Genomic DNA, 243,793 nt, shown 5'->3' on the forward strand with positions numbered 1-243,793 from the left:
ACCTCAGGTGCTTCAGGCCTTGGCCTGGCTCCAGCCCTGGCGCTCCTGAGAGCTGCACACACTTGCCCCACAGCCAGGCGTCCTCACTCCCTCACCACTGGTCCTGGGATGGCCTCTCCACCGGCAGCAGGGTGGTGGGAGCCCCGGCAGACCTGCCGCAGCTCCATGCCCACGTTGGCCCCAGCCTTTCAGCCCCGGCCACATATCAGCTCTGCCAGCCTCTTCCTGGCCCCCAGCGCTATGACTGCGTGCCTACTGGGGGGGCACTCTGGGCCTGGGGAAAGGCACTGCTCTCCGAGGGCTCCCCTCGCCTGTCTGGGACCTGCTGCTGGGCCCTGAGGCTCTGCTGGAGGCCAGCATGTCCCCTCCAGGTGACGTCACCACTTGGGCCCAGGAGGGAGGTGGGCAGGTCCCGACGGCAGGGCTCACATCTTCAAGGGGTGCCCGGTGGAGGCGTGGCCAGGGGTGGGGGCCTTGCGGGTCACCGAGGGCCCACTCCCTCGAGCGGTGCCTGGCTGGGGGCTCTGCCCTCCTGGGAGTTGGCCCCTCCTCCGCCACCGTCTTTTTCCAGAGCGCCAGCCCACGACACCCCCGCCCTGCACTCTAGATGGTCGGACCCCGCGCAGCTACGCAGCCCCTCCAGGGCACCAGCGACCGCGGAGACCAGACGGCGCCCCGCGGCGGCGGGGGGCGGGCCTTCTAGCACCGCCCCTCCGGCCCGGCCCCGCCCCTCCGAGTTGGTTCCCAGAGGAGCCGCGGGTCCTCAGCTGACCCCCAGGGAGGGTGAGTCAGACGGCTCTTGAGAGGTGTCCAAGCTGCGGCGAGGGCGCTGGGCCCCGAACCTCTCTGGACTCTGCCTGGGGAAGGAGCATGGCGGTGGCCAGGTGACCTCTGGCCGAGGTCAGGGCTCTAGGGGCGCAGGGCCAAGTCCAAGCAGCCTGGTGCAGGCCGTTCGTTCCTTCCCACCCCGGAGTGCCAGGCCCTGAACCCTGGCACCAGCTCGGATCTTGCACGCCCGTTCTCCCCTGTGGGGGCTCACGGTGGAAGGGGGCGCCCCTCCCCGACCCTGCGGGCCCTGAGAGGTGCTCTGGCCCAGGGCTGCCCTCTGTGGGTGACCCTCCCTCACTGTCCCCCGCTGGGGGCGCTGCCTCGGGGCTGCCTCGGGGCCTCCTCGGCCACCAATGGGCTCACAAATCTGCCTCCCCAGACCGGGCCCCGGGGTCCTGCCGCGCTCTCCTGGCCTCTGCTTTTCAGCCCCGCCCGTGGGTGCCTGGCTGTGCAGACAGGCAGGCCTGGGAGGGGCTGGGGCTCTGGGCCGCCACGTGGGACAGGATGGCTGTGAAGTGGGATGACCCGGGTCAGGACGCGGTAGTGTCGTCACCCTCAGCATGTCCACCGCCGGCCTGACGGGCCTGGGGAGGGGGCACCGGGGCAGCGCGGGGGCGGGCAGAGATGGCATAGAAGGCCTCGGCCTGGGGGCCGCCCTGGGGGCAGTTGCTGGGTTCTGGGGTTGGGCGGGACCAGCCTTGGGCCTCTGTGGGTCAGCCTGGCTTTCGGGCCACAAGCCCCCTCCTAGCCCAGGGTCCTCAAAGCCTTCCCTGTGGCTGGGATCATCCCGGACGTCAGGCCGGCTGGCGCCGCACCGCCAGAGGGTCAGCCCCGCCTGACTGGACGCCCCCCTCTTCAGAGACCCCTCCTCCCAGCTGTGCGCAGAAAAGCCCTTCCAGAGAGACGTTTCCAAGTGACATCATCGGGGCTGGCCCGGGCCACTCGCACCGGCCACGCTCCGTCCAGCCTGGCCATCCTGGCAGCTGAGCCACCGAACGGCGTCAGCAGCAGGGTCTTTCTGCTCCCACATCCCTGCAGCCAAGGGGCGTCGGGGGTCTGCTCCAAGGCAGGGCTCCGCGGAGGGAGGCCCTGCGTCCAGGCCTGTCCCCGAAAATGAACGGGGGACGGCGGGAAAAGTTATCTGACCCCTTGCCCCATTCTCCCCTGAAGGCCCAGAGGGCTCCCAGCCGGGTCCACAGCAGCGCCCCCCAGGCCGCAGGCTCCCTGGACGCAGTCCGCCGGCCCCGCCCTCCGAGGGCCGGCCAGTGGGCCGCAGTGTCTGGGCCCGCGACGGGGACGCGTGGGAGCCCCTAGAAGGTGCCAGCTCCCCGCCGCGCCCCCCACCCTCGCCCAGCCCCGCCGCCGGGACGGTTGACCGCGGCCCCCAGAGTTCCCCCTCGCGGAGCAAGAGGGCGGGCGGGGCGGGGAAGGGCTCGGTCCGCCGGGAAGGGGGCGGCGGTGCCGGGAAGGGGGCGGCGCCGGAAGCGTCCGCCAGGCTCCCCAGCCGGAGGGGCCGCGGGGCGGGGCCGCGGGGCCGCCAGTCCGGGGCGGGGCGGCCGGGAAGGCGCGCGTCCGGCCCGCCCCCTCCCCCCTTCCCTCCCCTCCTCCTCCTCCCCCTCCTCCCCTCTCCTACCCCCTGCTCTTCCCCCTCCTCCCCTCCTCTCTCCTCCCCGCGGCCCCCGCCTTCCCGGGGCGCCGGGCTGCGCCGATGACGCCGGGTTTCGGGGCGGCGCGTGCGCGCTGGGCCGCGACCTTCTCGGAACGCGCTCGGCGCCAGGTGGCCGCGGGCGGGGCGCTCGCGCTGCTCTTGACGTCACGGGGGTTCCCGCAGGAAACGGTCCGCGCGGGGAGGGCGGGGGCGGGAGACGCCAGGTCGGGGGGCGGCAGAGCCCCGGTCCGCCGGGCGCTGAGCTCTGCGCCCCGGGTCTTGCGTGTCCTCAGCGCCGGGGCCCGCACAGCTCTTCTTTCGCGCGGGGAGCAGAGGCTCCGCGGCTCCGACGGGCCCTCGTGGGACTTGTGACCGGGCTCAAGGAGCCCCCATGCCGGGGGGCTGGAGAGCGGAGGCCCCCCTTCACCCTGCGCCCTCCGTGGGCTCAGGTCCGACTCGTTCCCGGAGCTGAGGCTCCCTGTGTGGTTTCAGACAGCAGCCCCGGAGCGTGACCCTCGGTCCCAGGGAGCCGGGGGTGACCGCCCCCCGTCCATGTACTCTGCCTCCTGCAGGCAGAGTCACCCTTCAGGGTCGGCTGGGGCCCTGTCACACCCTCTCCCGGCCTCGGACTAGAAGTGAGGTGATGCCCGAGCGCACAGCACGCCCCCCGCCCCCCAGCCCACCTCCACCCTCTCCTTGCTGCCCCCTGACCCCAGGTGCGAAGGCCGATCTGAGCACCCCCCCTCCATCTGGGGTCCCTCCCATCTCACAGCCCCCCGCCATCTGCACGGGTCTCCTTAGGGTGAAGGGTGGGAGAGGGGCGGGAACACCAGCCTGGGACCCCCACCGCTGCCGCAGGTGAGCTGCCGGGGCTCAGCTGTGGCCGGGAGAACAGTGGCCCTTGTCCGGCAGGCGGGGTGGGGGCTGGGGTACCAGCCCCGGGTGTCTCGGGCAGAGAGTGGCACCCGCCCCCACCCCACCGAGGCATATTGTCCATTCACCCTCCACCCTCACTATTAATAGCTCCTCTGGCAGTGGAGCTGCTATAAATAACCCCCAGCCCCTCACACAAGGCCCTTCAGGCGCCTGCCTCCTGGCGCACAATTGCCCACACACGCCTGCACACTGGCCCCTCAGCCGCCAGCCGGGCGCTGAGCCCACTCCTGGCCGGCTCCAGGGCCGCTCGGGCCGCCCTGCTGAGGCCAGGGCGCTGTTTGCATGCCCACCTCTCCTCAGGCCACCAAGCCAAGGAGCCTGGAGCTGTGTCCTGGTCCTCTCCTGGGGGGTCTGGCCTGGCCTCCCTTCTGGGGGAGGTGGGCACACCCAGTCGGCCCCTTTGGCCGCACTCAGGTGCTGGGGCATCTCAGAGGCCCTCTGACCTGCGTCTGGGGGTGCAGGCACCATGGTGTCGACCCGGTTAAATGCCTCAGGAGGCACCCCAAGTCAGCTCGAGGCCGAGGCTGCTCCCTCTGAGGAGACCAGCCTGTGAGGGCTTCGTCCTGCCCTCCTGCACCCAGGGCCCTGCCCACTCCAGCCCCTGCCCCTGACTCTGGCTCTCGTGGACTCCAGGGTGGCCTGCCCTCCCACCCGTCCCAGGAGACGGGCACCACTGAATGCCTGGCCCCTGCTTGTCCACGGGGACACATCAGAGGCAGTCAAGCCACGACCCCTGCTCACAGAGTGGTGGGATGGCCCTGGCCGGGACAGTCTCCCCAACAGGACCCTGTGGCTGGTCGTGCCCGGGGCCGGGGTTGAGGGGCTTGGAACCCGCTGTTACTGTGCCAAGAGGAGAAAGAAAACAACCCTGTTTACGGAAAAGGCACGTCCGCTGATGCTGGCCAGCGGCCTCCCCGGAGACAGAGGCCCTTTGTTGGGAAAACAGGAAGCGAGGATTTCCAGGACCTGTCGGGCCACCCGCCGGCCACCCGCCCAGCTTCCGCCAATTCTCAGCAGCTTCTGCCTGTCGCCAGCTGCCCGTCTGTCCGTCTCCTTGTCTGTGTGTCCCTCTGAGCCGGAGGCCCAGGCTTCCAGTTTTAAGGCAAAGCCACTGTTACCTCAGCCCCGCAGTCAGGTCGGTCTCCTGGGGGCTGCCCCTCCAGCAAGGTGCGTCCAGGTCACGTGGAGACGGACACCCGGCTACTGCTTTCCTGCAGAGCCCAGCCAGGCCCCACCGCAGACCCCTGACATCAGGAGACACATGTGGGGTGGGGGCTCTGTTAGGTCACGACCAGCAGGGGTGTCCGTGAGGGCAGCCTCAGACCTAAGACCCAGGGGCACAGAGAAGGACATTGCCAGCCATGTGTGGGGAAGAAGGGCGGGGGCAGAGGGGGCAGCAAGGCGGCCTAAGGTCCCCTCCTGCCCGAGAGCCCTCTAGGGTCTTGGGGTCAACAGTCACCAAGCTGCTGCTCCCTAGGCCGTGGTTCCCACACAGTTCAGCCAGTGGATCTGCCACGGCGTGGGCAGGTGTGCGCACGTGTGACTCGCCCTCGTGCCAGCACACCCCCACATGTTCTCGCACATACACGTGTACCGGCACAGGAAGGGCCCCGTCACCAGCACCCCGCACCCGCCCCTCCCCACTTCCAACTCACAGCTGCTGGGGGCGGGGGCGCAGCTGGCTCCCCCGGGGCGCTGGCCGGAGCCGGCCTGTGCGAGCTGCCCTGCCCAGCGCGGCTGGGACGTGCCACCGGGTGCCTGGTGCTGGGCAGCAGTGGTGACTGCTCCCCGCCCCCAGCCCACACAGAAGCGGCCCGCCCCGGCCCAGGGCCAGTCCGCCTGCTCCGGCTGTGACCTCCGTCCTGTTGGGCGGGTGGGTGTCCAGGGACATCAGGGAGGAGGGACGTCGCGTGCACGGCGGCTCTGGGAGCCCTGGGGTCTGGCCTTCGGGCAGGTGCCTGATAGCTCTCGTGCCATCTGCTGCCCACCTCTGCCTACCCATCTGCGTCCCTGGGGTGGGCAAGAGGCGATGCCATCCAAACGGGGAGTGCCCCAGACTAGAGGACGTCCCGAAGCTGGTCTCTGTCCAGGCCCGGTGGTCAACCCTCGCCCACCCACGTCCTAACACAGCCCCATCCTCGGGCGGCTGGTAGGACAGTGTTTGGACCCCCACCGAAGCCATCTAGAGTTTCTCTTATTCTTTCTTTGTTCAGCCATTGAAAGAAGGAGGTGATGAGCTGGGTCATGCCAGGCCTGGACTGGAGGGGAGGGGCTGAGGCCTGGGGAGTGACCTGGGCTTGCAGGCGGCCAATTCCCGGGATGTCCCTGGCCCTGTGCCCGAGTCTGTCGCCCCTGCAGGGGCTCGGAGGGGCTGCCCTGAAGCTTGTGGGGGTTGCAGCCAGGCAAATGTCGCCTGACAGCCCCATCCCCCCACTGGCCCTCAGCCCAGCGCTCCCCACAAGTCGGGGCTGAAGACAGCAGGGTGTCCAGGGACCAAGGGTCCCTCCTGGAGGACTCCTGCCCCTCACTGGTCGCAGGCTGGGATGGCAAGAGCAGGGCACCGGGAGGGGCACGTCTGGGAGGACTTGGCTTCTCCCCTGTGGGGTGGGGGCCAGGGGGACTCTGTGCAGAGGGTGGGGAGCTGGCTGAGGCTCACGGGGTCCTTCTGCCACGTGGTATGGGTCCTGGCCCCATGGTTTGGGTCAGAGGACCAGGTTCCAGGTGGAGGCTTCCGTTCGGACTGATCCCAGTGCTGTGGGTCCCGGCCTCTGCGTGCTTCCGTGGCCGTGTCCTCCATGGGCAGGCTGAGACACCCCGCCGGGAGTGATGCCTTGCCAGCCTATGCCATGTGGGGAAGAGTGGGCACCAGGCGCCTGGCTTGAGGTGATGGCTCCAGAGATGGCTCGGCTGTCAGCCCGAGTCAGGGAATCTGTGTGTCCGTCTGTCCACACGTCCGTTATACCCACGTTTCCCTCTCTCCATCCGTCCAGCCACTGTGCTTCTGTTCAACGGCGAGCAAATGAGTAAACCCCCCTGGCAGCCATGTCCCACGCGCCCTGACCGTGGTCCTGAAGCAGGCACTCGGGAAGAACAGCTCGCTGATCCAGCGAGTAGGGGAGGCGAAGTTCTGCCGTCCGGCCCCCACCAGCTCCCGCTGCCCCGTGTCTGAGCCTAGGTCTCCCTCCTGAAAGAAGAAACGTGTGCGGGGGAGAAATCACCCTGGGACCCCACCCGGGGCCTCCAGTGACCATAGACCAAGGGCATGCGGACCTCCAAGGACTGATGCGGGTGGCCACTGGGCTCGAGTCTGTGCAGGGGGCCCTTGAGCGGTCTCCACGGTCATCAGCATCCTCTCTTAGAGTCACTCTCAGATACTTGCCCCGAAGCCCCCAGGGTCTAGTGAGTGGATGGGGGCCCTGAGGCTGGAGAAGCCATGGACCGCCCCCCCCAGGGCCCCCCTGCCTACAGCCCTGCCCTGCCCCGTGGGGAGGACCCCAGGGCAGGTCGGAAGGAAGAGGATCCTGCTCTGGGATGCGTGGGCTGGTGACTCCTCCCTGACTGAGGCTTCGTCCCTGCGGTGGCCACACTGCGGCGGCGGGGCGGGGGGAAAGCAGCCCCACCTCCTGCCGGCTGAGGCCCGCCGCTCCTCCAGGTTGGCTGCTGGCTCACCCACCAGCTCTTAACAGCTCAGCTGTGGTCCTCCGTGTGTGCCCTGGAGAGACGGGGCTTCCCTGGGCACCGGGATCTTCACCCCGTGGAGCCCAGGTCTGCAGTGATGAGCACAGATGCCCAGACCAGGGGGGCACTGGGAGTAACCACTTCTGCTCCTCCCCAGGCCCCCGGCCCCCAGCCCTGAGCCTGGCACAGCACCGCCCAGGCCCCACTGTGGGTGGGGGCCGTGCTGTGACCCTCCCACCGCTGGGACAGTGCGATGTTCTCAGGGTTCTCAAGCCCCGGACCTTGCTGCATAAAGGCAGGAGATGGCGCGGCCCCGGAGCTGGATGAGGACATGCTCTCGGCCCGCCCTGTGGGACGGCTGTGTGCAGCCCCTTTTCTCCATGGAGACAGACACCAGCACTTTCAAACCGTGGCCACACACGCTTCCCCGAGCCCACCAGCCTTCCCGCCTCTGGGCACCTGCCCAGCGGCTCCGCTCAGGACGCCAGCCCAGCCCGTGCCATCCAGTCCCAGAAGGAAGTCGGGGGCAGCAGACGCTGCAGGGCCGGCCTGGCAACTGACCAGGGCCCCGCAGGGCTGAGAGGCCTGGCCTCAGCCAGCTCTCCTCCCCAGAGCACAGTGGGCACTGCTTGCCCTTGGCGGGCACGAAGCTCCCACCTGGGGTCCCCACCACAAGAGCGCACTCTTCACTGGCCCCAGCAGGACAGGTGTCCATGCCAGTCACACACACGGGGACTGGAGGAACGGCCAACGTGGTTCTCAGGTCTCCTGCCCTAACGAGGACCCCAGGGCCCCCGCTCTAATGGCCGCGAGGCACCTCAGGTCCCCACACCCCAGCACCCACGCAGACCCTGTGTCCTCCCCCGGGGCCCCTCGCTGGAAGTCTGCAGGGCCGGGCTGTCCCCCCTCCCCCCAACACTGAGATTCTCGGCCATGGGCTGGGAGCTGCAGGTGGCAAAAGGTCCCCTAGCAGGCTGCGGGCAGAGCGGCGGGGGCGGGACCTGGGTCAGCGCGGGCCCCTCAGCTGCCCTGCTGGCTGGCGCGGGGTGGGGGCCAGGGAGGGTCATCCAAGTGAGATGGGACAGTGGCAAGGACTCGGGGGTGATGAGCTCTGGGCAGGCTCTGGACCCCGGCCCACCTTGTGCAGCCCACCTCCCGTCCAGCGGGCAGCAGGAGCCGGCGGCCACCCGTGGAGGGACCCACATGTGTGAAGCTGAGGGAGGCCCCCCAGCCAGGACCCGGACCAGCCACACCCACGCCACCCCGGCCGAGATGTCCCGCGAGACCGCGGCCCTGCTCCGCGCCTTGACTTGGGGGGCGTGGCCGCACCTGGATTCCAGGCCCTCAGGAGCCGGGAGACAGCCATAGGGTTTGGGGTCACTTGCAATGACCGCAGGACGCTGAAGGAGCCAGCTGTAGGTGTGACGGAGCAGAGGCCAGGGCGTCCGGGCGAGAGGGCAGTGCCCATCTGGCACTCGGGGGGCAGGTCCCGAGAAGCTGCTCCGATGAGGGGAGCCATACGTGTCTCTGTGGCCCCTGTAGGGCAGCGGTGGCGGAAGGAGGCCTGGGAGGGGCCAGAGGATGAGGAGGGGTCAGGGTTTGGGGGGCGGGACATGGGCCGGCAGCGGCAGGCAGCAGGGAGGGTTTCTCCAGACACGTCCTGCTCCCTGAGTCTGGGGGGGAGATGGGGTGGTTGGTGGGGGTTGGGGATCCTACCTGGGTGAGCAGGACAGTGAGAACGGCCAGACGGCGTCGGTGCTGAAGAGCCTGGGGCTCCCGGGTCCAGCCGCTGGGCTCTGCGCTTCCATCGCCCGGGGCAACCGTTCAGTCCCTGGTCCGGGAACTGAGAGACCCTGCAGGCTGTACAGTGCAGCCAAAACACCTACACACTCACACACATGTGCGCTCACATGCGCTCACACACACACACTCACACGCGCTCACACACACACGCACTCACACTCACTCTCATACACATTCACACACGCACTCACACACACTCACGTGCTCACACACTCACACTCACACGCGCTCACACATTCACACACACACACATTCACACACGCACTCACACACGTGCTCACACACTCACACTCACACGTGCTCACACATTCACACACACATGCACTCACACTCACACACTCTCATACACATTCACACACACACTCACACGTGCTCACACACACTCACACGTGCTCACACATTCACACACACACACATGCACTCACACTCACACGCACTCACACTCACACTCACATTCACACACACACGTTGTGCTCACATGTGCTCACACACACACGCACTCACACACACACTCTCATACACATTCACACACGCATTCATACACTCACACACACATGCGCTCACACTCACACACACGCACTCACAAACTCACGTGCTCACACACACACACACACACACGCACTCACACTCACACACACACACATTCACACACACACACGTGCGCTCACATGCGCTCACACACACACGCACACTCACACGCGCTCACACACACATGCACTCACACACACACTCTCATACACATTCACACATGCATCACACACACACGTGCTCACACACACAAACTCACGCTCACACACACTCATACACACACACGCACTCACACACACACTCTCATACATTCACACACATGCACTCACACGTGCTCACACATTCACACACACTCACATGTGCTCACACACACATTCACACACATGCACTCACACTCGCACTCACATACATTCATACACACACACTCATGCACTCACAGGCACTCACACACACACACTCACATGCACTCACGCACTCACACATTCACACACACACTCACACACTCACACTTTCACACAGTCACACACTCATACTCACACGCACTCACACACTCACACACACACACTCATACTCACACACCCGCACTCACACACTCACACACACAGTCACACACTCACACTCACACACACACACACACTCACACACGCACACACACCCCACCCTGAGATCCCACCTTGCACCCACCAGGATGGCCATCACCAAAACAGAGCCAGGCAGATGCCAAGCATTGGCAGGAGGTGGCAGTCGTGTCCGACTCTTTGCGACCCCATGGACCGCAGCCCCCCAGGCTCCTCTGTCCATGGGATCCTCCAAGCAAGAATACTGCATTGGGTTGCCATTTCCTCCTCCAAGGGATCTTCCCAACCCAGGGACGGAACCCGGGCCTCTTGCGTCTCCTGCACTGGCAGGCAGGTTCCTTACCACAGCGCCACCTGGGAAGCCCATGGAACGATGCGGTTCCCCAGGATGGGCCCGATGACCCACAGGACCCGGGGTTCCACTCTTGGGTCTGCTCATGGAATGATGCAGTTCCCGGGATGGGCCCGATGACCCACAGGACCCGGGGTTCCACTCTTGGGTCTGTAACGCCTATAAGAGCCGAGAGCAGAGTCTCCCACAGGTGCCTGCACACACCCGCACTCACAGCAGACAGGGGTGGGACCCACGTGTCAATCAGCAGGTGCGTGGGGAAAGGAAATGTGGTCTCTTCACATGGCAGGATATTAGCCCGCCTTCAAGAGGAAAGGGGCCCTGACACAGGGTCAGACGCTGCAGTGTGAATGGACCTTAAGGACGTTATGCTGAGTGAAGTCAGCGTGTCAGCAGGGCAGGTCCTGTGCGGCCCCACTTCCACGAGGTCCCTGGAGGAGCCTGCTTCACAGACAGAAGGGACAGCGGTGAGCGCCAGGGCTGGGGGCGGGGGTGGGGAGTCAGCAAGTAAGGGGGACAGCTTTCCTTCAGGAAGGTGAGAAGGTTCTGGAGGTGGTGGGGGGAGATGGTCTCCCAACAAGGGGACTGCTTGATGCCCCCAAGTGGCACACTCAGCGGTACACAGCAAGAGTTCTATTGTGGACACTTGACCGCAAGAAAAATAAAAACAAGTTCAGTTGGTGCGAACTTAGGTAGGAGCAAAACACACACGCCCCCACGAGTTATGGACTACACTGAGGTTGCCGCTGCTGCTGCTAAGTCACTTCAGTCGTGTCCGACTCTGTGCGACCCCATAGACGGCAGCCCACCAGGCTCCCCCGCCCCTGGGATTCTCCAGGCAAGAACACTGGAGTGGGTTGCCATTTCCTTCTCCAATGCATGAAAGTGAAAAGTGAAAAGTGAAAGTGAAGTCACTCAGTCGTGTCCGACTCTTAGCAACCCCATGGACTGCAGCCCGCCAGGCTCCTCTGGCCATGGGATTTTCCAGGCAAGAGTACTGGAGGGGGGTGCCATTGTTACTGCCCTTCTGTTTGCCTTAAACTCACTCTGCACAATATAAAGGGTAACTTTCATGACACTGATTCTTAAACTTAGTGTTTCTTTGTCTTTTTAAATGTTGGCTGCACTGGGTCTTCACAGCAGCTCCGGCTTCTCTAGCTGTGGCCTGTGGACTTAGCTCCCCCACAGCATGTAGGAACTTAGTTCCCTGACCAGAGATCCATCCTTTGTCCCTACATTGGAAGGCAAACTCTAAACCACTGGATCACCATGCAAGCCCCCAAATTTAATGCTTTTTTATTTAGAACATTGAATCAACAACAACAACAAAAAAGACCATGTCAAGTCCGTGCTCTCTCTGCATGGATGTTGCATTTAACAGTTAAAGTATTGTTTTAAAAGACATTTCCTGGGCTTGTCGCCCCTCCACCTCCCGAGGCCCCCAGCCCCAGGCTCGGGAGTGCAGAGGTGCCCTGGGATCAGCAGGGTGGCCCGTGGGTCTCTGGCTGGTGCTCTGTGTTCCTAACAGGCCCAGGAACCCCCGGGAGTGTGCAGAGCCACACCCGGGAAGGGCGCTTCCCAGCCCAGGCGAACTGAGACCCGCTCCATGTGGGAGGCAGGGCGGGGAGGTGTTCAGGCTTCAATAAGAGATGTAAACTGTCTCCTTAAGGCTGGGCTGGAGGGCTCCTCTCCTCTAATTCAAGATCAGACCTTGTCTTCTTGATTTTTTTTTATTGTCACTGAGATGCCTGCAGCACAGGAGACTGGACCCTGGGGCAAGCCCCCCACCCCTCCCGACCTCCCCTCCCTGTGGGTCCTCCAGCCCCATCTGACCATGTCTGTAGTGGCCAGGCACCCCCATGTCCAGTCTAACCCAGGAGGACCTTTGCCTGCCCCTCGGCACCCCCACCAGCTCCTCCCCACCTTGGTCTCCCAGGTCCTGCCGGCCGCCCGCCCATCCTCTCCCCTCGGCCCACCTCTCACCCAACCTGGCCAGGCCTGGCCGCCTTCAGCCATCACAGATGCTGGAGACATCTGCTCAGAGTCCCCTGCCCCCAGGGACAGGCCGCCACAGGGAACACAGCCACCCCCAGGGACGGGGCCACCCCTGGGGACACAGCTACCACTGGGGACGGCGCATGGGGGACGTCGTCCTAACCGGTGAGGCCGGACGGGCTGGGCCTGCCGTGTGGCTCCTGTGAGCAGCAGGCCTGCAAGGATCCCCTTGCAGACTAATGCAGGCAGGTCACACACATACATGCGCGTGCCCACACACGCACACGCACACGCGTGCACACACACACGCACACGCGCGTGCACACACACGCACACATGCTCGTGCGCACACAGACACACACACGCGCGCACAGGAGCACCAGCTTCCTGGGCGCCTACAGCCCTCCAAGGAGCCCATTCGTCGTGCAAATGCCCTCTCCAGGGGCCTTCCCAAGGGTGCTAGAGAGCCGTGGCGTGTCCAGGGTGGGGCCTTAGATCGAGACTTCTTGGGTCCTGCAGCCCCTGCCCCTGTATGGGGGTGGGGGTGGAACTAGGGCCTGGCAGAGGGGCCTCAGCTGCAGACCCAGACAGGCCTGAGGTTTGACCTCTCTGCAGCCTCCGTGCCCAGTGCAGCCGCTGCGGCAGCTCCCTTGGAAGCCCCAGGCTGCCAGGCTCCTCCTAGCCTCCTGGAACTCCCCTGGGTAGGAAGGCCTGGCTTCACTGTTCTCAGCTGCCCTGGAAGGGGCACTCAGCTCTGTGCCCCACCTCCTCCCCTCAACAGGACAGAGATACAGCCCACTGCCCACCCCCCACCCCCCCCACCCCGCAGCTGAGCCTACTGGGCCGTCGCCCCGCAGGGCATGCCCACCACGCCTGCCCCTCTAGGGCTCAGATTTGGGGTCCAGGATGGCTGTCAGGCCCGGGTGGGGCCCCGTGCTGGGGTCGGTCGGCCTCTGGGTCCAATTGCCACCTGCAGCCAGGATGGTCAGGACCGGGGACACAGGCTGAGTGACAGAAGCCACGGCCACCCCACCCCTCCCAGAGGGGCCAGTGGGCCTGGGGGAGCGGCCGCGATGGAGCCACGGGAGCCCGGCGGGGCCGCTCTTCTGCCCGCGGGCCCGGGATGCAGCGCAGCCGAAACAGGGCTGCGTCTGCTTAGGGTGCCGGCTGCCGCAGAGGCCGCCACACAAGCGCTCACTGTGTCCCAGAGCAGCCCCGCCCGGCCCCCGCGACCCTGCCCCGCTCCCCGAGAGCCCACCCTGTGCTGCGACCCTGGTCCCCCGCGGCTCTGCGCATCCGCCCCGGCGCCTTCTGGTCCGGTGCCCCAACTGTCCCCAACCCTCGCTCACTGCCCACTACCCTGCAGCTCCTGCCTGGCCAAACCCTGCACCGCCCCCGCCGACCCCGACCTGCGCCCCTCCCTGTGCTCTCCTGCGGTCCCCGGAAGGCCTCCGGGCCCTGGACTTCTCAGCCTCACAGATCAGAGGCTGCGCACTGCGCCCTTCCTGCCCTCAGCCCCCAGACCAGGTTTCAAGGGGTGGGAGACCCTCCCCACCAGCCACCCCAGGCCTGGGAGAGGGTCCTGAGAGCAGAGTCCCTTGGCAGCAGGGGCTGGCTTCCTGCTGGGGTGCCCGGAGGCGGGAGGTGTGGCACGAAGGCTGGATTGGGTCCACGTCGCAGAGGTAGGTGCAGGCCCTGGGCACTGCCGCCAGGCTGAGGCCCTCTGCCGCCCAGCATCCCCGTGGCCCAGAGAACAAAGCCTCTGGTGCGGTCACGACTGCCGGGCTGTCAGGCTGGGGAGGGCTCTTGGGCTGCAGATCATGAAGGACACGGACCCCCAGTCAGGGCACAAGGTCCACCCAGGCCCCTCCAGGTGCCAGGTCAGCACCCATGGGGGCCCATCGGGGCTGGACACAGGGGACCCACACGTCCCCCCGGGGCATGCAGAGCACTCTCCTGGCCCCTGGAAGGAGCTGGAACCTCGGGGCAGGAGGTCAGAAGAAGGAGGGGGCGCTGGGGGCAGGATGACCCGTGGCTCCAGCGACTGGGAGGAGGGGGTGTCCCCACCAGTACCAGGCGTCAGGCACAGAGCAGGGCGGGGCGAGTGACTGGCAACGGAGAGTTACAGGGCAGAGAGGCTGAGTCCACAGGCTGGAAGGGCCCTGGGGGCGGGAGAAGTTAGGGGGCCCGCCTGGAGGCCCCCCGTGCACCCAGCCGAGCGAGGGCCTCGGGCCGGCAGGACCACCCAGCTCACAGGCGGGGAAACCGAGTCTGGGGCAGGAGCGCAGCGTCTGGACAGGCCTGGCCGACGCAGACTGAGAGCCGGCCCAGTGGAACTGGTCTGACCAGGTGTGTGTGCCTGGACACGTGTGTGTGTGCGTGTGTGGACTGGAAGCCGGCCAGGAAGCAGGTGGAACAAAGGCCGCAGCCTGCGTCATGGGCAGCAGCTCGGGGCCCCGGCCAGCAGCCCCGCCTCGAGGCCCGGCTCCAGGGGGGCCGGCACACTGCCGTCCAGCCTTCCCAAGTCGGAGCCGAAGAGATGGCGGGCGGGAGGCCAGGGGTGGCCTCCCCGCCTCTGCCCAAGGACAGCCTGGCCAGCACCCTCAGGGCCCCCGACCACTCAAGGGCAGAGCCAGGCTCCACATACCCAACCTCACCAAGAGGCCCGGGGCCCGGGCAGGCAGCCGGTCCCCTCAGGGGTCCCCGGTGTCCTGGCAGGTGGGCCTTCGGGAGGCAGACCCTCCACCGAAGCCCCACGGCTGCTGCTCAGCCCAGCCTACCGTCCCGCCTGCGCCGTGGGCACCTTTCTGAGGACACTTCTCCGGCCTCCCCGACTCCAAGACGCAGCGACTCCCGGCACTCTCGCCCCGGCTGGAGCCATCTCTCCACCCCACCCCACACCTCCTCGACCCCAAAAGTTCTTCCGCGGGGATGGCTGAGGGCCGGCCGCTCCTGCCAACTCACCGAGCTTCCTTGCCACCCCCCATCCTGTCCTGGTGACACTCAGCCTGGGTTTTCCTGCCTGCGAGCTGGACAACACCACACAGCCTCAGCGGGCACCTGTACCCGAGGATCGGGAGGAGGGCCCGTGTGGGCAGGTCCTGAGCAGGAGCAGCCCCCCGTCCTGCCCTGTTGCCCCACAGGATGGGCCTCGGCCTTGGGAGGGTAGCGGGGAAACAGGACCCGGGAGCTGGACCAACAGCACCCGCCTGCGCACCCAGAGCCGGTTCCTGCGGCTGCCCCCAAGGTTGGGTCAGCGCAGCCCAGCCTGACTAGGCGCGGGGCTCAGGGCCGCGTGGGGACCGCTGTGAGTTAACATCAGAGGTGCAGGGCAGCTGGCAGGGGGTGCCTGACGCCAGGTGTGGGCTCCAGGCACCACCACCTGCCACACATAGGGGCACCTCCCTGCACCCTCCCAGGGGCACCACTGCTGAGACAGCCAAGGGAGCCACGGGAGGTTCCGAGCGAGTAGCGCTCAGGAGCAGACTCCAAACACTCCCTCAGAGGGCCCGGGGCTGGGCTGGGCGCCAGGATGGATCCCAGGGTCAGGGCAGCGGTGGGGCCCGGGTCGGCTTGTCCTCCTGCTCCATGCGGCAGCCTCAGTCCTGGGTCCCCAGGCAGCTGACCTGCCTGCCTGGGAGGGGCCCTGGGCCTGGTCGAAACCCTGTACTGGTGTGTCTCAGAAACCACGAGTCAGCGGCTCCCTGCTGCCAGGCCCACCACTGGGAGCTGCCCAGATGAGGGTGGCGGGCAGAGGGCTGGGATGGGCATCATTTGGGTCCCCGTGGGGCCCCAGCTGGGAGGCAGCAGGGAGCCAGGCTGGCACAGGTTCAGGAAGGGCAAAGGCGGAGGCCTTGGCCCGGCTAGGGTCGGGGTCCCTGCCTGCGTGCCTGCCAGCAGGCTGTCACGCCTGACTCTCTGCGATCCCAAGGGCTGTAGCCCCCCAGGGTCCTCTGTCCATGGGGTTCTCCAGGCAAGAGTACTGGAGGGGGGTGCCATTTCCTTCTCCAGGGGATCTTCTGGGCCCAGGAAGTGACTGTCTCCTGAACTGGCAGGAAGACTTTACCACTGAGCCATGTGGGAAGCCAGGGATGCCCGCAGTCCCCCTCAAATCTCAACCAACAGCACTGGGGAGTGACTGAAGGGCTGGCTTCACCGACAGGAGGACGGACTCTGCAGGGAACCTCCAGGGTCATGGCGCCCACCCCCGGGGGCCACCTGCCCTGACCCCTATCCGGAGCCAGTCAGCCCGTGAGAGGCCAGGCCCCCGAGAGGAGTGGGGGGTGCTGGCGCAGGGGCCTCGTGGGCCTGCTGGACATCCCGGCCACCACACCCCCAACCCAGCCCAGGCGGGCCCAGCAGGCAGGACGCCAAGGCTGCTGCCTGGGGTCAGGCCTGGGGCGGGAGCCAGGTGGCCCTGAGCAGCGGGAAGTGAGGGGCTGCTGGCCTGGGACGGGGGTTTCCTGGGGGTGGGGAGCCTGGCCAGAGAGCAAGTGCAGAATTCTTCCCATTCCTTTCATTTCCCTGTGATGACTCAGCAGCTGTCCACGGGCACTGTCTGTCCCACAGGCCCAGGGATGTGCCCGCCGCGGTGGGGCGGGCTGTCAGTGCCCTGCCCTGGCTCCCCCCGCCACTGACCCCCAGGCACGCCCACCCTCCAGCTGCCCAGGCACCCATGCTCCGGGCTTGGCCTCCTGCCTGCCCGACCCCCTGCAGACCGTCGCAGGGAGCGGGCCCTGGACCCTGGGGCGGGACACTCGTGCCTGCCGTGGGCCCTGCCCCCGGTACCCTCATGGGGTGAGGGTGGGGCAGGGGGTTGGGACGGCCGCCGTGGACTTTCAGGGCTCCCCTCTGGTCAGGGGATCCCTTGTCCACCCCTGGGCACGTGCTGTGTAACGCCCTGGTCTCCTCCCTCCAGAGTGGGTGGGACAGCTTCCCCCCTGGGGAGTTGGGGCTGGCGCTGCAAGCCTGGAGGCCGCCTGGCTGTGGTACCTGGCCAGGCTGGCACAGGGCTGAGGAGGAGTGGGAAGGAGGTCCTAGAAGGGCACGCGGACAGGGGGAGCTGTCGGGTGTCTGCACACCACCCCCTGGGGCTGCACGGGCCAGCCACTCCGTGTGCACACGCGGGCGTGTTGCTGCCTGGGCCTTGAGCCTGGCTGACCAGCCACTGGGGCGCCCCTGAACACCCCAGCAGTGGAAGCCGGTGGGACTGTGGGGCATTTAGGGATGAGCCAGGCACGAGTTGGAGATGCCCCCTTCAGAGAGGCCCACCCAGCTCCTGCGCCCTGCCATCCCCCCCCACTGTCACTTCCTGGGAATCGAGGAGGGGCCCTGAGGCTGGAAACCAGCCCGGTCACTTCTGCTGAACCGGATGCTCTGCCCAGGCCGCCTTGGGCCCCGGGAGCAGGGTGCCAGGGAACCCTGGGTGGAGACAGAGACAGCTCCGACTCGGGCTCGCCCAGTCGGTGCTGAGTCTAGACTCAGGGGACCGGCCCAGAGCTCCAGCAGCTCTTGCCCCTTCCCTCCCATCCCCCAGGACTACGCAGTCAGCCAGGAAAGCCGCCGGCCTGGCTCAGGGTCGCCAGACTCTCCCCATCATCCCCCACGGGCCTGGCCAACAACCCCTGAACACCGATGTTCCTGGTGGGCAGCGCTGTGATCTGAGTGCCCTGCGCCCTTCGGTGCCCTGTGCAGGCTGGCACTGGGCTGCCTCTGGGAGCCTGACTGGGTCCCTCCAGCCAAAGCTGCAGTGGGGTGAGTCTGGAAGGCCCCATGGGCCCCCCAGGGCCTATCTGGCAGGCCTGTCCCCTGCTCTGGCTTGGCTCCACGCTCGGCCTGTGGCCACAAGGGTTCAGCGGCTGCCCACAGGCCTGGGTCCGCTCCAGCGGGCGAGGTAGGTCAGCTGCCACTCAGGTCAGGGCGCCTGGTCCCCAGAGCAGGGAGCCGAGCCCCACGAAGGCAGCCCTCCTCAGTACAGCCTTCTATCTCCACCAGCAGAAGTTGAACCACACTCTGTCTTCCTTGGAACCGACGATCCCCCACCGCCACGCCCAGGTGTGGGGGGCTCTTCCCTAGCTCTCTTATTTCCGAACCCTTAAAGGAGGGGACCACAAGGACTGGGGCGCCAGGCTTCTGGGCTCTGAGCTGTGTGGGTGCGGCCTGGGGCTGGCAGGGAGGGGCCGGATTGAGCCCGACCTGAAACTGTCATCCCTCCTGCTCTGCTTCCCAAGCCTGATCCATTCTTGGGTGAGGCTCCCGCCTTGGCGGTGACAGCCTGCTATCATCCTGGCAGGGCCAGCTGCCGCCCAGGGGCTCATCCTTCTCTCCGACGGCCCCCAGACGCCACTCTCTCTGAGGCGCAGCATCAGCGTGGAGGGGGGTGCGTGCATGTGCCGAGCCCGAGCACTTGCACAGCACGTGCTCTCAGCACCGTCCCAAGGCCGGGCTGCACCTTGACCCCGCGTTTACTGTAACCAGGCCTCCCGGGTCCTTGCTCGGGACAATCTGAAGGTCCACTTGAGCGGGCAGTTTTCTGTGGCCTGAGTGTGGTCTGACCACTCATCCCGGGACTGAATAAAACTCCCCCAAGACGAGGTCATTCCTGCCACAGGCCCTGGGCCCCAAGGTCTCCACAGGCCCCTGGCCAGCTCCCAGCGGCACAGCTCTGACCCCTCCTGGCTGCGTGCCCCTCCCCCATCCTGGTTCAGCCCTCCAGACTCAGCCGCGCTCTGCCTGCTCCTCCGGAAAGCCCCCAACATGGGCCCCGCGTGGCCCCTGGAGCCGCATGCAAGCCAGAGGCACACATGGGCCGGCTGGCCCAGCCTCCTGCTCCACAGGAGTCCCCCTGCAAAGCCTCTTCTGTGTCCCTTCGTTGTCCATGCTAGGGGCCGAGCAGGACCCAACCCACCTGGCACCACCCACAAAGGCCGCCCTGGACTCCCTGGCTGGGTCTCAGAGGCTGCGTCTGCTGCTGGGTTGGGGCACGGGGCTCCTGCAGAGGGCAGCCCCACTGCTCCCAGCCCGCTGTCCCGTGGCCTGGGCCTTTGGGGTAAGCAGGCCCCTCTGCCCCAGTCCCACCCAAGCTGGGCTCCTTGACCTTGAGGGTCTCGGCACAGAGGTGGTGGAGCTGACACTCTGCTGGGCCCTGCCCCAGGACTCCCCATCCAGGAGCCCCCAGACTCTGTGAAATCTGGGCCTGGGCCCAGGACAAGTCTTAGGCATCCACTGCGCAGCCGGGAAGCATGTCTGAGTAGCTCCTCCTCCCAGCCTGCTCAGGGGTGGCCAGAGCCCCTTTAGAAGGGGACCCCCAGGCAGGGTGAGCGGGGTGAGGCCCCAGCAAAGTAGCCACAGAGCTGGTCCAGGGCCGAGGCTGTGCCCACTGCCCGGGGTGGCCTGGCCCCGGAGCCTGACGGAGGGCCGAGGTGAGGACACCACCCCTTCGGCCCGGACAGCCCCCGAGGTCTGGTCACTGCTCCCGTCACCGCCACCCCCAGGCTGGGGAAGGGCGCTCTAGCCCAGCTGGGTTCGGGGTCAGATCCACCGGGACTCCAGCCTCTCCCCAGGTTGGGCATCCCCGGCATCGCTGATTTTTCGAGGTTCCCTTGGCCAGGACCCAGGTGATCACTGCCAGGCGGCCTGAGGTGCCAGGCACAAGGGTGGCGGGAGGTGGGGTACTGAGAGGAAGTGGCAGGTCTTGAACTTGGCCTGGGGTCAGGTCAGGCAGGGGGCGCCCGGCCAGGGTGACCCGGGTTCCCACAGGCCACCAGCCACAGCCCCCGCTGACTCGGGAGCCAGCGCAGGCCGGCCCCGTCGCCTCTGGGGCACATTGCGAAGCACTGGCTCTGCTGGGTCCTCTCTCAGGTGGGTGAGAGGCCAGGACAGAGGCAGAGGAGGCCAGAGGGAAGGCCCCTCCCGCTTCAGCCCGGCTGCAGCCACAGGGACGCCTGTGCCACGAGGGTTGCCGCCCGAGCCAGTTGCGGAGCTCCCGGAGCCCCACCTAGGGTCTGCCAGACGGCGCTGGGGTGAAGCTGGGCGCTGTCAAGCCAGGCCCCGCGGGCTGCAGAGGGCTCCAGCACGGGGGTGGAGGCGGGACAGGGTTCAGGGGGGTGAGTCACCGGGCTGACCCTGCTGGCCAGGCGGCCCTGGAGGATGGGAGGTGGGACAGTGACATGCGGGTGCCAGGAAGACCTGGGGGCTGAGGGGGCACTGACAAGGGTCAGGGGCAGGGAGGCGGTCCTCCAGGCACCGGTGGGGTGGAGGGGCACGGAGAGTCCAGGGCAGGGCCGAGCAACCCCACAGGATGGCCGGGGTCAGCTGGAGGGGCCGGGTGAGGAGGCCCTGGTTGCTGGCACAGGGACTGAGTCGGGGCAAGGGGGACGAGGGCCGAGACCCAGAGGCTGTGCTGTCCCCCTGCTCCCTGCTGTGACGCCCGGCTGTGAGCATGTGTGCGTGCCCATGTGTGTGAGTACCCATGTGTATGAATGTCCGCAAGTGTGCATAAGCATCCACGTGTACGCATGTCCTTGAGTGTCCATGTGCATGAGTGTATATGAGTGTCCTTGAGTGTGCATGAGTGTCTGTGTGTGTGAATGTGTGCACGCATGGCCGTGTGAGTACCCACTGTATGAATGTCCGTGAGTATGCATGGTGTCCCTGAGTGTGTATGAGTGTCCGTGAGTGTGCATGAGTGCTCGTGGTATGTCTGTATGAATGTCTGTGAGTATGCATAGGTGTCCATGTGTATGAGTGTCATTGAGTGTGTATGACTGTCCACGAACGCGCATATGTTCATGGTGTGTGTGAATGTCCTCGAGTGCGCATGAGTGTCCGTGTGCACGAGTATCTGTGAGTGTGTATGAATGTGTGCATGACTGTCAGTGAGTGTCCCTGAGTGTCCATGAGTGTCGAGTGTCTGTGAGTGTGTATGAACGTGGGCAGGAGTGTCCGTGAGTGTGTATGTGCGTGGATGGGACACAAGGTGGACACGGAGGCTACCTACCCTGCAGGTAGGTAGGGTACCCTACCCTCCTCTTCCTCCCTGATCCAGGGAGGACAGCCTGGCTCTGATCATCATGGCAATAGCCGCCCTTCCTGCCCCCAGGGCAGGGTGACCTTGTGGGGCTGTGCAGGGCCAGGAAGGGCTGTTTCCAGGGTGGGGCGGGGCTGCAGCCCCCGGGCAGATCCAAGTTGCTCCCCACACTTAGGAAACACCTGCCTAGAGAAGACACGGGAAGCCTGAAGAGGCACCCGGCCTCCCTGCAAGGCAGCCCCTCTCTGCAGGATGGCCTGCTGGACACGGGGGCTCGCAGCACGCTGGCCTGAGCTGCGGGCATGCCCAGGATGGTGGGGGGCCAAGGGACCAGGCCCGGCCTCTGCCGTCAGCGAGGTGGCCTGGTGCCTCAGCTGAGCCCTCCTCCGGGAGCTCCTCCCACAGCTGCAGGAGTGGCCCCAGCTCTGCCGCCCGTGAAGTTGCTGACCTGGGCCAGGCCCGCCTGTGGGGCCCAGAGCTATTTTTAAGGCCCACCGGATGGGCCTTCCAGGAACCAGGAAAAAACAGGCAGGGCTTGACATCCTGCCCTGTGGGGATGTGGCTGGAAGAGGGCTATGGATCAGACCCGCAGTGAAAAGGTGGCCTGGGGTAACTGACCAAGGGTGGTGCCTGGGGCAGAAGGGCGAGGGGCCCTTGGGGCTCAGACCTGGCTTTACCTTCCTGTGTAAGGAGGGCAGCGGCCCCACCTCTGGGAAAATCCCTCAGAGCCTCCATGTGCCAAGCTGACAAATGGGGTGGGCCATGCCTGCTGGTAGGGTAGAGACACGGGAGGTGGGCAGCACCTTGCCTGAGTCCTGCCCACTGGGCGGGGTCATCTCAGGCCTATTCCTGGGGACAGACAGGACCTGAAAGAGGGCCCCTGCAGGACAGCCGCTGGAGGGAGCGGGGTCTGGGTCCGTTCTGACCCTCAGGGACTCACAGTACACGCAGGACACACACACCACAGCACGTCTACAACACACACGAGTCTGGAAGAGACGAAGGCTCTGAGTAAACCTCCATCTCAGGAAACAGGCCGCCTCCTGCTCTCTCCTCCACTCCCAGACCAGGTGGGGGACCCCTCCTCACTCTAGAGACCCCAGGGGCTTCCAGAGGTGGCTCAGCCCACCTTAGGGCCGGGGGAAGAGAGACATACATCGCCCCTTTCTGAAGGAGAGTGAACCCTGCTCTGAGTTTGAGGAGACTCAGGGTCTTCAGATCAAGACTCTGGAGGTTCTGGGGGCAGGGGTGGCCCTCATCCCAGGTTGCCGACCTCCCAAGCCTGACTGCCAAGGTTAGGACACCCAAGGCGTTCACATGGGGGGCTGGAGGCCCACAGGGGAGGCCACGGGGGGCTTCGGCCCCTGTTGACAGAGTTGGAATTACCCTCAGAGTCACATCTTGATACCGAGACCCAGGACACTCTACAGTACCCCTTCCCTCCCCAGCCCAGGACAAGCTACGGGTCCAGGAACCTGCAGCAGCCTGACCCCAGAAGGAAGACCCTGTGGACTACCCACTGGTCCCCAAGAAAAACCCACAAGAAGATGGGAGTCTCTGGACTCCACTGCAGAGGTGGGCATCCTGCCTTGGATTTGACCCTGTGAGTAGCTCTTACCGGCCTGAGGTCTGTGGTGCACTGGCCAGCCCTGGCCCTGGCCTCATGTCCACACAGCAGGAGGGCGGTGGACAGGGCTCCAGGAAGGTAAAAACCCATGAGCTGCACCAGCGCAAGTTCCACTCTCTGCCCTGGGGCAGTGACGGTGGCAACGAAGCGGTGTGACTTGGGGCTGGCTGGGCAAGCTGAGGGAGCCAGCAGGCTGGCAAGGGCCTCTGAGGCACATGCTTGGAGGGCACGCCTGAAGGCAACCTCTGGGGGGCCCAGGGATGGGGCTGCAATGATGTGACCCCAGCCTGGCCCCCAGGGGCCACACCAAGTACCTGCAATGCCAGAAGGACCAGCACCTTGACCTCTTGGCTCCCCCAATCCTCAATCCTCTCTGGATGGCTGTGGGAAGCAGTGGGCGTCCTGGGCTCAGCCAGGGGGCTGGCAGACGGCTGCTCACGCCAGAGCTGCTCAGGCCGGTGGTGACCTTGGGCTGAGGTCGGCAACCCGTGGGGCCGGATGGGTCTGTGCTGTACAGAAGGCGGAGAACGGGCTCAGGTCCAGACCACGGCCGTGAAGACCTGGGCTAATGCCAGCCCTGACACAGGCGGTCAAGGTGGCCTCCCTGGTAAGGTGGACAGCAGCTGGGTCTGGTGGGTAGCCAGGTGGGTGGAGCGCAGGGGAGGGCCCTACAGGCACGGGGACAGCAGGGCAAAGGTCCCCGGGGGCAGGCACGGTCAGGAAGGCCCTTGGGCTGCAGGTGTGCGGTCAGGCCGAGTGGGGACTGTGGCCCGGGGTGGGCAGGACAGTGCCTCACCCCAGGCGGGGGTTTCGAGTCCGGGGGCGCTGCCTGCCCAGGGGGCACGAGCACAGCCCGGGGTACCGGAAGCTGACTCCCGACTCCCGCGGCTCCTCGCAGCCCAGCCGCTACATTCCCCGCGAGGCCACCGGCGCCTGGCCGGCCTCGCCGGTGACCTTCCCAGCACGGCCTGGGGCGGGGCTCTGGCCGCGCCCCGCCCGGGTGTCGCCATTGGCTAGGCCCCGTGCCCTTCGCAAACGCGGGCTCCCGTTGGCTCCCGCGGCCCCGCCCCGCCCGGGTGTCGCCATTGGCTAGGCCCCGTGCCCTTCGCAAATGCGGGCTCCCATTGGCTCCCGCGGCCCCGCCCCGAGCGCGGGAGCTGCGCGGGCGCGGGTACCCGTGTGCGCGCGGAGGAGTGAGTCGCCCCACCGCGCAGTGCGCCTCCGCGGCCTCGCTCCCGCCAGCTAGTCCCAGCCGGCTAGCCGCGCCCTCGGTCCGCCCCGCCCAACCCGGAAGGCGCGCCGCCGCTCGGGCGGAGGGGGCGGGGCCCAGTTTGGCCCGCCCCCGCGGAGGGATACGCGCGGCCGCGGCCCAAAACCCCAGGGCGCGGCGGCCGGCGCGTGTGAACGGCTCGGCCTGCGGCGCGTCCGCGCAGTCCACGCGGGGCTTTGCCGGGCACTGCGCCGCGCGGGCGGCCTCGCCCGAGCTCGGGGGCCGGCGCGCCCTACCGCTCTCCTGGTCGGGGCTCCGCGCGGTCCCGGGAGGCCGCCCTCCCGCGTCCGCCGCCGCGCGGGGAGCCGGGCCGGGCGAAAGGCGGCGCGGAAACCTGGAGCCGAGGCCCGCGCTCGGCCGCCGCCCGCGATGCTGCTCTCCAAGTTCGGCTCCCTGGCACACCTGTGCGGGCCGGGCGGCGTGGACCACCTCCCGGTGAAGATCCTGCAGCCAGGTAGGCGGCGGCGGGGTCTGGAGCGCACTAGGGTCGGCTGGCCGGGGACCTGGGGCGCACTAGGGTCGGGGGGCCGGGGTCTGGGGCACATTCGGGTCCGGGGGAGACCGGGGGCCGGGTTCCTCAGCCGCCCCAACCCTGCTTGTGGGTTCCCCATAGCCAAGGCGGAAAAGGAGAGCTTCGAGAAGGTGTATCAGGTGGGCGCCGTGCTGGGCAGCGGCGGCTTCGGCACGGTCTACGCTGGCAGCCGTATCGCTGACGGGCTCCCGGTGAGTCTGGCCGCCGGGCACCCGGGATTGTCGCCCCGCGCGCGTCGTTGCGTCCTCGCGGGCCTGACCACTGGTTCCCTCTCCCCAGGTGGCCGTGAAGCACGTGGTGAAGGAGCGGGTGACCGAGTGGGGCAGCATCGTAAGCACAGGCGGGGGCGCCGGGCGGAGCGGGGGGCGCCGGACGAAATGAGGGGCACGGGAACCAGGTGGAGCGCGCTGACCGCCGTGTCCCCTAGGCCGGCGCGGTTGTGCCGCTGGAGGTGGTGCTGCTCCGCAAGGTGGGCGCGGCTGGCGGCGCGCGCGGGGTCATCCGCCTGCTGGACTGGTTCGAGCGGCCCGACGGCTTCCTACTGGTGCTGGAGCGGCCCGAGCCGGCGCAGGACCTGTTTGACTTCATCACGGAGCGCGGCGCCCTCGACGAGGCCCTGGCGCGCCGCTTCTTCGCGCAGGTGCTGGCTGCCGTGCGCCACTGCCACAGCTGCGGGGTCGTGCACCGCGACATCAAGGACGAGAACCTGCTGGTGGACCTGCGCTCGGGCGAGCTCAAGCTCATCGACTTCGGCTCGGGCGCTCTGCTCCGCGACACGGTCTACACCGACTTCGACGGTGAGCGCCCTCTTCTCGGGGAGGGCCGAGGGGCTGGCGACTGTTGGGGCCGCGCGCTGCGCCGGCTCGCTCGCGAGCATGGCCAGAGTGGGCTCTCGGGCCGTTGTGTCCGGTGGGTGGGGGCGCGGTCTGGGCTCTGGACTCCCTTGGCCCAGCCTGGAGCCCGGCGCCGCCGTGAGCCTTGTCTCCGCGCGCGCGCGCGCGCGAAGCGTGGGGGCGCAGCACAGAAATGCCCGCATTGCGGAGCCGGGGAAGCCGGGGCTCCCCGCCCCTCCCGTATCCTCACCTCACATCTGTTTGTTGTGAAACCCGAGCCCGGGCTCACGTGACCCGCCGCCCGCGCCGGGCCAGCTGGGGGGGCGGGGCGCCCAGGAGGCCCCGCCCGCCGGGGTTTTTCCAGGGCGAGGAGGGGCCGGATGTCGTGGCTGCTCAGTCCTCTGGCTCCGCCTGGGAGAGGATCCGCCGGGAGTGCGGGCGCTGCGTTTGTCTGCCTTGCCGGCCGCTGCCCGGGGGCGGGCGTGCTAAGTCCCGCGTGTACTGCAGGCACCCGCGTGTACAGCCCCCCGGAGTGGATCCGCTACCACCGCTACCACGGGCGCTCGGCCACCGTGTGGTCCCTGGGTGTGCTGCTCTACGACATGGTGTGCGGGGACATTCCTTTCGAGCAGGACGAGGAGATTCTCCGGGGCCGCCTCTTCTTCCGAAGGAGGGTCTCCCCAGGTGTGTGGGGGCGCTGGGCCGGCCGCGGGGGTGGGGGGCGCGGCAGGCCTCATGCTGATGCTCTTCTCCTCCTCAGAGTGCCAGCAGCTCATTCAGTGGTGTCTGTCTCTGCGGCCCTCGGAGCGGCCCTCGCTGGACCAGATCTCTGCCCACCCCTGGATGCTGGGGGCCGAGGGGGGCACCCCAGAGAGCTGCGACCTGCGGCTCTGTGCCCTGGATACCGACGACGGGGCCAGCACCACCTCCAGCAGTGAGAGCTTGTGAGCAGGGCCTGCCCTGACCAGGCTATCTGCTCCTTTTCGAAAGCAGTGATCTCTGACCCCTGGTGACCTTTGCCTTTGGCACCAACCCGTTTCCTTTGCTTTGAGTGCCTTTTCGAACGCTGCTCTCACGGGACTTGGTTTTCTCAAGCTCTGTCTGTCCAAAGACACTCCGGACCAAGCCAGGTCCTACCTGCCCACCACCGGCGCTTGACCCGAGCCCGCCCCTCTCCTGGGGCACTCCAGAGCGCGCTTGACCCGAGCCCGCCCCTCTCCTGGGCCACTCCAGAGCGGGTCCTGAGCGCCCGGGCGCTTCCGCGTCTGCGTGTTGGACCGGGAGCGCTCCTGAGTCCTGTGGCCTCATCTCACCTGGGCCCAGGGCCCCTCGTGACCCTCCCCCCCCCCCCCCAACGTCTCGGTGTTCGTCTGGGCGCGACTGTGCACAAGCAATGCAGCGTTCAGGCCTTGCCGCCCGCCCACCCGATGCGCGTGCGCGTGCAGGTGTCTTATTTATGGTGTGACCCCGAGGAGGGCTATTTATTGTTTAATTTATTTGTTAAGGTTCCTCCCTCCCAGCAGCCCTACCTCCTTAAGGCCTGTGGGCGGAGGAGAGGGGTGGCTGTGCGGGTGGACCCCAGGCCCCAGTCCTTCTTGTGTCTGTCAGAAGGTGGGCTGGTACAGCGGCTAATTTAAGGGGCATGGGTGACCCTGCCACCTCGAAGCCCTGCGCCTAGGTGGTGGGTTTTAAATTATTGACATTGTACAGTCTGCTTGTTGGCTCTGGAGGTTGGGGGTGGGGGGCAGAGTCTCAAGCCTTTAATTTATTTCAGCAGCTGTGTGTGTGTGATCCCGGTGTGCGTAGGCACTGTGGATGGGGGCTTCTTTCAGTTCAAAAGTGGGATGTCTGGAAATCATATTTTTTTATACAGGTATTTCAATTAAATTGTTTTGTATTAAACAGATGTTTTGTGTTTTCTGGGCTAGTCTAGGGTAAGAGGGGAAGAGGTTTGGGGAGAAGGGGCCTCTAGTCCCTGCGTAACACCCTTCACTTTTTTCCTGGAGAAGGCGGCAGGGTGAGGGGCTCAGGCGCTTACCTCCCAGCGTTGGCCTCCCTGCCACCCCCTTTCTCTGACCTGCTGCGTCCTGGGGAGTGGGTAACATGCTGTGCCCTCAGGGCCCCTGAGAGAGGAGCTGGGTCTGGGTGGCGGGAGGGTCATTGCCAGCCCTAATCTGGAGCCTTGTCTGGCAGTGGGCCCAAGAGGTTGGAAGGGGTTCTGAAGGATGGGTAAAAGTGGGCCAAGAGACGGAGACTTCCAAATGCAGAGAATGCAGGTGGCCGTAGTTGGGTCTTGGCCTGACAGGTGCAGGGTGAGGTGGTGGGCGGGAGCCGTGGCCCAGTCCAGGTGGGAATGTGTGCACGAGAGTGTGGGGCCAGGGGGGCTGTGGACGGTCTGGCATTCCCTGCCCCGTGCCCCCTCCATGAGAATCCTCTGACGGGGTAGTGAGTGGGGCACCAGGGAGACAGTAAGGAAGCCGTCCAGACAGGCCAGTGGGGCCAGGCACACGGCCCGGAGCCCAGAGCGCAGGCCTGGGTGTCCAGCTCACAGGCCTGCTGGAAGGTCCTGGGAACAGACCTGGGCCGGAAGCGTTCAAGGGTCAAAGGTTAGAGCAGAAGTGAGAGGTTGTAGAAAGTGAAGCTGGAAAACCTTTCTGGTGGGCAGGGGTGGGGGCTCCTGGCTGGGCCATTCAGGGACTCAGCGGCTTTTCGTGGCATGTGTGGGGCCGGGGGTCTACCCAGGGGCTGCTCCTGAGGCCAGGCATCCTGGGGGGCCAGCCACCCAATGTGGGTGGGTGCCCTGGAGACTGCCCACATCCTCCCAAGCCCCTCCCAGGAACAGGACACTCAGGGTGGAGGACAGGCACCCCCACTCTGGTGACAGTGACCCCGTGTCACCATGTTCCTGGTCTCCACTTGCAGCGGAGGGTGCTGGGCTGGTCTTGGGCACCCCATCCATTTACACCCCATGCTCCATTAGTCCATCTGCCGGGCATGGGGCCCAGTCCAGCCATGGGGAGTGGGAGGCACCCCCCCATCTAGTCTTCAGGTGCTGTAGCCAGCTGAGAAGGCAAAGAGGCTCCCAGAATCAGGGGCCCACTTGCCAGGCCGGCCTGTGCCCCTGGCGTGTGCAGGTCCCCTGTAGGGGTGGGGTTTGTCCTACTGGTCAGAACTAGGCCTGTCCGTCGGGCCTGGGACGGGGGGCAGGGAGAAGGGGCTCCTCTGACCCAGGGCCTCTGGGGACCAGGACGAGGCTGTTCCTGTGGGCAGGGCCCCCAGCCCCCCTTGAGGCTGCTGGCACCGTGGGTGGTGTGCACAGCCTGGGGCTGGAGCAGTGGGGATAGGATGCCTGAAGAGCGCAGAGGGCAGGACCCCACCCCTGCCCGGCCCCCCAGGCTGCCAGCTCGTGGGCTTCTCCCTGCGGCCCTGCTCCAGAGGCTGCCCTGTCCAGAGGCTCTGCTCCACCAGGCTGGTCCCCCATCTCCACTCGGCTTTAACATCTCAGCCAGTTTAGTACTCGGCCTCCGTTAGAACCACCTGCTCACAGCTCGCCCTCGGGGGCTTCCCTTGGGAAGCATGGAAGCCCAGCATGCCACGCCCCCACCCGCCCTCGGTGGGCGCTGGCTCAGCTTCCAGGGGCGAGTCCGGACGGCAGGTCGAAACCCACCCACCGCAGCTGGCCGGGCCTCACTAAGTTTCTTTCCTCCGCCTCAGCCCCTGAAACGAAACCTTGGCGTGGCTTTGGTGCCCCAGCTTCTTAGAAAAGGGAAGTGGTCCCAGGCAGGCCCTCTGGGCGTCCAGACCCTGGCCAGTGGAACCCCCATGCTGCAGAAAGCGCAGAAGGAAACTCGAAGGGAGAGGCTGGGCAGCCCCTGAAGCGGCACAGAGGCTGGACAGGCAGCAGCGAGAGGGCCGCCCGCCCGCCCGACCCTCACGAGCACCGCGGCCGGGAGGGGACAGCCCCACACAGGCGCGCTCACCAGCCCCGAGGTGGGGGGTGGAGTGAGGGAGCAGTGTTGGGGTGCGGGCTGCCTGGGGTCCCGGGTGGGCACCAGGGGTGGGGTTGGCCAGGCCAGGAGCTGGCCCCAGTGCACAGGGAGGGACAGGAGCTCGCTGGGCCCAGTTCATTCCTGACTCACGGCTGTGGCTGGGGGTGCAGAGACCTAGCCGATGACATGCCAGCCTGGGGTGTTTCATGGGTCTGTCCCCCTACAGAGGTCTCTGTGAGGCGGTGGGGTGGGGGGGGGCTCTGCCCGGGCCTCTGGCTCGTGACTTCCAGGCTGGCCGGCTTTCCAGGCAGCCTTGGCAAAACCGAGCTTGGATTACACAACAGACACCCCACCCCCGCCCCAGCCCCCAAGGGTTCCCGGCAGTCAGGCCTGTCAGGTGGGGGCAGGCAGAGTGTACCCCTCCAGCACTGGTCGCGGCCCTCCCCCTGGCTTGGTCCCTGCAAGGACGCCCTTTCCAGGGAGACAGACCCCCGCTGCTTGCCAGGTACAGTGAGATGGGGGTCGGTGCTCTGATGAATGAGTAAAGGCTTTAGGGGGTCAGGTCACCTACATTCAGCCCTGAATGCACCAGGGAGGTGCCCGAGAGCGGGACCCCACCCCCCCACACTGAGCTTAGGGACCCCCCCACTCGGGGACCCCCCTGCCCCCCAACACTGAGCTCGGGAAGGTGGGCCGGCTCCAACCTGGCCTCTGGGCCCTCCTGCCGGAGGCTGCTTGCCCTGATCCGAGGCCCAGGCCTCTGGTGGGCAGGGAGCTCTGATGGCACTGGGCCTGCACACCTGCCGGGAAGACGGACACCTGGTCCGGGGCCTTCACATGTCCCCGCACACCCGGCCCTCAGGAGCCTGAGCCGGCTCATTGGCAGGAGGGCGAGGAGGGCCGTCTGTCCCGCCCCCTGTGGCCCCCGGGCCCCACCCGAGCCTGGGCTGTGGGGAAGGGGTAGGACCCTGAAGACGAGAAGCCAGACGCTGGTGTCAGGCGGCGGCTCCTCTCTGGGCCGCAGATGCCCTGGGTCCTGGGGCCTGTGACCTGGAGGGCCGGGAGGCTCCAGCCCTGGGCCAGGCGGGGCAGGGGCTCCTGACACCCGGGTAAGCCCACCCCTTCCTCACCGCGTGGGCGGGGCCTGGAGAAGCCTGGACTGGGGCTCCTGTCTTGGCATGGCCTATCTGAGGGGAGGGTGTGGGGTAGAGTCCACAGCTCACCCCGGAGCCTCCCTTGGAGTTGCCCCAAGCCTCCCAAGCCTCCCTGTCGCTGGCTCCTGCTCACCCCAGGCCCCCCACTCCCCAGCCCGGAGCCAGCCCAAAGGGTCCTTTCCCTCTGGAGGGAACCAGACGCCCCTGAGCCCGGGGCCCATGACCCAGACCGGTGGGTATGATGGATTCAGGCTGTGACCGAGACGAGGCAGTGGGGTTCTCGGGGTCAGTGTCAGCCCTTCTGTTGGGTGGGCTTCAGACTGAGCCTGAGAGATGTCAGCCTTGGCAGTTCTGCAGAAAGCGGAGAGGTGGGGGGGCCGCGACAGGCGGGGGAGCCCGTGGGCTGGGGGACGGCAGACCTGGGGGGGGCAGCCGAGCCTCCACCAGCAACACACCCCTGGGGCCTCCGCTCGCCCGCGGCCTGGATTCCCCAACAACCTGCTCCTCCTGGGTGGGCTGCATGGTGGGAAGGCTGAGGGGGGAGGTGGGGCCTCAGGGAGGAGCTGAGGGGCGAGAGGGGAAGGGGGTGTCTCAGGGAGGGGCTGAGGGGGGAGGTGGAGAGGGGCTGAGGGGGGAGGGGGCCTCAGGGAGGGCCTGAGGGGAGAGGTGGGGAGGGGCTGAGGGAGGAGGGGGTGTCTCGGGGAGGGGCTGAGGGGGGAGGGGGGTCTCAGGAGAGGGGCTGAGGAGGGAAGGGGCCTCAGGGGGAGGGGCTGAGGGGATGGGGGTCTCAGGAGAGGGGCTGAGGTGGAGGTGGGGCTGAGGGGGGAGGGGCTGAGGGGCGAGGTGGGGTCTCAGGGAGGGGCTGAGGAGGGAAGGGGTCTCAGGGGGAGGGGCTGGGGGGTGTCTCAGGGAGGGGCTGAGAGGAGAGGTGGGGCCTCAGGGGGAGGGGCTGAGGGGGGAGGTGGGGCCTCAGGGAGGGGCTGAGGGGGGAGGGGGCCTCAGGGGGAGGGGCTGAGGGGCGAGGTGGAGTCTCAGGGAGGGGCTGAGGAGGGAAGGGGTCTCAGGGGTGGGGCTGGGGGGTGTCTCAGGGAGGGGCTGAGAGGAGAGGTGGGGCCTCAGGGGGAGGGGCTGAGGGGGGAGGTGGGGCCTCAGGGAGGGGCTGAGGGGGGAGAGGGCCTCAGGGGGAGGGGCTGAGGGGCGAGGTGGGGTCTCAGGGAGGGGCTGAGGGGGGAGGGGCGTCTCAGGGAGGGGCTGAGAGGGGGAGGGGTCCTCAGGGAGGGGTTCAGCAGGGAGGTGGGAAGGGGCAGAGGGGGGAGGTGGGGCCTCGGGGCCCCGAGGCCTGAGCAGAGCCCCAGGCACGCGGGCCTTCCTCCGAGAGAGCTCCGCCGGCCTCAGCTGTCCCCGCTGAGAGGTCAGGACGCTGGCCCGCAGACCCCAGGCGTGTTGGCTGCTGAGACTCCCCGGCCAAGGCCGGCCCAGCACCTTTCCCAGCAGGCGCCCCCTCGCCAAGGACCAGAGGAGGCGCCCCGGACCCCGGGCTGCCCTGGAGCAGGGAAGAGGCTGCTGTGGGGTCCCTGTGCAAGTCGGCCAGCAGCCCCCTCAGTTTCCCGTCCAGGAAGCTCCCGGGGGACCCCCTGGGCACAGACAGGCTGTGTGTGCCTGGGGGTGTCAGTGGGTGTGTAAATCTGTGTGGCCTGTGTGTGTCTGGGTGCTGGTGTGCATGCGCTGTGACCCAGCAGGGCCGCTGTGTGTGCTTGCGTCCCTGTGCACCCAGGACTCCGGCTGTCCTCCCGCCACGCGCCCGGCTGCCTCTGTGACTCACCCTCTGTTCCGACACCCTCGCAGCCCGAGGGGGAGCCCCTGTGACTCAGCACCTGTGGGGGCGGGTGGGCCGGGGGGTCGGAAGCTGGTGACGGGGGAGGCAGAGGGTAGCGGCATGAGGCTCCTGCCCCCGGGCCCTCCCACCCCCCAGCTGCCAGCTGCGTGGTGGCCGAGTGGCCACAGCGTGTACCCGTGTTAGAGCACACAGGCGTGCTGGCTCTTGCGCAGGAACCGCCTTCAGCCCCAGAGGGGGTCCAGGAGTCACGAGGGCAGCAGGGTCTTGGGAAGGGGGGGCTTCCCCGAGATCTGAGGAGGGAGAGGCGTCGAGAGCCACGGGGAGGTGGGCGAGCCGCTCCGAGGCGGGGTCCCTCAGCAGGGTGGGCGAGCCCGGTGGACTCTGGGGCTAGAGTTGGGTGGGGGGGCTCCGGATCCTCCTGGAGGACCGAGAGGGGAGGTGGCCAGGTCCCGATGGAGCAGGAAGCAGAAGGCCGGTCAGACCCAAGGAGGACCCTCCCAGGTGCCCGGGTGCCCCCCTGCCCCACACAACAAGGCCCCTCGGTCCAGAGCAGCCCTGAGCCGAGTGCCTGGGGGGCCCATCCCGTCCTGATGTGACTGTCCTGAGACTGGGGCGGGGGCGCTGGAGTGCCTGGGAACTCGGAGCAGGCTCCGCAGGACTCCCCGCACAGGCCGCTTGGTCCCATCCTTGTCATGCGTGGTCGGCTGCATCATCTGCCAGGCACCTGACCCCCATGCCTGGCTGTGGCCTGCGGCCACTGGCGCTAACGGGCAAATGAGCTGGGGGCCAGGAGACGGTGTGTGCAGGCTCTGGGGGGAGGCGGCCAGCCTGGGGCTGCGGCCACAGCCCTGCTGTGGCAGCGCCTCCAAGACCCTGGCCCAGAGGTCCGCCGACACTGCAGCCAGAAGTCCGGGTTCCCTGCCAGAGGTGGCCCTGCTGGGCTTCCCGGCTCTGCTGGGCAGGAAGGAGCTGCGGTGGGAGGGCCTGAGGGCTGAAGGTCTGCCGGGTGCGGGAAGCAGGGCCTGGTTACTCGGTGTGCATGGCCGGGTGGGTGGGTGGGGGCTGCTCTGTAGTGCTCCCTTCCCTAGGAACACTGGGGCTCCAAGAGGAGGAGTCCCGGCCTGGCGGTGGGGGTCTCAGGGAGGGCCAGGGTTGAGGGACTTGTGGGGCTGGCCGAGCCCCTTGGCGCCACGTCAATCTCTGCCCGGACAGCCCATGCTGCCCGCCCTCGGGTGTCCCTACTGGGGTCCTCCGGGTGGTGCCTGACTCCCAGCGCCCCCTCTCTCAGGTGTGCCCATCCAGGCCCACTCTGGCCCCGTGCCAACTCCAGGCCTTTCTCTGCACAGCCACCAGGCTGTCCTGGCTAACCAAGCGACCAGCCGTCTCACTGGAGCCACTTCCACCTAGGCGCCCACTCCCTTAGACAGCATCCCAGCCTCCCCTCGGTCCCCAAAGGTGCAGGGGGTCCCCCACCTCCCGAGGGCCTGCTCCCTCCAGGACTCATGGGGGCGAAGGGGATGGGGAGTCCTCCACCAGGGGCCCCAGTGGCAGGTCCACGTCAGCCACTTCCTTTCAGCTCTCTGCATTTTTAATAATAAGTCAAATAAATCCCTCATGTTAAAAATATTCTGAGCCACTTTAAACATTTGTCATAGAGTTAAACGGAAATCTAATAAAATCTGTGAAAAGTATTTTTAAAACAGCTTTATCGAGGTATAATTTACATACCATGACGTCCACCCACTTTCAACAACTTCAATGAGCCGCCCACAATTCAATGGTTTTAGTGAAATTTCCGTGCAGCCTCCACCACACGGTCCAGTTTTAGCAGGTCTGACGACCTCCTGTCCTCGTGAGCAGTCACGCGTCCCCCACCCCAGCCCCCGGCGGCCACGCTCCTGCATCCTGTCCTCAGAGACTTGCCTTTTTTGGACATTTCACATAAACAGAGTCTACACCTTGTAGTGTCTGCTGTCTGGCTGCTTTTCCCAAGCACACGCGTTTTGAAGCTCATTCCTGATGTAATGGGTCCGCAGTTCATCCCCGTAACAACATTCCATGGTGATGGTACTGTTGTTCAGTTGCATCCAACTCTGAGACCCCATGGACTGCAGCACGCCAGGCCTCCCTGTCCATCGCCAACTCCCAGAGCTTGCTCAGACTCATGTCCACCGAGTCGGTGATGCCATCCAGCCATCTCATCCTCTGCCGTCCCCTTCTCCTCCCGCCTCCAACCTTTCCCAGCATCAGGGTCTTTTCCAAGAGTCGGCTCTTCGCATCAGGTGGCCAAAGGATTGGAGCTTCAGCATCAGTCCTTCCAATGAATATTCAGGACTGATGTCCTTTAGGATGGACTGGTTGGATCTCCTTGATGTCCAAGGAACTTTGTAGAGTCTTCTCCAACACCACAGTTCGACAGCATCAGTTCTTTGGCTCTCGGTCTTCTTCATGGTCCACTCTCACATCTATACGTGACTACTGGAAAATGCCATCGTAGGGAGCCATTTTGCTTACCCATTCACTAGCTGACAGATGTTTGGTTGTTTTCCCCCACATGTTAGCTCTTATGAATAAGCTTCTTATGAACACGCATGTACACGTCTCCATGTGCACATCCGTTGTCATCTCTCTTAGGTAGATAATTCGGAGTGGGACTGCTGGGTCATCTGTGTGTAACTTTTGAAGAAATTGGCTCTACACTTTGTGTCCACACCAACAATATACGAGGTTTCCAGTGTTCCCTTGTCATGACCTTGACCTTGTCATGACCTTCCCTTGTCATGACCATGACCTTGTCAACGCTTGTTATCATCTTTCATTTTGGTTACCCTCCTAGCGGGTGTGACACTGTTTTGCATTTGGTTTCAATCTGAATTTTCCCAATAACTAATGATGTTGAGCATCTTCTCACATTTGATTAGACATTTCACCAAAGAAGATACCCACTCTGCCTGTTTTTCACTTGGGCTGCTTTTCTTACTGTTCTTTAAAATTTTTATGTATGTTTGGGAAATGAATGAAAGTCACTGAGTCGTGTCCAATTCTTTTCGACCCCATGGACTATACAGTCCATGGAATTTTTCAGGCCGGAATATTGGAGTGGGTAGCCTTTCCCTTCGGGGGATCTTCCCAACCCAGGGAGGAGCCCAGGTCGCCAGCATTGTAGGCGGATTCTTTACCAGCTGAGCCACAGGGAAGCCCATATATGTTTGTGAATTGTGGTAAAATATGCAGAACAATGTTAAGTGAATGATTGTCTTATTTTGAGTTGAGTGTTCTTTATATAAACATACAGGACAATTTTAGGTGGGTGTTTGTCTTGTTCGGAGTGTTCTTTTACATATATATATGACTTGTGGACACTTACCCCAGTTTGGTCTCACTGCTGGTGTTTGAAACACAAAACATCTCCTTCTGACCAAGCCCAATCTGTTTCCCACTGGATTCTGTCTTAAGTGCTATACGGGAACACTACGCATAGCTCAGGGGCGCAGAGATTTTCTCTGACTTTTTAAAGGCTTTATAGCTTTAGCTCTTTCATTTAGGTTTATGGCTCATTTCAAGTTAATTTTTGTGTATGGTGTGAGGTGAGGGTCCAAACTCCTCTGTCAGCGTGTGGATATCCACTTGTCATGGCACCATTTATTGAACAACTACCCTTTCCCCACTGAAAACTGTGGAACCTTTGCCATGAGTCATTTGATCGTGAATCCATGGGCTTACCTCTGGACTTTCAACCCTGTTCCACTGACCTGTGTGTCAACTCTTACCCAAAACACGCTGCTTTACTGCTGTAGCTTTATTGTAAGTTTTACAATTGGAAACGGTAAATTCTCCAACCTTGTTCCTTGAAAAAACTGTTTTGGCTATTTTGTGTCCTTTACGTTTCCACACACTTCTATGGTCAGATTATTAATTTCTGGCCCCCTTAAACCTGCTTACATTTTGATAGGGGTTGGAGGTGTGTGTGCTCAGTCACGTCTGGCTCCTCTGTGACCCCAGGGACTGTAGCCACCAGTCCACGTCTCCGTCCATGGGATTTCCCAGGCAGGAATCCTGGAGAGGGTTGTCATGCCCTCCTCCAGGGGATCTTCCCAACTCAGGGATTGAACCCACATCTGCGTTGGCAGACAGATTCTTTACCACTAGCACTAACCCTAACCCTAACCCACCTGAGAAGCCCAGGGATTGCATTCAATCTGTTAATCCATTTGGGGAGTATTGGTATTTTATCAATGTTGAGTCTTCCCCCACAAACTCTGGGAGACAGTGAAGGACAGGGAAGGCTGGCGTGCTGCAGTTCGTGAGGTCGCAGTCAGACATGACTTTGCGACTGAACAACCACTCCCATGAACACTGACCGTCTCCCTGCTTATCTAGACCTCTTTAATCTCTCTTAGAAATGCTATGAGATTTACGTGTACAAGTCTTGCCTCCTTTTGTTAAACTTACTGCTATCCATTTCATTTTTTTCTGATGCTATTGTAAATGAAATTGTTTTCTCAATTTCCTCTTTGGCCTGTTCATTGCTAATCCATGGAAAAGCGGTTGGATTTTGTATGTTGATTTTGGAGGCTGGAACCTTGCTGAACTCACTCATTAGCAGCTTTCTTCCTCTATGACCTCTTGCTATTTGGCCCCAAATGCGTCACAAATGCAGAAATGGATGGTTTCTGGTGAAGGAAAAGGGAACCTTCAGGTAAGTGGAAAGTACCAGGAAAACAACGGAGAGGAAGACATTTAGGGAAATGACACCAGAAGCTTTAAAGTCTTGAACTCCTGCTCTTGCCACTAGCCCAAGTGTGCGTGGATCTGACCCTAATTAACGTACAAAATGACTGGAAAACTGATCCGACCAGCAGACCTCCACCCAGGTCTCAGGCTAAGCACGAGGCATGCACACGCGGACAGGCCTGATTAGAACAGCAAACGCTGAATATCAGCAAACACTGGAACCAGAGCCCATAGGAAACCAGCACTCTCCACGGGCCGGGGGAGACCCACAACACTCACACGTCGGGGGCAGAAGCTGAAGTCACCTGTGTCCAAAGAATGCAAAATCCCAACTCACACAAGCAAAGACAATAGATACAGATGATGGGCTGCCACAGATAATTTGGATTATCTGATTGGGACCCTAAACCAGCTTTTAACCAGAAACTGCAAACAGCCTTGACAAAATATTAACAGAATGACTCAGCAAAGAAATAGAAAGATACAAAGAGGCAAATGGAAATTTTGGAACTGAAAAATTCAATAAGTGAGACAAAACAAAACTTACTGGGTGGTTTCGCTAGCAGAGTGGAGATGACAGAGGAAGGAATCATTGAACTTGATATATCAGTAGAAATTAGTCTAAGAAATAGTCAGAGATGTTAAGAAATGAACAGTCTCAGGGACCGCCAGGGCTGTGACAGACGGGCTGGATTTGTGCTGCTGGAGTCCCTGAAGAAAGGAGAGAGGCTGTGGGGCTGGGAAAACCTGTCGAGGAAATGACAGCAGAAAACTAAAGCAGAAATGGGTTTCCCTGATGGCTCAGTGGTAAAGAATCCACCTACCAATGCAGAAGACTCGGGTTGGATACCTGGGTTGGGAAGAGCCCCCAAAGAAGGAAACGGCAGAATTCCATCGACAGAGAGCTGCAGTCCATGAGGTTGCAAAGAGTTGGGCATGACTGAGCAACTAAACAAGAGCAAGGAAGAAATACTGACAATACCAAGTGCTGTCGAGGATGTGAGGCAACTGAACACTCGAGTGCTGATGCTGTGAGGCAGAGCCACGTGGCCACTCCGGGAGGTGCTTTCTCAGTTTCTTACGCAGGTGACTGTGTACTTACTGCCAGACACAGCAACCCTGCCCAGGCATTTAACCTAGAGAAATGGAAATGTGTATTCACACGGAAACCTGTACCCGACTATGGCTAGAGGCTGTATTTGTAACAGCTGAAAACAACCCAGACATCTTTCAGTGGGTGAACTGTGGTGATCTACGCCATGGAATACAACTGCATCACAAAAGAAACAAGCTGTTGACTCACACAACGTCCCAGATGAATCTCAAAGGTGTTACAGAGTAAGAGAGACCAGTCCCAGTTGTCTTCTGCCTGAGTCCATCCATGGAGAACATCATACCATCATGGAGAACATCAGTGGTTGCCAGGGGTTACGGGTGGAGAGAAGTGTGCCCCAGTTATGGCAGGGGCAATTTGGGGGTGATATAACTGTGTGTGTCCTGTGACAGTGACAGCTATCCAAATGTGTTAAAATTCAGAAAACTGTACACCAAAATCAAAAAGTCAATTTTAATTGGGGGGGGGAGGATAAATAACATTTTGCGGTACACCTGAAGCTAACACAACATTGTAAATGAACTATACTCCAATATAAAATAAAAATTAAATCAAAATGTCAATTTTACCATTTAAGAATCAAAGTGAGACATACAAGATATTTTTAAAACATATGTTTCAGGCAGTGTTTACGCGCGCCGGGGTTTTCTTGGCACGCGTGCTCCCGCGGGCGAGGGCACTGCGGCACGCTCGGGCCTCAGGACGCACAGCCTGGCGCGCGGGCCCGGGAGCTGATCGCGTGTCCTGCGGTCCCTCCCGGGAGGGTCAGAGGCGTGACAGACACTTGCAGCCCAAGGCGAGGGAGGCGTCCTCGTACACTCTCCGCTCAGGAAAAGCCAACGCGCTCCGGGGGCGGCGGGAGACGCGGGCTCGGCGCAGAGGCGCCGCGAGACTCCGCAGACCCTCCTGAGCCCCCGCCTGGCTCCCGGAGGCCTCGCGGCCCGCTTCCCGCAGCAGCCGCGGCCCTTTCCGCTCGCCTTCCAGGGCCGGCCAAACCCCAGCCTCGTCCCGAAGGCCGCCCCGCAGCTGCTCCCCTCCCCACCTGCTCCCCTGCAAGCCGCCAGCGCCCCCCCACCCCCCGGCGGAAACCAGAACTTGAGGTTGGGGGTATCAGTGGCGGCCGACTCTGCCCCCCACCCCTGGTCCGCCCGGCGGCTGAGCCCCAGACGCTTCTGGGGCTCGAGGGCTGGGAGCGCCGTGGGCATCCGCGCAGGTCGGAGCTGCAGGGGCCGCTCGCCCAAGGCGCCAGGTGCCACTTCCCGTTGGAGAGGCAGGTGCACCCACCCGGTGAGCTGCGTCACCCCAGCGCCTCTTTCCCAACGGCTGGGCACACGCCCTCCCCAGGGGTCACGGCTGCGCACACGCCCTAGGGCCAGACGGGCCCTCAGTATCCCTACCCCACAGCAGTCATGAGTCCCTGGCGTCTCCCAGGTCCCACCTCCCCTCGGTCCGCGCTCACTGGACGGTCCTCGCACCTCGCAGCCTGCCGCTATCCCGAGGCTGTGTCAATGGCGCCCAGGGAAGCGTGGAAAAATATGTTTAAACGTGCAAATGAAGAGTTTTAGAAAAAAAAGGGTCAGTCGTTTCAACGTAATAAGCAACCATTTTAAAAGAATTAAAATCATCAAAATCTTACTGGAAGCTGTACTCATGAAGGTTCTTCAGGAACAACCGCCCTTCCGGTTCGGACCAGAAGAGGGGGAAGGGGGCACCTGTTGCTGGGGGCTGGCGGCATGGGTGCACACCTGCCTCCAGAGATGCCCTCGAACCGTGGGCACTGCTGTCCCGAGGCCCCGCTGCCAGGACTCAGCGCCCAGCCCTGCTTGCCCAGCTGCCCCCCTTCCTCTGGCGACTCCAGCTGTACACCCAAACCCTGGCCTCGGCTTGACCTCCGGGCGCAGAGAGCGGGCAAAGACAAGCCGCTCCACACTCCTCACTGCAGAACCCAGCTCACAACAGCAGCCCACTCCCTCTACACAAGTTACCATTAGGACGCCCCTCGAACCACCAAGAACATTGAATCCTAACAACTTCGAGGTATCACCCATTTCTTTGGTCATACTGGGGACCACCCTGCTCTAAGTGGCACCCCCCCCACACACACACACACTTCCTGTTTGCTTTCTCGGCCTCCGCCTTCTCACACCGGGCATTCACGTAAGTGACAGTTTCAGCTGTTTGTGAGCTGTCTTCCCCAGGCAGAGGTCAGCTCCAGGTAGGTGACTGATGGCTCTATTTGCCCAGGCTTTAGGGCTGAGAATCCTGACCTGGGGCCACGCAGTTCAGGGCAGAGCAGATGTGGTCCGCGGCCCCAGGGCCGGTGTGTGCTCCTAGTGCTGGGAGAGGGCGGCGCCCAGCGGGTGCTCAGGGACTGCTAGGGGGATGAGGGGATGAACGGGTGAGGCACACGGACCCGGTTTACCTGTGAGCTCTGGGGGGTAGGGGGGGCGCGGGTGGGGAGGGAACCCATCATCCCTTGCTCTGGGGCCTGAGCACATTGGTACTCTCCTGCAGAGGTGTGGCCAGGCTGGGGAGGGGAGGCCCTGCTGAAGGAGCGGCCTCTCACTGGCCACGGCAGTGGGCCATGTGGGCACCCGGGCCATGGGGCTCCAGGTGCGTATGGAAGGCCCAGCTCAGAGCCCTGCGCTGAGTGCCCACCACCACGCGGGGGCAGCATATACTGGACAGCGGGGCAGCTGGGACCCTGGAGCACCCCTCCCCACCCCAGCCCTGTGGCCAGGCAGGTCCTTAGTCCTGGAGAGGACAGCAGTTGTTCCCCTTGTCTGGGCTTCCGGTTCCCCACTGTGGGATCCCAGGGCTGCTGTGAAGTCCTGGGGGAGCCTGCATCTGGTCAGTTCGCAGCACCCACCTCCCCCACCCCCTCCAGGAGGTCAAGGATTCCTTCTGAGGGAGGCCCTGGATCAGGGCTGCAGTCTCTGTGCACAGGCAGGGACCCCGAGATGGGCCAGGCGTGAGAAGCCGGAACTTGTGGCGTGGGGACCTTGGTCCCCACCTCCCTCTGTGCCTTGATGGGGAGGGGGCACTTGGGGCGGACAGGGGTCTCCAGAGTACCGCAGGAGTACTCGCGTGAGCCCAGAGCACAGCCCGCCGGGGGCCAGGCCTGGCCGAAGTGGGGGGACAGGACCCGGGGGCTGGGGGCGAGACAGCCCCTCTCAAATCGCAGGCAGGGGTCTAGCTGCAGTCACTGGACCCCCCCCCCCACCCTGCCTCACGGGGGACACGCGGCCCCGTGGTCCCCCAGTCCCCACGAGTGCTCCCTGGCCCTGCCAACCCCTTCCCTGTCCTCAAGGGAAGCGGCGAGCCAGGCAGACAAGAGTTTCTCAGCAAGGGGGCATGTGGGCTCCACCGACCCCTCTCGTCGGCTCGGGGCAGCAGCTTCCACTAAGGGAGTGATGGCGAGACGTCCAGGGGCCTGTGTCCGGCTAACGAGGCACAGCCCAGGCCGGGCCTGGAGGTAGGTGTGCATGCGCAGACGCAGCCCAAGTAGGCCCAGGGGCGGGGAGGTAGGTGCACATGCGCAGACACAGCCCAACGTAGGCCCAGGGGCGGGGCCGGCCCCGGCGTGCCCGCGTGTGCCCCGCGTTAGATGAAAGTGACGCCAGACAGCAGCCCAGCCTTGTGAGCTGGCAGGAGGGTCCCGTGAGGGCAGGCCCAGCCGGCCGACTGCTGGGCGACCACTGGCCTGGGACACAGAAATGACGCTGGCAGGCCAAGGGCGGCTTGTGGCTCTTGAGCACAGGTGGCGCGTGCTGACCTCAGGGGGTGCGAAATGTCTGAGAATGGCTCATCCTGGCAGCTGGCCCCTGAGGCCAACGGAGTGGCCGTCCCTCACCGCGCTGTCCTGGCTAGGGGCCTGGGGAGTGGAAGGTGGTCCAGCTCTGGGGGCGAGGGTGCAGGGTGGGTGCTCGGGTGGTGGGCGCTCAGGTTCTTAGCAGAGTCTTTGAAGGGTGGGGGCCGGTGAAGGCCTATTCTGGGCCCCAGGGGGCACCCAGGGTGTGGACCCCAGCCCATGTGTGGGTGACCTGGCCCCCCAGACCTGGTCAGTTCCAGGAAGGGTGGGGTCACACCCTGTACTCCAGAGAACCTCGTGCTCAGGGCCAGGGATGCTGGCCCTGACCCCAGGTGGTCCAGAGGGAGCCTGGACCAGACTGAGACAGGCGCGTCAGGGGCTGGACCATCTGGGGAAGGGGCTGCCCATGGAGCCATTCTGTTGGCCCCACTCAGGGTTCAGGAGGGGCTGGAGGTCCTTCGTCTGACCCAAAGTCCCGACATCGTCCAAAGGCCCGAGTAGCTGCAGGCCTTTGGAGACCCGAGAGGTACACAGGCCCCTAGTCTGGGGCCAGATGAGGACCCCCAGTGCATGCCCTGAGGCCTAGCGTTCGTGACAGAGGCCTGGGGTGTCCAGACATGGGCTGGCCCCTTGCTGCATCCCCACAGTCGGACCTGGCACCCGTGTCTTCTTGGTGAGACACTTGGCCTCAGGCTGCTGTCTCCTGGGTGGCAGCTGGGGAGAGAGGAATGGGGGGCTGGCTCAGGCAGCCTTGTGTGGGGGCATAGACACCCCCTCCCCCAACCATCTGGTGGCTCAGAGGGTAAAGAGTCCACCTGCAATGCAGGAGACCTGGGTTCGATCCCTGGGTCAGGAAGATCCCCTGGAGAAGGGAATGACAGCCCACTCCAGTATCCTGGCCTGGAGAATCCCATGGACAGAGGAGCCTGGCATGCGGCAGTCCGTGGGGTCGCAAAGAGTCAGACACGACCGAGCGACTAACGCTTTAACGTTCACTTTTCACATACCCCCAGCCCACCTCTGACTATGAGGTGGAAAGAAGGAGAGGGAGATGAGACCCCACCCTCTCAGGGTCCCTTGCCCAGTCCTGCCAAGCCAGTGCCCGGTCAGCAGGCAAACGTCCATCTTCAGGGGAGTTTACCCTGACCCCAGGAGCAGTATCCTCCCAGGTTCCCCGACTCCAGCTGGGCCCAGGTGCTCTCACCGTTTACAGGACCCTGGGACTCACCCAGCGTGGCACTGGGGCTCCAGTCATGGCCCCAGGCCACCCACCATGCCATCCGACTGGCAAATATTGGAGCCCCGGTCCAGACACAAGGCTCTTAGGGGTGACCATGGCCCCTTCGACCTGCTGGGGTGGGGAGGTGGGGGGGTGTGGTGGTGGGGTAAGGGGAGAAGCGGATGCAGGCCCTGAAGCATTTGCCAGGGGAGGTGGGCGGGACCGGGGCACCCTGGCATTGCTGAGACTCCGCTGCACTCAGAGGCCATTCGAGACCTGCCCAGTTGCCCATCAGTGGACGGGATGGTGACAGCCCTGGATGCCCAGACACCCGTCTTTCTGCATTTCAGCACGGGGAAAGGTTTGCACTTGAAGGGGAGTGTGCTCGCTCCTCACTCCACTGCCCTTGTGTCCTCACTGCCCCGCTACCCCCGGGCCTCAGGCAGCAGTCAGCCCCTGGGCCACACCGAGGCCCCATAGGTTTAGGGCTCCCTCTACATCCTGCCAAGTCTGAGGTCCAGGAGTCTGGGACTCCTGGGTGGGCGACAGGTGGGCCGGGGACTTCGAGTTCCTGGGCAGTTGGAACCAGAGCCCAGGCCAGGGTGGTGAACACTCAGGGAGGAGGACGCAACACCCCTGACCCGGTGCGAGGCCCTGGAGGGGCCTTGCTTACCCAAGTCAAGGCTCAGAAGCCTGGCCTGGCGCTGAGGCGGTGGCCCCTCTGTCCTCCACCTCCTGTGCAGTGTGTCCCCGCCATCCTGACAGTGGGAGATGGGGCTGCTAGGGGCCAGTCTGGGGTCCAGCCCTTGGCCCCTAGCAGCCCCTGAGTGCCTGTCCTCCCAGCCCCCGTACCCGCTGAGGCCTGGCCTGTTCACTCACCACACTGGAGGTTGCAGAGCTGCTGGGGAACGGAGAACTGGACATCGGTCCTCCTGCCCTGTGGGTGGGGGCAGGGCAGAGAGAGCAGGTCAGCACAGCCTACAGCCCACCTTGCATGCCCCCTCATTCCCCAGAAGCACCATCTGGAGAGGCTGTGGGGCTGAAGGGACCCCCAGAGCAGCCCAGGGCCCTGGGCAGCTCCTGGGAGGTGGGCGGAGGCTGGGCAGGCCGGTACACCTACCTGGATGCAGGTGCTGGGTGCACAGGCCTCGTCCCCAGGAATGTCCACAAAGGCCACTGCAGGGTCCTCTGCGGAGTCACCCTGGTGCGGGAGGGGTCGGTCACAGGCCGTGGGGGCGCAGACCAGGCTCCTCCAGGTCACTGTGGTGCTCGCCACCCTCCGCCCTTGTGGGGACTAGCTCTGACTGCAGGAAAGTCGGGGGTCAGCCCCATCCCCAGGTCTCCAGGACGGTGCCCGCCCCACCTGGCTCACAGAGGCCGCAGGGACGGGGGTGGCCTGGAGCAGTCGACGGCAGGCGGGGGGCCACGTCTTCCCCTGGTGACACAGGCGCACCTGGAACCGGGCGGGGCCGGACGAGAAGAAGGCCACCCGGAGGCGGCCGGGAGCGGGTGCGGGCTGGACGGCCATCTTCCAGGCTGTAGGGGGCAGGGGTGAGGCCCAGCACCCACCCACTGCTGACCGTTTTTGCTATGGTCACACTGCAAGGGCCCCTGACCAGCCTCCCGCCTGCCCTCTGGAGGGCCCGCTCCTGAGGGACCGCCCCTGGAGGGCCCCGCCCCTTGTTGGGGTCCCGCCCCTCAGAGGGCCCCGCCCCTTGGAGGCCCCCTTCCCCTCGAGGCCCTGTCCCCTGGAGGGCTCACCTGGGAACCGCGGCTGCTTGAAAGGGCACCTCACTTGGAAACCCAGGCTCGTGGAGAACTGCCGGGAGGCCGAGGGACAGGGTATGTCCCTCAGGCGGGCCTCCACGGCCCTCTGAGATTGGTTACAAACCCCCGCCCCCCACTGTTGGCCCAGGAGGGGTTAGAGGGGCTGCTAGGTGGCTGGACCCTGGGGCTGGGCAAGGCAGAGGGAGACATTTGGCCGTGGGTCCACTGCCCCAATGCCGTGGGTCCCTTGTCTGGCTCCTCAGATCCCTCCGCAAGCCCCGGGAGGGCACGAGGCAGGTTGTGGTCTGGCCCACTCACCTTCAGGCAGAGCTGGGGCTGTGTGTCCACCAGCGGGTACTGCACCTGGGGGGAGCTCACGTCAGGGCCCTGGCCGTCCATCCCCGCCCCCATCCCTGCCTGGGGGACACTCACCCTGCCGCGCGCCGGCCGGCCTGAGTGCTTCAGCTCGAGGCAGTGGGCCCCTGGCCCTGGCTGCCAGCACAGACTCACACGGCCTCTCATGGGGCAGGCGGGTTCCCAGCTCAGCGCCTGGCTCCCCGGGTGGTAGCGGATGGCGTCCCAGAGGCTCTCCGTGTCTGCAGGGACCCTCCCCCAGGGCTGGAGTCAGAGGGACACTGTCCCAGCTGCTGACAGACCACCGGACCCAGCACCTGCTCAGTGACAGGCAGGCTGGGTCCCGGGCAGGTGTCTTCTCCCGTGGCTCTCGGCCTAGGCCCCAGCCAGTTCGCTTGTGTGCCCTGATGAGCACCCCTAATCCTCGGGGAGGATCCCCCGAGGTCTCCCAGGTGGCCAGGCCATGGCGCCCGTGTGTGCTTGTGTCTGGCTGACATGGACGCTTGCATCCACGCAGGGCTTCCACCACCTGGAGGGCTTGCCCAGAACACAGCGCTGACTACCTACTGCCTGAAGCCGTCTCAGGCGCTGAGGCTGGGCCTCCCCGCTACTCTCAGCCCCTCTTGTGTCAGCCCCGCGCGCTGGACCAGGAGCCCCCACCCTTGGGGACCCCTGACTCACCATCTCCCACCCCTCCCTCCTCGCTCTCCCGGGCACCGCAGGGCACTCACCATTTTTGAAAGGGCAGGTCTGGATTCGCACCGCATCAGGGGTTGCCGACCAGACCTGCGGAACGGGCTGGGATCAGCACAGAGTCGGCCCATCCTCTTGTCCACTCTCGGGTGTCAAGCCCGCACCCTTACTGACCTCAAGGCACAGGCACGACAACTCTTGGCTGTAGGGTAGAGAGACCCTCCGGGAGACCCTGTTCCCTATTACCTGCATCGGAGGGAAGGCGCGTGGGCGGGGCGGCAGGGGGAGGACAGAGGGAGGGCGGGGTCTGCTGGGCGGGGCGGGGCTGTGGGCGGGGCGGCAGGGGAGGACAGGGGGCGGGGCTGGAGCTGTGGGCGGGGCGGCAGGGGAGGACAGAGGGAGGGCGGGGGTCTGCTGGGCGGGGCGGGGCTGTGGGCGGGGTGGCAGGGGAGGACAGGGGCGGGGCTGGAGCTGTGGGCGGGGCGGCAGGGGAGGACAGGGGTGGGCGGGGCTGAGGCTCACCCGCACTGGGGCGCCCGCGTCCTCGCAGATGAACCGCTTCAGACAGAGCCGCACATAGTAGTCAGGGCCCCCCGACTCTGGCACCCGCACTAGAATGACCTTGCGGCTGCGGTCCACCCAGTAGGAGAGCTTCTCAGCTGTAGGAGGGCAGGAGGGGTCATGCTGTGGCCAGAGGTCACCAGGCACAGGGCTCCAGCTGTCCTGACAGCCTGCATGTGGTGACTCCTGCCAGACCCAGGCATCTTGGAAGTTGCCTGCCTGAGGACCCATCGTGAGTTCCCACGTGAGGAGGGCAGAAGAGCCCGGTAGGAGGCTTGTGGGTGCCCACCACCACCCAAGGGTCTTCCCAGGGGCAACGGGGCCGGGGTCCCACCTGGGGAGGGACCTCACCGAAGCAGTCAGGCACATTCTTCCCCACGTCCTCCTCTCTGCAGTCTGCGAATGACAAGGGAAGTGTTGGGCCCAGCCCACTCTGCCCCAGGGGCACCCGGGCCTCTGCGGGTGTGGTTTCCAGAAGCCCACCCCTCCAGGGAGACAGCAACCCAGAATTAAGCAAATGCACTTGCTGGGACCTGTCCCTCATGGCCTACCCGCTGCCTGGGTGACTCCTGCCTCAGGGCAGTCACCGCTCCCTCCAGGAGGCTGGAGGGCAGTGCCCACGCCAGCTCCCTGGTCCCTACCTTCCGTGTGGTATTGCTGGCCCAGCTGGACCCCGCAGAAGTGGGGGACAGTCCTCAGGGTGACGTAGAGGGTCTGGGCCACGCCCACCTTGAAGCAGTCAAAGTGCACCTGGAGCTGGGCAGAGACGGGGTGAGCTGTGGACCTGGGTGTCGACCCCCCACCCCCGGCCAGGCCAGCTCCACCTCGCACAGCTGGAACCCAGAGTCTGGGGTAGGGGAGGAGGGGCGCCTCGGCCGTGGGCCAGGATGGGCTGTGGAGCGGGCAGGGCGGCGAGAACTGGCCAGGGGACAGCTGTGCTGCCGGGCACAGGCTTGGGGCTGGACCGGCAGGTCCAGGTCAGACACTGGCCTCACCTGCTGCCCGGCCTGCCGGTGGGAGGCCCTGGGGACCTGCACAGTCTGGCACTGCGTCTCCTGGGTGTCCAGGCTCGTGGAGCAGACCTCCAGGCCCTGCAGGCTGTCTGTGGAGAGAGGGGCCGCGGGCTGTCAGACCATGCTGTCCCCTGTGAAGGCAGTGAGCAGGGTCTCTCTGCCCCACCCCAGCCTGCCGTCAGGTTGTCATGGGAAGAAAAGGAGCCCTGAGCACCCCCGCCATGACCCAGGAGTGACCCCGTCACAGTCACCATGGAGCGTGAGGGAGGCATTGACTCGCAGGAGCAGGGAGCAGCCGTCGGGTGGGGAGCACTTTATGGCGGTGGAGAGCACCAGGGCCCCCAGGACGGACCTGGGCATGGACGCAGGGGGCTGCTGGCAGAAGCTGTTGAAAATATTTCCTGTTGGGGGAGAGGGAGGCTAAGTGCCAGTGTTGCTGGTGCCTGGGCTATTCCCTGCGGGTGGCTGGGTGGGAAGGGGCTCTGGGGCTGCACAGAATTGGAGGTGGGGGATCCTCCCTACTTGCCCCAGTGCCATCAGAGAGCCAAGCCCTGGACGAGTGGTGGGCCCACCTGAGCCATGTGCAGAGCTGTCTGCTGGGCCCAGGAGTGGGGCCCCCGCCTGGCCAGCAAAGGGGCAGAGGAGGGCCCTCCTCCAGGCGTGCCGGCTGGCCCCATGGGTTCCAAAGATGAGCAGCAGCACAGGTCTGCAGGGGGCACCCGGGCCTGAGCCCGAAGTCACTGCCACCTAAAGCCCTGTCCGTGGGCAGGCAGCAGCACTGGCACATATGGCTTGGCCCCAACGGCCTTGGTCAGGGCCCTGGAAGCCGGGGCCAGACCGAGCGCCGTGCAGGGAGCTGGGATCTCGCTTTCAGGCTCCAGGGCTGAGCGGTATTTTCGGTCTTGGCTCTGCCCGATCTTCAGGCAGACGCTTCAAGGTCAATGGGGTTAGTTCCACGGGCTCCACCATGCCCCGGAGAGCCCTGCACCCCGTGGAGCTGGCAGCCCAGGTTCCCTCTGGCACTTAGGGCCTGGCGTTCCAGCCAGGTGACGTGTCAGACGGTGTGTGCTCAGCGGTGCCCAGGCCGCAGGCACACCCCAGGCAGCATGGCAGGAAGACCCGCCCTCAGGCTGACGGTCAAGGGGAAGCAAAGGACAAAGGTGCCAAGGCCCTTCCTGACCCGTTGAATGCACGAGGGTGGGGGAAGGGCAGAGGGCACACCCAAGGCCGTCTCCCCTCGCGGCACGAGGAGCCAGAGTGAGGGGTCCCCATGGCCATGGTGGCTGGGCTCCCAGACCTTGGAGAAGGGGGCCAAGGCGCCACTGCTGAGACCCAGACAGAAGAGCTGGCCCGTCGCTCAGCGGAGCCCCAACCTGACCTGATCAGACGTGACTCAAAGAGGCAGCAGAAACTGTGAGGTCTGAAATGTTCCTGGGAAAGAAACCAGAGCTGTGGACCCTGCTGAGGTCAAGATGGAGGTCAAGGTGGAGTCACGGAGCTCAGCCTGGACAGCAGACGGAGTGTGGTCTCAAGACACTGGGTGTAAGGAAGCGTAGGATGGTGAAGCCCACAGCCGTGCCCGCTGTCCTGAGAGTGTTGCGAGGTGGCAGGGATGGGGTAACGGCATTCAGGGCGCCTGGTGCCTCCCCAAAAGAAGAAGTGGGGCAGATCTGGTCAGAGGCAAGCAGCCGGAAGTGGCCAGAGTTTGCAGGACGAGCACGGGAGGACCGCGATGCAGAGAGCGGGGTGAGTGTTCGGCACAGCGGGATGCCCACATGGACTGAGGAGCTGCAGGAAGAGAAGAAGCCAGAGGGGCTCTGGGGACAGAGTCTTGTCGGCCCGTGGGTCTAGGCTGTCCCTGCTCCCAGCGAGACCACAGAGCCAGGGCCTCGCGGGAACCTGGTGCAGCGGACGCAAGAGTCTTGTTTCCGTAAGAGAAATAATTATCCATGGGTGGAGCACTACTCTGATCTCATCTAACAGATCTTGAAATAAAGACCCCAGGAGGATTAACGTGTTTCCAAGTAAGTTGACTGTATTCCAGAAAAGACTCAAGAATATTTGTGACGATAAAGGTATATATCCAGTGCGCGCGTGTGCTCACACAGGATCCGCCTCTTTGCAATCCTATGGACTCCAGGCAAGAACACTGGAGTGGGGTGCCATTTCCTCCTCCAGGGGATCTTCCTGCCCAAGGGAGTAAACCCATGTCTCTTGTATCTCCTGCATTGGCAGGTGGATCCTTTACCACTGAGCCATCTGTGAATCACAGTCTACCATATAATAAAAAATTACAAGTTATGCAAAACATAACCTGAATGAGGAAAAAAATCAACGAACTAAAACTGACACAGGTGTTAGAATTACTAGACAAGAATATTAAAGCAGTTATTATAACTGTGTTTTACACGCTCAAAAAGTTAATTGTAGACGTGAAAGTTTTTTTTTTTCAAAAAAACTCCAACTTACAGGGATGAAAACTACAATGTCTGAGATGAAAAATACATTAGCTACATTAATAACAGATATAGCCATTGGAAAAAAAAGAGATTGGAGAACTTGACATAGCAATAGAAAACAAGCAAAAGTAGGTGGAGAGGGGTGGTGATGGGGTGATGACGTAATGATGCTGGTGGTGATGGTGATGACGTAATGATGCTGGTGGTGATGGTGATGACGTAATGATGCTGGTGGTGATGGTGATGACGTAATGATGCTGGTGGTGATGGTGATGACGTAAATGATGCTGGTGGTGATGGTGATGACGTAATGATGCTGGTGGTGATGGTGATGACGTAATGATGCTGGTGGTGATGGTGATGACGTAATGATGCTGGTGGTGATGGTGATGATGTAATGATGCTGGTGGTGATGGTGATGATGTAATGATGCTGGTGGTGATGGTGGAGGAGGTGGTGGTGATGATGTAATGATGGTGGTGGAGGTGGTGGTGATGGGTGATGGCATAATGATGGTGGAGGTGGTGGTGAAGGTGAGGAAATAGAACGACAGCGCTTCAGGGAGCTGAAGGACACCTTCAGGTAATCTGATGTGTGTGTAGTTAGAGTCCTGGAAGGAATGAGGGAATGAAGAAACATCTTAAAAAAGAATAGAAAATTTTCAAGCTGGGTGAGAACTATGCACTCACAAATCCAAGATGCCCGATGAAAGATAGGAAACATGAAGAATTACAAGCACACCACAGTCAGTTTGTTCAAAGCCAGAGTAAAGAGAAAACTGTAAAGCCACCAGAGGAAAAGACACGTGAGGCCCCGTGGAACCAAGGCAGGGGAGAGGCAGACTTCTTCTGGGGAGCCATGCGAGTGAGATGATGACAGGAAAGACTCCCCAGGACTGAGAGACGAAACCCACCAGCCTAGCATCCCACCCCGCCCAGGCCCGCATGCCTGACTCTCGGCAAGCATGCTGCGAGTCCAGCGGGGAATGCACGGTGCTTCCAGCAAATGGTGCTCAGCTCTGTGTCCACTGGAAAGCAATGGGCTCTAGACCACAGCTCTCACAGAATGTAAACTTTATCCCAGATGGACCGTCAGACTCAATGCAAAACCTAAACTACCAAACTTTCAAAAAGAAACCTATTTTTAAAAATTTCTATGACCTTCAGTTCAGTCACTCAGTCGTGTCCGACTCTTTGCAACCCCATGAACCACAGCACACCAGGCCTCCCTGTCCATCACCAACTCCCGGTGTTCACTCAGACTCACATCCATCGAGTCAGTGATGCCATCCAGCCATCTCATCCTCTGTCGTCCCCTTCTCCTCCTGCCTTCAATCTTTCCCAGCATCAGGGTCTTTTCAAATGAGTCAGTTCTTTACATCAGGTGGCCAAAGTATTGGAGTTTCAGCTTCAGCATCAGTCCTTTCACTGAACAGCTGGGACTCATCTCCTTTAGGATGGACTGGTTGGATCTCCTTGCAGTCCAAGGGACTCTCAAGAGTCTTCTCCAACACCACAGTTCAAAAGCATCAATTCTTCAGCGCTCAGCCTTCTTCACAGTCCAACTCTCATATCCATACATGACCACTGGAAAAACCATAGCCTTGACTAGACGGACCTTTGTTGGCAAAGTAATGTCTCTGCTTTTGAATATGCCGGCTAGGTTGGTCATAACTTTCCCTCCAAGGAGCAAGTGTCTTTTAATTTCATGGCTGCAATTACCATCCGCAGTGATTTTGGAGCCCAGAAAAATAAAGTCAGCCACTATTTCCACTGTCTCCCCATCTATTTGCCATGAATGGCATCTATGACCTTAGGTAAGGCAAAATTTTCTTAGACACAATACTGAAATTGTGACCCATAAGAGAAAAAATGGGTAAGTTGGATTTCATCAAGCTTTCAAACTTCTGCTCTTTGAAAGACCCCAGTAAAGAGTGAAAAGACAAGTTAGAGATTGGGGGGAAATATTTGCGAATCGTGCACCTGTTAAGGAACGTGTGTTCAGAACCTGTAAGAACTTTCCAAATTCAGCAACAAGGAAACCAGCAACACTTCTGCCTGTCCTCCACGTGGAGGGGACGGGGCTGTAGGATTCCACCACCCTAGACGGTGGAGGTTTAAAAAATAATAAAGCCAGCGAGTAGCTGTTGTTGTTCAGTCACTAATTTGTGTCCAACTCTTTGCAACCCCATGGACTGTGGCACGCCAGGCTTCCCTGTCCTTCACTGTCTTCCTGAGTTTGCTCAAACTCATGTCCATTGAGTCGATGATGCTAGCTAATCATCTCATCCTGTCATCCCCTTCTCCTCCTGCCCTCGGTCTTTCCCAGCATCAGAGTCTTTCCCAGTGAGTCGGCTCTTCATGTCAGGTGGCCAAAGTAAGCGAGTAGTTGGTCTGCCTTTTCCTATCCGTGTGTGCTGGCAGTTCTAAACGGGGGTAAAATCCTCCCCGCTGGTCAGAGCTGGGAATGGTCCCCTGCCCTGCCCTGGCCCCCACCACACACCTGGCCCGCTATTGTCCTGGGGCTGATAAACCCGAGGTGTGGGGTCAGATGGGCGATTCAGAGCTTCCTGGGGGGACAGTTCCCAAGGGCTGCGGCTGGAATTGGAGCAGAGGCTGCCTGCAGGAGGCGGCCAAGCCCCGGTCTGGCTCCAGGGGCTCCTGGTCAAGCCCGGGAGTGGGGGGGGGTTAGTCCGGCAAGGTGGGGGTGGGGGTGAGGAGAGCGGTGTCCCCAGGCCTGGCGTTTCCTTGCTAGAGGCGTGTCCTCCGAGCCTGGAGCTTCAGCCCTCTCTCATCTAGGCTGTCCCTCATGCGTGTGGAAACGTCCTCCTCTGTGCAGAAAACGAGAAGGCAGCATCTTTTGACCTTTTCTGGAGAAATACAAGGACCTATCGCAGCCAACCAAGAAAAGGATCAGAGTCAGAAGGAACAAAGGGTGGAGCCATAGGCGAGCACGGCGACCATGGGTGCCAGGAAGTTGCTTGTATAAAAGTAAGAACAGGCTCTTGTTCCCGCTAAGCTCACAACACAGAAGGTGTAGAGAAGAAAGTGACGTGGCGGGCTCCCCACTGGTGAGCGGTCGGGACGCAGCGCTTGCACTGCCTGGGCATGGGTTCAGTGCTCAGTTTAGGAGCTAAGACCCCACAGGCTGTGCAGAGCAGCCCCACTGTGACTGTGTGGAAGGCACTGTGAACCCCACATTCTTTGTAAAGATTAAGGAGAAGTAAATACATATGACCTCATTTGAAGGTTTAAAGCCACCACAGTAAACCAGAGGCAGAGGCATACTAAGAGAAGGCCTAACAGCTTGGCTGTGTCTTAAAAAGGAGAAATATGAGCTCAGAAGGAAGAAGTGGGTTACAAAGGGAACCGTGAACACAGGAACTGGTAAAACACGGAGGTGAATGTAACTGCCTTGGCAGGGCAGGAGGAGAGAGAAGGGCTCCTGTGCATCTGAAAACCCGTCGGGGGTTTCCTTCTGCATCCTACAGGAGCCCGTGCTGTCTGGACCGGTTCTACTGAGAACAGCTAACAGTGCTGGAGGGAAAAAATACGTGTTAAAAACTCACGTGTAAAATCATACACGTGAAAACATACATGTAAAACACGTGAAACATACCTGTAAACACATACATGCGGGAAACATAGGCGTAGACAACTTACATATATATGTGAAAAAACTTCCCAAAACCCGTGAGAGCTGATAGGAGCACCAGGGTCCTCAGCACAAAGCCCGAGGAAGCAGCGGGGATGCTGAGGCTCGGCCGGACCAGGAGGCCCAGGGCTGATCGGGAGAAGCCTGCCGCCTCCTCCGACCCTGGGCCTGGCGGGAGGGCAGGGATGCGGAGCTTCCTGGAAAGCCTGCAGCCCCGCGGGCCCGGGGCTGCTCCCAGCAGATCCAAGTCCATTTCAGTCCACGACTTAGAAACGGTCCTGAAGTCACAGGTCACTCCTGGCCCCACTCAGAAACAAGGGAACCCGGTCTGCGGGAGATGCCTGAATCCTCGGCCCGGGGACGGCCAAGAGCCATTTCTCAGGGGCACGGAGCAGACTTTTTTTTTTGGCCACACTGCATGGCTTGTGGCATCTTAGGTTCTCTCCCAGGAAGACAGTGTCTCTATTCCCGGCCCCCATCAGGGAAAGACAGAGCCCTGACTGCTGGACGGCCAGGGAACTCCCTGGAGCAGACACGTGAGAGATAAACAGCCTCGCTGGGGAGACAGAGCGCCCAGAGGGAGGGCCGGAAGAGAGACACGCCACAGACGGGTCCAGGAGCCTCCACAGGGCCACCACGGGTTCAGAGCGGTGCCTCGGGCAGTCCTGCTGCTTTCCAACTCAGAGCTGAGCTTTCACCGCACCTTCTGCACAGGACCTCAGCATCTCCTTTCTTCCGCTCGACTCTCAAGAACACCGGGGAGGACACCGTGAAGCTGCGTCCTGCCACTTGCTGTGTTCCCGACACTGTCTGGGTTGCAGCACTCACCGCTGGGCGGGCTGGAAAGAGCGGAAACCTGTCTCTGCATAGACTTGTCTCGGTCTCTCCTGGTGTTCACGGCCCGTCCCTGTCTCCATGGTCAGGGTGCTCGGCTGTGAATACTGTACCATCTCCCCTTCCACTCGTGTTCTCAGCGCTGCAAACAGCCCTGCGTTAAATCTTCAGCCCGTTTCCCATCCGACCCCTCCCGGGGTCTCGTGGTCGGATGCTCCTCCCCTAGGAGGGGCCCTTGGGACAAGAGTCCGTGAGTCCCAGCCTGTTCGTGCCTCATGCCTGAAGGCCAGTGTCCTTTCATGGAAATACATTTGATGTATGGCGCTGTGTGAACTTAAGGAGTACAGGGTGCTGGTTTGGTGCATTTATCTGTTGTCATCATTGCTGTTGTAGCAAAAGCAGCCATATCAAGTCACATAATTATTGTTTCTCTTTTTGTGGTTGGATTAATTAAGATCTGGCCTCTTAGCAAGTTTCGCGATTGTAACACAGAACTGTGTCTACAGTTATCAAATGACGTGCTATGGACTTGCTGTCCATTCTCTTCTGGGGTAAAATGTAGCTCTTTGAAAAATCTGATGTACTTTCCTTTCCATTTTGAATTGCTAAGTTCTTTTTGCTTAGATGCCCAAAGATTTTTCACTTTAACATCCAGCCGTTTTGCTTGAGTGAGTTTTCACGCTGTCCCTCTCTAGTTCATGCCTCGTGTTAGGGCTGTTTGTTGTCCTTGAGCTGCACTTCTGCGCATCTGATCTGCAGCTCAGTTCTCTCCAGGGTCTCACAGGACCCACATTCTGGACTTTTCTTGCCTATCTGCAGCATCTTCTATTATTGACACGTCATTTCATCTCTTTTGATTTTTTTTTCTTTTCAAGCCTTACTTGTATTCTTTTCTAAACATTTTTATTTCTTTACTTATTGTTGGTTGCATGGAGTCCTCGTGACTGTGTGCGGACTTTCCTCTCGGTGTGCTGAGCGGGGCTTCCTGTTTGCTGCGGCGTGTGGGCTGCTCGCTGCTCTGGCTTCTCTGGTGTGGAGCACGGGCTCCAGGGCACGAGGGCTTAGCAGCTGCAGCACGCCGGCTCAGGAGCTGCGCTTCCCGGGATCTAGAGTGCCGGCTCAGGAGCTGCGCTTCCCGCGATCTAGAGTGCCGGCTCAGGAGCTGTGGTGTGTGGGCTGAGTTGCCCTGAGGCACGTGGGATCTTCCCAGACAAGGGGTTGAACCCTGCATTAGATTCTTGCCCACTGCGCCATCACAGAAGTCCCTGGTATTCTCGTTTTAATTGAAATACAGTTGACTTACAATGTTGTGTTAATTTTTGCCGTACAGCAAAGTGATTCAGTTATATATATAGGTACATTATTTTTTAAAAAAGCATTCTTTTTCATTATGGTTTATCACAGAATATTAAGTATAGTTCCCTGTACTAACAGTTCAGTTCAGTCGCTCAGTCATGTCTGATTCTTTGTGACCCCATGGACCGCAGCATGCCAGGCCTCTTTGTCCATCACCAACTCCTGGAGCTTACTCAAACACAATATGACACTTCTTTTTGATTTTTTAAAAAATCCCCTTTTCACTTTCTATTTTTCTCAAGGCATTTAATATTGGGTCTATTCACTACTTCTAACATCGTCTTCATTTCTGCAGCGATTTTTTCTTTATTTTTAAGCCCAAGTGTTGTCACCTCATTTCTGAAATTTCCTAATTTTTGTTCCTTTTGTTCTTTAACATCTTTATCAACTTTCTTGAGTCTTCTAACATTTCATGCAAAGATGGGCTCAATAAAGGACAGAAATGGTATGGACCTAACAGAAGCAGAAGGTATTAAGAAGAAGTGTCAAGAATACACAGAAGAACTGTACAAAAAAGATCTTCATGACCCAGATAACCATGATGGTGTGATCACTCACCTAGAGCCAGACATCCTGGAATGCGAAGTCAAGTGGGCCTTAGGAAGCATCACTATGAACAAAGCTAGTGGAGGTGATGGAGTTCCAGCTGAGCTATTTCAAACCCTAGAAGATGATGCTGTTAAAGTGCCAGCAAAATTGGAAAACTCAGCAGTGATCACAGGACTGGAAAAGGTCAGTTCTCATTCCAATCCCAAAGAAAGGCAATGCCAAAGAATGTTCAGACTACTGCACAATTGCAGTCATCTCACACGCTAGCAAAGTAATGCTTAAAATTTTCCAAGCCAGGTTTCAACAATATGTGAACTGAGAACTTCCCAGTGTTCAAGCTGGATTTAGAAAAGGCAAAGGAATCAGAGATTAAATTGCCAATACCTGTTGGATCATACAAAAAGCAAGAGAATTCCAGAAAAACATCTACTTCTGCTTTACTGACTATGCTAAAGCCTTTGACTGTGTGGATGACAACAATCTGTGGAAAATTCTTCAAGAGATGGGAATACCAGACCACCTCACCTGCCTCCTTTGAAACCTGTGTGCAGGTCAAGAAGCAACGGTTAGAACCGGACATGGAGCAACGGACTGGTTCCAAACTGGAAAAGGAGCACGTCAAGGCTGTATATTATTGCCCTGCTTATTTAACTTCTATGCAGAGTACATCATGGGAAATGCAGGGCTGGAGGAAGCACAAGCTGGAATCAAGATTGCTGGGAAAAATAACAACCTCAGATATGCAGATGACACCATCCTTATGACAGAAATCGAAGAACTAAAGAGCCTCTTGATGAAAGTGAACGTGAGAAAGCTGGCTTAAAAGTCGACATTCAAAACCCGAAGGGGTCACGGCATCTGGTCCCATCACTTCATGGCAAACAGATGGGGAAACAATGGAAACAGTGACAGACTTTATTCTCCTGGGGTCCCATATCACTGCAGATGGAGACTGCAGCCATGAAATTAAAAGACGCTTGCTCCTTGGAAGGAAAGCTCTGATTAACCTAGACAGCATATTAAAAAGCAGAGACTAATTTGTCAACAAAGGTCTGTCTAGTCAAAGCTAGGGTTTTTCCGGTAGTCACGTATGGATGTGAGAGTTGGACCAAAAAGAAGACTGAGCCCTGAAGAACTGATGCTTTTGAACTGTGGTGTTGGAGAAGACTCTTGAGAGTCCCTTGGACAGCAAGGAGATCCAACCAGTCCATCCTAGAGGAAATCAGTCCTGAATATTCACTGGAAGGACTGATGCTGAGGCTGAAGCTCCAATACTTTGGCCACTTGATGTGAAGAGCTGACTCATCTGAAAAGACCCTGATGCTGGGAAAGATTGAAGGCAGGAGGAGAAGGGGACGACAGAGGATGAGATGGTTGGATGGCGTCATGGACTCGATGGACATGAGTTTGAGTGAGGTCCGGGAGTCGGTGATGGACAGGGAGGCCTGGCGTGCTGCAGTCCATGGGGTGGCAGAGTCTGAATGGGACTGAGCTACTGAACTGAACTGGCTATTTTAAACCACTTTGAAATGAAAAGCTACAGTTGTGCGTTTTCGGGGTGTTCTGGCACACTGCCTTTGCCTGTCGGGACCTTATTCTGCCCCTCATTCTCTTTTTATTATCATAGCTCGCCGGGGGCTTGTGCCCACGGCCCGCCTTGGCCACTGTTACGAGAATGGAGATTTCTGAGCTTTCCGCCACAGGCTGGGCTCTGCTGTCCCCGCTGCACACAGCGCCCTCTGCTGTTGCTTTGGGTGGACGTGCTTTGTGGTCCGGTTTCCTGCCTCTAGGTAGTGATCACACCATCGTGATTATCTGGGACGTGAAGATCTTTTTTGTACAGTTCTTCTGTGTATTCTTGCCACCTCTTATTAATATCTTCTGCTTCTGTTAGGTCCATACCATTTCTGCCCTTTATCGAGCCCATCTTTGCATGAAATGTTCCCTTGCTATCTCTAATTTTTTGAAGAGATCTCTAGTCTTTCCCATTCTGTTGTTTTCCTCTATTTCTTTGCATTGATCGCTGAGGAAGGCTTTCTTATCTCTTCTTGCTATTCTTTGGAACTCTGCATTCAAATGGGTATATCTTTCCTTTTCTCCTTTGCTTTTCGCTTCTCTTCTTTTCACAGCTATTTGTAAGGCCTCCCCAGACAGCCATTTTGCTTTTTTGCATTTCTTTTCCATGGGGATGGTCTTGATCCCTGTCTCCTGTACAATGTCAGGAACCTCAGTCCATAGTTCATCAGGCACTCTATCTATAAGATCTAATCCCTTAAATCTATTTCTCAATTCCACTGTATAATCATAAGGGATTTGATTTAGGTCATACCTGAATGGTCTAGTGGTTTTCCCTACTTTCTTCAATTTCAGTCTGAATTTGGCAATAAGGAGTTCATGATCTGAGCCACAGTCAGCTCCTGGTCTTGTTTTTGTTGACTGTATAGAGCTTCTCCATCTTTGGCTGCAAAGAATGTAATCAATCTGATTTCGGTGTTGACCATCTGGTGATGTCCATGTGTAGAGTCTTCTCTTGTGTTGTTGGAAGAGGGTGTTTGCTATGACCAGTGCATTTTCCTGGCAAAACTCTATCAGTCTAGTCAAGGCTATGGTTTTTCCTGTGGTCGTGTATGGATGTGAGAGTTGGACTGTGAAGAAGGCTGAGCGCCGAAGAATTGATGCTTTTGAACTGTGGTGTTGGAGAAGACTCTTGAGAGTCCCTTGGACTGCAAGGAGATCCAACCAGTCCATTCTGAAGGAGATCAGCCCTGGGATTTCTTTGGAAGGAATGATGCTAAAGCTGAAACTCCAGTACTTTGGCCACCTCATGCGAAGAGTTGACTCATTGGAAAAGACTCTGATGCTGGGAGGGATTGGGGGCAGGAGGAGAAGGGGACGACAGAGGATGAGATGCTGGATGGCATCGCTGACTCAGTGGATGTCCGTCTGAGTGAACTCTGAGAGTTGGTGATGGACAGGGAGGCCTGGCGTGCTGCGATTCATGGGGTCGCAGTCGGACTCGACTGAGCGACTGGACTGAACTGAACTTCCTAGCTCTTTCTTCGCCTCGGCCTCGTCCATCTGCAGTTGCTCTTGCCGCTGCTGTCCTCGAGCCTCTTGGAGCTTCTCTGTGCAGGGCCGCCTCCCAGGGGGTCCCTGAGCAGGAGCTGGGTGCTCACCAGTGGCGCTCACTGCCTGCTGGGTTCAGGCTTCCCTCTGCCTTCTGTTGCTCTTCCCACCTGGGGCCCTGGGGCCCGTCTCTGGGGTCTGGAGCGTGGATCCCGCTTCTGTTTCATGTCCTCCTTGCTCCTGCATCTGGATTCAGGGCCACCTCAACGACACTGCCATCTCCCAGGACAATTTAGGAAAGAAATGAAGCAGAAGGGCCACCCCACCAGAAGTCAGCATCTAGCTTAAATCTATTCATCCATGGGCTCACTGAGCAGGTCCATAGGATGGGGTGTGTAGGGAGGGGCCCCCAGGACTCAGGGCGGCCTCACTCAAGAGTTGAGGCCATTGGGGAACCGCCCGAACAGCGTGGAAATCTGAAGACGGGCGGGGTGGGGATAGAGACGTCGGCACTCGGTGTGGCCACTGCGGGATTTCCAGGCAGAGAAGAGCACAGCTGGGCTCTTGCCTCACAGCACACGGAAACAAGAGCTAGATGAATCAAAGACCTGAGTCTGAGAAACAAACTTTAATATAGAAACACAGGAAGTACAGGGAGGAAGTCTCTATGACCAGAACGGGGAAGACTTCTTAAAAGATCCCCTCCGATTCACGAAATCCTGAAAGGGGAGGCGTGTGAATACTATTGCGTCGAAACCGAAGCGTGTGACTCTCAGCCCGAGGCTGAGGAGGAGGAACAGTGGGAAGAGCTGTCTGTGACGCAGGGTGACTGTCGTCACCCCGGAGGAGCCCACGCAGGTCTCAGTGTTGTTAGAGACTCACAAATGGAGATGGGAGTGTGTGGGGGTCCCTCTACAGCCTCACAAAGTACCCCCAATACCTGCCAGAACCCACAGAGGTTGTCGAGCCAGAGAACTGCCCCGCAGAGGACCGAGCACGTGGGCCAGGCCGGAGCGTCACCCAGACACAAGCTGTGCCCCTGCCTGGTGACCCCACCCCCAGAAGCCCTTCTGGGGGGTGACAAAGCCGGGAATCCATGGCGAGCCCCCTCTGCCCCCCCATCTGAAGAGGAGGCCGGGTGGAGTCCTGCATTTTCACGGCTCCCACTGGGGTACGACGGAAGGGAGGGGGAAGGAGAGAGACCGTGAAGGCCCCCAGGTCCCCTAGAAGCCGAAGGCCCATCCCCGCACCCCCACCACCCCCAGGACCTGCCCGGCCAAGTTCCCCATCACCCCAGCATGCCTGGGCCCTCCAGAAATCTGGCCCTTGCACACAGCTGGTCCGCGGGGGCAACACCATGGATGTGGGGTCAGTGAGTGAGAAGGAGGCCTGAGTAATTTGGGGGTCCAGAGGCAGCTGCCCACGACGGAATGTAGAAAACATTAACACAGCACAGAGGGGAGGAGGGAGAGGGAGGGAAGGCGGACCCGGAAGGCAGCGCGTGGGGGGAGAAAGCGCCGTGGCGGATGGAGGGAAGGCCCACCGAGGGACACGGCGGCAGGGACACGCGGCCCAGCCCGGCGGCCACAGCGCAGCGGGCTCAGAGGAGACGGGGTGCGGGGAGTCAGGGAGCCAGACCTCATCGCGGGGCAAGTAAGTACAGTGAAGACGCGCAAGTCAGGAGACGCAGCTGGCTTGGAATGCTCACAGGAAAGCCACGGAGAAAGACAGAAACGGAGGAAGCAGCCGATGCACGCAGAGGTGGCGTCATCAGGGAAGAGGCCCGCGCTCAGGCGGGAGTGGAAACGCTCCCCGAGGTTATGGAACAACCGCTCCGAGGTTACGGAAGCCCACAGGGGCTCACAGGGATCCAGGAAAGGGCCCGGCCCAGGCGGGAGAGAAGCCTGCAGGCCCCTCGGCTGTAACCCTGGCGGAGGCGCCTCGGGCTCCTTACTCGCGGGGAGGGTCCAAGCACAGGCTGTGACCCGATGCCGTTCCAAGCTCAGCTCCACGGCCACTGACTGCGGTCAGACACGCCAGAGACGGGGACTACCCGGTGGGGGCGGGGGGGGGGGGCACGCGGCGCCCTGTCTCATCATCTCACACCTTCACCTTGGGGGTCCTTGAGAAGTAACCCCTCTCGAGGTGAAGAAACATTGCATTAAAGTTTAGCCATTCCTTTGGTTTTTCCTATTAAAGTCAAATTAAATAAAATACTGATTTTAAATGGAATAAAGTAATTTCACTTTTATAAAATCTTTGTCATCTGTTTATCCAGGAACAGTTTATTTGCCTACAAAGATGTCTGGAACTACGTGTTCCTAACATGCTGCTGCTGCTGCTGCTAAGTCGCTCCAGTCGTGCCCGACTCTGCGACCCCCGACGGCAGCCCACCAGGCTCCCCCGTCCCTGGGATTCTCCAGGCAAGAACGCTGGAGTGGGCTGCCATTTCCTTCTCCATAAACAGTATTTATTTCTCTAGGAGGGCTTTGGAGCTAGACTTATTATTCTCTGTTCCTGCATGCATGTGTGCTCAGTCGCTTCAGTCACATCAGACTCTGCGACCCTATTGACTGAAGCCCACCAGGCTCCTCTGTCCATAGGATTCTCCAGGCAAGAATATTGGAGTGGGTTGCCATGCCCTCCTCCACTGCATCCCTTATGCCCCTTTTAAAATAAAATATAAAGTGTCTGCAAAGACAATGAAGCTGTTTTTAAAATAGGATATTGTATTAGGGTAGGCAAAAATGGGGCATGTGATGAGAAAGTGGAAGTTTCCGTGGACTGCTGGTGAGGTGGAGACACGTGGCCACTTCGCAAAGCAACAAATTCCAATCGCACAGGAACCCGCGACTCCCGCATCCAGCAAGCCTGCAGCTGGGCGTGGAGGGGGGCTGTGCCCTCCCGCCCCAGGCGGCGGCAGGGATGGGAGGGCACTCTGCCCAGTGAGGCGGGAGAGGGTGTCAGCGGAGACCGGAAGGGCCGCGCATCCTCCTCCTGAGATGTACTCACCACGGCTCACGAGGCTCTTGCAGGCGAAGCCCTGCGGACAGAACATCGAGAGGGAGTGAGGTCGGCGGGCCGCCTCGTGCCACCCCCGGAGCCGCACCCTGGCGACCTGCGCCCCTGGGCCTTCAGGCCCACCCCGACACACGTGGCACTCCAGGCACCGCAGGACCGCCCGGAGCTGGCGGCGTGGGGCCGGGCACGGGGAGACAGCAGGCAGCAAGGACCCGGCTCACGCCAGGCAGGGACGCCTCGGGCCAGGGTGGGAGATGAAGGGGCTCGGGAGGGCGGGGGCCCCCTCACGGGCAGGGTGCTCCACCAGGTGGGGGCTCTTTGCTGGCATGGGTGGGGGTGGGGGTCTGCTCCTCTTCCCTGGGCCTGGGGGGCAGGCACTCTTGGGGGTCCATCTCCAGCGCTTCACCCCTTCCTAAATAGTCTTCATTTTGGAGTAATCTTAGGTTTATAGAAAAGCTGCGAGCATGGCCTCGAGCTTCTCCCAGTGACCCCGGGATGTTAATATCTGGGTAACCGGGTCACTCTTGGCTGAGCCCCAGACTCGGGGTCCCCTCTCCCCCCCCAGGCACCTTGTCTGCCCCAGCCTTTTAACCATCACCCCTCGTCCACTCGGTCTTCTGATCACGATACCCCCCTGAGACGATAAGGCCTTCGGCCTTCAGCCCCCAGCCCCACGAACCCCCCTGAGGTGACCCCGGGGGCCTGCCAATGGTCCTCGGGCTGAGGAAGGTGACCAGGGGCGGCAGGGGGGCTTGGCTGGGCAAAGGTCTGCACCCGCCTGGGTGCCCCGCCCAGAACCTGACCAAGCAGATGGGCAGAGGGTGAGACGGCCAGTCCAGCGGGCCCAGGGGCCAGCGGGCGGCACAGGGCAGGGCCAGCAAGGCAGAGGGGCAGCGGGCCTGGGCCACAGCCTCTCCTGGCTACCTCATTCCTTGCACAGCCCCGAGGCCTGGAACCAGCCGGCATTCTGCATCCTGTGGCCTGAGTCCACCCCCTCCCAAGCTGGTGGGGGCTCCAGGGAGTGGAGAGGTTGACTCCCACCTGTGTGCTCGCCCTGGGGCACGGCCGCCTGAGGACCACAGAGCCGCTGCCCCCGGTTACTGGTGGGGGTGGGTGCGGTCTGGTGCTTGGACCTTGGGTGCCCAGAACCCCTCTCCCTGCCCAGGGACCAGCAGGGGCAAAGGTCAAGGTCAGAGAGCGCGGTGGAAGGTGGCGTCCGGAGGAGCTGGGGTGGTGGACGCGGGAAGGGCCAGTCTGCGCCCTTTGTTGGGGGGCGGGGACAGAGAAGCGGCTGCCCCGCCTTGCCCCCCACCCTTGGGGGTTTCCGCTGTTGGGCTTCTTGGGGCTTCCCAGGTGGGTCGGCAAGGGCGGGGTCTGTAGGGAGGGGGCCCAGCGGGCCTGGTCCTCACCCTGCTGCCCCATCAGGTGGGGAGGACAAGGTCCTAGGTGCTTCGGGAGGGGCCCTGACCGCCCCCACCCCCAGGCACCCTGTGCTCAGCTGTTCCTGTCCCCGCCCTGTCTGAAGGCTGTCAAGGCCCAGAGTGCTGCGGGGGTCTCTGTGCAGGTGGGGAGGTCTCCAGAGGCGCCCGAAGCAGCCCCCCACCCTGGGCTTCCTGACTCCTCCCCTGGGCCCCCCCAGGCCCTCCCCCAGCCCCTCTTCCAGCGGCCCCTCCCCTGGGCCCCTGCCCCAGACCCCCTCTCCCGGCCCCTCCCCAGGCCTTTCAGGCTCTGTCCCTGCTCTCCCCACCCCGCACCCCCCTCCCTTGATCCCGCTGCTGCTCCATCTGGGTGCCAAGGCGGTGGCCGGGCCGCGCCCTCTCCGTGGGGGGAGGGCCGTGGCGGGTGGGGGCCTACCCCCGCCTCTCCCCACCACACAGCCCCTCCCCCACCATCCGGGCCCATCCCACTGAGGGGGGGCCCCTCACACCCCTGCGGCCTCACCCTGACTCCACCCCCACACCCCGCTGTCCCAACACCAGTTCTCCATAGTCCGGTGAGCTTCTAAAACCCCATATTTCAAAATTCCTGTATTTCACAGAGTTTCCTCCCTGAAAACTTGCCCCCTGAGCCCAGAGAACGCCTGGGGCCTGGGCCCAGGTGCTACAGCCGCGTCTTAAGATTCATCCTGGCTTCTTCCTTCTCTGAGGTCTGGGACCCAGTCCCGCAGCTCCACCTCACAGTGCCCCCGAAGCAGCCCACCCTTTCACCACCCACACGGGGCAGGTCCAGGCCGCACCCCTACTTCAGCCCAGCTGTCCCCTCTGCACCCACCAGTCCCACCAGGAGCCAGGAGGACCCACCATGGGTCCCTGCACCAGGACCTGAGCCCTGCTTCTGAGGCTCTGCCTGACCCCTGGCCCCCTGAGCCTGCCCTGTCCCTCCCCGGCCCTCTGCTGGACACGCTCCATGCCCTGGGGAGCATGCCTTGCGCACTGACTGTGTGCCCCAGTGTCCCCCGAGCTCTCTCGCCAGCTGCCACTGCTCCCCGAGCCTGCTTGCCCTGCGTCTCCCCTGGTCCCCGCTGACCCCCACCGGGCAGAGGGCCCATGCCTGGGGCTCCCCAGCCCGTCGCAGCGGCTAGCCTCCCCAGTCTTGAGCTGGGGGACCTCCAAGGACACGTGCTGCTGGCTAGGGCGCCGCAGGGACAGTGAACGTCCCGGACACCACGTTCCGAGCCACATCCTCGCCCCGCGGCGCCTGCCCGCCCAGAACGAGCTCGGTGCCACAGCATTTCCTTAGCTGGGCGTCCACACAAGCCCGGACACCGCCCCAGCCCGCACCCCGGATGATGAACCGGCCCTGTGAACACAGGAGGGGCCTCGGGCTGCCCCCACACGACTCCCCGGGAAAGGACACTCATGGGGCCTGGTGCCCCACGTGCTCCCGGCAAGCACTTCCCCGACTGGCGCCACGGGCTGAGCCACCACCTTGGGGAGCCGCGGGCCTCTGACCACCCACTGCCCTGGGCCCCGAGCCCCTTGCTGGTCACTCTAAGTCACGTGTGTAGGTGGGCCAGGCCAGCGGCCAGCCGGGCGGAGGCAGGGTGGCTCACAGGAGAGTCCAGGAAGGGCAGGCTCACCTGGGGACAGGAAAGGCCGCATTCCGTGACCCTGGGGATGGCCAGGCTCTGGTAGGCGCCCCAGGTCAGGCAGAGCAAGGCGACGGCGTGCCCGGCCAGCATCTGGCCGCAGGAAAGTACCCGCCGAGTGAGGGCGCGAGGGGCGGCCCGTGGCGACTGTGCCTCGCCTTCCCGGCTTGTGGCTCAGCTGGAGTGAGCTCGCTCCTGGGGCAGACACTCCCCCTCCCAGTGGGCTGGCCACAGCCACAGCCCACAGCTTCCGCCTGCGGGCTTTGGCCCCTGGCCAGACGCCCTGGAGTTTCCAGGCTGTCAAAGGAGACATCCTGAAACTGTGGAGCTCTGGGGTCTCCGGTGGCTGGGTGCCCTGAGGCTGGCAGCTGGGCCAAGGCTGACTGTGGGCCTGTGGGCTCGGGGAGCCGCCCTGAACCCCCCACGGTTCCTCAGTGTCTCCCCCCTTCTCTCAGGCCTCTGTCCCAAAGTCAAGGGATGGAAGGTGGCTCGTGTCCCAGTTGTCGAGCCCAGCGGGGCTGGCAGAGAGGTGGGAGCCATCCCTGGCACCAGCCCCAGCTCCCACAAGCCTGGGACACCCCTCCAGTCCTGAGGGCCCCCGTCCGTCCTCTGGGTGTGAGAGGCTGCTCCACTTTGCTGAGCCCTTGCTTTACTGGCCACACCCTAGAGAGCACTACCCCGAGGCTGACTCTGGGGCCTGGCTTGTGCAGGGAGCACACTCTGCCCTTTCTGCATTTGGGTCCTCTGCAGAGGCCTCCACGCAGGCGCTCACAGAGCCCTGCCTGCCCCCAGGCCTACCTAGGCTGAGGTGTGGCTCAGGGGTCCTTGGTCTCCTCCCCGGGTCCAGCCTGCCTCCCGCACTGGCCGGCAGGTCTGAGCACCTCTGGCCCTGAGGGCATGTCCCCTGAGTCAGAGGCATGGAAAAGAGGGAGTCGCTGGAGAGCCCAGAGACCCCCTCCAGGGCCCAGGGAGCTGGGGATCTGCTTGGAACCCCAACAGGGCACCGCAAGCGTGGAGGGGAGCAGACCCAGCTGGCAGCACCCCTGGGCTGGCTCCCTGGGCGGCCCTAGGGCTGCCCTGGCTGCTCGCCTTTCTGTTGCCCCCTCGTCTGACCTGAGACGGGAAGTGGACTCGAGCCTCAGGAGGCAGGAACCAACATGGGAAACCCAGGCGTGGGACCCGCCGGCAAACATCACCCAGGACCATGGTCCCCGCCGCCTGCGCCCCACCCCACCCAGAAGCCAGAGTCCACTGCGCAGCCTCCCTCCCCCAGCCCGGAGCAGGCGTGGGCTCCCTTCCCCCGCCGCTGGGAGGCAGGGCCGATGGGGGTGCAGCCCTCCGGGCAGGTTCACCTGTGGTCCCCTGTGGGGTGCGGTCAGCTGTCAGCTGGGGCGTCTGGGGTGGCCGGGAAGTCCAGGCGCTAGTCCCCCCGCTGTCCCTGGCCTGGTCCCCTCTGAGTCAGGCTGCCAGAGCTCCCTGGGTCAGCCGGATGGCTCGGGTCAGGAGGGCCGTGGGCTGTGTGCCCAGACACTGTCCACCGGGCTGAGTGGGGAGGACCAGCCTGAGGCCGGTGAGTGCCCGAGGCTGCCACCTGCTTTCTCACCGGGGGGCAGGTGGGGACTGTGCACCCAGTGACTCCATGAGCACTGGCCCTTTCTGGAGTGAGGAGGCCCCACACGGCCCGGTCCTGGCCCGCCTGCCTACCGACACCCCTGGGGCCCGGAGCACACCATGCCAGTGCCGAGGGGCTGCAGGGGGTTGGAAACGAAGCCACCATGTGGCTTCACGGGGAGAAGCGTGGTGGGGATGGGTCCTTGTCCTCTGGGGCTCCGCGGCCCTGCAGGTGTGGGTGGCTGGGACGCCCCAGCCCGAGCCGAGATGCTTCAGAGGCTCACCCGCCTCCAGTCTCCGCAGCCTGCACGGCCCACGGACGGCCCGGGGGCCCGAAAGGCCACCTGAGGTGGCCCCTGAGGGGTCTGACCTAGTGCGGGCGCCCCTTCCCCCCCTCGCTTAGCACCAGGTTGGGAGGAGACGCTCGGGTGCAAAGAACCTGGAGCAGGACAGCCAGACCTTTGTTGAGTCAATGAGTGAACACAGGGCCTCTCGGGACGGGCGCCCGCCAGCGAGGAGGGCGCCTCGGAGGGGCGCCCAGGACAGAGCCCGCCTCCCGCAGGGCAGGGGTGCGGGCTGAGAGGGAGGCGTGGGGACATGGCACAGGGCTGGGGGTGCAGGGCGAGGGGCCCGGGGTGCAGGCGGGCCGGGGGCCCAGGCTCCATAAGAAACACCAAGCTGAGGATGCACAGGTTCGCTAAAATAGCTCTGTATACAAGGTCCCGCGTCTACGTGGAGGTTTTCAAAGGAACGAGCCACATTCTGGGGGCCGCGGGGCCCAGGCGCGTCGCTCCGGCCCTGGTGCTCGGCGTCACGGGGTCCACAGGCCGCTGCCCGGCTCGTCGCCGAGGGGCACGAAGGAGGCGCCCTGCAGGACGGCGGCACAGAAGGAGCGGCAGCGCTTGCAAGGACCAGCTGGCGGCAGCGAGCCACGGCACACCAGGCAGGGTGCTGGGAGGGCCCTTGGCAACCCTGCAGCAGAGAGAGAGGGAGAGGAGGGTCCTGAGACTGCGCCCGCCACCCTCAGGGATGGCGCCCGCCTCCGCCCGGATCGCGCCCACCCAGCCCCGGCCATGCCCACATGCCAGGCCCTGCCTGCCCGCCCCTTATCGCGCCCCCCGAGGCCACCCACCAACTTCCAGATTGCTCTGGTCAGTCCGTGAGGTCACGTCCACCACCCTAGACCAGGCCCACTGGTCCTGCCCCAGAACCTCGTCTCTGGCCACAGTCACGGGTCCCTGAGACTCTGCGCCCCAGGGCGTGCCCCCCTCGGACTCGCCCCCCTAAGGGCAGCCCTCACCCACTGCGAGGCGCTGGTCTCCCCAGAGGTCAGTCCCAGCTGGCTTCCAAGCCCACTCGCTCCCACACTCGCTCCCCGCTACCAGAAAAGCCGGGACCTCCACTCGAGACCAGGGGGCAAGGCCCTGGGGCCTGTGCTCATCTTCTCCGCCCCAGGAGAGGAGTCCCAGTTAGGGGCAGTGAGCAAACCCAGGGACTCTCCTAGGAGGTTATGAGCACACTCAAGATGGCTAGAGCCCACAGCCCATTGGCACCCACGAGCCTCCCCCCAAAGCCCGCCTGGCGTCCAGCCTCAGGAGCAGGGCCCCTGGACTGCCCCTCAGGGCCCGCGTAGGAGACCCGGCCAAGGACGCCTGCTGACCACGAGGGTGCTGGCTCCAGGGCCCTGTGGGCACAGGATGGGACTGCGGGACCCTTGTTCCCCACCCCCATCCCGCCTCCTCCCCTGCTGCTCAGACAGCAGCCACGTCCTCCAGAAGGACACAGTCCTCCGGCCCCGCACTGCGGAGCCTGGACGCCTGGAGCCCCATTGAGCGCTGGTGTTTCTCTAGAATTTCCCCAGTTCCTCCGACAGCCCAGGGGTGTGAGCCAGCCAGCAGGTGGGGTCAGTGCCCTCCAAGAGGCTGGACCGCCCCCCAGAACCAAGGGGCGAGGCTCCCGCAGCCTGTCCTTGCTCTCGGCGGCCGCATCTGCAGTCTTTCTCAGGGAGCCGGGTGGACCTGCACCGCGCACCCACCTCTCCCCTGCGTGCCTGCTGTGACTCAGCCTGGGGCTGCCAGGCCTCAGAAGGCTGACTCCGGGCGAGCTGCAGCCTGTGCCCGGGCCAGCGAGGGCGTGGGGGCTTCCCCAGGCTCTCCCGGCCTCGGGCCCAGCCCAGGGGTGCCACGGGCTGAGCTGCCACACCAGCTGGAGCCACCCGCAGCCCTGCCGGTAGCCTGGCTGAGTCACTTCTCCCCAGGGGCAGGCGGGGTGGGAGGGGCCGCCCGGTTCCTATGCAAAGCAGCACGCCGCTTCCCGGAGCCTGGAGCAATGCTGAGCCCAGCCCAAGGACAGGGCCTCCCCAGGGACAGGAGCTAGCCTGTCCTGCGGGGTGCGCTGGGGCTTGCATGGCACGTGGGGGTGCGGGAAGCCGGGGCAGGGGGCTGCATCTTCAGGGGAGCAGGCACAGAGGCCAAGGGGCAGGTCTGTGCAGTCCAGGCCTAACGGGCGTGGGGCTGGCCTGGCCGGGCCAGACCTGGGAAGGGTCAGGCCCTCAGGGCAGAGGGGCGCTGCGCGGTCCATTAGGGGCTGGGGGGTCACTGAGACACAGGGGAGCCCTGCGCTGCACATCCTGGGGTGAAGAAGGGGGCGTGACGGGAGCGCATGGAGGCCCCAAAGTGGGGGGTGTCCACTCAGGAGCTGGTGCTCTGGATCCAAATCAGTCCTTCTGGGAAAAAACAGCAACCTGAACTGACTCTTTGGAAAAGACTCTGATGCTGGGAAAGATTGAAGGCGGGAGGAGAAGGGGACGACAGAGGATGAGACAGTTGGACGGCATCACAGACGCGATGGACATGAGTTTGAGTGAACTCCAGACGTTGATGATGGACAGGGAGGCCTGGCGTGCTGCAGTCCATGGGGTCGCAGAGCTGGACACGACTGAGCGACTGAACTGAACTGACCATGAAACCTGAAAAACGCCTTCTTAAAAGCAACAGAAGGCAAAAAGCAAGAAACAACAAGGTGAAGTCCGCAGGGATCAGCCTTGGTGGACTGGGGCCACCCGGGCCGAGGTTCCAAGGCTTTAGGGGTTGGGGAGGCAGAAGACTACCCCCACGAGGGGTGAGAGGCACCCTGCCCCTCAAAAAGTGGCAACCCCAAAAGATTACACCATGGCAAGCCCAAAACACACCTTCCTGGCCCCAGGGAGCGTGAGGCGAGTTCTTCGTGCTGAGCAGGGTGGGTGGAAATCCCAGGGAGATTGCCCTGAGCCAGTCCCAAACAGGAAACAGGTCTGGCGACAAGTTCTCATCCCTGGGCTTGGGGCGGGGTGCGGAGGGCACCAAGCCTCAGACTATGAGCTTAAAGTGATGCGGGTGGCCTCGCTCAGGAGATGGAAGATGAGGGGCCGGGGAGGGGGTTCTGCTGGGGCACACACGGCTCTCTGAGGGGACGCGCCCGCATCCTGGAAGGAATGCAGACTCCCCGCAATCAGTTTCTTAAAGAAAATGATCCGTCTCTAGCAATCAGTTTCTTAAAGAAAATGATCCGTCTCTAGTAAACTGTGAGAGTGCCAGCAGAAACAGAACATGGCCTGAGACCTCACAAGCTGATGGAATTATCAGACTCAGAACACTACATGATTTCAATACGAGTTAGAGATTTTAGGCAAAGGAAAGGAGTTATAGAGAATAGGAAACAGAACGTGACCTGAGACCTCACAAGCTGATAGAATTATCAGACTCAGAACACTACATGATTTCAGTACGAGTTAGAGATTTTAGGCAAAGGAAAGGAATTATAGAGAATAGCCAAATTTATTAAAAAGTAGCGTTTCTAAAAAATGACTCTATAATAACTAAAACCTTTCATTGGATGGGATTCACGGTTCTCTAGACTCTGAGGACAGATGATCTGGAAGGCAGAGGAGGAGCCTAAGCTGGTGGCCCTGCAGGAAACCAAAAGGCGACTGGGAGGTGAAGTGACACGGGAGGTGGGTAGGGACGGGGAGGGCGGGGGGTGGGCAATCACCCCCGAGCTCCCAAGGCAAGGAGAGGCGGCGGGGCGGAGGCGGTACTCAAAGGGTTAAAGGCTGAGCGCTTCTCACAAACCATTAAAGACACGAGTGTGCCGATTAATAAAGCTTGGAGATTTCCAGTTTGAGTAAATACAAATAAAACCCCACACCCAGACCAGTCCTTAAAACAGTCGGAAATTTTGCAGGCAAGTAAGGCAGTTCAGTTTTGGAAAGCCGTGGACTTGTCCGAGTGTCTGAGAGCCGCGGCGACAGCCAAGGAGAAAGATGCTGAGAGGCCCCACTGGGCGCCCACTGCAGAGAGCCTGTCTCTTTCAAGGTGAGATTCCGAAAGAGGATAGATGAGAGCTTCCGTAGGGGAGTCTGAGACCTGGGGAGGGTGCAGGGTGCAGAGCTGCCGTGTGGTCTGAACACACAGTACTAATGTCCCTTGTCTCCAAGCCCCAAGGTCACTGTATTGTCCTGCTGCTGCTAAGTCGCTCCATCGTGCCCAACTCTTTGCGACCCCATGGACTGCAGCCCTCCAGGCTCCTCTGTCCATGGGAGTCTCCAGGCAAAAAACATTGGAGTGGGTTGCCATGCCCTCCTCCAAGGGATCTTCCCAACCCAGGGAGTGAACCTGTGTCTCTTAGTCTCCTGCGTTGGCAGGCAGGTTCTTTACTTTGTCTGGGCAGGAGTAAAAGTAGGATTTTCGGAACTTTAGACATTAACCTCAGCATGCAGCTAGTCATTTCTATGCAACAGCTAAAAGACCAGAGACAGAGTGTGTGACTTCCAAACCAGAAGGAGGAGAAACTGAAATGACAAAAACATTAATGAAAATAAAGCAAAGAGAAAGATGAACACGAGCTGGAGAAGGATAAACAGACATCAGATGCAATCAAATGAGAGGTCCTGAGGGCGTGAGGCTCCACTTCCCTCCAACACTTCGGTCTCACCCGTTTCTCCCAGTAGGCTTCAAATGTGACTCCCCTCACCTATGGAAGGGGACTCAAGCTGGCTGGACATTTTACTATGTGCCAGGTACTGCTGGACACGATAAAGCAGCCAATGCCAGAGCTAGAAAGTGATGGAGCTGGGATTTAGAACACTGGCTCAGCAGGTGTGCCCCGGCCCCAGGCAGACCCCTCACGTCACATCAGGACGGGCTTGTGGCCAGCAGGACAGGGCAGAAGTGACCCAGTGTGACTTCTCAGGCTGAGCCACAGAAGACATGACTCCAGGGCCTGTGTGGAATTTCTTGTTCTGCGGATGCTCCACCTGCCGTGAGGTCACTCAGGCGGCCCTTTGGAGAGTCCGTGAGGTGAGGACGTGAGGCCTCCAGCCCTCGTCCGGGTGAGAGAACTCTTGGAAAGCAGACCCCCACCCCCGGCCCAGTCAAGCCTTCACGTGACCCAGCCTCAGCCACGGCCTTGACCGAACCTCATGCAAGACCTGGGCTTGGACCACAAGGTTAAGGCCGTCTCGGATCCCTGGCCCTCAGAAACGTGTTGGGCAAGCGGTGTTTGTTGTTCTGGAGTAATCTGTGTGCACAATCCACGCCATCTGTGTACACAGACGATCACACAGGATGGAAATGCGAAACGCGCTGGTTAAGAGCGGGGTCAGTTTGGGTTCAGAGTTTCGGTGCTCTTGCCCTCTGAGACAGACTGCATTCTGTCTGTGGAGTGTGTCTCTCCCAGAATAAACCCACTTTCACTCTAAAAAAAAAGAAATCAGATTTTATGCAGAGAAATATGTAAGACCCAAGATTAGGGAGTGACTGAAAAGAAAACATACACCCAGGAAAATTCGAACCAAAATAAAGTTAATAACAGAGTCTGAAGAAACGCAGAGCAAAAGTTGTCAGGATCGTAAGAAGCCGATGTGTCCCCAAAGGTTGTCATCATACTTGGGACGTGCAGACAAGAAAAAGCAGAAAGAACACGGAAGATGTGAACGCCACACTAAAGACCCGGCCGCGCTTGTGACACTCGGCAAGCACGGAGCACGCTCTGGCCTCCAACACCCCACACGAAGCTCTGCTGCCGCAGTGACCCAGCTCCGGTCGAAACGTGATTATGCCGACAAGAAAAATCCATGCCACGTCCAAAATCTGATGCGAATGTACTGAAAGGAAACCGATTTCTAAATGACCTAGAGATCAAAGAAATAATTGTACTGAAAACTAGAAAATGTTGATCTGAATAATACCCCAAACACTGCATTTCAAAAATTTTCAGATAATTAAAGCAGAAAATAAAGGGTAATTGCCAACCTTAACTTGCCTGTCATGTATCAAAAAGAAGAAATGCCAAATATTAAGATCCAACCAGCTTGTAGCTCAAGAAGTTAGAAGAAAAACAAACCCAAATAACAAATGCCTACTTAGGTCTTCTGTCCATTTTTTGATTGGGTTGCTTGTTTGTTTATTTTTTAATATTGAGCTGCATCAGCTGTTTGTATATTTTGGAGGTTAATCCATTGTCACTTGCTTGATTTGGAAATATTAAATAGCTACTGGGAGGCTGCTGTGCCGACAGGGAGCTCAGCTCAGTGCTCTGCGGGGACCGAGCCGGATGGGGTTGGGCGGGGGGAGGGAGGTCCATGAGGGCGGGACATATGTATACACATGGCTGAGCCACCTCAGTGTACAGCAGAGACCAACACAACATCTTAAAGCAATTACACCCCAATTAAATATATATATGCACACACCAAGTGAGTGAAAGTCGCTCAGTTGGGTCTGACTCTTTGCAACCTGTCCATGGAGTTCTCCAGGCCAGACTACTGGAGCGGGTAGCTGTTCCCTTCTCCAGGGGATCTTCCCAAACTAGGGATCAAACCCAGGTCTCCCACATTGCAGGCGGATTCTTTACCAACCGAGCTCTGAGCAAAGCCCATGCATACACATATACAGGAAGACAAATAAAACCCCAAATGCAAGAGCCAGGGAAGCAAATTGAAAGTTCAACAAAGCCTCAGGCTGGTTCTCTGAGAAGCTGAATAAAGCGACAGGCCTTGGCGACGCTCGCTGACGGCAGCGGGGGTAGCAATGTTAGATATAAAAGTGAAACGTCTCTCATCCTGCAGACTTTAAAGAGATGACGAAGGAAGACAAGGTCCACTTCTCAGTCCTACAGGGATGGATGCCCCTCATACGAACAGAGTGACACCACCATCTCCGGAGATTCAGGGGAAACGGTGCAGATCCTGTGTCATTCATGATAAACAGAGAAAAGAAAACCACTCCCAGCTGACAAGGAGTGTCCCTTGTTCAAGAGCGTGTGTTTGTGGGGACCTTACTCCGGCCTCGTTACTGGACTCCTGCCTGCTCCCCTCAGTGCAGGGGGGCAGGAACCAGGACAAGGCGGACAGACTGGAAAGGGACGCGGATGGACACTGCTGGGAGTGCAGCGCGGGACATCCGAGAAGACACAAGCTGGCGGGACCAGGAGGGGAGCCCTGCAGGAGGCGGGCTGCAGGGGCAGCGTGCAAGAGCCGCGGGCACGTCAACACATTAGCACAAATAATTGCGAAATAAATTTTAAAACACCATTTATATCGTTCATATGTAGAATCTTAAATAACTCAAACTCACAGGAACAGAGATAGAAAGGTGACTGCCAGGAGGGAGCCCTGGGCGGTGGGGAGAGGGGGGCAAGCGCTCAGCTGGCAGGTGGGCGAGGCCTGAGGACCAGATGTGAGACCTGGCGGCCACAGCTGACCACCAAGCTGGCGTCACCAACAGTAAACGTTCTCACCAAGAGAAGAGCAAAAGATTAATACCCACCATTTATTAAAGTCGCAAAGTCAATTGATAAAAATACACATGTAAAAGTATAGAAAATACATCTGATACATAGGAATTCATTTGATGAGAAAAAATCCACCCTAAAAATATTGCTTAGGAAAACCAAAGAATATAGTATGTAAATAAATGTCAAGATACATCAAGTGGGTAGATTGGGAGTCTCAGCATCATGAGGCCGTCAATTCTCCTTAAAATGATTGGTAGATTTGACACAGTCAGTTCAGTTCAGTTGCTCAGTCATCTCCGACTCTTTGCGACCCCATGGACTGCAGCATGCCAGGCTTCCCTGTCCATCACCAGCTCCTGGAGTTTGCTCAAACTCATGCCCATTGAGTCCATGATGCCATCCAACCATCTCATCCTCTGTGATCCCATTCTCCTCCCACCTTCAATCCTTCCCAGCATCAGGGTCTTTCTCAGTGAGTCAGTTTTTCGCATCAGGTGGCCAAAGCGTTGGAGTTTCAGCTTCAGCATCAGTCCTTCCAATGAATATTCAGGACTGATTTCCCTTAGGATGGACTGGTTGGATCTCCTTGCAGTCCAAGGGACTCTCAAGAGTCTTCTCCAACACCACACTTCAAAAGCATCAATTCTTCGGCGCTCAGCTTTCTTTATGGTCCGACTCTCACATCCACACATGACTACTGGAAAAACCATAGATTTGACTAGATGGACCTTTGTTGGTAAAGTAATGTCTCTGCTTTTTAATATGCTATCTATATTGGTCATAACTTTTCTTCCAGGAAGCAAGTGTCTTTTAATTTCATGGCTGCAGTCACCACCTGCAGTGATTTTGGAGCCCAGAAACATAAAGTCTCTCATTGTTTCCACTGTTTCCCCATCTATTTGCCACGAAGTGATGAGACGGATGCCATGATCTTAGTTTTCTGAATGTCGAGTTTTAAGCCAACTTTTTCACTCTCCTCTTTCACTTTCATCAAGAGACTTTTTAGTTCCTCTTCACTTTCTGCCATAAGGGTGGTGTCATCTGCATGTCATCTGAGGTTATTGATATTTCTCCCGGCAATCTTGATTCCAGCTTGTGCTTCTTCCAGCCCAGCATTTCTCATGATGTACTCTGCATAGAAGTTAAATAAACAGGGTGACAATATACAGCCTTGACGTACTCCTTTTCCTATTTGGAACCAGTCTGTTGTTCTACCTGCCTCTTGAGAAATCTGTATGCAGGTCAGGAAGCAACAGTTAGAACTGGACATGGACATGATATATATATCATATATATATATATATGATATAAGGATATGCAAATTTAAATAGAGGTGGATGAAGACTTATATATATAAAAGATTAACTGCAAGGGGAAAAGAACAGTAGGAAAGGCAAACAAAGGAATAAATGTAGAAAAAATAATAATAGGTTTAAAAAATTAAAATTAAAAAAAGAGAAAAGAAAAAAAACAACTCTCCAGAACTGCAAAAGCCCAATATAGAGGCAGAGGTTTATAGCAACAATTAAAAATGTGACTGAGGAAAAAAAGCTCAAAAGCGTAGTTAGATTTCATAGTGCCAATAGAACTGACAACTACAACAGTGATGGGGGAAAAAAGAAAAAAAATCCAAAAGAACCTACAGAACAAGTCAAACGTAAGAATAATACGCGTTTTTCTTGAGTCACTGCTGTCAGAGTCCGTTCCCTCGTTGGGAGTCCCAGTCCGCCTCGCCTCCTAGGATGCCCTCTGCCACCATGCTGACCCCGGACCTGCTGCAGGGGCAGCTCAGATGCTAATCTGTTCCTGTTCCTCTGTGTTCTTGCTTCCAATGTTCAGAGGTATCAGAGCTAGTGCTGCTTCTTTTGTGGGAGCTCTCAATGACCTTTCATATATTCCACGACACAGAGTCTGCCTAGCTGATCGTGTGGATTTAATCTGCAGCTTGTACAGCTGGTGGGAAGGTTTTGGGTCTTATTCCTTAGCCACACTGCCGCTGGGTTTCAACTGTGGTTTTATTTCCACCTCTGCATGTGGGCTGTCCACTGGGGTTTGCCCCTGAGGCTGCCCTGGAGGACTTGGGTTTGCTCCTGTGAGGGCCAGGTGTGGAGGCGGTGCAGTTGCCTGGGTCGCAGGGGTTCCGGCAGCACCAGGTACTCAGGGGGGTTGGCGGCTAGGGCAGCAGGAAATACAGTGCTCTAGAAGGGTATGGCAACCAGTATTGGCCAGTACGCTCCAGTATTCTTGCCTGGAAAACCCCTTCCCTGACAGAAAAGCCTGGCAGGCCACAGTCTATAGGATTGCAAAGTGTGCTCCATCCAGGGTACGTACGGCTGCGGCAAGGACTGTCTGATTCACGTTCCATTTAGGCTGCCACAGACCAGCTGTTTCCCTCTCAGCCTTAAATGCTTCTCTGACTCAGACAACTGCCCCAGTGTGGGGACTGGACCCCTGCTTCAGTTCCGCCACCCACCGAGGGCAGGTCGGGTCCTACCAACTCCTGTTTTTCATGCTAGTTCCTTCGTCCTACCGAGTTTTGCACGTTCTGTAAATTCTTTCCTGCTGGTCAGGTCCTCCTGTCTGCTCTCAGCTGGTGTTCTGTGTGCACTTCTGTGTCTGAAGGTGTATTCCTGATGTATCCGTGGAGAGAGAGGTACGCCATGTCCACCTACTCCTCCACCATCTTGTTCCTCTCCCCTCTGCCTTTTTAAAATCCAGCTTGAACATCTGGAAGTTCACAGTTCCTGTACTGTTGAAGCCTGGCTTGGAGAATTTTGAGCATTACTTTGCTAGAGATGAGTGCGTTTGTGCAGTAGTTTGAGCATTCTTTGGCATTGCCTTTCTTTGGGATTGGAATGAAAACTGACCTTTTCTAGTTCTGTGGCCACTGCTGAGTTTTCCAAATTTGCTGGCATATTGAATGCAGCACTTTCACAGCATCATCTTTTAGGATTTGAAATAGGTCAACTGGAATTCCATCACCTCCACAAGCTTTGTTCATAGTGATGCTTCCTAAGGCCCAGTTGACTTCAGACTCCAGGACGTCTGGCTCTAGGTGAGTGATCACACCATCGTGATTGTCTGGGTCGTGAAGCTCTTTTTTGTACAGTTCTTCTGTGTATTTTTGCCACCTCTTCTTAATATCTTCTGCTTCTGTCAGGTCCACACCATTTCTGTCCTTTACTGAGCCCATCTTTGCATGAAATGTTCCCTTTATCTCTAATTTTCTTGAAGAAATCTCTAGTCTTTTCCATTCTATTGTTTTCCCCTATTTGTTTGCATTGATCACTGAGGAAGGCTTTCTTATCTCTCCTTGCTATTCTTTGGAACTCTGCATTCAGATGGGTATATCTTTCCTTTTCTCCTTTGCTTTTAGCTCCTCTTCTTTTGTAAGCTACTTGTAAGGCCTCCTCAGACAGCCATTTTGGCTTTTTGCATTTCTTTTCCATGGGGATGGTCTTGATCCCTGTCTCCTGTACTGTGTCACGAACCTCCGTCCATAGTTCATCAGGCACTCTGTCTATCAGATCTAGTCCCTTGAATCTATTTGTCACTTACACTGTATAATCACAAGGGATTTGGTTTAGGTCATACCTGAACGGTCTAGTGGTTTTCCCTACTTTCTTCAATTTAAGTCTGAATCTGACAGTGTTCAGAGTTAAATTGAAGAAAGTAGGGAAAAACTAGAGATCTCTTCAAGAAAATTAGATACCAAGGGAACATTTCATCCAAAGATGGGCTCAATAAAGGACAGAAACGGTATGGACCGAACAGAAGCAGAAGATAATAAGAAGAGGTGGCAAGAATACACAGAAGAACTGTACAAAAAAGATATTCATGACCCAGATAACCACAATGGTGTGATCACTCACCTAGAGTCAGACATCCTGCTGTCCGAAGTCAAGTGGGCCTTAGGAAGCATCACTACGAACAAAGCCAGTGGCAGTGATGGAATTCCTGCTGAGCTATTTCAAATCTTAAAAGACGACGCCGTTAAAGTGATGCACTCAACATGCCAGCAAATTTGGAAAACTCAGCAGTGGGCACGGGACTGGAAAAGGTCAGTTTTGACTCCAATCCCAAAGAAAGGCAATGCAAAGAACACTCAAACTACTGTACAACCACACTTATCTCACACTGCAGCAAAGTAATGCTCAAAATTCTCCAAGCCAGGCTTCAACAGTACATGAACCAAGAATTTCCATATGTTCAAGCTGGATTTAGCAAAGGCAGAGGAACCAGAGATTAAATTGCCAACATCTGTTGGATCACAGAAAAAGCAAGAGAGTGCCAGAAAAACATCTACTTCTGCTTCATTGACTATGCCAAAACCTTTGACTGTGTGGATCACAACAAACTATGGAAGATTCTCGAAGAGATGGGAATACCAGACCGTGTCACCTGCCTCCTTAGAAATCTGTATTCGGGTCAAGAAGCAACAGTTAGAATGGCACGTGGAATAACAGACTGGTTCCAAATTGGGAAAGGAGTCCGTCAAGGCTGTATATCGTCACCCTGCTTATTTAACTTCTATGCAGAGTACATCATGCAAAATGCCGGGCTGGGTGAAACACAGCTGGAATCAAGATTGCCAGGAGAAATATCAATAACCTCAGATACCCAGATGACACCACCCTTATGGCAGAAAGTGAAGAAGAGCTAAAGTTCCTCTTGGTGAAAGTGAAAGAAGAGAGTGAACAAGTTGGCTTAAAACTCAACATTCAAAAAATGAAGATCATGGCATCCGGTCCTGTCACTTCATGGCAAATGGGGCAACAATGGAAACAGTGAGAGACTTTATTTTCTTGGGCTCCAAAATCACTGCAGGTGGTGACTGCAGCCATGAAATTAAAAGACACTTGCTTCTTGGAAGAAAAGTTATGACCAACCTTAACAGCATATTAAAAAGCAGAGACCTTACTTTACAGGCAAAGGTCTGTATAGTCAAGGCTATGGCTTTTCCAGTGGTCAGTTACAGATGTGAGAGTTGGACTATAAAGAAAGCTGAGCTCTGAAGAATTGATGCTTCTGAACTGTGGTGTTGGAGAAGACTCTTGAGAGTCCCTTGGTCTGCAAGGAGATCCAACCAGTCCATCCTAAAGGAAATCAGTCCTCAATATTCATTGGAAGGACTGATGCTGAAGCTGAAACTCCAATAGTTTGGCCACCTGATATGAAGAACTGACTCACTGGAAAAAACTCTGATTCTGGGAAAGATTGAAGGCAGGAGGAGAAGGGGACAACAGAGGATGAGATGATTGGATAGCATCACCGACTCGATGGGCATAAGTTTGAGCAAGCTCTGGGAATTGGTGATGGAGAGAGAAGCCTAGTGTGCTGCAGTCCATGGGGTCGCAAAGAGTTGGACACGACTGGGTGACTGAACTGAAGTGAACTGAGCACGGCCCCCCCATCAGAACAGGACCCAGTTTCCCCCTCAGTCAGTCTCTCCCACCAGGAAGCTTCCATAAGCCTCTTATCCTTATCCATCAGAGGGCAGACAGAATGAAAACTACAATCACAGAAAACTAGCCAAACTGATCACATGGACCACAGCCTTGTCTAACTCAATGAAATTGAGCCATGCCGTGTGGGGCCACTCAAGACGGGCGGGTCATGGTGGAGAGTTCTGATAGAATGTGGTTCACTGGAGAAGGGAATGGCGAACCACTTCAGTATTCTTCCCTTGAGAACCCCATGAACAGTATGAAAAGGCAAAAAAAAAAAAAAAAGGTTTGTCAGGACTGCAGTCAAATTCCCTCCAGGCTGTCTCTGTAGTAATCTGCAAGCTGATTCTAAAATGTAAAAGGAGATGAGAAGACAGAACAGTCCAGGAGATCCTGGGCAGGAAACAGCATCAGAGAATTTAGCTGCTGCTTTTCAAAACCTACTTCAAAGCTGCACTGATTAAGACAAGGGTGGGACTTCTCTGGTGGTACAGTAGATAAGAATCCACCTGCCAATGCAGGGGATATGGGTTTGATCCCCAGTCTGGGAAGATCCCACATGCCGCGGAGCAACCAAGCCTGTGCACCACAACTCCTGAAGTCTGCGTTTCTAGAGCCCGCGTTCTGCAACGAGAGAAGCTGCTGCAATGAGAAGGCCAGGTACCACCCAAGGCCAGAGAGGCTGGCACAGGCGAGCATGTTCTGGGGGGGTCCACGCGTGGCTAGACAGCCTGGGCTGATGGAAGTCAGAGAGCGGTCATCCCACGACGGGAGGACAGAGTGGGAAGGGGCACAGGAAACCTTCCAGAGAGAACTGTCCCTGTTCTCCATGTCCCTGCTCTGTGGCATTAAAACCAACAAGCAGCCAGAAAAAAAATCTAACGAAAGATGTGCCAGACTGCTGCCCTGAAAAACCACCAAACACGGTCCAGAGAAAATCAAAGACAGTCTCATTAAATGGAGTAGACCTGATTTTGATTAGAAAGACTCAGTATAAGAAAGACATCAGTTCTCCCCTCTGCAGATTCAAGGCGACTCCAGTCAAAGTCCTGGCAGCTCCCCCCTCCCCGAGCCTTCCTTGGGCTTCTCAGGTGGCTCAACGGTAAAGAATCCGCCCTCAGGGCAGGAGACAGGAGAAACGGGTTTGATTCCGGGAAGATCCCCTGGAGGAGGAAAAGGCTACCCACTCCAGTGTTCTTGCCTGGAAAATTCCATGGACAGAAAAGCCTGGCGGGCTACAGACCACGCGGTCACAAACAGTCGTCCGTGACTGAGTGACTGAGCACTCCTCCCTTCTGTCTCTCTTTTTTGTTACTCCTGCGATTGACCTTAACACACATGTCAGGCTGACCCTAACACACATATGGAAACGCAAGGGCCCAGACAGCCACTGTGCAGAGCGTGTGTCCCCTGCTGCTGGCCAGGCCTAGCCCGTGACCTGCTGCCACCCACGGACCGGGGGTGGAGGCTGACCCCGCTGGCCTGGCCGCCTGGCTGTCGTGAGACAAACACGCCCCAGGCAGCCAGCCACACGGGATGAGCATCTTGAAGTTCTGGCGGGAGCCCAGCCGGTAGCCTGGAAGCAGGTGCAGCCTGGCCCCCTGTCGGTCTCCGCCGCAGCGTGTGACCCCGATGACTCACATCACTGGAGCTCCACCACGCGCCGTCCCAGCAGCACAGACCCGCCCGGACACACGTGGGGGTCCTCTCAACAGCATCTAAAAGGTGCCGTGGCCTTGGGAACCAGCTGGTGGAGGCCAGGGGGCTGCAGGAAGTTGGCCCCCTCCCCTCCCAGAGGCACTGAGACCGAGGCAAACCTCAGCCACGGTGACACTACTCCTGGTGGCACCGGGGCCAGAGGGCCACGTGTGCCCCACGGACACAGCCAGGTGCCTCTCTGGAGCGACTCTCGAGAATGGGTGCACCCCGAGCAGTCCCGGAGGATGCTCGTCCAGAGCGGCTGCAGGAGAAATCTTGACTCCTACGACGGGCAGGAGGCGCCTGAGCCCAGCAGAGTCGCCCCCTTGGACCCAAGTGGGCCCCGGGAGAGGACGGGCCGGGGCGCAGGGCAGCAGTGGTGTCCTGCCCTTCCCTGTGATGGCCGAGCCTGGGGACCTGAGTATGGGGAGGCGGCCCGCCAGGAGGCGGCAGCAGGACCCAGGGGGCGGAGCACCGCGGAGCCAGCAGAGCCCGGCTGGGGAGCCAGGCTCTCATCTGCTCTCCAGCCACAGACAAAACGGAGACACTTGCAGGGAGACCGACCGGCAGGGGCGCAGCCTCCAGCCAGGCCGACTGCGGCTGCCTCGTGCTCTGCCAGGCACTCAGAAGGGGCAGGCGGGGCAGGAGGCTCCTGGGGGGTGGGCATGGATTGGCCCCGGAGTCCCAGGTGGGCAGAGAGAAGGGCACATCTTGAAAACAAACATGGGCGTGGACGACGATGGGGAGACAGGGCGGAGCCAAGCCTCGTGGAAAATGGAAAAGGGGCTTCATCGCGGCACAGAGTCCCCCCCCACAGAAGGAGCCCGTGGCGTCTTGTGGGGCGATTCGGGTGCACCCGACGCCCTGTGCGGGGCCCACTCTGGGGTGTGCGTGTGCGTGCGAGCACGCGTGCACGCAGGTGGCGCTGGTTGGGAGAGGGCCCTCGGTCTTTTGTGCCCTCCCACGTCTCCTTCGAGGTGTGTCTGGCTGTGCAAGGCCCTGACCAGCCTTCACCAGGGCGGCATCTCAGGTGAGGTGGCATCTCCTTCCAGGCTTCTTACTGCTTCCTGAAAAAGCAGCGAGTGCGCCAAGTTCAGCGTTTCCGGCTGTGATGCAGGCCCTGTGTGTGCGCCAGCCACCTGGCCATGCTTGTCACTCTGCAGCACTGTCCCAGACAGAGTCGCGGTCACCAGGAGTGATGAGCCTTCGTCTCTGACCTAGGAGTCATGTGTCTTCTGCCAGCATCCAAGCAACAGCCATGCTTATGGGGAAGGGATCGTGAATCCCGGACTGGAAGGCTTGTCTCTGGCTCACAAGTGTCCAGGTGAAGAAGGATGACATGGAATCCTGAGATCCCAGACTCGGAGCCTGGCTCTATGACTGGGGAGACTTTTGGAGTGGGCGGTGGCGAGTGTGTGCTGTTTGCAGAAGGAGGGTGAATGCTGATGGACAGAAGGTGGCCTGTGGTTTATTTGACCACGTCCACTCCGCTCCTCCTCTCCCTCTGAGGAGTACCCTTCGTCACTCACTGGGAAGATGTGGCCTGACTCGCCCTCTCAAGCGTATACCATCTGCCTTGTGAAGACGACACCCAGGGGAGCCACTCGCCCAGGAGGGGAGACATGTGGGGTGGATCAGAACTCATTGCACAGCCTGGAGCCTGGCTCAGCCTCCCTGGTGGAGCCCAGCACCTCTACAGCTGACCTGAAGATGTGTGAGAAACAGGTGCTTGCTGAAGAAACACCACTGAGGTTGGGGAGGAGGTGTCCCTGTTTTGCAAAATCATTGCTGCAGAGACCTGACCTAATAAAGATAGGAAAACAGACAGCTGGGACAGAGTAGACTCCAAAGCCAGAACAACACATCCCGTCACCTGTCTTTCAGAGGCGGCGCAGCACAGCGTGACAGACAGCACTCACGCAGCATCAGCCGAAAGTCCATACGAAACCCGTGAGTCTCCATTCCTACACCACGTCACACAGAAACAGTTCCAGGTGCAAATCACCTCTAAACGTGAAAGGTGAAACCATTCAACTTGACGACGAAAACAGAAGTGACTATTTTTGATGATTTTGAGGCAGGCAGAGATTTCACAAACAGAAAACATAATTGCTAGTCATAAAGACAATATATTGGAATATACTGCAATTAATAGTTTATGTACATGAAAAGATACTATTAAGAGAGTGAAAGGCAAATCACAGAACAAGAAAAGACATCTTTAATATACATACCAACATATATACCCACCAAAGGACTTGTATCCAGAATATATAAAGAATGCCTACAAGTCAGTAGGAATAGGTTACAGAAAAATCTGACAAATCAAATACAAAAAGATCCTTTGCAAGCGTATGTTGAGCTGGACTGTCAGTATTAAAAGCTGCTGAAACTTGTTTCTTGACCATGCGGGCAGTTTGCAAGAGTGTATTTCCCTGAGCGGGGATCAAACCTGGGCCCACAGCGGTGAAAGTGCCGACTCTTAGGATGGCTAGAGTGAAAGGACGGAGAGCATCTACTGCTGGAGGAGTGTGCAGCGACTGGAAGACTCATACGTTCCTGGGAAATGCCTTGGGAGTGCCAACCAAAGTTGAGTGCCTGACCCAGCAATTCCATTCCTACAGAAAGATGAGTACATGTTCGCCAAATTCAGGATTGTTCACAACAGCACTATCTGGAATAGTCTGAACTAGAAAAAATGTAAATAAACTGTAGTTGAGAACCAACTTTAACTACATGCAAGAAAGCAAAGCCAGCCCTATATGCCAAACTCAACATCAGACCAAGTTAGGATCATTCCTGGAATGCAAGGTTGGTTTCACATTTACAACTCGATTGATGTTCGGTGCTACAGGCAACTTCTTAGAAAAAGGGAAACCTGTTGGTGTTATTTACCATTTTAATCCTAATAAGAAGAAAAAACTTATAACCTCACAGATGCAAAAAATCGAGAATTTTCATTACACAGTCACAATAAAAATTCTTCATAAAGATTAGAAATAAACTACTTTAACATGCTAGAGTATGTATACATTTATATCTATATATCATATCTATAGCTTTGTTAAGACTTACAGAAATGTCATTATAAATGAGAAAATGTTAGAAACATTCCCTTTAAAATCAGGAATTCAACAATGCTGCTTAATATTATGTAGGAAGTCCTAGCCGTACAATAAGACAAGATATTAGGGGCAAAAAGATTGAGGTGGGAGACATTAATACAAAGCTATACCAATCTCAAAGAAAGGCTCAAACCACCACATAATTGCACTCATCTCACACGCTAGTAAAGTGATGCTGAAAATTCTCCAAGTCAGGCTTCAGCAATACGTGAACCGTGAACTTCCAGAGGTTCAAGCTGGTTTTAGAAAAGGCAGAGGAACCAGAGATCAAATTGCCAACATCTGCTGGATCATTGTAAAAGCATGAGAGTTCCAGAAAAACAGCTGTTTCTGCTTTATTGACTATGCCACAGTCTTTGACTGTGTAGATCACAATAAACTGTGGGAAATTCTGAAAGAGATGAGAATACCAGACCACCTGACCTGCCTCTTGAGAAACCTGTATGCAGGTCAGGAAGCAACAGTTAGAACTGGACATGGAACAACGGACTGGTTCCAAATAGGAAAAGGAGTATGTCAAGGCTGTATACCGTCACCCTGCTTATTTAATTTATATGCAGAATACATCATGAGAAACGCTGGGCTGGAAGAAGCACAAGCTGGAATCAAGATTGCTGGGGAAAATATCAATAACCTCAGATATGCAAATGACACCACCCCTATGGCAGAAAGTGAAGAAGAACTAAAGAGCCTTTTGATGAAAGTGAAAGAGGAGAGTGAAAGAGTTGGCTTAAAACTCAACATTCAGAAAACTTAAGATCATGGTATCTGGTCCCATCACTTCATAGCAAATAGATGGGGAAACAGTGGAAACAGTGTCAGACTTTATGTTTCTGGGCTCCAAAATCGCTGTAGATGGTGACTGCAGCCATGAAATTAAAAGACGCTTACTCCTTGGAAGGAAAGTTATGACCAACCTAGATAGCATATTAAAAAGCAGAGACATTACTTTGCCAACAAAGGTCCATCTAGTCAAGGCTATGGTTTTTCCAGTGGTCATGTATGGATGTGAGAGTTGGACTGTGAAGAAAGGTGAGTGCCAAAGAATTGATGCTTTTGAAGTGTGGTGTTGGAGAAGACTCTTGAGAGTCCCTTGGACTGCAAGGAGATCCAACCAGTCCATCCTAAAGGAGATCAGTCCTGGGTGTTCATCAGAAGGACTGATGTTGAAGCTGAAACTCCAATACTTTGGCCACCTCATGCGAAGAGCTGACTCATTTGAAAAGACCCTGATGCTGGGAAAGATTGAGGGCAGGAGGAGAAGGGGACAACAGAGGATGAGATGGTTGGATGGCATCACCGACTTGATGGACATGGGTTTGGGTGGACTTTGGGAGTTAGTAATGGACAGGGAGGCCTGGCGTGCTGCAGTTCATGGAGTTGCAAAGAGTCGGACACGACTGAGCGACTGAACTGAACTGAACTTGCATAAGATATAATTATTTATGTAGAACAATTATACATAGAATCTCAAATGAAGAAACATGCAAATTTTCAGAAATAACAACAGAGTTTAGAAATGTGCAGATAGAAAATTAATATATAGAAATCAATCTCGTTCTATATGCCAGCAACAAACAATGAGAAAATTTATATAGACAGATGACATTATGTGCAGTAGTATCTGAATATCAAGCAACAAAAAATCGAATGAAAAATGTAGATAATCTCTGATGCAGAAATTCTAAAATTTAAGGAAGATCTAGGGACTTACTAGTGGTCCGATGGTTAAGACTCCAAGCTCCCGATGCAGGGGCTCAGGTTCAGCCCCTGGTCAGGGAGCTAGATACCACACGCCACAGCTAAAAGACCCTGCGTGCTGCGACGAAGACCCAGCACAGCCAGATAAATAAGTGACTAAAAATAAACATTAAACGAAGACCCAGCACAGCCAAGTAAATAAGTGACTAAAAATAGACATTAAAAAATAAAAAATAAAGATCTAAGTCAAAGGAGAGACACGTTCTGTTCATGAACAGAAGACGTGATTTCATTCATTTATCCATTTTCCCCAAATTGATCTATGAATTCAGTGCAAGTCCAACAATCCTACTGAGACTTTTGTTGGACGTGATAAAACAATTATGACATTTATATAGAAGAGAATGAGGTCAGGAGACCAAGACTCTTATGAGGACGAGCAGAAAGGAAACTTGTCCCACAGAAAACATGGAAAGTGTGGCCCTGGTGCAGGGGGCAAATTCATCAGTGAACAGAGCAGAGATTCCAGAAACACACTCACATACGCAGAGACTCCAGACACACACACTCGCATACGCGGAGACTCCAGACACACACACTCGCGTACGCGGAGACTCCAGACACACACACTCGCGTACGCGGAGACTCCAGACACACACACTCGCGTACGCGGAGACTCCAGACACACACACTCGCGTACGCGGAGACTCCAGACACACACACTCGCGTACGCGGAGACTCCAGACACACACACTCGCGTACGCGGAGACTCCAGAAACACACGTACGCAGAGACTCCAGAAACACACACTCACGTACGCGGAGACTCCAGACACACACACTCGCATACACATGTGCAGCACTATTTTCACAAGAAGATAGAAATGATTTTTTTCAATAAATAATTTAAAAATTATCTACAGAGACAAAAATAAAATTTGATTCTTTCCTCACAACATATACAAAAGTCAACTCCAGATGGATTAGGACTTTTTTGTCGAAAACAAAATTTGAAACTCTTAGTAGTAAATGTAGGTAAATAAAGTTTTAAACCTTAAGGTAAGGAAAAATTCCTTGAGACAAAATAACATTGACTAAAAGAAAGATTGATAACTTTGGCCACATTGAAACCCAAATTAAAACCTGTGTGCAAGTTCTAATTACACTATCAAAATGACCTAAATAAAAGTAGGCCATGCAAGGACGAAGAACGAAACCATGTCATGAACTAAGAATCACTATTAATCAGAATGCTTGCACCTGAGATCCAATGGGATGAGAAAAAGGAATGAATGAACAAGGTCCTAGACACTCAATAAAATGAGAAAAAGATATGAAAGCTACAATGGTTGCAGGGAAAAGGAAAACTCACTAGTTGATATAATTGTCCATGTTAAAAATACAATTTTCAAATACATTAATGAACTAATAGAAATGATAACCAGATAGCTGGATTTTCAAAAAAAATCCACTCACAAAAATCAATTTCTTCTTTGTCAACCAGCCACAATTTGTAGGAAAATATTTTTAAGTTTGATACTATTTAAAATAGAATACAAAATAAAATATATGTAAGTCTAAATTCAACACAAAAAAGTGCAATACCATGGCAAAGAAATCTAAGAGCTTATTGAAAGGCATTAAAGGATTTATTTATGAATAGATATATCACATTCATAGATTTGAAGACTCAATAATGTAAAGAAGTCAGTTCTCACCAAACTGATGGCTTTAATATCAATAAACATTTAAAAAATTTTAACTACAAAAATTATGTTGGTAGATCTTGACAACCTAATCCTGTAACTTGAATGGAAGCCTAGGGCGTCAGAACAGCCCAGGCATTTTCAAGGAAGGAAAGCAAGGTTATAGGACTTGTCTGACCAGCATGAAGACCTTCGGCAAAGGAACAGTTATGACGACCTTGTGGCATTAGCCCAGGGCAGACAGACCAACCAGTGGAGCCGACCAAAAGCCCAGAAGAGCCTGCAGTGAGCGGGGGGAGCGGGGCGGGGGGGAGTGGAGGGGTGGGGGGTGGGGGGTGGGGGGGCAGGGGGGGCGCTGGGCTCTCCCTCTCTCACCACCTGCCAAGTCAGCCGAGCTTTCAAGAGTGGAATGTATGCGCCCGCCACGGCAGCGCTTCCAGAAGAGGAGGTCTTCACGGCCTCAGGGTAAGGAGACAAGCCGCAAAAATCACCAACTGGAGGAAAAGCTTGACCAACTGGAGTTTATTAAAAATTAAGGTGACTTTTGCTTCCGTGGTGGCTCAGTGGTAAAGAAACAGCTTGCCAATGCAGGAGATTCAAGTTTGATCCCTGGGTCGGGAAGACCTCCTGGAGGAGGAATGGCTACCCACTGCAGTATTCTTGCCTGGGACAATTCCACGGACAGAGGAGCCCGGCAGACTGCAGTCCACGGGATCACAAAGAACTGGACACGACTAAGCAACTGAAGTACAGCAACACCGTGGCTTTGTATCCAAAGTTACCATCAAGGAGTGAAAAGTCACAAAGTGGGAGACAGCGTTTGCCACACAAATCAACTCAAAAAGGAGGAGGATCCAAGAGTAGATGCTTGTCACCCCTGCACACCAGCAAGAAAGATCTGCGATCCTCACGACGATCAGACCAAGACCCGCTTTTCAGGACAGGAGACCTAGATGGCCGGTGTGTGTCTGAAAACAAGCCATTTCATTAGTAAACAGGAGAAAGCAAACGCACACCATCACCTCCTCCAGAGGCAAACAAGACCCCCGTCAGCACCAAGCGTTGGCTGCAAAGGCAGCCGAGGCCCAGCACGGCGTGGTCAGCGCGCAGTCCCTCCCGCCACGCTTTCAGTGCCCAGTGTACGCGCCCCCCAAGTTCATGTCCACCTGGACTCTTGGAATTGACTTAGTGGAAGATGTAATCAAGGTAAAATGAGGTCACATCAGAGGAGGGTGACACCCAATCCAACAAGTGCTGTCCTTTTAAAAGAGCGGGAACTCTGGCCAGAACGACACACAGAAAGAGCACGGTGTGAAGCAGGGCAGAGGGCGGCGTGATGCGTCCGCAAGCCAAGGAGCAAGGGCTGCCAGTGGCCGCCAGAAGCTGCAGGACGCAGGAGGCCCTCCAGGCTCCGGGAGCCTGGCCCTGCCAAGCCCTCGGAGTTGGACCTCTGGTCTTCCGAAAAAACGTGGTCTGAGCCACCAAGTTGGAGGGACTTTGCTACAGCAGCTAATACTGCTTTTTAGGCTGAAGGTGTGTGTGTCTACTTGCCACTCACTCCTAGGAAGATGCCTGGAGGAAGCACAGTGTATTACAGGAAACAAGTGGGAACTGCCCTCATGGAGAGGTGAGTTGCCAAGTGGCAGGGCTGACAGGCCTCGGCGACAGACTGGACACGGAGTGAGGAAAGCGGGTGAAACTGGACGTGGCCTCCGAGGGCCCTGCCAGCTCTGAAAGCACTGGCTCCTCGTGCCTGGAGCTGGCAATTCTAGGGCACGATTCACGCATGTACTGAGCATCTGCGAGGTGTCCGGCACAGCCCGGGTGCAGGGGTGCAGCAAAAATGCAGCCCCTGGGAGCTTATGATCTGCAGGGAGATAGACAGACGGCCGAGAGGCTGTTAGTGCCAGGGAGAGGGAGACAGACGCACTGAGAGCCCAGCTGGGTGGCGGGAACACAGCAGGTGCAAGTGTCCTGGTGAGTCCGTGGAGGGGTTACACCTGGGGCAGAGCAGCTGGGGCCATGGCCCTGGATGGAGTTACGCTCTCGACCACACGTGGGTGCCAGGACCGCTGGAACAGCCCTGGGCTGCACAGACAGGCCACCCCTAGAGACCAGGGGCTGCCCACACCTGTCTGCCTGTGCTCGAAGCCCACCCCCAGGCCAGGCTCCTGGGTCACACGTGGTCTGTTCCATCAGAAGCCTCAGAAAACAGCACAGGGCCCTGTGCTGGCCACCACCCGCCCCCAGCACGCGGTGTTATTCAAATGTCCAACGCAGCCCCTCACTGGCACCACATCCCCCAGGGAGAGGGGCGAAGGCTGTCGCCCAGCTGGTCCTGTGCATGGGCACCTGGTGCTCAGGGGGCCCCAGAACCGCTGCAGTAGGACCCCATTCTCCCGACAACCTGACCAGGCCCAGGTGCTCCGAGCTGAGGCCAGTGCCCAGACCAGAGGCCCTGCCCTGTCCTGGAAGATACGCACCCCAGGCTCGCACAGGCGCAAGCTCCACGCCGTTACCTGGTGGCCTGGGTGGCTGAAACGGAGCACCCTCCACTGTCTTCACACTTGGAAGCACGGATGGCAGTGGGCGCACATGTAATGAGTTTGGATCCGAGCGTCTGTCGGATTCGGCCTTGGCGAGAGTGGGGCGGGGAGCCTTATAGTCTGGGTGCTGAGAGGTGCAGGAGGGGAGTTCGATCTTCCCGCCGGACTCCCTGTGGCCACTCTTGGCTTTAGCGCTCCTCTCCACCAGCCTGTGTAAGTGCACAGGCAAGGAGCAAGGAAGCACCTGTCCATCTTTCAGTGTCAAGTCCTGGTGCAGAGCCATGAGTGGGGGTCCCCCGCCCAGGTCTAGCATGGCCGAGGGGCACCTCTGCTTCAGCGGATGGATGTCCGAGAGCGGAGGCACAACGTCAACGCTGGGGATCGCTGGCATCTGTTTCCTGGCTTTCCTCATGCCCACGCCTTCCACGAGCAAGTCGGAGCCCTGGGACGTGGGCAGCTCCACTGCAGGCTGGGGACAGGAGGGCGAGGTCAGGGGGACTGGCAGGCCCTTTCCCAGTCTTCGGTCAGGTCTGAGGCCTCAGGGAGAAGCCCCAGCCACACTTCCCTAACTCTAACCCTAACCCTGGGTCCCCCCACCCCAGGGAGGCCAGGTCGCAGGGTCTTGCTGCCCTGCCTGCAGGAGGGCTCCCCAGGGGAGTAGCCCCCTGTAAAGACCCATGAAGGAAGGCTGGATCTTCACCCCAGGAGGAGGGAGGACACTGCAGGAGAGAAGAGGAATGGCCTAGAGGGACCCTGGTCCTGCCTGGTATCACAGAGGAGGAGGTGCCTGCAGAGGAGAGGTTGCAAGAACGGCAAAGGCCAGCTGGGCCGCGTGAGACCCCCGGGATGAGCGGAGAGACTACCCCGAGGTGGCCAGCGGGAGAGAGACGCCCCACCCCCAACACCTGTTTCCATAGCAGCTCGAAGTTGCCGATGTCGCAGTTTCGGTCGGCCTTGCGGTCCACCACCACCTTGATGGTGTCCTCTTGCACCTGCGCGCACAGCTGTGCTGTGACGGGCGTGGACGCGTGCATGGTGGGGCTGGAGTTGATCTCGATCAGCCAGGGCCTGAAGTCGCGCCCGAGGATGAAGTCGGCGCCGTACAGCTCAAAGCTGTTCTTGCGTGGCTCCACGTGGTCCTGGGCCACCTTCATGGTGTTGGTGATGGCCCTCTTCATGGACGGGTAGATGACGCTGCTCCACACGGCCCCGCGGCCCCTCTTCTGCAGGTACTCCTGGAATCGGGTGCTGGTCCACATGTTGTGACAGGGCAGCAGGGGGCTGCGGTCCTTGTCGTTCTTCAGGTGCTTCTGGATGGAGTTGTTGCACAGGTGGATGGCGCTGCGGGGCAAGGCTGGGGTCAGGTGTCAGCTGCTCAGTCCCCTCTCCTTCCCGAGGGCAGAGACGCGGAGGCCCCGCCCCAGACCCGAGGCCCCACCCCTGACTCCACCCAAGACCCGAGGCCCCGCCCTGACCCCGACCCCGCCCGAAACGCAGAGGCCCCGCTCAGGGCCCCGCCCCGAGGCCCCGCCCCGACCCCGCCCGAGGCCCCACCCGAGACGCCACCCCAGCCCTTCCCACAGACACTGCCCACTAGCCTAGGGCGGCTTCAGGTGGGTCCCTAAGGGGTCCCCTCTCCTCCTGTTCAACCTGGGGGGCCCCGTTGGGGGAGGGGAGGTCTGCGTAGAAGCCAACCAGCCCCGGGCCACCAACAGGGGCCGCCGGCAAGTCCCACCCTAGGAGCTGTTTCCCCTCCTGCCGCTGGGGGAGGGCTGGTGCCCCCAAGAGAGAGATTCACTAATCGAAAATTTTAGCGAATTCATGTATACCCTGGCCTTGTTCTAAATAAGACAAGTTGAACAGCATCTATAGGAGACCGTAAAATACGTGCCCTGTCAGTCATTTTCATTTAGCGTGTCCTTTGCCACTTGGTTCTGGTGTGGGGCCCCGCCTGTGACCCCAAGACAAGAAACAGGGTGGGCCCCCGAACCCTGAAGACGTGCTGCTGGAGCGGACACAGTTCAAAACAATGTCAGGGGCTCTGTCAGCCTGGGTGAGGGTTTTGTTCCCAGATGCAGAAACAGTTCAGAGACAGTGGAGGCCTGCCGGGTACACAGCCCACAGCTGGCAGGGCCTGGCAGGCTGGAAGGGGCCCTGGGGACCTCTCACTGCCCAGTCCCCCAGAATCCTGAATCCTCCTCCGGGTCCTCCTGGCCTGGTGGGCCATGTGCTCCTTGAGCTGCCGGCCGGGAATTGTCCCAGCAGCCTGCTCCTGCCAGGCGACTCCAGGTGTACTCACAGCTCCAGCCTGAGCACAGGGAACCCTGTCCCGCAAGGTCTCCGTTAAGCAACCTTCGGCCTTCACGATTCCGATGGACTCCCCCGTATCCCCCACCAAGACGCCTGTGCAGCCTGGGCGCCCCGAGTGCGACCACAAAGCAGAACCCCATTGGCCCTCCATTCAGACAGCGAGGTGGCCCCACCGACCTGTCCAGGAGAATGGCACGTTCCCGGGACTTCGCTGGTGGCCTCCCTTATCCTCACTGCACTCATAGCCTGCCTACTCTGGGGCCCTGGTGGGCGGCAGGTTCACCCACCGGGGAGCACCCATTTCTGGAGGTCTGAGCCCCTGCCTGGCACCCCACCACCTCGACACACCGTGCCCCTTGCACCACCCTGGCCTCTCCTGGGGACGCTCTAGCAACTCCCCGACCTGCAGGACCCCCAACCCAGGGCTTTGGGGACTCACAAAGAGAAGGCCCTGCAGGGGCTACTGCAGAATTTGGTGGGCTGGCCCCCAGGGGACTCCCAGAGGAGCCCTTCCTGTCCTTCCCCACATGCTGAGTGGACTGAGCGCACGGGCAGTGCAGAAGGCAGGGCTGCACCCCGAGCGCGGCCCCCGTGGGTCAGTGCAAGACCACGGTTGGCCCCTCAGCTTCCCCCACGGGCAGTGGCAGCCACCACAGAGGGCGGCTCTATGCCAGCCAGTGCCCCTGAGCACGTGGCAGACGGTGCTTTTAGGATTTCCTGGAGAACATACATGCCCCTTGGGGATGCAGGGCCCTGGCCTTGATGGGCAGGGGGCCAGAGCTCGCCCCTTGCAGAGGGAGGTTGCAGAACCTCCCTGGCCCCAGCCAGGACCCAGTGCCCCACTGGACACATGAGACCAGCCAGGCAATCCAGTGTTGGTGGGAACTCGCCCTGAAGAGTGCCAAGCTGACCCCACCGACCTGTCCAGTTTGTCCAGGGAGAAGCGCTGTGTTGAGAAGCGCAGATAGCTCTCCTTGTAGAACCAGATGGTCAGCGGGTTCCAGTCAGTGACCAGGAACCACTGCCGGATGTCGAATTTGGTGTCATAGATGAGCAGCGGCGTCTCGATGTACTTCTGCACCACCCACTTGTCCTTGGCGGGCGGCTGGTCTGCAGCCACCAGTTCCAGGATCTCCTCCACGTGGTTCATGCACACTATGTCTGCAAGAGGCCGCCGCTCAGCCCCGAGCCCCAGCGTGCTGCCCGTGGACCCCCAGGGGCACAGCGCAGGGGCTCTGCCCTCGCGGTCAAGGCCGCAGCCAGGGCAACCCCCTTATTCCCCACAGCGAGGCCAGCCCGGGGCTTCAGAGAGGACGTGAGGACAGGGAGGGCAGGGGTGTGGACAGAGGCCCCGTGAGGAGGCAGCAGCCAGCTGAGCCCTGGACCGAGTTGGCGGAGCTGGGGTGGGGGGGTGGGGGGGAGCACGGCGACGGGGTGGGGGGTGGGGCGGGGGCCGGGGCGGGGGGAGTGGGGACCGGGGGCGGACGGCCTGTGGCCTCAGGGAAACCAGCAGGCAGCTCTGGGCTGTTCCAGGGGCTCCGAGGGCCCAGGAGGCTCACACCCAGGGTGACCGGACAGACGGGGCAGCGGGGGAGGCGGGTGTTGGTGTCCCTGGGCTGCAGCGTTTAATGTCGCCGACAGGGCCGGAGCCCTCGCCTTCCTTGCTGGGACACCCCTGAAGCCTGAACCGCGTCACGAGGCAAAGTCCCCACCATCCTCCCTGCCACCTGTGATGGACAAGCGTGAGGAGACGTGACTGGCCGTGAGGCAGCTGCCACGATGTGGACACAGTCTGGCTCTTGGGGTGGGTGGGGGATGCCCCCTGCAAGGCCAGGGGCAAAGGACACGAGGGAGCTTTCCTCACAGAACAGAGACCTGGCTCTTCTGTGACGGCAGGTTGAAACCTTGCCATCCTGAAACCAGAGTCTAGCACGAAGCTGCAGATCCCTGACATTGTCTTGAACCAAGAAGAGAAGGGGCACAGGGTGAGGGTCAGGGGTGGGGGTCAGGGGTCAGGGAGCGGGGGCATCGGGGTGGGGGTCAGGGGTCAGGGGTAGGGTCAGGGAGAGGGGGCATCGGGGTGGGGGTCAGGGGTGAGGTTGGGGGTCAGGGGTAGGGTCAGGGAGAAGAGGCATCGGGGTGGGGGTCAGGGGTGGGGTCAGGGTCAGGGGTCAGGGAGTGGCATCGGGGTGGGGGTCAGGGGTAGGGTCAGGGAGCGGGGGCATCGGGGTGGGGGTCAGGGGTCAGGGGTAGGGTCAGGGAGCGGGGGCATTGGAGTGGGGATCAGGTGGGGGTCAGGGGTGGAGTTGGGGGTCAGGGGTAGGGTCAGAGAGCAGAGGCATCGGGGTGGGGGTCAGGGGTCAGGGGTAGGGTCAGGGAGCGGGAGCATCGGGGTGGGGGTCAGGGGTGGGGTCAGGGTCATGGGTCAGGTATAGGGGTCAGGGATCAGGGGCATCAGAGTGGGGGTCAAGGGTGGGGTCAGGAGTGGGGGCACTGGAACAGGGGTCGGGGGTGGCGGTACTTGGGTGGAGGCACCAGGATGGGGGCACCAGGCTGGGAGATAGGGTGTGGGGCGCAGGGCTGTGGGGCAGGGCAGGGGTCGAGGGGGCACTAGGGTAGGGGAAGGGGCTGGGGCACAGCCAGTGACCAGGCAGAACAGGGTGCATTCGGTTCCGACCAGCAGGGTCTGAGCAGTCTGTGGCGCATTCCCAAGGGGGCAGCGTGGCCAGTGCGAGGAAAGTCTGGGCTCAGGAAAGCCGGGGGGGCGGGGGGGCGGGGGGGTGGGGGTGGGGAGGGGGCGGCTCTGCCCCAGCCCGTGGGTGCAGGCTGAGAGCAGGCGGAAGCCCAAGAAAGAGAAGGCTTCAGGATGGGAGATGTTCAGGACTGAATGTAGGAATGTCGCACATTATTATCAATAAAGATTTTAAAAAATCACATAAGAAGTAACTGCTAATGAATTTACAACAATGATAAAACTCCTCAAATAACCCGAGGGGCAAATAGAAGGTGCAAACAAAACGTGATACCCACGGAGCTAGACATCAGGTGACGCCTTTTTTTAAGGGAGATGTGGGGAGCGAGCTCCGCCCCGGCAAAGGTCACGAGGAAGGAGGCTCGGCATACGCAAAGGCGGGATCGAGCCTCAGGAGTCTCCCTGGAAATTCTCGAGCATCTACCCCCAAAACCAGAGTCTGCCTACTTTCTGCTTTGTGCTCTCACCTACACCTCTGACTTTACGGGGGGCTGTCCCCCACTACCTCTCTCTGAAAAAAGAATTAACTTACAGCTCCAGTTAATAATTCCTGGGTGTGACAGTGTTTCAACCTACAAACTCCCTTGGAAGTCCTCTAGCCTGCCTGAATAGGTTTTTCCGGCCACATGTGATTGCTCAGAGCCTCCAAACTGTGAGAGGCATGAGATGTTCTAAACTGTCTAAATACAGATTCCTTTGAGCAGTTAAAAGATTGATTAGAAATTGTATTGGTGAAGGGATTTTCACTTGTTGGGCCAATGTTTGCTGCTAAGTCTCCATATCCCTTACCTGCTGTGTCCCTGGCAGGTATTATATTGATTATATATTATATAATTGATTAATTATATAATTAATTAATAAACAATAATATATAATATAATATATAATATATTATTATATAATAATAATAATATAAAAATAAATAATAAAAATATAATTATATATTGATTAATATAATTGGTGTAAATAGTAGCTTTAATGTTTGTAACCTGGGACCCTTGAATTAATTCTTTTTCTTGTTATAGCCCACCACACCTTTGCTCTGTAGGAATGCAACTTTATCTAACGCTTTTTGGAGGCTGGAGCCTGACTTTAGAATAATCACCTTTAGAGGAAAAGGCCTCCGGGCCAGAAGATGATGCAAATCACCTAAACTTTTGCATATGATAAGTTTGCAGGAAGAAAGCCTGGCTTGCTGCCTGACTCTACCCCTTCCCCCATTATCCTCTATGCATAACTTAAGGTATAAAAACTACTTTGGAAAATAAAGTGCGGGCCTTGTTCACCGACACTTGGTCTCCCCATGTCGTTCTTTCTCTCACCTTCTGGCTGAATCATTCAGCCTCTTTTCTCCACTGAATTTCCTCACTGAGCTATCCTTATTTCAGCCTCTTTTCTCCACTGAATTTCCTCACTGAGCTATCCTTATTCTATTACTCTTTATATCCTTAATTAACGTTTAATTAAGCAGTTGTTTCCTGATCCTCGCCGACGCCGTCCCCGCTTCGAATTCCCTGGATCAGCCGGGGCTGGACCCCGGCAGGAGAGAGGACACCCCATGACATGAAGAGGATGCAGGCAGGGCGGTGCTGTGAAGGCTTCTCCACAGCCTGAGAATCTCCAAGCTGCAGAAGGACGCTTGGGAATAAGTAAGCTCAGCATTTAAGTCAGCACCCAGGGGAATGATCCCTCACAGAAGACAAAAAAAATGCAACCGAAAGAAGGTTCTTTGGGAGCGCTGGTAAGATTAGAAAGTCACCCTCAAACTCTATTTTTAAATGAAGAACCCACATTACCATTAGGGATAAAGAAGAGGACGCGGTCACAGCCGTGACACAGGAAGAAGTAAAAAGCTGGAGCCAGGGGTCACCAGGGACAGGGCTCACGAGGGGCGCAGGACGGGCACCTCCAGGGGTTTCACGACCACCCAAGGACCAGGCCCCCCAGATGCTGGACACTAGTCTAGCAGCAATGGAACATTCTAATTAATCTTAATTACTTGGCAAAACAGAACAGAAGCTGTGATGAGCAGGTTCTTGGGACGCCTGCTCCCCAGGACCCGTGAGTCCGGTGCCCCCAGGAAGCTCAGCACCCAGCCCCCACCCCCAGGCTGGCTGTCCACGCAGGCGCCCGGCTGAGACTCACCTCGGCCGCGGGACTTGGCCGCAGGCTTGATGATCCAGATGTTCCGAAGCCCGTCGATCTCGGTCTGAGGGTTTACAGAGGTGATTTTGTTCAGCAGAGCCTGGCACTGCGAAAAGTGATTTCTGGAACTGGGGATGAAGGCCTTGCCGCTACAAAGCAAGACCCAGAAAGCCCGTGAGGTCTTGAGGCGGCTGCCCCGAGGAAAGGGTGGGGCAGGGAATGTGCCCCTGCCCACCCGAGGGCCTCCTGGGAACGTGGCCTGAGGGGAGGTGGGGACCCCCTACTTGAGGATCAGACTGCAGGGACACCCCCGGGCGCTGTCCCTGGGCCCAGACAAGGTGCTGGGAGATGAAAGCCACGGTCCCTGTGCTGGGGACCCCACATCAGGTGGGCCTTGCAGGCCCGCATGGGGAAGCCGAGCTGCCCATGGCAGCGGGTCCAGGGTCCAGCTTAGTGTCCCGTGGGCTTTACTGTCAGTCAGACTGGCTCGTGGCCACGAGCTCACGGCAGCCATGGGGCCGGCTCAGGAAGACACCACAACAGGGGATGAGGCTGGCGGACGGCACAGTGTCTGTGTCAGGTTAGCTCTTGCATCATGGACCCACCCCCCGGGCCGCAACACAGCCCAGCGAGGATGGAGTGCAGCCAAGGCTGCTGGGCTCCCTGGCCTCCTGCAGCGCCCCCGTGACGGCCCTGGTGTGGGGAGAGACTTTCTGGGACACACAGGTGTGTGCACAGTGTCGTAGCCACCCTGCGGGGGAGAGGAGGGCAACTATTAGTTCCCCAATAGTGCGGGAGAGGCCCCTACAGCGAGGAGCCAGGGGAGGAGGAAGCAGGAGCCTCGCTGGTGCTAGGGGTGCGGTGACAGGTCAGACGGCGCCTCGCCTCCCTGGCTCTAACAGGACGCACTGAAAGGCAGCCCTGGCCTGTGGCTTGGGACTGTGGACTCTTCCCCACCCCAGGGTGAAGACCGGACCCAGTGGAAGCAGGTGAGAGTCCCACGTGGTCCTGAGCCCTCCCGTCCGGCAGCAGAGGCCAGACCCGATGCTGGGTCAAACGAGGCAGGTCCCCCAGAGCCCACCCTGCTGGCCAGGGGCAGAGCCGCCCAGGGGCCCGGCAGACGCTGGTGACACGCGTGCAGACTCGACATGGGCTCAGAAGGAAGGCAGGGCTGGTCATTCCTCGGGAGGGTCCCCACGGTCCCTCCCTGGAGCACCCCGAGCCTCAGCCTCACACCGTGGCCCCTGGGCAGGAGGGAGTTTGTGCATCACAGTAGGAAGACTGTCACCTCCCCCCGAGGGCAGAGAGTGCGAGGAATGGGGCGTCCAGCCCATGGTGGGAACCTGTCCAGGCCGACACCCCATAGTCAGCAGAGAACAAGCACTGTCCCCTCAGATGCCGATGATAAGGGCCCAGCACCTGCCCTTCTGGTCCTGATGACACACACACCACGTGGGTGGACCCCACGTGGTCACCTCAACATGGAAGGAAAGGAGGACTGAGCAGGCTGACCGCACCTGGTTCCCTAACATGCTCCACAGTCCGGCAGGTGCCGCGCGCGGGCAGTGGGTGTGGGGGCCGCCGCTGCCCCCTTCTGGCTACTCCTGGGACTGCGGGCCAAGGGCGCAGGCCCGCAGGGAGAGCGGACCTTTCTCACACAGGTGGTCAGAGGGGCAATGCAGGTCCAGATGCAATCACTTCCAGTCCCTCAAGAGGTTGCCCTGGAGACCACGGGTACTAGACCCCTCTGCCTCCTCCCGTGTGGACGCCTCCCAGCCTTGAACTTCATACCAGGGGCTGCCTTGCTCAATAGCATGATGTGAGAGCTACATGTGGTGTTGCAGGCAGCAGCAGCAAGTTCCTTACACTGTTGGTTCCTAGACGGCATACTAAAAAGCAGAGACAGTACTTTGCCAACAAAGGTCCATCTAGTCAAAGCTATGGTTTTTCCAGTAGTCAGGATGGATGTGAGAGTTGGACTGTAAGGAAAGCTGAGTGCCGAAGGATTAATGCTTTTAAACTGTGGTGTTGGAGAAGACTCTTGAGAGTCCCTTGGACTGCAAGGAGATGCAACCAGTCCATCCTAAAGGAAATCAGTCCTGAATATTCGTTGGAAGGACTGATGCTGAAGCTGAAACTTCAATACTTTGGCTACCTGAAGAGAAAAAGTGACTCATTGGAAAAGACCCTGATGCTGGGAAAGATTGAAGGCAGGTGGAGAAGGGGACGACAGAGGATGAGATGGTTGGATGGCATCACCGACTTGATGGACATGAGTTTGAGCAAGCTCCAGGAGTTGATGAGGGGCAGGGAAGTCTGGCGTGCTGAGGTCCATGGGGTCGCAGAGAGTTGGACACGACTGAGCAACTGAACTGAACTGGTGGTTTCTAGATTAGGAACAAAGTCTCTCCAAAGATGTGTTTTCATTTCCCTTTAGACAAAAGCCCAAGCACGGCAGAGCTGTGTCACAGGGCGTGTAGGCGCCTAAATGCATAAGAAATGCCCACGGCTTTTCTAGACAGGCTACACTGACTTCTGCTCCCCATCCCACAGTGGATTAAGGCTCTAGCCACCGCGTATCTTGGCTGAGCTTTCAGCCATTCTGGTTGGTGCGTAGTGGCATCTCTTGACCGTGAATTCAGCCACGCTGTCTCTTTGTGTGCTGATTGGCAGTTTGGTGTCTTTTTCTGTGGCGTGTCCAGAGGGCCTGTTTTTCTGATTGATTCACGCGTATTCTTTGCTGTTGTTGCTGTTCAGTCGCTCAGTCGTGTCCAGCTATTTGTGACCCGTGGACTGCAGCGTGCCAGACCTGCCTGTCCTTCACTATCTGCTCAGCCAACCGTCTCATCCTCTGTCACCCCTTCCCCTCCTGCCCTCAGTTCTTCCCAGCATCAGGGGCTTTTCCAGTGAGTCGGCTCTTCGCATCAGGTGGCCAAAGTATTGGAGCTTCAGCTTCAGCATCCGTCTTTCCAATGAATATTCAGGGCTGATCTCCTTCAGAATGGACTGGTTGGATCTCCTTGCAGTCCAAGGGACTCTCAAGAGTCTTCTCCACCTTTTAGCTCATTGCAGCCGAGAAAGCAACATGGGTCACCAGCAGCTCTACTGGAGCCATCGAGAAAATTCGGCCAGGGTTCTCGCTCTTGCCGGGTCTGCTCAAACCAGCACGGTCTGATCCGGAAATACGGCCTCAATAGTGCCACCAGTATTTCCGCCAGTATGCGAAGGACATCAGCTTCATTAAGTTGGACTAACCGAACTTCCTTAGATGGCTCATCCAGCACATCAACCTTAGGCGGAAATAATACTAGCTCTTTGTATATAAAATAAAAGTTCTCAAAACCTCAACAACAACAACAAAAAAACCAGTCTTCTCCAGCACCACAGTTCAAAAGCATCAATTCTTCGGGGCTCAAGCTTCTTGATGGTCCAACTCTCACATCCATACATGACGACTGGAAAAACCATAGCCTTGACTAGACAGACCTTTATTGGCAAAGCGATGTCTCTGCATGAGCATTTCTTCTATATCCTAGATCTGAGACCTCTGTTGGACATATGTGTTGTAAATATGTTCCTCAAGTTTATGGCTTGTCTTCATTCTCTTTGTGGTGCTTTTTTGATAAACAGAGTTCTTAATGTCAATAAAGTACAATTTATCAACTTTTAAATTATGGCTAGTGCTTTTAGTGAACTACTTGAGAAATCTTTCAGTATCCTATCATTTTGCCTTTTCATACTGTTGATGGGGTTCTCAAGGCAAGAATACTGAAGTGGTTTGCCATTCCCTTCTCGAATGGCAGGAGAATAGCAAGAAGAGATAAGAAAGCCTTCTTCAGCGATCAATGCAAAGAAATAGAGGAAAACAACAGAATGGGAAAGACTAGGGATCTCTTCAAGAAAATCAGAGATACCAAAGGAACATTTCATGCAAAGATGGGCTCAATAAAGGACAGAAATGGTATGGACCTAACAGAAGCAGAAGATATTAAGAAGAGATGGCAGGAATACACAGAAGAACTGTACAAAAAAGATCTTCACGACCCAGATAATCACGATGGCGTGATCACTCACCTAGAGCCAGACATCCTGGAATGTGAAGTCAAGTGGGCCTTAGAAAGCATCACTACGAACAAAGCTAGTGGAGGTGATGGAATTCCAGTTGAGCTATTTCAAATCCTGAAAGATGATGCTGTGAAAGTGCTGCTCTCAATATGCCAGCAAATTTGGAAAACTCAGCAGTGGCCACAGGACTGGAAAAGGTCAGTTTTCATTCCAATCCCAAAGAAAGGCAATGCCAAAGAATGCTCAAACTACTGCACAATTGCACTCATCTCACACACTAGTAAAGTAATGCTCAAAATTCTCCAAGCCAGGCTTCAGCAATATGTGAACCATGAACTTCCTGATGTTCAAGCTGGTTTTAGAAAAGGCAGAGGAACCAGAGATCAAATTGCCAACATCCGCTGGATCATGGAAAAAGCAAGAGAGTTCCAGAAAAGCATCTATTTCTGCTTTATTGACTATGCCAAAGCCTTTGACTGTGTGGATCACAATCAACTGTGGAAAATTCTGAAAGAGATGGGAATACCAGACCCCTGATCTGCCTCTTGAGAAATTTGTATGCAGGTCAGGAAGCAACAGTTAGAACTGGACATGGAACAATAGACTGGTTCCAAATAGGAAAAGGAGTTCGTCAAGGCTGTATATTGTCACCCTGCTCATTTAACTGATATGCAGAGTACCTCATGAGAAACGCTGGGCTAGAAGAAGCACAAGCTGGAATCAAGATTGCCGGGAGAAATATCAATAACCTCAGATATGCAGATGACACCACCCTTATGGCAGAAAGTGAAGAGGAACTAAAAAGCCTCTTGATGAAAGTGAAAGTGGAGAGTGAAAAAGTTGGCTTAAAGCTCAACATTCAGAAAACGAAGATCATGGCATCCGGTCCCACCACTTCATGGGAAATAGATGGGGAAACAGTGGAAACAGTGTCAGACTTTATTTTTCTGGGCTCCAAAATCACTGCAGATGGTGACTGCAGCCATGAAATTAAAAGACGCTTACTCCTTGGAAGCAAAGATATGACCAACCTAGATAGCATATTCAAAAGCAGAAACATTACTTTGCCAACAAAGGTTCGTCTAGTCAAGGCTATGGTTTTTCCTGTGGTCATGTATGGATGTGAGAGTTGGATTGTGAAGAAGGCTGAGTGCCGAAGAATTGATGCTTTTGAACTGTGGTGTTGGAGAAGACTCTTGAGAGTCCCTTGGACTGCAAGGAGATCCAACCAGTCCATTCTGAAGGAGATCAGCCCTGGGATTTCTTTGGAAGGAATGATGCTAAAGCTGAAACTCCAGTACTCTGGCCACCTCATGCGAAGAGTTGACTCACTGGAAAAGACTCTGATGCTGGGAGGGATTGGGGGCAAGAGGAGAAGGGGACAACAGAGGATGAGATGGCTGGATGGCATCACTGACTCGATGGATGTGAGTCTCAGTGAACTCCGGGAGTTGGTGATGGACAGGGAGGCCTGGCGTGCTGTGATTCATGGGGTCACAAAGAGTCGGACACGACTGAGCGACTGAACTGATCTGATCTGATCTGAGAAATCTTTGCCTTCCTTTGCAGTCATGAAGATATACTCCAATGTTTTGTTAATCTTTTAAACTTTTACATGCCACACCTCACATTAATTGTGTATATTTTGAGGCAGGATTCAAGGCACTCTGTCTTTTCATAAGGATATTAATTGCTCAGATACCATTTAAAGGAGAGACTGACCCTTGCTCACTGAACCCCAGCGGCACCTGGAACATAAGCGCTCAGATGTGTGAGGGGCTGTGTTGGGACTATCCAGTTACATCGGCCTATTCACCTGTCTCATCCCAACACCACACTGTCTTACTTGTTGTAGATTTACAGCTGGTCTTCAAATACAGGGCATAATCCTTTAAATTTGTTTTTCTTGATGAAAGTAATTTTGTTTTTTTGGGAATCGTTTATTGCTGTTGCTGTTCAGTTGCTCAGTCGTGTCTGACTCTCTGTGATCCCCTGGACTGTAGCCCGCCAGGCTCCTCTGTCCATGGGGTTTTCCAGGCAAGAATGCTGGAGTGCATTGCCACTTCTTACTCCACGGGAATCTTCCCAACCCAGGGATCGAACCTCCGTCTCCTGCATTGGCAGGGAGATCCCTTACCACTGAGCAACCAGGGTATTTCCAAATAAATTTCAGATTCAGTTTGTCAGCTCCTCCTATCCTTTCCCCCTGGGGCAGGCGAAGCCCTGCATGGATTTTGATTGGGGTTACAACGAGTCTGTAGATTAGTTTTGGGCTTCCCTGGTGCCCAAAACTTAAGAGGTGCAGCAAAAATAGTACCAACGGGAAAACATATAGCTATAAGGCTTACATTAAAATGGAGAAGGGAATGGCAACCCACTCCGGTACTCTTGCCTGGAGATTCCTATGGACAGAGGAGCCTGGAGGGGTAGAGTCCATGGGGTCACAAAGAGTCGGACACAACTGAGCGACTAACACTTACATTAAAAAATGAGAAAAATCTCAAATCGATAATCTAATTTTACAATTTAAGAAACTAGAAAGAAAGAAAAAAACTAAACGCAAAGCTAGCAGAAGGAAGAAAATAATAAAGACTAGAGAAGAATTAACCAAAATAGAAAAACCATAGAGAAAATGAATAAACCCAAAAGTTGGCTAGATCAACAAAGTGGATGAACTTCTAGCTAGAAGGACTAAGAGAAAAACAGAGAAAACTCAAATTACTAAAGTCAAAAATGATACTGGGGACATTCCTATTGATTTTACAAAAATAAAAAAAGATTATAAGCGAGTATCACGGACAGTTGTCCATGAACAAACTGGATAACCTAGATGAATTACACAAATTCTGAGCAACACCGAACCTGCCAAAACGAAATCACGTGGAAATGAAGACATATCCCACTAAGGGCCTCCCAGGCGGTGCTGGTGGGAAATTAGGTGGAAGTTGCTCATTCGTGTCCGACCCCTTTCGACCCTATACGGTCCATGGAATTCTCCAGGCCAGAATACTGGAGTGGGGAGCCTTTCCCTCCTCCAGGGGATCTTCCCAACCCAGGGATCAAACCCAGGTCTCCCGCATTGCAGGCGGATTCTTTACCAGCTGAGCCACCAGGGAAGCCCAGTGGTAAGTAACCCACCTGCAAATGCGGGAGACGTAAGAGATGTGGGTTCGATCCCTGGGTCAGGAGGATCCCCTGGAGAAGACCATGGCCACCCACGCCAGTATTCTTGCCTGGAGAATCCCATGGACAGAGGAGTCTGGTGGGCAGTCTGTGGGGTCACAAAGAATCGGACACGACTGAAGTGGCTAAGCACACATACTCACTAAAGGGGTTGAATCAGTAATAAAAGCCCTCCCAACAGAAAAACGCTCTAGAGACAGCGGCTTCACTGGTGAAACCAACCGAACGTCTAAAGAAGAGTTTCTACCAGTCCTTCTCAAACTTTCTCCAAAACTGAACAGCTAATAAATAAATTCAGCAAAGTAGCAGAATACAAAGTCAACATACAAAAATTAGTTTCATTTCCATTTTCTTTTTAATTCTGTGGTTATTTGTTTTATGTATTCTGTCGCGGTATTCACTGCATTCCAGCCTAGACTGTGTTGATTCCTTTGATGGAATCACCTTACTATGAAATATCCTCTTTATGTCTATTAATATCTCAAATACAATCAGATAGTTTAACTCAGCTTTCACAGCAACTTAGAGAACAAGCAGGTAAAATAATCGGCAAGAGTTTAGGTTTAAATAACTAAGCTGACTTCACTGATATTTTTTAAGAACACGCCACCTAGCAATGCAGATACATGTTGTATTCAAGTGTGCATGAGACAGTCACCAGAACAGACCGGGGCTAGGCAGGGTCAAAAGCAAGTTCCAGCAAAAGTCATGCCTATTCCATACAAAAAAGAACCTCACATAGAAACTAAGATTAATCACAAAAGCTAAAAGTGAAAAGAAAAACAATAAAGCATGTATTGTTGACTATGCCAAAGCCTTTGACTGTGTGGATCACAACAGACTGTGGAAAATTCTTCAAGAGATAGGAATACCAGACCACCTCACCTGCCTCCTGAGAAATCTGTATGCAGGTCAAGAAGCAACAGTTAGAACTGGACATGGAACAACAGACTGGTTCCAAATTGGGAAAGGAGTACGTCAAGGCTGTATATTACCTGCTTATTTAACTTATACGCAGAGTACATCATGAGAAACACCGGGCTGGAAGAAGCACAAACTGGAATCAAGATTGCCGGGAGAAATATCAATAACCTCAGATATGCAGATGACACCACCCTTATGGCAGAAAGCAAAGAATTAAGAGCCTTTTGATGAAAGTGAAAGAGGAAAGTGAAAAAGTTCGCTTGAAACTCAACATTCAGAAAACAAAGATCATGGCATCTGGTCCCATCACTTCATGGCAAATAGATGGGGAAACAGTGGAAACAGTGACAGAGTTTATTTTTCTGGGCTCTAAAATCACTGCAGATGGTGACTGCAGCCATGAAATTAAAAGACGCTTGCTCCTTGGAAGGAAAGCTATGACCAACCTAGACAGCATATTAAAAAGCACAGACATTACTTTGCCAACAAAGGTCCATCTAGTCAAAGCCATGGTTTTTCCAGTAGTCATGATGGGTGTGAGAGTTGGACTATAAAGAAGGCTGAGCACCAAAGAATTGATGCTTTTGAACTGTGGTGTTGGAGAAGACTCTTGGGAGTCCCTTGGACTGCAAGGAGATCCAAGCAGTCCATCCTAAAGGAAATCAGTCCTGAATATTCACTGGAAGGACTGATGCTGAAGCCGAAGCTCCAAAACTTTGGCCACATGATGCGAAGAACAGACTCATTGGAAAAGACCCTGATGCTGGGAAAGATTGAAGGCAGGTGGAGAAGGGGACGACAGAGGATGAGATGATTGGATGGCATCACCGACTCAATGGACATGAGTTTGAGTGAACTCCGGGAGTTGGTGATGGACAGGGAGGCCTGGCGTGCTGCAGCCCATGGGGTCACAAAGAGTCGGACACGACTGAGGACTGAACTGAACTGACTGTTAGTCCCTCAGTTGTGTCCAAGTCTTTGCGACCCCGTGAACTGTAGCCGCCAGGCTCCTCCGTGCATGGAATTCTCCAGGCAAGAATAATGGAGTGGATAGCCATTCCCTTCTCCAGGGGATCCACTCTACTCAGGGATCAAACCTGGGTCTTCTGCACTGCAGACAGATTCTTTACGATCTAAGCCACCAGGGAAGACCAAAGCATGTAGAAGAAATCATAAAGGAGCATCTTCATGATGTGGAGTAGACACCGTTTGCTTAACCAGGACTGTAAAGGCCTTATTACCATTATAGGGAAAAATTAACACTGGATCTCATCAGAAAATCCCATTGAGAGGTAAAAAGACAAGTCACGCACTAGGGGAAGGCACGCTCAGTACACGTCTCCAACAAAGGCAACAGATTAGCCTCATAAACAGAGCACTCACTTCTTTGTCTTTAACGATCAAAAGGTTAGGATAAGCACGTCACGAGAAAAGATATCCAAATGGCCAACAAGCACGTGAACCTGGGTTCACCAGTCATCAGAGAAGCGCAAACTGAGGGCGCAAGGAGACGACCGAGGAGGGAGACCACAGAGTGTGCCGCTGCGCGTCCGTGTCGTGGGGGTGGGTGCGCACACACGCACTGCCGCTGCGCGTCCGTGTCGTGGGGGTGGGCGCGCGCACACGCACTGCCGCTGCGCGTCCGTGTCGTGGGGGTGGGCGCGCGCACACGCACTGCCGCTGCGCATCCGTGTCGTGGGGGTGGGTGCGCACACACGCACTGCCGCTGCACGTCTGTGTCGTGGGGGTGGGTGCGCACACACGCACTGCCGCTGGCTCGTGGAGCTGCAGAACCAGTCTGGAAACCGTCTAAGCCTGGCGGTAACTGGTATCCGACTGCCACTCCGCGGCGGGAGGGAGCACCCTGCGGTCAGTGGACAGGACAGGACTCGGCACCAACTACCCGGCAGGTAAATCTCACAGGTCTCGTGTTGAGCAGAAGTCACGTGTGCATGATCCCATGGACGTGCACTTCCACAGCAACACTGGTGGGGGTGCTGGGCATCGAAGGAGCCGTGGCCTCGCACACTTTCACCCAGCGGGACAAACACCATTAGCACACGGCATGCCCTGTGCTGTATTTATAGCCCATAGAAAAAAAAGAAAACACTTGACCCAAAAGAAGGGAAGGAGGACTAAAACAGCAGAAATAGCCCTGGAATGGCACGTGTGGGCTGCAGGCAGGCCCTCCAGAACAAGGGTGCGGCCTTCCTGCCTTGTTCTCTTGGCCGACAGCCGCTCCCCAAGGGTGCTGGCCTGCCTCTGCCCCAGCTCCCCTCTGTCGGCCGTTAAAACAGCTCGGGCCCCTGAGCAGCGGGTCCCTGGGTATATGCAGCAATTGGAAGTCGTGGAGTCAGGAGGCCTGGGCCTAACAACGGCTGGCTAGTCCTGACCACCCAAGCCCAGCGGGCAGCCTGGCCGTGAAGAGGCCCCCCATGCTGCTGCAGGCGTGAGCAACGCCAAGAACATGAAGGGTGTGGAAGGTGCTGGAGGCGGCGCTGCCCACAGGCTCCCCGGGTGTCACTTTATCCGTCCACTGGGGCCTGTGCACCCCAACACCCAGAAAAGCATCCCTGATGTCCCAGGGGCCAGACCTCGCCAGACACCCTGAAGTCCGCCCGGAGCCCTCTGGGTGACCCTCACATCACCCCGGAGCCCGCCAACGGGCGTCTTACTGGACAAGCGAGTAGTACTGCTGGGTCAGGTCATTCCACTCGTCCTCTGTGAGGTCCGTGGCGCTGTCCTCGGTGAGGTCGATGTCCTCGTGCTCCAGCCGTCCCAGGTAGGCTTTGCACACCTTGCACGCGACATCCACGAACTGCCCCGACAGGCCCATGAGCCTCGGTCCTGCACCCTCAGGAACTGAAACCCAAGCAAGGCACAGAGAGCCTCGACCTCCTCCTGCCCCCGTGGAGCCCGGGCTGCTGCCCATCCCTGTGGGACCTAGACCACCGCCTGCCCCCATGGAACCAGGACCGCCGCCCACCCCTGCCACCCGCCCCCGTTGGGAGCCCGGGCCGCTGCCCACCCCCGTGGAACCTGGACCACCGCCCGCCCCCATGGAGCCCGGGCAGCCACTCACTCCCGTGGAACCTGGACTGCCACCCGCCCCAGTGGGACCTGGACCACCGCCCGCCCCCATGGAGCCCGGGCCGCTGCCCGCCCATACCGCCCACCCACCCACCGTGGGAGCCCGGGCCACCACCCCGTGGAGTGGCACCCTGGGGGTGCCACTGGCAAAGGCCACCCCACCGGGTTGCACCTCAAGGACTCATGGTGAGGGGTCCCATGTCGCTGGGTGGTCACCCTGGATGCCACACCTGGGTCTGGGCAGGTAACCTTTCCCCTCTGGAAGCTGCCCTCCCACTACGCTGTGCCCACCCCTCTCTGCCCCTCCCCCTCCCCCTGGCCTCCCAGCCCCTTGATGGAAGAGAAACCACACTTCTGATGAGCTTGCCACAAAACCTCTGCTTCTGAGCACACACTTGGTCCTCAGTGAAAAACAAATACCCCAATTTAAAAATGGAGGGAAGCTGAAAAAATTTCTCACCAAAGAATACGTACAGGTGATAAATAAGTATATTGAAAGACGTTCATCACCATGTGTTGTCAGAGGAATGCAAACTAAAGCACTTAGGCGCCGCTACACACCCATCGGAACGGCCACGACGCCGAGCAGCGCCAGCGCCAGACGCTGGTGAGCACGTGGGGCAACAGGCTCTCGCGTCGCTCAGGGGGGAGCGCAGAGCGGGGCCGCGGCCACTTGGGAGCCCGGTTTGGCGGTTAGTTTCTCACCAAACGAAAAAAACACACTCTTGCCGTGTTATCCAGCAGTCGTGTTCCTTGTGAACACGACTTTACCAAGTGAGTTGAAAACGTAGGGCTGCACAAAACTCTGTATGCAGCTTTAATCCCAATTGCCAAGACTCAGAAGCAACCAAGATGCCCTTGGATGCCCACGTCATCAGTAGATGACTCAAGGAACAAACGGTCCGTCCAGACTGGGGAACGTTATTCAGTGCTAAAGAGAAATGCGCTCCTGGGTCATGAAAAGACACGGAGGAACCTTAAACGCACGTCAGTAAGGAGAGAGGACTGAATCGCATGTAGTTTATGATTCCAGCTCTGTGGCATTGTGGAAAATGCAGAGCTGTGGCGACAATAAGTCAGGTGTCAGGGGTGAGAAGGAATGAGCAGGCTGACCGCGGGAATCAGGTGTCAGGGGTGAGAAGGAATGAGCAGGCTGACCATGGGAATCAGGTGTCAGGGGTGAGAAGGAATGAGCAGGCTGACCGCGGGAATCAGGTGTCAGGGGTGAGAAGGAATGAGCAGGCTGACCATGGGAATCAGGTGTCAGGGATGAGGCAGGAATGAGCAGGCTGACCGTGGGAATCAGGTGTCAGGGGCGAGAAGGAATGACCAGGCTGACCGCGGAGGACTTTATTGCTGCTTAGTTGCCCAGTCGCGTCTGAGTCCTTGCAACCCCGTGCACTGTCGCGCACCAGGCCTCTGTCCAAGGGCTTTCCCAGGCAAGAATACTGGAGTGGGTTACCATTTCCTTCTCCAGGGGATCTTCCTCACCCAGGCATGGAACCCATGTCTCCTGTGTTGGCAGGCAGATTCTTTACCACTGAGCAGATTTTTAGGGCAGTGAATTGCTCAGTACAATACTATGTTGGTGGATACGTGTGACAGTACATTTGTCCAAACCAGGAGGAAGCCCTGGCGTAGACTGTGGACTCTGATGATGACGTGTCAGTGTGGGTTCATCAGTTACAACGAATGTACCGTCTGGGGGGATGTTGATAGTGGGGGAGGCAGGGGCAGAGAGTACATGGGATATCCCTGGACCTTCTGCTCCCGTTTTGCTGTGAACCTCAAACTGTTCTATTCAAGTGAATAACAACCAAAAAAGACTTAAATTTGAGTTTTGTAGGCCTAATCCCACAGTGGGTCACACCTCTGACAAGACCCAGGAGTGCCATTCCCGTCGGGTTCTGCGGGAGGAGACTGGGGGCGGGGCAGCGCCGCCGCCGCGTCCCGGGAGCCCCGCCCACGGCCCCGCCGGCCCGCCCGCCCGCACACCTTTCCTGCTCGCGCCGCCGTCGCGGGCCTCTTCGCGCCTGCTCCGCGGCTTGCTTCTGCTACTCTGCTGGCTGACCACCCACTTCAGGATGCTGGAGGCCACCGTCTGCCGGAAGTCGTCTGCAAGGACACAAGGCCTCGCCCCCTCTGCCTGCGCGGGGACGGGCCCTCGGCGCGCCAGCCACGCTCAGCCCCGACGTCCTGCCCGGGGTGCGGAGTCTTGCTCCTGCCTCGTGGCCCTCTGGGAGGCCAAGCGCTCCCCACTGCCCCCTCGCCCACACGGTCCGTCCCCACCTCATCCTCCAGCCTCTGCAGAGTGGACTCTCACAGCTGGGACCTCCCCCGCGGCCACGCATCCGCCTGCCCACGGGCCCAGAGGCAGAACCGGTACCGCTGCCGCTGTCCTGTACCACCCGGGCCGTGGTCCGGGGGCACCCTCACCACCTCTGCCTGCCCAGCGTCCTCAACCCTGCACAGACAGATCCTTCCAGGAGCGCCCTCTGCGGACAGCAGCTGCACTCTCCCCCTCACAAGAGGGGCCTCCCTGGAAGCTGGGTCCACAGCTCTAAGTGCGGCTGGCCGGGGGTCCTGCAGCACTCAATCAGGGTCCCCCAAACTCAGGCTTGGGCCTGGGGCTGGCTCTGGACGCCTGTCACCATTCAGAGGCCGCAGCGGCTATTCCCCACCCCGACTCCAGACTCTAACGCCTCCAACAGCGCTCCTTATGAGGTTGCCACAAAACCTCTGCTTCTGAGCACAGACCACACGGAGGTCTGTAAGATATCCCCACAGTTTCTCAAGCAAACCCGCTCCTTCCACACCTCAGGGGAGGCCCCCCTCAGCAGCTCTGGCCACCCTGGAGACACCCAGAAGCAGAGCGCCCCTCGCCCCCTTCCCGTCCTGATGCATGGACAGCCCTGAGCCCAAGGCCCGCGGGCGCGCTGCCTGCTCCCGGCTAGGAGCTCCCCGCCTGCCGCCCTTGCGCCCCTCCTGGGTCTCCGCCCACACCCGCTCTCACAAGGCCCCACCCACGGTCCCCCACTGACCCTGCCTGGCCTGCATCCGGCCACTCACTCCTGGGGGCTGGCCTGGGGGCTAGGCGCAGGGCAGTGTGTGCTGGACAGCGGCCGCATCTCCACGGCCTCCAGATGGGTGCTCAGGAGACATGGGCACCCCCACGCGACCCCCTGCCTGCCCCGTCCTGTCCTTCTCTCTCCCGTGCCCCTGGGCAGGTCCAAAGGAAGCAGCCTTTGTCCCCAGCCCAGAGACAGACCTGAGGGTTGAGATGGAACCGGGCCCGCCCCACCTCCAGCCCTGAGGCCTGTCCTGTGGGCTGGGGGCCAGGCCACAGAGAGGCCTCAGGTCTCCCGGCCCCACTCACCCAGGAACTCTTGCTTCTCGCTCTCCGTGCAGAGGCTGTAGCAGCGCGGGAAGAAGGTGTCGGGGTTGGCCTGGACGTACCACGGCAGGCTCCGCATGCTCACACACAGCCCGATCTCCGGAGACAGCGGCACGTCAGGCCCACAGGCTGCGCCAGGCCCTCTCGGCCAGTCTGAGAGCCCGTGGGCCTGGCCGGGTGGCACCGGCTTCAGTGGGCACCTTGGGGAGCAGACCCTCCCTGACCCCCGGCCCCTCCGCCCCCCAGCCAACTGGCCCAACACCCAGGTTACCCGGCGAGCCGGCCAGGGCCTCGGCTCACCCTGTCGTCAGCGGCGGCTGCGCAGGCCCGAGGGTGGACAGGGCCGTCTGGGAGTGCCCAGTGCAGAGGGTGCTGCATCCACCCCCGCCCCTGCATGCTCGGCCTCCAGCCGGGAGGGCAGACAAGGGAGCGCCCTGGTCTACAGCATGCCCCCCAACACTGTGCCCGCCTGATGCCACACTCGTGGTCAGGCAGGCCCAGCCCAGCAGCCCGTCTAGGGAAACTGGCCCCCACCCCAGAGCCATGAGGCCATCACTGCCTGGGATCTCTGCAGGGAGCCCGGGCCCACTGTGCCCCTGCAGGCGGCCCCCAGCCCAGAAGCACACCAGTGGCTTGAGGCCTGGTGAGGACGCCTTGGGGGAGCTCCGCGGGCAGCCAGGAGCCTCGTCCCATCCCCCGTGTCATCTCTGACTGTTGAGGCCCTCCTGCTGCTGAGGGGCACGTGCAGGCCTGTCTGTCCCGGCTGGCCCCACCCCAGCCTCAGCCTTCAGGGTACATGGGGAATGGCTGCGTGGGGTGGCTGATGGCTGAAAGTGGGTGAGGGTGAGAAGTGGGTGGCAGTGCCCCCAACAGCTGGAAGTCACAGCGCAGGTGAGGGTGGCGCCCCACCGACCCAGAGCCGCTCCAGGGCCCTGGGCCCAGGCCAGGCTGCTGGGGCAGCAGTCACTGGCCCTGTCTGGGGTTTGCCCTGCAGCCTAGAGGAGAGTGATTCTGTGACCTTGGGCCTACCCAGGGACACGGTGGGGGACGCAGAGGCTCTGGGGAGGTTTGCGGGGAATAGTGCCAAGCATCTCTGGACACTGATGCCAGGCGGCCTCTGGCTAGGCCAGGAGCTTCCAGTCCTGGGGAGGAGCCCCGCGGTGACCGGTGCCCCATGGGGCTGTCCAGCTCTGGAGGCGCTGGCATTTCAGGAGGCAGGGCGCGACCGCCCTGCCCTGAGCCTGCCCAAGTCCCGCACTCACCTTAGTGGTGAAGGACGCCGTCTTCCCGTAGTGGTTCAGCATCTGGTCGCAGCTCAGGCTGTGATAGTCGATGACATCCCGTTTGATTGTCCAGAGGAAGTAGGGCGTTTCATTTTTTACCAACCTGGACTGGCAAGAAGAAACCTTTATCAGTACCCAGCATCCGAGGCTCATGTCTCTGAGGGTGGGGCAGGCCCAGGGCGAAGGGCTCGGGGTTTAGGTTGAGAAGCGCGTGTGGTTTCCATGCAGCTCCAGTCCTGACAGCAGCCTCGCACGTTCCTTGAGGGCCTCCTGCCGGCCCATGTGGAGCCGCTGTGACCACACAGGGCTTCCCATGTGAGGGGACGGGGGGCTCGGACTCTGGGCGGCAGGGGCAGCAAGCGGGGTCTACACTGCCCGCCCCACAGGTGCTCTCTCCAGGACACCCTGGCTGCAGCCCCGGGAGCCCCCTCCCCGGCCGCCAGGACGCGGGCTCCTCTGCTGCCCCGAGCCATCAGAGTGCAAGGGCCCAGGACCGCGGCTGAAGCAAGACTGGGAGTCCTTGGTGTCTGCGCTCTTCTGCTTGGTCAAAAATTCTAACCAAAGAGATATGAGGAAGGGAAAAGATTCTCCATGATCCTGCCCCCGGACATGACCCGAACACCTTGGAGAAGACCCTTTGGGTCACGTCTGCAGACAGCATGTCAGAACCACCTGATGCCTGTGGCTCGGGTCAGCCCATCTTGAGCCCCGTGTTCCGGCAGGACGGCTCCTCCCGCATACCATCACACAGTGCTGCTGCCGGGGGTGGGCTGGGGGCCCCTACTGGTGCCAGGCTGCCAGCGCGACTTCCAAAGCTCACCTGACCCGGGTCCCTGGACTCGGGCTCAAGCTCTTGGTCCTTCCTCCTGCTCTCAGAGTGATGTGGCAGCTCCTGCAGCCACTTCCCCAGTAAGTCTCATCTGTTACAGGGCGTGATGAAGCCGCAGACGGATGTATAGAGAGCATGGGGGCCACTCAGGCGCCCAAGGGGAGGCCCAGCCTCCGGTCCAGAGCTAAAGCTCCTGCCCCCCAGGCTCCCCACACCCCTGACCCACAGCACCTCCCCAGCCTCGCGGTCGACTTTCGCAGAAAGGGATCCGCGCCAGGAATAGGCATGATGCGCCCACCGGCCTGTCAGGCCCTTGCCCGTTTTCCATTCGATCAACATCTCTTCTGGTGGGCGGGCGCTTCACGTACTCTGAGCAGATCTGGGCAGTCACACGCCCTGCAAACTTCTCCCCGAGTGACTGGTCTTTGTTCTGTTCACAGGGTTTTCTGGGGGCCAGCAGCCCTGCATGTCAGTATGGTGGATGCATCCCATTCTCCTCACAGTGCACGCTTTCTGGCCTGGTTTTAACTTTCTTTTCTCCCCTTGAGTCTCAGCGACCCTCCGTTACCAGCCAGCAGCCTCCCACAACCCCACGCAACTGCCTCCCTGGCCACCGCCAGCTCTGCCCAGCCCATGACGGCTGACCTGCCGCCCAGCCAGCATCGCGGCCTGGGAGCACAGTCCTAGATGCGGCAGACTGCACGTCCGCCATCGCTGCCGGGGGCTGTGCAGCCCCGACCCTGAGCCCCGACCCTCAGGGTCACCACAGATGGCAGGCTCAGCCTGTCTGCTCACACGGGAGCACAGACATGGGCACACGGGGAGGCCCACGTGGACACACAGACACGGGCACACGGGGAGGCCCACGTGGACGCACAGACACGGGCACACGGGGAGGCCCACGTGGACACACAGACGTGGGCACACGGGGAGGCCCACGTGGACAGACATGGGCACACGGGGAGGCCCACGTGGACACACAGACGTGGGCACACAGGGAGGCCCACGTGGACGCACAGACACGGGCACACGGGGAGGCCCACATGGACAGACATGGGCAGACGGGGAGGCCCACGTGGACACACAGATGTGGGCACACGGGGAGGCCCACGTGGACGCACAGACACGGGCACACGGGGAGGCCCACATGGACACACAGACGTGGGCACACGGGGAGGCCCACGTGGCGCACAGGGCACACGCACACAGGCACGTCCTCAAAGCTGGATGAGGGTGAACGTCTGGCCGAGGCTCCCCACGAGCCCACGGGGACCTACCATCACGTCGTGGATGTCGTCTGCTTTCTCCAAAGCCACATCTTGATTCTCTTTGCCTTCAGCATGTTTGTTTTCTGCAAACACAACATACAGGAAATTAGCGAGGCACCGCCCACAGCCAGGCCCACCGCTGGGCCCGGGGCAGAGCAGTGCCCCCACGGGTCCCATGAGGAGCAGGGTTAAGTCAGGCTTGGGCCGTGGTGTCCCCCCGAGCGTCCACTGAACGGACCTGTGCCATGAACTGCGTGTAGGCCGAGTGGAGACCCTGGAGCCAAGAGGGTGCAGGCTCTGTGGGGAGGGGGCGCAGGCCTGGCTCCGGTCAGGGAGGACCAGGTGGAGCAAGCGTGGCAGGGGGCCAAGCAGGGGCCAGGAGGGAGCTGGGCCCAGAAGAGGGACTTCCAGGGCCAGGCTGCTGACGGACGGTGGACAACGTCCAGGCACGAGGCCTGGATGTGGATACACCTGGAAGTAACCAGAACCAGGGTTTGAAAGAGCTCGTCGACGCCTGGACGCCTGGGCTGGGGGCCGAGAGGCCAGCCCCTCCGCTGGGGAGGGCCACAGCGCAGGGCCCGCATGGAACCCACTCTGGGTCTCCGTGACAGACACACACATTTCATGCAGAACACACATGCCGATACTCTACCCAGCACCCCTTCCCCGTCGCCGTCGACGCTCGGCACGAGACTGGTCAGGAAGTGGAACTTCTTTTCCACCCAGCCCTTCCTCCGCAGGGTGGACCGGATCACTGGGTAGTGTCCGCAGATGGAGAAGATCTTCTTTTCCTCAAATTGCAAGTGTGTTTGAAATTAAGGAATGGAAAACGAGTTAACCCTGTCTCTCTAAGAGGAGTCTGCAGTCAGGATGAGGGCCGGTCCCGGCGGGAAGATGCTCCATCTGCTCTGAGAATCAGGCAGCCCCCAGGCAGGCCCACCTCTGCTCTGTGTCCAAGGCCCTGGGTGTGGGGGCCTTGCACGCACAGGTCTCGCTCACACTCACCCAGAGGAGGCACAGCCAGGACCCTGGGGCTTCTGGAAGCTCAGACCTCAGCTCAGGGCAGGTTGAGGTCTGAAAGGCGGGCCTCGGGGAGGGCCCAGGACCTGTGCGCTATGGCTTTCTTTCCTGTACAAAGGTGACCGGCCTGCACATTTGGGGATGGGGAGGTGCTTGAGGTTTGAGGAGGGGTAGGGGAGCACTCAGATGCCCGGGAGGGGCCAGAGGGGCGGCGCCCCCACCCAGGGCCAGAGCCAGGGACGGGGGACCCTGCCCACTACTGTGGGGATGAGCCAGCTGCCTGCGCCAGGCAGAGGGCAGTGGCAGACAACCCTTCGCTTCCCGGCGGACAGTTGAGCGAGGAGAGGGATGGTCACGCTGGGGCCCAAGGCCCAGCTGCTGAGGACCCACCTGGACACATCCCGTGGGCAGCGGCGGGGACCAGGGCATGGGCAGCACTGAGCCTCGGGCCTCACGAGCTTGTGAGAGCAGGACAGGGCAGGAGGGGGCAGCGGCTCAGACTCACAGGGTCCCTAATTAGACTCTGAATTTGAAAGGCAGGTGACCCTGGGTGGGCCTGGCCTAATCAGGGGTGCCCCTGAAAAGAGGGTCAGAAATGGAGACCAGCAGGGACGGCCTCTCCCCACTGCTGGCTCTGAAGGTGCCACACATTCTACAGTCTCAGGGAAATCAATCCTGCCGACCAGCTGAGAGAGTTCCGAGGGGGTTCCTCCCGCTGTGGGCCTCCAGATGCGGCCCGCCAGCTCGGTGCCTCGACAGACGCTGAGCAGAGGGCCCGGCCTGGACCCTGGCCCACAGGAGCCGGGAGAGAGCACGCGGGTGTGTCTAAGCAGCTAAGGCCGCGGTGGTCCGTCACACAGCACGGGCAGGAGGACCAGGACCACCTGCCGAGGACGTGCGGGCTTGTGGCCAGACGCTGGCAGCCCAGTTCCAGCACCCCCTCGGGGGACCACGGGGCTCCTTCTGCTCAGAACACGGGTCCGGAGCCTGGCCTGCCCGGCCGCAGGGCGAGGGCTGCGCACCACGACAGGGGCCGTGGTGAGGAGGGGTGGGGTGACGACGGCAGCAGTGTCGGCGCCCACAGCGCCAGCAAAACCCCTGCCCACACCCCAGGCTCTCTGCTGAGCTAGGGTCAGACTGAATGACTTCAGAAAACTGGACTAACTGTAACAAGCCAACAGTACAAAACAGAAGGGAACCGCAAAAGGAGAACAGGGAGTGCAAGGCTTCTAACACAAGAGGGGAATCAGTCCACAAGGACGCATGAACGGAGAGGAAAAATGAGCAGGCACCAAATGAATGAAACCCCACGGGAATATGCCAGCACTTTAATTATGGACAAATACACAAAATGCTCCAGAAAGACCACATCTTTTTCTCATCTCAGTCTATGCTATTCACAAGAGAAAATCAAAAGCACAAGCCTACAGATAGGTAGAGAATAAAATGATCCAAGTGTGAAACAGAGTAACCTTTGCGACAAATATGCATCACTAAAGTAAAGGAAAGCATCGTAGGATGCGAAGCAAACATTCAGCTTGTCATAACACATTTGTCTGCACCCACTAACAGAGCTATAAATTATACACAGCAAAATTTGGGAGAAACACAAGTAGACAAATCCACAATTACACTCGGAAATTTAACATGCTTCTCTCAGGAAATTAAAGAACACAGAGACAGAAAGCAAAAACAAAACCCTCAAGTCCAGAGGACTTGAAGAACTCAACTGAAAACCTCTTCCCTGATGACTGTGAATAGAGCACTCTACATCAACATCTATATAAATTAACAAAATGCTAGGCAGAAAACAGGTCTGAATACATTTCAACAGAAATATACCAATTACATTCTCAACCACAGTTAATCAAACCAGAAATCAGTAACAAAATAACCAGAAACAACCTTCTTTACTGTTGTCCAGTCGATGCTTAGCCATGTCCAACTCTTTGCGACCCCAAGGACTGCAGCACACCAGGCTCCTCTGTCCTCCACTATCTCCCAGAGCGTGCTCAAATTCATGTCCATTGAGTCGGTCATGTTATCTAATCATCTCATCTTCTGTTGTCCCCTTCTCCTTTTGCCTTCAATCGTTCAGCATCAGGGTCTTTTCCAATGAGTCAGTTCTTCACATCAGGTGGCCAAAGTATTGGAGTTTCATCTTCAGCATCAGTCCTTCCAACAACTATTCAGGGTTGATTTCCTTTAGGATTGACTGGTTTGATCTCCGTGCTGTCCAAGTCTTCAAAAGCATCAGTTCTTTGGCACTCAGCCTTCTTTATGGTCCGACTCTCACACTTGTACACGACTACTGGAAAAACTGTAGCTTTGACTATATGGGCCTTTGTCGGCAAAGTAATGCCTCTGCTTTTTAATATGCTGTCTAGGTTAGTCAGAGCTTTCCTTCCAAGGAGCAAGTGTCTTTTCATTTCGTGGCTGCAGTCACCATCTGCAGTGACTTTGGAGCCCCCCAAAATAAAGTTTATCACTATTTCCATTGTTTCCCCATCTATTTGCCATGAAGTGATGGAACTGGATGCCATGATCTTCGCTTTCTGAATGTTGACGTTTAAGCAACTTTTTCACTCTCCTCTTTCACTTTCATAAAGAGGCTCTTCACTTTCTGCCATAAGGGTGGTGTCATCTGCGTATCTGAGGCTATTGATATTTCTCCCAGCAGTCTTGATTCCAGCTTTGATTCATCCAGTCAGGCATTCTTCATGATGCTCTCTGCATGTAAGTTAAGTAAGCAGGGTGACAACACACAGCCTTGATGTCCTCCTTCCCAATTTTGAACCAGTCCATTGTTTCATGTCCAGTTCTAACTTCTGCATCTTGACCTGCATACAGGTTTCTCAGGAAGCAGGTAAGGTGGTCTGGTATTCCCTTCTCTTTAAGAATTTTTCATAGTTTGCTGTGATTCACACAGTCAGAGGCTTAGCATAATCAATGAAGCATAAGTGAATGTTTTTCTGGAATTTCCTTGCTTTCTGTATGATCCAGCAAATGTTGGAAATTTGATCTCTGGTTCCTCTACCTTTTCTAAACCCAGCTTGTACATCTGGAAGTTCTCAGTTCACATATTGCTGAAGCCTAGTTGGAAGGATTTTGAGCATAACCTTGCTGGCATGTGAAATGACTGCAACTGTGCAGTAGTTTGAGCATTCTTCGGCATTGCCCTTCTTTGGGACTGGAATGAAAACTGACCTTTTCCAGTCCTGTGGCCACTGCTGAGTTTTCCAAATTTGCGGATGCAATGAATACAGCACTTTAACAGCATCATCTTTTAGGATTTTAATAATCTACCAGTCTAGAAATTAAGAACTATACTTTAAAGTAACCCACTATCAATGAAAATAGTACAAATTGTTAAATACTTTAAACCGTATCTCATCAAAAATACAGAATGAAATCTACTGAAACGCAAGTAAAGCAGCACTCTGAGGGACATTTGTAGCCCTAAATGTTTATGTGTTTTAAGGCATCAAAAGAAAATCTGCAGCTAAACCTAAAGGTTAATTCTATATATAGGAAACCCCAGAAAGGATAGTGACAGGAAGCACAAAGGTTCATCCGTGGTCGCCAGGATTTGGGAATAACTAGGGCAAGAGGCGGCTTCCAAGAGGGCGGCCGCGCTCTGCTGCAGCTGCGTGGGTCGCCGCGGACTACGTGTGTCTCCTGGCTGTGCTTCTGTCCAGGTGCATCCAGCCCAGCGCAGCCCAAGCTGCGCGTGTCGGACCCACGCACTCGCAGGTGTGCCCCAGGAGGACGTCACGGCTGAGTGCATTTCCACACGTCACTGTGCATTGGATTTCTCGTGCTTCCCCACCGTCCTGGCCTGAGCAAGGTGACCGCACGAGAAGGACGAGAATCACGTTCTCAGAGTGGAAGCTGTGGAACCATCTGAAGAATGCTTGCCCTTCCTTCAGTTCAGTTTAGTCGCTCAGTCGTGTCCGACTCTTTGCGACCCCATGAATCGCAGCACACCAGGCCTCCCTGTCCATCACCATCTCCCGGAGTTCACTATTCCCCCCCGCCAATGCTCCCATTCTGGCGAAAGGTGGGCCTCTCCCTTGGGGACGTGGGTGGGTGTTCCAGGGGCCCCATATGAGCCCCAGAACTCCTCACACACAAGTGTCCTCACCACGTCACTCGGGGGCCTGGGCCGAGGGTGGGAGGGTTTTGTGCGTCACTAGGAGTCTGTCCCTTGTCTGAGACGTGTGTCCATAGCTGCAGCACATGAGCTATGTGGCCACGTGGTTGCAGGAGAGATTTTCACCGTGCACGTGTCTGCACTTTCGCACTTCAAAAGCATCACTTAGTTCAAAAGGAAGGGTGTAATGTAAAGTAACTCTGGCACAAGCCTCAGGCTGGGGCCAGGACTGGGGGCACGCCTCAGCTTCAGGGCACGCCACAGGCCACGGACTCGCTCTACAAACTCCAAAATGATTTCCGTTCTTAAAAAGAACCCGTCCCCACTGAGCCCCAGAGAGCATTTACCTTGATTGCCTTGTCCGTGAGTTGTTTTGCTATTTTGAATCTGTCTAATTTGGGGGAAGAAACCAAGTCTTGGGAAACTCCCCGTTTTAATCCTGCAAAAGAAAAACAGATGAAGGCAGAGGCAAGACCAAACTAGTTACATTCAGACTCAGGAGATACCAGTCTAACCCCTGTGTCCAGCCCCCCATGGCACTCAGTCAGCCCTCAGAGACATTTCATAAAATTCCAAATGTGTGTATACTTAATAGTATAGCTTCAAATATATAAAAACACAAGTGGACAGATATTTTTAAAAAAAGACATAGAAAATTCAAATTCATATTGAGATACTTCAGTGAACCATTTGTCTCAGTAAAGGAAGGGCTGCCCAGGTGGCGCTAGTGGTAAAAAACCCGCTTGCCAATGCAGGAGACGTGAGACATGAGTTCAAGCCCTGGGTCGGGAAGGTCTCCTGGAGGAAGGCGTGGCAACCCACTCCAGCATTCTTGCCTGGAGGATCCCATGGACAGAGGAGCCTGGTGAGCTACAGTCCATAGAGATGCAAAGAGTCAGACAGGACTGAAGTGACTCAGCGCACGCTCAGAAAAGGAAAGCATAAACAAAGAATCATTAAAATATACCAGATTTGAATCGATCAGCCCTAAGTGACACCCAGAAATCAAATCCACGGCTAAGAACACATTGTCTCTTCACACATCTCTTCCAACACTGATCACATACTGGGCCATAGGGCCTCTGCAACTTCAGTGGATCAAAATGATACAGATTAAACTCTTTACCACTGAAGGAAACTAGAAATTAATAACAAAATGGTAACTAGAAATTTTTCTAAACGTTCAAAAACTCAGTTCAGTTCAGTTCAGTCGCTCAGTCATGTCTGACTCTGCGACCCCATCACGGACCGCATCACGCCAGGCCTCCCTGTCCATCACCACCTCCTGGAGTTTACTCAAACTCACATCCATTGAGTTGGTGATGCCATCCAACCATCTCATCCTCTGTCGTCCCCTTCTCCTCCTGCCTTCAATCTTTCCCAGCATCAGGGTCTCTTCTAATGAGTCGGCTCTTCGCATCAGGTGACCAAAGTATTGGAGTTTCAGCTTCAGCATCAGTCCTTCCAATGAATATTTAGGACTGATTTCCTTTAGGATGAACTGGTTGTATCTCCTTGCAGTCCAAGGGACTCTCAAGGGCCTTCTCCAACACCACAGTTCAAAACCATCAATTCTTCAGATCTCGAGCTTTCCTTATAGTCCAACTCTGACATCCATACATGACTACTGGAAAAACTATAGCTTTGACTAGATGGACCTTTGTCGGCAAAGTAATGTCTCTGCTTTTTAATATGCTGTCTATGTTAGTTATAGCTTTTCTTGCAAGGAGCAAGCGTCTTCTAGTTTCATGGCTGCAGTCACCATCTGCAGTGATTATGAAGCCCAAAAAATTAAGTAGCACACTTTAAAAATAAAGCATGGCTCAAAGGAGAAATCAAGTGGAAATGATGAGAATTGTACGGTAATGAAAATATGGCCCATCAAAGCATTAGAGTACAAACAAAATTATGATTAGAGTTCTAAGAATACAAAGGTTGCTAATATTTAAAAATCCATAACATAATCCATTGATACAGTAAATAAAAATATGCAGAAGAAAACATGATTAAATGTAATAACTGTTCATTTTAAAACTCTCAGTAAACCAGGAATAAAAGGGAACTTCCTTTCAAACTTATAGCAGCAAGAATTTATGGGTGTTTAATTCATAATTTTTGTGAATGACAACTTAAAACATACTACTTGTACACTTTAAAGGGAAAATATTAACCAATGGGGCTTAGAGGAAGGTATCCTAGTGAACCTGGATCCATTTAGGACTTCTGTTATATAAATATAAATTCAGTTCTAAAATGAAAACTAGTATTTTGAATAAATTTGCCAAAGGAAATTTGACAGCTAAAGAAATGTGGAAAAGTAAATCATGCCTTTTTGTTTTGTTTTGTTTTTAAAAAAACTTATAGCAACATCATACTTCATGGTGAAACACTGAACAATTTCCTCTGGAGTTCAGAAACAAAAAAGATGTCCACTATATCACATCTACTCAACATTATACTCAAAGTGCTAGCCCATGCAATAGTGCAAGAAAAGGAACTAAGAGGCATAAAGACTGAGAAGGTCTGCAGGTGATGGCTGTGTGTGTAACACAGTTGACTGTCAGAGTTAGTGAGTATATTTACCAAGGTCACCAACCACCAAGGCAGGAAAATGAACTCAACTGTATTTGTATACCCACCACTTCATGGGAAAGAGATGGGGAAACAGTGGAAACAGTGTCTGACTTTATTTTATGGGCTCCAAAATCACTGCAGATGGTGATTGCAGCCATGAAATTAAAAGACGCTTACTTCTTGGAAGGAAAGTTATGACCAACCTAGACAGCATATTCATAAGCAGAGACATTACTTCGCCAACAAAGGTCTGTCTAGTCAAGGCTATGGTTTTTCCAGTGATCATGTATGGATGTGAGAGTTGGACTGTGAAGAAAGGTGAGCGCCGAAGAATTGATGCTTTTGAACTGTGGTGGTGGAGAAGACTCTTGAGAGTCCCTTGGAGATCCAACCGGTTCATTCTAAAGGAGATCAGCCCTGGGTGTTCTTTGGAAGGAATGATGCTAAAGCTGAAACTCCAGTACTTTGGCTACGTCACGCGAAGAGTTGACTCATTGGAAAAGACTGTGATGCTGGGAGGGATTGGGGGCAGGAGGAGAAGGGGACGGCAGAGGATGAGATAGCTGGATGGCATCACCGACTCGATGGACATGAGTTTGAGTTGGTGATGGACAGGGAGGCCTGGCGTGCTGCGGTTCATGGGGTCGCAAAGAGTCGGACACGACTGAGCAACTGAACTGAACTGAACTGAACTGAGAGACAAATAGAAAATGGAACTCAAAACTGCCATCCACAGTAGTGTTAAGCATGGACTATCTGGGAGTGACTCTAACAAAGGTGGTACATGCTGCTGCTGCTGCTAAGTCGCTTCAGTTGTGTCCGACCCTTCGAGACCCCACAGACTGCAGCCAACCAGGCTCCCCCCGTCCCTGGGATTCTCCAGGCAAGAGTACTGGAATGGGGTGCCATTGCCTTCTCCAAGGTGGTACATACTTGTAACTAAAAGTGGGAACCTTGCCAACAAGATTGAAAGAGATGATGTTCATGATCAGGACACTGAATACTAAGATATTAATTCTCTTCCCAGCTGATCTATATATTCGTGGAATCATAAGCAGGACTCCTGTGTGTGTGTGTGTGTGTGTGTGTGTGTGTGTGTGTGTGTGTTGGGGGAGGGGTAAATTAACAATTGATTCTAAAAATGCAAAAGTCCAAGAAACCCTGAACACATCTTGAAGAAAAAAAACAGAGAAATAGTGACTTATTACGAGGTTACTGGAATTAAAGCAGGTGGTTTGACGTTAGGATAGGCAGATAGATCAATAGAACAGATAGCAGCATCCAGAGACTGAACTTGACAGTCACTTTCAGGAAACCCAGGGCGAGGGGCGCAGGACAATACTGACTAGATTCTGCTCTGCGCTCCCCTTCCAACGACGGCAGCCTGTTCGTTTCACCTGGCTCCATCCCTGCTTCAACCTTGGCCTCGGGCACCTCGTCCTTGCTCCCTTCCAGCACCTGGGCCCCTGCAAAGGAGTAAAAGCCCAGGGGTGGAGGGGGGACTCTGGGGGAGGGCAGGCAGGGCTGCGGTGGAAAGAGAAGTCTGGGACTGGGGGGGCCTGGGGTTGGGGGTGTCTAGGGTTGGGGGAGTATGTGTTTCAGGGGCAGGGCTGGGATGGATGGGGAGTCTGGGGTTAGGGGGAGTCTGGGGGTGGGGGGCAGGGTTGGGTTGGGGAGACGCAGGTCCGGGCCCCCAAGGGCGGGGTTCAGAGGTGGAGGGCTGGGCGGGCCTGGAGTTCCGAAGGAAGGGTACGTCTGGGGCTCCACGGGAGTGGTCTGGAATCCCGGGGGCGGGGGCGGGGGGGCGGTGCAGACGGCGGGCCCAGGCCTAGGGTTCGGAGGGAGGCGGGCTCAGCGCTCACCCGGGCCGGTCTGCGTGCCCCCGCCCCCCGTCGCGCTGTCTCGCGTCCTGCGGTTGCCCTGGGCGACGGACCCCAGCGGCGCGGCGCATTGTGCAGCCCGGGGGCGCCGGCGGCGGAGCCTCGCCGCGCGGCCGGCGCAGGGCGTGGGGCTTCGCGGACGCCGGGGCAGCGGGGTGCGGCGGGGGCGGCTCCGGGCGCGGCCCCGAGCGCATCTCCGGGCGCGGCGGCGCGCGGTGGGCGTCGGGGGCGTGGGGTCCCACAGGCCACGGTTGAGGGCACCTAAGCGGCGCCCCGGGCGGGGGCTGCAGTCTGAGACGCGGCCGCGGCCGGCGTGGGGACCGGGGCGCGGGGCACGGAGCATGGTGTCCGCGGGGAGGAGGGCCCCCGAGTGGCACGCGCCCAGCCCGAGGTCACCCAATCCCACCCCGCGCGGCTGTCGGGGTCACACAGACCCGCCCTGGCAGTCAGAGCCCCCCAAGTCATAAAGACATGAAGGTCACACACCTGGGACCCGCCCTTGCAGGATAAGCGGACCATCCAGGTCAGGCTCCGCCCGCTTAACATCCAGTGTTCCTCGGGAAGACGACCCCAGCCCTCCAGGAGCTGTGCCGTGTTCCCTGGGTCACTCGTGGGGCCTGAGGTGACTCCCCGGGGGTTCCGAGCACCAGCCAGCATCCCGGCCATCCTGATGTCCAGCCTCTCTGGTCCAGTATCTTTGTAGAGGGAGGGGTGAATAGGAAAGATCCACCTACCCCATCTGTGCCTTCCTTCTGGTAACGTTCCAAAATCTAGATGTCATCTGTATTTGGTTTAAACATCTTTATTTTGCATTTAACTTCCCGAGATAACCCAAAAGCGAGGCTCTGTGCCCATTCTGTGGGGGAGGGGGGTCTCGGGGGAGGCGCCAGTGCCTTTCCAGTCTCCAGCCATCCCACTTGCAGACTGGCTCAGGGCTATGGTAAATAATGAATTAAAAGCACCGCACCCCCGCCCCATGCTTTACCTCAGCTGTTTCAGAACCTGGGCACAGAGATGTGGGGTGACCCAAAGTGAAACAGGCCACTGGCCACAACGACGTGTTAGCGTTTATTGCTCAGGCAGTGCTACATTATATCACACACAAACATACACCGACAGACAGGACCGCTGCTGCTGCTGCTGCTGCTGCTGCTAAGTCGCTTCAGTCGTGTCCGTGTCCGACTCTGCAGCTTTAAACCCCACTTGTGTGAATGTTCCGAGCTCTCTCTGAAGGGAGAAGTGCCTGTGTCCAGCCCCCAGGCGCTCACTCCAGCTATCAGGCTCCCAACTTTCTGGCCCCCTAGAGACATCCGTGTCACCCACACTATCCCTGTGGCTCTCACCCAGCCTGAGGAACTGGGAAGGGGAGGTGGCCCCCACGGGCTGCATGTGGGTGGGGTCTGCTTGTGTGCAGACAGCCCCTCAGTGCTCCTGTGCTTGTCTGGGGACTTGACCAAGGCCTGTGTCTGCCCGGCCTGCCTGGGACACAAGGCACGGGGATGCGGCCTGTCCATCTTCAGGGCTGTGGACAGTGGCCCATGCGGGGAACACTGAGCTGCCGCAGTGGTCAGGGTGGACTTCCGTGTGGTTGACAAGAGGCTTCAGGACAAGAGCACCCTGACCACCACTGAGCTGGGTCTCTACTGGCTGCACAGGACAGCCCAACATGGACCAGGGCCCTTCCGGAAGAACTGGGTTTAAGTGTAAAAAGAGGTCAGAGACACAGGCCCGTGGGTTTCTCATGGGGACACCGCGGGTTGAGTGGGGGCTGCCCACGTCTGCAGCTCTGAAGGTGCAGCCCCGTGGGCTCTGCGGGCAGGCAGGAAGCAGCTCTGCCCCCTCGGGGGGAAATCGAGGCTTGGCAGGCTGCCCTCCTCGCCTAGAGGATAGGAAGCGCGGAGACGGGTAAGGCCCACGCAGGGCGGGGCACACAGCAGGTGCAAAGCAAAGCAGGGCAGGGAGGGCAAGCACAGTGCAGCGAGCACACCAGCAGCCTGGAGCCCAGGGCTGCCCAGGGGTCAGCACTGGCAGGGTTCGGCTCTGGCCCAGCCCTTCCTCACCAGGGGCCCCGTGCCGCGGCTCCTGTGGTCAGGCCACCTCGGCAGCAGTGAACTGAACCCCCCTCAGTAAGCACAAAGCAGTCAACGTTTGCCTATTTCAAACTTAAACCACAGAAACGAGAAGACTCCACCTTGAACCCGGCCCCGCAGGAAGGCGAGGGGTGGGTGGGGCTGCAGCTCGGAGGCAGTAGCGTCAGGCCACCCTGCCTCGCGGCCCGGGCAGTCACTGGGCCATCTGCACCACAACGGCTCTCCACGCTTTTTCCTTGTCGAACTCCTTCAGGGAGCTTCTGGGCACCTGCAACTGAGACAGGACAGCGTATTTGTCTGGGGCCGCCCAGCTCCGTGCAGGAAGCAGGGGCGGCCCCTCGCCCCTCGCCGGCCCCTCCACTCTCCCAGACGTCCCCCACCTGCGTTCTCTGCAGGGGCTGGGCTGGCACCCACACCTGCCTGAGGCCTCTTCCTGCGCACCCACATCCTGCACCCGGCAGAGCAGCCTCGGCACACAGTAGGTGCTCAGTAAGTGCTGTGGACGGGCAATGATACTTTCCAGGGCGCAGCGGTAAGTCCCGCCAGCTCTTCCTGGGGGAGGAGACAGATGCCCCCACCACCTCGAGGCTGGACTTGGCCCTGGAGGCTGTGAAGGCAGCTCCAGGGCCGTGACCCCTGGGAGGGAGGGCATCTGAAGCAGCCAGTGGTCACCAGACAGGGCGGACGGCTGCCCAGATCAGCCCTCCTGAGCCCCAGAACCGGCAGTTCTGGAACCACCTGGGAGGACCCACTGGCTTGACACTGCACCTTGACGTCCTGATATGGAACCAGGTGGACCTCACGTGGGACCCGGGACACAGTCGTCCCTGTGAGAGACTGACCACAGCCACGTGAAAAGGTCAACCAAACGATACCACCCGAGGAGCACCCAGGGGATGAAGATGGGGGGCTGGCGGCGCTGGGCATGTCCAGGAGATGCTGTGCAGAGCGCAGGGCAGCCCCCACTCGACTTGTGTGTCCCCATGAGAAACCCACAGGCCTGTGTTTCTGACCTCTTTTTACACTTAAACCCAGTTTTTCTGGAAGGGCCCTGGTCCCTGCTGGGCTGTGCTGCACAGCCAGTAAGCAGGGTGGGCCCAGGTGGCAGCCGGGCAGGAGGCGTGTCTGGTCCACCCAGAGTGGCCTCCCCAGGTGCCCAGAGCATGATGCCACCTGGGGGACAGTGGCCGGGTGTGCCCAGCAAAAGCCGCAGCAGACAGCACCCAGGGAGGAGTGTTCATGTGTGGGGAAGAGGGGCGGGGCCCAGGTGGAGCGCAGCGGCTGTGAGCCTGGCGGAAGGGCCACTGGGAGTCTCCAGAGCCCCCGCCTTGGGCCCTGGATGCACATCTGCCGGGGACGGGGCAGGCTCCCCTTCCTGTCCGGCTGCTGGAGGGAGAGCCCTGTGATCCCTGAAGATGTTTGCCAAGTTCTCAGCTCATTTACAAGAGTAAAACTGGAAGCATTCACTCCATAGTATCTTTTCAGAAACGGATTTGTGTTTGCCTGGCTGGCTTAAAAAGTGTATAAACGTATTATTGCACCTTTTCAAGATTTTTCTTTGTTTTAAAGAGAAAGTGACCCAACAGGTCCTGAAAGAAGTCAGCCTGGGTGGCATCGCTTTGCCCAGGGTCCCAGGAGGGCAGGCCACCCCCTCCCCTCCCCTCCAGACGGGCTCAGAGGCCCCTCACCTCCCCGGCCGCCGGGCGCTCCTGCGGGCTGGGCGGTGCGCCCGCGGTGTCCCAGGACGCGCCCGCCTTGAAGCGCACGCACTGGATGATGGTGGCCGTGTTGAGGCCCGCCTGCAGCAGCAGCTCCAGCATCAGCAGCAGCAGCAGCGCGTCATAGGATTGCTGGGGGCAAGAGGTGAGCAGGAGACCGGGGCAGAGGGCGGGCGGGATGGCAGGCCGCACGCCCTGCTCCTCAGCTGCCCCCCACCCACTGCGTGGCCCCTCAGCTGGGAGGCTCCCGGAGCAGAGACCCCGAGGCCTGCGGTGGAGGGTTTCAGCTTCCCGTTCCTCGGGGGCCCTACTGTGTCCCCAGTGGGGGCAGTGATCACTGTCTCAGTGAGCCAGAGCTGAGGAGCTCAGTTGTGGTCTGAGCTCTGTCATCCTGGACTTAATGGAAGACCTGCACAAACATGACCCACAGGCAGCTGGGCCCCCGATGGTGCTGCCCGGCTCGTCTTCCAGGCCCCCCAGCAGGTCCAGAAAGGAGCCGCTGAAACCATCTGTGGCCTCCCGGAGAGTGCCCAGTGAGGCAAAGGCAAGTTCTGTGTGAGACGCCAGTGGAAGCCCAGAGCTGGAGGAAAAACAGGGACACGGGCTTCAAAGAAAGACCGGCAGACCAGCTCCAGCAGAAGCTGGGGGGCCTGTACTGACTACTGGGAGATGGCGTCTGCCCGGGACCACAGGAGTGGGGGGTGGCACGCCTTGGAGAAGGGGCTGCCACCAATACGGAGGGAGCCCCAGGGTCTGTAAAGACACCCACAGACCACTGGCTCCCTCCTCACACTGCAGGGTGACCTTCTAGCCTCAGAAACGCAAAGCAACCAAACATTAAGACAAAGAAAAAATACTCAACATCTCTTGTTAACCTGCACACTTACGAGTGAGTCCAGCTTTTTTAAGAATGCAACACTGTGTTTTCTTGAGTCAGGCAGGGCGATTCTAAAATTCACACAGGAACCTGCTGGTAGTCCAGTGGTTAACAGTCTGCCTCCCAATGCAGAGGACGTGGGATTGATCCCTGCATGGGGAGCTAAGATCCCACCTGCCGCAGGGCAACTCAGCCCAAGTGCCACAACCACTGAGTCTGCACTTGAGAGCCCGCATGCCCCAACGAGACAGAGACGCACGGGCTGCAAGGAAGGATCCCACACGCTGTACCGAGACCTGACGCCGTTCAAAATGAATAAATGCTTCTTAAAAATCTAAAAGATAAAGTTCATATAAAAGAACAAACCATGACAGAAGCGAGGAAGCCCTGAAATGCAGGGCAGTCAGCATCAAGCCAGCAAGGTCCTGACGCCCTGGTGCCAACCTCTGGGGTGGGCAGAGTGGCACAGATTGGCTGCGAGAGGACAGTCAGGGCAGAAAGAGACCCAGACAGAAGCTCAGAGTCTCAGACGACTGAGAAAAAAAGGGGCTTTTAAAAGGGGCTGAACCTTTTATTCACGGACAAGCCAGTCGAGTAAAGTCCGACTGGGCCCACTCCTCGCGCCAAGCTCCAGGTTAGACTCCAGCAGAAACACGAGTGTGAGCGTTCCTAATTGTGACTCAAAATCCAGAAGCAACGGAGGAAAACATGGACAGATTTAACTGTGTAAAACACCAACAAAACTTCCACACGAGACAGATCACAGCAAGCAGAATGAACAGCTGCCTAGCTGAGGCCGCTGTTTGCATCTTCCGTGTCTGACAGAGGGCTGGGCTTCCTGTGTTGACAGCGTCAGCAAAGCCCGCAGGAAATGGGCAGGAGACACAGGCGGAGCTGTAGGAGGAAGACAGTGCCTAGGACAGAGGAAAGGGTCTCAGCGACCCGCATTCACATGCATGCTTTGGCCCCCCAAGGCTCCAGCTCTCAGCCGTGTCACAGGCGCCGGGGGACACGCCTCCCGGGCTGCGGGGGACAGGTGCTCTCATACCGCTGGTGGAGGGAAAACAGGAGCCTCCCAGTGGGTTTGCCAACATCCAACTCAATGCACCTGTCCTCTGGGTGATGAGGAAGCACCGGGATGAATCAAGTTTAAAAAAAGAAAGGCAAGGTGCAGAGGTACGATCAGCGTGGCCTGTTCCTCAGGAAGGAAGGAAACGAAAGACACACACGCTGCCTGTGGGAGCAGTGGGAGGCCGCGGGCGGGAGCGCAGCCCTCTGAGTTTGCCTTCGGGTTGATTTGACTTTTGAACCATGTAAAAGTTTTATACATTCAAAAGTCCTAACAAGAGGGAAAAAAGCATCAAAGCCCCACACTGAATACAAACAGAAACCATCAACCGTGGCTGTGCAGCAGGGCCACCCAGAGAGGGTTCCTTCCCAGAGCGAGCGGGTGCGGAGCCGTCAGCTGGCCCAGCAGGCGCGGCTGGCGGGAACGGCCGTCACCGGAGCACGTGTGTGCGTGGTCAGACAAAGGGGGCAGTAAGATGGGCTCGATAAAGGACAGAAATGGTAGGGACCTAACAGAAGCAGAAGATAGTAAGAAGAGGTGGCAAGAATACACAGAAGAACTGTACAAAAAAGAGCTCCACGACCCAGATAATCACGATGGCGTGATCACTCACCTAGAGCCAGACATCCTGGAATGTGAAGCCAAGTGGGCCTTAGAAAGCATCACTACGAACAAAGTTAGTGGAGGTAATGGAATTCCAGTTGAGCTGTTTCAAATCCTGAAAGATGATGCTGTGAAAGTGCTGCACTCAATATGCCAGCAAATTTGGAAAACTCAGCAGTGGCCACAGGACTGGAAAAGGTCAGTTCTCATTCCAATCCCAAAGAAAGGCAATGCCAAAGAATGCTCAAACTACCGCACAATTGCACTCATCTCACACGCTAGCAAAGTAATGCTCAAAATTCTCCAAGCCAGGCTTCAGCAATATGTGAACCGTGAACTTCCAGATGTTCAAGCTGGTTTTAGAAAAGGCAGAGGAACCAGAGATCAAATTGCCAACATCAGCTGGATTATGGAAAAAGCAACAGAGTTCCAGAAAAACATCTACTTCTGCTTTATTGACTATGCCAAAGCCTTTGACTGTGTGGATCAAAATAAACTGTGGAAAATTCTGAGAGATGGGAATACCAGACCACCTGACCTGCCTCTTGACAAACCTGTATGCAGGTCAGGAAACAACAGTTAGAACTGGACATGGAACAACAGACTGGTTCCAAATAGGAAAAGGAGTTCGTCAAGGCTGTATATTGTCACCCTGCTTATTTAACTTATATGCAGAGTACATCATGAGAAACGCTGGGCTGGAAAAAGCACAAGCTGGAATCAAGATTGCCAGGAGAAATATCAATAACCTCAGATATGCAGATGACACCACCCTTATGGCAGAAAGTGAAGAGGAACTCAAAAGCCTCTTGATGAAGGTGAAAGAGGAGAGTGAAAAAGTTGGCTTAAAGCTCAACATTCAGAAAACGAAGATCATGGCGTTCGGTCCCATCACTTCATGGGAAATAGGTGGGGAAACAGTGGAAACAGTGTCAGACTTTATTTTTGGGGGCTCCAAAATCACTACAGATGGTGACTGCAGCCATGAAATTAAAAGACACTTACTCCTTGGAAGGAAAGTTATGACCAACCTAGATAGCATATTCAAAAGCAGAGACATTACTTTGCCAACAAACGTCTGTCTAGTCAAGGCTATTTTTCCAGTGGTCATGTATGGATGTGAGAGTTGGACTGTGAAGAAAGCTGAGCGCCAAAGAATTGATGCTTTTGAACTGTGGTGTTGGAGAAGACTCTTGAAAGTCCCTTGGACTGCAAGGAGATCCAACCAGTCCATTCTGAAGGAGATCAGTCCTGTGTGTTCATTGGAAGGAATGATGCTAAAGCTGAAACTCCAGTACTTTGGCCACCTCATGCGAAGAGTTGACTCATTGGAAAAGACTGTGATGCTGGGAGGGCTTGGGGGCAGGAGGAGAAGGGGACGGCAGAGGATGAGATGGCTGGATGGCATCACCGACTCGATGGACGTGAGTCTGAGTGAACTCTGGGAGTTGGTGCTGGACAGGGAGGCCTGGCGTGCTGTGATTCATGGGGTCAAAAAGAGTCGGACACGACTGAGCGACTGAACTGAACTGAACTGAACTGAACCACAGTCAATGAATTGAACTGAACCACAGTCAGTGCTATCAGGAAACAAGGTCTCTGTACTAAGAGAAAAATAAGGCAAATATAAAATAGCAAAGGCTGGGGGAACACTAGCATGTAAAATTTTGAATTGGAGGTAGCAATATACATTCAGGATCTGTAAGTACACACATTTCTCAGCTCTGTCCACTGACCGGGCTTAGGAGTGATGATACCCCCGCAGGAATGGGTACACGGCTCCCCTCCCAGGGCGAGGGCGAGTTGGGGTGGGGGCCAGATCAGGTGAGCCGGGCCATCTCGAGCGTCTGCCAGGAGAGGCTGATGGGCTGGCATCTGGGAGCCCAGAGAACAGGGACGCAGTGCTCTGTGGACAGTGGCCAGCGCACGTCCCCCGGGGGCGGGGGCGGGTTCTTGGGCAGACACAGATGCACACAGCCCGGCCCCATCCGGGACCCAGGCAGCGGGCTGCCAGCAGCGCTGACCCACAGGCGCCTGCGCTGGGACTTCTTCCTTCACGGGGCTGCAGCTCCCGGGAAGCCCACCGGCTGCCGCTGCAAATGGACCAGCCCGGGGAGCGGCGTCTGCCCCAGATCTGAAGACACCAGAGTGCAAGGGTGAGCCTCGCTGCTCTGAGGACCGCCGCCCTCAGAGCGTCTTCTCGGGGCAGTCCGAGGGGATGCTGTGCTATTAGGTGGTACGCCGGCCGCCTCAGCCGCACAGGGACTGGCCTTACTGCTGACGTGCAGAGGATCGAAGGCCAAGGGTGACTTCAAGCATCTGTCACTCCCTTTCAGATGCTTCCAGAAAATGATGCCGTGTGTGCTCTTCCCACCCGTCACCACACACACACACGGACACACACGGACACACACGGACACACACGTAAACCACCAGAGAACCTCAGTGCTGCCTGCGTTAACCTTCCAACTCTTCTGATATGTTTGAAATTTCTCATAACACTGTCTTACTGCGATCATCCAGGGCATCTGAGACTAACCTTGCCTGATGCCTGAGCCTATGGGGGGACACTGGACCCCCAAGAATCCCCTTAAAGAGGAGGTTCTTGCTCCCTTCAGCTTACGCAGGAACCAATGGGGTCTCTCATGAGACTGGATGAATGTGACTCTAAAACACAAATGAACGTACAAAGGGCTGAGAAAATGAGACACGCCTGTGAAGGCAGGCGTTCCCGACATGGGCAGCAGCTCAGCGGCACCGCGTCTCTGAGGGTTTAGTCAAAATAAAAGCACGCAGACCTTGAAGGCTGGTGGGTAGTCTTTGAAAACATCCATGATTCTCATGATGCTGAAGGACAGGTACCCAGAGGCTGTGAACAGCAGCGGGGCCGCCAGGCTGCAGACGGCGATCAGCACCTCCACCTGGCGGGAAGCAGAGCGGGCGCGGGGGAGGCCGGCGCCCGCCAGCGTGAATCAGGACTCCGCACGGGTCTGGGCTGCAGGGGCGTCTGCTGAGCCTCTGTACTCAGTGTGCCCCTTCTCAACTGACGCACAATTCACTCTGTTCATAAAACAGCACTTAATGATCTATGGCCTCCTCCCCATGCCCTCCAAACTGTTCCTCTGACTTCCCAAAACAAGCCACGCAGCCCCAGGAGTCGGCAGAGCTCGGACGCTCACGCCTCAGGGCATTCAGACTGGATTCCGAAAGCATCGGCGGTGTTCAACATCCACGCTGGGGCAGAATGCTGCATCTGCTGAGTCCCAGGAACCTCTCCTGACCCTCACGCCAGACCTGCCGTGGCTGCTTATTTCCACAGACAGGCCACCCGCGAACAGTCGCCCAGCCCTCCTGCAGGCCCTGCAGACGCCCCTCGGTGCTCGCCCCAACCCCGCGCTGGCCAGCAAGTTGCTCAGGAGGTCCCTGGGCCCAGCCGGGTGTCACCTACCAGAGACCTGCTGGGACACTCCGCCGTCACGTGACTGGCAATGGCGCTTGGGAAACACTAAGAGAGGAGGAAGGAGAAGGCTTCAGAGCTGACAGCCCGAGTCCGGCCCCACGCATGCCCTCCCGTGCTCATTCAGGCCGTCGAGGCAGCTGGGAAAGCCGGCTGCTTGGGGCTGGAGGGCGGAGGCTCCCTGCGCCCCGCTGCTCAGTGCCACAGAGGCTGGGGGCCCCGCCAGACACCGTGCGCCTGTGTCCTGCTCCCTCCCAACTCAGCGTTGGCCGGGGCTGTGGCAGGGACTCAACCGCTGCGTGCAAGGCAGGGTCTGCGTCCGGCTGCAGTCGCGCCCGCTATGTCCAGGTCCAGCTGGGTCTGCTCGCGGCTCAGGGTCCAGGTGAGGACAGAGCTTCGTGCTTCTCTCTGCGGGGAGCCCTCGGCTGGCCCTTGCCTAGGCCTCGTCCTTGGCGTTTCTGGGCCGTGAGCAGGGTGGGCTGCAGGCAGCTCGGCTAGGCTGTCAGACTCGGGCCCTGGAGACACTGCCACCGCACACCATGCCTCGACCACCGGGGTGCCTCCACCGGCCAGCGTCCCTGCCGCTTTGTTAGTAATAAAGGCCTGTTCTACTCATTTGAAGGAGCCAGGACCCAGGCAGGGGGAAGTTCAGGGGCAGAACTTCCTCGAGGCCACCAACCCCCGGGCCCACCTTCTGGACATCCAGCCACCCCACCAGGCGCCGGTGCCCTCGCCGTCCCTGCCCACATGGCCTGCTGAGCCCAGGTGTGCCCAAGCCCCAGCCAGCTGTCCGCGCGGCCACAGAGGAGAAGGCAGTGCCCGCACACCCGGTGTGGGAGCACAGGGCGCAGGGGACTATGCGGCTGGGGCGTCACGCGACGTGGGCAGACTCGGGGCTCGGGGGACCCCGGTGACTGCCCCAAGCCGACGGGGATCCCCGCACCCTGGCACAGCACAGCCGCAGGGTGGCCGGGCTGGGGGCCAGGTGCTCCACAGGGTGCTTTCCGGTTTCAGTGGCGGACAGCATTAAATTACGTGAGTCGACTGAGACTTGCTTATAAAAGGATGAGAGTCCCCGTCTACAACAGCGACCAAGCAGCGAGCACTTGCCAAGCTGAGCCTTTACTGTAGCTGCAGCCAGTGTGAAATAATACGTGTGTATTTCACTTCAAAATGTGAGACAATGTGAATGCTGTACATTATAAAATTATATAAAACAACAAGCATTTTCCTGGAAAAACAATACAAAAACATATAAAACAGCTAAGCCAACAGGCTGACTCGTTACTCCTGGGTCCCAAACAGCCAGGGTGCTCCTGGCCCTCCCACCGTGACCCTGCCTGACCGCCCGAAACTGAGCTCAGAGGCTGGCCACCCCCACAGGCAGCACCCGGCCTACTCACAGCCACTAAGACCCAGAAGAACGTGACCGAGAAGTGTGGTCCCGAGACGGTGTCGTCCACGTTCAGAGCAATGACCCCTCCGAGGATGGCGGAGACCCCTGCAACCACCTCGATGACCTGGGGGCAGACAGACAGCGAGAGTCAGCATCACCTGTCGGGGGGGGGGTGGCTCCCCAGGGCCCCAGGAGGCGGGTGGGGAGGCTCCCGTGAGCTCTGGGCCGAGGAGCAGGGCGCCCCCCCATGCAGTGACATGGAGGATAATCTCCAAAGGAATACTGAAAATGCGCATTCCAACCCAAATTTGTGGGAAAAGGAAGGAGGAATCTTCCACCAATTAAAAGGAAAGTGGAAAAAGGCACAGAAAATAGGAAAAAGATGGAGAAATGCATAAATACGAAGGTGGCAGGAATTGTGCTCTGGGTGACCTGGCTCCGTCCACACGGCCCCTACATGCTGCACAGAGACCACCCAGACGTGAGGACAGAAAGGGCTGGAAGGAGGGGAAGACGCGGTGGCAGACAGTGACGAGAGGCAACTCACGCAGATAACGACATCACTGTTCCGGCAGGAGCCGTGACTATGGAGAGTTGCTTGTAATGGTTTAAAAAAAGGCGGGGGGTGGGGGGACAGGCAGAAGGAAGGGATTCTAAAGTTGTGTCTACTAAAAACCAGGCTCCAGAGCTCCATGATGAAAAGCTACAGAATTACAGAGTCAGATCCATAATCTGCACTCAGGTTGGGAGGTTTTTAACAGACCTTTCAGTAATAGAACAAATGGACTAAAAGACTTTGGAAAGGGCTTAAAACACAATTAACATGTGATTTATGGACACGCTGCGAGAGTAACGTGCACTGCCGACCAGCACGGTGCCTGTGGCCGTGGACATGCCCATCCTGCATTTATCGCCTACTCCCCAACCCCCCCACTCCGTGAAACAAAGTAGAAGGGAAAAGCCTTTCTTACAGAGTAGGATTTCAGGACCCGAGCAGGAAACGTCACTTCATATAGAACACTGCTGCTCTCAGAGACGGAACCCTGTAAAGAAACAACCCCATTACAGGGGCGGCCATGTCCAGGCCATCGCTCCAGGATGGTCTGAAATGAGAGTTTCTGGGCGATGCTCCTGGATCTTTAGGCTTGAAAGCAGAAACTCAAACACGGACTTCCTCTGTGCACATGGAAACGTGTGATTGCTGAAGGCCCAGTTTACAAGGTGACACTTCAGGTGGACGTGGGCTCTGTCGGTGGCACTACTCGGGGCGGGGAAGGTACTTGGGCAGCACCAGGTGAGGGAGGAGATGGTCTGCATCGCTCTGGTTGCCTCCCCGGGGCCATCGACCCCTCGCTCTGCGGCTGGGTCTGTCTTGCAGCCGTGCCACAGGCTGGACCCACCTTCTGCTTGCAAGGCGCCTCGCTGGACCGTGCAGAGATGATCACCGTGGCTGCCATGAAGAGCTCCAGCAGAAGCAGCAGGATCAGATTGAAGTTGATCTGCCCAAGGAAAACATGCACTTTTATAAAACTGGCTTCTCCACTTTATCCAGTAAACACAGACGGTCCCATGAAGGGGCTTAGTGGCCTCTTCGAAGTCTGGACAACATTTCCTGTCCAAAGTCAGATACCAGGCAAGTCTTTTCTTTCTTGGATGTGGATTTTTGTTCTTAAACCACTGTTGGCTCACAGGCTGGAACTGACCTTGGGCTGTAGTCTGCCAACCCTGACCTCAAGCTTCCTTGGCAGTTGGTCCCTCCTGGGGATTTACCCTAAAGGAATGAAAACCTACATTCACACCAGAGCCTGCCCATGTTTACAGCACTTCTGAGTGTAGCTGCCTCAAGTGGAAAACACCAGGCTGGTGGGGGTCACAGGGCTGACCCACATCCTGACTGCTGGCGGTTACAAGAATCCACGCCTGTGCTTAAATTCACACAATACACAACAACTCAATTTAACTGTGTGATATAAAACCATAACATCTACTACTGTGGGCAAGAATCCCTTAGAAGAAATGGAGTAGCCCTCATAGTCAACAAAAGAGTCCGAAATGCAGTACTTGGATGCAATCTCAAAAACGACAGAATGATCTCTGTTCGTTTCCAAGATAAACCATTCAGTATCACAGTAATCCAAGTCTATGCCCCAACCAGTAATGCTGAAGCAGCTGAAGTTGAACGGTCATATGAAGACCTACAAGACCTTCTAGAACTAACACCCAAAAAAGATGTCCTTTTCATTATAGGGGGCTGGAATGCAAAAGTAGGAAGTCAAGAGATACCTGGAGTAACCCTTGCAGTAAAGTGATGTACTCAATATCCCAGAAAATTTGGAAAACTCAAGAGTGGCTATAGGACTGGAAAAGGTCAGTTTTCATTCCAATCCCAAAGAAAGGCAATGCCAAAGAATGCTCAAACTACTGAACAATTGCACTCATCTTACACGCTAGCAAAGTAACGACCAAATCCTCCAAGCCAGGCTTCAACAGTATGTGAACCGTGAACTTCCAGATGTTAAAGCTGGATTGAGAAAAGGCAGGGGAACCAGAGACCAAATTGCCAACATCTGTTGGATCATCGAAAAAGCAAGAGAGTTCCAGAAAAACATCTGTTTCTGCTTTATTGACTATGCCAAAGCCTTTGACTGTGTGGATCACAACAAACTGTGGAACATTCTTCAAGAAATGGGAATACCAGACCACCTTACCTACCTCCTGAGAAATCTGTATGCAGGTCAAGAAGCAACAGTTAGAACTGGACAGGAAACAACAGACTGGTTCCAAATCGGGAAAGGAGTACATCAAGACAGTATATTGTCATCCTGCTTATTTATATATGCAGAGTACATCATGCGAAATGCCGAGCTGGATGAAACACAAGCTGGAATCAAGATTGCTGGGAGAAATATGAATAACCTCAGATATGCTGATGACACCACCCTTATGGCAGAAAGCAAAGAGGAACTGAAGAGCCACTTCATGAAAGTGAAAGAGGAGAGGGAAAAAGTTGGCTTAAAGCTCAACATTCAGAAAACGAAGATCACGGCATCTGGTCCCATCACTTCATGGCAAATAGATGGGGAAACAGTGGAAACAGTGGCTGACTTTATTTTTACGGGCTCCAAAATCACTGCAGATGGTGATGTTAGCCATGAAATTAAAAGACGCTTACTCCTTGGAAGGAAAGTTATGACCAACATAGGCAGCATATTAAAAAGCAGAGACAAAAAGCAAAAAGAAAACAAACAAACAAAAAGCAACAAAAAAAGAAGGAAAACACAAAAAACAAACAAGATAAATAAATAAATAAATTTTAAAAAGGCAGAGACATTATTTTGCCAACAAAGGTCCGTCTAGTGAAGGCTGTGGTTTTTCCAGTGGTCATATGGATGTAAGAGGTGGACTGTGAAGAAAGCTGAGCGCTGAAGAATTGATGCTTTTGAACTGGGGTGTTGGACAAGACTCTTGAGAGTCCCTTGGACTGCAAAGAGATCCAACCAGTTCTAAAGGATATCAGTCCTGAATATTCATTGGAAGGACTGGTGTTGAAGCTGAAACTCCAATACTTTGGCCACCTGATGTGAAGAGCTGACTCATTTGAAAAGACTCTGATGCTGGGAAAGACTGGGGGCGGGAGGAGAAGGGGACGACAGAGGATGAGATGGTTGGATGGCATCACCGACACAGTGGCCATGGGTTTGAGTGAACACTGGGAGTTGGTGATGGACAGGGAGGCCTGGTGTGCTGCGGTCCATGGGGTCGCAAAGAGTCATATACGGCTGAGTGACCGGACTGAACTGAACTGAACTGGGAGTTGGTGATGGACAGGTGATGTGCTGAAGTCCATGGGGTCGCAAAGAGTCATATACGGCTGAGCGACTGGACTGAACTGACAAAACCAAGTAACCAGGAATTCCCTGGAGGTCAGGGATTAGGACTTGGCACTTTCAGTGCCCGGGCCTGAGTTCGGTCCTTTTTTTCTTTTGTGCTCTTCTGGGTCTTCCCTGCTGTGTGCGCTTTCTCTAGTGGAGTCAAGAGGGGGCGCTCTAGCTGTGGCGCTCAGACTTCTCGTTGCGCCGGCCTCTCGTCGCGGCTCTCGGGCTCTACACACGCAGGCTCAGTCGTTGTGGCGCACAGACTGCGCTGCCCCGCGGCAGACACAAAACTGTAATAATGAAAGATGTCCCCTCCCCAGCAGTCATCACGGAGATGACTTTACAGGTGAGTTCGATCAGACTTTCCAGAAGCAGCGACTTCTCAGCGAGTCAAGATGTTGCAAAAAGCAAAAAAGAGGCAAGAGCTTCTGCGTTCATTTTATGAGACAGGAAAACCTTGGTTCTAAAACCAGACAAAGGAACCGTAGGCCCATTTCACTCATGAATGAGTGATGAGCAGCCGTAACCACCAGACGGCTGGTCGGCCCATCACAACACTGAAAATGGTAAAGCCAGTCTCAGGAAGGAAGTCTCAACACCAGAAAAATTAGTGCATTTAATAAACTGAATGAGGCAGAGCACCTCAGTAAGTTCAAGAGCAAGCACCGCATGTTTGTATTTTTAAAATAAAGAACTTAGAGCAAACCAGGACTTGAAGACAAGGTTTCAACTTGGTGAAAGTTACGTAGAAACACTTAGTGGAGGGACTGCCCTAGTGGGCCAGTGGCTAAGAGGCCGCCTTCCAAGGAAGGGGACGTGGGTTCGATCCCCAGTTGGGGCACTAAACTGCCACGTGCCGTGGGGCAGCCACGCCCACGCCCATGATGACCGAGCCCTCAAGGCCACTAGCGAGCCGGCAGGCAGCACAGCCAAAGGAGAAAAAGAAGAAACTTCATGGCAACTTTAGATCCAGCCATTTAAAACCAGGAAAAAGACAGAAAGGCCCAAGGTGCCAGAAGTCCTGGCCAAAGCTATGAAGACAAAGGAACTGGAGGGGAGCCTGGGCAGGGCGTTTAAACTGCTCTGTGTGGGTGACACAGAGACTACACAGCGCAACCAGCTCAACCAACAGGAAAGCTCGGAGGACACGAGTCCAGCAACGCTTCTGGACACAAAGTCCCCCTAAGAGAATCCATTTCTAAAAATGGCTACAATTTCAACAAAGGCTAAATGAACACATGCCATCAGTTGGTCTGACAGCATAAGACGCTGTCGCTGGGCAACGGGATAAAGGACACCCGGGAATGCCCTGCACTGCGCATGCAAATCCTTTGTCTCTAACACTCGAAAATGAAGGAAAAAAAGGAATATCAGAAGCTTCTCTGTGCACTAGGAACAACCCATCTAAAAATGTAATTTTAAAGAAGATACCATTCATACTAGCAACACACCCGTGAATTATGTAGGGACTGTCTAATACAGGAACATTCCAGCTCTTATAAAAGGCAGATGCTGTGAGGGCGGAGACAGCCTGTGCCCCTGGTGGGTGACATCACACAACAAAGCTGTCAGTTCTTACAAGGTTACTCTATAAACTTCAACTAATCGCAATAGAATCCCAGGTGTACTTCTTGAGGAACTCAGAACACTTATCCTCTAATATATTTGAAATGAGAGCGGTCGACTTTGAAGAAGGAAGACAACTGAAGTCATGAAGCCACACTGACAAGCCTGGCTTCGCCTCGGCCGCCAAGCAGCTGGTGGGGGTGGGGGTTGGGGTGGGGCTGACACTCGTGGGGCAGCCCGAGCTGCTGACCACGGAGAGACCCAACTCAGGACAAGCCGAGGACGGGAGCAGCCAGCAGACAGAAAGGAAGTCCAGGAGGGCACACGCCTGGGAAGAGGGCTCAGAAGTGGCAGGGATCAGAGGGTGACCTGCGGCAACTGGAAGCCACACCACAGTCATCAGATGGGACAAGGGAGTGGCTGGAGATGCCAAGTGCAGGGAAGGCTGTGGGACCGGGCAGCCTCCGGCCGTAGGGAGGATGGACCCCGTGGTGTCCTGGGCTTGGCTGTGTCAGGTGGGTTCACGGCTCCCCTGGGCATCCAAGGAGCCCACGGAGATGTGCCACGTTGGCCTCGTTTGCTGAGGGGAGAGTTGGAGGCCATGGAGCCGGGCCCTTCTCTAAAGAAGGCAGTGCCCAGAAGGATGCAGAGCAGCATGGGCGGGGAGTGCGGGGACGGAGGCAGCAGAGGCTCTGCTGGAGCCCCGCATGGCTTCCCCCTGGGGAGGGGCAAGTCCAGCTAATGCTCGACAGGGAGAAGGGGGAGGGGAGCAGCCTCTCCACCCTGGTGGCCTCAAGGTGGGGCTTTAGAGTTTCCTGTTTCACTGTACGTGACCCTGTTTGGAGACTGGGGGTCCCGACCTCGTGGTCCTGGGGTCCTTCCGTGTGTTCAGGTGTCTGAGCTTCACATCCTCCACGTGGCCTGGGTGGACCTTGGAGGTGCAGGAGCCCGTGGGTCTGGTTAACGGTGGGCTCTGGGGCCCAGACCTCGGTGGGGGGATGCTGCGGCCCAGCCCGGGGGAGGCTACCAGGTAGGAGGACAATGTGTGTGCGAAGCTTCGCACGACTTCAGTCTCTTCATCCACTCTGTGTGGGGGCACCGTCCTGGGTGATGGATACTGGATTATTTTCTGGTCTGGGATTTCTGCCACCATCAACAGGGCTGCTAGGAGCACGCTGCGGGGTCACCCGTGTGTGTGTCTTTGAGGTTTGTCCCTCTTCCGAAAGGACCTGAAAATTCCAGGCCTTTGCCAAGAGTCTGCAGCAGCAGTAGGAGTTGCAGGATGTAAGGGAGGCACCCTGGGCCCTTGCCTGACCAGTGCGGGACACGGCTTCTCCTGTGGCTTCAGCAGACCTCCTCTGACGACGGGTGGGCCTCGGCTCAGCTGCCCGTCGGCATGGTGGTTTCCTGCCAGTAAGCTCCTGGTGCAGTCGCCTACAGCCCAGGACGTTCTCCCAAGGCTCCTCACGGTGCCCTGGAGCCAGCCGCTCTGACAGAACCTGTCCCCTTCCTTACAGCGTGGGCTCCTGTGTCTGCGGGACAACTGGCTGGGCCTTGTGGTGGGTGGGTGCCAGGGCCAAAGCCGAGTGGATCACAGCTGTGCGCCAAGCCTGGGACGGCCACACCCCCGACTGCTTGGGCTGGCCGGACGCAGGCGCTCTCCTCTCGTGCCAGGGCAGCTGTGCGGTGGCGGGGAGACCCCCACCTGAACTTCATGGGGGCTCCGCCCCAGCCCTTGGGTACCACCTGGACCTGCTGGGGCCTGCCTGTGGGCGGACTTGCTCTGGGCCCACAGGCTGGCGATCCCTCCACACAGGGTTTCCTTAGTGAAGAAGCATCGCTTATCAGTGAGGCTTTGTGGCTTCTTACAAACAGTCTCCAGACCTTCTGCTGCATTTATGCCTAGGAACCTGATACTGTATTTCATAAGTAATGCCTGCATTTCAGTAACATTTTCAACAATATCTGTTTCTGGCACAAATAATCGTTTTACGTGGGTTTTCACATCCAACAACCCTGCTTCGTGCACTGAACGATCAAATGTCAAGAAAGCAGAGAATCGTCTCCTGCAGAACAGGCAGCAGACAGGCTCCTATCAGACCCGAGCGTCTGTCATCTTCCTGCCCAGACGCCTGGCTGGGGCGTCTCTGGCCACCACACCCTTTCCGATCTTAACGCGTTCACTGTCACACACAGAGCGGCGTCTCTAGTCAGGTCCTGTCTCCTAGAGACTCTTCTCTGCTTCCTTGTGACTTAAATCACGAGGCCCTTCCATTTTCTCAGCAGAACATAAAGTAATGACGGGGCTTTAGTCAGCAGCGTCACACGCTCAACGAAATACACCATTACGTGCTGCTAATGTTTAAGACCCTGTTTAAGAGTCACTGGGAAAGACCCTGAGGCGGGGAAAGACCAAAGGCGGGAAGAGAAGGAGACGACAGAGGATGAGATGGCTGGATGGCATCACCGACTCAACGGACATGAGTCTGAGCAAGCTCCGGGAGTTGGTGATGGACAGGGAGGCCTGGCGTGCTGCAGTCCATGGGGTTGCAAAGAGTCGGACACGACTTTGCGACGGAACTGAACTGACCGTTCAAGAACTGTCGTGAAAGAGATACAAAAAATCAGTGAATCCATCCACTGACACCAATGAAAGCATCGAAGACAGTTCTTTTCTTCAGAAGCTTAGGCGGGATTCCCAGACTCAAGACCATGGTACACATCCCTACATAACTGCCCAGCAGACAGCTCGCCAACACTCGCTCCAGGCCAACGGGGCTGAGCAGACTCAGCAGGACCGAGCCTCGGCACCTGTGACCGTGGGAGACTGTATGGCTCTTTGCGGACTCACGTCTACTGCTGACGGGTTCAGGACAAGCTTACAGCCGAACCAGATGAGGCAGCTGGTGGTGACGGCAAATGTGGACACGAACAGTATCTGGAAGTGGGGGATCTGGAAGACAAGACGGGAGGCTTTCCTTCACCTCTGTGACGTTCAACCTCACTCCTGGGCACGGGCCACCCATCCTGAGGACAGGCACTTAGCATCAGCAGCGGTGCTTGTGAGCTCGGCCCGTCTGCCCTCAAGGGGGAAGGAAGAAGGCGGGGCCCCAAGGGCAGCCTGGGCCCGTCCCCCCAGCATGCCCTCCCATTGGGGCCTCCGATGCCGCCCTCAAGCTGTGCAGACGAAAGGCTGGACTCACCGCGCTAACATTTCTCCTCGAGACAGCGAAGCTCACGATGGCTGAGGGGATGCACTGAAAAGAGAGAGTGGGTGAGCATCCCGCTGGCCGCTCTGTGTCCTGAAGACCTGCAGGGCCCGAGGCGTGTCCCCTCTGCCCAGGGGTCTCGCTTGAAGCTGGAGGGTTCTGGGTCTTTTGAAATAATTCTTCTGGAAACAGCTTTAATTGTTCTGATGACGGAAAGACCCCTGAAGGTGAAGACTGTCCCAGCCAGACGCGCCTGGAGCAGATGGAGTTTCCTATCACCCGAGACCAGGTGCGGCTTGCTAGGAATTACCCAGGAGACCCCGAGCCCCTTGGGGTCCTTGTCGGGGGCCCCCACTGCGCCCTCCCAGGAGCCGAGGACAATGAAGAGGGGAGCCTGGGCGGCAGGGAGGGGCTGGGGGCAGCCTGAGCCTCGGCAGTCAGGTCAGTGTCGCTGCAGCCCCGGGACCCAGACCTCGGAGGGAGCAGCGGGGGCAGAGCCTGGCAGGAGGTGGATGGGGGCTGGGCCAGGGGAGGAGCCAGGGGGACGTGACCCGCCCCCACCCTGTCACCCCTGACGATTCTGCTGGGACATCTGTCTAGGTCAGTGTGGCCCTGGAGCCATCTGGGTCAGAGGTCAGAGATCACTGTGACCCCCAACCAGGGCTACTCCAGTGGTGAAGAGCAAGGGCCACCTAGGAGGTTCTAGAGAGAAGGGCAGCAGGTGAGTGCAATTCTTTCAACGGGTTTTCTTTAAGAGAGCAGAGGCTGGGTGCCCTGCGTGGGTACAGGGTAAGGAAATGTCGGTCTCGAGTTTTCAGACACTTGGGAGTGCTGACGGCTAGAGCAGGGAGCAGGTGGGCGAGGCCCCCCCCCAAGACCCCAGGGAACATGTCCTGTGCTCGAGCTGGCTGGGGTCACTGGTTGTTTCTCTGTGTGGACCAGTAGCTCCCCTGGGCCTCAGCACTCTGAGTCCAGAGCAGGCACAAGCTCTGGGGCGGGCAGGTGCAGCCCCCAAACCACGGAGGGGGTTCCCTGCCGGCTCGTGGGACGGCCCAGAGCAGCACGCAGCCGCCTGTGAGAAATCAAAGGGCCACTTCTCACCCCGGAGTTGGTGGAGGAAGGCAGGCTTGCTTCATTCATCCATTTCAGAAGTGACAGAAGCCAAAGTATACAGAGAGTTTTTTGAATGAGAAGTGAGCAACAGCAATGCGTCAATCTCAGAGTCAAGAACTCGGTGCTGACGGAGGACCGCTACTCACCGAGCCCGCAGCACAGCGTAGGTAGTCCATCTCCAAAGGAAACACGTTCCCCAGGTAGAGAGAGAACCCCGAGGTCACGAGCAGGCAGCCCTGCAGGACGGCACGAGCGCAGGCGGCGGCAGCTGGCCGGGGGCTCAGCTGCTGCACAGCAGCCCTCTGTCCACATCGTAACTGCCCAACAGCAACACCCACGCCTGGATCCCACTGGGCCTGCCTCCTGAAGGACAACAGCTGCCCACCCTCCGCTGGCTCAGGCCGTGGGCCTCAACGCTCACTAGGGGGATGGGAGACTCTGTCAAAACTGAAAGCAAGAAGCTGTGGTGCCACTTCCCAGACAATGCCTTCACCTCAATGTGTGCAGTGGGCCTGGGGCCAGAGCCCCGCGCACAACCCCATCTTGCTCAAGGAGGCGGAGGTGGAAATTCACCCCACAGGGAAGGCTGTGGGATGGAGGTCTCGGGCAGAGGTCTCTCAGACCCGGGGTCTGGGTGGGGGGCCTCGTGCACCGTGGAGTGGGAGCACGGGGCCTGAGGGTGTGGGGACAGAGGGGACCTCGGTGCACCCCCAAGGGAGGAGCAGACAGCAGGCCCACGCGCTGCGGCCGAGGGCACAGAGCCCCGGCCCCTGCGAACGGGAGGAGGCTGACCAGCTGCCAGTGTCCACACGGGGGCGGGGAAAGGAGACTCCTCTGGGACACACGTAGCGGGGGGTTCCAGTCTCAGTGGGGCAGGGTCACAGTGTAGGGGGAGGGCAGGCAGGACCACTGGGGTGCTACAGGGCCGGACTGTCGGGCCTGGGCCCAGGGAGGGGAAGGGCCCAGCCTGGATCCTGGGTCTTGGCCTGGGCACACGGAGCCCCAAGGTCCTGCCCACAGAAGAGCTAGGGCCAGCAGCCAGCCCAGGTGGCCGTGCTCACTCAGGGCAAAATGGCTCTTTCCGTCATCCAAGTGCCTACGCAAGCCGTCAGAAAAGAGCTGTCCCAGGGCCCCAGGCAAGGTCCGCTGGGCCTGCCCCCAGCTCCCTGCTGGCCCTGCCCTTCCGGCCCCTCGGTCTTCACTATCCCATGGCCCTGGCCTCCTGCCTCAGGACCCCATTCTGCTTTTCACCCTGCCAGAGGCCCGTCCTAAGAGCGGAGCCCCTCCTCCCCATCTCCGCAGAGCCCCCAGGAGGTGACGGTCGTGCAGGCCACCCTAGCCCAACAGGTGACCTGGCCGATGGGCAGCATGGGCCCCAGACTGTCCCAACCCAGCCGGGACACAAGGCAGCCACCAGGGAAAGAATCCAAAGCACACAAGCAAGCGAGCACGTCACATCCGTGAGGCTCTCAGACGCAGCAGCGACCTGGGCCCTGGGAGCCTCATGCAGGCAGGGGACCCTTGGCGGGGAGCACTCACCCCCATCAGCACGGAGAAGACCCATGTCTTGCGGCTGAAGCACGGGGGCAGCCTCGACGACAGCTGAAGGTCGCCGGGCTTGGTGTCCAGGGCGTAGCCAGCGGCGTCTGGCCTCCCCCGCTCCAGCGGGGGCATCCGGTCGTACGCCAGGCCCTCCCGGCACTGCTCCTCACGGGCCATGAGCGGCCGGGGCCAAGGCTGGTGTGAGCAGCCGCAGCACAGCACTCACCACGCAGCCCCGTCCTTATTTGCGATAAGGTTACAGATTACACTCTGATCACTCTGTAAAACCTCCCAAAGAAGTGATTTTTAGTAAATACTTGTTTTGGGCTTCCCTGACAGCTCACTGGTAAAGAGTCCACATGCCAGTGCAGGAGGCACGGGTCTAACCCCTGGTCCGGAAAGACCTCACATGCCAAGGGGCAGTTATGCCCATGCGCCACACCCATGGAGCCTGTGCGCCCCAACAAGGGCAGTCACTGCAACGAGAAGCCCACACACCGCAGCTACAGAGTAGACTCCACGGCCACAACTAGAAAAAAGCCTGTGCAGCAACAAAGACCCAGCACAGCCAAGAATAAATTTTTTAAAAAGTATTTTAAAACTTTTAAAATATTTGCTTTCAAGTTGTTTTCAAAAAAAGAAACATCATATGTATGGAAGTACTGTGAATTTGAAGAAAACAAGCACTTAATTTCGCAAGTGAATAGAATCACTCTCCCAGTAAAACCACCCTGACCAGTCCAGATTCATGGAGGGACTTAGGCGCCTTGCTGAACTGGGGCTCCCCGGCCAACATCTCACTGTCCACTGGCAGCTGCATCCACGAATCCCCTGATGTGCCGGTTACCCTGGGTCTAGGGTGGCGACCAGACAAGAGATCACAGACGTACCCGACCCGAGGGGCTCCCAGCTGTCCACGCACTTACCTCCGTGGTGATTCTGGCGGTGGGAGCACCGGTCTCTGGGTGACAGGCTCCTGTTACTGAGTCACTGTGCCTTGGCGTCCAGTGAGAACTATTCACAGACGGAACAAAAGCCCGGCAGAACTGCACTTAAGCCAGGGAAGCAGGACTGCTTCCTGAATTTCAATGAGGGCATGAAGCGAGGGATCCTGGAAGGTTCTCGGTGGTTGTGTAACTGCTGGCCCAGAGTTCCACTCCGTCCTGTGCCAACCCGCCAGGAGCAGGGGGGCCTCTTCTGGTTCACTTGTGGCAGACAGGTTGTGGGCACCAGAGTGGGCCTCTCGGGAGAAAGAGCATGCCCGAGTGCAGAACTGTACCAAGCTCAGGATCCTAGAAGGCTGGACAGCAGAGTGCTTGACTCTTTTATAAACAAGCACGGTTTTATCCAATGTCTTACTCTCCGTCCTTTCCAGAAACCCTTTTTCATCCCTGCCATCACAAGAGGAAGACTCTTCACAAGGTCACACACAATGCTATTTGTGCTCCACGTGGCTGGCCTGGCCCTTAAACTGTTTGAGATTCTGATCCAAGGGTTCCTGTGAGCCATGCGGGTCCTGCTGTGCCCTTTACTTCTGCTCACCACGGAGAGAGAAAGGACGGGCATGCATTTTACCCAAACTCTGGTTGTTACTATTCAGTCACTCAGTCATGTCTGACTCTTTGCAACCCCAAGGACTGCAGCACGCCAGGCTTCCCTGTCCTTCACTATCTCAAGGAGTTTGCTCAAATTCATGTCCATTGAGTTGGTGATGCCATCCAACCATCTCATCCTCTGTGGCCCCCTTCTCCTCCTGCCCTCAATCTTTCCCAGCATCAGGGTCATCAACCTGGTCAGAAGCTGCAAAGTATCAACACTCCTCACTGTCCTTCGGCCTTCCCTATTTGCCATTGCTTGTGAACTTCACATACGGTCAGTGCGCTCCAGAACAAAAACCACAGTCACAGAAAACTAACCCAAATGATCACATGGACCACAGCCTTGTGTAACTCAATGAAGCCATGAGCCGTGCTGTGCAGGGCCACCCAAGACGGACCGGGTCATGGTGGAGAGTTCTGACAAAACATGGCCCACTAGAGGAGGGAACAGCAAACCACATCAGTGCTTGTGCCTTGAGAACCCACGAAGAGCACGAAAAGACAAAAGGTTATGACGTCTGAAGTTGAGCCCCCAGGTCAGTCGGTACACAGAGACTCCAGTGACCCACAATCACAACATCAGTCTCTTGTATTCTCAGGAGCCAAAGCATTCCACAGAGCTGGCCCCTCAGACCACAAGCCCACATCACGCCCAAGCAAAGGCTTCAGTTTCCCATCATGGGATGCTCAGTGTCTTAGTTTTTCAACCAATCAAAAAGTATTAGAGTTAATTTTCACAAACTGTGAGGTCAAGAAGGGATTTTAAACATTGAAAACCTCCCAAACCTCTTTAGTGACTGCCTTCTAAAGCAGTAAGTGCAATTAGCAGGGAGACTGTCAACCACTGGAACTCTTCGCTTCTCTCCTTGTTTGAAGAAGAGTATTATGCAGGTTTCATCATGTCTGTGCATTTCCAAAGTTGTGGAAACACAAATAAGCAGTCTGGAATTAGAGATGGTGGGACAAACACCCCCCAAGCGTCCTGGGAAGAACTTCCCCATCTCCAGCAGCAACACCAGTCTCTAGAACAGCTCCATCCCTCGCACGAACTCTGTCCCTAAAGTGCTCTCTCCCACTCTGTGCTGCCGAGGCCCTGCTCATGGTTCAACATTCACCCCGCCATCCAGCGCACACTTGCAGGATGGGCAGGACAGGCCACAGCCCTTCCCATGTGGAGTCCACAGCCTAATGCGGGACAGGCACACAGTGGGTAAAGGGGTGCGTTCTATGGGGACGCAATTGACTTCCTCTGTGATGGCAAGTAAGTCCAGGGAGGGCGTGGGGGGCTACTCGGGAGAGTTAGGGTAGGCCTCACTGTGGGGGGGGGTGGGCAAGGAGGGCAGGGGAGCAGAGGCACCCCAGGTGCAGAGGCACTGAGGTGGCAAGGCCGGAGGGCGGTGGGCACAGGGACCCTGTGGGGCAAGGTGCAGGTAAGGTGCCCAGGCATGAGGCACCTGAGGACGTGGAGACAGCCGTGGCTCGGACTCTGAGATGCACTTGCTGGGCAGAAGAGTGAACGTCCACCCGGGTGGAGCACAGGCCATGGGACAGCAGGTGAGAGCAGGTGCTGGTGGGACAGAGGGGGAGCTGTGGGCGTGGTGAGAAGCCACCAGATTCTTGATAGACTGAAAAGTAAAGCGGACCTGCCCTCTGAATGACGCGAGATGAGGGGAGCAGGAGTTCGGGGGACTGGAAGGTTCCTGGCCTGAGAGGTGCAGCTGCCTCACCTGAGACAGAAAACAGAGATCAGGAGTTTTGTTCACCAAACAACTCAGCCACAAGCCCATGTTCTGCGACAAGAGAAGCCATCGCAATGAGAAGCCTGCTTGCCGCAACTAGAGAAAGCCAAAGCAAATCAACAAAGACCCAGCTCAGTCAAAAATACACAAAAACTTTGTAAAAAATTGTATATGCAACTAATTGGCACTTCAAGTAATATATGGTCTTAAATGCTTATGTTAAAAATGAAGAAAGTTCCATTCCAAAATTCAATATCTAATTTTCCAACTTAAAAAGTTAGAAAAGCACAAATCAAACTAGAAGAAGGGGGAGGAAAGGGGAAGAGGAGTGGAAGGGGGACAAGGAGGAGGAAGAGATGGCAGGAAATAATGAATAGAAAAAAGTCAGTGAAACCAAAAGGTATTTTTTGAAAAGATAAATAAAATTGATAAACATGTAGCTAGACCAATGAAGACAAACAAGAGGACAGACATTAACTGCCAAAGTCAGGAATGAAGGATGGTTCATTACAGTGGATCACAGAGACAGTAAAAGGATAGTAAGGAAATACCATGAACAAATTGTGCCAGCAATTTGACACATTGGCTAAAGCGGACAAATCCCTTAAAATTACCAAAGTTTATGCAACATTGCTGAATATTGGTAACAGCCCTTTAACCAATACAAAAGTTGAATTCGTTAAAACAGATATACAATATGTGTTTGATAGGCCACGAGGCAGGCTGTTTCAGTTAGCACAGAGTTCAAGCCAAATTAGGTATAAGCCCGGAGGACTGCCGCACATCTCAATAAATGAAAAATTCCTCATCACTCAGGCACAAAATTACCAAGCTGGATCAACACACAAAACAGATAATACACCATGATCAAGTTGAGTTTCCTAGGAAAGCAGGGTGGTTTAACATTTGAATATTCAATGTAATTCATTCTCATTAACACGCTAAAATAGAAAAACAAGACGTCATTTCACTAGATACAGGAAAAGCATTTGAGAAAACTTCACACCCAAGCACCGTAAGAACTCTCAGAAAAGTGGGCAGAGGGGATTTCTCCAACTTGGTATAGTACATTTGCCAAAGCTACGACTAACAGCACCGAGCAGCCACACGTTCAGCCGGCTCGCGCCCAGGAGGCAAGCACACCAACCTTGCCTGCACGAAGCCTGGACAACCTGCTGCTGGTCCCACCCACCAGCACAGGCATGACGTCACTCCCACAGGGCGCACTAACGGTCGCAACCGCCCACCACTCGCAGCCAGCAGTCTCCGCGTGCGGCACCCCCATTGGCCGAGCTCCACAGACGCCGCAACCCTATTGGCCAAGCTCCAGGGCGCGCTTGCGCGAGCGCGGCAGCGCATTGGCGGCAGGAGCGGCGTGCCGCGTGCGGGGCACGTCAGGCTGCGGCGCTGAGGCGGGGCGGCCTGGCCATGCTGCGCCTCGCGGCCAAGGTGGTTTCCTTCTTCTGGAGGAAGGCGGACTGCCCAGAGGAGGAGGCCGGGCCTCTGGGGCCGGAGCTCGTGGAAGGTGCCTCGCGGGGAGGGCGGGCCGCGCGGCCCCTGAGGCGGCCTGGCCTCACTGGGCGCTGCCCGGGCGGGGCGGCCGGTAACCTAGCAGTAGCCCCGGAGCTCGCGAGGCCTGGTTCCCGCGCCTGCACTGAGGGTGGGGGTGGGGAGTGGCCCGAGCCGGGTCCCAGGTTTGTATTGTCTTCTCCCTCGAAGCTGAGGCTTGTCTTTCGTGGCCATCTCCCCAGCGTAGGATCTGTGTCTCCTTCCCGCTTGCTTTTTTCCGCTGCGAGCGCCCTGACACCAGTCGCTCTGGACAGGTTCCCGCTCTTTCTCTGTCAGTGCCCCAGCAGTTGTGTGCTGTGACGGCTCTGGAAAGGGTGACCCCGGTTCTCCTAAACTGCCCTTTTACTCCCATGGGGTCTTGCTCTTCTCCAGATTGTTTTCGAACCCCTTTCCTGAAGTCCAGGCAGTACTTCTGATTCTGGAACCCGGAATTACACACTCCCGAAGGTTCTTGGCATTTTCTCCCAACCCTTCCTTCTGTCCCAGACTTCAGCCTTGGGTAGTGAGTCTCTAGTTGTTTTCTGTAACCTCTGTAACAGTGAATTCTCCGCCGGAGAAGCCAGAACGTCAGTCGTCTGCAGCTGGCGTTCTGCCTCTTCAGCAAACTGCGGCCTGGAGCAGGTCGCTTCACCCACCCAGGCCTTGTCTGTCAATGCAGCCCCTCAGCAGCAGTAGGATTACAGCTCAGCCTCAGTGGGCTTCCAGCTGGGCCGGGGGGGGGGGCACTCAGGTGTCTTCTGTGTCTGAGAAGGAGCAGGAGTTCCAGGCCCAGGTCTCTGAGTGGATGAGCGAAGGCCTGCTCTGCCCCAGACTTGCCCCCCAGGCCCGGAATCTTCAGTAGTGCCTGCCTAGGATTGAGTGCTCAGTTGTGTCCCTCTCTTTGCGACCCAGTGGACTATAGCTCCTCCGTCCATGGGATTCTCCAGGCAAGAATACTAGAGTGGCTTGCCATTTTCTCCTCCAGGGGATGTTCCTGAGAAGGAATTGAACCTGGGTCTCCTGCATTGCTGGTAGTTTCTTTTACCACTGGGCCATCTAGGAAGCCATTCCTGGTATGATGAAATAATACAGAATCTCCTAGCCCTGCTGCTGGTAGTATTGGTGATGAGAAAGACAATAGTGGTGGTAAGAGTGCACAGTAGTGACTCCCCCACTGTTGCTCTAAAGCAGCCCCTAGCCTGCACCAGCCACTCAGAGGTCTGTGCCTCGCACATTCTGTCATGTAATAACCTTCACACAGCTCTCTTGGACTGTAACTGTCTCCATTTTACAGATGAGGACAGGCACAGACCTAGCCCAGGGTTCTGCAGGTGGCAGGGCAAGAGCTGGGCATCCGACCCAGGCAACCTGGCTCTGGAGTCAGAGCTCTCCCCATGGTGCCTACCACCTGTGCCCCTTGGAGTAACCTGGGAAGTCTGCCTCCAAAACCCTACTTTCTGAGCACTCTGCTCTCCAGGGAGGTTCTCAGCCCACAGGGCTCCTAGCCACAAGGATGCTCTGAGCTCCACTGTTCCCTGGGAGACTCAACTGTAGTGTACACTTGCTTTGTGGTCAATGTAACCTCTCTGTTTACCTGTCTCAGGTGACACCAGGTTGAAAACTGTCCAGGGTGTCGTGACAAGGTACTGCAGTGATTATGGCATGATTGATGATTTGATCTACTTCTCCAACGAGGCTGTGACTAGCAAAGTGCTTCTAAATGTCGGACAGGAAGTTATTGCGGTTGTGGAAGAAAATAAGGTGTCAAATGGACTGAAAGCAATCCGGGTAAGGCCTGAGTTCTTGAGGAAGAATTCTCTCCACCTTGAGCTTCACACCACCATCCTCCTCTCAGAGACAACCTATAGTTTTATGCCATGGAGGAAATCAGTGTTACCACTTCATTATCTATTCTTCTAGCCATTTAAAAAACTATTGTTACAAATGATAGCTATTTGGGCCCTTTGTTATCCAGTTAGCAAAGATAATTAATGAACTCTACTATGCAGCAATTTTTTCTTATAAAAAATAGTATTATTACTCTCTAATTTCCTGATGTTAGTTAGAGGGTATGCGTGTTTAACATTTTAATGGTTATCGTCAAATTATCCTTCAAGAACTTTGTGCTAATTATACTCAGGAGCAGGGTGAGAGACTTGTTACCCATGTTGGCAAGGGTGTGGACTTAGGCATCTTGGAAATCTTCTCCAGTCACTTTGATAAGTGATTGTATTGTTTTAATTTGCATTTAAGCCTTAAAATAGACTAAATATTCACATTTTTTTTCCTGTGAGTTATTTTAGTGTCCTTTATACATTTTGTTTGTTGGGTTCAGCTATTTAAAATTAAACTCTACATTATGGGATTAAGTTTCATTCCACATAGTTAATGGGTCTGTATGTTCCTTGTGGCTCCAAGGCTTTTCATGAATCCTTAGAGAGGCTTTTCACACTTCTCAGTATAGACATGCCCTCAGGTTTTCTTCTGAAAAATTGTTTATTTACATTTAAATGTCTAATTTCCCTGGAACTTACTGGCTGTGTGGACTGAAAGAAGGAACCAGACATTTCTTTCCTGGTAGCTCGCCAGTCATCTGCTGAGTGGTCCAGTCTTTCCTACTGAGTTGGAAGGTCCCAGAATCCCATCTACGTGGGACCCTGTCTGGACCCTGTCGGTCCTGATGCCTTCACTTGGCCCCCGTGGCACAGTCACATCCTTGGGTGGCAGGCTGGTTTCCCTCTTCCTGTCTGTGGATGGGCTTCTCTGGCTCTCCTCTTATTCTGGATGAACATTAGAGTCATCCTGCTGTTTCTCCTCCTTGGCTCAGACTCACCTGGACCAGCGCAGAGTACATGGATCCATTTAGGTCAAGTGACGTGGATCAGAGCGAGTTTTCACCAGCTACAAATTATGTCCACTTATTTAAGCCTGCCTTTGTGTTCTTTTTGTTCATTTATGTTCTGCAGATTCCTTCTTAAGTTTATTTTTGAGAATTGTATTGATTTTTTTTCATTTTCAATATGATTTTATTTTGTATTTTCAATCTTTTTCTTCCTTTATAGGAAATGTTGAGATTTGGTATATAATTTGGTATCTGTTAAACTTACTGAGTTCAACTACTTTTTTAAGTGGTCATGACATACCATCTACCAACCATATGTTTCTATTTAGATTTATTAAGTAAAATTTAGAATTAACTCCTCAGTTTCATGAACTACATTTTAAGTACTGAACATGACTGGTGGCACCAAATTGGATGCTTCCAACATAAACCATGTTTATTGGAGCAGAAGGGCCTGTGGAGTTCCTCTGGTCTGGAACATGCTGCCCCTGGGGAACAGCCCCTTTCCTCATGCTCCACCAGAACTCTGACTCTTCAGACAGAGTGCTTCCGTGTTTGTTCTTAGCTCTTCTGGAAGATGCCTGTATCACTTGATTTACCAACACTAGGCACCCCACTCCAGTACTCTTGCCTGGAAAATCCCATGGACAGAAGAGCCTGGTAGGCTGCAGTCCATGGGGTCGCTAAGAGTCGGACACGACTAAGTGACTTCCGTTTCACTTTTCACTTTCATGCGTTGGAGAAGGAAATGGCAACCCACTCCAGTGATCTTGCCTGGAGAATCCCAGGGACGGGGAGCCTGATGGGCTGCCGTCTATGGGGTCGCACAGAGTCAGACACGACTGAAGTGACTTAGCAGCAGCAGGTAGGATTAACTGACTTCCACTGTGAAAGTTGTGGAATTGGCTCATTTCTACTAGCCTCTGGATTTATTTGCTCATTTTTCATTTAGGTTTTTTTTTTATCATGGTAAAATGTGTATAACATGAAGTTGTTAACCATTTAAAATTTCTTGATGCCATTCAGTGGCACTAAGTATATTCATGTTGTTGTGCACCCATATCACTTTCACAACTTCTCATCTTTCCAAATACAAACTCTATACCCACTAAATAATAACCTACTGTTCTACTTTCTGTCTCTATGAGTTTGACTATCCTGGGATGCTTCATGTAAGTGGAATCATGTATTAGTCCTTTTGTATCTGCCTTATTGGACTTAATATTATATTTTCAGAGTACATCCACGTACCAAGTATCAGATCTTCATTCCTTTTTACGGTTAAATAACATTCTGTTGTATGTATAGACTGTATTTTGTTTCTCCACTCACCTGTTGATGGACACCTGAGTTGTCTCTACCTTTTGGCTGTTGTAGATAATACTGCTGTGGAAAGTACCTTTTAAGTCCCTGTTTTCAACTCTGGAGTCTACCTTGCAGTAGAATTGAATGGTCATATGGTAATCCAGGCTTCCCAGGTGGTTCAGTAGTAAAGAATCTGTCTGCCAATGCAGGAGAGAGGAGATATGGGTTCGGTCCCTGGATCAGAAAGATCCCCTGGAGTAGGAAATGGCAACCCACTCCAGTCTTCTTGCCTGGAAAATTCCATCAACAGAGGAACCTGGGGAGCTACAATGTATGGGGTTTCAAAGAGTTGGACATGACTGAGAGACTGAGCATGCCGTGTAAGGTAATCCTATATTTAACTTCTGGAGAACCCACCAAATTTTCCTTAGTGGCTGTGCCATTTTACATTCCTACCAACAGCACAGAGTTCCAATTTCTCCATGTCTCCACCAACGTGAATTATTTTCCTTTTTTTTTTTTTTGATAGTAACCACCCTAGTGAGAAAAGGAAAGATAAATCCATTTGAATGCAGAGTTCCAAAGAATAGCAAAGAGAGATAAGAAAGCCTTCCTTAGTGATCAATGCAAAGAAATAGAGGAAAACAATAGAATAGGAAAGACTAGAAATCTCTTCAAGAAAATTAGAGATAACAGGGGAACATTTCATGCAAAGATGGGCTCGATAAAGGACAGAAATGTTAGGGACCTAAAAGAAGCAGAAGATAGTAAGAAGAGGTGGCAAGAATACACAGAAGAACTGTACAAAAAAGATCTTCATGACCCAGATAATCATGATTGTGTGATCACTCACCTAGAGCCAGACATCCTGGAATGTGAAGTCAAGTGGGCCTTAGAAAGCATCAGTACGAACAAAGCTAGTGGAGGTAATGGAATTCCAGTTGAGCTATTTCAAATCCTAAAAGATGACGTTGTGAAAGTGTTGCACTCAATATGCCAGCAAATTTGGGAAACTCAGCAGTGGCCACAGGACTGGAAAAGGTCACTTTTCATTCCAATCCCAAAGAAAGGCAATGCCAAAGAATGCTCAAACTACCGCACAATTGCACTCATCTCACACGCTAGCAAAGTAATGCTTAAAATTCTCCAAGTCAGGCTTCAGCAACATGTGAACTGTGAACTTCCAGATGTTCAAGCTGGTTTTAGAAAAGGCAAAGGAACCAGAGATCAAATTCCCAACATCCGCTGGATCATGGAAAAAGCAAGAGAGTTCCAGAAAAACATCTATTTCTGCTTTATTGATTATGCCAAAGCCTTTGACTGTGTGGATCACAATAAACTGTGGAAAATTCTGAAAGAGATGGGAATACCAGACCACCTGACCTGCCTCTTGAGAAACCTATATGCAGGTCAGGAAGCAACAGTTAGAACTGGACATGGGACAACAGACTGGTTCCAAACAGGAAAAGGAGTACATCAAGGCTGTATACTGTTACCCTGCTTATTTAACTTCTATGCAGAGTACATCATGAGAAAAGCTGGGCTGGAAGAAGCACAAGCTGGAATCAAGATTGCCGGGAGAAATATCAATAACCTCAGATATGCAGATGACACCACCCTTATGGCAGAAAGTGAAGAAGAACTAAAGAGCCTCTTGATGAAAGTGAAAGAGGAGAGTGAAAAAGTTGGCTTAAAGCTCAACGTTCAGAAAACTAAGATCATGGCATGTCGTCCCATCATTTCATGGCAAATAGATGGGGAAACAGTGGACACAGTGGCTAACTTTATTTTTCTGGGCTCCAGAATCACTGCAGATGGTGATTGCAGCCATGAAATTAAAAGACGCTTGCTCCTTGGAAGGCAAATGTGACCAACCTAGACAGCATATTAAAAAGCAGAGACGTTACTTTGCCAACAAAGGTCTGTCTAGTCAAGGCTATGGTTTTTCCAGTGGTCATGTATGGATGTGAGAATTGGTCTGTGAAGAAAGCTGAGTGCCGAAGAATTGATGCTTTTAAACTGTGGTGTTGATGAAGACTCTTGAGAGTCCCTTGGACTGAAAGGAGGTCCAACCAGTCCATCCTAAAGGAGATCAGTCCTGAGTGTTCATTGGAGGGACTGATGTTGAAGTTGAAACTCCAGTACTTTGACCACCTGATGCAAAGAGCTGACTCATTTGAAAAGACCCTGATGCTGGGAGGAATTGGGGGCAGGAGGAGAAGAGAACTACAGAGGATGAGATGGTTGGATGGCATCACTGACTCGATGGACATGGGTTTGTGTGGACTCTGGGAGTTGGTGAGGGACAGGGAGGCCTGGTGTGCTGCGGTTCATGGGGTCGCAAAGAGTTGGACACAACTGAGTGACTGAACTGAACTGAACCCTAGTGAATGTGTCTTACTGTGGTTTTGATTTACATTTTTCTAATAATTAGTTACACAGAACATCTTCTCATGTGTTTATAGGTCATTTATAACATGTATCTTCAGAGAAATATCTTTTCAGTTCCTTTGCTTATATTTTAATCGTTATTTTCTTATTGAATTGTAAAAGTTCTTTATATATTGTGATATTAATCCCTTATCAGATGTGTGATTTACACATATTTCCTCCCATTCTGTGGACTTTTTCTTTTTAAATTTATTTAGTTTTGGCTGCATTGGGTCTTTGTTGCTCTGCGCAGGCTTTTCTCTAGTTTTGCTGAGCAGGAGCTACTCTCTAGTCACAGTGTTCTGGCTTCTCATTGTAGTGGCTTCTCTTGTTGCAGAGCATGGGCTCCAGGGCACTGGCCTTCAGTAGTTGCAGTGCAGGGGCTTAGTTGCTCTTCAGCAGCATACGGGATCTTCCCAGACCAGGGATCATACCGGAGTCTTCACATTGCAAGGCAGAGTCTTAACTACTGGACCACGGGGGAAGCCTCTTCACTTCTCTCAATAATATCCTTTGATGCACCAAACTTTTAAATTTTGATGAAGTCCAATTTATCATTTTTAATAGCCTGTGCCTGATGTCACATTTTAAAAATATCCCAAGATCATGAAGTTTTTCTCCTGTGCTTTCTTCTAAGAGTTTTATAGGTTTAGCTCTTAAATTTAAATCTTTGACCCACTTTTTAGTTAGTTACTGAATATGGTGTTGGATGAGAGTTTGACTTCGTCTTTTACATGCTGGGATCCAGTTTTCCCAGCACCATTTCTTGAGAAGATTGCACCACATGGAAAACCTTTTCTCCTTTAAATGGTCTGGCACCTTTGTTGAGAGACATTTGACCATATGTGAGGGATTATTTCTGGGCTCTTTATTCTGTTTCATTGGTGTTTGATATGTCTCTACAGTCTTTTAATTATTACAGCTTGGTAGTAAGTTTTGAAATCAAAAAAGGTGAGTCTTCCAACTTTGTCCATCCTTTTCAAGATTGTTTTGGCTATTCAGGGCCCCTTGAGATTCCATATGAATTTTAGGATGGGTTTTTCTGTTTCTTCAAAACCATCATTGGGATTTTGACAGAGATTGCATTGACTCCATTGATCACTTTGGGTAGTATTGATGTCTTCATGTTAATCTGTGGACGTGAGGTGTGTTTCCACTTGTTTGTGTCTTCTCTAACTTCTTTCCTGGTGAGGGCTTCCCTGGTGGCTCAGCTGGTAAAGAGTCTGCCTGCAAATGCGGGAGACCTGAGTTCGATCCCTTGGTCAGGAAGATCCCCTGGAGAAGGAAATGGCAACCTACTCCAGTATTCTTGCCTGGAAAATCCCATAGATGGAGGAGCCTGGCGGGCTCCCGTCCATGGGGTCGCAAAGAGTCGAACATGACTGAGTGAGTAACACTCATTTCTTTCAGTCACATTTGTAGTTTCAGTGTACAAGTCTTTTGCCTTCTTGGTTAAATTTGTTTTTAAGTATTTGATTCTTTTTTGATGCTATCATAAATGGAGTTGTTTTCTCCGTTTTTTTGGGTCATTTATTGCAGGTAAGTAGAAATACAGCAGATTTTTGTATCCTATAACTTTGCTGAATTTATTGGCTCTAACAGGTGTTTTGTAGATTCTTTAGCATTTTCTGGATGTAAGATCTTGGTCAGTAATGTCTGACTCTTTGCAACCCTGTGGACAGTAGCCCACCAGGCTCCTTTTCCATGGAATTCTTCAGGCAAGAATACTGGAGTGGGTAGCCCCATTCCCTTCTCTAGAGGATATTCCCGACCCAAGGATCCAACCCAGGTCTCCTGCATTGCAGGCAGATTCTTTACCATCTAAGTCTTCAGGAAAACCCATATTAGATCATTTGTTGTCGTTCAGTCCATTAGTTGTGTTCAACTCTTTGCAACCCCATGGACTACAGCAGGCCGGGCTTCCCTGTCCTTCATCCCCCAGAGCCTGCTCAAACTCATGTCACCGAGTCGGTGATGCTGTCCGACCATCTCGTCGCCTGTCGTCCCCTTCTCCCCCTCCTTCAATCTTTCCTAGCTCCAGGGTCTTTTCCAGTGATCAGCTCTTCTCATGTCAACTTCGAATAGATAGTTCACTTCTTCCTCTCCAATCCGGGCACTGAAATCCCTTCTCGGCTAGTCGCCCTGGCTCGGACTCCCAGTACTCTGTCGGACAGGAGAGGTGGAAGCGCTCAGCCTTGCCTCTTCCTTATCCCGGGGAAGCTTTCAGTCTCAGCATGAGTGTCAGGGGGTCACTGGGTCACATGTGGTCTTCATAGTACTGAGGAAGTTCCAGTGTCTACCTAGTTAATTGAGTACTTTTATCATAAAAAAAGGTGTTGGGTTTTATCAGATGCCTTTTCTGCACCAACTGAGATGATTGTATATAATTTTTCATTTGTTCTGCCAGATTGCCGGATGGTAGTGACTGGTGTGCATTTGTTGAGCCATGTTTGTGTTCTGGGATGAACCCCTCTCCATCATGTGTGCAGCCCCTTACCATGAAGCTGCATGCGGTTTGCCTGGGTTTCATTGGGATTTTTGCCTCAGTGTTCATAAGGGTCTTGGCCAGTATTTGGCTTTCTTTGTGGTCCTTGGCATGTCCTAAGTGGTGGTTTGTCTGTCTTGCAGGTGGAAGCCGTCTCGGATAAATGGGACGATGACAGCAAGAGCCACGGTGGGCGGCTGTCTGACCCCAGCCCCCGGGTGCTGATCGGGTGTGTGACCTCGCTGATGGACCGCGCAGGCTACATCAGCCAGACCACGTACTTCTCCCTGGAGAGTGTGTGTGAAGGTGCGCTGGGCAGGTCTCTGCCTCACATTTACAATTAGTTTTTGTGGTTTTTCAAAAATGTTCATGAATAGGGTTGAGGTGACTGCTCGCATCACTGAAAGGGCCACGTCTGGGCTCCCTCTGGGAGAAGGCTTGTGGGGGCGTGGCCATGAGCTCAGGCTCTGGCACTGGCGACACACTGCCCCTCGCTCTGTGTCGTTTGTCCTGCAGTTGCCGACTCCGGGGTAGCTGTTCCTTTTCCATAATTGTTGCTCCTGATCTAAGACAACAGTGTCATAAATGCACAGAGGTACTGTGATTTGTTTTTTTTAGGTGTGTCCAGTGTAAAATAGGACTTGGGTTTAACCTGGTACTTTTCCAAGAGCACATTTTTAATTCCATCTGGTTTTAGTTGGTCTTCCTAGAGGCACAGGGTAAAGAATCCAGTTTCCAATATAGGAGACACGAGAGACCGGGTTTGATCCCTGGGTTGGGAAGATCCCCTGGAGGAGAAAATGGCAACCCACTCTAATATCCTAGCCTTGAAAATCCCATGGACAAAGGAGCCTGGCAGGCCACAGTTCATGGAGTCGGCAGAGTCTACTCGACTGAAGGACTGAGCACACACACATTAGCTAATCTGAGATTCTGTTTTTATGCCCAAAGAAATCATTTGTCAGCATCATTTTTTGAACAACTATTTATTGTATGCCTGCTGTCTCCACTGGTGGGCAGGGAGCAGGGCAGGAGACCCAGATGAGTGGGCCCTTGCTCTCCCTCCTGAGGAGAGACAGTCCTGTACATGCTTTATCCACAGGCAGGACTTAGAGGAGCCTGGGGAGAAGTGGGGTTGGGGGAGCTAAGCTCAACACCCTGCTGGGCTGTGCAGTCGAGGGGCCCTGCCCCCTGTCTGGATGACTCTTCAGTGACCGATGTGTCCAATCCAGGGACCAGTTTTCATCTACCCGCATCCCTGAGGTCCTCAGAGTGTTGCCCTGAAAGCCTCGACCCAACACCCGGTCCCTGCTTCCTGGGGCTTAGCCCAGACCTCTGACCTGCGGCCCCACCTCAAGGCTGGACCCCTTTCCTCAGGTCTCCCCCTGCTCTGACCCTAGGCCTGCCCTATGTGGACCAGCCAGCCTTGCCCTCTGCCTTCTGGTTGGGGTTAACCTTGGGGGAGCGTCAGCAGACAGGGTGTGGGGGTGAGGTGGGCTCGGCATCCCCTTGCTGTGGCGGCCTGCCCGCGGCTTCATTCCTCTCCTGTGACCACACCAGCGTGCCCGGCAAGCGAGTGGCTAGGCCGGCACACAGTGGAGAAGAGAGGGGCATGCAGATGGGTTAGGTTAAATCATTTTTAAATGTCTGTGTGTGTGTGTGTGTGTATATCTCGAATAGCACATTTATTTTATTATATTGGTGGGCCTTTAGTGTTACTCAAAAACTATCTGCAATGCTAAAAGTCCTTCTAAAAAAAAGAAAATGATACCTGGGTACATTAAAGAAAAGTAAAACAATTTAATCTTGATTGTGTAGCCGTTATGTTCTTCGTGTGTATTAATATCTTTTCACTTCTTAGCAGCCCTAATGCCATGTCACTGGTACTGTTCTGAGAAACGTACATTTTTCAGTGTTATCTTAGCTTCATTTTTTCATACAGTGGCCTGGAGTCTTCCTCAAAGCTGCATTTTATGGTCGATGAACTTGTAAGTGTAGGCACCTTTGATGGGCTCTCCTCGTAGGCTTTTGTATTCTCAGTCACTAGGTTATGTTCAACTCTTTGCGACCCCCGTGGAGTGTAGCCCACTAGGCTCCTCTGTCCATTCGATTTCCCAGGCTAGAATGCTGGAGTGGGTTGCCATTCCCTTCTGCTGGGGATCTTCCCAGATCAGGGATTGAACCCCATCTCCTACATTGCAGGTGGATTCTTTACCACTGAGCCACCTTTTAATTAAGGAAATACTAGTAAGCTCAAAGCAAATTCTGCTGAATGTGAGTTATTAACAAGTCTGGGTTTTTTCCTACTGAAATATCTTAACTTTTTTAGCCCAGATGTTTCACAAGTATTAGTTTTTACCTCTGTAAGTACAAAGGTATTCAAATATTTTCATGAACTAAAATCTATCAAATAAGTCATCTCTGTGATTTTATTTTTAATCTTACACCAAATTTGGAACCTGTAAACTTGTTGTAGGCCTTGATGGTTTTAACTTATTCATTGCTGAATATCAGTTTATCCAACTAAAAGTGAGGGCTTGATGGAAAGGCTCCTTACACAGGCGGTCGGCATCATGTCCAGTGTTCAGCCCTGAGCTGAGCCCTCACACAGGGTCTCCCTGCTTCAGGTTCTCTGTGCTTCTGTGGGAGCGGGTGTCACCGTGTCATGTTTACAGGCTGTATTCTCAATAACTGCGGTTCACAAAAGCTCTAAAACTGAAGCTTTTTTCTTTTGTTCCATCTCCCGCTCAACCCCCATCCCTCCCCACCCCTACCCTGCCATGTTGCACAGCTTGTGAAATCTTGTTCCACAATCAGGGGTTGAACTTGGGCCTCACCAGTGAGAGCACTGAGTCCAAACCACCGGACCACCTAGGAGTTCTGTAAACCCGAAGATTGTTTGCTTCCACGTTTACTGAGTAATTAAAAATTGCCAACTGGTTTTGAACAAACTGTAACCAAAATTTAGAGCTCTCACCTGTAAAAGGTGGAAGGAGCACCATTGTAGGGTTAATTTACAAAGCACTTCTTCAGAGGTTCAACCATTCGTAAAATTCAGACTGCCAGCAAGAGGACCAGGCCAGCAGGCCCTACGATCTGTTCATTTTAACACTGGCTTTGCCACGGGCTCTGAGGCTGCGTTGCCTGCATGCTCTGTCAGTCTCCATGGCTGCAGCCTGTCCTTCACTCACTGACCAGCACAGCATGGGGGAAGGAAGGCCTGGGCCTGTGGGCACGTGGTGGCTCCCATACGTTGTTACCCCACGGGATTCTCAGCGCGCAGGGAGCTTGTTTCTGTTACAGTTCCATCAAAACTTGCACTTATGTGCGTGATCATGGTAAAAGCAAATAATCTTTTCTCCAGTGTTGGGTTTTTAAACTATATTACAGTAGCATTCACAATAACGTCATATATATCTCCTTCAACAGAATGGTCTTCCAAAATCTTTACTTTGATTCCATGATTCTGATGGGGCAAAAAATGAACTAGTTTTTGATTTGCTTCACTGTTTTTCTCTTTAAAATAACTTTTATACAGCTAACACAGTAGTAGTTATTGCTTCACTTCTCGTGTGTGTTGGAAGATACAGAATTAAAAATTAGCAGAATTATGTCAATTATTTGATTAATGAAGGCATGGCTTACAAAACAACAAGTACAGGTTTCTCAGTGGCGTGTTAACTTGTGGTTCTGGGCATCATCTTCCTAAAAAACTCACCGACCTGGAAGCTGGTGCCCAGGAGCTGTGTCTCCTGTGGGTTTGTGCTGCCCGTGCCATGCTGGGTGGCCCCTGGTGAGAAGCAGTGTCCGTAGATGTTTGGGCTGCTTTGTGCTTATCATCAGCTTTCTTGAGAAGCAAACTCAGTATTTTATTAGGCACTGTTGTCTTCTCAGCTTAATAAAAATGTTTATTACAAAAGAACCAAAAGATTATCAGCAGGTATAGCTCCACCACGTACCGCAGCGGCTCAGCTGCTGCCTCACGTCCCTGCTCTTGTAGTTCCCCACTTTCTGCCTGCCCCACCGCTTCCCAGGCACACTGAGGGGACACGGAGGGCTCCCCTGCCTGGGCTGGGGCGGACGCAGCTGCCCAGGCCTCGGGTGTGGATGCACCTCCCTGGTTGCCTCCCACGCGCCCCTGATGAGGAGGATTGGGGTGGGTGCTCCTGGTGTCTGATGGAGCTGGCAGACAAGCGCCACGAACACCCATGCCTCCTGGAGCTCACCTCGCAGTTGTCAACCACAGTGCTTGGGTATATGCATGCTATATATGTTGCTGGTGCTGCTGCTAAGTCGCTTCGGTCGTGTCCGACTCTGTGCGACCCCATATATGGCAGCCCACCAGGCTCCCCTGTCCCTGGGATTCTCCAGGCAAGAACGCTGGAGTGGGTTGCCATTTCCTTCTCCAGTGCATGAAAGTGAAAGTGATATCACTCAGTCGTGTCTGACTCTTAGCGACCCCATGGACTGCAGCCCACCAGGCTCCTCCGTCCATGGGATTTTCCAGGCAAGAGTACTGGAGTGGGATGCCATTGCCTTCTTTGATGCTATATATGCATGTATGTATAATTGTTATATAAGTATAACATAATATATATACCTGTGTATCATATAGCATACAATTACATATAATTATGTATTACATATGATTACATACAGTACGTAGTTGTATATAATTAACATACATAATATATACTTTATATATACATGTAGTAACAATGTTCTGAAAGGTAACTTCAGAGTCTCTTGTACACTTTAATGTTTCAATGTCACCAAGTAACTTGCCTGGTTTCCCTGCCTTGGAGGTTTCGAGCCCTGCAAGGGAGACTGGGTGGAGGCTGAGTACTGGATCCGGCCAGGCACATGGAGCAGCGAGGCCATCTCGGTGAAGCCGCTGAGGTACAAGCGTGTGGACCGGGTAGGTACCGGGCCTCAAGTGTCCATGGGTCCTGGGTGCACCGGGAGGTCAGGTTAAGTGACAGTCCGTCTTGGCCAGAGAAGACCCTGACTTCTTACCAAGACAGCTGGAGGCCGGCCTGCATGCTGGCATAGTTAAATTCTAGGTCACAGGGTACTCAGTGTTAGTGGCTGATGGTGGGACCCAGGGAGTGGGTGTGGGCTCTGCCTGTGCTCCTGGCAGAGCTGTGGTCTGGGAGTCGGGACTAGAGCAGAGGAGGGAATCGAGTCTGTGAGAGGAGGTGCAGTGTGCCCCGGGCTGCTCCCTCGGCCCCGGCTCCGGGCTTCTGCCTGGCCTGCACCATCTGGGGCGTTGCTTCTCACCGGAGAGCAGGCCCGCGCCTCCCTGGCCACGGCAGCCCGGCCTCCGGTGCTGGTCTCTGCCCCACCGTGCACGTGCTGCCAGCCCTAGTGTTGTGCTTGCAGGTCTGTGTGTCCAGCCTCTGTGGGAGGAATGGGGTGATCGATGATTGCATCTTCTTCACCTTGGACTCCCTGAAGCTTCCAGAAGGCTACACGCCGCGCAGGCATGATGTGGTCAGCGTGGTGGTGGTAGAGAGCAGCCAGTCCTGCTACGTGTGGAGGGCGCTGTGCATGACTCCGGTGCAGACGTGGTGAGGAGGTGGGGGTGGGCCCAGCGTGCAGCTGAGCGCTGGCTCAGCAAAACGAGATCCCCTGAGCCGGCGGCTTTCAGGGAGACCTCATGGGCGCTGAGGGCTCTTCATGGTTGGCTGAAGGCTGAGTGAAAAGTGGCCCGTTGAGCCTCAGTCTCATGCTGATGATCTTCATGTTTTCCTGGGTTTTGTGAGTTGTACTCTTTCACACATTGGTGTTTTGTAGAACATGTTATACATGGCAGATTTTTAGCGTTACTGAATTTGCTGTATCTGTATTCTTCTCTCTGTGTCCCAGACCACCTCCAACACGTGTTTATGAGCACTCCAGGCCTTCCTGAGCTCAGGTTTGAGCAGCAGTACTGCCCTGCATCTTGCCTGCCTCTGCTCTTTGTCCCTAGTGCTCCCTTAGCAGCACTTTGCCCCTAGCGCAGTCCCTTAGGACTGCTCCTAAGCAGTCCTATTTGTCTGGTGGTCTCACAGAAGCAGGGCATGTGTGGGAGGAGGGTCTGTGAGCCGCAGGGCGGGGAGCCTGTCTCGGGAGAAGTGGGCCACCGGCCTGGCCAGGAGGGTGTGCTGCGGGTAAGCTGTGGGCAGAGCAAGGGACATGGCAGGCAGCTCTGCCGTGTCCAGATCACCTGGTGGGCACCTCCTCCTGTCCCACGGGGCTTGCTCCCCTTTTGGAGAATGACTTGGCCCATCTGCGGAGCAGTGAAGCGTGTGAGAAACATTGCCCTCGCCCCTACCAGCAGGGAAGCTCAGGAATTCTGACTTCAGCCTGTCTGACGGGCCCAGGGGTTGTGAGGACCACCCCTGCCACAAGATGGTGCTGGCCACCAGCTGCTGGAGCAGAAGCCAAGGCCCTGCCCACACAGGTGTCATGGTTGCTCAGAACCTCGTGCCACTCTCAGGAGACCCCAGGTCATTGAGACACACGATTCCCTGACTGTCCTCTTTATACCACAGTTAACTGGATTCCTGCTGGCTGCGGGCAGGGGCGGGCCGTGGGAGGGTGGCCGGGACTGGCCCAACTGACCATTCAGGAGAAACAGCTGCCAGCATGCCCTTAGGGCTAGTCTGTCCATCAGAAGGACTCTGCGTCCCTACTGCTACACCTGTCTGCCTCTCCCCAGCACTTCCCTTACCCTGCGCTGCAGCTCTCTGTCTCCAGAGGACTCACGTCTGCTGAATGGGGTGGGTGGGGGCGTGGGCAGGGGCTCCCTGGCTGTGGGTGGCAGGCTTCAGGCGAGCCTCCTTTGGGCCCCAGCTGCAGTGGCCTCTGCTCCATCCAGGGAGGGGAGCTGGTCCCGGGAGGGTGATGACCAGTCATGCTCCCCCGCGGCCCCTCGGTCTGCTGGGAGCAGCTGTCCTCACAAGGAGCCGTCGGCCCAGCATGTGATCCACGTGTGCCGTGCCCTGTGCTGCTGCCCTGGCCCTGCTTCCTCCTGAACTGGTCCTGCCTTCAGGCTGTAGCCCCACGTCGAGGATGCTGCCCTGCCCTCAGACCCACTGTCCCCCACCCACTCAAGGGTCCGAAGGCCAGCATCAGCGCTGTGTGTGCGGCAGGGCCTGCGCTTCTCCAGGCCCGGCCTGTGGTGGTGTCCTAGGCCCGCCCCCAGGCTCTGGGTGGGTCGAGCCCATTAGCCAGTTCTCCGCAGCCCCTGGGTGGTTGGCTGGCTGTAGGACAGAGGACCACCCCCACAGCACGCTGGGCTGGGGGGAGGCTCGGCAGGGCTGGCTGTGCGGCCAAGGAGGGGAAGACGGGGAACGAGGAAGACAGGAGAGGGTGTGTGACTGAAACGGATCTGAGGGGGCGGGCAGGCTGAGGTCGAGGATGTTGCCGGTGTGTGGACAGGGGCAGGTATGAAGGAGCCCATTTCTGAGTGGCACGGAGTGGGTCAGGGATGGGAAGGAGCTGCGAGTGAGTGGTGGACGCAGCACCTGCACTTCACAGCCGTGTCAGCACAGAGGGAATGAACGGTCCCTCCTCAGGAGGGCGGCATCTGCTCGTTTTCTGAAGATAAAAATTCTTTAGTTTCAGATACTCTGAAGCCAGACTCTTTTTCCCAATGAAATGGGTCCCTGACAAGCCAAGCGCCTCCCTGCAGCCGAGGGGAGGGTCTGAGGAGGAGTGCTGAGTGCCCTTCCCTCTGGGTACAGGGGGCTTGGGTCTCTGGGGAACTCTGGTGGAGGCGGCCTGCTCTTAGACCCTCGGGGTCACTGCGGGCCTCCTCTCCTCTGGAGTCAGCAGGCTTGTGGTTTCTTCGTGAGGGTGACCTGCTGTCCTGCCCAGAGGTCCTCAGGGTGTCCTTCCACGCCGCCTCTCTGGGGCTTGGCTCCGTGTCGTGCCCACTGTGGCTGGTGCCGCCCAGTAGGGCAGGGCCTCCGGACGCCCCTGCCCGCTGACCTGACAGCATCCTCTGGTGCTTTCTCCAGGGACTTCTCTCCCGCCACCGAGACTGCCGAAGAGGTCTGTGGAGCCCGTTTGCTCAAAAACAAAGGTGATATTGAAGTCACACGGATGACAAATTTTGGAACTCTGAAAGAAGGAGAAAGCAAAAATATGGTGATTTGGGTAGAGTAAGTTTGCCACTCAGAATTACACCACTGGGTTTAAGCTGTGGCGGAAGAGTTTGTGTAGCGTGAGCTTCACTTTCCCTGTTTGGTTTTCGCTTTATGTCTATCTTTCTAGTTTTTCCGCCCTGAAGTAGCCTTTTCACTTACAGTCGGTTAGAAGTACTTTCAATTGTCATTCCCTTATACACTGAATTCTGTTTTACGGTAATAGTGTTTTAGCTTTAAAAATCCTGTCTCTGTTCACAGCTAATTTTCCTTTTCCAGGAATAAAGGAGACGTTCCTCAAAACTTAGTCAGCTGCAAGCTGGGTGGCTGGGATAAAGCTAAACAGTTCAGATTTCAGATGCTGGATAAAGCCCAGGTGTGCCCCGAAGTGTATCCTATTTGTGTTCCTGAGAAGGAGAAGGATTTTGCAGATAAAAATAGTAACTCACTAGACAGCTGCGGGGAAAGCAGAACCTGGCAGACCCTGGAGAGCAGTTCGGTGAACAGCAAAGAAGTCTCTTCAGGTAGCCGTCTCAGCTGTTACCATTGGATCAGCCGCACCAGCACCTTCAGGCCAGGAGCCGGCGCAGCTGCTCCAGGGTCTGGGCTGGTGGGTGGCAGTTACTCTGGTAACTCGGGGCTAACAGCTGGAGACCCGCCCAGTGTGCTTCAGACGAGCCGCTTCCTCTGAACGACCCTACACTGGGGAGACCCTGCCTGTGCGCCTTTGCCTGTTGGGCACTGTGTGTGCTAGACCCTTCCAGCAACACCACCGCGGTCAGAACAGCTCACGTTTGGTCCAATTTTAGATTTAAATTTCATCTCCTAGGTGACTGTGCCTGTAAAGGAGAAAATGGAGTAAAGGAGAAGAACATATCACAGAAGCAGGTGACAGAGTCCGAACCCAATGGGCTCATCCCTGCAGGGGGAGAAACTCGGATCGTGATCACGTGTGATGCAAAGTACGTGGCTGGAGGGTGTGGACGGAGTTGACCTTAGGACATGTGCACATGCTCTTGTTCTGTCTCACATGTGGTCCTTCTGGGTGGGATGTTGTGAAAAGGATTGGTGGTTATTTTGGTGGGACAAAATCACAAGGAAAAGCACTGGAGAAAACTGGGTCCAGTCCAGGGGGCGAGTAGGGGTACCCACTGAGGCGCTTGTACCCAACCCTGACTCCTGACTGGTGGAGGACATGAGCCCCCTCAGCCCAGGGAGCCAGTGCCCCCGTGCCTGCCTTTAGCGCGCCCTGAGCCCTTCCTGCCCCTCCCCTTCCACCCAGGCAAGCTGGCCAGATGGCGGCTCCTGAGCCCTTGTGGGCCCTTCCCCTCTCTGCCTCCTCCCCTGTGTCCAGAACGCTGGGCTCTTACTCCCCAGTCACCTGTCAGCTAGGAGCTTGGGTGCAGCCCTTCTTCCTTCTCTCATCTCATCTACACCTGCTGGTTCTGCATTGATCCAAGGGTGGCTCTGATGAGATCAGCGCCTCGCCTCAGGCTGAGGGTGACACTGTGCACAGAGGGCGTCCTCGAGTGAGCAGTCAGTGCTGGTGCCTGTGTAGCCCTGTGATGTGGCCTGGCCTCGAGCAGCAGAGGGACATGGGCTACAGGCAGAGGGAGATGGCATCTTGTGTAGCACAGCTCAGACCACTCTTGGGAACACTGGACGTGTATTTCCTATTCTTAAGTCTGAGAATCACAAACAGTACTATCTTAGGTTTGTGATTTTATCTTATACTGTTCCTGGGGTTCTCAAGGCAAGAATACTGAAGTGGTTTGCCATTCCCTTCTCCAGTGGTCCACATTCTATCAGACCTCTCCACCATAACCTGTCCGTCTTGGGTGGCCCCACACGGCACGGCTTAGTTTCACTGAGTTAGACAAGTCTGTGGTCCGTGTGATCAGATTGGCCAGTTATCTGATTGTGCTCTCCGTCTGTCTGCCCTCTGATGCCCTCTCTCAGTACCTGCTGTCTTACTTGGGTTGTGGGGTATCTCTTCATGGCTGCTCCAGCAAAGCGCAGCCGCTGCTCCTTACTTTGGACATGGGGTAGCTCTTCTCGGCTGCTGCCCTGACCTTAGACATGGGGTAGCTACTCTCGGCTGCACTTCAAGAGTGAGTAAGAGTGAATATTGACATTCTAGGAATCAATAAATTAAGATGGACTGGAATGGGTGAATTTAACTCAGATGACCATTATATCTACTACTGTGGGAAGGAATCCCTTAGAAGAAATGGAGTGGCCATCACAGTCAACAAAAGAGTTGGAAATGCAGTACTTGGATGCAGTCTCAAAAACAACAGACTGATCTGTTCATTTCCAAGGCAAACCATTCAATATCACAGAAATCCATGTCTATGCCCTGACCAGTAACACTGAAGAAGCTGAAGTTGAACAGTTCCATGAAGACCTATAAGACCTTCTAGAACTAACACCCAAAAAAGATGTCCTTTTCATTATAGGGGGCTGGAATGCAAAAGTAGGAAGTCAAGAAACACCTGGAGTAACAGGCAAATTTGGCCTTGGATACAGAATGAAGCAGGGCAAAGGCTAATAGAACCAAGAGAACACACTGGTCATAGCAAACACCCTCTTCCAACAACACAAGAGAAGACTCTACACATGGACATCACCACATGGTCAACACTGAAATCAGATTGATTATATTCTTTGCAGCCAAAGATGGAGAAGCTCTATACAGTCAGCAAAACAAGACCAGGAGCTGACTGTGGCTCAGATCATGAACTCCTTATTGAAAAATTCAGACTGAAATTGAAGAAAGTGGAGAAAACCACTAGACCATTCAGGTATGACCTAAATCAAATTCCTTATGACTATACAGTGGAAGTGAGAGATAGATTTAAGGGACTAGATCTGATAGAGTGCCTGATAAACTATGAATGGAGGTTCGTGACATTGTATAGGAGACAGGAATTGAGACCATCCCCAAGAAAAAGAAATGCAAAAAAGCAAAATGGCTGTCTGAGGAGGCCTTACAAATAGCTGTGAAAAGAAGGGAAGTGAAAAGCAAAGGAGAAAACATAAGTTACAAAAGCAGGGTAACAGTAACTTACCTGAGGTAAGTTAAAGGTAAGTTAAATAAGCTATTCCAAAAAATAGCAAGGAGAGGTAAGAAAGCCTTCCTCAGTGATCAATGCAAAGAAATAGAAAGAAACATTAGACTGGGAAAGACTAGAGATCTCTTCAAGAAAATTAGAGATACCAAGGGAATATTTCATGCAAAGATGGGCTCAATAAAGGACAGAAATGGTATGGACCTAACAGAAGCAGAAGATAGTATGAAGAGGTGGCAAGAATACACAGAAGAACTGTACAAAAATCTTCATAACCCAGATAATCACGATGGTGTGATCACTCACCTAGAGCCAGACATCCTGGAATGTGAAGCCAAGTGGGCCTTAGAAAGCATCACTATGAACAAAGCTAGGGGAGGTGATGGAATTCCAGTTGAGCTATTTCAAATCCTAAAAGATGATGCTGTGAAAGGGCTGCACTCGGTATGCCAGCAAATTTGGAAAACTCAGCAGTGGCCACAGGACTGGAAAAGGTCAGTTCTCATTCCAATCCCAAAGAAAGGCAATGCCAAAGAATGCTCAAACTACCGCACAATTGCACTCATCTCACACGCTAGCAAAGTAATGCTCAAAATTCTCCAAGCCAGGCTTCAGCAATATGTGAACTGTGAACTTCCAGATGTTCAAGCTGGTTTTAGAGAAGGCAGAGGAACCAGAGACCAAATTGCCAACATCCGCTGGATCATGGAAAAAGCAAGAGAGTTCCAGAAAAACATCTATTTCTGCTTTATTGACTATGCCAAAGCCTTTGACTGTGTGGATCACAATAAACTGTGGAAAATTCTGAAAGACATGGAAGTACCAGACCACCTGACCTGCCTCTTGAGAAACCTGTATGCAGGTCAGGAAGCAACAGAACTGGACATGGAACAACAGACTGGTTCCAAACAGGAAAAGGAGTTCGTCAAGGCTGTATATTGTCACCATGCTTATTTAACATATGTAGAGTACATCATGAGAAACTCTGGGCTGGAAGAAGCGCAAGCTGGAATCAAGATTGCCAGGAGAAATATCAATAACCTCAGATATGCAGATGACACCACCCTTATGGCAGAAAGTGAAGAGGAACTAGAAAGCCTCTTGATGAAAGTGAAAGAGGAGAGTGAAAAAGTTGGCTTAAAGCTCAACATTCAGAAAACTAAGATCATGGCATCCAGTCCCATCACTTCATGGCCAATGGAAAACAGTGGCTGACTTTATTTTTCTGGGCTCCAAAGTCACTGCAGATGGTGATTGCAGCCATGAAATTAAAAGACGCTTACTCCTTGGAAAGAAAGTTATGACCAACCTAGACAGCATATTGAAAAGCAGAGACATTACTTTGTCAACAAAGGTCTGTCTGGTCAAGGCTGTGGTTTTTCTAGTGGTCATGTATGGATGTGAGGGTTGGACTGTAAAGAAAGCTGTGCACCGAAGAATTGATGCTTTTGAACTGTAGTGTTGGAGAAGACTCTTGAGAGTACCTTGGACTGCACAGAGATCCAACCAGTCCATCCTAAAGGAGATCAGTCTTGGGTGTTCATTGGAAGGACTGATGTTGAAGCTGAAACTCCAATACTTTGGCCACCTGATGCGAAGAGCTGACTCATTGGAAAAGACCTCGATGCTGGGAAAGATTGAGGGCAGGAGGAGAAGGGGACGACAGAGGATGAGATGGTTGGATGGCATCACCGACTTAATGGACATGGGCTTGTGTGGACTCCGGAAGTTGGTGATGGATAGGGAGGCCTGGTGTGCTGTGATTGGCGGGGTTGCAAAGAGTCGGACACGACTGAGCGACTGAACTGAACTGATTTTATGTTGGGAAAATGTTACATTACTTATTGTAAAACATTCCTTTTTTCCTGTAAAAGAATTATAAAGGCTAAAGGTGACTAGTTTGCTAGCTCTGTGATTTAACCTGATTGAAAAGGGAGGTTGTGTTCGATCTGCCTGTCTTAATTTATAACACACACTAAATTGTGTCTTATTTTTCCAGGAATTCTGGCCGCTGCAGGGAGCTCCTTTTGCTTTGCTTCTCCAGTTTCATAATTGGGCGATACCTTGAAGTGAATGTTGTAAGTGAGGAGGAGTCACTGATAGCCGTCCGCGAACCCTTTTCGTGGAAGAAGTCTAAAAGTTCCCAGGTGTTAGCTTCCACCAAAACCACAGTCGTCGTGACCACACAGAAAAGGTACCATGAGCAGGAATGAAAAAGCATGCCCAGATCTTGGGCTCGCGGTGTGAGGGACACACACGATTGCTGTTGTTGAGGGGAGGCAGACATCCAGATAAAGGGATATAGCTGTGGTGCAGCCTCTTACATCATTGTCCTGGGGGCACACTGTGAGGACTAGGCGGGGGGCCTGCGACCCCAGCTGGTCTCAGGGTGACTCTCAGAGCAGGATAGGACTTGACCCTTTCCCTCAGCTGCTGCCACCCTTCATGTTTCCAACAGCACAGCCACCCAGCTTCCAAGAGAGCCCATGTCGCACACGGGCACCCAGCAGGAAGGAGTCAGTGAGACGTGGCTGGCGTAGCCTCTGTAAGCTGTCCACAGCACCCGAGTGTCACTTATCAAGGGAGCTTGAGGATCACTTGGTTGCCTGAAGCCCTTTTGCAGATGTAACAGCTTTCAAAAGTGAAATTAAGGAAAAAAAAAATCCTGTAACCTGCTATCTACATGTGGCTGGGGGTTGGGGCCCACCCAGCCTCTAACTGGGATGTTGTCTGGGGAAAGTGCTTTATGTCCACCTTTTCTCATCTGTAGTAATAGACCCCAGAAGCTCTCAAAAAGTAGATTTTGCTTTTTTAAGTTTGGTGCCAAAAATCATGACCTGTAGACGGGAGGGTTTTCACAACTTAGTCCTGTGGGTCTGTGGCCTCAGCTGCTGCCCCGAGCCCCTGGGATGATGGGTGCTACTTTTCTGTAATGGGAAACCCTGAGTTTCTGCTTACACCCTACCTGGGAACAACTGAAGATAAGATGTGGACTTCGACTCAGTTGTGGGCTGAGTCTGTTGGAAGGACCGTTGGAGTGTTGTGTGCTGTCGGCCTTGGGTTGGAGCACTGTTGACTCCCAGCATGCCCAGGGAGCCGTGTTGTCCCCACCCAGTGTGACTCCCAGCATGCACAGGGAGCCGTGTTGTCCCCGCCCAGTGTGACTCCCAGCATGCACAGGGAGCCGCGTCGTCCCCGCCGTTTCTCAGCCTCTCTGACTTGCTCTCATCTGTGAAGCGATAGTCCTGCCCCAGCCCTGCCTGTGATCGTAAGGACCTTTCTTTCTGCTGTGCTGGGTCTTTGTCTTGGTGTACAGGTTTTTGGTTGCTGCATGTGGGCTTTTCTCTAGTTGCTGTGACCAGGGCTCGCAGTATGTGTGAGGGCTCTCATTGCAGTGGCTGCTCTTGTTGCAGAACGTGGACCCTAGGTTGCACTGACTTCAGCAGTTGCAGCACATGGGCTCAGTAGTGGCATGTGGGTTTACTTGCCCCACAGCATGTGAGATCTTAGTTCCCAGGGCAGGGATCAAACCTGTGTCCCTTGAATTGGCAGGTGGATTCTTAACTGCTGGACCATTGGGAAGTCCCAGTTACGAGGATTAAATGTACAGTTTGTGGCTCTGAACAGTCAGTAGTAATGAATAAGCAGTAACAGTCACTAGGTATGTGAACAGTGGTCAGGTTGGGTGGCTCTAGGGATGGAAGCTGAGCACAGGAGCAAGAAGTCACATGGTCTGCAAGCAGTGGGTCCCCAGGGCTGGGCTCCAGTTACAGGAGCTTTCTAGAGCCTCCAGCTGTCTTCAGTGGTGCTCCAAGCAGCTTTCTCATTACAAGTTGACTTAACTGGAGAAGTAAAATAGAGCAGGAGCACATGTTTTTAATTCCCTGGTCAGTTTTTCCACTTTGAATGTTAACACATTGTTCCTGTTCAGGAGCATCCCTAAAACAAACATCTGTTTCCCACCATCAAAGTAGTGACCCGGAGTGCCTGTCCTGATGGCCTGGCTCCTTTGGAACTGCCAGCATCTGCATCTGTCCACCCCACCAGCAGACAGGCTGCTTTAAGCCCTCCAAGACCCAGCCCCAGCCACCAGTGGCCAGCAGCCTCCACACAAGGCAGGGTCTGGGAGCGTCCAGCCCAGGGGCAGCCTCACCCACCAATCACAGCAGTCAGCCCACCATGACAGAAGGATCCACGCAGCCCACATAGAGGGCACATGTAGCTCTGAAGCATGTAGCTCTGGTGCTCAGAGGGGAGTGTGCTGCTGGGTGCATAGGACATTTACAAAAGGCCACTTTCCAAGGTCAGGAAATGTAACCACCCCACCAGATACTCAGAAACAAAAACAGCAAGCTGGACAGAAGGTGACCGAGGAGGGCTTCCCTGGTGCTCCAGTGGTTAAGGATTCACCTGCCAATGCAGGAGATATGGGTTCAATCTCTGGTCTGGGAAGATCCCACTTGCCAAGGAGCAGTTAAGCCTGTGAGCCATAACTACAGAGCCTGCATGCTGCAGCGACTGAAACCTGCGTGCCCCAGAGCCTGTGCTCCTTAATGAGGGAAGCCACTGCAAAGAGAAGCCCTCGTGCTGCAGTGGAGAGTAGCCCCCACTCACCACAGAAAGCCTGCATGCAGCAGCAAGGACCCAGTGCAGCCAGAAATAAATAACGTTAACAAGGTGACAGAGGAATGTGTTCCCAATACAAGAACAGGTAAAACTCCAGAAGAAGAACTGAGTGACGTGGAGACAAGCCTCCTGAACGAGAGATTTCAGGGTAATGATGGCAGAGATCAAGGAACTTGGGAGAAGAGTGCATGAATGCAGCGAGAAGTGAGAAGTTTTCAACAGAGTTAGAAAATGTAAAGAACCATACAGATGAAGACTGAAGTAACTGAAATGGAAAATCCCCTAGAACGAATCGGCAGTGGATTAGATGATATGGAGGAACGAATCAGCAAGCTTGGGAGACAGTGACAGAAATCACTGAGGTGGAACAGAAGAAAGAGAAACGAGTAAAAAGAAATGAGGATAGATTAAGAGAACACTGGGACGACGTCAGGTGTGTAGATATTCACGGTATAGGGGCCCCACAGGGAGAAGAGACAGAGGCAGGGGCAGAGAGTACAAGTGGAGACACAGCAGCAGAAAGCTTCCTGATCCTGAAAAGAAAACAGACGTCCAGGGCCAGGAAGCAGAGGGAGCCCCGAACAGGATCAGCCCAAGGAGGAATGTAGCAGGACACACTGTACTTAACCTGGGAAAAGGCAGACGCAGAGCATTAGAGGCATGCTAGGCACAAGGGGACTCCTGCATGACAGTGAGCTGATGTCTCAGAATCTGCAGGCCAGAAAGGAGTGGCAGGATATACTTAAAAGGATGAAAGGGAGAAACCAACACCCAGGAACACGACCCAGCAAGGCTCTCATTCAGATTTAATGGAGAGATCAAAAGCTTTACAGACAAGCAAAAGCTAAAAGAATTCGGCATCACCAAACCAGCCTTACAAGAAACTGTAAAGGGACTTTTTTTTTTTTAGCAAAAGAGAAAAGGCCACAAAAGAAAGTGTGAAAGTTATGAAAGAAAACTTGTTGGAAAAATAAAAGTATATGGTAAAGGTTGTAAAAAACAGCCTTGTATAAAGCAAGTAATAAGGCTAAAAGGCAAAAGTAGTCAAATAATATGTGCCCACAACAAAGCTAAGTGACAGTGTTGGCTGCTCAGTTGTATCCGCCTCTTTGTGACCCTGTGCACCGCAGCCCACTGGGCTCCTCTGCCTTGCGAGTCTCCAGGCAAGAATACTGGATGGGTGTCCATACCCTTCTCCAGGGGATCTTCCTGACCCAGGGACTGACCCCACGTCTCTATGTCTCCTCCACTGGCAGGCGAGCTCTTCACCACTAGCACCAACTGGGAAGCCCAGTACATAAGGGGCACACCACAGATGTCAAGTATGAAGTCAAGGGGAGGGGAGTGAGAATGCAGGGTTGTTTAAATATGTTTGTACTTACGCAGCTTAAATAACCATAGATGGATGGATGGATTGATGGGTGGATGGATGGAAGCTGGAAATGGATGGATGGAGGCTGGCTGGATGGAGATGTGGGTGGATGGATGGGAGGGATAGATGGATGGATGTATAGATGGATGTATGGATAGATGCCTGGGTGGGTGGATAGGTAGCTATTCCCAATGAGGGGAATGTAGTCAATAACAGTGTAATAATGTCTTTGCAGAAGGACATATCTTAGCTATGCTGTGATCATCCTTTTTGAAATGTACAGAAATATCGAATCACTCTTGCTTAATAGGAACTAACAGTGTTGTAGGTCAGTTATACATCAAAAACAAAGTTATAGAAAAGGAGATCAGATTTGTGGTCACCACTTTGGTTTAGGGGAGGGGAACTGAATGAAGGAGGTCAGGGGCGCACACTGCTGTTAACCAGGTGAGTACGTCCTGGGGGTGCGGCGCACGGTGTGACAGATGCAATCAGCACTGCCGTGGGTTTTACACAAAGGTTGTTAACAGAGTGAAACCTGGGAGTTCTCATCACAGGGAAAAATATTTTTTTCTGCTTCTTCAAGTTTGTGTTTGCATGAGACAGTGAGTGGTCGTTACTTCTTGATGCATGTAAGTCAGGTCATTATACTGCACACCTTCAATGTCTTCAGTGAATCTGTCAGTGTCCTCATGAAACTGGAAGGAAAAGAACAGTTGAGCTCATTAGAAGCTTAGAGACAACGTCTCTGAATTCCCTGGTTCCGGAGGCGCCTGGGCATCAGGTCTGTTCTCCTGTCGCAGGTGGAGCACTCTGCTCCTGCTCACAGGAGGACAGGCCCGGAGAGCGGGTCCCGAAGCAGAGTGACACTTTACCGACTGAGGACCGAGGCCAGAGCCCAGGTGTCAGTGGTTTTTGGTGAGGATGTCTAAGTGAAGACATCTGGTAGAAAGTGCCTTGTGAGGATGTTTTGTTTTTGACTTGAGACTCTCTCTCGTAAGGAACTCGCGACGACAACTTCCCAGCTTCCTCCCGCAGTACCCGATACCAGACAGGCTTAAAAAGTGTGTGGAACAGAAAATCGACATCCTGACCTTCCAGCCGCTACTTGCGGAGGTAAGGAACGTGTCTTATGCGAAGCACTGATTCTTCTCCACACTCAAGCTGTTTTCTTACAAGCTCAGGATGAACCCTTGTCGAGTTCAGAGGTCATGTGGGCTGGTTTTCACCCCGGGAGCTGGGAGTGTCAGAATATTGAGCGTGGAGACCATCGCTGGGTCCCTCTGGAGACATCCGTCCTCACAGTATTATGGACTTACGTGCACCAGGGCTCTGGGGATGCCCTCTCCGCACCTGGCCTTTCTCCTATGTGGCTGAGCCTCAGCAGCTCTCCACTCCTGCCGGAGCTCTGAGCACTAGGAAGGCCTGTAGCTGCGCAGAGCAGCCGGGAGGGGAGGGCACTGCCCCCCAACCCCGACCCTCGGGCGTCCCCTGCCAGGACAGCCCCTCCTCACCTTCCCAGTGCTGTGTGCTCGGGCTTTCTCATGCCTGCTGGAGGAGGCCTGCTCCCAACCTGTCTGCTGTGACGGGTGGAGAAGGGCTGGGAGGCCGAGGGCAGGGCAGTGCTGAGTGAGCCCCGGCAGGGCTGGAGCCTGCATGTGTGCAAGGGGAGCTGAGATGTCTGCCTCGCTGGCAGGGAGGAGGGGAGCACGACCCTGTCTCCAGGAGGCGTCTTCCCAAGAACCTGGGGGTCTGTCGGCTGAGGAGAGGGTGAATGGAGTGAGGACTGGCCTGTGTTGATTCGGGGCAAGAGGGGAGGAGAGGCTGCACGGGCCCTGTGTCAAAGGAGAGCTTGAGCCAATGGATATGTGGCAGCTAGGAGCACGCCTGACACTGAGGCAGACTGACGGACAGACGGAGCGTGTCAGCTGGGCCCTGTGTCCTCCTGCAGTGAGGACGCCACAAGGGCACCAGCAGCAGACAGCACCCGAGGCTGGCAGACCACAGGCGAGGAACAGCGCCCACAGGCGAGGCCTGGGTGGCTGCAGTGATGCCTGTCGGCCTGAGCTGAGGCCAGAGCAGCAAACTAGCCCTAAAGTAACTCAGAGCAAACCTGGGGCTGAGAAGCGGATCCCAGGGCGGTGCTCGTACAGTATCCAGGACTGTCCTGTGGGCATCCTGTGGCCCGGCCTGGGCGCCAGAACATGACCTCCTCGGGAGTGCAGTTCCCAGGAGAAAGTGGCTCCTTTCAGCAGTGGTAACAGAACCAAAATAGCGCACCTGTCACTCAGCACTTCTGCACCCTGTAACCTCCCCCCGCAGCGTGGCCCCTCCTGGGGCGCCTCCACAGCTGGCGCCTCCCCGCCCTGGCTGGGAGGGGCCCTCTGGGCCAGGAGGCGCTGCTTTCCTTCTCAGCTTTATTCTTTTGTATGACGTCTGTACTTCCCCTATCTTCTTTTAGGGTTTTCACTAGTTTTAAGGCATTTAATTCACAGTGTGCCTTGCTGTACGTTCTTCACGTTTCTTGGCTTGGGTTCTTGGCTTATTGGATAACCTCAACCTGCAGTTCTCAGATTTCCAGGTTCTTGGCCATTCTGTCTTCATGTGTTCCTTCTGCCCTGCTCTCCAGGCTCCTGTGACGGGCACGTGCGGCCACATGAGCTAGCCCAGGCTGCCGGCTGCTCCCTTCACTTCTCCCCTCTGGGCTGCATTCTGAGTGGTTGCCGTGCTGTGTCTCCAAGTTCACTGATGTTTCTTCTGCAGCATGTAACCCCTCCAGACACTGCAGTCATTGCCTCCACAAGTTCAGTGAGGGTCTTTTACATCTTCTGTATCTCTACTTAATGGGCTTCCCTGGGGCTCAGATGGTAAAAAATCCACCTGCAATGCAGGAGGAGAATACAGGAAACTCAGGTTTGATCCCTGGGTGCGGAAGATCCCCTGGAGAAGGGAATGGCAACCCACTGCAGTATCCTTGCCTGGAGCATCCCATGGACAGAGATGCCTAGTGGGCTACAGTCCATGGGGTTGCATAGAGTAGGACATGACTGAGTGACTAACATTTTCACTTTAACTTCTCTACTTAATATGCTTCGTCTTGCCCCAGCTTTCTTTTCACTTCCGTTTTTCCCTCCACTTTTTGAACATATAGAGTTAAATATATAAAGCATATACATATGTAAGAGAACCGTGTTAGGTTTTCGTGTACTGATTCTGTCCCAGGGTTGGTTGGTTGGTTGGTTGGTTTCCTTTTGGACCTTTTACTCTGTATTGGAGTTTAGCTGATCAGCGGTGCTGTGATAGCTCCAGATGAACAGCGAAGGGACTCGGCCATGCGTATACATGGATCCGGGCTCTCCCAGACGCCCTCCCGTGCTCGGCATCGAGCAGAGTCCCTGCGCTCTACCCCAGGTCCTTGTTGGTTATCCACTTAGAGGAGTGTGTACATGACCCTCCCAAGCTCCCTAACTATCCCTTCCCCCTATTCTTCCCCTTGGTAACCATAAGTTCCTTCTCTAAGTCTGTGGGTCTCTCTCTGATTTGTAAATAAGTTCATTTATATTCTTTCTTTTTAGATTCTGCATATAAGGGCTATTTCTCCTTCTCTGTCTGGCTTACTCCCAGGGGTCATTTTTATTGTTCTGTGGATAGGTTTTTCTCCTTGATACAGATTGTGGCTTGTGCTTATTTCCATGCCTGGTCATCTTTGTTTGGATGCTAAACATTCTGCATTCTACTTTGTTGGTACTTCTATTCCTGGAAGTAGCTTTGAACTTTGTTCTGGGATGCAGTTGGGTTAGCTGGGAGCGGTTGGGTATTTTTCAGCCTGCATTTAAAGCCTCGTTAGACCAGAGTGGTTTTTTCTTAGGGCTGATCCCTTCTGAGTCCTGCACCCAGTGCCCCTGTGTCTCAGGCCTTTCTGTTTAGGCTAGGGGGCCCGCAGCACCTCAGCCCTGTGTGAGCTCTGGAAATTGTTCTTTGCAACCCAGTGGCTCTCAGCGGCGAACTTTCCCCCAAGAGACACTTTTGGTTGTCACTACTGAGCGTGCCCGCAGCCTCCAATGGGTGGAGGCCAGAGATGCTACTCACTGCCATGCCCTGCACAGCTCAGCCCTCCCGCACAGGCAGCCACCCTGGTGTCAGCCATGCAGAGGCTGAGGAGCCCCTCCCTGCTCCTGCCCCACACGTCTGCCCCACCTGGCATAGGTTCTCACACTCATGTCCTCACAGCTCCTGGGAAGCTCCAGACCACTGGGCTGCACCTTTTCCCTGGCATTCGGCCTCCTGGGACCCGCAGCCCCACCCTCTCAGCACAGAGACCTCGAGGCTGCCTGGGCTCACGCTGTGCTGAGCCTGGCAGCTCTGTCTGGGTAGGAGCTGGGAGGTTGTGGGGCTCACTGAGATGGCTCCCTGTCTCAAGGCCGCCATCCTGCCCTTGCCTGGTCATCAGCGTTTGAAGACTGGTTAGTCAATTCCGTTGGCTTCCTGACGTGGATATGAGTGGAGTGTTGCTCTGCTCTCACTAACAGGCTGCCTTGTTTTCCAGCTATTAAACATGTCGAACTACAAGGAGAAGTTTTCAACTTTGCTCTGGCTGGAGGAGATTCATGCAGAAATAGAATTGAAGGAGTATAATATGAGTGGGGTCACTTTGAAAAGAAACGGGGATCTGCTAGTTCTGGAGGTCCCAGGATTGGCTGAAAGTAGGCCTTCTCTGTATGCAGGTGGGTTTGTTACGTCTCGTGTTTTCCTCAGTGGACTGGCAGACGTTGGACACAGTCACGGAATAGAACATTTTAACTGGCAGCGCTGTCGTCACACGAGTTGCCTTTGCTTTGGGTAGCTCTCTCAGCACATTGATGTGATTTTAAGCCATTGACCCCATAATGTTTTTTCGCTTATTCCACTTCTTCAGAGTGTTTTATCTTACAGTATAGCAGCAAAGTTTATTGAGTTTGTAGTTTTACATGTGGTAATGTGTTTTTTAACTAGGTGATAAACTGATTTTAAAAACCCAAGAGTACAACGGACACGTGATTGAATACATCGGCTACGTGGTTGAGGTGAGAGGCCGCTGCTAATCAGTCCATGTGGGGCCGGCCCAGCAGACCGCTCTCAGAGGTGACCCACCTGCCTCGGGGGCGGGGGAGGGGGCCCCTGGGTGTTGACGGCATTTTAGAAAAATCAGGGATCAAGTGAATATTTAAGTAAGTGTGATGCATGAAGAGAATTTTGTAACTGAAGAAGTCCTATCACTTTCAGCCATGAACAGCGTGCTTACCTGTTATCACGTGGATATCAGGGTATCACATAGGTATCACATGGAAGGCTTGCGTTTACTCAGATTTGAGTGTTCTGAATGTGTCCCAGAGGGTAGACTGGTCATGCCCCTAAGGGCCACTCTGTGTACTAAATCCTCAGCAGAAGCAGGGCCAGAGTTGTCAGGGGTGAGACCCCCATGGCCCTACCCCCAGGCTGGTTGGGGGAACGACCAGCACCACAAGCTGGAGAGTCCAGAGCTGAAGCTGCAAGTGCCGGCCTCAGGGTGTGAGGGCGCCCCTGCTGATCCTCCTGCAGGACCGTCCATGGAGCCGCCGCTCCTGAGTGCTGGGCTTCCAGGCGAAGCTAGGGCTGTCTTGGGTCTCAATCCATTGCTTCACTCAGTTCTCTGGAACTCCTTGGCCGGCGCCATGGCCTGGGTACCTTGAAGACACCAAGGCCCTCGAGGGCCCCCAGATGGTGTGGCAGGTGGCACGGTGCTTCTGGGAACCTCCTTGGGCTGCGCTGGCACTGGCCTCCCCCCCCGGCCGCCACCTCAGAGGGCCTGCCCGTCTGGGGGAACACGCAGAGCACTTCCCTCTTCTCCCGGACTCTAGCTCTCTAAGCACGCCCTATTGTGTTCCCTTGTGTTATCCTGTGCTTGCTTATCTTGGTCTTGCCAGGTTTTTTTGTTTCATGGCTTTTGAAGTTTCTGTAAATGACAGTGTCAGTACTTGATGTCCTGGGGACCTCTATCTGCTGACGACTGTGCAGGTCAACCCTCACTGTTTGTGGTTTGATTCCTTGTCTGCTTGATGGTCTTTGATTACAGATTTATTTCCATTTGTCTTAACTTGTGGGAAAACTGGGGACCTGGTGCCTGCATTTGCTTCTGTCAAGAGCAGGGGCACAGTTAGCCTCATGTCACAGCCCCCAGCTCTTGGGAGAGACTCCGCTGCCTGCTGCTTCTGTCCTCTCAGCTCCTCCTCAGCTCGGGGTTTTCCATCCTGCTCATCTCGGATTGTTATGTAGGATCTAGCTTTGGCTGGAGGGTCCCTAAATTGTTCCCTGTCCCGCTGGAAGGGAGTTTCGGAATGTTGTCTATGAGGCACTTTTGTGGTCAGCATACCCTGCTGTTAGTGCTCACTCACTTGTCTGCTTTGGAGGTGGCAGCCTGTCTCCAGCATGCGCTGTCTGAGCCCTAAGGAGAGTGCACTGGGGGAGGAGTCAGCGGGTGTGCTAGCGGGGCTGGCGGGGCAGCGGCATGCTGACGGAGTCTTTTCAGTATTTTTCCACACATTTGAGATACCAGATTTTAGCTCTGATCTATAGGATGGATTTTGATGTCGAGTTGTGACTATGGGTAGAGGATTGTCTAAAGCAAACATAAAGATGAGAAGTAAAATATTTTTCTTTTTAGATTCATGAAGAAGATGTAACTCTTAAACTTAATCCAGAATTTGAACAAGCATATAACTTTGAACCAATGGATGTGGAATTTACATACAACAGGTAATGCTTCAGGGACTCTCCCTGCTGGGAGGGGGGCTTCTCCGCTTCGCTCGGCCCCTTGACGCCTCAGTGGCGGCACGGGTGCTGCAGCTGGTGCTCCCGCCCCTCTGTGTGGTCAGTGCACATTTGTAACAGACCGAGATGCAAACATATGTACATCCGTTCCTTCTTGGACCTGAAGGGAGAATCTGCACGCTCGGTCACCACCGCCACTGCTCCCTCTCACCCCTCGTCACGTGTCACCAGCCACCTCTTCCCTTCCTCCACCAAGCCCCCCACCGTTAGCCGGGATTTTGTGTTTCTCTTCGCTTTTTAAAAGAATAGTCTATGTCTGTGCACATGCGCACGCGCACGCACGCACACAGGAAGGTGTGTGTTGGCTGTAGCTGCTCTGCACTCGCAGCCTGTGGCCTCTGGAGTTGTGTGTGCACCGACGTGAGGTTCACATGCCGGGTCCTCGGCACGCTTGTGCCCCGTGTGTTCTGCCCCATCTGTGTGCCAGCTGCGCTGCTGTGGATGCCCACTCCCTCCTCATGCACACACACTCCCGCAGGTTTCCTTGGCTGCACACTTAGGATGGGGGTCGCAGTTGGGGCTGTTCATGCTCCAGTGCTGCACACGGTGCGAGGAGCGACCCCCAAGGTCACCCTCCCGAAACCTGGTTTCCGGAAACGTCTGAATTGGTGCCAGCCTTGTAGGTGTCTTCTGTTTCCTCTATGGTCGTGAGGTGTGTTTCTCTGATCATGTCTGAGGTTAGCGATCTCCCTGTTTGTTGGCCGTAAAGTTCTTTCATCTGTGAAATGCTTGCTCATGTCTTTCATTGAGTAATTTGATTTTTATTATTTGTCAGAGTTCTCGCTGTATTCTTTATATAGACCTTTCTTAGATTCATGCACTACAGATAACTTCTGTGAGTTTGTTACTTGATTTCTCATTTCTTAAAGTATCTTTTGAGTAACAAAAGGTGGTAGTTTTTATAGTGAAATGTACCTGAGCTTTTGTACATTAGTGCTTTTCATGTCTGGTCTTCCCTGGTGGCTCAGTTGTAAAGAATCTACCTGCAAATGGAGAAGATGCAGTTTTGATCCTTGGGTCGGGAAGATCCCCTGGAGGAGAGAATGGCAACCCACTCCAGTATTGTTGCCTGGGAGATTTCATGGGCAGAGAAGCCTGGCAGGCTGCAGTCCATGGGGTCACAGAGTCAGACAAGACTGCAACTGAGCACACACGCGTGCTTTTCACATCTGATGTAAGAGTGCTCAGTGTTTGGAATGCAGCCAGATGGAAACGTCTTGAGGCTGAATGGATGGTGCAGATGTGGAGTTGGCCTCTTGAGGGGTGTTTGCCTGTAAAAGCAGAAAAGACAGGACAAAGAGGCCAGTGAGTGAGGAGGCGCCCAGAGTCCAGGGCCCTCCCTTGTTTGTGTGCTGACCAGGAGCACGAGTGACTGGTGGGGACACGGCTCTGCACGCAGTCTGGAGGCCATGGTCCCTGGGGCAGGGGCACCTCCTTCTCGCTGCTGAGCTGGCACCGCAGGCGGGGTGCTGGTGAGTGGCAGCGTCTGAGGGCTTGTTGCTCTGAAACAGGAGGCGGGATGCTCACAGAGGAAGGAGAGGATGTGGATCTGAGTGAGGGGGCGGGCTGGGGGGCAGAGGCAACATAGCTGCAACTGGTGTAAGAGGAAGCCGACTGAGGGACACAGACGGGAGGGTGGGTGGGGGCGCTGTCGGATCTGAGCCCAGGAGAGAGAAGGAGCAGGAAGCTGCTCAGAACCCTAGGCGGCTTCTTGACTCAGCATCGTCCGGGTGGGGTGCGAAGAGGGCCGGGCACCGCCATAGGTGAGTGAGAAAGCCCGGGGGCACTTCTCTGCAGAGAGGTTCTGCTCGCCCCAGATAAGTTTTTGTTTCCTTCTTTTTGTTGTTCTTTTCCCCCCTTTTTTATTCTTTTATCTATTTTCTTTTGGTTTATTTCTTCTTTTTTTTCTCCCAGATAATTTTTTGATGATTTACATTAAGTTACTGCTCCAAAGAAGAGCAATGTCAAAGAATGTTCAAACTACTGTACAGTTGCACTCGTTTCGCAAAATCCTTCAAGCTAGGCTTCAGCAGTATATGAACCGACAACTTCCAAGATGTACAAGCTGGGTTTCAGAGAGGCAAAGGAAACAGAGATCAAATTGCAGATATTCGTTGTATCCTGGAGAAAGCAAGGGAGTTGAAGAAAAAATCTGTTTCTTTGACTACACTAAAACCTTTGACTCTGTGGATTATAATAAACTGTGGAATATTCCTAAAGAGATGGGAATACCAGACTACCTTACCTGTCTCCTGAGAAACCTCTGTACAGGTCAAAAAGCAACAGTTAGAACCAGACATGGAACAATAGACTAGTTCAAAATTGGGAAAGGAGTACGTCAAGGCTATATATTGTCGCCCTGCTTTATTTAACTTGTATGAAGAGCACATCATACGAAATGCAGGACTGGAAGAATCACAAGCTGGAATCAAGATTGCCAGCAGAAATACCAACAACCTTAGATGTGCAGATGATACCTCTCTAGTGGCAGAGAATAAAGAGAAACTAAAGAGTCTCTTGATGAGTGTGAAGGAGGAGAGTGAAAAAACTGGCTTGAAACTCAACATTCAAAAAACTAAGATTGTGGCATCCTGTCCCATCACTTCATGGCAAGTTCAGTTCAGTTCAGTCCCTCATTTGTGTCTGACTCTTTGCGACTCCATGGTCTGCAGCACACCAGGCCTCCCTGTCCATCACCAACTCCCAGATCTTGCTCAAACTCATGTCCTTCAAGTCAGTGATGCCATCCAACCATCTCATCCTCTGTCACCCCTTCTCCTCCTGCCTTCAGTCTTTCCCAGCATCAGGGTCTTTTCCAGTGAGCCAGTTCTTCACATCAGGTGGCCAAAGTATTGGAGCTTCAGCCTCAGCATCAGTCCTTCCAATGAATATTCAGGACTGATTTCCTTTGGGATTCACTGGTTTGATCTCCTTGCAGTCCAAGGGACTCTCAAGAATCTTCTCCAACACACAGTTCAAAAGCATTAATTCTTTGGTGCTCAGCTTTCTTTATAGTCCCAGCTCTCACATCCATACATGACCACTGGAAAAACCATAGCTTTGACTAGACGGACTTGTCAGTAGAGTTAACATTTCTGCTCTTTATTTTTTTATTTTTTATTTTTTTTTACTACCTACTAGGTAACTTTATTGAAAGTATCTTGCATTCATGACGGATGCTTTCTGGGTTATGCCACACATTTTAACATTCAAGGTTAAATTATTTTCTACATGCAAGTAGTATGAATAGTTTTCCCCACATGGGATCACTGATTATAGAAAGATGACACACCATATAGGCTATCTTTTTTAACTGAAAAGCTAGCAAACTAATTATTATATCTCCTCCCAAACCACTGACTGAGTAGTAACTGAGCCTTCAAAGTTGAGAGGATTAAAAATGCAAAAATAAGCCCTCAGACCCAATTAAGGAAGCCCTGCTACATACAGGCTAATGAATACCAGGGGTACTTACTCCTCCAGGAAGATTAAAGACACTCTGATAACCCCACTCAAAGCATTTACCTCAAGTAGCCTTTATCCAGTTTCCAGTTGAATAAAGATAATACGTTGTTAAATTCTATTTCAGAAGGTTTTTTGCAAGTTGCTTTATTTACAACGCCAACTTTAAAAGTCACTGAACTAAAATTAACTGGACAATAAACTAGGCAGAAATTGCTTTACAAAAAGGGAAAGCCCAAAATGCCACTTTCTATAGGGAACCCACAGTTCAATTTTATTCAGAGCAAAGAAAAGAAACTTTCAATCACACTAGAAGAAACTGGGCCTTAAGTTTGGGAACTGTACTGAAACTACACATGCAATGAGGACAACATTCTGCTGATACAATTCACTTGCTGCTGCATTTGTTGACTCTTTTTCTAATATTAACAATTATAAACAAAGCAGTGCAACTAGTATTTGGAATAATCCTTACAGTGTTACAGCGTTAGACACGAAATTTCACTTCTCCTCACACCACTGGTTCTCTTTGCGTACCTGGGCTTCCTCTTCTTCAGTAAAATCATTTTTGATATTGAATGTCTTTCTAATCTCAGGAGTTTTGCCCTTGATAATATTAGCAACAGTCTTGCGGGTAACATCAAGCAAACCTTTGATGTCTAAGTAGTTTGCTGCCGATATAAGTTCAAAGAGTGTCCCTTGGTCAACTTTCAGGAATTCTTGATCCCAAACAGGTATATCATCTGTTCGTTTTTCTTTGTTCTCATCATCCTCAGGAGGAGGAGGATCATCCTTGTAGTGGGTGCACCACTGAATGACCTTTTTCAATATTGCTGCATTAACATTTGGCAAGGGGACTGGATCATCATCTCCTTCATCATCCATTCCCAAATCTTCCAATATAGTCTTGATGGTCACAGATTGTTTTGCAATTTCAGCATCAACTTTGAATATCTCTCCATCAGAACTCTGCAACTTAATTGAAGGCATGATGTTAGGTCTCAAGGAGATGGCGGGCCGGAGGCTAAAGTGAGCAGGGCAACGTCGTCAAACAGCAACACTGAGAAGCGGAGAACAAGGCCACTACAGCCACATCTCTGCTCTTTAATATGCTATCTATGTTGGTCATAACTTTCCTTCCAAGGAGCAAGCGTCTTTTAATTTCATGGCTACTGTCACCATCTGCAGTGATTTTGGAGCCCAAGAAAATAGTCTGTCACTGTTTCCATTGTTTCACCATCTATTTGCCATGAAGTGATGCCACGATCTTAGTTTTCTGAATGTTGAGTTTTAAGCCAACTTTTTCACTCTCTTTCACTTTCATCAAGAGGCCTTATAGTTCCTCTTTGCTTTCTGCCATAAGGGTAGTGTTATCTGTATATCTGAGGTTATTGATATTTCTCCCAGCAATCTTGATTCTTCCAGCTTGAGTTTCATCCAGCCCAGCATTTCTCATGATGTACTCTGCAGGTAAGTTAAACAAGCAGAGTGACAATATACAGCCTTGATGTACTCCTTTCCCAATTTTGAACCAGTCTCTTGTTCCATGTCCAGTTCTAACTGTTGCTTCTTGACCTGCATACAGATTTCTCAGGAGGCAGGTAAGGTCCAGAAAGAATGAAGAGATGGAGCCAGAGCAAAAACAAAGCCCAGTTTTGGATGTGACTGGTGATAGAAGTAAAGTCTGATGCTCTAAAGAACAGTATTGCAGGGGGAGCCGGATGTCCCGCCGGCCCTGCCGGACAGCGGGGAGACTAGGGGTCCAGCGGAGGAGCAGCCGCGACCCCACACGGCGGCTCCTTCCCCTGGCTGCCCGGCCCGGGCTCCCCCTTACCGAGAGCCACCGTGGGGCGGCCCCACCACGGCCCCCTACAGCCTCGAGACACTAAAAGGCAGCACCATCCTGGGCACCCGGAACTTGAAAGGACTGAGTTGCTGCCTTTTCAGGAGGCTCCCTAGCTGCGACGTGTGCCTGGAGCATCCTTTGGTGTCTCGCTACCACGCCGTGCTGCAGCACAGGGTGTCTGGCCTCGATGCAGAAGGCGACGGCCATGGGCCTGGCTTCTATCTCTACGATTTGGGAAGCACCCACGGCACTTTTCTTAACAAAACCCGCATCCCACCCGCACCTATTGTCGGGTCCACGTCGGACATGTTCTTCGCTTTGGAGGCAGCACCTGGCTCTTTCTTCTTCAGGGACCAGAGGAGGATCGAGAGGCAGAATCCGAGTTGACAGTAACGCAGCTGAAGGAACTGCGCAAGCAGCAACAAATGATGTTGGAAAAGAAGATGCTGGGAGAAGACTCAGATGAAGAAGAGGAAATGGATACCGCTGAAAGAAAGAGAAGTACTAGTAGTCAGGACGATGAAATGGGCTGCACCTGGGGAATGGGAGAAGATCCTGTAGAGGATGAGGCTGAAGAGAACCCCATTGTCTTAGAGTTTCAACAAGAAAGGGAGGCTTTTTATATAAAGGATCCAAAAAAGGCTCTCCAAGGTTTTTTTGACTGAGAAGGAGAAGAATTAGAATATGAATTTGATGAACAGGGTCATAGCACTTGGCTCTGCAGGGTGAGATTACCTGTGGATGATTCAACTGGAAAACAGCTAGTGGCAGAGGCCATTCAATCAGGAAAGAAAAAAGAAGCAGTGATTCAGTGTTCACTGGAAGCTTGTCGAATCCTCGATACTTTGGGATTGCTGCGGCAGGAGGCAGTATCTCGGAAAAGGAAAGCCAAGAACTGGGAAGATGAAGACTTTTAAGACAGTGATGATGACACATTTCTTGATCGGACTGGCCTGGTTGAAAAGAAGCATCTGAATCGAATGAAGAAGGCTGGGAAGGTTGACGAGAAGCCAGAGACCTTCGAATCACTGGTTGCAAAGTTAAATGATACTGAAAAGGAACGCTCTGAAATTTCTGAGAGACTGAAAGCCTCCAGCAAAGCTCTGTCAGAGTCTCCGTCTCAGGACTCTTTAGATGCGTTCATGTCAGAAATGAAGTCAGGGAGTGCATTAGATGGTGTGTCCCGGAAGAAACTTCACTTGAGAACTTTTGAACTGAGAAAAGAACAGCAGAGACTTAAAGGGTTGATAAAGATTGTAAAGCCAGCAGAGATTCCAGAACTAAAAAAAATTGAAAGTCAGGCTACAGATGGAGAAAACAAAGCTAAAAAGCTCACATTGCCTCTCTTTGGTGCCATGAAAGGAGGAAGCAAATTCAAATTAAAAACGGGAACAGTAGGGAAGATACCCCCCAAGCGTCCAGAACTCCCTCCAACTCTAATGAGAATGAAGGATGAGCGTGAAGTAGAGGAGGAGGAAGAGGAAGAGGAGAAAGAAAAGGAGGAGCATGAAAAGAAGAAAATGGAGGCTGGAAGCAGTAGGCTGCAGCAGGAGACAGAACCGGAAGAAGCAGCGCAGGAGACGAGTCCTCCCGCAGACTTCACATGTTCTAAAGAAACAAACCATGAAAACATGTCTCAACTCAGCCAAGTGGAACAGAATAAAGATTGCCAAGAGATTAGTGAAGCAGCTGCATCGTGTGAGGAGCCCTCAGCATCAAAGAATGAGAATGAGAAAAGCAGAGATGAATTCAAGAAAAAGAAAGCTCCTGGTCCAGGCAAAGTTCCACTGATACTTTCCTCCAAATATCCAGAAGATGACCCAGATTACTGTGTGGGTCCCACCTGAAGGCCAAAGTGGAGATGGCAGGACCCATCTTAATGACAAGTATGGTTATTGATTGCTTCTGAATCTTAAAGGAAGACCTTGTGGACCATGTGACATGGGATATTTAGGATAATATATCAAGTTGAATGTCCAGAGAAGGAATTCAGATGCTCATTTGTAAAATCTGATGACTGGCATTTTCTTCTGTACTCCTAGCTTCCTAAATTTACCTACCTATTTGATTCTCTTGAATTTGATATTTATGTTTAAAAGTGTTTGTGTATGTATGTAAAAAGGAACCATATATTTTGAGAATTAGTAAAGTGAGAGACATGAGTCTATTAAAGTAAGAAGCTGAAAAAAAAAAAAAAGAATAGTATTGCATAGGAACCTCGAATGTTAGATCCATGAATCAAGGTAAATTGGAAGTGGTCAAACAGGAGATGGCAAGAGTGAACATTGACATTTTAGGAATCAGTGAACTAAAAAGAATTGGAATGGGCTAATTTAACACAGATGATCATATATACTACTGTGGGCAGGAATCCCTTAGAAGAAATGGAGTAGCCATCATAGACAACAGAAGAGTCCGAAATGCAGTACTTAGGTGCACTCTCAAAAACAACAGAAGGATCTGTGTTCATTTCCAAGGCAAATCATTCATTATCACAGTAATCCAAGTCTGTGCCCCAACCACTAATGCTGAAGCTGAAGTTGAACAGTTCTATGAAGATCTACAAGACTTTCTAGGACTAACACCCCCCCAAAAATGTGCTTTTCATCATAGGGGACTGGAATGCAGAAGTAGGAAGTCAAGAGATACTTGGAGTAACAGGCAAGTTTGGCCTCGGAGTACAAAATGAAGCAGGGCGAAGGCTAACAGAGTTTTGCCAAGAGAATGCCCTGGTCGTAGCAAACACCCTTTTCCAGTAACAAAAGAGAAGACTCTACACATGGACATCACCAGATGATCAATACCGAAATTAGATTGATTATATTCTTTGCAGCTAAAGATGGAGAAACTGTATAGTCAGCAAAAACAAGATCAGGAGCTGACTGTGGCTCAGATCATGAACTCCTTATTGCCAACTTCAGACTGAAATTGAAGAAAGTAGGGAAAACCACTAGGCCATTCAGGTATGACCTAAATCAAATCCCTTACATTTATACACTGGAGGTGAGAAATAGATTCAGTGGATTAGATCTGATACAGTGCCTGAAGAACTAGGGACGGAGGTTCGTGACGTTGTACAGGAGGCAGGGATCAAGACCATCCCCAAGAAAAAGAAATGCAGAAAGGCAAAGTGGATGTCTAAGGAGGCATTACAAATAGCTGTGAAAAGAAGATAAGCTAAAGGCAAAAGAGAAAAGGAAAGATATACCCATCTGAATGCAGAGTTCCAAAGAATAGCAAGGAGAGATAAGACAGCCTTCCTCAAGTGATCACTGCACAGAAATACAGGAAAACAATAGAATGGGAAAGACTAGAGATCCCTTCAAGAAAATTAGAGCTACCAAGGGAACATTTCATGCAAAGATGGGAACAATAAAGGACAGAAATGGTATGGACCTAATAGAAGCAGAAGATATTAAGAAGAGGTAGCAAGAATACACCCAAGAACTATACAAAAAAGGTCTTCATGACCCAGGTAACTACGATGGCGTGATCACTCACCTAGAGCCAGACATCCTGGAATGTGATGTCAGTGGGCCTTAGGAAGCATCACTACGAACAAAGCTAGTGGAGGTGATGGAATTCCAGTTGAGCTATTTCGAGGCCTAAAAGATGATGCTGTGAAAGTGCTGCACTCAGTATGCAAGCAAATTTGGGAAACTCAGCAGTGGCCACAGGACTGGAAAAAGTCAATTTTCATTCCAGTCGGAAAGAAAGGCAATGGCAAAGAATGTTCAAACTACCGCACAATTGCACTCATCTCACGTGCTAGCAAAGTAATGCTCAGTATTCTCCAAGTGAGGTTTCAACAGTACATGAACTGAGAACTTCCATATGTTCAAGCTGGATTTAGAAAAGGCAGAGAAACCAGAGATCAACTTGCCGACATCTGTTGGATCATGGAAAAAGCAAGAGAGTTCCAGAAAAGCATCTACTTCTGCTTTATTTACTACGCCAAAGCCTTTGACTGCGTGGATCACAATAAACTGTGGAAAATTCTTAAAGAGGTGAGAATACCAGACCACCTTTCCTGTCTCCTGAGAAATCTGTATGCAGGTCAGGAAGCAACAGTTAGAACTGGACATGGAACCACAGACTGGTTCCAAATAGGAAAAGGAGTATGTCAAAGCTGTATATTGTCACCCTGCTTATTTAACTTATATGCAGAGTACATCATGAGAAACGCTGGATGAAACACAATCTGGAATCAAGATTGCCAGGAGAAATATCAATAATCTCAGATACACAGATCATACTACCCTTATGGCAGAGAGCAAAGAGGAACTGAAAAGCCTCTTGATGAAAGTGAAAGAGGAGAGAGAAAAAGTTGGCTTAAATCTCAACATTGAGAAAACGATGATCATGGCATCCGGTCCCATCACTTCATGGCAAATAGATGGGGAAACAGTGTCAGATTTTAGGGCAGGGAAGCCTGGTATGCTGCAGTCCATGGGTTTGCAAGGAGTTGGACATAACTTAGCGACTGAACAACAGCAACAAATTAAGTTACTCAAAATTAGATCATTTCACACTTCAGAAAATCTGTATTTCCTACTTGTTTGAAAAATGAGAGGATGGATGACACGGCAGTGAAGCAGGTGAGACAGAACCAGGAGGCCAGGCCTCTCAATGCGCAGATGGTCCCTCCTTATGCTCCTTTGCAAGTATTTTTCCTCCTTAAAAAAGTAGGTTTACTGAGATACAATGGTCATAAAATGTTATGCCAGTTTAAAGTGTACAGTTTCATGATTTTGATGTTTGGATGCCCATTGGATCCGTCCTCACAGTGAAGACCGCGCTGGGTCTGGCTCCGCAGGCGTTTTCTGGTGCCCCGTCGTGACTTGTCTGTGCACCAGTGCCCAGTCTCCAGAGGCTCGTTTTCATTTCATAGAATTTACGTTAATTGCAAACATATAGGACCTACTCTTTTTTGCCTGGCGTCTTTCTCTCAGCTAATTATCTTGAGATTCAGCCTTACTTTTGCATGAATTCATTCCTTTTTATGAGTAATATTGCCTTATAAGATCATACCCTAGCTCACTAATTCAGGCACCTGTGGTTGGACGCTAGCTTGTTTGCTGATCGTGGCCGTCACAGATGAAGCTGCTGTGAGCATCATGCCTGAGGGTCCGTATGGACAGGTGTTTTCCCTTCTCTTGGGTAAGCGCCTGGCAGTGCCACAGCTGTGTACAGCGGCTGGTGTACACTGGGCATCCAGAGACACTGCCAGGCCCTCCTCCAGTGGCTGCACTGCCTGTGTGCCCCCCAGCGTGTGTGAGGCTGCACTTGCCCCACTAGCTCGCAGCCCCTGGGCCGTCGGTCTTGCTGCCTGTGGCGGTATGCGCTGTGCTGCGGGGCTCCTGTGGGCTCAGCGGTCCTCGCTGTGATGACCAACACTTGCTGGCATCACGTGGCCTTGGTGAGAGCGCCTGCTCTGGTCTGTGGGTCACAGCATCCATCATGTGCTTTATTTTTGTTCATCTGGAGAATTGTTCACATATTCTCAGTGCAAGTCCTTTATGAGGTGTGTTTTTTGCAAGTGTTTTCTCAGACTGTGGCTTGTGTTCTCATTGTTTTTAGCAGTGCCTTTTGAAGAGCAGAAATTCTTAATTTTGATGACGTTCAGTGTATCAGTTTTTCTTTGATGGACAGTGGTTTCGTGACACGTTTAATAAGTCTGCCAAAGTCAAGGTCATAAGGGTTTTCTCCTGTTTTTTTCTATAATAGAAATTTTACAGCTTGAAGCTTTGTATTTACGGCTATGACCTATTTCGTTTTTACAGATGATGCAAGGTATGGGTTGACCAGGGGCAGAGGGTGTCCACCTGTCCCAGCACCGTTTGTTGAAAAGACAGACTGTCCTTTGTCCAATGAGTGACCTTGTCACCTTTTTGAAAGCCAGTTGGCCTGTGCCTGTGGATCTGCTCCTAAGCTCTCTGTTCTGCTCCACAGAACAGAGTGTGTTCGCAGCCACACCACAGAGTCTCTTCCTGGTGCCCTCGTGGTAGGTCATAGAGTCGAGGGGACCGCCTCCAGTGAGTCCCTCTTCTGCAGAATGGCACTGTCCTACATGTTGGCATTCCTTGGGGATTTTAGATTCAGCCTGTCAGTTTCTACAGAGAGCCTGTTGAGATTTTGGTCAGGATGGCATGATGGACCCTTTAGGTCCACTTCAGGGACAGTAGGCATCTTGTTTTACATGGAGCAGAGTTGATTTACAGGACTATGTTAGTCTCCACTGCACAGCAAAGTGATGAAGTCACGTATTTCTTTCAGTTTCCGTTCCCATTCTAGGTTATCGCAGTACCCTTTCGGCCTCAATCCCTTGCTCATGCCCGCTCCTTCCTGCCTATTAAAGCCTTGTGTTTTGAGCAGCTCCTCACGCTCCTTTGTGTCTGCGGTTTGGGCTGCCTGACTGCCTGATTGTAATCAATTTTTGCTCTAATAAACTCTTAAAATTTTTAACATGCCTCAGTTTATCTTTTAACTGTTTTGAATAAATTTCATAGGAGTGAGTCTTCACCATTGGTTACTTCCCTTTAAAAATTTTTTTAATTTATTTTTGGCTGTGCTGGGCTTTGCTGCTGAGCTCAGGCTTTCTCTGGTTGGGGTGAGCGGGGGCTCCTCTGGCTGTGGTGCTGCAGGCTTCTCAGTGCAGCGGCTTCTCTGTGGAGCACAGGTTTAGGCTCAAGGGCTCAGTACTTGTGGTGCATGGACTTAGTTGCCCCGCGGCACGTGGGGTCTTCCTGGGCCAGGGATCCAACCAGTGTCCCCTGCATTGCAAGGCAGACTCTTAGCCACTGTTCCACTCGGGAAGCTGAAAGTTACTAGATTGGTGCAAACATGATTGCAGTTTCAGACTGTAAATTTTAAATCATTATGACTAGACTCAAACACATCTTTATTGGTCGAAATAGGAACCCTTACAATCAGTACATGTTTGCCAGCGAGAAATAAGTTTGTTTATTCCTGTAGTGCAAAAATCCATTCTTCGGGATCTTGAACTCTTGAAAAGCATTTTCTGCTTCCTCTTGGTTGTGGAAGTGTTTTCCCTGCAAAAAGTTACCAAGATGCTTGAAGAAGACATAGTTGGTTGGCAAGAGGTCTGGTGAGAATGGCAGATGACACAAAACTTCGCAGCCCAATTCATTCAACTTTTGAAGCACTGGTTGTATGACATGTGAGGGCGTTGTCGTGGAGAATTGGGCCCTTTCTGTTGACCGGTAGCAGCTGCAGGCATTACAGTTTTTAGTGCATCTCATGCATTTGCTGAGCATACTTCTCAGCTGTAATGGTTTAGCCAGGATTTGGATCAGACGGGCAGCAGATGACAAAATAGTGACCATGACCTTTTTTGGTGCAAGTTTGGCTTTGGGAATTGCTTTGGAGCTTCTTGGTCCAGCCACTGAGCTGGTCATTGCCGGTTGTCATATAAAATCTACCTTTTGTCACATATCACAATCTGACCGGGAAATGGTTTGTTGTTGCTGTGTAGAGTAAGAAAACGACACTTCAGAACGATGATTTTGATTTTCAGTCAGCTCATAAGGCACCCACTTACCAGGTTCTTTCACCTTTCCAATTTGCTTCGAGTGCCGAACAACAATAGAGTGGTCGGCATTGAGATCTTTGGCAGCTTCTCGTGTAGTTGTAAGAGGATCAGCTTCAATGATTGTTCTCAGTTGGTCGTTGTCAACTTTGATGGCCAGCCACTGTGCTCCCCATTTTCAAGGCTCTCATCTCCTTTGTAAAACTTATTGAACCACGACTGCTCTGTACATTCGTTAACATTCCTAGACCAAGTGAGCTGTTGATGTTGTGAGTAGTCTCTGCTGCTTTATGACCCATTCTTAACTTGAATAAGAAAGTTGCTCAAATGTGCTTTTTGTCAAACATTATTTCCTTAATCTAAAATAAATATAAGTAGTAAGTCGGTAACAAAAAAGACATAAAGCGAGAAATGTTCATTAAAATGATGTATAACGTAACTGCATTTATTTGAGAATGTGTTCCAGTATCAAATGGCAAAGTTCAACAGTGCAAAACCAAAATTACTTTTTCACCAACCTAATACTTTACTACTGATGCAGCATTGTTGCTACCTTTCTGACACTTCACAGGCTCTATTTTCTTTTTCTTCTCCTTGTTCACTTTATACGTTAAAACAGAGATAGTCCCAGAAGGGAAGGCATCCCTGCGACCCTGACGCATTTGAGGTTTTCCTGGTGAACTCTGGGCACGCTGGTGGCGGCCTCACGGCTGGCGGGCTGCTGTGCTCCCAGCCGGGGCTCTGGGCGCCCGTCTGCTGAGGCGCCCGGCGCTGACCCGTGTTGCTTTCTCCTCCGCAGGACCACCAGCAGACGCTGCCACTTTGCACTTGAACAGGTCATCCACTTGGGGGCAAAAGGTACTACTTTGGGGGGATGATGGTTTTATATCTTCCTGGAGTGTTTTAGAAGCTTCTTGTAGAATTTTGTGTAAATCAGTTTCTTCAGCCGTACATTAGAAGTGAATGGAAATTCTGATAGCCAGTGTTTTTTCTATTGGGGAGGTTCAGTGTTTTCTGACAATTTCAAGTATGTAGAAATAGCACGCTTAAATTATTAACAATAAAATGATCGTACTCTGCCTCCCCATCTCAATATCACTTGTTTGTGTGCCACAATGAACAAGAAAATGGCAGGGTTGCACAGAACATGCGGTGCTGGCGTTATGCTGCAGCTGAGGAGCGGCCCCGGAGCAGGGAGCAGAGGGGTACACAGACATGCATGTCTTCTCTCTTCGCCTTTCTAAGCTTCTCAGTAATATCTGCCTTCTCGTGCTGTCTTGTTTTAAAAGTGTTGTTTCCAGAAGAAATCATTTTACAGCCTCCCCAGGTGACATGGAATTGGACCCATGCGCAAGACACCAAAAGGGATGGACAGTCTACCTCCAAGGTACTGCTTTGATATTTGTAAATAGATAATAGTTTCCTCTCAGTTTACTGGTGCATCAGAGGAGTATAGTGAGCGCAGTTCACAAATAACCCCACGTCGCAGTGAAAGTAAAACTAGTCACTGTGTGAAGTCTGTGTACCATTACATGTGGGCTAATGACAGCTGCAATAGAGTAAGCAGGGAAAAGGAAGGTAAGGATATATCGTGTGAGCACGTAGTTTTATTTTTTTGTTTGTTCGTTTGTTTTTATTTACCTTTTAATTTTTTAATTGAAAGCTAATTGCTTTACAGAATTTTGTGGTTTTCTATCGTTTATAAACAAGAATCAGCCATAGGCACACCCATGTCCCCTGCCTCCCATCTCCCTCCCCACCCCACCCTCCCGCCTGTTGCAGGGCCCCTGTTTGAGTTCCCTGAGTCACACAGCGAATTCCCGTTGCCTGTCTGTCTTACATATGGTATTGGGAATTTCCATGTTACTCTCTCCGTACATCTCCCCTTCTCCCTCAACTCTTCCCACTGTGTCCATAGGTTCATAGCTCTTTCTCTGAAAGAGAAATTAAGGAATCAATCCCATTCACCATTGCAACAAAAAGAATTAATATCTAGGAATAAACTTACCTAAGGTGAAAACAGACCTGTATACAGAAAACTATAGGACACTGATGAAGGAAATCAGTTCAGTCCAGTTGCTCAGTCGTGTCTGACTCTTTGCGACCCCATGAACCGCAGCACACCAGGCCTCCTGTCTGTCACCAACTCCCCGACTTCACTCAAACCCATGTCCATCGAGTCAGTGATGCCATCCAACCATCTCATCCTCTGTCGTCCCCTTCTTCTCCTGCTCTCAATCTTTCCCAGCATCAGGGTCTTTTCAGATGAGTCAGTTCTTCGCATCAGGTGGCCAAAGTATTGGAGTTTCAGCTTCAGCATCAGTCCTTCCAATGAATATTCAGGACTGATTTCCTTTAGGATGGACTGGTTGGATCTCCTTGCAGTCCAAGGGACTCTCAAGAGTCTTCTCCAACACCACAGTTCAAAAGCATAAATTCTTCAGCACTCAGCTTTATTTACAGTCCAACTCTCACATCCATACATGACCACTGGGAAAACCGTAACTTTCACTAGACGGACCTTTGTTGGCAAAGTAATGTCTCTGCTTTTGAATATGCTGTCTAGGTTGGTCATAACTTTCCTTCCAAGGAATAAGTGTCTTTTAATTTCATGGCTGCAATCACCATCTGCAGTGATTTTGGAGCCCAGAAAAATAAAGTCTGTCACTGTTTCCACCGTTTCCCTATCTATTTGCCATGAAGTGATGGGACTGGATGATGCCATGATCTTAGTTTTCTGAATGTTGAGCTTTAAGCCAACTTTTTCCACTCTCCTCTTTCTCTTTCATCAAGAGGCTCTTTAGTTCTTCTTCACTTTCCGCCATAAGGGTGGTGTCATCTGTACATCTGAGGTTATTGATATTTCTCCCGGCAATCTTGATTCCAGCTTGTGCTTCCTTCAGCCCAGCGTTTCTCATGATGTACTCTGCAGGTAAGTTAAGCAGGGTAACAATATAACGCCTTGGCGTACTCCTTTTCCTATTTGGAACCAGTCTGTGGTTCCATGTCCAGTTCTAACTGTTGCTTCCTGACCTGCATACACATTTCTCAGGAGGCAGGTCAAGTGGTCTGGTATTCCCACCTCTTTAAGAATTTTCCACAGTTTGTTGTGATCTGAACAGTCAAAGGCTTTGGCATAGTCAATAAAGCAGAAATAGATGTTTTTCTGAAACTCTCTTGCTTTTTCAATGATCCAGCAGTTGTAGGCAATTTGATCTCTGATTCCTCTGCCTTTTCTAAAACCAGCTTAAACATGAGGAAGTTCACAGTTCACGTACTGTTGAAGCCAAGATTGGAGAATTTTGAGCATTACTTTGCTAGCGTGTGAGATGAGTGCAATTGTGCGGTAGTTTGAGCATTCTTTGGCATTGCCTTTCTTTGGGATTGGAATGAAAACTGACCTTTTCCAGTCCTGTGGCCACTGCTGAGTTTCCCAAATTTGCTTGCATATTGAGTGCAGCCCTTTCACAGCATCATCTTTTAGGATTTGAAATAGCTCAACTGGAATTCCATCACCTCCACTAGCTTTGTTCATAGTGATGCTTCCTAAGGCCCATTGACATCACATTCCAGGATGTCTGGCTCTAGGTGAGTGATCACACCATCGTGATTATCTGGGTCGTGAAGATGTTTTTTTGTACAGTTCTTCTGTCTATTCTTGCCATCTCTTCTTAGTATCTTCTGCTTCTATTAGGTCCATACCATTTCTGTCCTTTATTGTTCCCATCTTTGCATGAAATGTTCCCTTGGTATCTCTCATTTTCTTGAAGAGATCTCTAGTCTTTCCCATTCTATTGTTTTCCTGTATTTCTGTGCATTGATCACTTAGGAAGGCTTTCTTATTTCTACTTGCTATTCTTTGGAACTCTGCATTCAGATGGGTATGTCTTTCCTTTTCTCTTTTGCCTTTAGCTTCTCTTCTTTTCAGAGCTATTTGTAAGGCCTCCTCAGACAACCACTTTGCCTTTCTGCATTTCTTTTTGTTGGTGATGGTCTTGCTCCCTGCCTCCTGTACAATGTCTTGAACCTCCGTCTCCAATTCTTCAGGCACTCTGTGTGTCAGATCTAATCCCTTGAATCTACTTGTCACTTCCAGTGTATAATTGTAAGGGATTTGATTTAGGTCATACCTGAATGTCCTAGTGGTTTTCCTTACTTTCTTCAATTTAAGTGTGAATTTGGCAATAAGGAGTTTGTGGTCTGAGCCACAGTCAACTCCCGGTCTTATTTATGCTGACTATGTAGAGCTATAACCTAACACCATACGTAAAGATAAACTCAAAATGGATTAAAGACCTAAACATAAGACCAGAAACTATTAAACTCTTTGTGGAGAACATAGGCAGAACACTTGATGAGATAAATTGAAGCAAGATCTTCTATGACCCATCTCTTAGAGTAATGGAAATATAAACAAAAATAAACAAGTGGGACCTAATTAAACTTGAAAGCTTTTGCACAGCAAAGGAAACCACAAACAAGGTGAAAAGACAACCCTCAGAATCAGAGAAAATAATAGCAATGGAAACAAGTGTTAAATAATTAATTTCAAAAATACACAAGCAGCTCATACAACTCAATACCAGAAAAGCAAACAAGCGGATCAAAAGGTGGGAAAGGGACCCGAAGAGACATTTCTCCAAAGAAGACATACAGATGGCTAACAAGCACGTGAAAAGATGCTTAACATCAGTCATTATTAGAGAAATGCAAATCAAGACCACAATGAGATACACCTCACACCAGTCAGAATGGGCATCAGCAAAAAGTCTACAAGCAACCTAGATGCCCATCAGCAGATGAATGAATAAGAAAGCTGTGGTATATATACACAATGGAGTACTACTCAGCCATTAAAAAGAATACATTTGAATCAGTTCTAATGAGGTGGATGAAACTGGAGCCTATTATACAGAGTGAAGTAAGCCAGAAAGTAAAACACCAATACAGTATACTAACGCATGTATATGGAATTTAGAAAGATGGTAACAATAACCCTGTGTACGAGACAGCAAAAGAGTCACTGATGTATAGATCAGTCTTACAGACTCTGTGGGAGAGGGAGAGGGTGGGGAGATCTGGGAGAATGGCATTGAAACATGTATAATATCATGTATGAAACGAGTCACCAGTCCAGGTTCGATGCACAATACTGGATGCTGGGGGCTGGTGCACTGGGACGACCCAGAGTGGGGTATGGGGAGGGAGGAGGGAGGAGGGTTCAGGATGGGGAACACAGGTATACCTGTGGCAGATTCATTTCGATATTTGGCAAAACTAATACCATATTGTAAGGTTTAAAAATAAAATTAAAAAAAAAAGTCTACAAACAGTTAATGCTGGAGAGGGTGTGGAGAAAAGAGAACACTCTTGGATTGCTGGTGGGAATGTAAAATGATGGAAGATGGTATGGAGACTCCTTAAAAAACTAGGAATAAAACCACCATATGACCCAGCAATCCCACTCCTAGGCATATATCCCGAGGAACTCAAAACTGAAAAGACACATGAATCCCAGTGTTCATTCCAGCACTGTCTACAATAGCAACAACATGGAAGCGACCTAGATGTCTGTCGAGGGATGAATGGATAAAGAAGCTGTGGTACATATACACAATGGAGTACTACTAGGCCATAGAAGGGAATGCATCTGAATCTGCTCTAATGAGGTGGATGAAGCTAGAGCCTACTATACAGAGTGAAGTCAGAAAGAGAAAGAGAAATATCATATACTGACACACATATGGAATCTGAGGAGATGACACCGATGAATTTACTTTCAGGGCAGCAGTGGAGAAACAGACATAGAGAACAGCCCTGTGGACACGGTGGGAGGGGAGGAGGGGGAAGGGGAGATGTACGGAGAGACCAACGTGGAAATTCACAATGCCACACGTGAGACAGACGGCAACGGGAATTCGCTGTGTGACTCAGGGAACTCAAACAGGGGCCCTGCGACAGGCGGAGGGTGGGGTGGGGAGGGAGATGGGAGGCAGGGGACATGGGTGTGCCTATGGCTGATTCTTGTTCATGTATGACAGAAAAGCACAAAAATTTTACTTCTTCTCCGATCTGGATTCCTTTTATTTGTTTTTCTTCTCTAATTGTCATATGTAGGACTATTTTGAATAATTGTGGTAAGAGCGGACACCCTTGTCTCGTTCCTGATCTTAGAGGGAGTGCTTTTAGTTTTTCACCATTGAGAATAATGTTTGCTGTGAGCTTTTCATATATAGCCTTTACCATGTTGAGGTAGGTTCCTTCTATGCCCATTTTTTGGAGCATTTTTATCATAAATGGATGCTGAATTTTGTCAAAGGCTTTTTCTGCATCTTTTGAGATGATCATATGGTTTTTATCTTTCAATTTGTTGATATGGTATATCACGCTGATTGATGTACATATATTGAAGAATCCTTGCATCCCTGGAATAAACCCAACTTGATCATGGTATGTGAGCTTTTTAATGTTTATGTTTAAAAATTCTGTTTGCTAGAATTTGTTGAGAATTTTTGCATCTATGTTCATCAATGATACTGGCCTGTAATTTTCTTTTTTTGTCTTGTCTTTACCTGGTTTTAGTATCAGGGTGATTGTGGCCTCATAGAATGAGTTTGGAAGTATTCCTTCCTCTGCAATTTTTTGGAAGAGTTTCAGAAAAATAGGCATTAGCTCTTCTCTAAATGTTTGATAGAATTGCCCTGTGAAGCCATTGGCCCTGGGCTTTTGTTTTTGGAGAGCTTTTTGATCACTGTTTCGATTTCAGTGTTTGTAATTGGGTTGTTCATAATTTCTGTTTCTCTCTGGTTCAGTCTTGGGAGGTCGATCTTCTCTACATACCTGTCCGTTTCCTCTAGGTTGTCCATTTTACTATCATATAGTTGCTCATGATACTCTCTTATGATCCTTTGTATTTCTGTTGTCTGTTATAACCTCTCCTTTTTCACTTCTAATTTTGTTGATTTCATTTTTCTCCCTTTTTTTCTTGATGAGTCTGGCTAGTGGTTTGTCAATTTTGTTAATCTTCTCAAAGAACCAGTTTTTAGTTTTATTAACCTTTGCTCCGTAGTTTTATCTTTAAGTTACGTGGCTTTGTGCGCAGTGGGGCACGTCTTACATCACACACGCATAGAAGGCCCCGAGCGCTGCGCCAAGAGCACCATTCTTTTGTGACCTCTGTGCGGGTTACAAGGGCACTTTCAATGTGCAGTCAGTATCCATAGACACGTATTATGTGCCCGGTATTGTTCTAGGCTCTACATTTTATTTTCAGGAGTAAAATAGAAGTGGTTTTATTTATCATTGTATTTCCATTAATAAGAAAAACCCTTCATGCCACAGGTTACAGCTTGTAACTTATAATTCTGTGCTGTTGCAATTTGCTTTTTTGAGCATGCTTTGACTTTATAGTAAATACAGATTTTTAAATTATATCTGATATGTATAAACCTTTTTACTACTTTGTAGCCCCTCTCCAAAAATGGAGAAATGATAGCTTTAGAACGCCTACACAACCACAAAAATTCTCTGAAGGTTTCCATTAAAATCATCTGCTCTGTAACTGGTAGTTGAACTCAGTTTTGCTCTGAAAAATAGAAAGAGGTCTTCATTGAACAAAGATGCAATGTCATCTGCAAAACTGTTTTCACCTCATTTCCTGGCACATCCCACTGCCTGATTCTCAGGAAGTATTGCTGTTGTAGTGGATCACAGTCCTGATGAGCTGAATCTTAGCACTTTAAATACAGAGCATTGTCCTGTTACAGATTAGCCAGGTTGCAGACAAAGCACCCAGCCAAGGTGGAATTGCAGGGAGTGGATTTACCTTCCCACCTAAATGATTAAAAATCAGACAGAATACGTGAAGCAGCAGGTTCAGACCTTGAGCAGTGATTCCTGAGAGAAGAAACGAGAAGCGGCCACTGTGGTCACCCCAGGTCCTACCACCAGCCTTCAGAGCCCCAGGCCAGGGAGCCCAGAGCCAGAGCCCATGTGTCTGCCTCGTGGAGGAGGCAGCGTTTTCACTAAATGGCCAGTGGTGTGTTTTGATCGACTTCAAATGGAGATGGGATTGGGAAAGATACTGCTTCTGTGAAAATACCCCCTTTTTGCCATTAGTGGTACACTCATTCAGCTCTGAACTTCATATTCCAGTAAGTTATTTTGTTTTCACTGTTAAACAAAAAAAGAACACAAAAAGCCTCACACAGAACTTCCTGGTGGTCCAGTGGTTAAGATTCTATGCTCCCAATGCAGGGGGCCCGGGCTCAGTGTTAGTTGTTAGGGAAACACACAGCCACAGTGAGACCCCACCACGTGCCTGCTAACGTGGCTACGCTCTGGGGCCAAGGGAGCCTCACTGCCCTCGCTGGTGGGAACACAGACCTGACTGGACACAGAGGAGGAGTGCCTGAGCAGGAGGTCACCGCAGCATGTGGGGCAGTGGGAGCACGTGCAAAGCAGCCTCCCTTGCAATGGCCCAACCTCAGCAAAAATCCCCGTCCATCCACAGACGGTAGGCCAGCAGTCAGTCTGTTCTCACCATGAATGTCTTCTCAGCAAGGAAGAGGGTAACGTCTGCGTACGCACCACCCAAAGGGGTCTCCAGACCTGTTGCACTGTGTGGAGATGTCGGAAAGCCTGCGTCTGTGCGCTTCTGTGAATAGAACATTCTGGAAGATGCACGTCAGTCTGCAGCAGCAGGAGGGTGTATGGGGTGCTTGGGGATTGAGAAGCAGACTTGCTTTTTGTGGTGATGGGTTCACGGGTGTGCGTGTGTCCAGACCTGTGCAGTTACATGCTTTGGAGGCCCAGTCCTTACTGTGGGTCAGTTTTCCGTAAAACTGAGGTGATGCTGGGAGGGTGGATTGCTGTGATATCTTGGACTAAAATTTGATAAAAGATAAAAACTTTTCAGTGTGAAAACCTGTATAGAAATTTTACTTTGGGAATTTACACCGTGAAGGTAATCAGGTGATTGCACAAGCATACACGTGCAGAGCTGCTTATTACCACGTTGATTATAATGAGAAATTTGAAAAATAGTTCCGTTGGTCCAGGTCAGATTCAGTTTATGTTTAAAAACCAGTTTATGTGCAAAACCAGTTCCTTAGCACAATCCTGACCCAGTAGACGAGGGAGGAGCCCCAGGGCCGCCTCGTACCCAGGAGGCAGGTGAGGGTCTGCCTGGGGCCCAGTCCTTGCCGAGCTCACGGGGCCCCTTCACACATGGAGAGGACCTGGGGCCCCGGGGAGCAAGGGCCGTGCCTGCGGTCAGCCCTCACGGGTTCTCCTCGCAGATGAGCAGGCTCCACAGGAAGAGCAGACATCCTGGACTCAAGGAGAATATAGTCCTTTTTAGCAGTTTTTATTAGATATTCTGCATTTTTGTTACATCTGAAAGGGATGACCTGTGATCTGTGCAGAGAGCTGTTAATAAAACAAGCATTTGATGATGGTTTACATTCATACTTTAAACCTGCGTGAACACAAGTCTTTCTTTTTAAGCAATTTTTTTGGTGTGATTTTTTTCTAGAATAGAAAAGCTGTGAAGGACCAAACTAAGCATGCCCCAGAGGAGCACCAGGCAGGTGCCCAGGACACACCCGTGCCACGGGCCTTCACCACAGAGATCAGCAGGCTGGGTGAGTCTGGGACCAGGCTGGCTCCCGCAGGCCTGGAGGCAGGACGTCTGGGGCTGCTGGGGGACACACGCTCTGGCCTTGATGGTGGCTGTTCTTGTCCACGTGTTAACCACAACATCTGACACCTTGGTGACACTGTACAAGTGAAATGGGGAGTGGCGAGTGGCCTGGGCTTTTGCAGTCAGCCAGCTGTCCTGGTGAGTGACGCTGATTGGGTCTTGAAGGGCCCTGCCTGCGACCCACTGACCGTCTCTCCCTGATGCAGTCAGCGGATCCCCGAAGGCAAGAGAAAAGGAGTTTTTCAACCCCATGCTCAACGAGAACCAGAAGTTGGCGGTGAGGAGGATCCTGAGTGGAGACTGCCGCCCGATCCCCTATGTACTCTTCGGGCCTCCGGGGACGGGGAAGACGGTGACCATCATAGAGGCCATCCTGCAGGTAGCGGCCAGGCGGTGTCGCGGGAGACGGAGCCTCGTGCTCCCGGTGTCAGGACATGTTGGTGCAGACCTTGGGATCAGGCGTGGGAAACAGCTCAGAAAGTCTCATTGGCTTTACATGTAGCAGTTTGCTGTGTGGCTGTAGGGCTGCTGAGAGCTGGTGTCCTCAGTTTAGGAAGGAGTTGCTTCATTTCAAAACGGGCAACTGCAGATGTTTCCGGTGCCTCAGTCTAGATTGAAACTGAGTTTGTGGAAAGACAGGGTGTGCTCCGTGTCCTGCATCGCTGGGGACCTGGCTTGACCCACGGGCACCCAGACCTGGTGCAAGGTTTCCCAGGGTCCCGCCCAGGCACTTTAGGGCCTGGGAGACACGATGGCAGGGCCAGGGCTCTGGCCACGACGGGTGACGTGGGCCAGGAAGCAGGGCTGCGTCCCGAGCCCTCGTTGAGGGGCTTGGAGCTGGCTGCTCACCATCTTGCCTTTACCGTCCATGTGTCTGGGGAAGGTCTTCCATGCTCTGCCGGACAGCCGGATCCTGGTGTGTGCGCCCTCCAACAGCGCGGCCGACCTTGTGTGCCTGCGGCTGCACGAGAGCCGAGCGCTGCGTCCGGGCACCATGGTCCGTGTGAATGCCACCTGCAGGTTCGAGGAGGTGAGCACCCCCCGGCCCTGTGCGCCCCGCCAGAGGGCACAGGAGGGCCACTTCCACGCTGGTGTCCAGTGGCGGCTGGGAAGCCCCAGCTCTGTGAGGCAACGACACTCCTGCTCGCCTCCTGCAGATGTGTACTTGCTTTTTGGTTCTGTTCTGTTGGTTTGCTATAAAGGTTTCCAGTTTGGTTAGCAAAAAAGATTAGAGAGCATGTGCAGTTTTGGGGAAGGATCTGCAGGATTCTCTTGTTATATTCTCAGTTCTAGCATCTGTAAGACATGGATTATGTCGATAAGAAAACTTAAGATGTTTTGATTTAAGAGAACAATCTTACACCATTATGTAGTCCAGCTAAAAAGGGGCAACAGGACAGGCTTACTGTTGAGAATTCTGTTCTGCTTTGTGATTACATCCAGTTTAAAGAATCACTCAGTAACCTTAAGGGTGGCCTGTCGCCCGCAGACCATCACAGAGGCCATCAGGCCGTACTGCAGAGACGGGGAAGACGTCTGGAAGGCCTCTCGCTTCAGGGTGCTCATCACCACGTGCAGCAGCGCGGGGCTCTTCTACCAGATAGGCTTGAGGTGGGAGCTCAGGGCTTGGGGCTTCTGGGCAGAGGCAGGGCAGCGTGCGGTGTGGGGGAGGGTTGGAGGTGCCCGGGCTCCCGGGCCGCAAGGCGGAGCCTTGCGGGCAGGACACTCGAGCAGGAGTGACCCTGGGACGCGTCTGCTGCAGAGTCGGACACTTCACGCACGTGTTTGTGGATGAAGCGGGCCAGGCCAGTGAGCCCGAGTGCCTCATCCCCCTGGGGCTGGTCTCGGACGTCAGCGGCCAGGTGAGGCCCAAGCGCCGCTGCCACCCCAGCCTCGGTCCCTGCCCCTCCACACACCAGGGGCCCGGGCAGCTGTGTCTGCCTTCCTCACCTGTGAGACACACTGAGAGTTGCCCCGTTTGTGCTGTAGATCGTCCTGGCTGGAGACCCCATGCAGCTGGGACCAGTCATCAAGTCCAGACTTGCCATGGCCTATGGGCTGAACGTCTCCATGCTGGAGAGACTGATGTCCCGACCAGCATACCTGCGTGATGAGGATGCTTTTGGGGCCTGCGGTGCCTACAACCCCTTGTTGGTGAGCTCAGACCCACTGGATCAGAGGGCCAGTCTGATCCAGTCAGACTGGATCAGAGGGGCCAACGGGGAGGTCACCTCTCTGTATCCCTGAGTCACAGCTGGGGGCAGAGGCCACCACCTAGGTGCACCTGAGGTGCCTTCAAACCCACTGTCCTGGGAACTCAGGAACTGCTTCCTGGGCCCCTTGAGGGGCTTCCTGAGGGGTCAGCCCTTCCCAGCAGCTCCAGCCCGTGACTAGGACCGCTGCAGACCGTGACGCTATGGGAAATGGGAAGGAGCTTTGTAAGTTTCCCTGGAGGAGAAGGCAGCGTGTCTGCGGTCTCCTGAGGTGCCAGGTGGAGTGCGGTTCCTGGTTCTTGGCGGCTCTCTGACAGCACCGAGGCGCAGACCTTGGCATCTGTGTTTCAGGAGCCCCAACACCTAGACTCCCCCATGCACAGGCAAGAGGAGGTTCCCCTCTGGACTCGGAACAGAAAACCAGGCACAGGGACCATGGGCGATGGTCAGGGCAAGGCCTGGGCTCTGCTCCCCATTCCAGGCCCTTTCTGCCAGAGGGCAGGGCGGGCAGGTGGGCACAGGTGGCCGAGGTGGCGGGCAGGGGTCCAGGCTAGCGCAGCGGGCCCAGCCTGGCTGAGGCAGAAGTCGTGCTGCTGAGTCGGGTTTTGGGTTTTGACAACAGTCTCAGAGGCTGCACCGTCATGATGACTGAGTAGAAGCGTGTCAGCAGGAGGGTCCCGGGCCTCTGGCCTTCCCAGCCCAGGAAGAGGAAAGGCTGGAGAGAACTTGCTGGACAGTTGAGGCAGGAAACACAGTTGTCCTTGCCTCGTGTCCTGGTGCTCCATCCCCAGTGGCTCTCAACAAGGTCCTGGCCAGCCTCAGAGACCCAGCACCCACCGCAGCAGATCCAAGACGAGGCTCCCATGGCCTGGATCAGGGTGCAGCTTGGAGGCATCCTGCAGCCCCACAGGGGCCCTGTCTCCTGATGGAGGTGTCCTGAGCGCCTCTGAGGCAGGAGGAGCTGACGGGGCGGTGGGCGCAGGGGCAGGGGGCGCGGGCGCAGGGCCCTGCTCCCCGGCGGCAGCTGCAGGGCACCCGCGGGCTCTGGCCCAGGCCCTGCCCCACCTCCCCCATAGGTGACAAAGCTCGTGAAGAACTACAGGTCGCACTCGGCCCTGCTGGCCCTGCCGTCCAGACTGTTCTACCACCGAGAGCTGGAGGTGTGCGCGGACCCCACCGTGGTGGCCTCCCTGCTTGGCTGGGAGAAGCTGCCCAGGAAGGGCTTCCCCCTCATCTTCCACGGAGTGCGGGTGAGCTTCGGGCCAGCTCAGCAGGAGAGTGTACGCATGTCTGTGCGTGGGTCTTGTTGAATCCAGCCGTCACCAGGCATTTGCTGAGAGCCTGTGGTAGGCTGGTCCCTCCTGCTGCTGCTGCTGCTGGCGGCGGTGTTCAGTCACTAAGTTGTGTCTGACTCTTTGACCCCATGGACTGCAGCGCTCCCAGTAAGGGGGGCATCCTGAAGGAGGGAGCAAGGGCCACAGTAAGCTTATTCATGACAAAATCTGTGTGGAAGGAATTTGCCAACATGCAGAAGGTTGTGTAGAAGGAAACTGAGACTAAAGCCCAGCGGGTGCCCTGCCACGGAGCTGTGCACGTGGAGCTCCGGGGTGTGAAAAGCGCAGGCCTGAATGGTGCCTTACTTTTTGATGAATACTCTTGTTTACTGAGCTTTATTTACGTAGGCTGTGCTGGGTCTTCATTGCTCTGAATGAGCTTTCTCTAGTTGCGGCGACTGGAGGCTGCTCTCCGCTTGTGGTGTACAGGCTTCTGACCGTTAGGACTTCTCTTGTCAAGAAAATGACATTTCTGATGGACCAGCTATTCTCTTATCTTCCTGGTGACTCAGGGCAACGAAGCTCGAGAGGGACGAAGCCCGTCGTGGTTCAACCCTGCCGAGGCCGTGCAGGTCATGCGCTACTGCTGCCTGCTGGCCAGGAGCGTCTCCAGCCAGGTGTCCGCCCGCGACATTGGCGTCATCACGCCCTACCGGAAGCAGGTGTGGGCTGCTCCAGGTCCTCTGCGCAGTCGTGTCTGTGGGGTCCCGGCCTCTCTGCCACTCCCCCCTCTATCTGCACAGCTGCTGCTCCTATGCCCCAGACGCGGTGGGCACACGCCTCAAGAAGGCCTGTCCTCTGGGCGCGCAGGAGCGGCCCCTAGTCCCTGTCCTCCAGCCTCGTCTCCTGACGAGAGCCAAGCCTCTGTCCAGCTTGGCTGGACACCCAGCCAAGGGTGTCTCTCCAGAGGGGAGATCTCGACACCCCTCTGCCACAGGCCCCCACCTGGTCCTGCCCTGCCTGCAGCAACGTCTCCCCAGCCCCCTTCCTTCTGGCTTCCCTGTGGTGGCCGCTCGGGCCCCTGGGGGTGGGGTCCCCTGAGGGGCTCTCCCCCCACCCTGGGAGGCACCCTGGAGCCCCCCCACTGTTGGCAGCGCAAGATGCCCTCGTGTCTCACGCAAAACCCCACTCCTGGCAGCACCCAGTGGCGCACCCCCATCTGAGATCAGGGCGTGTGCTATGAGCAACTTAGAGGTTATGAAACGTGATTAGGAGTTGAGAGGCCCTGATGCTCACTGGTTACTATTTGGCTCTTGCTGTTAATATGTAAAGAAATGGTCAGATTTGTGAAATTTTATCTTTGATCTTATCTCTTTCAAAGGTAGAGAAAATCAAAATTCTTCTGCGAAACGTTGATCTGATGGATATAAAGGTTGGATCCGTGGAGGAGTTCCAAGGGCAGGAGTACCTGGTCATCATCATCTCCACCGTAGGCGCCTGCCCCAGACCCGCACGGGCCCCTCTCGAGTACTCACCTGCAGGGCGTTCTTTACAGAGTCCCAGGAAGAAGTGCTTGGGGAGAAGGCAATGGCACCCCACTCCAGTACTCTTGCCTGGAAAATCCCATGGACGGAAGAGCCTGGTGCGCTGCAGTCCATGGGGTCGCTAGGAGTTGGACACGACTGAGCGACTTCACTTTCACTTTTCACTTTCCTGCATTGGAGAAGGAAATGGCAACCCACTCCAGTGTTCTTGCCTGGAGAGTCCCAGGGACGGGGCAGCCTGTGGGCTGCCGTCTATGGGGTCACACAGAGTCGGACACGACTGATGGGACTTAGCAGCAGCAGCAGGAGGAAGTGCTTAAATTTGGAGAAGGGAGCCAGGAATGGAGACTAGGGGGAGGCGGGATCAGAAAGAAGGCAGCTGGGCTCCGAGGAGTCTGTTGTTCTTTTAAAAATTCCCACAGTGACCAGTGCATTGCTATTAACTGCAGGCAGATTAGGGAGTTCAGGCAGGAGAAGAAGCAGCGTTTCTTGAAACTCACACGTGAGGTCACCCCTGGGGAGTACACAGTGCGGTGAGGCCTGTTCCCCTCGCACTACAAAATGAAGACACACTGACGTGTAACGTTTTTAAATGCTTTTATATATCGAATTCCTTTGCACACCAAAAATTTTTAAATACTGTTTTTATTCATCTGTTTTGTAGGTGCGGTCAAATGAAGATAGATTTGAAGATGATAGATATTTTTTGGGATTCTTGTCCAACTCAAAAAGATTTAACGTTGCAATCACCAGACCCAAAGCCTTGCTGATCGTGCTGGGAAACCCTCATGTCCTTGTCAGAGTGAGTCATGGCCGGGGGCTCAGGCAGCGGGTCCTGGGGCGCAGGACGGCTGTGAGAACCAGCCCGCTCCCTAATGTGTCGGCAGGACCCGTGCTTCGGGGCTTTGCTAGAGTACAGCATCACCAACGGCGTCTACACGGGGTGCGACCTGCCACCTGAGCTGCAGCCGCTGCAGAAGTGAGCGCCACGTCTCCTGGCGGACGGACTCCGGCCCTGCCCCCTGGGCTGCAGCAGCCACCCTCCGTCTGGTCCTGGGGTGACAGATGCGTCCCTTTCCCTTGCACAGCTTCATAAGAAACTTCAGTGCCCCTCGTAAAGCCACCTTGGGAAGCGGGGCGGCCGCCAGCCCCTCCCCAGTGGTCCCGTGGGCACCTGAGCCCCCACGGGGAGCCCCACCCACTGGCCTCTGCCTCTCCGTGTCTGCAGCCGTGCCTGGGTGTGTGGCCGCCCCTCCCTGCCCAGAAGAACCCTGTTGAAAAAGGGCGGCCAGAGGCCAGCTCCACCCCGGAGGGGTGCTGTCTGGGACTCAGGCTGCCTGGACTCCAGCCTTGGCTGCGGGTGTGGGGCCCCTGGTCTGACACCCGCTCCCCCTGCGGGCAGCTCCACACCTGCCTGCCCCTGTCCTGGGCAGCCCTGCAGCTGTCACCAAAATAAACACTCGAATGGGATACCTGTGAGGCGTGTGCCTCAGATTTGTAGGTGTTGGGGGATGGCCAGGCTTTCACGTGTCCTTCAGGCCCTTGAGCCACTTCCCCATCCTGTGCCAGCTCTGCCCGGAGGCAGGCTCGTTGGGCAGGGGGCGCAGGCATCTTGCCCACCCACATCCTGGTGCAGCTAGGCAGGGCCACGGAGACCTTCCCGTGAATTCTGCAAAGGTGGAGTGTGGAGTCTGGCAGGAGGGACAAGGCAGGGAATGTCCATAGTGGAGTTCCCGCAGCCGTCCCAGGACCCTGGTGCACACACCCTGTGACGGCTGCTGCTACCCCCAGTCCCAGAGGGGCCTGTCCCATGTTGACAGCTGTGAGCACAGGAAGTGCCCTCACCCCAGCTCACAGGTGGGAAGTTGAGGTCCTGGTGGGCCAGCTTGGTTCCCACTGGGGCCCCAGTGGTGGCGCAGGTAAGAACGCACCTGCCAATGCAGGAGTCACGGGTTTGATCTGCGACCTGGGAAGACAGCGCATGCTGTGAAGAACCTAGCCCTGCGCCTCGGCTGTTCAGCCCACGCCCTAGAGCCCACACGGCCTAGAGCCCGCATTCCCCAAAAGGAGCCGCTGCAGCGAGAAGCCTGAGCACTGCAGCTGGAGAGAAGTCCGTGCACAGCACTGAAGACCCAGGGCAACCAAAAATTCATTTAAAAAGCTGCTCATCCCCAGCATGTTGTAAATGTTACCTTTTCATGGCAGCCTTTTCAGTGTCTCCAACAGAATCAGAAAGCCATTGTGATTTGACGCTCACTTTTGTCCAATTGACAAAGACCTCGGCCAGCTGTCTTTTCACAGCTGGAAGCGTCGCGTTGTTTCTGCCTCCACAGAACCGCACCCCAGTGCAGACGGGGCTCAGTTGAAAGTCGAGGCCATCACAGAGGGTCTGTTCTTCCCGGGCACGCGGCGGGCTGGGACCGGCCAAGCCCTCTGCCAACACAGTGCTGCTGGGTTTGAGTGCTGCAGCTCACGGATCCACTTCCTCCAAAGATGCTGTGCCCCCACCCCTGGCAGTGGCTGCCTCTTGCCAGAGTGAGGGGTGCTGACCAGGGCAGAGCTCCCAGCCCACCTGCCACCCAAGTTCAGGTTGAAGTGGCCCTCTGCTGCATGGTGCGTGGAGACGGGTGTGGTTTCAGCAGCGTGCCTCGGCCTGGCCTGTGCTGCCCAGCATCCTCTGCTGCTCCAGACGAGGGCAGTCAGTCCCCTGCATATGGACAAGCTCCGTTCTGAGAGCTGTACGTGAGTTGAACGATGTTTGCCTAGGTACCCGGCTCACACAGTTGACCGTGTAGTGCTGCACTGTAACAGGTTCATAATGCTTTCCATACAAGTAGTGTATAACAAACGGCGTGACAGGCAGCGCGCAGGGACTGGCACCGCATGAGCAGGCCGGAAGAGGCGCCCACGAGGAGGAGGTCGAGGCACAAGATGCTGAGCTGAGGGAGTGTCAGCCACCGGAGACAGGTCGCAGTTTCACTCACATCTGATGTCGATGGCACAGGTTCTGGTTCCATGCTGGATTAAATTCTATTGCCTTGAAAAAACCATGCAGTGCTGTCTGGGTCATAGCTGTTTTTATCGTCGTAGATGACACAGCAGCCCTGCATCGCATTCTGAACGGCGCTACAAACGAGCAGCGCCGCCTCCAACAGAGCGTCCTCTGCCATTTCCTGCAGGCAGACTCTCCCCGGTTCGTCAGTTCCTCTTCCTCCTGCCTCTCCCCCTCCTTTCTCGGCCTCAGTTCCCTCAGGTCTTCGTTAGTGAGGCCCCCAAGTTGCACAGCAAGGAGTTGAGTGACGTCATCCTCCTGCAGATCCAGCTCTGGCGTCTCTGAGGGTCACTGAGCTGCTGAAGATCTCTGGACTCCTGATCCACCTTCTCAAATCCACAAAAATCGTGAACTACAGGCAAAGGTTCTTTCAAACCCCAGTCATGGTAATGGCTGTAACCTCATGCCAAGCAGAGTCAGTGTTCTTTATGGCCTTGGAGATGTTGTCGTCCTTCCAGAATTGTCACAGGTTGTTCCTGATTCATCAGTTGCCTTTACTTCCTGATGAAAAGTGTGACGTAAGTAATATTTCTTGAAAGGCAGTAAAAGCCTCCCTGGTCCATAGGGTGGACGAGTGACATGCACTGCTTCGACGCTGGGGTGACCGTTGCCCGTGAGCCGGGGTGGCCCGGGGCACTGGCGGCAGCGAAGGTTGGATGGGGCGCCCTCCTCCACGCGGTGTCTCTGCCTCTGGGATAAAGTAGGAAAACCAGTCCTGGCAAACAGGCTGTGACCAGGCTTTGGGGTTACTTTTCACACAACAGGAAAAGAGCCCGCAGCTATGTTTTTCAGGGTTCGTGGGCTCTCTGAGTGGTAAATTAAGAGAGGCTTCAGCTTCATGTTACCGGAAGCATTGCCACCAACCCGCGGAGTCAGCCTGTACTTGGCTTCGTTATAGGCTGCCATCAGCTTTTCCTCCTTCCCGATGTAACTTCAGCCTGGCATCCTCTTCCGGTACAGTCCTGTCTCATCCAGTTTAAAAGCCTGCTCTGGTAAATACGCCCCTTCATCAATAATTTCTCAAAGCAGGTCAGGAAATTCCCAGCAGCCACCATATCTCACCCACTTTACGTTGTGAAGGTTGATGCTGGCTCTAGCCTTGAGCCCGTGAAATCAGCCATGGCTGGCATTACAGGATGTACCCTGTGATTCTCCCCTGTGGGTCTTCAGATCTTCACACGGGCTTTTAGCTCTCTCTTAAATCAGCATGAAGCCGAGCGGGGCTAGACTCGGGTGCTGGTCCTGCAGCCGCACGCGGAGAAGCTTCTCCGTCTCCTCCGTCGCTTTCCCACGCCTCTGCAGTGTTACGCTCAGCACGGTGTGCACAGCAGACCTCCACATGCCCCATGAGCTTGTCTTGCTCTTGAGAGTCGTGCCGATGGCGGAACGGTTATGAGAGCGAGCGACGGCGACCATGCTTTCACCTTGCTCCACTCTCAGTCATTCCCACTTTCGTTTCCATCATTATTTCTTGGCACTTCTTAGTAGTACTAGCTACATCACCACTGTTTTTCCACTTGCTTCTGGATATCCTGGCCTTGAAATAAAGATGCACCGCTGTACTCCACACAGTCCTGCAGAGTGAGGTGCACAGAAGCACAAGCACTGGGAGAGGAGGCACACCGGGGTGTGTGCACCAGACGTGAGCCAGAGGGGCTGGACATGCGCACACGAGCCCACGGCTGTGAGCGCTCACCACTTGAAGGCTCCTGTATAGGGGACGCTCCTGGATCTGCCGTGCACCGAGGGCCTCGTTTGTCCCAATCTGTGAGACTATGAACCTGAATCTGGGAACCAGAACTTCCTCTGTGTTCTCAGATCATTAGCTGTGTGCTCCGCACAACACGCAGACATCGCAGCTTTCATAACAACGTGGGAGTAAAGCTGACTTGGAAACACACTGTTAACAAGCCACCTGCCTTCCTGGGAGAGCACTACTCAGGGCCAGGACGAGACAGCATTCAGAGTCATGCTTTTCCTATTTTTCATCTTCGTTGATAACAAGAACTGATAAAACATCACGTAAATAGAGATGAGAACGTCTTGCTGTAGCAACATCCGTCAATTTTCCAAAGTCTTTCATGTGTCAAAAGCCACATGTTAATGTATTGGAGAAGAAATGACGACCCACTCCAGTATTCTTGCCTGGGAAATCCTGTGGATAGAGGAGCCTGGCCAGCCACTACCCATGGGGTCACAAAGAGTCGGACAAGACTGAGCACACACACACAAGGCACAGTCAGCCCTGTGCTGTGCTTAGTCGTCCAGTCGTGTCGACTCTTCAGACCCCATGGGTCGTCAGCACTGTGTGTGTGAATGTCTCGGTGTCTAAAGGTATTGTCGTGGGAAAGGGCAGTCTGCCCCCTGCAACGCCGTCCCACCCCAGAAGCTGGGTTTGGGAAGGCCGGCCCCCCACTCTGGGCCAGATGGGCCTGGGGAGCGCGCAGACCCTGTTATCCATCTCTATCCAAGCGGGGGTGGGCGGGGAACTCAGAGCCCCGGTCTGGGCATCACCTCCACACCCAGGTCTTCTGAGATGACAGCTTGGGAGGGGCTGCTGCCACGCGGTGCAGGCGTGGGGCCGCCGGCTCCAGCTGTGCCCTGTGTCCCGTGGGAAGGCGTGGGCCGGCTTTCCCGCAGCGCCCACTGGGTCCCGTCACTCCCACTGTGCTCCAGTGGCAACTGTGCCACAGGCCATGGCCACATGCCCACTCAGAGCCCGTGAGGTCAGTGCTCGCTGCACCAGGCTGACTATGAAATAAGCCAGAGCCGCTTCCCTGGTGGCTCAGTGGTTGAGGCTCTTCCTACCAAAGCAGGGGACACAGGTTCAACCCCTGGTTCAGGAGGATCCCACAGGCCACGCAGCAACTGAGCCCACGCTCTAGAAAAGCTGCTGCAACTAGAAATGACGCCCATGCAGCAATGAAGACCCAGTACAGACCTAAATAAAGAATAAGATACACCAGAGACTGGAGCCCTTTACAGTGGAACTGCTAGGATGTGTCCAGGAAGCAGCTGCAGAACCAGCAGGACATTGCAGGAGACACGGATGATGTGCCCTGGTCACCAACAGGGCGGCCCAACTCAGTGTAGATTTCCACTTTCCCCACCCTGCAGATGTACAGGGAAGAGGGAAGGCCGTGACTAAGTCGTCATGGGGAAAGGACGGCGCGGGGACCTGCCAACCTCTGGATCCTGCAGAGCCAGTCCAGAAAGTGTGCTGCTGTGGGGAAGGGCCAGCCCCTGATGGAGGTCTCAGGCTTGGGGGGGGGGGGGGGCGCGTTATTTGAAAGCAGGCAGCCCAGCTCCCTCAGTGAGCAGCAGACAAGTAAATGACTTGGAATCCAGGGGCAGGCGTCATTTGGGAACGTTCGTAGATCTTTAAAAGCACAGGCACATAAAGGTTTTGTGTTTTGTTTGTTTTTAAAAAGTGTGAAGTTAAGGCTTGTACAGGATAAACCCCCTCTCTGAACCTCTGGACAGAGAGGAGGGAATTACCTCACCGCAGTGACCCAAGGCCTGCAAACGCAGTGACCCAAGGCCTGCAAATACTGGTGCTCATAACATGCTTGGGTGAATTACTGAATGAGGTTGAAACTCCAACTGTGCTACGTATTTTACAAAGACCACGCGTACATCCTCACAATGGCATGGGTTCCTGCCATGAAGGAGTGAAGTGAAAAGCGAGTCTCGCAGGCAGTGGGCATGGAGGTGCAGCTGGGCTCTGCCGGAAAGACCTAACCCAGGAGGTTGTGCAGGAGGGGTGCCTGAGGGTGGGTACCGCGGGGTCCGAGTGGAAGGGAAGAAGGTCAGGAAGGTGGCAGGGACCCCTGAGCCTGTGCCCGGAGGCCGGTCTGGAGAACGCCTTTGACAGTGGCAAAGGGACGGGGTGATAGAGTGGTAGGGTGATAGGGGCCGGGCTGGAGAGGCCTTGGGGCCACGTGGAGGTGTCGCGAGGGGAAAGGGGACGCCCACCTGGGCCATGGGTCGGGGTGTGGGCGACGGGGACGCCGGCTGCAGTGGAGGGGCCATGAGGAGGCGCCCCGCGCCGGCACCCCTCCTCTGTGTCCGTAACACCCCGGGTGGGTGGGGACCTAAGGGCCCACCGTGGCGGCCAGGCATCGGTAGGGAGCGGAGAGGGACTGCGGGAGGCGGAAGGCGAGCGGCGAGCGGCGAGCCCCTCTCCGCCGGTCGGGCGGCTCCGGGACGCGGGGCTGGAAGAGGGGGGCCTGGGACGCCGCAGGTCTTCCCGCGTTTCCTCCGCGTGCCGCCGCCCCCGCGCCCCGGGAGAGGGAAGCCACCCCACCCGCTCGGCCTTTCCGTCTTTCCCAGCCTGAGGAGGCGGAGGGACCAGACATTGTTCATTCATTTTATTTCATTTAAATATTTTTTGCTAAGTCATCGCCGGCGCCGCATCTGCGTGCGGGGGGGAGGTGGGGGGTGGGGGGCGGAGCTACGCTGCGAGTCGCCGCAGGTAAACAGCCCCCTCCCCGCGGCGGGACCGCAGCCGCCGCCCGCCGCACGGGGCGGGGGTCCCGCCGCCGCCCCCGCCGGAAGGACGCGCCGGGGCTGCAGCCGAGGCGGGGGCGGCGGCCCCTGCGCCTCCCGCAGCCCGCGCCGGCCCGGGCGGCCCGACCCCTGCCCGGAGGGCGGCGGCGGAGCGCCCCCCGCCCCCGCCGCGGGCCCCGCGCCCCGGGTCCCCCGCGCCCCCCATGCACCACCTCCTGGAGCCGTCCACGGACATGGCGACGGCGCTGCTGGCCGGGGAGAAGCTGCGCGAGCTGATCCTGCCCGGCGCGCAGGACGACAAGGCGGGCGCGCTGGCCGCGCTGCTGCTGCAGCTCAAGCTGGAGCTGCCGTTTGACCGCGTGGTCACCATCGGCACCGTGCTCGTCCCCATCCTGCTGGTCACCCTGGTCTTCACCAAGAATTTCGCAGGTGAGGCCAGAGGCTAGTGGCGGAAAGGGCGGGGGCCCTCTGAGGTCTCCCTCGCTGACCCAGCCGCCGCGGGCCTCCTCGCTGGGGCCCGCAGTGGGCGCGGTGCCCCGGGTCTCCCCGCAGAGCCCGTGCAGGTGTTGCGGGTCGCTGGGGCTACCTCCCCATGTCTCTCCTCGCTGGACTGATTTACCTTCCCTTGGTTCACACTGCGTGGAGGGGTGCTGCGGTCTAGGCATCGAGGAGACATGGGGTCTGGCCTGGAAGAGGGGAGACCAGGAGGGGGAGTGGGCAGGGTCTGAGAGGAGGAGGAGTGGCCAGGTGGGGGCCCGGAAAGGAGGCTGCAAGTGATGAGACCCGGGAACACCGAAGACCGCTGCTGGGTGGCGTCCTGGGGCTAGGTGTGGAGTGAAGACCCTGAGAAGTGGGCAGATTCTTATCCAGGGCCCAGGGATGCTCCGGCCACTGGGAACCTGGGTCTGTCTTGGGAAGAGGCCCACCGAGCAGGCAGGGCCTGGAGGAGCAGGCGGTGGGGGCAGTGCACCGCCCTGGCCTCAGCAGGAGGCTGAGCCTGTGAGGCTGATGTGGGGAGAGGAGGGCAGGGGCCAGGCAGTGTGCACGTGACAAGCCGTCACAGGCTCGGGTCTGCAGACGTGGTCCTGGTTGAACTCAGTGTCGGGGCGCTGAGGGCCTTCTGAGGAGAAGTGACCCCAGGTGAGGCGGGGCGGGGGGAGGTGTGCGGTCCTGGGGCCACCGTCCTCCCGGGGAGCCCACGGGGGTAGGTGGGTGGGAAACCGGAGACAGGAGACAGCACCCCCACCCAGGGTCTGGCTGGCAAGCAGTCTCAGGGTCTAGATGTCCAGGGAGGCCTCTGGGCACCCATCAGCCCGCGGCAGAGAGGGCCCTGCGGCAGCAGGGTGGAGCAGCTCTCCCTGAGGGACGTGGACAGACAGCTTTCTCGAAGGCCTCTCCTTCAGGGGTCCCTGTGACCAGGGCGGACACTGCAGGCTGCCTCATCCAACTCTGGGCAGGGCACACCCACACCCACATGCTCAGACACTCCCGGTCACTCTCGACCTGTCCCCTCGGCACCGAGTCACCACCCTCTGCAGGGTTTGAGCCCCGGGGGGTGGGGGGTCCTGCTGCAGCCAGGAGGATCCTTGTCCCTCCCACCGGGGCCCAGCTGGGCCAGGAGGACCCAGTGCCCAGACCCTCACTTGCTGCCCTGGCGTCGGCGGGGGTCCACCCTATCTGCCTGTCGGAGACTGGGCGAGTGCATGCTGGATGTCCGGCTCATGGTGAGGAGCCGGCCAGACGGGACCTCCTTGACACCAAGGCCTGTGTGTGTCCCCCGGCTGGAGGGTGGCTGATGGCGGGAAGACCCGCATGGCTCCGTAGATGCCGCCCACCCTTTAGACCTGCTCTGTGACGGACGGAGGGGACAGCCAGGGGCACAGCTGAGCGAGAGGACCACTAGGAGGGGAGTTGAAGGGTTGCCAGGTTCTCCAGGGGCTTCTCCGATGGCTCCGTGACAAAGAACCTGCCTGCCAGTGCAGGAGACACAGGAGATGCGGGTTGGCTCCCTGGGTCGGGAAGATCCCCTGGAGGAGGGCATGGCAACCCACTCCAGTATGCTTGCCTGGAGAATCCCATGAACAGAGGAGCCTGGTGGGCTGTAGTCCACAGGGTCGCAAAGAGTAGGACACGACTGAGCGCGCAGCACAGAGCAGGTTCTCCAGACGTCACGTGGGCCCTGGGCAGAGGGCCTTCTCCTAAACAGCCGAGTACAGCTCTGGTTTCCTTGTGCTTCGCAGATACCGCTTTTCTCACAATTTGAAGGTTTGTGACAACACTGTATCTAGTCGTTTATCCAACAGCATTTGCTCAATTCACGTCTGTGCTGCATTTTCGCAATTCTCACAATATTTCAAATTTTTCATTATTAATATATTTGTTAAGGTGATCTGTGAGCAGTGATCTTTGATGTTACTATTGCAAAATGATTACGACTCACTGAAGGCTCCGATGATGCATAGCATTTTTTAGCAATAAAGTGTTTTTAATTAAGGTATGTACATTCCTTTTTAGACATGCATACAGTATACAGATATCAACTACAGTGTAGTATAAACATTTTTACACACACTGGAAAAAAAAAATGTGTGACTTGCTTTATCAAGGCATCTGGAGCCAAACCTGCAAAGTCTCCGAGGTGCCCGCAGGTGGGCAGGGTCTCCAAGGGTACTAGGGTGCTCAGGGGCTGGGAGGACCCTGGCCACAGTGCCATCCTCCGGAACGGTGCCCTTCGCAAGTTGGCTGTGTCTCGGGTCCCTGGCAGACACCTGTGCAGACACCGCCGTGTCCGAGTACCCAGTGCTCAGGCTCTGTGGCCCAGCAGTTACCGCATCCCCCGCCCCAGAGTCCAGCCCAGGTCCCGGGCCCCTGCAGGTCAAGTCAGGGACACATGGCCACCGAACGTGCGTCCTGGGGCGCCTGCGTGCCACATGTGCTCCCTGCTGGGCGCGGTCTGCTTCGCAGGAGCAGGCAGGAGGGGGAAGGACAGAGATTGGGTGCTGGGCTGGGCCTCCCCTGAGCTGGAGCCCCCTCCCCTCCCTCCCGGCAGGCAGGGCTGGTGGCGGGTGTGAGAGGACCCGGGGTGGGGGCCTTGCCTCGGTGCACGGAGGGGCTCACCTCCCCTGTGCCTGCAGCACCACGGCCACGGGAGAGGTCTCCCCTTCCCCTGGGGCCCAGCCGGGGCCTAGACTGGGGGACTGCCCCCCAGGGTCCCTTTCCCCCCGCGGAGAGCACCTCCTGGCCTGGAGTTGGCTGTAAGGACAAAAGTAAGTGACTGAAATGCTGTTTTCTCAACCATGAGGGGGGCTCCTGCACCTTCCCCATGTTCTCGGAGCCTGACTCACCACCAGGCCCCAAACCTGTGTCCTCGTCGGGGGCCCTGGGCCGTGGGAGCAGCGTTTCCTGACCCGCCCCACCCCCAGTGCCCCCAGGTGGCACCTCAGCGCCACCCCCGGGCCCACTCGCCCGCGCCCCTCCTGCCTCCAGGCCCCTGACTCCCCAGCGCCCGCCAGGTGCAGTCCGAGGTCCGCACACCCGGAATGAGCCGTGGGCCCCGCTCTGGCGATGCTAGGCCCGAGGCCTCCAGGAGGCCGCGAGGCTGAGACGGGGCAGCAGTGGCCTGAGGCTGCGCGTGTGAGAGGGAGGCAGCCTCCATGGACTGGGCCGAGGCACCTATGGGGTGTTTGTGCCCATGGGGTAGCCGGCCCCTAGGCTCCTGCAAGCCACCGGCAGTGACCAGCTGCCTCCCCACTCAAGGGCCAGCTTCATGCAGCAGGCCTGCACAGACAGACGGGCGTGCTGGTCCCCACTGCTTCTGGTCTGTGTTTCCTGGGCTGAGAGGCTTAAGCTGGGGCAGAGGGGGACTGAGCGGCCTGCCCCGGGGCTCCTCAGGTGAGGGGGAGGGTGCCCGCTGTGTTCAGGTTGGGGCACCCGCCTCCTGCCAGCGGGACGCTGCCCTCTAGGCGAGGGGCCCCAGGTGCTGGCGCCTGCCGGAGGGCACACCCTGGCTGGAGCCCAGCCTGATAGCGCAGTGACCCAGCCTTCAGGGCCCAGACCACCCTGCCCTGAGGACAGCGCTGAGGCGGCCAAGCCCTGCCCTCTGGGAGACTCGGGCTGGGGGCCGCGCCTCCCACTGTGGTCTGCACCTGTCCTCACCTGGGGAACAGTTCTTCCTGCGTTCGGGGCTTCCTGCGTTCAGGGCGGAGCTCTCACTCTCGCGTGTTGGGCAGACCCTGGGGTCTGGGTGATGACTCCTTCCTGTCCGATCCCTGGAGTGGCTCCCCTGCCCACCCAGTGTCCAGGGAACTCAGGCCCACCCTTCCCCAGGACAGAGGGTCTTGGGAGGACACCCCTCACCTCTCACAGGCAGGCAGCGCCGCTTTCGCTTTTCTTCAGTCACGCCCCCGTAACCTCTGGCCAGGGAGGACTCGCCCAGGACACCTGCCCTCTTCAGGATGGGTGGTGGTGCCAGGCCCCGGGCCGTGTGGCCTGCGCCCCCTGCTCTGGACTCTGCCCTGTGTGCTGGGGGTGGGGGTGGCACCTGGAGGGAGGCCTGAGGTTCCAAATGCAGATCTCTGCCCCCCAGGTGGGCAGGGCTGTACCCTCCACCCCCAAGGCAAAGCTGACTGCGGTGGGGGTGGCGGGAGGGGGTGTAGGAGGAGACGCCACGGGACACAGCAGAGACTGGGAAGGGGCCTCGGGCGCGGCAGGCCGGGAGGAGTGCGATGCCCCAGCGCCTTCTCCTCTCCGCCCCCAGAGGAGCCCATTTACTGCTACACGCCGCACAACTTCACCCGCGACCAGGCGCTGTATGCCCGCGGCTACTGCTGGACGGAGCTGCGGGACGCACTGCCCGGCGTGGACGCCAGCCTGTGGCCGTCGCTGTTCGAGCACAAGCTGCTGCCCTACTCGCTGCTGGCCTTCGCGGCGATCATGTACGTGCCTGCGCTGGGCTGGGAGTTCCTGGCGTCCACGCGCCTCACCTCCGAGCTCAACTTCCTGCTGCAGGAAATCGACAACTGCTACCACCGGGCGGCCGAGGGCCGTGCGCCCAAGATCGAGAAGCAGATCCAGTCCAAGGGCCCGGGCATCACGGAGCGCGAGCGGCGCGAGATCATCGAGAACGCGGAGAAGGAGAAGAGCCCCGAGCAGAACCTGTTCGAGAAGTACCTGGAGCGCCGCGGCCGCAGCAACTTCCTGGCCAAGCTCTACCTGGCGCGGCACCTGCTCATCCTGCTGCTCAGCGTGGCGCCCATCTCCTACCTGTGCACCTACTACGCCACCCAGAAGCAGAACGAGTTCACCTGTGCGCTGGGCGCCGCCCCGGGGGGCGGCCCGGCCGTGCGCGTCACCTGCAAGCTGCCGTCGGTGCAGCTGCAGCGCATCGTGGCGGGCGTGGACGTGGTGCTCCTCTGCGCCATGAACCTCGTCATCCTGGTCAACCTCACGCACCTCTTCATCTTCCGCAAGAGCAACTTCGTCTTCGACAAGCTGCACAAGGTGGGCATCAAGACGCGCCGGCAGTGGCGCCGCTCCCAGTTCTGCGACATCAACATCCTGGCCATGTTCTGCAACGAGAACCGGGACCACATCAAGTCGCTCAACCGGCTGGACTTCATCACCAACGAGAGCGACCTCATGTACGACAACGTGGTGCGGCAGCTGCTGGCGGCGCTGGCGCAGTCCAACCACGACGCCACGCCCACCGTGCGCGACGCGGGCGTGCAGACCGTGGACCCCAGCGCCAACCCCGCCGAGCCCGATGGCGAGGCCGAGCCGCCCGTGGTCAAGCGGCCCCGCAAGAAGATGAAGTGGATTCCCAGCAGCAACCCGCTGCCCCAGCCCTTCAAGGAGCCACTGGCCATCATGCGCGTGGAGAACAGCAAGGCCGAGAAGCCCAAGCCCGTGCGCCGCAAGACGGCCACGGACACTCTGATCGCCCCGCTGCTGGACGCAGGCGCGCGCGCCGCGCACCACTACAAGGGCGGCGGGGGCGACGCAGGGCCCGCGGCCGACAAGAAGCATGCCCGCCACTTCTCCCTGGACGTGCACCCCTACATCCTGGGCACCAAGAAGGCCAAGGCCGAGGCCCTGCCCGCTGCACTGCCGGCCTCCCGGAGTCAGGAAGGCGGCTTCCTGTCCCAGGCGGACGAGTGCGCCCTGGGCCTGACAGCGGCGCCCGCGGCAGGTAGGGGCCCGCAGGGCTGGGCGGGGGCCGTGAGCGGGCTAAGGATTGTGCCATCCGGGTGGAAGTGGGGACAGGCAGGGGAGCCAGCTGCGGGCGTGACCCCAGGCGGCTCCCTCGCCCCAGGGCCCGGGGAAGCAACCGCGATGAAGGGCTGGGGGGACACACTGTGAGGTTGCTCAGCTCCTGGAGAAGGTTCTGGAAACTGGCGCCCCTACTCCTGGGGCAGCCAGGGTCCGACCAGGCAGGCCACCGTGCTGGGGAGCGTCAGCGCGCAGGAGGAGGGGCCCGCAGGTGGGGAGGGGCCTGCAGACGCCCTCTGCTCTGGGCTGTTTGCAGATGCCCCGCTCCCGGAGGAAGAGGCCCTGTACTCGGCAGAGCCAGCTCGGGGCGTGCTGCCCCCCGGGGGCCCGTTTCACGTCTGCTCGCCCCCCACCGCCCCTGCCACCGCCCCTCTGTCGCCAGCCAGCCTGGGCAAGCCTGACCCCCTTGCCATCCTGAGCCGCAACGCCACCCACCCGCTGCTGCACATCAGCACCCTGTACGAGGCCCGGGAGGAGGAGGACGGGGCCCCCAGAGCCCCCCAGGATGTGGGCAGCCTCATCACCATCCCTCCGCCGCAGCAGATCCTCATCGCCACCTTCGACGAGCCAAGGACAGTAGTGAGTACCGTGGAGTTCTGAGGGCCGGGGCTGCCCGCCGGCTGCATGACCGCGCCCCAGGCAGAGGCAGCCTTGCTCTGCCCGGCACTGCCCACGCGCCCCGGCCTCCCGCCCGCATGCCACGGGGCTCAGCACCTCTCCCCTCCCTGGCCCCCCGGATGGCATCGTCAGGGTGCTGGCTGGGTCCGGGGCTGGCCAGGACCCCGTGCAGCCCTGCACCCAAAGGCCCAGAGCCGACACCCCCCCAACATCAGGCGCTGCGCTGTGAGATGAAGAATTTATTTTTTTAGTTGATTCTGTCTAGGGCCTGGGATGCTGGCCTGTGAGGGGCCGGGAGGTGGCAGGACGACTCAGGGGGGCGCAGGGGGTGGGGTGGCACCTCAGCCTCGGGCCGCCCCTGCAGGGACGGGCGCCCTGGAGGAGGGGCGGGGGCCCCTCCAGTCAGAGGTCAACATGCACTTTCTCCTCATACCCGGACCACCTGTCCTTTATTTTACTATGGTTACTGTAACTAGCGAGTACATTTATTATGCCTTTAAATCAAAGGATGTCGTGCGTGTGACTGCGAGTGTGCCCAGAGAGCAAGGTGCCAGCATGCCAGTGGGTGTGTGCGTGAGCCGACAAGCGTGGAGCGTGTGCGTGAGTGAGCGTGGGGTGAGGCCAGTGAGGGCAGGAATCCAACGCAATAACCACGTCCCCTCCAGGCCACCAGCGCCCCCCGCCCCGCCCCGTCACCCGCCTGAGGGGCCCCGGTGGTCTGTGGGAGCCGAGGGCTGGTGTGGGCGGGGCTCCCTGTTACCTCAGCCACGGTGACATCGTGACAGTGTTAACAAGGTACCCAGCATATCAATAAAGATTATTCTGATACCCCCGAGTCCGAGTGCTCCGTCTCGCCGGAGGCCTGTGCTCCGGCTGGGGCTCCAGCTCTCTGCACGGGGTGGGGGTCTCAGGGAGGCAGGGCGCCAGGAGACGCCCGCTGCCCTCCAGGGGCCCCACCGCAGCTGAGCCAGGCTGTGCGGTCCTCGCTCCCGGCGGACGCCCACGGCCCCCAGCTGGCACGCGTGCACCCTGGGCCCCCGGGTGAGTCCCCGGCTCGGTGGAGACGGAGCGGCCCCCGGGAAGCCGTCCCCCAGCGGATGCCTGAGGGCAGGGCTGCCAGGTGCGCCCGAGGCAACAGCGAGGGCTGGCGGGACACAGGAGGGCTTCACGGAGGAGGGCCCATGTTGCGGCGACTTGGGGCAGGGGGCTTTCGGGATGCAGGTGGGGGTGCGGCCGGTCCCATGCGTGCACCGAGGACTCAGGAGCCTCCCAGGCCCTGGCAGGAGACCCTGGGGGTCTGAAGGCAGGTGGCTGGGGCAGCCGGGCCAGGAACCCCAGGGCTACAATCACGAGGGGGCTCTGCGGGGGTTAGAGTGGGACCACCTGCCGCACCGTGTGGAGGGCCGACGGAGACCCTAGGCAGGCCCTCTCTGGAGCAGCCCTCCTGCACGCTGTGGGTGATCTGTTGCCCAGGGGTGGCATCCTAACGGGTTTCCATCGTCACTCAGGGACAGTGAGGCCCGAGATTTGGGGAGGCCGCCACTGCACAGACAGCTCCCGAGCGGAGGGCCCAGGGCCGAGCAGGAGGCAGGCGGGGGGACGTGTGGGCAGGGCCTTTCCTGGGGTCTCCACGGGGATGGTGCGTGTGAGGCAGGGTGAGCAGGCTCAGGACCCGTGTGAATATTCTGGGGGCCCTGGTGGCGGGCTGCCCCTGGCTGCTGGGGGCCCAGCCCGGGGGACCCCAAGGGCGGCACCAGGACACACAGAAGCCCGAGGAGGACGGGGCGCCGCGCTCCGGGCGTCCTCCTGGCCTGGGAAGCTGTTCACCATCTCTAAGAACTGGCCGGCTCTGGGAGGGCCGGTCTCTCCAGGGTCAGCACGGCCCCAGACAGCAAACAGCAGGGTTCCCAGCCCTGCCCTAGAAAGCACTCGCCCATACCTGCTGCTCTCCCCTGCCCAGTGTCCCAGGGCACGTGGCCCCTGCCTCTCAGGCTGGCACCATCTCCCCATGTCTGGGGAAGAGACCCAAGGACCCACGCAGGCTGGGCCAGCCCCGCAGGTCACTCAGCTCTGTGGTGATGGTGACCCCAGCACCGGGGCCAAGGTGCCCCCTCCCTGGGAGAGCAGTTAAGCCCCCAGGAACCCAAGCCACCCTGACCTCAGGGGCCCCACCCTGAGGGCTGGAGGGCAGCCCCCTCCCTGTGGGCTCGCGCCCACGCAGGGCCTGGCTCAGAGCAGAGGTGTGCCAGCCCCCGTGGATGTGCTCACGCGCTGTGTGCACGGGGCGAGGCAGGGCGGGGGCACCCCGGCTCTGAGTCCTGGGCTGTGTCTTTGGCAGGACTGCTCTCCCCAGCCCTGTCCCTGAGCCAAGGCTGGCAGGACGTTTCGGGTCCAGTGTCCTCCAAGGCCTGGGCATGTGAACTGGCTGGTTGCCCTGGTTGGCTGGGGAACAGAGGGAGTCAGAGTCCCACTGAGGCCGACCTCCTCCTGCGGGGCCAGGGGTGCACCTCAGGGGAGCGGGCAGAGGGGCCCCCACGGGAGCGTCGGCCCACGACATACGGCCCACAGCAGCTTCCTTGCTCGTCTCCTCCAGTCCTGGGCAGGGCAGTTGGGGGCGCCCTCCCTCTCCTGGGAGGAGGGGCATCAGGAGAACCTCGGACCGCACCTGGACAGGCAGGACGGGAGCCCGGGCCGCATCCCTCACACGAGCTCAGCAGGGGCATCTCAGCCAGGCGGGCTCTCCAGCGGGGCGAAGGCCTGGAGTGAAGGGCAGCGCTCCAGCTTTGCTGTGTGGGTGGCCAAGGCGGCGGGGCGGGCAGAGCCAATCTGTGCCCTGCCAACCAGACAGAGAGGCTGGGCCCAGGCTGTGGGCCAGGAGCCTGGAAGGTAAGGGTCAGCCCGGAGCCGCTCCTTACAGCTCAGACTGCTGGCTAGGAGCCCACCCTGCTCAAGGCTAGACGGGGCGTCTCAACTCAGAACGGGGGAGCCCAGGACCCGCAGGGGCGCCAGGGCGGGGTGCACCCCCTTCCTGGAGCTGACCAGGCAAGGCGGATGGGGCCGGCCTTACTCTGGGCTCCCCGTCCGGCTGCGCACCCCGCACCCCGTCCGCCCTGCCCCCGCCCTTACCTCCCCGGACGCCATCCGCCAGGCCGAGGGGGCGCCCAGGCACCCGAATGGGCGCGATCTGAGGTCTGGAATCTGCCTCTAGCGTTGCATTGATGATTCTGTATTATAGCAGGCCGCACGAATATCCACTCCCTTTTACTGACCGGGAGCTGCAGCCAAAGAATTTTGGGGCGCTTCGCAACGCCTCGCCACTAAGGCGGCAGGCCTGGGACTCGAACCCACGTCCTGGGCCGCCGCTTAGCCCTCGGAGCTTGGCGCGGGAGGAGGGGCCGGGCAGTGCTTCTCGCGCGCGGCCTCCTGGGAAGTGAAGTCCTCGCCTAGTCGCGCGCAGCCCCCTGGGAACTGTAGTTCGCAGGCGCGGGTCAGGCCCGCTGCAAGCGCAGGCAGACGGCGCGTCGAACTACGCTTCCCGGCAAGCCGCGCGCCTCCACCGCCCGTCCCGGCCCGTCCGCGGCCCGTCTGGCCGCCCCGCCCCGCAGCTCCGGCCCGCCCCGTCCGGTGGGCGCCGCGCCGCATGGAGGCCGGCTGAGGAACGCCGCCCAGCCCGGTACGCCGCGCGGCTCGGTCCCGGGCGGGGGGCGCGCAGGGCGGGGGCGGTCCAGGCCGGGCCCAGTCGGCCCGCGGCGCGCGGCCCCGGGCCGGAGGGTCAGCGCCGGCCTCCGCGGGGCGCTCGGTGCTGAGGACGACGGCGAGGGCGCGAGGGCGCTGCGGGCCGGGGGCGGGGACCCGGCCGGGTCGGGGCCGGGGCCGGGGCCGGGGCCGGGGGCGGCGGCGGTCCGAGCGGGCGGCCCGGCTCCGCAGGGGCGGCAGCGCGGCCTCGGAGGGGGTTCCTGGGCCCTTCGCGGCGCGGGCGGCCTCTGCCCTTCAGGCCGAGGAGTCGGGGCTGCCATATGGAGTCCCGGAGCCCAGACTCCGAGGCTGGGGTCCCGGCGCGCTCTACTCACCTCGATTCTGGGAGCAGCTTTATTGAGGCGTAACTTACATGCCGCAAAGTTCTCACATGCGTCTCTGTGAAAACTGTCCCGAGAAAGAAAACCGAGGCTCACGGAGGGCAGCGACGAAGTCCTCGGCGGACTTCGGGTGTCAGGGCCACCGCATCCGGAGATGAGTGGCCTCCAGCTGGCGTCCTCCGGGCTTTCGGGGTTCCCCGGAGAGAAGGGTGTAAGGCCACTGGCTCGCGGCGCCCCCGTGAAGGCGGCACTGTCTCCGGGCTCTCCCTGGCTGTCGTGCCCGCCCCCTTGTTGTGTGACTGGGAGGGAGCCCCCTGACCTTGGCGCCACTGGGCAGCCTTGCAGGATGGCGGTGATGCTGCGGTGTCAGGCCTCGGGCAAAACCGCCAGGAGAGGGCCCAGCCAGGGAGGGGCAGGAAGGCCCCCCCGCCCCAGTGCCCCCAGGGGTCAGCATGGGGACCCCACTGGGCAGAGTCCAGGTTCCAGGAGGGTTGGCCAGGTGTGCTAGGCCTCCAGCTCAGGTGTGACCTGACCCTTTACCCATATCCTGACCTTTGCCACAGCTCCGTAAAACAGCCTGCCAGACCCAGGGGGGTTTCCGGTGGCTTCAGAAGTGGGGGTGTAGGCGTGTAGCTTCAAGCCACACTCCGCTGCCTCCCACTCAGTCTTTCTGCAGTCTGTCCAGTTTGGGATCCCTGACCTCCTGAGCAGGCAGGCCTCGTGGGCTGATTGGGAGCTGGTTTTTCTGGAAACTCCATCTGGCGCTGGTCAGCTCTTGGCCAGCAAGGGGACGCCGGGCTGGGGTCTGGGAGGCGTTTCTGGCTTCCTGAGTTTTAGAGGCAGATGAGAGGGAATGACTGAGTGTGATCATTACAGAATACCACCGATGGGGCTGAAGCAACCGTTTCCTCACAGTCCTGGGGACAAAATTCAAGACCAAGGTGCTGGCTGCCCTGGTTGCTGGCCTTCTCGCCATGCCCTCCCAGACCAGCCCTCCCAGGGCTCTTCCCAGGAAGGCTCTATCTAGTCCTATCCTGGGGCCCAGCCTCGTGACCTTACCTCATCCGAGTCATTTCCCAGAGCCCCTGCCTCCTAATTTCATCCCATTGGGCCCAGGGCTTCAAAATATGAATTAGAGGGGCCACAGCCCAGTCCATAGCAGTGGGACCCTGGAGAGGAGACGGCGACCCGCGCAGCCTGCTGTCTGTGGTCTGTGCTGTGCGGGGCGCTGAGCAGGCTGTTTGCTGCGCTAACACCACGTCCAGCAAGAGCACCCGACACGACACGTTCCCTGGGGGTCCCCAACGCAGGCGGGGCTCTCCCTGCCTGTGAGTCGGTGTATTCTTTGGTGAACCCGGCAAAGTGGGTCCTCTTGGGGGTCAGGGGCTGCCTGGCATTTGGAGTCTGTTTCCCCGGAAGTGTGTGGGTGGAGGCAGATCATGGTCACGCCCCTTCTGCGGAGGTGCCTCCTGAAGTCGGGCTGCTGGTCCTCCTGCCCCAGGGAAGGACGCCGACGTGCCATCTGAGCGCAGCACACCCTGTGCCCATCATGGGATGGCTGGGTGGCTCTTCGAACCACTGCGACCCTGGAGGCCGGAGTTAAGCGTCCGGGCAGATTGGGGGGGCCTGCCCGAGGCCACGCTGTGCCAGGTAGCAGTCTGAGAGTGGCCAGCCCTGCTGATGTCCCCCACCGCGCGGTGGCTGACAGCCCAGCTGCCTGTTTGCTGGAGGACCGGCCTCGGGCCACCCAGCTCAGGAGGCTTCCCCAGGCCGTGCTCCCTGAGTCAAACTCAGTGGTGACAGCTGTTGGGGTACAGGGAGAGTACCTGGATCAGGCAGAAAGGTCTGCTTTGTGCCGGCTCCCCAAGGGCTCGGCGTTGGTGTCCGGGTTGCTGGGCGGAAGCCTGGCGCGGGATCCCTGGGGCTGGGCATGGAGCCTGGGGTCTGCTGGGCACGGAGCCTGGGGTCTGCTGGGCTGGGCTGCCAGGACCTGTCCTCCAGAGATCCAGAAACCCACCTGCGGTGTGAGGAGGGGGAGGCCGGGCCCTTGCTCCCCTCCAGGCAGCCGAGCGGTCGGTCCCAGCTGTAAAGGTTTGAGGGTGTGTGGTGGTGGGAGGAGGGTCGACGACCCTCTGAACTGGTTCTGGAGGGGTCCGCCGGGGGCCCTGACTGAGCTTCCGGGAAACCGGACACTGGGAGGTGAGAGAAGTGGAGATGCTCTCAGAATCACAGGCTCTTGGCTCTTCCCACCTGACGCCTCCCAGGCCAGGCACCTGCCCTGGGGCACTCCCAGGTCCTGGTTCTGGGTGCTGTGGTCATGGCCCAGCTGTCTGGGGGCTCATGGCCCGTCTGCCCCCCGGGACAGAGGGTGGGTCTGGGGTGCCGACCAGACTGCGGCCCCCAGGCCCAGGGGAGGGAGACTGAGGCTCGCTGGCCTGCTTCCCGCTGGCTGTCACACAAGCTTCCCAGGACAGCAGGGATGCTTCCTGGAGAAGCTTCTCTGATCCTCTGGCACCTCGTGTGAAGGGGACCCAGGGGGCTTTCCTGGGCCAGCTTGGGAACCTGAGAGCAGGGAGGGCCAAGCCGGGTGCCCGCGAACGCAGCTTCCTGTTTCTGTTCCTGTTGGGGCCTTCGGTCTGTGAAGCAGGAAGGAGGCGGCCCTGGGGCTGGTGAGGCCAGTGAGCCACCCTCCGTGGGGACCGGGTGCCCCAGCGCAGCAGCTGCTCCGGGTGGGGGGCTCCAGGGCCCGGCCTGCTCAGACCCCACGCTGGCCCCCCACCCCCCACAGAGGCCCCAAGCTCTGCCTGCTGCTCCTCGGTCAGGGCCTGTCCATCGCTCTCGGGACCCTCCCCCCAACTTCATTCCCAGGAGCCCCAGGCCAGGACGCCGGCACTCCGAGTGAGGCTGGGAAGGGAGCCGGATGAGAGTTGGGCCCAGGGTACAAGGGGGAGGAACCTGATCTGGTGTCGTGTTTATTTTACCGCCTCTACTTCCTCTTTGTTGTGAAACTGGAGCTGATGGGGCCTTGGGCATGTCCTGCTGCCTGCGTGGACCTCTCAGGCACACCCCGTGGTTCACGTGTGACCGCGTAGGCGCGAGAGCCCACAACAACACGGAGCCACAACCAGATCAGAGTTGTTCCTCTCGTGACAGTCCCATCACCTGTCAGACACTCCAGTGGGCTCGGCCTGTGGGTGCCCCGCAGGACCCCAGCCCTCAACTCAGCTGGAACCGAGGCTTTTTCAGTTTCCGGTTTGTTTCCAGGGGCACCTTGGGAGGTTCAGGTCACGGCTGTGCGGCAGGCACTGCTTCTGTCCTCAGTGAGGAGGGACAGAACACCACGTCCCGGCCCCGACCCCCTACCCTGTCCCTGACCCTCCAACACCCCTACCGTGACCCCCACCCTGCCCCCGACACCCCCACCCTGTCCCCCTGACGCCCCCACCCTGTCCCCCTGAGCCCCCACCCCGTCCCCCTGACGCCCCCACCCTGCCCCGACACCCCCACCCTGCCCTCCTGACACCCCCACCCACCCCATTCCTGACACCCCACCCTGTCCCCCTGACGCCCCCCACCCTGTCGCCCCGACACCCCAACCCTGCCCCCCCAATACCCCCACCCTGCCCCCCCGACGCCCCCACCCTGCCCCCTGAGCCCCCACCCCATCCCCCTGACGCCCCCACCGCCCCGACCCTTGGTGTCCGCGGGTGAGAACAGCCTCCCTGGGCTCCAGCCCCCAGCTGCCCTCTGGTAGGAGCAGTGCAGAGGCTCACGGACGACCCCGGGGACTTGGTTTCTCGGTCAGCTTCTTAGAAGGAGGCTGGATTCCTCCTGCGTCTGTGCTCGCGCACTGTGAGACTCACACCCATGCCAGCGCTGCTGGGACGCGTGCGTCACCGCCTGTGAGAGCAGGCCTGTGGCCACGCGGCCTCCCGCGCCAGCTCAACAGACTCCCTCCCGCTGCTCGGTGTCATTTTTTTAGGGAATGTTATAAACTGTGTTTTTGTTCCAAAGTCAAAACGGAAGCACCAGGTCTGGCCAACTCCCCCGTGGGGTGTCCCCATGTTGGACAAGCGGAGCGGGTGCGTCCCCCCGTTAGCGACTCCAGGCTCGCTGCCCTGGCGTCCCCGTTCTACGCCCAGGGCCCAGGGCCTGCCCACAGGTTGTTCCAAACGCTGGAGCCCCTGGCACGCTGAGCCCCGTGCCCGGCCCTGGGCCCCAGGTGAGGACACGGCCCCTGTTTTCTCAGGCTTCACGCGTCGGTGCCAGAGCTACTGCCAGCCATGGAGGAGCCGGAGGAGCAGCCGCCCCATGAGGTCAGAGGCCCGGTGGCGGGTGCGGGGGCTCCTGTGCCCAGAGGCGCCTCCCCAGTTTTCCCGCCGTGTTGCTGGCCAGTTGAGGGCTGCGCCGGGCGCCATGGGGAGCATGTCGGGGACACATGGCCCTCGGCCCCACAGCCCAGGGGCAGCACAGCCTCAGCGCCTCCTCCTTCCGCAGGCCGACACGGAGCCCGTCGTGACTTCAGGGGCCTCGGAGGCGGTGCCCAGGGTGCTCCCCGGAGACCCCCAGAATCTGTGTGCGTGCTCCCCAGGGTTCCCGTGGGGTGGGGCTTGGGCCAGGGCTTGGTGGGCCGGGGGCTTCAGAGTCGCGGCCTCTCCTGGGCCCCTCGGCAGCCTGGGGCTCCTACCCCGACGCTCATCCTGGTGGGCGAGGACCGGCGGCTTGAGACTGAGAGGGACCCCCCTGTGGGCGGGCGTCCCTGAGCTGGGGTTCGCTGTCCCACAGCCGACGTGGACGCGTTCAACCTGCTGCTGGAGATGAAGCTGAAGAGGCGGCGAGAGCGGCCCAACCTCCCGCACACGGTGACTGAGCTGGTGGCTGAGGACGGCAGCCGGGTGTACGTGGTGGGCACGGCCCACTTCAGCGATGATAGCAAGCGGGACGTGGTGAAGGTGAGGCCGCAGGGCAGGCAGACTGGCCTCCCCTTCCCAGCTTCCCGGCTTCACATGCTGAGCTGTATGCACAGTGGCCAAGCCGGGGGTGGGGTCGCTGCGGGGCGGGCGTGTCCCTGAACCGGCGTGTCCGCGGCAGACCATCCGGGAGGTGCAGCCCGATGTGGTGGTGGTGGAGCTGTGCCAGTACCGCGTGTCCATGCTGAAGATGGACGAGCGCACACTGCTGCGCGAGGCCAAGGAGATCAGCCTGGAGAAGCTTCAGCAGGCCATCAGGCAGGTGCGGCCATCGGGCGGGCCGGGTCTGGGGCTCTGCCCGAGGCGCCGGAGGAGAGCCAGCTGGCCCCCAGCCCTGAGGCGAGAGCTGCTCCGGCCCTGGGGACCCCGGGGGTGCTGGCAGGGGTGCGGGCAAGGAGGCTTCAGTGTGTCCTGGAGCCCGAAGCCGAGACCCCCACTGCTTGTCCCTCCCCAGGGACACAGCACCAGGGGAGGTGTGGGCAGGGGACTTGTGTCTGGGCTGGAGGGCCGAGGGCAGGGGGCTCAGTGGGGCCGCGGGTTTGCCTCTGGCCTGAGCCTGTGTGGTGGACACAGCCCCAGGCGGCCTGCAGGAGCCCAGCCCCAGCATGGCTGACACGTCCCCCGACCCCACAGAACGGTGTCGCATCAGGACTGATGCAGATGCTCCTGCTGAAGGTGTCTGCCCACATCACCGAGCAGCTGGGCGTAGCCCCCGGCGGCGAGTTCAGGGAGGCCTTCAAGGAGGTGGGCCCGGGCCCGACCGGGGGCTGGGGCTTGGGAGCCGCCCCGGGGTCCCCCACCGACACCCCAACATCCCACCTCCACCCAGGCCAGCAGGGTGCCGTTCTGCAAGTTCCACCTGGGCGACCGGCCCATCCCCGTCACCTTCAAGCGGGCCATCGCCGCCCTCTCCCTCTGGCAGAAGGTCAAGTTGGCCTGGGGCCTGTGCTTCCTGTCGGACCCCATCAGGTAGGTCCAGTCGGCCTCCCAGCTGGGGAGGCGGCCGGATGTGACCCACAGTGACCGCCCCTGTGAGGCCTGCTCCCCGAGTTCCCGGGCGGGACCTCCTTCCACGGGGTCCCAGTGGGGGGGATCCCCGCCCTGGGCCCGCCGCCCCAGCGCCGGCCGCCTCCCCGCAGCAAGGACGACGTGGAGCGTTGCAAGCAGAAGGACCTGCTGGAGCAGATGATGGCGGAGATGGTGGGCGAGTTCCCCGACCTGCACCGCACCATCGTGTCTGAGCGCGACGTCTACCTGACCTACATGCTGCGCCAGGCCGCTCGCCGCCTGGAGCTGCCGCGCGCCTCCGACGGTGAGCACGGCGCCCGCGGGCACGGGGCCCCGCGGGGTCGGGGGTGCTCAGGTGCTCATGCGTCTCCCACCCCAGCCGAGCCCAGGAAGTGCGTCCCCTCCGTGGTGGTGGGCGTCGTGGGCATGGGCCACGTCCCTGGCATTGAGAAGAACTGGACCACCGACCTCAACATCCAGGAGATCATGACGTGAGTGCTGTGCACCCCCCCCCCCACAGAGCCGGGCTGGGGGCTGGGACCGCCCCCCCAGCCAGCCCAGCCCGCCCTCCCTCCCCAGCGTGCCCCCACCGTCCGCCTCGGGCAGAGTGTCCCGCTTGGCCGTGAAGGCCGCCGCCCTGGGCCTCCTGGGCTACGGCCTCTACTGGACGGGGCGCCGCGCCGTCAGCCTGCTCCTGGCCCTGCCCGCTGCCCGGCACTGCCTGCAGAGGCTCTCCGATGCCTGGCCGCAGAAGTAGCAGGACAGACAGAGCCCACACGTCCGTGCGGAGGGCCGCCCTGCCGGTCCCGGCCCAGCCTCACCTGCCCGCCCCCAGCCCGCCCAAATAAAAGAATCGGTTCACTGTATGAGCTCCGGCTTCCCAGCAGCCCCTCCACCCCGCCCCCGCCCCTGTGGGCTGTTAGGAGGCTCACGGGCAGGAGGAGCCTGGGCGAGGGCGGGGCTCGGGAGTCCGACCAGCCGCTTCCTCCCTGTGCCTTCTCTCCGAGGCGGGCGGCAGGGGTGTCTCATGGGGGCTCGGGCTGCTCCCTGGGTGGGCTGCAGCCATGCAGCCTTGGGGTGTCCCCTGGGCGCGACTCCGCCAGGCTCAGGCCCCCAGGAAGCGCCAGCAGCAGCTCTGCCTGCAGAGATTGTGTGTTTTGGGCTTTTAAAAATGTCTGAAACTTTTTTACTCAGGTAATTTTAACTTAAACTTAAGCAAATGTCAGGAAATACTAGCCTTAAACCTGGTTGGGACAGAGAACATCTTTTTCTTGAGTCTCAGTCCTGGGAAGATGAGCATGTGGGCAGCCGCCTGCCTCCAGCTGCTGGGGGCCCAGGACTCCACCCTCTCCGGTGGCTGACCTTGCTTCCTGTGCGGCTGGCGGAAGGACCCGGGGTTGCCCTTTGCCCTCTGGACAGACAGCCGGTGGCTGCCAGCAGGGCATCCACCTTGCATGGGACCCAGCCTGGGTACAGTCGGGCCCCACACAGCACTCACCTCGTCACCGCCTGTCTGCGTGTCTCCTGGGCTCCTGTCAGCGTAGCGCCTGGGGCCCACGGCCACATCTGATTGTGTGTGTGTTGACTCAGTGTCCAGATGAGGTGAAATCCACACCCCGGGCTGGACCAGGTTGTTGTCATTCACATGCTCGTATATCCGTCTCTTAGAAACTGAAATAAAATCTAATTTTGGAAGCTGTCTGGTGAAATGTGTGGGAAGGGGACTTCAGTGAAAGGCGGGTTGGGGAGGCGCCAGCGTGCTGGTGGCTCCCAACCGCCCCCCCACCCCACCCGCAGGGCCCTGCCCTGACCCTGCAGCCCACCCTGCAGTGCCGCCCAGCCCAGCCCATCCAGGAGGAGGTGGGCTGGGACCTGCAGCTCAGATCTGCCCGGAAAGCCAAGAGCAGAGAGGAGCCTTTCCCCCGTAACACGTGCTCAGCTACGTGATGGGTCTCCTCTGTGCTCCTCTGCCCCGGGCCAGCTCAGAGGGGCAGAGTCAAAGGCCCGTAAGAGTGGCTGGCGGGCATAGTGAGCTGGGGATCCCCAGGGCTACTAGGTCTCCCCCTGCCAGGGGTCTTCTCTCCACTGGCGCAGGGAGTGGGGCTGGGACCCCCAAGGCCTGACCGGGGGTGGGGAGCAGGAGGGGCCGAGTGGACTCTGACCCTTCACCCCACAAGTCTGCACCCTGTAGGCCTCTTGCTGCCTGTGAGGACCCTGCAGGGTCCCTGCCCTGAGCATCCTGGGGAGGGGCAGACAGGGACCAGGCTCCTCCAGCCCCAAGCTGGGGGGCAGCTGGGCAAGGGAGGAGGGCAGGAAAGCCAAGGCAGGCGGGCGAGGGCCGGGTGGGACCCACCGGGGCAGCGGTGACCACGGCAGTGGGAGGAATCCAGGGCAGGGGCAGCCTCTTCCAGAGAGGAGGCCTGAGGGTGAAGGGACAGTGACCAGGTGGCGAGTCACCTGCTGGGTCACCCGCAGGCCCTTCTCGGACCCCGGTCCCCCTAGAGCTCTGAGCCCTCCTGGCCACATCTCCCCGGGAGTGGCCGCTCTCAGACCCCGGCGGTGTGTGTCAGCCCGCTGGGGAGCCGCGCCCCCTTCCAGGGTGCAGCTGGCAGCCCGGGGAAGCAGAGACGGTTTGTGCGTCACACTGGTGAGAACAAGAGGTGTCAGCGTCGGAGGTTGGGGGGAAAGCCGGCGCCAGCCACCCCTGCTCAGAGACCATACTCAGGTGCTAGCTCCTGGGACCGAAAGGCAAGGAGGAACCAGAACACCAGACACAGTTAGGTATAAAGCCCAGCCTGAGGCCTGGAGAGTTACTTTGAATCTTCACCCTGGGAATTTTAATGTATCCAACCCAAGTCTGTGTTACATTGACAAGCAGAAAAGCAACAAGGTTTCATCTTTCAAATATATGACAAGTACTTGGAGGAGAGGGGCCTGTGCGCCCACCCAGGCGCTCGTACAGGAGGTGCTGGCCTCCCTGCCCACCCGGCTCCTCTGTGAGGGGGCACAGCCAGTGGAGACTGGGGCGGGGGGGGGGGGGAGCGGCTGGACTGAGAGGCGCCGGCAGAACTAGAGACTGGGTCCCAGGACCTCGTCAGAGAACACAGGACAGGCCAGGGGTGGCCAGTGCAACAGGCCTGAGCCTGGGTCCCCCCACGGGTGACCCTTGAGCCTGAGCCTGGGTCCCCCCACGGGTGACCCCTGAGCTGGGCCCCCCCCCCCACGGGTGGCCCCTGGCTGGGGCCAGAGCAAACGTGGGGCCTGGCCTCCCAGCCTGGCCTGTGCACCACGCTGCTGGTGGACCTGCCGGACACGGACAGCCACACGCTGCGGGCCCGCTGCGATGACCGTGTGGACCTCCTGGACCAGTTTTACTGGCCGCCCCTCGGCCTGTCCTCGGCCACAGGTGAGTGCCTGGGGGGCTGGGGGCTCTGCTGACAACCCCCCTGCCCACAAGCACCCCGTTTTGCTGACATGCTTTCCAGACTGGGGGCTGGGGAGAAGGCTGAGGCCCCAGAGACCCATCTTCTCGGCCTACCGCTGCCAGTCTGCGCGCTCTAGGAAAGGAAGGTGCTCCCAGGGGTCTGGGGGCCCAGGGGGCCAGGGTCCATAATGAGGGTGCAGTCAGGGCCACACAGGGGCACCAACAACGGGGGGCCCACAGGCCTAGGCGGGCCCGGCCTCACTCAGTGCACCTGCCTGTTGGCTGAGTTTCTACAGAGAGGGCCCAGGAAGGGGCCTGCTCAGCTCCACACAGCAGGGCCACATGGACCCACCTGTACAGGACGGACTAGGAAGGTCCAGAGGCCATGTGGCCAAACGGGGAGGCAGAGTCAAGGCTGCAGGGCGGGGAGGGCCACTGCCGCTCCCGGGTTGACCTGCTGGGACCACTGGAACCAACCTGATGTTCCCTCTGCTGTGTGCGGCCAGCAGGACAGACAGAGCCTGACACCCACAGGCTCTCAAAACCCAGGCCCACCAGGTTCCAGAGTGTGGGCAGGGCGGGGCGAGGGCGGGGGCAGGAGGCAGGTAAGGAAGATGGGGAGCTCAGGTTGGTCTCTCAGGCAGTTAGGAAGAAGGCTGGGCACGGAGGACTCTGCCCGCAGGCCAGGTGAGAAGACCCCAGGTGGGCCCAGGGGGGAGGGAAGCTGTCGGGCTGTAGGAGGAAACTCTGGGTGCCGAGCACCTGCCAGACCCTCACCACATTGTCCCAGTCGTCCAGGCAGACCGTAGCATCCTTGCTCCTCTCCCAGAGGGGACCGGAGCTGGAGGGGGTGGAGCCGGCAGGGCAGAGCGGGGGGTCACAGGAGGTCTGGGAACTGTGCGGTGGCCCCCGGAGGCAGTTCCGGGCAGCCCCTCATGTCCGATGTGGATCGGGGCTGTTGGACAGAGTGGCCCGGACAGGAGGGCGCTCTGGAGTTTGTCCAGGTCTCAGGTTTTGCTCTGGGCCCGGGTGAGCGGGGGCTTTGGAACCCCTCCGAGGACCACCCGCTCCAGGCAAGGCTCTTCTGAACTGGACCCCGGAGTCACTCTGCACACTGACCCCAACTCCTCACCTGGGGCGGACCCTTCGAGGCCAGGCTTGGCCCTTCCCACCCCGCGCCCGCCCCAGCCTCCTGGGCGTCCACGGGGGTGTTTCTGGGGGAACTGCAGCCCCGATCAGAACAGCTGCTACCCTCCCAGAGCGTGGTGAGGAGAAAGACACACAAGAAACAGGAGAAGCGCCAAGGAAAAGCACTGAGTGACCGGAGGGAGGCCGAACAGGCAAGCGGAGGGGCAGCGGGACAGCGGGGCGCCGGCTCCCGACC

The 243,793-nt window shown here is 56.3% G+C and overlaps 7 protein-coding genes, 1 long non-coding RNA gene and 4 pseudogenes across 35 annotated transcripts; 6 read left to right on the top strand and 6 right to left on the bottom strand.

Annotated features, from left to right (window-relative positions):
- The first annotated feature begins 24,380 nt into the window (after positions 1–24,380).
- PIM3 (Pim-3 proto-oncogene, serine/threonine kinase) lies at positions 24,381–27,538 on the top strand. The gene is made up of 6 exons (XM_086403357.1): positions 24,381–24,725; positions 24,885–24,994; positions 25,083–25,133; positions 25,231–25,600; positions 26,144–26,320; positions 26,397–27,538. Exons 1-6 carry the CDS (start codon positions 24,641–24,643, stop codon positions 26,582–26,584), a joined length of 981 nt encoding a protein of 326 aa, XP_086259483.1. The 5' UTR covers positions 24,381–24,640; the 3' UTR covers positions 26,585–27,538.
- A 12,509-nt stretch (positions 27,539–40,047) lies between these two features.
- IL17REL (interleukin 17 receptor E like) lies at positions 40,048–66,113 on the bottom strand. 9 transcript variants are annotated; one of them, XM_086403389.1, is made up of 17 exons: positions 65,901–66,112; positions 62,813–62,843; positions 48,134–48,283; positions 47,865–47,971; positions 47,511–47,625; positions 47,221–47,265; positions 46,831–46,967; positions 46,483–46,554; positions 46,347–46,401; positions 45,694–45,857; positions 45,580–45,624; positions 45,256–45,313; positions 44,858–45,030; positions 44,615–44,695; positions 44,374–44,431; positions 44,168–44,252; positions 40,048–42,989 (listed from the first exon to the last, which is right to left on the bottom strand). In XM_086403389.1, exons 1-16 carry the CDS (start codon positions 66,000–66,002, stop codon positions 44,173–44,175), a joined length of 1,473 nt encoding a protein of 490 aa, XP_086259515.1. In that variant the 5' UTR covers positions 66,003–66,112; the 3' UTR covers positions 40,048–42,989; positions 44,168–44,172. The 9 variants fall into 9 exon arrangements, 8 of the variants coding, with proteins under 8 accessions (XP_086259515.1, XP_086259514.1, XP_086259518.1 ...); XM_086403388.1 differs by having other exon boundaries at positions 42,195–42,989; positions 44,858–45,066; XR_015164677.1 differs by lacking the exon at positions 45,256–45,313.
- Positions 66,114–68,213: 2,100 nt separating this feature from the next.
- On the bottom strand, positions 68,214–126,387 carry TTLL8 (tubulin tyrosine ligase like 8). Of its 2 annotated transcripts, XM_086403387.1 has the most exons (13): positions 125,852–126,387; positions 122,279–122,370; positions 117,411–117,549; positions 116,768–116,841; positions 114,641–114,769; positions 113,361–113,475; positions 111,980–112,099; positions 109,570–109,756; positions 98,723–98,871; positions 94,746–94,986; positions 92,421–92,856; positions 91,489–91,984; positions 90,124–90,836 (listed from the first exon to the last, which is right to left on the bottom strand). In XM_086403387.1, exons 1-13 carry the CDS (start codon positions 125,910–125,912, stop codon positions 90,232–90,234), a joined length of 2,844 nt encoding a protein of 947 aa, XP_086259513.1. In that variant the 5' UTR covers positions 125,913–126,387; the 3' UTR covers positions 90,124–90,231. The 2 variants fall into 2 exon arrangements, with proteins under 2 accessions (XP_086259512.1, XP_086259513.1); XM_086403386.1 differs by lacking the exons at positions 90,124–90,836; positions 114,641–114,769; positions 116,768–116,841; ... (1 more) ...; positions 122,279–122,370; positions 125,852–126,387 and adding an exon at positions 68,214–68,492 and having other exon boundaries at positions 111,980–113,386.
- LOC147373293 (small ribosomal subunit protein uS14 pseudogene) lies at positions 101,808–102,070 on the top strand (annotated as a pseudogene).
- LOC147373294 (uncharacterized) lies at positions 126,357–127,184 on the bottom strand (annotated as a pseudogene). Its single transcript, XR_015164949.1, has one exon. The product of XR_015164949.1 is annotated as an uncharacterized LOC147373294 (transcript).
- Positions 127,185–127,440: 256 nt separating this feature from the next.
- On the bottom strand, positions 127,441–153,401 carry MLC1 (modulator of VRAC current 1). The gene is made up of 12 exons (XM_086403409.1): positions 149,827–153,401; positions 148,898–149,140; positions 147,505–147,594; positions 146,240–146,293; positions 145,888–145,989; positions 138,996–139,094; positions 138,567–138,638; positions 137,603–137,719; positions 136,191–136,247; positions 135,541–135,663; positions 130,164–130,325; positions 127,441–128,749 (listed from the first exon to the last, which is right to left on the bottom strand). Exons 2-12 carry the CDS (start codon positions 149,075–149,077, stop codon positions 128,669–128,671), a joined length of 1,137 nt encoding a protein of 378 aa, XP_086259535.1. The 5' UTR covers positions 149,078–149,140; positions 149,827–153,401; the 3' UTR covers positions 127,441–128,668.
- Positions 153,402–153,494: 93 nt separating this feature from the next.
- On the top strand, positions 153,495–215,955 carry MOV10L1 (Mov10 like RNA helicase 1). Of its 7 annotated transcripts, none has more exons than XM_086403366.1 (26): positions 153,495–153,762; positions 155,389–155,573; positions 162,991–163,153; positions 167,653–167,765; positions 168,230–168,417; positions 170,854–170,997; positions 171,259–171,503; positions 171,809–171,941; positions 176,050–176,244; positions 181,050–181,164; positions 184,595–184,772; positions 185,041–185,111; positions 186,728–186,819; positions 200,551–200,609; positions 201,041–201,138; positions 209,287–209,395; positions 209,661–209,833; positions 210,338–210,484; positions 210,944–211,065; positions 211,217–211,316; positions 211,444–211,608; positions 212,744–212,917; positions 213,514–213,663; positions 214,323–214,430; positions 215,150–215,287; positions 215,373–215,955. In XM_086403366.1, the coding sequence occupies exons 1-26, from the start codon at positions 153,666–153,668 to the stop codon at positions 215,466–215,468; spliced, it is 3,558 nt and encodes a 1,185-aa protein (XP_086259492.1). In that variant the 5' UTR covers positions 153,495–153,665; the 3' UTR covers positions 215,469–215,955. The 7 variants fall into 7 exon arrangements, with proteins under 7 accessions (XP_086259492.1, XP_086259489.1, XP_086259491.1 ...); XM_086403363.1 differs by having other exon boundaries at positions 153,566–153,762; positions 168,305–168,417; XM_086403369.1 differs by having other exon boundaries at positions 153,647–153,762; positions 170,854–170,918.
- Positions 190,601–192,065, bottom strand: LOC147373297 (S-phase kinase-associated protein 1 pseudogene; annotated as a pseudogene). Its single transcript, XR_015164683.1, has one exon. The product of XR_015164683.1 is annotated as an S-phase kinase-associated protein 1 pseudogene (transcript).
- On the top strand, positions 191,366–194,399 carry LOC147373298 (kanadaptin pseudogene; annotated as a pseudogene). Its single transcript, XR_015164757.1, has 2 exons — positions 191,366–191,385; positions 192,055–194,399. The product of XR_015164757.1 is annotated as a kanadaptin pseudogene (transcript).
- Positions 215,956–222,029: 6,074 nt separating the features above from the next.
- Positions 222,030–229,759, top strand: PANX2 (pannexin 2). 3 transcript variants are annotated; one of them, XM_086403385.1, is made up of 3 exons: positions 222,030–222,475; positions 226,803–228,233; positions 228,570–229,759. In XM_086403385.1, exons 1-3 carry the CDS (start codon positions 222,250–222,252, stop codon positions 228,911–228,913), a joined length of 2,001 nt encoding a protein of 666 aa, XP_086259511.1. In that variant the 5' UTR covers positions 222,030–222,249; the 3' UTR covers positions 228,914–229,759. The 3 variants fall into 3 exon arrangements, with proteins under 3 accessions (XP_086259511.1, XP_086259509.1, XP_086259510.1); XM_086403383.1 differs by having other exon boundaries at positions 222,109–222,475; positions 228,696–229,759; XM_086403384.1 differs by having other exon boundaries at positions 222,109–222,475; positions 228,700–229,759.
- A 1,494-nt stretch (positions 229,760–231,253) lies between these two features.
- On the bottom strand, positions 231,254–232,194 carry LOC147373300 (uncharacterized). The gene is made up of 3 exons (XR_015164684.1): positions 232,058–232,194; positions 231,597–231,688; positions 231,254–231,373 (listed from the first exon to the last, which is right to left on the bottom strand). It is a non-coding gene; the product is annotated as an uncharacterized LOC147373300 (long non-coding RNA).
- On the top strand, positions 231,787–240,680 carry TRABD (TraB domain containing). Of its 8 annotated transcripts, none has more exons than XM_086403401.1 (11): positions 232,565–232,604; positions 237,022–237,169; positions 237,257–237,323; positions 237,505–237,583; positions 237,793–237,959; positions 238,099–238,239; positions 238,611–238,721; positions 238,807–238,946; positions 239,117–239,289; positions 239,365–239,476; positions 239,565–240,680. In XM_086403401.1, the coding sequence occupies exons 3-11, from the start codon at positions 237,291–237,293 to the stop codon at positions 239,740–239,742; spliced, it is 1,134 nt and encodes a 377-aa protein (XP_086259527.1). In that variant the 5' UTR covers positions 232,565–232,604; positions 237,022–237,169; positions 237,257–237,290; the 3' UTR covers positions 239,743–240,680. The 8 variants fall into 8 exon arrangements, 7 of the variants coding, with proteins under 7 accessions (XP_086259526.1, XP_086259527.1, XP_086259523.1 ...); XM_086403397.1 differs by having other exon boundaries at positions 237,022–237,089; XM_086403400.1 differs by lacking the exons at positions 232,565–232,604; positions 237,022–237,169 and adding an exon at positions 231,787–231,817.
- The last annotated feature ends 3,113 nt before the right edge of the window (positions 240,681–243,793 follow it).

The sequence above is a fragment of the Bos grunniens genome, chromosome 5, assembly GCF_055505025.1.
Source record: "Bos grunniens cultivar Pamir isolate PY7600 chromosome 5, Bosgru_T2T1.0, whole genome shotgun sequence".
NCBI classification, from domain to species: Eukaryota; Metazoa; Chordata; class Mammalia; order Artiodactyla; family Bovidae; genus Bos; species Bos grunniens.

What these genes read in the sequence shown, in the direction of transcription:
- PIM3 (XM_086403357.1), top strand. Translation starts at nt 24,641, where the DNA reads ATGCTGCTCTCCAAGTTCGGCTCCCTGGCACACCTGTGCGGGCCGGGC. An exon ending in GGTGAAGATCCTGCAGCCAG is followed by an intron (nt 24,726 to 24,884) that starts GTAGGCGGCGGC and finishes GGTTCCCCATAG; the next exon opens with CCAAGGCGGAAAAGGAGAGC. An exon ending in CCGAAGGAGGGTCTCCCCAG is followed by an intron (nt 26,321 to 26,396) that starts GTGTGTGGGGGC and finishes TCTCCTCCTCAG; the next exon opens with AGTGCCAGCAGCTCATTCAG.
- IL17REL (XM_086403388.1), bottom strand. Translation starts at nt 66,002, where the DNA reads ATGCTGGCCGGGCACGCCGTCGCCTTGCTCTGCCTGACCTGGGGCGCC. An exon ending in GCCGGCCGGCGCGCGGCAGG is followed by an intron (nt 45,625 to 45,693) that starts GTGAGTGTCCCC and finishes AGCTCCCCCCAG; the next exon opens with GTGCAGTACCCGCTGGTGGA. An exon ending in GCTCTGCAACCTCCAGTGTG is followed by an intron (nt 44,253 to 44,373) that starts GTGAGTGAACAG and finishes TCCCACTGTCAG; the next exon opens with GATGGCGGGGACACACTGCA.
- TTLL8 (XM_086403387.1), bottom strand. Translation starts at nt 125,912, where the DNA reads ATGGAGCCAGGTGAAACGAACAGGCTGCCGTCGTTGGAAGGGGAGCGC. An exon ending in CGGCGGCGCGAGCAGGAAAG is followed by an intron (nt 109,757 to 111,979) that starts GTGTGCGGGCGG and finishes CTTGGGTTTCAG; the next exon opens with TTCCTGAGGGTGCAGGACCG. An exon ending in TCGAGCTGCTATGGAAACAG is followed by an intron (nt 91,985 to 92,420) that starts GTGTTGGGGGTG and finishes TCCTGTCCCCAG; the next exon opens with CCTGCAGTGGAGCTGCCCAC.
- MLC1 (XM_086403409.1), bottom strand. Translation starts at nt 149,077, where the DNA reads ATGGCCCGTGAGGAGCAGTGCCGGGAGGGCCTGGCGTACGACCGGATG. An exon ending in AGGCGCCTTGCAAGCAGAAG is followed by an intron (nt 138,639 to 138,995) that starts GTGGGTCCAGCC and finishes GTTTCTTTACAG; the next exon opens with GGTTCCGTCTCTGAGAGCAG. An exon ending in TCTTCTGGGTCTTAGTGGCT is followed by an intron (nt 136,248 to 137,602) that starts GTGAGTAGGCCG and finishes CTCCTCTCTTAG; the next exon opens with TGTTTCCCAAGCGCCATTGC.
- MOV10L1 (XM_086403366.1), top strand. Translation starts at nt 153,666, where the DNA reads ATGCTGCGCCTCGCGGCCAAGGTGGTTTCCTTCTTCTGGAGGAAGGCG. An exon ending in TCCAGCCGCTACTTGCGGAG is followed by an intron (nt 181,165 to 184,594) that starts GTAAGGAACGTG and finishes CTTGTTTTCCAG; the next exon opens with CTATTAAACATGTCGAACTA. An exon ending in TGGTCATCATCATCTCCACC is followed by an intron (nt 214,431 to 215,149) that starts GTAGGCGCCTGC and finishes TCTGTTTTGTAG; the next exon opens with GTGCGGTCAAATGAAGATAG.
- PANX2 (XM_086403385.1), top strand. Translation starts at nt 222,250, where the DNA reads ATGCACCACCTCCTGGAGCCGTCCACGGACATGGCGACGGCGCTGCTG. An exon ending in CTTCACCAAGAATTTCGCAG is followed by an intron (nt 222,476 to 226,802) that starts GTGAGGCCAGAG and finishes CTCCGCCCCCAG; the next exon opens with AGGAGCCCATTTACTGCTAC. An exon ending in GACAGCGGCGCCCGCGGCAG is followed by an intron (nt 228,234 to 228,569) that starts GTAGGGGCCCGC and finishes GGCTGTTTGCAG; the next exon opens with ATGCCCCGCTCCCGGAGGAA.
- TRABD (XM_086403396.1), top strand. Translation starts at nt 236,039, where the DNA reads ATGTCCTGCTGCCTGCGTGGACCTCTCAGGCACACCCCGTGGTTCACG. An exon ending in AGGAGCAGCCGCCCCATGAG is followed by an intron (nt 237,324 to 237,504) that starts GTCAGAGGCCCG and finishes CTCCTTCCGCAG; the next exon opens with GCCGACACGGAGCCCGTCGT. An exon ending in TTCAGCAGGCCATCAGGCAG is followed by an intron (nt 238,240 to 238,610) that starts GTGCGGCCATCG and finishes CCGACCCCACAG; the next exon opens with AACGGTGTCGCATCAGGACT.